This window comes from Procambarus clarkii, chromosome 81 (genome assembly GCF_040958095.1).
Source record: "Procambarus clarkii isolate CNS0578487 chromosome 81, FALCON_Pclarkii_2.0, whole genome shotgun sequence".
NCBI lineage: Eukaryota > Metazoa > Arthropoda > Malacostraca > Decapoda > Cambaridae > Procambarus > Procambarus clarkii.
Window position 1 is genome coordinate 3,778,254 of NC_091230.1, and position 254,568 is coordinate 4,032,821.

The 254,568-nt window shown below is 43.2% G+C and overlaps 1 protein-coding gene across 1 annotated transcript; it reads right to left on the bottom strand.

Annotated features, from left to right (window-relative positions):
- Window positions 1–46,316: 46,316 nt before the first annotated feature.
- LOC123752159 (receptor-type tyrosine-protein phosphatase epsilon) lies at window positions 46,317–214,713 on the bottom strand. The gene is made up of 7 exons (XM_069315480.1): window positions 214,646–214,713; window positions 202,534–202,675; window positions 100,920–100,984; window positions 90,193–90,473; window positions 53,002–53,089; window positions 47,014–47,090; window positions 46,317–46,499 (listed from the first exon to the last, which is right to left on the bottom strand). The coding sequence occupies exons 2-7, from the start codon at window positions 202,659–202,661 to the stop codon at window positions 46,317–46,319; spliced, it is 822 nt and encodes a 273-aa protein (XP_069171581.1). The 5' UTR covers window positions 202,662–202,675; window positions 214,646–214,713.
- Window positions 214,714–254,568: the final 39,855 nt, after the last annotated feature.

Consider the following 254,568-nt stretch of genomic DNA (forward strand, 5'->3'; position numbering starts at 1 on the left):
CTAGTGTGTGAAGGTGACTCACCACCACCACCACTTAGTGTGTGAAGGTGACTCACCACCACCACTTAGTGTGTGAAGGTGACTCACCACCACCACCACCTAGTGTGAGAAGGTGACTCACCACCACCACCTAGTGTGTGAAGGTGACTCACCACCACCACCACCTAGTGTGTGAAGGTGACTCACCACCACCACCACCTAGTGTGTGAAGGTGACTCACCACGACCACCTAGTGTGAGAAGGTGACTCACCACCCCCACCACCTAGTGTGAGAAGGTGACTCACCACCCCCACCACCTAGTGTGTGAAGGTGACTCACCACCACCACCACCTAGTGTGTGAAGATGACTCACCACCACCACCACCTAGTGTGTGAAGATGACTCACCACCACCTAGTGTGTGAAGGTGACTCACCACCACCACCACCTAGTGTGTGAAGGTGACTCACCACCACCACCACCTAGTGTGTGAAGGTGACTCACCACCACCACCACCTAGTGTGTGAAGGTGACTCACCACCACCACCTAGTGTGAGAAGGTGACTCACCACCACCACCACCTAGTGTGTGAAGATGACTCACCACCACCTAGTGTGTGAAGGTGACTCACCACCACCACCATCTAGTGTGTGAAGGTGACTCACCACCACCACCACCTAGTGTGTGAAGGTGACTCACCACCACCACCTAGTGTGTGAAGGTGACTCACCACCACCACCTAGTGTGTGAAGGTGACTCACCACCACCACCTAGTGTGAGAAGGTGACTCACCACCACCACCACTGAGTGTGTGAAGGTGACTCACCACCACCACCTAGTGTGTGAAGGTGACTCACCACCACCACCTAGTGTGTGAAGGTGACTCACCACCACCACCACTGAATGTGTGAAGGTGACTCACCACCACCACTTAGTGTGTGAAGGTGACTCACCACCACCACTTAGTGTGTGAAGGTGACTCACCACCACCTAGTGTGTGAAGGTGACTCACCGCCACCACTTAGTGTGTGAAGGTGACTCACCACCACCACTTAGTGTGTGAAGGTGACTCACCGCCACCACCTAGTGTGTGAAGGCGACTCACCACCACCCCTTAGTGTGTAAAGGTGACTCACCACCACCACCACTTAGTGTGTGAAGGTGACTCACCACCACCTAGTGTGTGAAGGTGACTCACCGCCACCACTTAGTGTGTGAAGGTGACTCACCACCACCACTTAGTGTGTGAAGGTGACTCATCACTGTAACGACCGCTTACCCTGCCGTAATAACCGCGGCCTTTATTGTAATAACCCAATGTTTCCCAGTATTAATCCTGTTATCTTGTTATCTCTCGTGATCGTAATATACGCTCTCTGTTGTAAATCTCTGTCTCTCTTCACTCAATACCCCAGCTTAACACTGTTACAGTCCAGCATGACCCCTCACTGGACGGCCACGTATGTAAGAGGAATATTAAATGAGGAAGATACACCAAGGACCAGGGTTATTAGTTAAAAAAACAATAACAAAACACATTTACACTGCCACCACCTTCCCGACCAACCATACCTGAATGTGTCAATCACCGATCCCCCAGGAAGGCAAGGAATCAGTAACCATGGGACTCCGGGTAATATGAATTTCAGTAATAACTTTTGGAAAATTAGTTTGTGTAATTTACGTTACTAATTTAAAACCAAGGGCAACTTTAGTATCGATTAATTGTCAGGAGAACCTGGGGGCTTCCAATACAACACCTAAAAATGACAAAGTAGCAAACTATATCAAAGGGGAGTTAAGTGAATACCACTGGACAAGCTATACAATTTATTTTATGAAACATGTAAATTAAGACAATTTGAACACATAACCTATTCTATTTCCCTAGAGGCACAATGGATATTTACCGAGGACACAAAACTCAAGTGCTACTCTACCTTAAACACCCGCACTACGGCCACGATGTTGATGGCTGCCCTCAGCCCCGAGGATACGGGCTTGCGGCCCTGTTCCTGATACACTCCCAAGACACACTGATGAAATTTTAGTTTTTCCAACTTATTGCTGGGAAGGATTACTCCTCCCACCATCTAATACAGCCCCAGGGCTCCACCCATTATTTTGGCACTGGCCAACCATTTAACACGTAGGCCTGAGGTCTGGCTCTCTAGGGCCAATAAGGACTTGGCCCTTATCTCAGGCCAATCACCTTCACTGATCTGTCGTGGAAAGCTACATGAATTTCTGAAGATTGAGTCAGCTCTCCCCAGCTACAGAGAAGGGGGACAAGGCGCGTCTATGGAGCCCAGGCACCTGCGAGCAATGTTTACAAAACTGATAATTTATGTTCAAGCCTGTCTCCTCTAAGATAGGAGTAGGGACATTTGACTCTGCCTGGTATGGGGAAGGCCGCTGCTGAGAGGGACAGAGAGGGATGAGAGGGGGTGGAGAGGGAAATATCTGAGTGGGGAAGTTGAGTGGGAGAAGCCAAGGTATCCACGACCACCCTACCCTCAGGTCAACCTCTTGACCCTGACAAATGGGCGACAGGGGGGGGGGGAAGAGGAGGAGACGAATGACGGCCAAGGGGAGGGGAGAAGGAAGGAGGGGAGAGGGAGAAGGAAAGGAGGGGAGAAGGGGAGGGAAAAGAGGGGAGAAGGGAGAACCAATGATCTGAGCCCCAGATCATTACAACTCCCCCTCCTCGGAAATTAAGAAATTTGTGTGTAAAGCAAGTTACACACACTTTTCTTATCCAGAAATCCTGCCCTACCCTAACCATTAACTCCAAAAACAACATTTTTAACCCAACACTATTTTAAACCAATGCAACTTTAGTATCGATTAATTGTCAGGAGAACCTGGGGGCTTCCAATACAACACCTAAAAATGACAAAGTAGCAAACTATATCAAAGGGGAGTTAAGTGAATACCACTGGACAAGCTATACAATTTATTTTATGAAACATGTAAATTAAGACAATTTGAACACATAACCTATTCTATTTCCCTAGAGGCACAATGGATATTTACCGAGGACACAAAACTCAAGTGCTACTCTACCTTAAACACCCGCACTACGGCCACGATGTTGATGGCTGCCCTCAGCCCCGAGGATACGGGCTTGCGGCCCTGTTCCTGATACACTCCCAAGACACACTGATGAAATTTTAGTTTTTCCAACTTATTGCTGGGAAGGATTACTCCTCCCACCATCTAATACAGCCCCAGGGCTCCACCCATTATTTTGGCACTGGCCAACCATTTAACACGTAGGCCTGAGGTCTGGCTCTCTAGGGCCAATAAGGACTTGGCCCTTATCTCAGGCCAATCACCTTCACTGATCTGTCGTGGAAAGCTACATGAATTTCTGAAGATTGAGTCAGCTCTCCCCAGCTACAGAGAAGGGGGACAAGGCGCGTCTATGGAGCCCAGGCACCTGCGAGCAATGTTTACAAAACTGATAATTTATGTTCAAGCCTGTCTCCTCTAAGATAGGAGTAGGGACATTTGACTCTGCCTGGTATGGGGAAGGCCGCTGCTGAGAGGGACAGAGAGGGATGAGAGGGGGTGGAGAGGGAAATATCTGAGTGGGGAAGTTGAGTGGGAGAAGCCAAGGTATCCACGACCACCCTACCCTCAGGTCAACCTCTTGACCCTGACAAATGGGCGACAGGGGGGGGGGGAAGAGGAGGAGACGAATGACGGCCAAGGGGAGGGGAGAAGGAAGGAGGGGAGAGGGAGAAGGAAAGGAGGGGAGAAGGGGAGGGAAAAGAGGGGAGAAGGGAGAACCAATGATCTGAGCCCCAGATCATTACATCACCACCACCACCTAGTGTGTGAAGGTGACTCACCACCACCACCACTTAGTGTGTGAAGGTGACTCACCACCACCTCTTAGTGTGTGAAGGTGACTCACCACCACCACCACCTAGTGTGTGAATGTGACTCACCACCACCACCACTTAGTGTGTGAAGGTGACTCACCACCACCACCACTTAGTGTGTGAAGGTGACTCACCACCACCACCACCTAGTGTGTGAAGGTGACTCACCACCACCACCACTTAGTGTGTGAAGGTGACTCACCACCACCACCACTTAGTGTGAGAAGGTGACTCACCACCACCACCACCTAGTGTGTGAAGGTGACTCACCACCACCACCACTTAGTGTGTGAAGGTGACTCACCACCACCACCACTTAGTGTGTGGAAGGTGACTCACCACCACCACCACTTAGTGTGTGAAGGTGACTCACCACCACCACCACTTAGTGTGTGAAGGTGACTCACCACCTCCACCACCTAGTGTGTGAAGGTGACTCACCACCACCACTTAGTGTGTGAAGGTGACTCACCACCACCACTTAGTGTGTGAAGGTAACTCACCACCACCACTTAGTGTGTGAAGGTGACTCACCACCACCACCTAGTGTGTGAAGGTGACTCACCACCACCACCTAGTGTGTGAAGGTGACTCATCACTACCACCTAGTGTGTGAAGGTGACTCACCACCACCACTTAGTGAGTGAAGGTGACTCACTACCACCACCACTTAGTGTGTGAAGGTGACTCACCACCACCACCACTTAATGTGTGAAGGTGACTCACCTCCACCACCTAGTGTGTGAAGGTGACTCACCACCACCACCTAGTGTGTGAAGGTGACTCACCCCCACCACCACCTAGTGTGTGAAGGTGACTCACCCCCACCACCACCTAGTGTGTGAAGGTGATTCACCACCACCACCTAGTGTGTGAAGGTGACTCACCACCACCACCACTTAGTGAGTGAAGGTGACTCACCACCACCACTTAGTGTGTGAAGGTGACTCACCACCACCACCACCACCTAATGTGTGAAGGTGATTCACCACCACCACCACTTAGTGTGTGAAGGTGACTCACCACCACCACCACCTAGTGTGTGAAGATGACTCACCACCACCACCACCTAGTGTGTGAAGGTGACTCACCACCACCACTTAGTGTGTGAAGGTGACTCACCACCACCACCACCTAGTGTGTGAAGGTGACTCACTACCACCACTTAGTGTGTGAAGGTGACTCAACACCACCACCACTTAGTGTGTGAAGGTGACTCACCACCACCACCAGCTAGTGTGTGAAGGTAACTCACTACCACCACTTAGTGTGTGAAGGTGACTCACCACTACCACCACTTAGTGTGTGAAGGTGACTCACCACCACCACCTAGTGTGTGGAAGGTGACTCACCACCACCTAGTGTGTGAAGGTGACTCACCACCACCACTTAGTGTGTGAAGGTGACTCACCACTACCACCACTTAGTGTGTGAAGGTGACTCACCACTACCACCACTTAGTGTGTGAAGGTGACTCACCACCACCTAGTGTGTGAAGGTGACTCGCCACCACCACCACCTAGTGTGTGAAGGTGACTGTTACGACCCTGGGTTCCTCAGTGGAAACCAGAGGTCAAAAATTAGCTAAATAAACTGCCTTATAGTAGGGAAACGCATCATGAGGTGCATTTGTTTGTATCTTCCCTGCCAGACGTAAGACTATTCTTGGTTCGCAAAGAGCATTTATAGACTGAGCTTGGGGTTGATTATTAAATAATTAAATAGGCACCAACTATGTTTACTTATACTTTCTAATCATTTGTAAAGTAAACCTGAGTAAACTTGGGATAGGAATGCTGTACGATTAGTTGAGTAGTCTGCTGGCAGTGAGTGAATGGAGGGAGAATGAGTGGAGATGCTCGCGCTCTCTCTGGCTGGCGTTCGTGGTGTTGAGATCTACTCTGTGGCTGCACCTCTCCTCTTCTACCTCTCCTCTTACTTATTTCCCTTACCTTAAGTTATGTATATCCTGTGTTGTAAGTGTGCCTACTCTGGTAGTAAGATTGGTGAGACCTGGGGGTAGTATTTGCCAGTGTTTTGGGTACCCCTAAGTGTTGTGTTGTGTTGTATTAGGGTACCAGTGGTCTCACTACCCTAAGCTGCATCAAGCTTAAGTTCTTAAGCAGTAGTACTTTACCCTAGCTTGTTCTCAGTGTAAACCGTGTATCCTGCTTATATGGACTAAGGTTTTTAACGTAAGATAGTGTGGTAAAGTAATTATTATTGTTATTGGTGTGAATGTATATGGGGGGTTGTTCAGGGGTTAATAAATAAGTAAGTTAGTTAAAGGAGTATCCATTTTTCCTGTGTAAGAGATCTATGATCAACCTCTAGGCTGACTATTGCTGTAATAAGCCACTACAAGTTATTTCTCTATATTTAGTGGGGGCCGGGCCTTTGAGATCTCCCATATTTTATAAGTCTTAATGCTAACTACTGCCCCTACACCCAGGTTATACTATATCCCCCACAGTACAGACCCCCTTATGTAACAGTGACTCACCACCACCTAGTGTGTGGAAGGTGACTCACCACCACCACCACTTTGTGTGTGAAGGTGACTCACCACCACCCCCTAGTGAGTGAAGGTGACCCACCACCACCTCCTAGTGTGTGAAGGTGACTCACCACCACCCCTTAGTGCATGAAGGTGACTCATCATCACCTTCATGCTGAAGGAGAAAGTGTACTTCACCCCAACATTCCTGCCCGCTAGGTAAAAAGGACTCAACCACCATTACCTAGATGACTCAATGACTCAAATGACTCAACCACCAAAAGCGAGGGTGACTCACAATGTTCTCCACAAGTCTGGGTCGACCGTTCCTCAGGTGAAGGAGTGCCTGGTGAGGGTGGAGGTACTGGGACGTGTTGAGCTGCTCCAACATCACCAGCACCAGCACCACACACCCCGTGTTGCCGCTCCCTGTGCTGTAAAGGTTAGGCTAGGTTAGCTTGGGTTAGGTTAGGTTCTGCTCCCTGTGCTGTAGAGGTTAGGCTAGGTTAGGTTCTGCTCCCTGTGCTGTAGAGGTTAGGCTAGGTTAGGTTCTACTCCCTGTGCTGTTGAGGTTAGGCTAGGTTAGCTTGGGTTAGGTTTGGTTCTGCTCCCTGTGCTGTAGAGGTTAGGCTAGGTTAGGTTCTGCTCTCTGTGCTGTAAACGTTTGGTTAGGTTAGGTTCTGCTCCCTGTGCTGTAGAGGTTAGGCTAGGTTAGGTTCTGCTCCCTGTGCTGTAGAGGTTAGGCTAGGTTAGGTTCTACTCCCTGTGCTGTTGAGGTTAGGCTAGGTTAGCTTGGGTTAGGTTAGGTTCTACTCCCTGTGCTGTAGAGGTTAGGCTAGGTTAGGTTCTGCTCTCTGTGCTGTAAACGTTTGGTTAGGTTAGGTTCTACTCCCTGTGCTGTTGAGGTTAGGCTAGGTTAGCTTGGGTTAGGTTAGGTTCTACTCCCTGTGCTGTAGAGGGTAGGTTAAGTTAGGTTATGCTTGCTGTGCTGTAAAGGAAGCAAACTCTGACAACCACACCTAGCTACCTTGGTCCACCTAGCTCCTGCCTATACACACCCTGCATACATGGTCCAGCTAGCTCCTTCCTATACACACCTTACATACATGGTCCAGCTAGCTCCTTCCTACACACTCCCTGCATACATGGTCCAGCTAGCTCTTCCTTATAAACTCTCTGCATACATGGTCCAGCTAGCTCTTCACTATACACTCCCTGCATACATGGTCCAGCTAGCTCTTCACTATACACTCCCTGCATACAAGGTCCAGCTAGCTCTTCCCTATACACACCCTGCATACATGGTCCAGCTAGCTCTTCCCTATACACACCCTGCATACATGGTCCAGCTAGCTCTTCCCTATACACTCCCCGCATACATGGTCCAGCTAGCTCTTCACTATACACTGCATACTTTTGCCAGATAGCTCTTCATTATATACACCCCACGTACTTGATCCAGCTAGCTCTTCACTATATACACCTCACATACTAGGTCATGCTAGCTCTTCACTATATACACCCCACATACTAGGTCATGCTAGCTCTTCACTATATACACCCCACATACTAGCTCATCACTATATACACCCCACATACTAGGTCATGCTAGCTCTTCACTATATACACCCCACATACTAGCTCATCACTATATACACCCCACATACTAGGTCATGCTAGCTCTTCACTATATACACCCTACATACTTGATCCAGCTATATCATTAAACAGATACTTGGTCCAGCTGTATCATTTAACTGTTACTTCTGTCAGCTGTATCATTTAACGTTATAAATCCATAAATATTATGTGACGCAAAGATACTGGTGCCACATATTCATACTTGTATTTTCAGACAATTCCTAAAGCAATAGACTATTTATTTATAGAGAAAATTATAGGAAGTCATGTAAGTACAAATTGTAGATTATTACAAATAAATATTATGTTATAAAAGTTACTGAACAAAATATGTGTGCGGCAAAATCACACACAGTTAGAGTAGCCATAATTAATAAATCTAAGCAGGAGTTTTTCATTCAAAGTTTTAGAAAACCCTTTGGAGATTACGTGAAAGTATATTACAAATTCCTTGCTATCCTATTTTGGGTGTAACAATGTCAAAAATCAAAATGCATATCTAAAATTAAAAAAAAAAAGCTTTGAATGTAATGAAACGCCATTTTCTAGGTGAGACCCGGAGGCTCCCTGGAGCTATCCAGGCTGATATGGATATATTAGCTTTCTGGCATCAGTCTATGTGCAAGGAGTTCTTGCCTTCCGGGGATCACAAGCCAGAACCTGCCCACCCCTTCCCTCAGAGCGTTCTATGTTAGCCATCGACCGGGTTTGGCACCCAGAAAGATAGGCGCCCCAAAACAAACCCCTATTCTGGTGAAAATATTTTGTACCGAAAGTCGAACGAGTTGAGAGAACTCCCCAAATAAAAATTAACAAACTAGCATGACGTCATCACGTTGCCGCGCTGCTGTCTGTTCAACCCCCCCCCCTCCCCGGGAGGGAAAAGGGGGAGCCCAGACCCCTTGTCGGAAAATCCGATACCATTTAATAATTTTACATGCAATTGCAGATATTGTTGCTGCATTGTATACACAAGTTACCCATAGAAAATGTAACTTGTAGTGGAACTTTCCGTCTATAGAAAACGGGATATCATTGCCACATACTTTTATAAATTCACCACCTATTATGGTGGGAATTATTTTTAAATACATTAGTCTTTGGGCTTTACCATCATAAAAACATCTCATTTTAATTAACTTAATTATCAGTATTAAAATAGAGTAAATGTGACCCTTCTATCACTTTCTGACATCTGGACAATGTAGGCCAGTGGCGTCAGGGGTGAGGGAGTGGTCAGTTATTGTTGTTGAGACCAGAGGCGTACAGGAGTAAACGGCTCCTGTTAATTTCTCTTGGATGAAGTGTTATGGAAACCAAAGGTCTGCCATCATCAACACGCTGTCAACAAATACAAGGAAAGTGTTCTGCCGAAACCCATTTATCTAATCATTTTTGGCCATTAATGTCAGTAGATAGGGCATACCGGTTAAAATGCAAACAGCCTCTTAAAAAAAGGTAATTAAGCCTTGGTCTTTATTTTATCAATTACAGTGTTTTCTCTGATATAGCTGTCATATATTAGGATTCTGGCTTTTAGCTAGCGCCCTTTTGACAGGTCAAGAAGAGGAAGCAAGCTTTGTGAATCAGTTACTGGGTGATGGAAGCAGCCTCAAAGAGGATAATTTGGTGTCTACATCCTAGTTATATCTGGTGGACTAAGCTGGCTGTACAAAAGGATAATGAACCTCCTCAATGTATACTAATATATGTAGTTTAATACTGTAGTTTGATTGGTGCATATATATAAATTCAATATAAACCCCCCTAATGTGTAGTGGATCGATTTGTGAGATTATTGCAGAAATACAGTCCACTTAACATCATACAAAATTGCTATCGAAATATATAAATTAACGTAAATATAAATTCTATACAAATTCATATAAATTAAATATATATAAATCTCACAGGTCGGTTCCCACACCCCTCGATCCACCTTTCAGTTCTTAGGCTGAATGTCAAACACGCGAAAACACCGCCGACCGGAGGAGGGGAGAAGGTTGCCGGGGAGTCTCCGGATCTCCGTCAGGAAATGCCGTTTAATTACATTCAACGCTGGGTTTCTGGGGGGAGCCCAGTCGGCTCCTCAAATCTAACTCCCCAAAGAAAAGAAAAAAAAGTGACATACCTGAGAAGGGAACGCCACGCGTCCTAGCTAGAAGCAAAACAACCGGCAACACCGAATGACCCCGTGGATAACCCAACAGACCCGAACCCTAGAACAGGGAAGAAAGAACCCGGGCAATCCAAAGCGCATCCATGGCCACAGACGCCGCAGTGCTCAGGCAACAGCAGAGAGCCGCAACCGGACACAATAAATGATGTACCCCGAGCCCGACCAACCAAGCATCAACCCATGAAGTCCTCCGGAAAGCAGTAGACGCAACCTCCGCTAGACAAGAAGGAGACGGCTACAAAGGAGCAAATAAACCACCAGGACCAAAAGATCAGAAACCTCTGAGCCGGAGGAGAGCATAAAGCTCCCCAACCCGACCTACAGAGGCCAATGCCAACAGGAAAAAGTGCCTTAAAAACCGAAGGGGTCACAACAAACTGAGAAGAAGAGAGAAAAGAGAACACTCGGGCCATCAACCAGGACAGCTCAGACGGGCATGAGCCGTCCTGGTTGTTGGCCACAAGACAGCTTGCGGAATGGAGCAGAAGTAACATCAAAACCGAACACACGCCACAGTGGCTACGTCAGCTCCGTACGATATGAGGCGACAGTATTCGGCATAAGATGACGGTCCTGGAACAACCACGAAAGGAAGAACAAGACAACCCTATCAGAGACTGAAGTATTAGTGAAATTCTAAGAAGCCTGTATGAGGCTATGTTTAGCACACCAATAAACGACATGAAAGTTGATGACCCAGACTGCTTCTTTATGAAGGACATTCGAGCTGCAGATAATATAACAGATATTAACACGAACTAGGAAGATTTTGAAAGAGAAATTGACAATGTGCCCATGCACTCAGCTCCTGGGCCTGACTCATGGAATTCAATATTCATAAAGAAATGCAAAGTACCATTAGCGCGAGCACTCAGCGTAATATGGAGAAAGAGCCTAGATACAGGGGAGATACCAGCAGCACTTAAATCTGCAGATATAGCTCCTTTGCACAAGGGGGGGAGTAAAACCTTGGCAAAAAATCATAGGCCAGTTGCACTAACATCACACATAATAAAAGTTTTTGAAAGAGTGATTAGGAATCAAATTTCTAGTTTTATGGAAAATAATGAGTTACACAACCCAGGACAACATGGATTTAGAGCGGGAAGATCCTGTCTGTCACAGTTACTCAACCACTATGACAAAATCACAGAAGCTCTAGAAGAAAAGCAAAATGCAGATGTTGTATACACTGACTTTGCAAAGGCATTCGACAAATGTGATTATGGAGTGATTGCACACAAAATGAGGTCAATGGGAATAACTGGTAAAGTAGGATGCTGGATACTCAGTTTCCTGTCGAACAGAACACAAAGAGTAACAGTCAATGAACAAATCCACAAGGGCCGTGATGAGGATTCGAACCTACGTCTGTGAGCATCCCAAACGCTGCCTTAATCGACTGAGCTACGACATGGTTAAAAAGAGTTGAAACCGAAGTTCTACTGAACTTACTGGATCCTGCAGCCTCTCCGAGACACAAACCAGGGTTTTACACAACTTCCCCATGCACTCGAGCTATGTCAATAGGCTGTTCTACCCCTTTGCCCTTCCTTCATTACACACAGAAATCACAATAACGTGTGATTTTAACCATGACGTAGCTCAGTCGATAAGGCAGTGTCTGGGATGCTCACAAACGTAGGTTCGAATCCTCGTCACGGCCCTTGTGGATTTGTTCATAGATGCATCACGTTATTGTGATTTCTGTGTGTAATGAAGGAAGGGCCAAGGGGTAGAACGACCTATTGACATAGCTCGAGTGCATGAGGGAGTTGTGTAAAACCCTGGTTTGTGTCTCGGAGAGGCTGCAGGATCCAGTAAGTTCAGTAGAACTTCGGTTTCAACTCTTTTTAACCATGTTGTAGATCAGTCGATTAAGGCAGCGTCTGGGATGCTCACAGACGTAGGAACAAATCCTCATCACGGCCCTTGTGGATTTGTTCATTGATGCATCACGTTATTGTGATTTCTGTGTGTAGTAACAGTCAATGAAATAAAATCATGTTCAAGCGCAGTTAAAAGCTCTGTACCTCAAGGTATAGTCCTTGCACCACTGCTGTTCCTTATTCCGATATCAGATATAGATAAAAATACAAGTCACAGCTTCGTGTCATCCTTTGCAGATGAAACAAAAATCAGCATGAAAATTACCTCTGCTGAAGACATGGAAAAATTACAAGCAGATATCAACAAAGTTTTCGATTGGGCTCCAGAAAATAACATGATGTTTAACAGCGATAAATTCCAGGTACTCAGGTAGGGCAAAAATGAGGTACTGAAACATAATACAGGGTACAAAACACAATCGAATCTGCCCATAATAGGTAAACAGCATGTCAAGGATTTGGTAATAATGATTTCCGACAATCTAACGTTTAGGGAGCATAACCAAGTAAATATTGCGTCAGCCAGAAAAATGACAGGATGGATTACGAGAACTTTCAAATCCAGGGATCCCATCATGATGGCTGTTGTGACTTCATAGATTCAAGTCACTGGTGTTGTCCCGTCTCGAGTACTGCTCAGTACTCACTTTCCCCTTCAGAGCAGGAGAGATTGCTGAAATAGAGGGAATACAGAGAACATATACGGCACGCATAGACGCGATAAAGCACCTAAATTATTGGGATCGTCTCAAAGCTCTCCAAATGTACTCACTAGAAAGGAGACGTGAGAGATACCAAATAATATACATATGGAAAATACTGGAAGGCCAGGTCCCTAATCTACATAGTAAAATAACAACGTACTGGAGTGAACGATATGGAAGAAGAGGCAGAATAGAACCAGTGAAGAGCAGAGGTGCCATAGGCACAATCAGAGAACACTGTTTAAACATCAGAGGTCCGCGGCTGTTCAACGTCCTCCCAGCGACTATAAGAAATATTGCTGGACAAACCGTGGACATCTTCAAAAGAAAACTAGACTGTTTTCTAAAAGACGTTCCGGTTTAACCGGGCTGTGATGGGTATGTGGGGCCTACGGGCCGCTCCAAAGCAACAGCCTGGTGAACCAAACTCTCACAAGTCAAGCCTGACCGCGGGCCGGGCTTGGGGAGTAGAAGAATTCCCAGAACCCCATCAAGCAGGTATCAAGCAGGTATACCTACGCAATGATAGGAAAACCGGAAGGACTGCTAAAAAAAACTTCATACTGGCGCCGAGACGAAGCACGAAGGTGGGAGACCAACAACGAAGCCACCTGCGCCCTGTACAAGTGATGATAGACCAGAATCAGAAACTCCAGATGCGAAGACTCGAGGAGAAGAACGAACCTGCCTCATACCGGGCTGAACTGATCCCTGAAAAAGGCAGAGCCGCGAGAAGACCCTTGGGTTGGGACACCGAGCGAGCAGCGCCTGAAACCAATGCTGGGCTGGCCACCAAGGAACCAGAGGGACAACTCTTCACTGGTAAGTCTTCAAGTGAGCCAGGACCTGGAGCAATAGCTGAACCAGAGGGAATAGGTACAGGTAATCCTGCCTAAAGGCATCAATCCCGACGGCCTCACAAGCGGGGAAGGGCGCCACGTATACCGAAAGATGCCTCGAAGATGCCGACACAAAGAGGTCCACTTCCAGAAGCCCGAACGTCCGGCAGAGCCTACAGAACGATTTGGCGTTGACCGCCCATTCCATGGAAGGGGAATGAACTGGGACAGGCCATTCACCAGGACATTGATCAACCCCCCAAATGATAACTGCCGTGAGAGCCAAACCCCATGAACTCAGCAAACGAGTCACTTAAAGCGGCCAGCCACAAAGAGCCAAAGACCACATCGAACCCTTGCAGTTCAGGCAGTGAACCACCGGGGAACAGTCCGAATGGAGCCAGATCATAGATCCGCGAGCAACCCAAATCTTCTGGAGCGATATCCACACAGCCACGAACTCCCGAAACATGCTGTGAGCCCGACGGAACAACCGACCCCACCGCCACTGGTCGGCCTGGTGAACACTGGTCACAAAGCCCCAGCAAAGAGATGACGCATTCGTGAACACATCGAGCGAGGGCTCGGGTAGGCACCAAGGCACTGAACCCCCCAAAAAACACAGAGGAAGTCGGCGACTCGGCAACCAACGGAATGCCCCCAGAAGCCGAACCCAGCTGTCGTGAGAGCTGGGTTCCAGAAGTCCCTAAAGGAACCAGAACGGTCAATACAGCCACACCCGACCTGGCGGGTACTCCAACATGGCAAAGTTCAGGCTCCCACACAAACTCTCGAGAAACTGATGCTCGAGAGTCTCTCGAGCAACTGATGCTCCTTTGACCCAGGAGCCTCTCAGGAACAGACGATGGTGGGAATGCAGCCAAAGCAGAGCCGCCAGAGAAAGAGACAAGGAAGCAGTCCGAGTGTCCCACACAAGACCGAAGCTAAGGGGTACCCAGATGGGACTTCATTCAGTTCACCAGGAAACCGAACCCGGCGAGCCAGGAAAGAAGCAAATCCCTGGTGAGCAGACACACGGACTGGCTGGCAGCCCACACCAGCCAGTTGTCGAGGTAGGCCAGAACCCTAAGAGGCAGGTGGGTCACCACGACCCGAGTAAGGCATGTGAAAATGCGAGGCGCCAGATTCAAATCAAAGGGTAGGCCTCAATAGCGGCAACCCTCCTGTGCCACAACAAAACAGAGCCAGTCCCTGAACTTCGGAAGAAGTTGGATGTGCCAATACACGTTTTTGAGGTCCATGGACACTATCCAAGCCACTGGCTCCAACAGAAGAAGGACCTGGGACAGAGTAGTCATCCGAAGGATAAGGCAAGGAAACCACGGGTTCAAACGGGACAAGTCCAGAATGAACCGGAGATCCACGCAGTCCCGTTTCGGGACCGGAAACAGGTGGGAATCCACATGAGGGAAGAGGTCGTTTCAACCACGCCCAAGCGCAACCACTGTAGAAATGATCCGACAGAGTGCAGGAGATGAGGCCTGCCATGCCAGCTGTTACGACCCTGGGTTCTCCAGTGGAAACCAGAGGTCAAAATTGAGCTATTAAACTTCCTAGTAGTACAGTTGGCGCATTTCGAATGGCAATTGTTTGTATCTTCCCTGTCAGACGTAAGACTATTATTGTTTCTCAAAGAGCATTTAAAGACTGAGCTGGGGGTTGATTATTAAATAATAACATAGGCACCAACTTTGCTTACTAATACTTTCTAATCATTCATAAAGTAACAATACATTGCATAGGGGAAGATCTTTAATGTGCTTAGCTGCACGATCAATTAGGCTCCTTCCGGCACCACGACATGAGGGAGGCAGCTGGTCTCTAGCTCGCTCTGCTCTCTGGCTGGTGTCGTGCGGATAAGACCTACTCTGTGGCTGCACCCCTACTCTCCTCCCTTCTCCTCTTACTTATTTCCCTTACCTGAAGTTCCTGTATCCTTAAGCTAAGTACGGGGCATTAGTAAGTGTACCTACTCTGGTAGTAACTATTGGTGAGACCTGGGGTTAGTATTTGCCAGTGTTTTGTTTACCCTAAGTGTTGTGTTTTGTATTAGGGTACCACACGGTCTCACTACCCTAAGCTGCATCCAGCTTCAGTGCTTATCCAGTAGTACTTTACCCTAGCTTGTTATTAGTGTAAACCTTGTATCCTGTCTATGTGGACCAAGGCTTTTAACGTAAGATAGTGTGGTAAAGTTATTATTATTATTGTTATTGGTGTGAGTGTATATGGGGGGTTGTTAAGGGGTTAATAAATAAGTACATGAATTACAGAGTATCTCTTCTTCCAAGGTGGGAGCGCAGTGATCATCCCTTAGACTAACATATATGGTCTTGTAGCAAGTTATTACTACTGTGGATAGTTTATTTTGGGGTCCGGGCCTTTTAGCTCTCCCATATTTGATACTCTTGTCTTCTAACTACCTTTACCCCTTAATAGTACCAGTACCCCATAGAAGCCCCACTCATATCAGTTGTAACAAGTGGTTGGCCAGTCCGGGAGGAACATTATAAGTGTAAAAAATTAGATTCTTGAGTGCCAAAATTAAAATTTTTTATTTCCGCAGAACGGTTGTGTGCTAGCCTAGGGTCCAGCTCATCTAGCAAAGGACATTCTTGCACTGACTGGACACCCAGCTGGATCCCTTCACGATTAAGGTTAGTGTGGCCTTGTGTTAGGGGCCGTGCAAATTTTTGTTTTTTTTCCAATTTTTATTTTTTAATTTTTTCTTTGGCTGGGAGCTAAAATTATTAGTGATGTCTTCTGAAATGCAGGAACTGGCAAGGGAGCCTTCAGTGGTAGAGATAAAGAAACTTAAAAAGTGTAATTTAGTATTGTTAGGCCAGGAATTTGGTCTAGAATTAAATGTCGCAGATAAAAAGTGGACTTTGGTGAATGAAATATTACAACATTGTATTGATGAAGAACTATTGGCAAGTGATACACCTTTATGCCAGCCTAGCCAAGCAGAAAGTGCAACTCATAGGGAAAGTGAATTAGCTTTAGAGTTAGCAAAAATAAAATTAGAGGAGCAAAGACTCAAAACTGAGGAGGCTAAAATTAGAGCGAATGCCACTGGAACTCCACCTGCCGGGGATTCAAACCCCAGGCATTATGAGAAAAAGCATAATTTGCCTGAATTTTCCGAGTCTGACCCTGAAAGGTTTTTCAACCATTTTCAGAGAGTGGCCACGTCCATGAACTGGCCAAAGGAAGAGTGGGTGAAAATCCTACAGGGAAGACTTAGGGGTAAAGCACAAGATATTTTTATAAACATGCCTGACGACGAGTGTTTCGAATATGATAAAGTCAGGGAATGTATTTTGCGGGCATATGAAATTACTCCTGAAGCTCACCGCCAAGTTTATCGTAACCTTAGGCCTACTCACAACCAACCGCTCACTGAATTTGCGAATGATCAAATTCGATTGTTTGATAGATGGATTCGCTCGGCGAAAGCCGAAACATACGAGGCTCTCAGGAACTTAATTTTAATGGAGCATTTTATAGATATTATGCCAGAGAACGTATCACAGTACATTAGAGGAAGGATAGAGTTAAATTCTAAAATAGGGGATTTGGCCAAGTTGGCAGAAAACTACCAATTGGCGGGCAAAAGGCCCAATAAAAATAATTATACCCCACAGAGTAGCAAACCTTATACCCACAGCCAGTCCAGACCAGCTCATTCTAACCCTTTACCTAATGCACCTTCTGTTTCAGACATAACTAACCCTGTTAAAGTGTCTAGCCCAACGGCACCTAAAGGTGAACCGAAGGGTAATTCTGTTAGTAATGTCTCTTCTCCCCGACGTTTTTGTGGTCACTGTAATCGTCCAAACCACACTATTAGCCGTTGTTGGCAACTGCACCCTGAAAAAAGACCCAATGCTCTAGTTGTAACACAGGGCTTGAGGTTTTCAGAAGGGTTAGGGAGTAAGACCTCCAACCCACAGTGGTTGGACTTGCTTACCCCATTCTTATCGAAAGGGAGACTACTTTTGTCTGAGGGTTCTTCCTGGAAGGATGTGGTGATCTTCCGAGACACCGGTGCCATCCAGACTTTAATTTTAGAGAGTGCGTTGCAAGGTGCCAACACTCTCGACACTGGAGAGGTGGTACTGGTCGAGGGTGTCACTAGTGATACTCGGGCAGTACCCCTCCATAAGGTTACCCTGGAATCTGATTTCCACAAGGGTGTTTGTACAGTCGGAGTCACTTCATACCTACCTTTCCCTAATGTTGATGTAATAGTTGGTAATGATTTAGCAGGGGATAAGGTAGGGGACTCCAGACTGCCTATTATGTTGCCTACCCCTAAGGTTTGCCTGGATCCACCCGCCGCAGAGATAATGTTGTGTACCCTGCGTGCGCGGTGACCAGGTCTATGGGACTTAAATGTAAGGGCAGCCCTGTGCTTGCCAAGGTGGTAAATCCCGAGGTCACGAGGAGCTTTCCGAGTGGTGAAAACCAAGTGGACCTCGCGGACACATTCATGGCCCGACTCGATGACGTGGCCGAGGACATTGTGGAGAGCCTGCCACTGCCGTCTACCGAGAGTAGTGGGGAGGTGGAGGAGAACACTGTTGAGCCTCGGCCAATGGCATCTGACCAAGGCCTGGATGCCTCCTTGAGTGAGTTACAGAAAGCTGACCCCACTCTTGCAGATTGTCATGAAACAGCCGTCTCTATGGAGGAAATTGTAGACGCAGCAACTGGGTACTACTACAATGATCGGATTTTGATGAGAAAATGGAGACCACAGAGTGCTCCCTTGTCAAATGAGTGGGAGGTAGTCCACCAGGTTATGTTGCCGACCTGCTATAGAGAAAGAGTTTTGGCAGCTGCTCATGATGATCCTATGGGGGGACATCAAGGTATTAATATTACGTATCACAAAATTTTAAAGTATTTTTTCTGGCCCAAGCTGAAAAGCGATGTGGCAAAATTTTGTAATGCGTGTATTGTTTGTCAACTGGTTGGGAAACCAAACCAGACTCCACCTAAAGCTCCTCTAAGGCCTATTATCGTGCCAGAGGAACCATTTTCTCATGTGGTAATGGACTGTGTTGGACCATTACGTAGAACTAAGTCTGGTAATATTTACCTAATCACGATGATGTGTATCACTACTCATTACCCAGAGGCTTTTGCTGTAAGGAACATCCGAGCAAAAACTGTTGTTGCTCGTATGTTGCAATTTTTTTCCACTTTTGGACTGCCTCGGGTCGTGCAAACTGACAATGGTACTAATTTTAAGTCTGATGTTTTCGAGCAATTTTGTAAGGAACATGGAATAACTCATAAGGTTTCCAGCCCATACCATCCACAGAGTCAGGGGGTAATTGAACGTTTCCATCTAACTCTGAAGCAGATGTTGAAGACATTGTGCGAGAGTTCCCACACCTTCTGGGATGAGAATTTACCGTATGTTTTGTTTGCGGCTAGAGAGGGATTACAAAGTTCACTGGGCTGTTCTCCTTTTGAGTTAGTCTTTGGCCATAAAGTTCGTGGACCCTTGCAAATGTTACAGGAGAATCTGTTAGGGAACGTAACGTTATCCGAAGGTTCGGCTTTCTTTGCGCAACACCACCAGAGACTCAAGGACTGCAAGGCGGCTGCATTTAAGTATCTTGGCAAGGTCCAAGAAAAGATGAAAGAACGTAACGATGCTAAATCTAAGTTACGGGTATTTCAGCCTGGCGACCCTGTCCTGGTATTAAAGCCTCGACTAGGGAACACTATGTCCCACAAGTACGAAGGCCCCTACATTGTGACAGAAAAGACTGGGGACCTCACGTACAAAGTGAGGCACTCTGACAAACGTAACCAGGTAATGCTCATACATGTAAATCGACTGAAGAAGTTCCAGGGCCCCAGGCCCATTGCACTAACCAATGTTTCCATTTCCAGTGAGAGAGGGGATGATTGTTCTGGGGACCCAACTAATCTCATTTTCAATAATTCTAGTTCTGTGAATGCTGTGGAGGAGGGACTGTCCCATTTGCAGATGGCCCAACGTGAAGAGGTGCAGTCGTTGGTTGATGAATTCTCCAGTCTGTTCGGGGATGTCCCGACCCAGACTGATGCCATTTGCCATGATGTCGAGTTGACGGACTACACTCCCATTCGCCTTCAACCCTATCGGATGAGTCCAGAAAAGAAGGCCATCGTACGGAAGGAGGTCGACTTCTTGCTCCAGCACGGCCTCATCCGGCCGAGCCAGGGCTCTTGGTGCTCGCCCTGCCTTTTGGTCCCCAAACCAGACGGCTCCTGGCGATTATGCACCGACTATCGGCAGCTCAACAAGGTGACCATTGTGGATGCCTATCCGCTGCCCCTCCTCGAGGACTGCATTGACGAGTTGGGAAATGCCAAGTACGTTTCGAAATTCGACCTCTCGAGGGGGTATTATCAAATCCCACTCACTGAACGTGCTAAACAGCTCACCGCGTTTGTGACACCCGAGGGTGTTTTTGAGTATCAAGTGTTACCGTTCGGCTTGCGTAATGCCCCTGCCACGTTCCAGAGACTCATGAACTCTCTACTCGCTAAGGTGCCAAATTGTCGGGCGTATTTAGATGATATCGTGCTGTTTGACAGTAATTGGGCTGACCACATAGCTAGGTTACGCCAGTTGTTTGCCATCTTGAAAAGGGCAAATCTTACCTTAAATGCTAAAAAGTGTCATTTTGGCCAAGGCACAGTGACGTACCTCGGTTATGAAGTGGGCCAAGGAAAAGTGTTACCTCGGCAAGATAAAATCAATGCCATTCTGGAGTATCCAGTACTAAAGTCTAAAAAGGACGTTCAAAGATTTATCGGTATGTGTGCGTACTATCGACGTTTTTGTCAGAACTTTTCCAGTGTTGCCACTCCTCTCACAGACTTGTTGCGGAAAGCCGTTAAATTTAAGTGGTCATCAGACTGTGCAGAGGCATTTAAAAATTTGAAATTGATCTTAGCTTCCGCCCCAGTGCTTGCTAGTCCAAGGTTCGACCGACCGTTTAAAATTCATGTTGACGCGTCTGACTCGGGTGCTGGTGCAGTGTTGTTGCAAACTGGGGATGATCAGGTGGAACACCCAGTATATTATTACTCTGTGAAATTCGACAAGGCGCAACGCAATTATTCAGTGGTAGAAAAAGAGGCGTTGGCGCTAGTGTTAACATGTAAAAAGTTCGAAGTTTACCTCACAGGTAATATAGTGGAAGTGTACACGGACCATAACCCACTAGTCTTCCTGACTCAGATGAAGGGTAAGAATAAACGCATCCTCAGGTGGGCGTTGTACCTACAGGACTTCAATCTTTCCATTACCCACCTACCGGGCAGACTCAACGTGATAGCCGACGCTCTGTCCCGGTTGCCTGAATAACATTCATCTGAGCCACAGAAAGCCATTACCAACCGTCATGCTTTAGTTAATTTTTTTTAGGTTTTCCTGTGACATTAAATATTCCGTGTCCAATTTATTTACTTCCCTGTTCTTTTATTATTTTTGTGTATGTTTTTTTTTCTTTCAGAGAACTCCTTTGTATTTTTTTTGCAGAGAAATTGCTTTTGATTGATTTTTTGATTTTGTCATATGTTTTTCTTTTTGTTCTCTGTATACTCTTACAAAAAAATATGACTACTATTCTAGTAGTCACATTTTTTTTTTCTCTGAAGGGGGGAGGAGTGTTACGACCCTGGGTTCTCCAGTGGAAACCAGAGGTCAAAATTGAACTATTAAACTTCCTAGTAGTACAGTTGGCACATTTCGAATGGCAATTGTTTGTATCTTCCCTGCCAGACGTAAGACTATTATTGTTTCTCAAAGAGCATTTAAAGACTGAGCTGGGGGTTGATTATTAAATAATAACATAGGCACCAACTTTGCTTACTAATACTTTCTAATCATTCATAAAGTAACAATACGTTGCATAGGGGAAGATCTTTAATGTGCTTAGCTGCACGATCAATTAGGCTCCTTCCGGCACCACGACATGAGGGAGGCAGCTGGTCGCTAGCTCGCTCTGCTCTCTGGCTGGTGTCGTGCGGATAAGACCTACTCTGTGGCTGCACCCCTACTCTCCTCCCTTCTCCTCTTACTTATTTCCCTTACCTGAAGTTCCTGTATCCTTAAGCTAAGTACGGGGCATTAGTAAGTGTACCTACTCTGGTAGTAACTATTGGTGAGACCTGGGGTTAGTATTTGCCAGTGTTTTGTTTACCCTAAGTGTTGTGTTTTGTATTAGGGTACCACATGGTCTCACTACCCTAAGCTGCATCCAGCTTCAGTGCTTATCCAGTAGTACTTTACCCTAGCTTGTTATTAGTGTAAACCTTGTATCCTGTCTATGTGGACCAAGGCTTTTAACGTAAGATAGTGTGGTAAAGTTATTATTATTATTGTTATTGGTGTGAGTGTATATGGGGGGTTGTTAAGGGGTTAATAAATAAGTACATGAATTACAGAGTATCTCTTCTTCCAAGGTGGGAGCGCAGTGATCAACCCTTAGACTAACATATATGGTCTTGTAGCAAGTTATTACTACTGTGGATAGTTTATTTTGGGGGCCGGGCCTTTTAGCTCTCCCATATTTGATACTCTTGTCTTCTAACTACCTTTACCCCTTAATAGTACCAGTACCCCATAGAAGCCCCACTCATATCAGTTGTAACACCAGCTCTGAACTTCCTAAGGGAGGAGGAGCCACCCAATGCCACCGCAGGTCACAGGAAACGACTCAAAAGGCCCACAAATCGTGGGACCAGGTGCAAACAAACCAAGCAAGCCTCCCCCCCCCATCTCCCCATCAATGGGATAAACTGTGAAAGGGCCGACACACCTTGCAGACACCTAAGTGATACACAGGGCAGTCCCCCGCACCAAACAGAAATAGATGGGTACCGAAGGCTGCGCCGAATCTGGCACTACTTGCCAACCACGACGCGAAAAACCCCAAGCCCTTACACGACCCTTCCCGGAAGGGTCGTGTAGGCCCCCTACGAGCCCCCCCAGAGGACTAACAAGTCCAACATAGGACGGCACCTAGACGAAACAACCTGCAGATACTGCACAACCGCAGACTCGGCAAACAGCAACAGGCAAAAAGGTGAAGAAAGCCTGAGAGCCAGGACCCAAGCAGATTCCAGGGAAGAAGCGAGCACCGCCTGCCGACATGCGAGTCGAGAAGCAAAAAACCGCGAAACAGCATCCCACAAGATCGGCACGAACCACTTTAACAAGACAGACGACGCATGTACTGCCAAGGGCCACGCACCAGACCCAGAGGTAGGGCAAACTCCCCCACACCCATCTCGTGCCAGTCCGATGACAGCTCGAGCAAGGAGAAGAATCGCAGAGCCCCAGCCAACAGGCTACGCGTGCGCAAGTCCTCCACAACCAATGCAGCTGTAGAGAAAGAACCTGTACATGGAGCTGCACCACACCAACATCCCATGAAAAGACAGGGGAGAACAAGCATGCATTGAGATGCTAGAACTCGCCCCCCCCCCCCCCCCCCAGAAAAACCTGCAACACCATGCAAGTCTCCCGCCACTGAAGTGTGCGTGACCAACAGAACGTATGCCAAGCCTCTAATATGAAGAGAAGGCAGTCTGCTAACCAGGACGACTCCAAAACTTCATTACGAATCCAGTAAGGACAAGAAGATACATACACGAAAAAACTCTAGTCCCTTAAGAAAGCATAATCCAGGTCATGCAGGAGAAAGGCACAGAAACAGACAAAATCTGTAGCCAGAGGCACATGACCTTGCCAGTAGCACATCAGCCTAGATCTGACGGATGGATCGCTGGCACAAGGGTCTGGGGTTCCCCGTTTCCTCTCCCGGGGAGGGGAGGGGGGGGGGAGTTGCACAGACAGCGGCGCGGCAACGTGATGACGTCATGCTAGTTTGCTAATTTTCATTTGGGGAGTTCTTTCCACTCGTTTGGCTTTCGGTAGCAACATTTTCACCAGAATAGGGGTTTGTTTTGGGGCGCCTATCTTTCTGGGTGCCAGACCCGATCGATGGCAGATATAGATAGCTCTCAACTACATGGGGTTTCTATATGACATTGATCCTGGTGCCTCTCTGTGGGGCTAGGTTCTGGCTCGTGGCCGCCAATAGGCAAGAACTCCATACACATTGATTGATGCCAGAAAGCTAATACATCCATATCAGCCTGATTGCTCTGGGGGGCCCACGGGGCTCCCACTAGAAAATATATTTATTCATATGGAGTTAAATGAAAACATGGAGATAATTTAATAACTATGAGAATACAGTTTTCTTACACTGGACACGGAAGGACGAGGATGATTATTTTAATTACCTGTACCTTTCACGTGGACAGTTAGAGGTACCTAGCGTGTATGTGACGGGTACATTGCTACAATGGACGGTGACGGGAATGTTCGTACAGTGAACGGTGACGGAAACATACCTACAGTGGACGGTGATGCAGAACATAACTACAGTGGACGGTGATGGGAACAGTCCTACTGCGGACGGTGATAGAAACTTACCTACAGTCGACGGTGATGCAGAACATACCTACATAGGTATGCAGTACACGGTGACATAGAACATACCTACAGTGAACTGTGACAGGTCCAGTAGAGGGCTCCTTGGTAATGTGTTTGATCATCTGTGCCAGACCGTAGGGGTTGTGTGGCACTCCATGGTGGGGCCAGGCTGTGTACTGGTACTGCTTCACCTGCACGCCCGCACACGCCCGCACACGCCCGCACACGCCCACACACGCCCGAACAAACACACGTAATTAGTTCACAATTATTGTATTAAACTTTTTGTACTACGTTAAGCAAGAGATATGAGCAGATAAAGTAAGAATATCTGAAGCTTATATAGGCAGTCTCTACAACACTGGTATTCCAGCTGCCTCTACAACACTGGTATTCCAGCTGCCTCTACAACACTGGCATTCCAGCTGCCTCTACAACACTGGTATTCCAGCTGCCTCTACAACACTGGTATTCCAGCTGCCTCTACAACACTGGTATTCCAGCTGCCTCTACAACACTGGTATTCCAGCTGTCTCTACAAGTCAGGGAATTACTCACCTGTCTCACTTCCTCCGTCTTGGAAACTTCCAACTTCCTTATGACGAAGTCCAGCTGACGACAAGAAAGGAAATTAATAATATCAACGTAATATTTTGATGATCAGTGAACATCTTCTTCACTTAAAATATATAGCTCAAGTAGCTCAGGTACCATGAGCTTTAGCCTCACAGGCGTGGGGTCAATGGTTCGAGACTCCTACAGCCCGGGTGAATGGAATCTTCTTTACTTAATGTCACTCCTTAAGACCGGTGATGCCTCGAGAATTATCACAGGAAATATCTAAATGTTTCTCATGTACATATGAATATTTTGCAAGGAGTTAATTATGAGGGAGAGAATGAGATGAGTAACTGAGAGAGAAATGATTAATGGTGATAGATGAGAATAGTCTGGAAGTGAAGCAGAGATTATATGGGGCCAGGACGCCATGCCCCTTGGCGTGTCAAGTACAATTCCCACACGGCTATACTGACTATATTAAAGAATTAGAAGTCGTCAGACCTCTAACCCAATTACCGACAGCTCTCTCTGACCATTTTGGGCAATGATATCTCATCAAATCACTTCATCATGCTGGGGCCACACGAGTATCATTTGTGCGTCAAGCTAGAATAGTCCCGAAGCTAACATGCATCAGAAAACTCTTTATCCCTGAAGGATTTACTCAACAACATACTGTCCTATCACTTAAATGAACCATGTAGCTTCGAACCGTTGTGTAAATTTATAATTAGCGTAGTACATTCTACAGTTAGTTATTCTTTTAACCTTGAACAACTATGACGTTCGTAGAAATCCTCTTCCAATTAAACCAAGATGTAAGAGCACAGAGAGATAGAAGCCCTAAACAAGAAAATAAAAAATAATCATTACAGAATATGGAGAAATATTCAATGAAAAAAAATTATATATATATATATATATATATATATATATATATATATATATATATATATATATATATATATATATATATATATATACATATGCGAACAAGCCTGAATGGTCCCCAGGACAATATGCAACTGAATGGTCCTGGGGACCAACTGAATGGTCCTGGGGACCATTCAGGCTTGTTCGCATTTGTGTTCCTCACGTGTGCCCCAAAGAATGAGGTGATTTGGTAAAATGCTATGCCCAAGATTACTATCCGAGTGCCGGCGGTGGGGTGGTTCAAATAGCTTAGGCTATCACCTCATTTTGTCCGGTCGTGATGGTCAAGTGGATTAAGGCGTCTTGTACATACCAGTTGCGTTGCTTCTGGGAGTATGGGTTCGAGTCACTTCTGGGGTGTGAGTTTTCAGTTATATATACATATATATATATATATATATATATATATATATATATATATATATATATATATATACATATATATATATATATATATATATATATATATATATATATATATGTATATATATATATATATATATATATATATATATATATATATATATGTATATATATATATATATATATATATATATATATATATATATATATATATATATATATATATATACATATATATATATATATATATATATATATATATATATATATATATATATATATACACATATTAGTATATTTTGGTAGCTGTTTTTACACAGGTACCTGATGTCAGACATCTGCAGGAGCTGAAGGAGGCATTTGAGCAGAATTCTGTGTTGCGTTTCACTTACGAGATGGAGAAGGATGGGAAGCTGCCCTTTCTAGATGTAACAGTCATGGCAAGGAGCGGAGGTTTCCACACTGCAGTCTACATTAAGGAAATAAACAGGAAAGCAAAGGTCAACAAATTGATCGAAACTGTGAACGCCAAGAAATCCGGACTCCAGCTGCCAAAGATTATTGGGGAATATAAACCTGGATACGCGAATGGAAATGTCAAGACACATAATCCTGGAAACCCACTTCGCCCAATCCTTAGCCAGATACCCACACCCACGTACAGACTGGCGAAGCGACTCAACGGCCTGCTAACTCGTTATGTCCCTTGCGCCTTCAGCCTGAAGTCTCCAAAGGAATTTGCTGACTTGCTGCGGGGAACACGGGCCACAGGGATAAGAGCCTCGTTGGACGTAGAATCTCTGTTTACCAACGTACCTGTGGATGATACAATCGGGATGATAGCCGACAGAGTGTACCGTGATCTGGCCTGTACTCCTCTTGACATACCAGAAAACAGTCTAAGGAAACTACTCCAAGCTTGTACTAAAGAGGCACCCTTCTTGAGCCCGGATGGACACATGTATAAGCAAGTAGATGGGGTCGCCATGGGTTCTCCCCTAGGTGTCCTGTTTGCAATTTTCTACATGGGTACCATCGAGCAAAAAGTCTTAGTCGACATGAACTTGAAACCGGCCATATACTGCAGGTATGTTGACGACATTTTTACACAGGTACCTGATGTCAGACATCTGCAGGAGCTGAAGGAGGCATTTGAGCAGAATTCTGTGTTGCGTTTCACTTACGAGATGGAGAAGGATGGGAAGCTGCCCTTTCTAGATGTAACAGTCATGGAAAGGAGCTGAGTTTTCCACACTGCAGTCTACACTAAGGAAACAAACATAGGAATGTGCCTGAATGCCAACAGTGACTGCCCGGACAGGTACAAGAGGAGTGTTGTTAACGCTTATGTCGACCGTGCCCTCAGCCACAGCTCAGACTGGAAGCAAGTCGACGAAGAACTCTGTAGGGTAAGGCAGGTCCTAGTCAACAACGGCTTCTCCAATGGTTTCGTGGAAGACATCATAAGAAGGAAAGTGAAACGCCATGCAACCTCTGAAGAGACAACTAACACAACACCTATACCCCCTATTAGACTATTTTACAGGAACTTCTTTTCCACAGCCCATAAAACGGAGGAAAGGGTCCTGAAAGATATTGTCAGTAGAAACGTTATCCCTACAGACAAAAATCAGAAAATACAACTGACGATTTACTATACAACCAGAAAAACGGCCAGCCTACTCATGAGAAAATCTCCAGGCACAAAGCAGAACGCTTTAAAAGAGACCAACGTCGTCTATGCCTTCAAATGCCCTCTTGGGGACTGTAAACCTCAAAAAACCCAGTATATAGGCAAGACAGCAACATCTCTTTCCAGGCGTTTAACGATGCATAAGCAACAGGGCTCCATTAAGGAACATATAATCTCTTCCCACAAACAAACCATCACCAGAGAAATCTTAGCAAACAACACAGAAATCATCGATAGATACAGCGATAGCAGGCGGCTTGACGTCTGCGAGGCACTACACATCAAGAAGTCAACAGCAGCAATCAACAGCCAATTAATGCACAACTATATTCTACCCACTTCAAGACTCCACTCCAATATAGAAGCATCAAGAAATATGGACCAATAGGCTTTCTACAATTACTTCCATTCAATACCCATTGTTTCGTGTTCTGTCTTGTGTTTGAATTTAATACCCATTCAATACCCATTGTTTCGTGTTCTGTCTTGTGTTGGAATTTAATACCCATTGAATACCCATTGTTGAAAGTTCGTTTTTCACCTCATCCACCTCACCCAAATGTAGATATAAACCTCGAAGATGTGTAAGCTCTATTCAGTTTCAGTTGTGTGTTTGTAAACTAAAGTCTTTGAAAATGTAATAAGTTTTACGAAACGCGCTCAAGTGTCGCATCAGACTAGAAATAAAAATGAATTTTGGAGAATTGATCTTTGAATTACCATCAACAGTGAAAAGAAACGTAAGATAGATAGAGAAAATTCGTGTTAGAATTATTAATCTTTCTTTTTCGGTCATATTTAATAATATATATATATATATATATATATATATATATATATATATATATATATATATATATATATATATATATATATATATATATATATATATATATATATATATATATATATATATATATATATATATATGTCGTACCTAGTAGCCAGAACGCACTTCTCAGCCTACTATGCAAGGCCCGATTTGCCTAATAAGCCAAGTTTTCATGAATTAATTGTTTTTCGACTACCTAACCTACCTAACCTAACCTAACCTACCGTTTTCGGCTACCTAACCTAACCTAACCTATAAAGATAGGTTAGGTTAGGTTAGGTAGGGTTGGTTAGGTTCAGTCATATATCTACCTTAATTTTAACTCCAATAAAAACAAATTGACCTCATACATAATGAAATGGGTAGCTTTATCATTTCATAAGAAAAGAATTAGAGAAAATATATTAATTCAGGAAAACTTGGCTTATTAGGCAAATCGGGCCTTGCATAGTAGGCTGAGAAGTGCGTTCTGGCTACTAAGTACGACATATATATATATATATATATATATATATATATATATATATATATATATATATATATATATATATATATATTTATATATATATATATATATATATATATATATATATATATATATATATATATATATATATATATATATGTATATATATATATATGTGTTGTTAAATATGACCAAAAAAGTAAGATTAATTATTCACAAATTTTAAAACACAAATTTTCTTAATATATCTTATGTTTCTTTTTACTGTCGATGGTAATTGAAAAATCAATTCTCCAAAATTCATTTTTATTTCTAGTCTGACGCGACGCTTGAACGCGTTTCGTAATAACTTATTACATTTTCAAAGACTTTAATTTACACACACACAACTGTAACCTGAAAACACTAAACAGAGTTCTACTTATGCTAACATTTAAACCGCTTTTCTTATATACTCGCATTTAGGTGAGGTGATATGTTGCAACAGTTTTGGATGAGGTGAACAAACTTTTGACCAACACAAGACAGAACATGGAACATTGGGTATTAATTGGATAAATGAGAGGGAAGAATGGAAGTAACTGCAAAGAGCCTATTGGCCCATGCTTCCTCTTGATGCTTCTATATTGGTACGGAGTCTTGAAGTGGGTAGAATGTAGTTGTGCTTTAATTGGCTGTTGATTGCTGGTGTTGACTTTTTGATGAGTAGTGCCTCCCAGATGTCAAGTCGCCTGCTATCGCTGTATCTATTGATGATTTCTGTGTTGTTTGTTAAGACTTCTCTGGTGATGGTCTGGTTGTGGGAAGAGATTATATGTTCCTTGATGGAGCCCTGTTGTTTATGCATTGTTAATCGCCTGGAAAGAGATGTTGTTGTCTTGCCTATATACTGAGTTCTTTGGGGCTTACAGTCCCCCAAGTGGGCATCTGAAGGCATAGACGACGTTAGTCTCTTTTAAGGCGTTTTGCTTTGTGTCTGGAGAGTTTTCCATGAGTAGGTTGGCCGTTTTTTTGGTTTTATAGTAAATCGTCAATTGTATCTTCTGATTTTTGTCAGTAGGTCTTTCTTCCATTCTTATGTTTTCATACCCATTGATTCATGTTCTGTCATAGCTTTGTCACCTCACCCAAAACTTTTGTGCCACATCACCTCACCCAAAACGAGTATAAGTATGATGTATATTATGTGTAAACTAGTCTTTGAATATGTAAGAAGCTTATGAAACACGTTCAGGCATCAGACCAATAATAAAAATGTAAATAGCAAATTTTGGAGAGTTAATTTTTCAATTACCCTCGACAATAAAAAAAAGTAAGAAATGTTGAAAAGATTCGTGTTAGAATTATTAGTCTTACCCTTTCGGTCATATTCAACAACATATGTTTACAATAAAGACTGCTACCAAAATATACTAATATATATAAATGTAAACGTTCGTTTTGTTTAAAATCGCTAATCTCCGAGTTCTTCACTGACTGTTTTGAAATTTTAACTCAACGTTTCAAATAAAACGAGCGTATTTTTATATACCAACTATATAGATGCCACACCCATGACAGGTAAAAACATTTTTTTTTTTAAATTGCCATCTGTTGGACGTAAAAGCAATACATGCTGTAATCTTTGAAAGTTCTTCACTGATTGCTTTGAAATTTTGACACAATGTTCCATTCGAATACAGGCATGCTTTTTATATACCTACTATATAGATGCCTCACCTGTGACAGGCAAAACATCTTTTTTAAACGGCACCATCAGTTAGACGTAAAAGCAACACACTCTATAATCTTTAAAAGTTCTTCACCGATTCCTTTGATTTTTTCACAACGTTCTATTCTATTATGTGTTTTTATATACCTACTATATAGCTGCCATACCTGTAACAGTTAAAAACATGCTTTTTTTTTTTAAATCGCCATCTGTTGGACGTAAAAAGAACACATGCTGCGAGTTTTTCATGTGATGGAAATCTCCAAAAGTTCTTCACCGATTGATTTGAAATTTTGACACACCTTTGCATTCGAATACATGCGTGTTTTTACATACCTACTATATAGATGCCAAACCTTTGACAGGTAAAACCATGTTTTTTTTTAACTGTGTTTTTCATGTGAGGGAATGATAGGGAGGACAAGAGGATGGTGGGGATGACGAGGGGATAGGGGAGGACAAGTGGACAGGGGGTTGGGAGATGGTGGTGAGTACGAGGGGACAGGGGAGGGAGGAAATAGTGGGGAGGATGAGGGGACGGGGGAGTGGAGAATGGTTGGGAGGACGAAGGGGCAGGGTTGGGAGGAATGGTAAGTAGTATGGGGGGACGGGGGAGCGTTGCGTGGCCGGGTACAGCTAGTCAATATAAATATAAATGTAAATGTTCGTTAGTTCAAAATCGCTAATCTCCGAAAGTTCATCACCGATTGCTTAGAAATTTTCAAACCACATTCCATTCACATCCAAGCGGGTTTTTATGTACATACTATATAGATGTCACGTCTGTGATGTGAATTTTTTTTTTTAAACGGTGTTTTTCAAGTGAGGGAAATCTTCGAAGCCTCGTTATCAATTTATTTGAAATTTTGACACAACGCTGCATTCGAATAAGGGTGTGTTTTTATATACTTACTATATACATGCCTCACCTGTGACAGGAAAAAACATGTCTTTTTAAAGAAAAAACAGGGAAATCTTCTAAACATAGGAGCAACACATGCTGTAATCTGCAAAAGTTATTCACCGATTGCTTGGAAATTTTGACACGTTATATTTGAATACGCATGTGTTTTATATACCTACTATATAGATGCCACATCTTTGACAAGTAAAAAATTTTCTTTTTTTAAACAGCGCCATCTGTCGCATGTAATAGCAACACAGGCTATTCTAAATATGTTAGGATTCCATTTGAATATTTCCGATTGCATTGATAAATATAATTTTCATAGATTTCGATATATTTTAATTTTTATATAATTATTTTGTGTGACATTGCATTGGAATATAGCTGTGTTGTTTACCATACCATTCATTTCATAAGTATAAATATAGATGCCACACCTGTGAGAGGTAAAAACACCCTTTTTTGTAAAACCATATTGTTTTTATATACCTACTATATAGGTGCCACACTTGTGACAGGTAACTTTTTTTTTTTTTTTTTTTTTTAAGTGCCATCTGTTGGACGTAAAAGCAACACATGCTGTAATCTTCGAAAGTTTTACACTGGTTTCTTTGAAATTTTGATACAATATTCCATTCGAATACAGGCGTGTTTTTTATATACCTACTATATAGATGTCACACCTGTGACAGGTAAAAATATTTTTTTTAACAGCACCAGGTGTTGGGCGTGAAAGCAACACATGCTATAATTTCTGAAAGTTCTTCACCGATTGCTTTGAATTTTTACTCAATGTTCCATTCGATTACATGTTTTTATATACCTACTATATAGATGCCACACCTGTGAAAGGAAAAAAATATGTTTTTTTTTTATAAAACAGCGCCATCTGTTGGACATAAAAGCAACACTTTCTGTGAGTTTTTTATGTGAGGGAAATCTCCGAAAGTTCTTCACCGATTGCTTTGACTTCACACGTGTTTTTATATTCCTACTATAAATAGTAGGAATATAAAAACACGACTTCAAGCGTGTTTTTATATTCCTACTATTTAGATTTAAAATCTGTGACAGGTAAAACCATGTTTTTTTTTCTAGAAACTGTGTGAGGGAATTGTGGGGAGGACGAGGGGAAAAAGGTGGGGCGGACAAGGGGACGGGGAAGTGGGGAATCGAGGGGAGGACAAGGGAACAGGGGGTTTGGGGGATTTTGGTGAGTATGAGGGGACGGGAGGGCCAAACCCCATGAACTCAGCAGACGAGTCACTTAATGCGGGTTGAGGGAGGCGGCGACGCCATTGTGCGAGAGAAGGGATCCCTGGCGTGAAGAGTGGCGAGATACGTGGTAGTGACTGGGGAGTTTATCGGCAAGATTTACACTGATACTCGGTCAACAGTTTATAATTACTCATCCACGTGTTCTATAGTGCCCAGCCAGTTAATAACGCGTCAACAATTGAAGCCAAGACCCGTAATTACACGTACACAGCAGTGAACGTCAGGGACTAGCTGACACGGTTCCGGCAGACCTCAGTATTCAATACGCTCACGATAAGTATAGGTTTCTCGTTTGATGCATCATCCTAGATTGTATATTTGTGAGTAGTCTGTCGTTATATAGCGAGGAGACCCAATATACAACGTTAGTAAAAGTTTGGCAATTTCCTCCGTTTTCATGAATATGGAAATTAAAACGTAGCCTATTCAAATGGTACTTCATTTTCTCTGATTTCAGCGTGTATGCGAGGAGTCATTAAGTTGTTTCTCTTCATTCGTGTTATTCACCTCTAGTTCTTTCCTTGTGGAGATCCTGTGAATACGAGGACGAATGACGAAATGATGTTATAGAAATCGTCTTAAATCTAAGACCCCTTTCGTACAAATTTATTTTATATGATTTGATTCTTATATAGTTCTTGTAGAATCTTTGCATTGAATAGATTATTACCAGAAATGATGATTGGTAATCAATGTGTTTGCTCTGACTGCTGCTCAGTAATTATAATCTTTAATATTCACAATTTGAGTTCTCATATTTGAATCTATAGTAGTTTAGATTTATAATATCATTTACTCAGCAATGAACTGGTGGCGAACCACACTGGTTCCTAGATGTATATGAATTTCTAGAAATACCCCCCCCCCCAATGTAGGTCTTTGAGGCTCTGACTTTAATTAATTAATAATACAGTCCATTCATTATTTCAAGTGATTATCCTTTTAATAATTATCCATAGACACTGGTTCTCTAGTGTTATTGTAATGATCACTTTTATTAGTTTCCCTCTTTTCTCAAAAGTGGGTGGTCCTTCGATTTATTAAATCAAATAAGTAAATAATTGAATATATGAGTCAAGCCGCAGATATCCCACATTATGGTCCTTATCGAACCGGATACAAACTAATTAATTATATCGGTTCTCAGAGACCAAAACAACATTATGGTCCTCTTCGAACTGGATAGATAGCTTAGAATCAAGCTATCCTCAATCAATATTAATTAATCACTAACACCAATTATGTGTTAACCATTATTGGGCTATACAAATATTTCAATTTACGGCTGTCAGCAGACTGTCCATTATAGCCTAAATTCAATCCATAATTACTGATTCACTCAAGTCAGTGAATTCATTAACATTTTAGGATCCAGTATACTAATACAAATTACTGATCCCATACTAATCAACCATTACTAACCCTGATAACATTATATTCCACAATTAGGAAGTACATTCAGGTGTTAAATATTATTTACGGCAATAGAATACTTGCCAAACACAATTAATTCTCTTGTGTTCATTTTATTTCTTATACGCATAATTTCTACCAGTGTATATATTAAATAAAATTACAAAATCCAAAATCATAGCACTATTTACACATTATTGCACCACATTTATTGTAGTTATTATGCCAACCCAACAGAGGTAGGATATTTCAGACTGACCCGGTACTAAGATTTGTACAAATCTTAGTACCGTGTCAACATTAGCTGCATTAATAGGTAGGATTATTACCTAACTAGTACTGTTAGATAGTGCTGGTGCATTATTAATTTATGTAGTGCTGACCCGAATGGGTGGGATTAACCATTTATTGTGTAATTATATTTTATTACATATTTCTATGTACATCTTTGAGTGTTACTGTAAGTTCACTACCCATCCAAGGCTGATTTTGAAGAGCTAAGCTAAGGGGGCATATCGGTGTAAAATTAAAAGTGGTTCAATATGCTTATAAATTTTTGTATGAAATGGTTATAGAAAGGGCTGCAGCTGGTCCAAGTTTCATCATCACACCCTAAACAGAAAAGGAGAAAAAAAATAAACAACGAATTATGCAATGAATTTTCAAATAGTTTCAGGGAACACATGTGTCAACTAAAATCATTTCTATAACACTCAGATATTAAATTAAGCACATAATAAAGGATTCTAGTGATCAGTTTTATCAAAAAAGTGTTTAGTGCAATAATATAATTTTTCAAAGTTACCCTACTAAAAAAATATGCAATATATGATATTTATAAATTTTTATAAAATCAAAAAATAGACTTTGGACTAAAATGTCTACTAGAGTCTGTAGAAGCACAAACGCTACATATAAGATGTAATTTGCATGTAAATTGATTAATAAATGAAAGCTCTGAAGTAACTTGAAGGTGTAAATTACTTTCCAGAGTAAAATAAAGATCCAAGTTCGGCCACCTGTAGCTGAGCTTGACTTTGACAGATTTCGTTCATAATTGGCACCCTTGCAGATAGGTATCCATTGAGCAAGGTGTGCAAGTTTCATGCAAATCCCTTGATAACAAACGAGAAAAAGAAATTGGCCAAAAAAAAAAAAATAAAAAAAAAATAAATAAATATAAATATATTGAACATACATATTACAATTATTACAAGAGTTTGTGCTTCTACAGCACATAGTAGACATTTTAGTTGACACATGTGTTCCCTGAGATTATTTGAGAATGTTGAACATTCGTTGCATAATAAGTTGTGTATTTTTTTCTCCTTTTCTGTTTAGGGTGTGATGGTGAAACTTGGACCATTTGCAGCCCTTTCTATAACCATTTCATAAAAAAAATTATAAGCAAATTGAACAATTTTAATTTATAACGATATTTTTCGATATGCCCCCTAAGGAACACCTGTAGTGAGACCAAGGCACCACTCAAATCTTAGTTGCTTATTATTAGGTAGGTAGCTAACCTCTAAATGAGGTAAATTACAATCAGCCTCAAGAAAATATCAGGCTGTCAATAATTATACCTGCTCTACATAAAGGAGCAAGGACCATAGCTGTCCTAATAGCTATATAAGCCCTATAAGGCTCAAACTTACAGCCAGAATGGCTACTCCAGAAAAAACTGGAAGAATCTTGAAAGGTCTTCAAGATCACCTGTCAAGACTACTTGTCAAATGTGACAACTGTTTAGGAACTAACTCAGTTGACGTCTTCAGGCTAATAAGTTCCACAAAGGTGGCTAGCCAAAAATATGACTATGTAAAGGTTATAATCGAGTCTTATAGGAACATATTCCTTGGCAGTAATACTGACCCAGACGAATTGCGTCTGATAGAATCTGATCTTGCCGACTATGAAGATAACATTCAAGACAAGTTAAACCAATATAACAAAGTGCTTGCGACACAAAATGTTCCTGAGTGGATAGAACATTTTTTTAGTAGACCTACAACCGAGCAAGCACCCAGCTCAGATGAAATACATGAGCTACCTCAAAATGAGGAGAATCCTCTAATCAATACTGATCACTACACAGGATCAACAACTATAGTTCAATCTTCATTTTCTACCATCTCATCTAATGCAACTTCACGTAATAATTTATTTACAGAGTCTGATCAATTTTCAGACAGCTCTTCTCAATATTCCCTGGATTCTATAAATTCAATGCATGAGGCTACTGAAGTAACTAGCTCCTCACAGGAACCCAGAGAAACAAGTGAAGCTGCAGATGAAACTCTTAGTGAAGCTGCAATAATCAGTGAATCTGAACCAGATAATGATAAAGCTAAAGCTGCAGCAGCAGCCGAAACTGTAATTGAAGCTGAGGCTAAGCAAGACGCCTTGAGCAATACAAATAATGGTCATAATTACTCACACCAGCCTTCTAGAGCAAGTGCTAACAATGAGAAGACTGTTATAAACCTTGTACACCAATTACTAGATTTATCTCCACCAAAACAATCAGTTGACTCTTTACAAGCCTTTAGTTTTCAGCTTGAGTCACTGTTAAATTCCTTCAGTAAAGAGGTGGATCACCCAACTGCTGAGTGGATGACTAAAATTATCATCCAGAGAAAATTGTCTGGTGACACACTCAATAAATTATATGTATACCAGAATGGTAATGCCCTGTCAAGGCAGGATATATTTACAGGTTTGCGCAATATAAGCAATCATTCTGCAAACCAGGCACTTAATGCCTCTTCTGAATGCACCGAAACTGTACCCACATCAGTTTCCTTACCTGGAACTCCTAAAGTGACACTGTCACTAGGTAATAAGGGTACTAATAATCGATGTAATAACAATAAGTCAAACACTAATTCATCAGTAAGGCCCAAGAGCCCCACAGGTGCTCCTAAGAGCCCAAATAGTCCAAAGAGCACTCCCAAGAGCCCAGTAATTGCTCCCCAGAATACACCAAGTACTCACAAGAGAATAAATAACAAGCAAATGCAAGCAACAAAACCATCACAACCTGCAGTTACTGTTTTACCTAAACCGGTAACCCCTAAACGAGCTGTAGGATGGGGAATATGCTTGTTTTGCAATCAAAAACATTCTCTGTACAAATGTACTAATTACCCTGACACAAGAGTCAGACGACTCAAACAGTTACACAAATGTACTAGGTGTCTCAAATCACATAATATTAATAGCTGTGACACCCCACTGAACACCTGCAATAGGTGTAGAAGGGGCAAGCATCATGCTGCACTGTGCAAAATAGTTAGGACAAATTATGTCAATCCTAGAATAGGAGGTAAAGAATCTACACCAGTACTGTGCTGCAAGGTGCGAGATGTGTACAGCGTAATTTCACCAACATCTCAAGTGGATGCAACTTTGCCTACTGCCCAACTTCAAGTAAAGAACAAAGGAGCCAAGATCACCACTCGTGGATTATTTGATCAAGTTTCCCAGAGAAGTTTCATTACTCAAAAGGCGGCAGAGGCACTGAATTTACAACCAATCAGACAGGTAAAATTAAACCTGTCAGGGTTCATGATAAATCGAGGAACCCCTGAATACTCAGTAGTTCAACCGCTGGTACGACTAGGTAGTCATGTCAAGGCTGTCCAAGCCGTTGTTGTAGATCAAATACCTTTTGACCTAAATATTAAGGGTCTGGGGTACACAGCCCACTTCCTGCAGGAACGTGAAATTAATTTGGCTGACAACAAGTTAACTTCTGACCGCCTTAACAATGTAAATGTACTAGTGGGAGCAGACTAGTATTATCAGTTCATTACTGGACATGTCAAACGATTGGGCATGAATATGCTCCAATCTGCAGGTGGCTACTTACTTACCGGTAAAGTTCTGAATGTGAACAAGCCTAGGCCTGTCAACAATAATAAATTAGTCAGCAGTATATCAATTCTCCAGCAGCCAGCTAAAATGAGAAACACAGCTGAGTAATAAACCCAGATTGAATGTAGTACAATTAGTATTCGCCGAGATGTTTCATAGTTCTCAGTGGAAAACCAGTGGTCCGTACCTAAACAAGTACAAGTCACAGTGACCAAGCCATTGAATCCACTGCAGACCTAGAATTATTCTCGACAAGTAATAATTGACCACACTCAGTCTTCCTAGGTAATAATAATGTTAGGCTAGAGAATCTAGTACTCCCTAGGTAATTAATAATATTAGGCTAGAGAATCTAGCATTCCCTAGGTAATTAATAATATTAGGCTAGAGAATCTAGCACTCAATGCATCTAGCATTTCCTGAATTTAGCAATACTATGAAATCATCAAGCAACTTCTATAATTATAAATTCACTGGGACCAAGGTCCAAAATACCTGCGCTTAAGGTTTGCCAAGAAAACCTTATTAATTCAATGCTTTCTGCACTAAGAGTTAGTGACAAATACTTGCATCAAGTTTTGTTTGAGTTGTTTTTCTTTCGTTTCTGCTTAATTATTGTAGGAGCGCAGCACGAACAAACTTGCAAACTTACCAATACATAAGTGAATCTACAGAGAACTAATAACCCGTGAAACGTTTAGGTTGGGAAAATGTTACAAATTATCTTTGAATAGGATTAATCGTGGCAGTAATTAAATTTCCAGCAACCTTAGGTTTCCCTTTGTTTAATGCATTATCATTAAACCATCAGCATTGTTACTTAACATACTTAATGAGCTCAATATAGCTCACCTTTGAGTTAACGTAATATTTGAGCGATTTAATGTTCCCCATGCTAATACGAGCACTGCTCGCCATGACAATTGAACGCTACAATGCTCCCCACGCTAATTCGAGCACTGCTCACCAGAGAATCTGCCTAGATTCCGTGCTTAGCTATTCTTCAACAAGGATCTTGCACTAATAACCCAAGCTGATCTTACAGCTCACCTATGAATTAACGTAATAATTGAGTGCTTTATTGTTCCCCATGCGAATTCGAGCTCAATATTGCTCGTCATGATAATTGAACGCTACAATACACCACCTCGTTAGTTCGAGCTCAATATAGCTCACCCTGTTAACTGTTAACGTGCTCAATATAGCTCACTCTGTTAACTGTTAACGAGCTCAATATAGCTCACTCTGTTAACGAGCTCAATATAGCTCACCCTGTTAATTCGAGCTCAATATAGCTCACTCTGTTAACTGTTAACGAGCTTAACTCACCCTGTTAGTTCGAGCTCAAGATTGCTCATCCTGTTCACGAGCTCAATACAGCTCCCAATGTTAAATTGAGTACATTACTGCTCACAATTTGGCTAGAGTGACTTCACTAAGAATTAGTGAGTTATCACAATTTGCTTAGTCCTCTACTTAGGTAGGTTAGAAATTTAAACCATTTATTTAGGTAGGTTTAGGGACTTTAGTTAGTGTCAACTGAGTACTAGCCTAGTCTGTACTCACAATTAATTACAGTTGACTATACTTAAAGAGACTGATTTAATAAACTCAATTTTCATTTAATGATTGAGGATGTATTAATGAGTTTACAGTGTCAAGCCTATGAGCTGCAATTCAATTAGCTCATAAGTCAGAATGACTAGGCTACTAATCTCACTGTCGACTCAGAATCTTCCTTGATTTTAATGAACAAACCTTTTCAGTTCTCTAATATTACACTATTTTAGCTAGTTAGCAACTTAGTTATACCATTAGTCAGAATGACTACTGCACGGCAGTGCATATTAAATCAAATTTCCTCATTTGATTTTGGGGTGATCATGATGCTCCGTGATGTTATTGTCTAGTAACTCAATAATTACAAGTCACAGCGACCCTAGACAGTGACCTTACTGTAATGTCAGAGTCTCCTTGATCTTGAATGACCCAAAAATACTTTACTGTATAATAATGTAGAATACAATTTATACAATGATGTTATCAGTTCTTGGGAACATTTTTTGAGTTTGCCTATAATTCAGGAACTACATAATACACCATTACATGTCACTGGAACCCTAGTTGTTGAGTTTATTGTAAGCTTTAGAGAGTTCTTGATTACAGATAACTTAATCATCTAATATTTCAATGTTTAATCCATGTTTCCATTTAACATGAATTCCTTTACAAGACTCAAAGTCTTGTATGTCCTTGACAATTACGGGACATCCGTTATGTGTCTACTAACGTACTAACATACTAACATTAATACTAACTTCGGGTTAGGTACGTCAGTACTCAACATTGCTCTGCGACCCGAGAATTCTCCCCCTGGAGTTATGTTGGAAATTTCCAACACTAATAAACTACTATTGTATTATAATACATCATCATTATTATATACTAACTACAGTAGTTACTAATTTCACTAACGGTAGTGTCAACATAAATTAACCATTGCATCTGCGTATTAATGCTAGAATTCTCATGAAATCGAGTAGCAACATTGCGTCAAATAATGTCCAGTTAGACACATTTATTACCAATGGGTTAGAGAATTGAATGTGGTTCTCTAAAATTATCAGTATTCCGTGTAATAATTACCTACGGATAATATAACTCCCAATAATCTAAAACCGAGAGTTATTAACTAAAATTGTTATCAAGCAGTAGTTTATCTGTTACGTGCGAATGTTATGGAGAAAATAAAATCTTCTCCATTTCTCGTTTAACACCGTAAAACGAGAATATGATAATATTTAAATCCCTATAATTGCAACCCAGTCCTCATTAACTTATTAGATCCATAATTGTGCGGAAAAGAATTATTCGTGATTAATAATTTCTGTGGCGAATGCGAGAGACGGGTTGAGGGAGGCGGCGACGCCATTGTGCGAGAGAAGGGATCCCTGGCGTGAAGAGTGGCAAGATACGTGGTAGTGACTGGGGAATTTATCGGCAAGATTTACGCTGATACTCGGTCAACAGTTGATAATTACTCATCCACGTGTTCTATAGTGCCCAGCCAGTTAATAACGCGTCAACAATTGAAGCCAAGACCCGTAATTACACGTACACAGCAGTGAACGTCAGGGACTAGCTGACACGGTTCCGGCAGACCTCAGTATTCAATACGCTCACGATAAGTATAGGTTTCTCGTTTGATGCATCATCCTAGATTGTATATTTGTGAGTAGTCGTCGTTATATAGCGAGGAGACCCAATATACAACGTTAGTACAAGTTTGGCAATTTCCTCCGTTTCCATGAATATTGAAATTAAAACGTAGCCTATTCAAATGGTACTTAATTTTCTCTGATTTCAGCGTGTATGCGAGGAGTCATCAAGTTGTTTCTCTTCATTCGTGTTATTCACCTCTAGTTCTTTCCTTGTGGAGATCCTGTGAATACGAGGACGAATGACGAAATAGAAATGGATGTTATAGAAATAGATGTTATAGAAATCGTCTTAAAGCTAAGACCCCTTTCGTACAAATTTATTTTATATGATTTGATTCTTATATAGTTCTTGTAGAATCTTTGCATTGAATAGATTATTACCAGAAATGATGATTGGTAATCAATGTGTTTGCTCTGACTGTTGCTCAGTAATTATAATCTTTAATATTCACAATTTGAGTTCTCATATTTGAATCTATAGTAGTTTAGATTTATAATATCATTTACTCAGCAATGAACTGGTGGCGAACCACACTGGTTCCTAGATGTATATGAATTTCTAGAAATACCCCCCCCCCCAATGTAGGTCTTTGAGGCTCTGACTTTAATTAATTAATAATACAGTCCATTCATTATTTCAAGTGATTATCCTTTTAATAATTATCCATAGACACTGGTTCTCTAGTGTTATTGTAATGATCACTTTTATTAGTTTCCCTCTTTTCTCAAAAGTGGGTGGTCCTTCGATTTATTAAATCAAATAAGTAAATAATTGAATATATGAGTCAAGCCGCAGATATCCCACAATATATATATATATATATATATATATATATATATATATATATATATATATATATATATATATATATATATATATATATATATAAATATATGTATATATATATATATATATATATATATATATATATATATATATATATATATATATATATATATTTATATATATATACCAGACCACACACTATTAGTTTAAGGGACGACGACGTTTCGGTCCGTCTTGGACTATTCTCAAGTCGATTGACACAAAACAGAACGCTTTAAAAGAGACCAACATCATCTATGCCTTCAAATGCCCTCTTGGGGACTGTAAGCTCCAAAAAAAACTGTATATAGGCAAGACAACAACATCTCTTTCTAGGCGTTTAACGATGCATAAGCAACAGGGCTCCAATAAGGAACATATAATCTCTTCCCAAAACCAAACCATCGCCAGAGAAATCCTAGTAAACAACACAGAAATCATCGATAGATACAGCGATAGCAGGCGGCTTGACGTTAGCGAGGCACTACACATTAAGAAGTCAACAGCAGCAATCAACAGCCAATTAATGCACAACTATATTCTACCCACCTCAAGACTCCGCTCCAATATAGAAGCATCAAGAAATATGGACCAATAGGCTTTCTACAATCACTTCTATTCAATACCCATTGTTTCGTGTTCTGTCTTGTGTTGATGAATTTAATACCCTATTAAATACCACCTCACCCCATCTACCTCACTCAAATGTAGATATAAACAAATCGGAGATGTGTAAGTTCTATTCAGTTGTGTATGTGTAACTAAAGTCTTTGAAAATGTAATAAGTTTTACGAAACGCGCTCAAGTGTCACGTCAGACTAGAAATAAAAATGAATTTTGGAGAATTGATTTTTGAATTACCACCAACAGTGGAAAGAAATGTACGAAAGATTGAGAAAATTCGTGTTAGAATTATTAATCTTACTTTTTCGGTCATATTTAATAATATATGTCTACAGGAAAGACTGCTACCAAAATATACTAATATATATATATATATATATATATATATATATATATATATATATATATATATATATATATATATATATATATATATATATATATATATATATATATATATATATATATATATATATATATATATATATATATATATATATTAATATGAATGGGAGAGGGAGATGGGGGAAATGTGAGACAAATAGATACCAAAAGCCTACACAGTAAAGACCTAGCCAGAAAGCCCCATAACAAAGCATGTAACTCTGCATGATTAAGAATATATGCAGCTTACCTGTACTTCTGTAGAGACGAGTTTAACCTCTATACCATCCTTGAACAGAGGCTGATCTTTCTCCGGCCAGTACTGCACCACCTTCATCTGCATACATCACATGCAAGTGATTAAAAGCTTTAAACTATATAAATTCATTAATTAGCATCCACACTTCCGTGAAAATAAACATTCCATTCACTTGGACTGTATGGATCTTGAACCATGGACCCCTACGCGTGTTGACAGAGGGACGGCCTCACACGTTCAAAACCCATACAGCCCAGGTGAATGAAATATTTAAATATATTCACCTACAATGAAAGAAGTTCTAATGCTACTCATGGAGCTAACTTGCCACCAAGTGGTATAGCTAGTTTACCATAGGTTGAGATGATAACCCGGAAGCTCATTTATGATTTTTTGGGTTTACAAGGTGCTATATGCAACTCGTCTTCATCAACAAAGACCAAATGCATCCAGCCGCCAAACATCTAAATTGTAGTTAGGCACAATCTGAATTGTGGTTAGGAAATATGATATAGCTGTTCAGATGACATCTTAAACAGCTAATGTTGATACTAATTTTCCTGCTGGCGAATTACTCATTAACATTGAAGCTTAGAAATTGGGTAATCACTCATTAATATTAAACAAGCAAGGACTCGGAATAACTTTGGGGTTCTTACTTGAGATTATGGGGGTTATCCCTCAGCCTTATCGTTCTCACTATCACAATTCTTTTACTAGTAATGGCCAAAAACGAGTGATTTCACGAGATACTTAACGAAAAATTGAGACGGAGACATTAACACTGTCCTGAACATAGCTCGCCGGCCTTATGGCAGCATAAGCAGGAGTTTGTGATTGTGGATATATGGTAAACATAGTGGAGGTGTTCAACCCCAACTGGTGTGTCTACACAATATGGCCTCCTCCCTCCCCTCACCTGCATTCATGGATCAATGTAGAGGCTTATTATTAAATTAGGATTGACCGTTAAATTACTACTGATCATAACATCAACTTCATATGATAAACTTTTAAAGCATTAACTCTGAATTCTTCTACGTTGATTAATAATGAGAATAAGCAAGATAATTTTAGTAGCTAAATCGTCTCATTAAAGTAGGAAGATTATGGCTAGCTATTGTCTTAGCCACAACTGCGCATTTTAATTAAAATTATTATTGTAGAACAGCGGACGAATCCTCATAGTTGATTATTAAGTAAAATTATTAGTAACTTATTGATGTTCATGTGTGGAAAAATATTTTCCACACCACCTACCAGAGCATTATCTCGACTTCTGGTTCAAAAGTGGCGACGAGTGGACGTCTGGACGCCTGCTCCACATGGAGGCCCAGAGAATATGTGACGCGATTTTACCCATTGGTCTCGATACTGCCGTCAAGCACTTGTATTCAACAGCCCTGATTGTTACGACACCTGACACCTGCCGGTTGGTTCTTCGTGCGGAGAGAGGGTGTCCAGATGGAACCTTCAGCGAGAGGTTCCGGGGGTTGGCAGGTCTTGGTGGGTTCTTGGTGTGTCCTGAGGACGTAATGGATACCTGGCCTTGCTCTGCTGGGAGTTACTGAAAGACGTTTTTATATATTTGCCCATTTGGGTACGAGTTTGGGAAGGGCCATTAATTTTTGCCTTGACTTCGTTTGGCTACCAAATGTTTTCTATGTAGAGTGCGAGTACATGTTTGCCTCCTTCCGGAGTCCCAGGAGTTTATTCGCCGCAAGGCGCACTATTTACTGCCAACAGGCGACGTTAAGATATCCGTGAGGCTTTGCGTTTTATCATTCAAGGAAACGCCGGGGCACCTCCGGTACCACTGCCATCGTGGCCCCCTAAATCAATAACAACATAAAGGTGACCCCCTATAACTCAGGGGTTCTCCCAAGGCACCACCTACCAGGGCAGTAGCCACAAATGTGACCCCCTATTCCTCAGGGGTTCCTCCAAGGCACCACCTACCAGGGCAGTAATCACCGAGGTGACCCCTATACCTCAGGGGTTCCTCCAAGGCACCACCTACCAGGGCAGTTGCCACAAATATGACCCACCTATACCTCAGGGGTTCCTCCAAGGCACCACCTACCAGGGCAGTAGCCACAAATATGACCCACCTATACCTCAGGGGTTCCTCCAAGGCACCACCTACCAGGGCAGTAGCCACAAATATGACCCACCTATACCTCAGGGGTTCTACCAAGGCACCACCTACCAGGGCAGTAGCCACAAATATGACCCACCTATACCTCAGGGGTTCCTCCAAGGCACCACCTATCAGGGCAGTAGCCACAAATGTGACCCCCTATACCTCAGGGGTTCCTCCAAGGCACCACCTACCAGGGCAGTAATCACCGAGGTGACCCCTATACCTCAGGGGTTCCTCCAAGGCACCACCTACCAGGGCAGTAGCCACAAATATGACCCACCTATACCTCAGGGGTTCCTCCAAGGCACCATCTACCAGGGCAGTAGCCACAAATATGACCCACCTATACCTCAGGGGTTCTCCCAAGGCACCACCTACCAGGGCAGTAGCCACAAATATGACCCACCTATACCTCAGGGGTTCTCCCAAGGCACCACCTACCAGGGCAGTAGCCACAAATATGACCCACCTATACCTCAGGGGTTCCTCTAAGGCACCACCTACCAGGGCAGTAGCCACAAATATGACCCACCTATACCTCAGGGGTTCCTCCAAGGCACCACCTACCAGGGCAGTAGCCACAGATGTGACCCACCTATACCTCAGGGGTTCCACCAAGTCACCACCTACCAGGACAGTAACCACTAATGTGACCAGGCTATACCTCAGGGGTTCCACCAAGGCACCAAGAACCCATTCCTCACCTCAGCGTTCTCCTGGAGGCTGGTGACCATGACGACGGTGGGGCAGCGAGTGTGCCAGATCATCCTCCAGAAGTCTCCGACGGTGTCAACGTTGAAGGCCTTTGGTCCTTGGGAAGCGATGAACGCATCAGTCTTCGAGTGACCCTAAAGAACATTAGGACAATATCAGTATTCAGGTCCTTGTCCCTCTGTGTAGACCTGGAGGAGAATATACGGAAATGATGCCCCAGTATTGACTTCTTAGGCCTCTGTGATGACCTCAAAGAGGAGATAAGGAAACATTTCACGAGAATGTACATAGAGACTATCGCATAGGAACTGTAATATATTAACTATTATATAAGGAACCTGATAAAACTGCAAGCAAGAGCTAAAATCCTATTTCAACTCGGTTGAACAGAGAAACATTGACACACACACACTCACTCACTCACTCACTCACTCAGTCACTCACTCACTCACTCACTCACTCACTCACTCACTCACTCACTCACTCACTCACTCACTCACTCACTCACTCACTCACTCACTCACTCACTCACTCACTCACTCACTCACTCACTCACTCACTCACTCACTCACTCACTCACTCACTCACTCACTCACTCACTCACTCACTCACTCACTCACCCACTCACTCACTCACTCACTCACTCACCTGGATGTAGCTGGCGTTGATGTAGTCACTGTGAGGTTGGTCAGGGAGTAGTGGTAGCCTCACACGGGTGTCGTCATCTGTAACGTACATTACTTATTCTCTTACACCTGTACCATATAGTGACCCACCACTGGTGCAGCTGCACCATATAGTGACCCACCACTGGTGCACCTGCACCATATAGTGACCCACCACTGGTGCAGCTGTACTATATAGTGACCCACCACTGGTGCAGCTGTACTATATAGTGACCCACCACTGGTGCACCTGTACCATATAGTGATCCACCACTGTTGCAGGTGTTGAATATTGTGACCCACCACTGGTGCACCTGTACCATATAGTGACCCACCACTGGTGCAGGTGTACCATATAGTGACCCACCACTGGTGCAGCTGTACCATATAGTGACCCACCACTGGTGCAGCTGTACCATATAGTGACCCACCACTGGTGCAGCTGTACCATATAGTGACCCACCACTGGTGCAGCTGTACCATATAGTGACCCACCACTGGTGCAGCTGTACCATATAGTGACCCACCACTGGTGCAGCTGTACCATATTGTGACCCACCACTGGTGCAGCTGTACCATATAGTAACCCACCATTGGTGCAGCTGTACCATATAGTGACCCACCACTGGTGCAGCTGTACCATATAGTGACCCACCACTGGTGCAGCTGCACCATATAGTGACCCACCACTGGTGCACCTGTACCATATTGTGACCCACCACTGGTGCAGCTGTACCATATAGTGACCCACCATTGGTGCAGCTGTACCATATAGTGACCCAACACTGGTGCAGCTGTACCATATAGTGACCCACCACTGGTGCTGCTGCACCATATAGTGACCCACCACTGGTGCAGCTGTACCATATAGTGACCCACCACTGGTGCAGCTGTACCATATAGTGACCCACCACTGGTGCAGGTGTACCATATAGTGACCCACCACTGGTGCAGCTGTACCATATTGTGACCCACCACTGGTGCAGCTGCACCATATAGTGACCCACCACTGGTGCAGCTGTACCATATAGTGACCCACCACTGGTGCAGGTGTACCATATAGTGACCCACCACTGGTGCAGCTGTACCATATTGTGACCCACCACTGGTGCAGCTGTACCATATTGCGACCCACCACTGGTGCAGCTGTACCATATTGTGACCCACCACTGGGGCAGTTGTACCATATTGCGACCCACCACTGGTGCAGCTGTACCATATTGCGACCCACCACTGGTGCAGGTGTACCATATAGTGACCCACCACTGGTGCAGCTGTACCATATAGTGATCCACCACTGGTGCAGCTGTACCATTTAGTGACCTACCACTGGTACAGCTGTACCATATAGTGACCCACCACTGGTGCAGCTGTACCATATAGTGACCTACAACTGGTACAGCTGTACCATATAGTGACCAACCACTGGTGCAGCTGTACCATATAGTGACCAACCACTGGTGCAGCTGTACCATATAGTGACCCACCACTGGTGCAGCTGTACCATTTAGTGACCTACCACTGGTGCAGCTGTACCATATAGTGACCCACCACTGGTGCAAATGTACCATATAGAGACCCACAACTGGTGCAGCTGTACCATATAGTGGCCTACCACTGGTGAAGCTGTACCATATAGTGGCCCACCACTGGTGCAGCTGTACCATATAGTGGCCCACCACTGGTGCAGCTGTACCATATTGTGACCCACCACTGGTGCACCTGTACCATATAGTGGCCCACCACTGGTGCAGCTGTACCATATAGTGACCCACCACTGGTGCAGCTGTACCATATAGTGACCCACCACTGGTGCACCTGTATCATATAGTGGCCCACCACTGGTGCAGCTGTACCATATAGTGACCCACCACTGGTGCACCTGTACCATATAGTGGCCCACCACTGGTGCAGCTGTACCATATAGTGACCCACCACTGGTGCACCTGTACCATATAGTGACCCCACCACTGGTGTAGCTGTACCATATAGTGACCCACCACTGGTGCAACTGTACCATATAGTGACCCACCACTGGTGCACCTGTACCATATAGTGGCCCACCACTGGTGCAGCTGTACCATATAGTGACCCCACACTGGTGCAGCTGTTCCATCTAGTGACCCACCACTGGTGCAGCTGTACCATATAGTGATTTACCACTGGTGCGGCTGTACCATAGTGACCCACCACTGGTGCAGCTGTACCATATAGTGACCCACCACTGGTGCAAATGTACCATATAGTGACACACCACTGGTGCAGCTGTACCATCTAGTGACCCACCACTGGTGCACCTGTACCATATAGTGGCCCACCACTGGTGCAGCTGTACCATATAGTGACCCCACACTGGTGCAGCTGTACCATCTAGTGACCCACCACTGGTGCAGCTGTACCATATAGTGATTTACAACTGGTGCGGCTGTACCATAGTGACCCACCACTGGTGCAGCTGTACCATATAGTGACCCACCACTGGTGCAAATGTACCATATAGTGACCCACAACTGGTGCAGCTGTACCATATAGTGATTTACCACTGGTGCGGCTGTACCATAGTGACCCACCACTGGTGCAGCTGTACCATATAGTGACCCACCACTGGTGCAAATGTACCATACAGTGACCCACCACTGGTGCAGCTGTACCATATAGTGACCCACCACTGGTGCAGCTGTACTATATAGTGACCCACGACTGGTGCACCTGTAACATATAGTGACCTACCTCTCACGCGTAGGCCAATCCAACATGGTAGGCCTATCTAAGAACAATTCACATGACAGGACTATCTAACAGCAACACATTGGATTATAGTTAGGCCTATCTAGCACACACACATGGACTAACAGGTAGGCCTACCTAACACCAACAAATGGTGTAACAGGTAGGCCTATCTAACACCAATACATAGGGTTAACAGGTAGGCCTACCTAACACCAATACATAGGGTTAACAGGTAGGATTACCTAACACTAACATATAGGATAATAGGTAGGCCTATCCAACACAAACACACAGGGTAACAGAAATGTGGGAAATTTCGCCCTCCTTCTTTTATTTAATCTACCCTATATTCATTTTTACATACTCACCAAGACGATATATCTTCCCATGTAGTGTTATTTGCCAAGTATAATCCATAAATAAATATAATTTAAAATAGAAGAATTGTAGGAAATTCTTCTAATAATTTGCTAGAAATTTCCCCGCCACGTCCGCAGGAGTTGTTTTTTAACAGAAGGAATTTATGTCTGTTAAGCAGTTAATTATTAAGTGTAGTTTGGGGACTACTTAATGCATCAATATCAATAATAAAGTGAAACTTCAAAGAACCAAAAGAGAGCTAATTAATATCCACTCCCTTTGATAATTATATCAGATATTATATAATAACCGGTAATTCAATAAATAATTCTGGGCGTACGAACGCTCCCTCCTGGAGGAGGAGGAGGTCCGCCATTATGGTCCCCCCCCCCCCCCCCCACACACACACACACACACACACATGAGTGTGCACCTGTACCATATAGTACTTCCCGTACCATATAGTACCATATAGTACTTTGGCTCTACCAAAGAGCCAAAGCTCAACCCCCGCAAGCACAATTAGGTGAGTACACACACACACACACACACACACACACACACACACACACACACACACACACACACACACACACACACACACATATATACACGGAGCGTTTGTTTATTAGTTGTCGTGCACGAGTGATACTAAGTCATTGGTGCACTTGGACCTCGTCAGTAATATGGGAAGTACCTCATTTACGTCCTGTATCTTTATATAGATTAGCTGATCGATCGCTAAGTTTAGATGCGGTTATGAGGCTGATCAGTCACTAAGGTTAGGTGCGCTTACGAGGCTGATCGATCACTAAGCTTAGGTTCGGTTACGAGGCTGATCGATCACTAAGTTTAGGTGCGGTTATGAGGCTGATCAGTCACCAAGCTTAGGTGCGGTTACGAGGCTGATCGATCACTAAGCTTAGGTGCGGTTACGAGGCTGATCGATCACTAAGCTTAGGTGCGGTTACGAGGCTGATCGATCACTAAGCTTAGGTGCGGTTACGAGGCTGATCGATCACTAAGCTTAGGTGCGGTTATGAGGCTGATCAGTCACCAAGCTTAGGTTCGGTTACGAGGCTGATCGATCACTAAGTTTAGGTGCGGTTATGAGGTTGATCAGTCACTAGGTTTAGGTGCGCTTACGAGGCTGATCGATCACTAAGCTTAGGTTCGGTTACGAGGCTGATCGATCACTAAGTTTAGGTGCGGTTATGAGGTCTGGCCAACAGCCTATACTGGGTAAGATCATTATACAAAACAATTGTGTAATTCAGTTGACTTAATTATAACATATTAGCAGGCTGAGGCTCGAGGAAAGAGAAGACTGACATATTGTGATATTTAAGAAGTATACGGTGTGCTGGTTGTGGGAGAGACCATATTGTTACGTGTTCACAACACGTCTGGGAATTATCACCATTGCGAGGACAAACTTTTCACAACATCTAAACTGTCCTGTTTATCATTAAAGCTAGGATAGAGGAAATTAATTAAATTTATCATAATTAAATAATATAATCTAGTGATCAAATTAATTAACTTAATTTGTTCTAGTGTAACATAGTGTAAAATTTAAACTGCCAAGATCGTGGGATACATTTGTGAGGAGTTAACCTTATACAGTCCACTGCTCCATACATTAAACAAACTCATAGTCCACTTAATGTAATAATAAACTATAAATTATAAATAAAACCTAATTCATTTCCTCCCACAAATATTTCCCCACAAGATAGACCTATCTAACACCAACACATATGGGGTCACATGTAGGCCTAACACAAGCACACATGAGGCCACAGGTAGGCCTAAAACAAACACACATGGGGTCACATGTAGGCCTAACACACACACACACATGGGTCACAGGTAGGCCTAACAAAAACACATGGGGTTACAGGTAGGCCTAACACAAACACACATGGGTTACAGGTAGGCCTAACACAAACACATGGGGTTACAGGTAGGCCTAACACAAAAACACATGGGGTTACAGATAGGCCTAACACAAACACATATGGGGTCACAGGTAGGCCTAACACCAACACATATGGGGTCACAGGTAGGCCTAACACAAACACATGAGGTCACAGGTAGGCCTAACACAAACACATATGGGGTTACAGGTAGGCCTAACACAAACACACATGGGTTACAGGTAGGCCTAACACAAACACATGGGGTTACAGGTAGGCCTAACACAAACACACATGGGGTTACAGGTAGGCCTAACACAAACACACATGGGTTACAGGTAGGCCTAACACAAACACACGGGGTTACAGGTAGGCCTAACACAAACACACATAGGGTTACAGATAGGCCTAACACAAACACACATGGGGTTACAGGTAGGCCTAACACAAACACACATGAGGTCACAGGTAGGCCTAACACAAACACACATGAGGTCACAGATAGGCCTAACACAAACACATATGGGGTTACAGGTAGGCCTAACACAAACATATGGGGTGACAGGTAGGCCTAACACAAACATATGGAGTGACAGGTAGGCCTAACACAAACATATGGGGTGACAGGTAGGCCTAACACAAACATATGGGGTGACAGGTAGGCCTAACACAAACATATGGGGTGACAGGTAGGCCTAACACAAACATATGGGGTGACAGGTAGGCCTAACACAAACATATGGGGTGACAGGTAGGCCTAACACAAACATATGGGGTGACAGGTAGGCCTAACACAAACATATGGGGTGACAGGTAGGCCTAACACAAACATATGGGGTGACAGGTAGGCCTAACACAAACATATGGGGTGACAGGTAGGCCTAACACAAACATATGGGGTGACAGGTAGGCCTAACACAAACATATGGGGTGACAGGTAGGCCTATCTAACAGCAACTCACAGGGAAGGTTGTGGTTGTAGAGGTTCTTGTGGCGGTGTTCCTCCCGCTGACCATCGTGACACGTCTTGTTCATGTGTAGCCCCACACTCTGATGTACATATTATAATATTACATTACTTACATCATAATAATACATTAATTACATTATAATATTACACTAATTGCATTATAATATTACATTAATTAATGTATAACATAATATTTGTCCCTCCCCCCCCCCCTAGTTCAGGATCAGTTTTACTGCAAATCTGTCCATAGCTTTCCACTCTTCCTAGATGGCGCTGACTTCTTCTTCAATATCAACTTCAACTGCATCTCTTTCCCTTCCCAGCAGCTGAATAGTGCACCTTGCTGCTTCCTGTGAAGCCACTGTTTCCACAACTTCCTTCATTATGGACATGCCTTCCGGCCTCTTAGCATTTTAGCAAATGTGACATCCACTGTAAGAATCCCTTCTGGTGGTACAGTCCCACCTTACTGCTGGTTGGTTGTCTGGTACTGAGTTATAGTAGCATCTCTCTGAGGCTTTTTATCTCCTCCTTTCCAACTAACTCAGCTCTCTTTGTAAGCTGTTTATTGATTGTCTCATATTTTTCACTTCCTTGGTAATTTCTCCCTCATAATTAGGTGATGATCTAAATATATGTCTCTTCCTGTGCCTCTCCTCCACCTGTGTTCCAGTGCCCTTGTTTCTTTCCTGTTCTATGTTGGGTTACAAGAACAAGAAACTAAAAGTGAGAGAGAGAGAGAGAGAGAGAGAGAGAGAGAGAGAGAGAGAGAGAGAGAGAGAGAGAGAGAGAGAGAGAGAGAGAGAGAGAGAGAGAGAGAGAGAGAGAGAGACAGAGAGAGAGAGAGAGAGAGAGAGAGAGAGAGAGAGAGAGAGAGAGAGAGAGAGAGAGAGAGAGAGAGAGAGAGAGAGAGAGAGAGAGAGAGAGAGAGAGACAGAGAGAGAGAGAGAGAGAGAGAGAGAGAGAGAGAGAGAGAGAGAGAGAGAGAGAGAGAGAGAGACAGAGAGAGAGAGAGAGAGAGAGAGAGAGAGAGAGAGAGAGAGAGAGAGAGAGACAGAGAGAGACAGAGAGAGACAGAGAGAGAGAGAGAGAGAGAGAGAGAGAGAGAGAGAGAGAGAGAGAGAGAGAGAGAGAGAGAGAGAGAGAGAGAGAGAGAGAGAGAGAGAGAGAGAGAGAGACAGAGAGAGAGAGAGAGAGAGAGAGAGAGAGAGACAGAGAGAGAGAGAGAGAGAGAGACAGAGAGAGAGAGAGAGAGAGAGAGAGAGAGAGAGAGAGAGAGAGAGAGAGAGAGAGAGAGAGAGAGAGAGAGAGAGAGAGAGAGAGAGAGAGAGACAGAGACAGAGAGAGAGAGAGAGAGAGAGAGAGAGAGAGAGAGAGAGAGAGAGAGAGAGAGAGAGAGAGAGAGAGAGAGAGAGAGAGAGAGAGAGACAGAGAGAGAGAGAGAGAGAGAGAGAGAGAGAGAGAGAGAGAGAGAGAGAGAGAGAGAGAGAGAGAGAGAGAGAGAGAGAGAGAGAGAGAGAGAGAGACAGAGAGAGAGAGACAGAGAGAGAGAGACAGAGAGAGAGAGAGAGACAGAGAGAGAGAGAGAGAGAGAGAGAGAGAGAGAGAGAGAGAGAGAGAGAGAGAGAGAGAGAGAGAGAGAGAGAGAGAGAGAGACAGAGAGAGACAGAGAGAGAGAGAGAGAGAGAGAGAGAGAGAGAGAGAGAGAGAGAGAGAGAGAGAGAGAGAGAGAGAGAGAGAGAGAGAGAGAGAGAGAGAGAGAGAGAGAGAGAGAGACAGAGAGAGAGAGAGAGAGAGACAGAGAGAGAGACAGAGAGAGAGACAGAGAGAGACAGAGAGAGAGAGAGAGAGAGAGAGAGAGAGAGAGAGAGAGAGAGAGAGAGAGAGAGAGAGAGAGAGAGAGAGAGAGAGAGAGAGAGAGAGAGAGAGAGAGAGAGAGAGAGAGAGAGAGAGAGAGAATAGCGACCACAGGCGATGGTGATGACAAGGCAGCATGGTATTACACATGGGGCAGGTGTACAAATAGCGGTTACAGGTGGTGATGATAACAAGGCAGCATGGTATTATAAATGGGTCAAGTGTACAAATAGCGACAAAAATCCATGTTCACTAATGAAGTCAATATCTTGGGAAAGAAATTTGACTTCAACAACCATGAAAAGTTATGTACTTTTTAACCTAACAAGAAAGGCAGGCGGATCACTGAAGTAAGGCGGATCTCATACCTTCTTGACAGCAGAGCAGGGGTTGTATATGTGGCTCAAGATTGCTGGCATCTTGTCGGAAATGCAACACGTAACATGTTAACATAGTAACTATCGTAGATGCAGTTAATTTTTTTATAGTTAGCCATTACCAAAATTTTAAAGTATACTGGGAAATTTTGTGATATAATCACAACAACACGTATATTTAAGCTACACAACTATTCTTTAAGCAACAGTATTTAAACTTAATAAATAAGTGGTCACTATGACTGGTTCTTAGATAATTAGCAGTAAAGGTTCAGCTTGCCTCCCAAATTCCCTAAGACGGAGTAGGAACCAGAAATATTACTGGAACACCGCGAGGAGTGCGAGGTGGCGAGTCATTGTTCCTGAATGTAAACAAAGACATGAGACAATAGTACTTCCTGAGGTTTCGCAAATGCGGCTCTGCAGAGTTCTGAAATGACACCGCCCAATAGTGATCCACCCACAGCGACCTCTACATCAACCATAGGAAGTACTGTAGCCAGTAAAACAAATTGTGTATATGAGTGTAGTGACCATTTACAAATTGTGTTCGTAATTGGCCGGCCGAGAGCTTGGAACAGCTCTCACACTGCCAACACTCGCCATAACTACAAAACAGCTGAGAACTCATCTAACCTTTCACTAACCCATGTTTACAATACAGTAGTTTGTAAAACTAACCTTATACTGTAGATGTTATTTGCCAACATATGTGGTATAATTTATATGAAGTAAACAGCAAATGTATATGGTTTATTTATCTCCACCAATGTGGGATAAGCTGTGCACACTTACCAACACCCGCAACTATGTGTTAAAGTAAAACCTAGCAGGCTGAATTTACCTACACTCCTCTATTTGAAGTAACACAAAATTAAAAAGTAAATAAAAACAAAAAATAATTATTCACTAATTAAAAAGCACATATTGCCTGCTAGCATTACCCCACACATCTTCAGTATACATTGCTCTCCTGGTTGACCTCCACACTTGAGTATACACTGCTCTCCTGGTTGACCTCCACACTTGAGTATACACTGCTCTCCTGGTTGACCTCCACACTTGAGTATACACTGCTCTCCTGGATGACCTCCACACTTGAGTATACACTGCTCTCCTGGATGACCTCCACACTTGAGTATACACTGCTCTCCTGGTTGACCTCCACACTTGAGTATACACTGCTCTCCTGGTTGACCTCCACACTTGAGTATACACTGCTCTCCTGGATGACCTCCACACTTGAGTATACACTGCTCTCCTGGTTGACCTCCACACTTGAGTATACACTGCTCTCCTGTTGCAAAGCAGGCATCCAACAATGCATGCACACACACACACACACACACACAGGGGCCTCGTAGGCCTCGTGTTAGGGGCATCGTAGCCTGGTGGATAGCGCGCATGATTCGTAATTCTGTGGTGCGGGTTCGATTCCCGCACCAGGCAGAAACAAATGGGCAAAGTTTCTTTCACCCTGAATGCCCCTGTTACGTAGCAGTAACTAGGTACCTGGGAGTTAGTCAGCTGTCACGGGCTGCTTCCTGGTGTGTGTGTGTGTGTGTGTGTGTGTGTGTGTGGTGTGGAAAAAAAAAAGTAGTTAGTAAACAGTTGAATGACAGTTGAGAGGCGGGCCGAAAGAGCAAAGCTCAACCCCCCGTAAAAACACAACTAGTAAACACACAGTACCGCATAAGAGGCTGGTACATAAGCTGGAGAGAGAGGCAGGTGTAGCTGGTAAGGTGCTCCAGTGGATAAGGGAGTACCTGAGCAATAGGAAGCAGAGAGTTACGGTGAGGGGTGAGACCTCAGATTGGCGTGAAGTCACCGGTGGAGTCCCAGAGGACTCTGTACTCGGTCCTATCTTGTTTCTGATATATGTAAACGATCTTCCGGAGGGTATAGATTCATTTCTCTCAATGTTTGCGAACGATGCCAAAATTATGAGAAGGATTAAGACAGAGGAGGACAGCTTTTGAGGCTTCAAGAAGACCTAGACAAGCTGAAGGAATGGTCAAACAAATGGTTGTTAGAGTTTAACCCAAGCAAATGTAATGTAATGAAGATAGGTGTAGGGAGCAGGAGGCTTGATACAAGGTACCATCTGGGAGATGAAATATTTCAAGAGTCAGAGAAAGAAAAAGACTTGGGGGTTAATATCACGCCAGACCTGTCTCCTGCAGCCCTTATCAAGAGGATAACATCAGCGGCATATGCCAGGCTGGCCAACATAAGAACGGCATTCAAAGAACATAAGAACGGCAAACTTGTGTAAGGAATCATTCAGAACTTTGTATAGCACATGTTAGGCCAATCCTGGAGTATGCAGCCCCAGCATGGAGTCCATATCTAGTCAAGGATAAGACTAAACTGGAAAAGGTTCAAAGGTTTGCCACCAGACTAGTACCCGAGCTGAGAGGTATGAGCTACGACCTTACCCTGAGGTTACCTTGAGGTGCTTCCGGGGCTTAGCGTCCCCGCGGCCCGGTCGTCGACCAGGCCTCCTGGTTGCCGGACTGATCAACCAGGCTGTTGGACGTGGCTGCTCGCAACCTGACGTATGAGTCACAGCCTGGTTGATCAGGTATCCTTTGGAGGTGCTTATCCAGTTCTCTCTTGAACACTGTGAGGGGTCGGCCAGTTATTCCCCTTATGTGTAGTGGAAGCGTGTTGAACAGTCTCGGACCTCTGATGTTGATAGAGTTCTCTCTCAGAGTACCTGTTGCACCTCTGCTTTTCAACGGGGGTATACTGCACATCCTGCCATGTCTTCTGGTCTCATGTGATGTTATTTCTGTGTTCAGGTTTGGGACCAGCCCCTCTAATATTTTCCACGTGTAAATTATTATGTACCTCTCCCGCCTGCGCTCAAGGGAGTACAGTTTTAGGCTCTTTAGTCGGTCCCAATAGTTTAGATGTTTTACTGAGTGGATTCTAGCAGTAAAGGATCTCTGCACGCTCTCCAGGTCAGCAATTTCTCCAGCTTTGAAAGGGGCTGTCATTGTGCAGCAGTACTCCACTCTAGAGAGCACAAGCGTTTTGAAAAGTATCATCATCGGTATAGCATCTCTAGTGTGAAAAGTTCTTGTTATCCAACCTGTCATTTTTCTTGCAGTTGTGACGGCTACTTTATTGTGTTCTTTAGAGGTAAGGTCTTCCGACATGAGTACACCCAGATCCTTTACATTGCCTTTTCGTTCTATGTTATGATTTGCCTGAGTTTTGTACGTGGTTTCCGTTTTTATATTTTCATTTTTTCCATAGCGCATGAGCTGGAACTTATCTTCGTTAAACACCATATTATTTTCTGTAGCCCATAGAAAGACCTGATCTACATCTGACTGGAGGTTTGCCGTATCCTCTATGTTGCCTACTCTCATGAAGATCCTAGTGTCATCTGCAAAGGATGATACAGTGCTATAGGTTGTGTTCTTGTCTATGTCCGATATGAGGATGAGAAAAAGTACTGGAGCAAGCACAGTACCCTGGGGGACTGAGCTCTTCACGGTTGATGGGCTGGATTTTATTTTGTTGACTATTACACATTGGGTTCTGTTGGTCAGGAAATTGTAGATCCATCTGCCTATTTTTCCGGTAATTCCTTTTGAACGCATTTTATGTGCAATAACACCATGGTCACATTTATCAAAAGCTTTTGCGAAATCTGTGTAAATTACATCAGCGTTTTGTTTGTCTTCCATAGCATCTAATGCCATATCATAGTGGTCCAGCAACTGCGATAGGCAAGAGCGCCCTGTTCTGAAACCATGTTGTCCGGGGTTATGGAGATGCTGTGATTCCATGTATTTTGTGATCTTACTTCTTAGCACTCTCTCAAAACATTTTATGATGTGCGATGTTAGTGCTATCGGTCTGTAATTTTTTGCCTCTGCCTTATTTCCTCCTTTATGAAGTGGTGCTATCTCTGTTGTTTTTAGTATATCAGGAATAACGCCAGTATCTAGGCTTTGTGTTCATAGAATGTGGAGGGCCTGCGATAGTGTTTTTTTACAGTTCTTTATGAATATGGAGTTCCAAGAATCCGGGCCTGGTGCAGAGTGCATAGGCATACTGTTTATGGCTTCTTCAAAATCCAGTGGGGATAGGGTGACGTCTGATATATGATTTGATGTTGGTATCATATCCATGAAAAATTCATTTGGGTTATCAATCTTTAGTGTGCTTAATGGCTCGCTGAAAACAGAGTCGTACTGCTTCCTCAGTAGCTCGCTCATTTCTTTGTTGTCATCGGTGAAAGTTCCATCTCCCTTTCGCAGGGGCCCGATACTAGATGTGGTTTTTGGTCTTGATTTTGCATAGGAGAAAAAATATTTCGGATTTCTCTCTATTTCACTGATGGCCTTTTGCTCTCTTTGCCTTTCCTGGGTTTTGTATGATTCTTGTAGCTTCCGTTCAATTGTTTCTATTTCTCTACCTAACCTTCTTCGCCGTTCTTGAGATAGGGTGCGACTCTCAAGTTGTTCCGCGATTCGTTTTCTTCGCCTATATAGGGAACGACGTTCCCGTTCCAATCTGCATCTCTTCCTCTTTTTTCTTAGAAGTATGCGGTTTGAACATATTTCTAGTGCTACTAAGCTTATTTTTTCCAGGCACTGGTTCAGGTTTGCATTTTCTGGCTGTTCTTCCCAGTTTATTTCTGTGAAGTCCTGGTTTATTTGCTCCCAGTTTATCTGTTTATTATTGAAGTTGAATTAGCTGAAATCTCCTCCACTGGGAATCTGGACTGGTTTTGAAGGTCTACTCCCCATGGTTGTCATAACTTCAATTAAGTTGTGATCTGAGTAACAGGTATTTGTAATCATTATGTTCCTGATCAATTCATCATTATTAGTGAAAATGAGGTCCAGCGTGTTCTCCTTCCTAGTTGGTTCTACTATTTGCTGGTTTAAGGCAAACATGTCGCACATCCGTAGCAGGTCATTTGCATGTGCCTGTTCATTTAGGCTACTTCCTGGTATTCTTTCTGATATTACTGTATTAGCCAGGTGCTTCCATTTCAGGTGCTGTAGGTTGAAGTCCCCAAGCAGGATGATGTTCGGAGCTGGATTTGTGAGGTTTTCCAAGCAGTGTTCTATTTTCATTAGTTGGTCTTTAAACTGCTGAGGGTTTGCCTCCCGTGACTTATATACAAGGACAATAACTACATTTAAAATGATATTATCGTGTTAGTGTAAGTGCTGGATGCTTTACTTCCAGCACATTACTTCTACGGGAATTAAACCTCACTTCGCTGGAAGACAGAAGAGTTAGGGTGAACATGATCACCACATTCAAGATTCTCAAGGGAATTAATAGGGTAGATAAAGACAGTCTATTTAACACAAGAGGCACACGCACTAGGGGACACAGGTGGAAATTGAGTGCCCAAATGAGCCACAGAGATGTTAGAAAGAACTTTTTTAGTGTCGGAGTAGTTGACAAATGGATTGCATTAGGAAGTGATGTGGTGGAGGCTGACTCCATACACAGTTTCAACTGTAGATATGATAGAGTCCAATAGGCTCAGGAACCTGTACACCTGTTGATTGACGGTTGAGAGGCGGGACCAAAGAGCTAATGCTCAACCCCCACAAGCACAACTAGGTGAGTACACACTCACACACACACACACATTTGGTTTAATAGGGAATGTATGGAAGCAAAGGAGCTGAACAAAAGGGCATGGAGGAACTTCCGTAATAACAGAACACCAGAAAGTAGAGAGAGATACCAGAGAACCAGGAACGAGTATGTTAGTGTGAGAAGAGCAGCTGAGAAAAGGTATGAAAATGATATAGCTAATAAAGCCAAGACCGAACCAAAGTTACTACACAGTCACATCAGGAGGAAGACAACAGTGAAGGAACAGGTGATGAAACTTAGGGTGGGCGAGAACAGGTACACAGAGAATGACAAAGAGGTGTGTGAAGAACTCAACAAAAGGTTCCAGGAGGTCTTTACAATAGAACAGGGAGAAGGAACCTGTACACCTGTTGATTGACGGTTGAGAGGCGGGACCAAAGAGCCAGAGCTCAACCCCCGCAAGCACAACTAGGTGAGTACACACACACACACACACACACACACACACACACACACACACACACACACACACACACGCACACACACACACACTCACACACACACAAACCCCTCTGACCCCACTGCAGTCAAATTCATCCCACATTCCAAGGACCCCCTCATCACCTCAACCCTTAAAACCCGTCCAGCCCTCATCCCCTCAACCCCAAAAACCCACCCAGCCCTCATCCCCTCAACCCCCAAAACCCGCCCAGCCCTCATCCCCTCAACCCCCCAAGACCTACCCAGCCCTCACCCCTCCTCATCCCCTCTCCTTCCATGTGACCCCCCACCCTTGCGAGGGGGGTGGGAGATTCCCCCCACCCCCTCTATCCTTCCCCCTCCCAACCTCTCAACCTCTATCTGACTCCCAATCTTACGCGATCTCCCAACCCCTCTATGCCTATCAGACCCTCCCTAATCTTCAGACCCAGTATGCCCTTCCTACTCCAGACCTACCTACCCAGGCCCTACCCCAGACCCTCCTATCTACCTTCTTAGAAGCCCAAGGGAAGCCCGTAGAGTCCTACATGTCGATGTTTGCGGATGACGCAAAGTTGATGAGAAGAGTTGTGACAGATGAGGATTGCAGGATCCTCCAAGAGGACCTAAACAGGTTGCAGAGATGGTCAGAGAAATGGCTACTGGATTTCAACACGAGCAAGTGTAAAGTTATGGAAATGGGACTAGGAGACCAAAGGGACAGTACACAATGAAGGGGAACAGCCTACCTGTGAACATCATTCAGAAACCTAAGTAAGGAGGCATTTAGTGCGCTTTACACTGCCTACGTGAAGCCAGTCTTAGTAGTGAATTATGTGACTACGACCGCGCGCACCATCTGGCCAGGTGGCTCTCTTGAGAGCCAGCTGGTCCAGGTGGGGCGTGCGGTCATAATCACAAAGGGTTTGGGGGATTTTCCCGGAAGTTTGGTGCGTGTCGGGCGCGTGTGAGTGTCCGGTGTTTGGGTATGCGGTCAGGAAAGATTGGAGGTCATGTTGTTGGGGGTGTAGGAGAGTATGTGGACTATGTGGTAGAGTAAGAAATACAAGGATATGAGTGGAATATGTGGAAAGAGTAAATGAATATGTATGTGTGTTTGCCGTAGACTTAATCCTGTGTGTAGATAATAGTTTTGATGATAGTAAGTAAGCTATGTAGAGGCTGTGTGTAGGTGTGAGGGGTCCCAACATAGGCGGATATGTTGTTTGGGGTGGGGGAGGGGTGAGGGAGGGTGAGGGGAGCCCCCCCTCGGCGTGAGAGTGCTTAGCGCCATTTGTGGTTTTGACATCCATTATTTTCTTGGAGCTATGCACACAGCCAGAAGTGGGAGAGGAGGGTAGGAGAGAGCAGAGTCCAGGAGGAGGGATGTGGTCCATTTGCCTTAATGGCTTTTCGATGTCTTCAGAGTAGTCTTGGAGATGTTCACCCCAGCATGGCTCTCCCTCCACTGCGGATTTGTTAAGGAGGGGCGAGGTTCTTACTCCCGCCAGCAGGCCCTCACTGGCCAACCATCGATCATATACCTACCACATAGCCATGAGGAGTGACACCTCATGTCCACATGGGTTACCTCTTCAAAGGCTGAGGCCTAACTGTTGCGAATGTCATCATCAACCTCTAACATAGTCAGTCATGCCCCCCTCCCCCACCCCCCCGCTCCATCCACATAGCAGGACATACCACATACCAACACCACCACCACACTGCTGGGAGTGACAGCAATATGGCATACCATACTCTCTCCTGACACAGCTCACACCGTCACATAGCATTGAGTGTGACAATGTTCTTTCTCAAAGGTGAGCCATGAGCGCAACATACAAATTCCAAAATGCAGTCCTGGGAGTTTGACACACATTGATTAACAAGCTATCTGATTATTTGTACAGCTTCTCTCTCTCTCTCTACATTATATATGGGGTTACATAGTGTGTCAAGAACTACCTACGTGATGCTAAACAGTCCAATCTCACACAAGGCAGTCATATGGGCAGTAAAGGCTTGCAGAGACGCATAAAGGAGTCCAGGACTGAACCCCAACAATTCATTTTTAGCTAAGCAAGTTACAATCATGACGAGCTAGTTACAAAATTAAATATAAGTCAACACATCGTCACAGAGACGCGATCTCTACCTACAAATTGTTCTTGTTAACTGTGATCATTGAAATGTATGCATGTTTACTCAATCTCCATCACCTCTTCTTCCTATACCCATTACTGCTGTGCAGAGCATGTATCACACAACGGCATTATCATAGCAAGACAATGTCACAGAATGTTCATGACTCTTGAATGAATGAAACAGCAATCCGTCTCGTTAAGGTCTAACCTTCGTGGCGGTTTGAGGCGTTGTGAGATGGACGAGGTAGTGGGATGGCCTTACCCTCTCCCCATCCACCCCCACCAAACCCCTACCCCCCTCCCGCCCCCTTCCAAGCCCAAACCATCAAGTATCACTACACCCTTCCCAGATCGGATGTTCTGTGCAAAGCCTTTAGTATTATTTCTGATCATATGTGTAACCTTGTATCGCAATGTGACCAACATGGTATCATCATTCTTTGCTCAAATAGCATTTTTTAAGAATATCCAGTCATAAGCTGGTCTTCAATCTTATTATTATAACAAATCATAATTTGTTGTAAACACAACTGCATGGGATATACATAGCAGTCAGTGGTTTCTCTCTCTCTCTCTCTCCAGATCATTTAATAGTTGGGGGAAAGTAACATCAATTCCTTTCTCCTGCCACCGTTGTTCACGTATCTTTTTTTCCTTTCACTTAGACTGACAGCGCACCAGAGGATGGACGACTAATGTCAATTTTCGAGCCCCCATCACTCTCACCCTTATAACCTTGTAAGGTAACACGACCAACATGATGACATCGTTCTTTGCCCAAATATCATTAATGTAACGTGACCAATATGGTAACTTCGTTCTTTGCCCAAATATCATTTTAAGAGTAACGAGCAACTTTCTGTCCGATGTCTGAATAATGAAATATAAACCATGTTTAGCCATTACATCCAAACACAATAAAAGATTACCACAAGCTTGTTTAGTTCTTGTATCACATAACGCAACGTAACGTTTATTCAACAACTGGTAGACATAACATAATGTAGCTTCATATTCACTGTGGTAAAACAAACAAACATACACAGCATGGCCAGTCCTCGCTATACCTCAAACGAGTCGTTCATTCTCACTCCCTTAGGGGAGCAATGTTCCACACATACAAATTCCAAGCAAAGTAAACATGTATAAGACAATGTGGAAAAAAATAGTCTTGATACTATTATTAAATTGACTTGTTCATTATCCTCGAGTTCAACACTCTCACTCTCTCTCTCTCTCTATCCCTTAGACGAGCAATGTTTCCCACATACAAAGTAAACATATATAAGACAATGCGGAAAAACATAGTTTTGATACTATTATTAAATTGACTTGTTCATTATCCTCGAGTTCAACACACATTCTCTTTCTCTCTAAGACCTACATTATCCAATGTAAACAGACCGGATGCGACGATAGTGAAATAGCTCTGGGTTATGTCTGTTTTCAGTTCCTATAACATTTGAAAATGTATGCGTGGTTACTCTTTCCGTCTCGTTAGGGTCTGACCTTGTGTCTTTCCATAGCGCGAGTTTTCACTCACCATCAGCCATTAGAGATCGTTCGATCCAGCAGAAAAAAAAACAGAGTAACTCTGTAACATATTGTAACGTAACGCATATCAACTTTCTGCAGTCCAAATAACATTATGAAAGTATGACTTAGTCCATCTCCATTACATCTCCTACCATATAAATATTACGGTCTGCAAGTTTTAGCCCTCTGTAACATATTGTAACGTAACGCATATCAACTTTCTGCAGTCTAAAATGTAATTTTGAAACGAAAAGTGAGGCTTAGTCCATCTCCATTACATCTCTTACCATATAAATATTGGTGTCTACCAGTTTTAGACCCTGTAACACATTGTAACGTAACGCAAATCAAATTTCTACAGAGCAAATAACATTTTTAAATGAATGACTTAGTCCATCTCCATTACATCTCTTACCATATAAATATTGGTGTCTACCAGTTTTAGACCCTGTAACACATTGTAACGTAACGTGGAAAATCAACTTTGTCTGATGACCAAATAACATTTTTAAATGAAAGTATGACTTAGCCCATCTCCTTTACATCTCATACCATATAAATATTACGGTCTGCAAGTTTTAGCTCTCTGTAACACAATGTAACGTAACGTAACGTAACGCAAATCAACTTTTTGCAGTCCAAAATATCATTTTGAAATGAAAAGTGAGGCTTAGCCCATCTCCATTTCATCTCTTACCATATATAAATATTGGTGTCTACCAGTTTTTGCCCCTGTAACATATTGTAACGTAACGCATATCAACTTTCTGCAGTCCAAATAACATTATGAAAGTATGACTTAGTCCATCTCCATTACATCTCTTACCATATAAATATTAGTGTCTACCAGTTTTAGCCTCTGTAATACGTTGTAACGTAACGTGGAAAATCAACTTTGTCTGATGACCAAATAACATTATTGAAAATGTCATCCATGTTTAGCCATTACATCCAAACACGAAGAAAAATATTACCGCTTTTCTTTGAGAAACTTATATGTGGTGATCATATCTCCAGAGTCCACACAATAAGCCACACATCACCCATCTTCTGTTTTCAAATCACAGCTCGCATCTAATTTAATGTTATTATTTTTTTTTTTTGCAGAAATTATGTTTTGAGAATAAGCTCAATGTCAGCAATTACTATTCGTATCATCAAACTCCTTTCAGTCATCAAACAAGCAGAGGTGCAGCATAAACCACTAAAGATCTGATGTATGCAAGGTACATCATTTTTGACAATTCTGTCACCAACCCGCCTTAGCGAGATGACTGTACGCAACAGTACCCTAGCACTCTTAATAATTTTATTCAAGCACTGTTAACATAGCATAATGTAATCGTCTTTGCACATTTTAATTTTACATTGTCACGTGCAAAGCCATCAAAGGGGAATCTCACTACTGCATGGATGTCGTGTGTGTGTGTGTGTGTTAAATAAAAGGTCCTTACATAGCTTATCATTTTCTTTGAGAAACTTATAAGTAGTGATCATATCTCCCAAGTCCACACAAATAACCCACTTCCATATTGAGAAAGAGAGAGAAGGCAAACATAGCTTGCAGCTAGTCAAAACTTAACATAACAGATATGATTTCACAGTTTTAACCTTTGCCAGCTTTTCAATGTTTTCTCTTCACTTGTGCTAAGTGAGTCAGACAAAATGTGACATTTCATTATTAGCCAGGCAATACGCTATTAGCTAGTCAAAACATATAACAAGCATTATTTCACAGGAATTTTTTCTAGCAAATATGCTTCCTTTAAGCAGTTCAACACATCAAACACCAGCAGTCTGCAAAATTCCCTTTAGTCAATAATCATCCTTTACAGTATTTCTTGACTAAAATAGCACTCCAAAACATAAGTGGTCATTTTTATTCTCACTGTCGCACTATAGTCAATAATTTGTTTCGCAGAGTGAGAAGTTATGCCTAATGACGAGATTTCACGGTGAGCATAGTTTAAGAGAGTTCACACTGTATTAATTACGGTCATGGTTATCTTATGTTATGTTTATGAAGATCAACACTTCTTATTTTTATCATTTTTCTTGCCCCACAGCTTTGCAGTCATCTCATATTCTTTTTCAAATAAAGTTTGCTTACTGTTTTCCAGTAGATCGGCTTCACATTACATATATTAATCAATTTTCAAATTCAGTTCAGTTTCTTTTCAATATCACAGCTTTGTTGTCCCCCTGCCAGTATCTAGTTCAAGACCTCTTATTATCAATGTCATTAATACTGCTATCATCAACCATGTATTGGATGTCTCAGACATTCAGTTAACAACTTAGTAAGTGTTTAATGAACGTGAAAATCACTTCATGTGTGCTCATTTTAGTTTAGTTTAAAGTTTTCCATCTTGAATTAATACTACTATCACCAACTATGTATTGGATAGCTCAGGCATTCAGTTAACAACTCAGTAAGTGAAAATCACTTCATGTGAGCTCAATTTTAGTTTAGGATAAGGTTTTTCCATCTTGAAATACTATTATCATTAAACAGGTATTGGGTGGCTCTACCATTCAGTTTACAACTCAGTAACAGTTTACTGAACATAGATATCCCTCCATGTGACCTCATTTTTTAGTGTAAAGTTTCTCCATCGTAAATAAAAAATAAAATATTACTATCACAAACCTTGTATTGGCCGGCTCCGGCATTCAGTTTACAACTCAGTAAGTGCTTACTAAATGCAAATCGCTACATGTGTGGTCATTTAGTTTAAAGTTTCTCAATCTTAAAATATTACTATCATCATCAACCATGCATTGGCTGGCTTAGTCTTTCAGTGTACAACTCAGTGAGTGTTAACTGAACGTGGAAATTATGACATGTGTGAGCATTTAGTTTAGTTTTAAGTTTCACAATCTAAAATTAAATACTATCATCAACCCCGTATTGGGCTGTCGGGCATTCAGTTATCCACTCGGTAAGTGTTTACTGAACGTCGAAATCATTTCCTGTGTGCCCATTTTTTACTTGAACCCGTCTCCACTCCAAACCGGACCTGCGGTCCGAGTCGGGACCCTAGGTCCTGACTGATTTGGAGTGGGCTGACCATACTGGCTCCAGGCTGACCAAACTGGTCCCAGGCTGACCATACTGACCCCATTCTGACCATACTGGCCCCAGGCTGACCATACTGTCCCCAGGCAGACCATACTCGCCCTAGGCTGACCATACTGACCCCAGGCTGACCATACTGGCCCCGGGCGGACCATACTGGCCCCAGGCTGACCATACTCGCCCCAGGCTGACCATACTGACCCCAGGCTGACCATACTGGCCCCAGGCTGACCATACTGGCCCCGGGCGGACCATACTGGCCCCGAGCTGACCATACTCGCCCCAGGCTGACCATACTGACCCCAGGCTGACCATACTGGCCTCATGCTGACCATACTGGCCCCAAGCTGACCATACTGGCCCCAGGCTGACCATACTGACCCCAGGCTGACCATACTGTCCCCGGGCAGACCATACTGGACCCGGGCTGACCATACTGAACCCAGGCAGATCATACTGGCCCCGTGCTGACCATACTGGCCCGGGCGGACCATACCGGCACCGGTTGCCTTGAGGTGCTCCCGGGGATTAGCGTTCCCGCGGCCCGGTCGTCGACCAGGCCTCCTGGTTGCTGGACTGATCAACCAGGCTGTTAGACGCGGCTGCTCGCAGCCTGACGTATGAATCACAGCCTGGTTGATCAGGTATCCTTTGGAGGTGCTTATCCAGTTCTCTCTTGAACACTGTGAGGGGTCGGCCAGTTATGCCCCTTATGTGTAGTGGAAGCGTGTTGAACAGTCTCGGGCCTCTGATGTTGATAGAGTTCTCTCTCAGAGTACCTGTTGCACCTCTGCTTTTCAACGGGGGTATTCTGCACATCCTGCCATGCCTCCTGGTCTCATGTGATGTTATTTCTGTGTGCAGGTTTGGGACCAGCCCCTCAATTATTTTCCACGTGTAAATTATTTTGTATCTCTCCCGCCTGCGCTCAAGGGAGTACAGATTTAGGCTCTTTAGTCGGTCCCAGTAATTTAAATGTTTTACTGAGTGGATTCTAGCAGTAAAGGATCTCTGCACGCTCTCCAGGTCAGCAATTTCTCCAGCTTTGAAAGGGGCTGTCATTGTGCAGCAGTACTCCACTCTAGAGAGCACAAGCGTTTTGAAAAGTATCATCATCGGTATAGCATCTCTAGTGTGAAAAGTTCTTGTTGTCCAACCTGTCATTTGCCTCACAGGGTTACTTGAATTCTACGACCAGGCAAGAAAAATAAGGCAAGAAAGAGAAGGGTGGGCAGACTGCATATTTTTGGATTGTCAGAACGCCTTTGATACAGTGCCACACAAGAGGCTAGTGAAAAAGCTGGAGATGCAGGCTGGAGTGAAAGGGAAGGTACTCCGTTGGATACAGGAGTACCTAAGCAACAGGAGACAACTAGTCAGTGTGAGGGGTGAGGTCTCAGATTGGCGAGACGTTACGAGCGGAGTCCCGCAGGGGTCAGTCCTTGAACCTATACTGTTTCTGATATATGTGAATGATCTCCCAGAGGGTATAGAATCGGTTCTCTCAATGTTTGCCGATGATGCAAAAATTATGAGAAGGATTGAAACTGAGGACAATAGTAGGAGGCTACAAGATGACCTAGATAGACTGAGTGAATGGTCCAACCAATAGCTGTTGAAGGGGCCATATCACCCGAAAATCCGATGAAAAATGGAATATTTACGAAAAATTACGAAAAATACTACAACGTTCTGGCAACACTGTGGTCCAAACCGTTTAATGATATCTTGAAAAATAACGTAATTAGAGTCAAATTTCCCGCTGCAACTTTCGTGAATCTGGTCCTCGCGCCGTGAGTACGCCGCGGGGTATTGTATCTTACGTTGTAGATGTCTTATTTTTCGTAATAGCGTTGAAAATAACATGTTATGCATAAAATGAATATAAACTAACACATATGGCAACACAACATATGGTCTGACACGAGGGTGGTGCAGTCAGTGACTGCGTGTCTCTCATGGAGAGAGGATGTATGCTGACGCGCTCACACAATATCTCCCAGAACATGCTATTTTTGCTATTTTTAGCTATTTGTACTGCAATATGACTTACCAAACGAACAAGAGAGAAGCATTGACAGCTAGATGCATGCGAGCTCTCCATACGAGCTGGCCGCAATGCGTAAATCACCAGTCACGAGTGACCGCAGGTTGAGAAACTTTGAGAGCGCGCTACGCAACTCCAACTTTTAAAACTAGATAAAATTTCACAGCCTTTATTTATTATTCTATTTACATGAAACTTGCACATTATATGTAGAGTTTACGCCTCTATAAACGCATGTCATTATTCTTATCTACGTAGATTTATTGATTTTATAAATAATGATACACCTCATTTTGTTGCATACGTTTTTGGGAAACTTTTATAAAATCTGTATTATTGCACTAAATACATCTGGGATAATAATGTGACATGCAAATCTTTATTATATAGTAAGGTCATAGCTGAGTGTCGTATAAATGATTTTGGTTCACAATTGTGGGCTGTGAAATTTTTTGAACATGGTTGAAAAATTCGTCTTTTTTTTTTGTTTTTTTTGTTTTTTCTCCGTCTCTATTTAGGCTGAGATGCTGAAACTTGGCCTATGTGCAGCACCTTTCACATGTATCAGGATAATAAATTATGAATACCCAACAACAATTTTTTAAATCCGGGTGATATGGCCCCTGAAGTTCAACCCGAGTAAATGCAAAGTAATGAAACTAGGCAGTGGAAACAGGAGGCCAGACACAGGATACAGAATAGGAGATGAAGTACTTAATGAAACGGACAGAGAGAAAGATCTAGGAGTTGATATCACACCAAACCTGTCTCCTGAAGCCCACATAAAAAGAATAACGTCTGCAGCATATACGAGGGTGGCTAACATCAGAACAGCGTTCAGGAACCTGTGTAAGGAATCATTCAGAATCTTGTACACCACATATGTAAGACCAATCCTGGAGTATGCGTCCCCAGCATGTAGCCCGTATCTTGTCAAGCACAAGACGAAGCTGGAAAAAGTCCAAAGGTATGCCACTAGACCAGTCCCAGAACTAAGAGGCATGAGTTACGAGGAAAGGCTGCGGGAAATGCACCTTACGACACTGGAACACAGAAGAGTAAGGGAAGACATGATCACAACCTACAAAATCCTCAGAGGAATCGACCGGGTAAACAAGGATAAACTATTCAACACTGGTGGGATGCGAACAAGGGGGCAGGTGGAAACTGAGTACCCAAATGAGCCACAGAGACGTTAGAAGGAACTTTTTCAGTGTCAGAGTAGTTAACGGATAAAATGCATTAGGCAATGATGTGGTGGAGGCTGACTCCATAGACAGTTTCAGATGTAAATATGATAGAGCCCAGTAGGCTCAGGAATCTGTACACCAGTTAATTGACAGATGAGAGGCGGGACCAGAGAGCCAAAGCTCAACCCCCGCAAGCACAAATAGGTGAGTACACAGTGTGTGTGTGTGTGATAGAGACAAGAGACATAGGAACAAGTAGAAGACGAAACTGGAAAAAGTTCAGAGGTATGCCACTACGCTAGTCACAGAACTAAGAGGCATTAGTTACGAGGAAAGGCTGCGGGAAATGCACTTCACGACACTGGAAGACAGAAAAGTAAGGGGAGACATAATCACTACATACAAAATTCTCAGGGGAATTGACAGGGGTAGAAAAGGACAAACTGTTTAACGCAGGTGGTATGCGAACATGGGGACACAGGTGGAAACTGAGTACCCAAATAAGCCGCAGGGACATTAGAAAAAACTTTTTCAGTGTCGGAGTAGTTAACAGGTGGAATGCATTAGGCAGTGATGTGATGGAGGCTGACTTCATACACAGTTTCAAATGTAGATATGATAGAGCAAAGTAGGCTCGGGAATCTGTACACCAGCTGATTGACGGTTGAGAGGCGGGACCAAAGAACAAGAGCTTAACTCCCACAAGCACAAATAGGTGAGTACAAATAGGTAAGTACACACACACACCATTTAACATCAGCGGCATAAGCCAGGTTGGCTAACATAAGAACGGTCATTAGAAACTTGTGTAAGGATTCATTCAGAACTTTGTATACCACATATATCAGACCAATCCTGGAGTGTGTGGCTCCAGCATGGAGTGCATATTTAGGCAAGAATAAGATTAAACTGGAAAAGGTTCAAAGATTTGCCACTAAACTAGCACCAAACTGAGGGGTATGAGCTACGAGGAGAGACTATAGGAATTAAACCTCACGTCACTGAAAGAGAAAAGAGTTAGGGGGGACATGATCACCACATACAAGATTCTCAGAGGAATTGATAGGGGTAGAGAAATACAGACTATTTAACACAAGGAGCACATGCCCTAAGGGACACAGGTCGAAATTGAGTGCCCAAATGAGCCATAGAGACAAAAGAAAGATTTTTTTCAGTGTCAGAGTAGTAGACAAATGGAATGCATTAGGAAGTGATGTGATAGAGGCAGACTCCATACACAGTTTCAAGTGTAGATATGAGAGAGTCCAGTAGGCTCAGGAGCCTGCACACTATATGCTAGACTGCCAATATAAGAAGTGCGTTTAGAAACTTGTGTAAGGAATCGTTCAGGACCCTTTATACCACTTATGTAAGACCAATCCTGGAGTATGCAGCTTCAGCCTGGAGTCCATACCTAGTTAAACACAAGACGAAGTTAGAGAAGATTCAGAGGTTTGCCACCAGACTTGTCCCGGAACTGAGAGGAATGAGTTACGAGGAAAGACTAAGGGAGCTGAACCTCACAACCCTGGAAAACAGAAGAGTAAGGGAAGACATGATAACCACCTACAAAATTCTCAGGGGAATTGACAGGGTGGACAAAGACAAACTCTTTAGCGCGGGTGGAACACGAACAAGGGGATACAGGTGGAAACTTAGTGCCCAGATGAGCCACAGAGATGTTAAAAAGAATTTTTTCCATGTCAGGGTAGTTAACAAATGGAATGCATTAATTAGTGTTGTGGTGGAGGCTGACTCCATACACAGTTTCATATATAGATATGATAGAGCCCAATAGGCTCAGGAATCTGTACACCAGTTGATTGACAGTTGAGAGGCGGGACCAAAGAGCCAGAGCTCAACCCCCGCAAACACAACTAGGTGAGTACAACTAGGTGGGTACCAGCTGATTAACAGTTGAGAGGTGGGACCAAAGAGCCGGAGCTCAACCCACTCAAGCACAACTTGATAAGTACAACTAGGTAAGTAACCACACACACACACACACACACACACACACTCTCTCTCTCTCTCACTCTCTCTCTCTCTCTCTCTCTCTCTCTCTCTCTCTCTCTCTCTCTCTCTCTCTCTCTCTCTCTCTCTCTCTCTCTCTCTCTCTCTCTCTCTCTCTCTCTCTCTTTCTATCTCTCTCTCTCACTAACCCAATCACAACATAGTAGGAACAGGAACAAACATGGTCAGAAGATGCACCAATGGTACAGGGAAAAGTCAGAGTGACCCAATGAAAGTGGTGTTCACACAAGCTTGGGAGGATATCAGAAGGAAGATGCATGAATTGAAGAATGCAATAGGCAAACTATAAAGTGAGCTGATAGCAGGAAAGGAGGAGATAAGAAGACGCAAAGGGAACCCTACTCAGGCTTAGCATCAGGTAATCATACCAAGAGAAGATGGAAATGTATCAATGGAAAGGACTGCCACTGTACATGCAACGTTTGCAAAAATGCTTAGGAGATAAGAAGCAATGTCCACAGTGAAGGAAGTAACCATGAAAGCAGTTACCTCCTAGAAAGACGCAAAGTGCACTACTCAGCTGCTGGAGAGGAAAAGATCAGTGGTAGCAGTGGGCATTAAAGAACAAGAAGGTGCCAGTAAGACAGAGGGGGAAAGATTAGAACAGTATGTCAGTGAGAGAGATCCTAAAGAGGTTACAATTGGAAGGGGCTGGACAAAGCATAGAGAATGTTTTTCAGGCAAGGCTGGTACTGACTTCTTCCTCCAGCTCCCCTCCCTCCTCTGTGGTTGGGTCGAGCCTCAATCCCCCAGTGGTGACCACTTCGTCCCCTTGTGCGGCTAAGTCTCTCGTTGTGACTACTGCGCCTTTTAACCCCTCTCTCTCTGGGGGTTCTCAACGCCGTCCGAGCCACGGCCGCACTCGCTCGATTCCTTCCCGTACTGATTCGTATCAGGCCTTGTTTGGTCCCGCTTCATGGGCCAAATACTTTGATCTCCTCCCTCTTGATTCTGCGCCTCCTGATTCTGTGTCTTCTGCGCCTCCCTCCATCGGCATCTTGTTGATTCCGTGGATGCCTCTGTTACCTTCAACCCTACTCGTCTCGGTACACGTGTCGTTGCTGCTCCTTCTCAGGATGAAGCTTCCCGCTTGGCTGCCTTATCCTGCCTTGGCGAGATCTCTGTTTAGGTCTCCAAGAACGCTTGATTGAATACCAATGTTGGCACTATTCTCCTCCCGCCCCATGTTGCGACCGGTGTTCGGAATCTGCAGGACTGCCACGAATATATTCAGCATATCCTTGATGCCCAAGGCCATTCTGTCCTCCAGGTAGATTAATTTACTTGTCCCCCTCGTGGTCGTAGCCGTCAACCCCTTTGGGCTGTGAAGATTACCTTTGATGGTAGGACCCTTCCATCCTCTGTCATTCTTGCTGGTGCCAGGTGCTCTGTCCAGGAGTACAGTCCTTCTCCTTGGCTTTGTAACAAGTGCTGGAGGTTTTGGCATGGTGTCCTCTGCTGCTCTGGGACTGTCTCTCTCTGTCCTTTGTGTGGGGGCGAAGGTCACTCTAAGTCGGAGTGCACTTCTCCCCAGGATCGCTGCCTCAACTGCGGTGAGGCCCACCCTACCTTCTCCCGTGCCTGTATCCATTACAAGCTTGAGGCAGCCGTCCTCAACTTGAAGCACCAGGAGCGTTTATCTTTTCCTGAGGCGAGGCGCCAGGTTTGCCGCCTCCCGCCTTATTCTAACGTCTCTTATGCTCTCGTGTTTCACTCTCCCTCTCCTCGTCCTTCCCACCTTCCTCAGACCTACAACCTTTTCCGGGCCTTGAACCCTGATACGCCCACTGCCCCCTCCTCTGTTCCTTTGAGTTCTGTCCCAAAGGGTCCCCCTCCTGGTCCTCTGTCTGGGGTTCCCCTTCTTTCTGCCCGGTCTGTAATGTCTCCTGTGTATTTTTCCTCGTCTCCCTCCGATCCTCCTTCCCATCCTTCTCCTCCATCTATTAACTCTCCCCGCTGCCTGTCAGTGCGGGCTGATGTCCATAGCTCTCCTACTGGCCGTCGTGTGTGCTCTCGTTCAGCTTCTCCTGTTGAGACACTGGAATCCGTTGCCCAGTACATAGCTGCTGGGACACCTGTCTCTTTAAGTCAGATGCATAAGACTGGCTCCTCTCCTTCCTCTTTCGCGGCGGGTAAGAAGGCTTCGCTTTCTTCCTCGGCCCCTACTTCTGACTCTATCGCCCCTTCCCCTCCCATTTCAGTGGTTGTGCTCGCTGTTCCTGCTATGGAGGTTTCTTTCGCCCCCGCTTTCCTCTCGGTTGCTGCCCTTGCTGAGGTGCGCTCCCCTCTTTCTACTTCCCCTCTTCCTGCTGCTGTCTTTGACTACTCCTCTCGGTTGCCTCCTCCTCCTCCTCCTCCAGACCCCACCTGTCCACCTCTGGTCTGTTCTCCCGCTTCCTTCCCTCCATCTTTGCTAAGTTTACCCATGCCCCCTAACCCTAACTTTGCTGATCCTGATCTTCTTTAACGTGTTATGTTGCTCTTTTGCCTTTGTTTCTTCCTTGTTCTCTGTTGTTGTCCTTTCTCTTCTCGTCAATGTCTATTCTTCAATGGAACGTTCGGGGTTATTACGCCAATTGCCTTGAACTCCAACTTCTGATTTCGCGATTTTCGCCCCTTTGTGTATGTCTCCAGGAGCCGATGCTTGGTGCTCGTCCTGGTCGCTTTCGTGGCTATTCCTTTCTCTTCCCCCCTCCCTCCAGCTGTTGCTGGGGCTCCTAACTCTTCTGCTCTCTTGATTCGCTCTGATGTTCCCTTTGTCCCCTTACTTTTTCCTTTGCATCTCCATTGTTCTGCTGCTCGTATCTTTGTGGGGAAATGGTACACTGTTTGTTCCATTTATCTCCCCCGAGTGTCCTTCTTTCTCTTCCTGATCTGAAACACTTACTGGACTCCTTGCCCGAGCCTGTGCTCCTGCTGGTTGATTTCAATTGTCGTCATTTCCTTTGGGGTGATGTTCTGACAAACACCCGGGATCGCCTTCTTCAGCCGTTTACCCTCTCTTCTTCCCTGTCTCTTCTGAATTCTGGTGAGCCCACACATTTGGATTCTCGGACTCGCACCCTTTCCTGTCTTGATCTTTCTCTGTGCTCGTCTTCGCTTTACTTAAATTTCACGTGGCAGGTTCTTGATGACCTCCATGGCAGAGACCATTTCCCCATCCTTGTTACCTTTTTCTCTTTTCGCCCTCCTCTCTCCTTTCCTAGGTGGCAGTTTGCGAAAGTGGACTGGAACCTCTTTACCCTCAGTGCTACTCTCTCTGACCTTTCCCTTCTGCCTCTCCCTCGCTCTCTCCTCCTTTTTCATAACACTGTCTTCGACGCTGCCCTTCACTCTATTCCTCGCTCTTCCTCGCGGGGTCCACGGAAGTGTGTTCCCTGGTGGAATGCAGACTGTGCTCGGGCTGTCTGCTGTAAACGTGCAGCCTGGAAGAGACACCGCCGTCGGCAGACGGCCGATTCTTTTCTTTTCTTTAGGAAGGCGAGTGCGGTGGGCCGTAGGGCCATCCATATGGCTAAACGAGAATGTTGGGCATCTTATGTCTCCACCATTACGTCCGAAGCTCCAATGCCACAGATCTGGAAGCGTATCCACAAGATAGCGGGTAAGCTCGTTCCCGATTTTTCATCGGTCCTTCACCTCCATGGTACTCTTGTGGCGGACCCGTTGCAGGTCGCTACCGAACTGGGTTTCCACTTTTCTTCTGTTAGTTCTGGTCTTCATCTTCCCCAATCTTTCCTTCTTCGTAAACCTGTCCTTGAGTCTCGTCCTTTTGATTTCTGCACTCGTCTTCGACTTCCCTATAACGATCCCTTTTCTCTCTCTCTCTGAACTTCGTTCTGCCCTGGCCCTCTGCGGTTCAATGGCGGCGGCCTCCGATAGTATTCATTATGAGATGCTTCGCCATCTGCCTCCGTGTACGTCTCAGTATTTACTGAGTCTGTATTATCGGATCTGGGAGTCGTCGTTAGTCCATGAGGACTGGCTCGATGCCGTTGTCCTCCCTGTTCACAAACCAGGGTCTCTGGGGACATCCCCTAGGGACTTTCGCCCTATTGCCCTCACAAGTTGTATCTGCAAACTCTTTGAACGTATGGTTAACGTTTGTCTGATGTTATTTCTGGAACACCATCACCTCCTCTCCCCTTCTCAATATGGTTTCCGCAAGTGCCGCAACACGACAGATGTCCTAGTGAACTTGCTGTGCCACAGCACAACAGATGAACGTGGAGGTCTATATTCGTACTGCTTTTGCTGCGAAGACCTCCATTGTTGCCGTCCTTTTTGACCTGGAAAAGGCTTAGGACACCACTAGGCAATATCATATTCTATCCAAACTTCATTCCTTTGGCCTTCGTGGTCATCTACCTCTCTTTCTCCGCAGCTTCCTCTCCCGTCGTTCCTTTCGGGTGCGGCTTGGTACCGCTCTCTTTGCCTCTTTTCAGCAATATGGAGGTGTGCCCCAGGGTAGTGTTCTGAGCACTACTCTTTTTCTGGTTGCCCTCAATGGTCTTCTTTCCTCTCTTCCTTCAGGTGTCTTCTTCACTCTCTATGTCGATGATCTTACCCTTTGCTGTCAGGGTGATGATTCGCCTCTCCTTCAACGCCGGCTTCAACTTGCGATTGATGCCGTGTCGTCTTGGGCCACCGTTCATGGCTTCAAGTTCTCTACTACTAATACTTGTGCCATGACTTTTACTTGGCAATGGGTTGTTCTTCGTCCCTCTTTGTCCCTTTATGGTCATCCCCTTGAATACAAAGATTCTGCGAAGCTTTTGAGGTTATTCCTTGACACTCGTTTGTCTTGGTCTCCCCATATCTTTTAACTCCGTGTTGAGTGCTCTAAGGCCCTTACTCTCCTTCGGGTATTGTCCCATACTTCTTGGGGGAGCGGATAGGCGCACTCTCCTTGCTTTACATTCCTCTCTCGTCTTGTCTAAGCTCGATTATGGTTTCCCTGCTTATTCGTCTGCTTCTCCTTCTACTCTTTGCCGTCTTGATGCTTTGCACCATACTGGGTTGCGCCTCAGTTCTGTTGCCTTTCGTTCGACTCCCAACTTTAGCTTGTATGTTGACACTGGCTTCCTGTCTCTCCAGGACCGCCTTGATCGCTACTGTATTCGCTATCTTGCGCAGTCTTTACAACATCCTTCCTCTTGCCTCTGTCGTGCTTTAACTTTTACCCCTCCTGCGGTTCCTGTTCCTCTTCACCACCTCCCTCTTTCTGTCTAGTTATCTCGCTTACAGGATTCTCTTTCCGTTCGTATTTCTAATGTTTCTCCTCGTGTTGTTCCTTCTTTGCCCTCTTGGAGAGTCCCCTTCCGCAGTTTTGTACATCCTTGACCCGCATCACTGAAGCTTTTACCCCTCCTACGGTTCTAAAACGTCTTTTCCTTGAGCACTTTTCTTCTCACTCCCGCTCCGTTTCTGTCTTCACCGATGGGTCTAAGTCTGCGGATGGTGTTGGCTACTCTGTTGTTTTTCCTGATTGCACTTAAATGACTCGATTACCTCCGGAGACTAGCATCTTCACAGCGGAGCTTTATGTTATTCTCTATGCTCTTCGTCTCCTGCTTTCTTGTTGTCAGTCTTTCTTTGTAGTTGTTGTTGTCTCTCGTAGTACCCTCATGGCCCTCGGGTCCTTTAATCTGGTTCATCCAGTAAATATCGAGATTGAGCATTGGCTGTTTCTTATTCAGAGTAAATTTAAGTCGGTTGAGTTTTGTTGGGTTCCCAGCCATATTGGTGTGTCTTTAAAAGAGCGTGCGGATGCTGCCGCCAAGGAAGCTGTCCGCTCTCATTCCATCTCTCGTAAAGGTATTCCATATTCCGCCTTTTACCCGGTTATCCATTCCTCCATCCTTACCCGTTGGCAGGCTTCTTGGTTGTCTGTTACTAGTAACAAACTATGTATTCTTAAATGTTGTGTTTCCTCATGGCCGTCCTCCTACCACCGTTGGGAGCCGGTCGGCCGAGCGGACAGCATGCTGGACTTGTGATCCTGGGTTTGATCCCAGGCACCGGCGAGAAACAATGGGCAAAGTTTCTTTCATCCTATGCCCCTGTTACCTAGCAGTAAAATAGGTACCTGGGTGTTAGTCAGCTGTCACGGGCTGCTTCCTGGGGGTGGAGGCCTGGTTGAGGACCAGGCCATGGGGACACTAAAGCCCCGAAATCATCTCAAGATAACCGTTACCGGCAATGGGAAACGGCTCTGGCGAGGTTGCGTATTGGTCATACTCGCTTAACCCATGGTCACTTGATGGAGCGCCACACTGCTCCTTATTGTCCTAATTGCATTGTCCCTCTTATGGTCGTGCATGTCCTTCTTGAATGTCCTGACTTCCAGGACGAGCGTGTGTCTTGCTTTCCAACCGCCCCTCGCAGTCACCTGTCCCTCAATAGATTTTTTGGTGACTTGGATACTTTTGATATCGTTCACTTATGTGTTTTTGTTCTCATATTGGCATCCTTGCTGATATTTAGCGCCCTCTGATTATTCCGCACATTTGATGGTGCTACATAGCCTTTCCGGTTTGGTGCCTTCTTTTGATACTTACTTACTTACTAACTCTCCCTCCCCCCCTCAACATATACCTGCCCTGTCCCCTTTCTCCCTTACCCCATATCCTTCCTATCCCCCCTTCCCCTTACCACATACCCTTCTTGGCTCCCCTTCCCTCTCACCCCATATCCTCTCAGCCTCCCCCCCTTCCCATGACCCCCCCCACCCAGAAGCCTCTGAGCCCCTGTTAACCATCTCACAAATCTCCACGCCTCTGGAACGACTTCTTCCATCAGCAGAAAGACCACCAAGAAGAGGAAACAATAATGGACAGGAGAATGTGAGCTTCAATGCATTGCATACAAACATAGATGGGATTATAAATAAAACCAATGAACTTGGAGAATGGACACAAAATGAAAACCCAGACATAATAGCACTCACAGAAACAAAGCTAACAATAATTATACTAAATGCATATTGTTTCTGCAGGAAATCTTTGTTGTTAGGAAAGAGAGGGAAGGATGAGGTGGAGGTGGAGTAGCTCTGCTGATAAGAAAAGACGAGTTTTGAAGAGATGGTTATCCAGGGCTGTGAGGTTTTCAGTGACTGCATGACAGGTACCATAGCAATTGGGGGACAAAACTTATGGTCATAGTCATATATAACCCTCCACCAAATGACAAAAGACCCAGACAGGAATATGATTGAAACAACATGGCTGCCATTAATATAATAGAGACAGCAGCTTCTGTTGCTAGCAGGAACAGAAGCTGTTCCATGCTTAACATGGGAGACTTTAACTGGGGGAAGATATAACTTCAACTGCACGGTCAACATAAGCGTTAACAACACTCCTCTTGTACCTGTCTGGGCAGTCACTGTTGGCATTGAGGCACATTCTTATATTTGTTTCCTTAGTGTAGACTGCAGTGTGGAAACCTCTGCTCCTTTCCATGACTGTTACATCTGGAAAGGGCAGCTTCCCATCCTTCTCCATCTCGTCCCCATCTCGCTCCAAAGAGGCACCCTTCTTGAGACCAGACGGGCACATGTATAAGCAAGTAGATTGGGTCGCCATGGATTCTCCCCTAGGTGTCCTGTTTGCGAATTTCTACATGGGTACCATCGAACAAAAGGTCTTAGTCGACATGAACTTGAAACCGGCCATATTCTGCAGGTATGTTGACGACAATTTTACACAGGTACCTAATGTCAGACATCTGCAGGGGCTGAAAGAGGCATTTGAGCGGAATTCTGTGTTGCGTTTCACTTACGAGATGGAGAAGGACGGGAAGCTGCCCTTTCTAGATGTAACGGTCATGGAAAGGGGCGTAGGTTTCCACACTGCAGTCTACACTAAGGAACCAAACATAGGAATGTGCCTCATTGCCAACAGTGACTGCCCAGACAGGTACAAGAGGAGTGTTATTAACGCTTATGTCGACTGTGCTCTCAGCCACAGCTCAGGATGGAAGCAAGTTGATGAAGAACTCTGTAGGGTAAGGCAGGTCCTAATCAACAATGGCTTCTCCAATAGTTTCGTTGAAGACATCATAAGAAGGAAGGTGAAACGCCATGCAACCTCTGAAGAGACAACTAACACAACACCTTTACCCCCTATTAGACTATTTTACAAGAACTTCTTTTCCACAGCTCATAAAATGGAGGAAAGGGTCCTGAAAGATATTGTTGATAGGAACGTTATCCCTACAGACAAAAATCAGAAGATACAATTGACGGTTTACTATAAAACCAAAAAAACGGCCAACCTACTCATGAGAAACTCCAAACACAAAGCAGAACGCTTTAAAAGAGATCAACGTCGTCTATGCCTTCAAATGCCCACTTGGAGACTATAAGCCTCAAAGAACTCAGTATATAGGCAAGACAACAACATCTCTTTCCAGGTGATTAACGATGCATAAGCAACAGGGCTCCATTAAGGAACATATTAATCTCTTCCCACAACCAGACCATCACCAGAGAAATCTTAACAAACTACACAGAAATCATCGATAGATACAGCGATAGCAGGCGACTTGACATCTGCGAGGCACTACACATCAAGAAATTAACACCAGCAATCAATAGCCAATTAATGCACAACTATATTCTACCCACTTCAAGACTCCACACCAATATAGAAGCATCAAGAACTATGGGCCAATAGCCCCTTGGCAGTTACTTCCATCCTTCCCTTTAATTTACCCAATTTATACCCATTGTTTCGTGTTCTATCTTGTGTTGAAAGTTTTGTTCACCTCATCCAAAACTGTTGTAACATATCATCTCACCTAAATGCGGGTATATAAGATGAAAGCTGTTTAAATGATAGCATAGAACTCTGTTTAGTGTTTACAGGTTATAGTTGTGTGTGTGTAAACTAAAGTCTTTGAAAATGTAATAAGTTATTACGAAACGCGTTCAAGTGTCGAGTCAGACTACAAATAGAAATGAATTTTGGAGAATTGATTTTTCAATTACCATCGACAGTGAAAAGAAACATAAGAAATATTGAGAAAATTCGTGTTAGAATTATTAATCTTACTTTTTCGGTCATATTTAACAACATATATATATATATATAATTATATATATATATATATATATATATATATATATATATATATATATATATATATATATATATATATATATATATATATATATATATATATATATATATATATATATATATTTATATATAAATGGATTTATATTGAAATATAAATGGAAAATCGCTAATCTTCGAAAATTCTTCACCGATTGCTTTGAAATTTTCACACAACGTTCCATTCACATCCGAGCAGGTTTTTATATACGTTGATGTTACGTCTGTGACGGTAAAAAAAAAAACATGCTTTTTCTGATTTTTTTTTTCATGTCAGGGAAATCTTCGAAACCTCTTTACTGATTGCTTTGAAATTTTGACACAACATTGTACTCGAATTGGCACGTATTTTTATATATCTACTGCCTCGCCTGTGACAGGAAATCACACATGCATGTATATATCACACATGCCTCACCTGTGACAGGAAAAAAACGTTTTTTTTTTTAAACAGCGCCATCTGTTGGACGTAAGTGCAACACATGCTGTAATCTCCAAAAGTTCTTCACCAATTGCTTTGAAATTTTGACACAATGTTGCATTCGAATTTGCACGTCATCTTATTTACCAACTATATAAATGCCATCCCTCTGACAGGTAAAAACATTTTTTTTAGAAAAACAGGGCCATCTGTTGCACATAATATCAACATGCACGCTATTCTAATTATGTCACAAAGGAGTTGCTCCTGAGCTACCGTGCAGTGAGGACGTGTCGCCTGCTGCTCCGGTGGTTTGAGTCGGTTCTCACTACGTGTAGAGAGCCATGGGGAAGGCTCAGCGCAAGAGGGAATGGAAGCAGCTTTCGGACGAGGACGGACGGGGGACCGATGTGCAGCAGGCCCCAAAGAAAACTGCTATCGAGGCTTTACCACTTGCTTCTACCAGCAAGTCAGCGGACGTAATGGACCTAGAGAGGACAGCGTCAGTCACACACCAGCCAGTGTCAGTCAATGCTTCTCTGTCCGCAACGCTGCCGCGGGACGGCAGTATGAGTCAGGAGAGGACACCACCGGTTTCACGCCAGCCAATGTCGGCCATTGTTCCTCTCTCCACAGCCCAGCCGCAGGACAGCAGTATGGGACAGGGGAGGCCACCACCAGTCTCACACCAGACATCGCCAGCCTCTGCACTTCTTCCGAAATTCAAGATCATGCAGACCGACCACTTTCCTACAGCATATGGAGTAGTAACGGCGATGGAAAAAGAACAACCAGAGCTCAAACTTTCCATTACAGTCAACCTGAAGGGAGAAATAATACTGACACCTCAAGACCAACAGACTGCACATTACTTAGAGAAGGTAAGAGTCCTGCAGGGGTAACCTGTGTGCTTGGTAAAGCTGGACCCTTCAGAACGACGCACACGAGTCGTGCTTTTGGGATACCCAATCGACTTTCCCCTGGATCCAGTGCTAGAACACAAGCAAGTCCTGAGTGCGGAACGTTGCCACACAAAAGTAGACAAGGCAGCGACGCGTCAGGTTCTGGTGACCGTCATGGGACATGTGCCGGAAACTTTCGGTCTTGGAAATTGGGGGATATACCGACAGAGGCCATACGTCCCGGAACCCCTACGCTGCTTCAGGTGTCAGAAATACGGCCACCATCAGTCACGCTGCACAGGACAGGAGAGGTGCGGAGTGTGCAGCCTGAGACATCCCACCAAAGACTGTATTGCCAAGCACAAGGCAAACCAGACCACAACAGCCAAATGTCCAAATTGTGGAGGCAAACATCATGCCTGGAGCACAACCTGCTCTGCACGGAAACAAAAAGTGCAGACAGCTCAGGCCAGGGTCAACACACTGACCAGCGGTACATCCACCAACACCAACGTCTGGAACACTCGTGCACAGCCACAACAGCCACCCGCTCTCACAGAGCAAAATTTCCCGAATCTGTCAATTCCGAATCAGACATTACACGAAAGTGTTGCAGAAGTCCAGCAAGTGCAAATGAGCAGAAAACACTTACTTTCGGAATCTACTCCCCAGCTATACAGTTTTACCGAGGTCCAGCTGCAAACCATCGTGAAGATCATGGCGGAAACCATTATCAATTGCCTACAGATGACGCAGAACGCCTCACAACAACAGCCTCAAGACATCACTTGTGTGATAATGGACAAGATCGTGCAGCAGACCACAGTTACACGAGAAATAGACAGTCTCCGACAGGATGGAGCACAAGAGGACAAACAACGCAACTTGGACATACTGACTACCGACAACAGTCGGCTAGTCAAGACACCGGAACATCGACATTCACAAACGCAACTGCAAGACGCAGTGACCACCCACGATCAACAGAATCTTCCAACACAGGAGACAGACAACAACAGCCAATGCAGTCTGATCTGCAGCAACGCCAACAAAGACGTATTGACCAGCAGAGATGCGCAGGTTCCGCCAACACAAGAAACGGCCGCGAGCGATCAATGCAGTCCGACTTGCAGCAATACCAACAACAAAGTGATGGACCACAGTTCTGCACAGATTCCAACAATGCCGGGGTTGACCACGGACAATCAATGCAGTCCGACCTGCAGCGCTTCCAACAACATAGCGATGGACCACAGTTATGCACAGATTCCAACAACGTCGGGGATGACCACGAACTATCATTGCAGTCCGATTTGCAGCGACACGACTTGCGAGGCGGAGAATATAGAGGTCGATTCCGAGGAGGAGTTCTAGTAGAACAAGCAACACCAACCGAACCCGTCGTCTGGCCATTACGAATTCTGCAGTGGAACATACAAGGTCTTGGAAATAAAAAACACACACTTCAGGAGGCTGCAATCAGCACGAAAGCAGATATAATCGTTTTGGAAGAAACTCTTTTCCCAGCCACAAAATCCTTCAGATTAGCTGGATATCAGCACTATGTTCTCCCGTATGAGCAGGGGAGACTAAGAGGATTAATGACCCTAGTCAGAAACACCATACCCAGCAAGAAAATAGACTCGGTTTCATGTGGGGATGGAGTAGAGGTATTAGCAGTTACAGTGAATATGGCTAATTTTTAGCTCCTCATATACAACGTCTACAAGCCCCCTAGACGTAAACTAGAAGCAGAGGCAGTGCTTGCCTTGGCCACGCAGGAAAATTTAATTCTTGCTGGAGATTTTAATGCTCATCATCCAGAGTTAGGTGCAACTGGGCCAGCCAATGCAGATGGGCGCCATTTAGCTGCAGCTCTGCGAGAAGTACCTGAAATTACACTTTCAACACTGGGGAACCCACTCACATTCTAGGAGGTTCCCTTGATCTTACATTCATCTCCACAGCGCTCCAGCAACAGGCGATGTGGGAAGTAGACCCGGTGATCACCAGTGACCACTATGCTACTGTCACGACACTCAACCTGGCACGACCTCCTACACCTCCTGCGCGGCCTCGGTGGAATTTAGGAAAGGCCAATTGGAATGTATACCAGGAAGAACTTGAAAAATGGTATGCAACGTACACGCCACCTGAGGATTTGAACATACACGAGACCAATCTGCAGGAAGCCGTTGCAGCTGCTGCGAACAAAGCTATTCCAATCATTATCACAGGTAACACGAAACGAAAGAACTATTGGTTCTATAGTAATGACGTTAAAGAACAGAACCACAGAGTCAATATCTTCAGAAAACATCTAAAGAGAAACCCCACACCAGAAGGAAGAACTCTGCTACGAGCGGTGATATCTGAAGCAAGGCGAGTTTCTCGAGAAGTAAAGGAGGCAAGATGGTTTGAGTTGTGTCAAACTCTAAATGAACATAGTAGTCTTGGCAAGATATGGGGTCAGATTAAAACTATATCAGGTCGACCAGCCCGGCCACAGGCATGTATTCAACCATTGCAGGAGGCTGAGAGACTTGCTCTCCAATTTGCAGAAAGAACAGCTTCATATCAGCTTCCTGCAATGGTCCGAAGGCAGCAAGAACACTTAAAACAAGAGAGGATGACAGTCATTCATGAGGGCATAGCTATAAATGACGAATGTGACTGTCCCTTCACCGAACAGGAACTAAGCAGAGCCAAAAAAGGTGGTAAGGACACTGCTCCAGGTGCTGATAACATTACATACTCAATGATCGCACATGCAGGTCCTGCTGGAGACCGAGGGATGTTGGACGTCATCAATGCGTCTTGGCAGCAAGGCAAACTACCGCCCTCTTGGAAGAAAGCAGACATCATACCGATTCCTAAGCCGAATGAACCTGGCAATTACAGACCCATTTCCTTAACATCGTGCGTTAGTAAAACTGCAGAACGGATGGTCTTAAATAGGCTACTGTGGAAGACTGGAGACCTTCATAAACACATATTTGGCTTCACTAGAGGTGTAGGTACTGCCAACTGCATAGCAACATTACTAGGAACAGTTAACTCGGGTCCAGCTATAGTGGTCTTCCTTGATCTGGAAAAAGCATTTGAACTTGCAAGCCCGCCAGCAATACTACACACCTTAGTTAAAAAAGGTGTGAGGGGGAAAATGCTAGCATGGATTCAAGATTACCTAAGTCACAGGTATGCCAGAGTAAAGTTGCAAGGACAAGTGTCGGACTACCACTTGCACGAGAATGGGACTCCACAAGGAGGAGTCCTCAGTCCTAGTCTTTTTAACATCCTTATGGAAAACCTTGTTACCATGTCCTTTACAGAAGGGGTTACATTGCTAAGCTATGCTGATGATCTAGCATTAGTCGTTACGGGTCCTTCACTTCTAAATAAAGCTCAAGGTGCTTTAGATCAAGTGACATCTGAATGCAGTGTTTTAGGGCTAAAAATATCTGCACAGAAGTCTAAGGCGATGAGACTCGGTGGCAAGGCTCCAGACAGGCACCTACGCATTCAGGACATTAACCTTCAGTGGGTTCCACAATATCGATATCTCGGAGTGTGGATTGATTTTAAGATGACATTCAATAAGCAAATTCAATATCTAAAGGAGAAAGCAAAGTCACGAATAAATATAATGAGAGCAATCACAGGGCCCCGTCTAGGAGCGGGACACAGAGTGTTGAGAATGTTTTACATACACGCCGTTCGTTCCCTGGTTGATTATGCAGCACCTGCCTTACTCACTCTTTCTCCTGGTCAGTGGGCAAACGTTGAGGTTCTTCAAAATGATGCATTGCGAGTCATAACAGGTGCTCCCAGATGGACTAAAATCCTGAACCTAAGACTAGAGACAAAGCTAACGTCGATTGAAATAAGGGTAAAGGGGATTGCTGCGTGCATGCTGACCAAGATATTGACTAGACCTAGAATCAGTTCACTTAAAGATTTGATCACTGGAGCACTAACTCTGGACAGAAGAGCCTCCAATAGCAACAGGTGGACCCATTGTGCGATAAACGCCATCGATACGTTCGATATGGCAAACACAGTCACTGAGAGGGGTGTCGACGACATACATGCAGACTTTGTTATGCAAGCCCCTTGGGAATCTCTGCCAGCAGACTTTCAGATTATGGCTCTTGACGGAAAGAAGACCCAGACACATCCTCATCTGCTACGTCACATTGCACAGATGCATATAGAAGCAAACATGGCATCCGACAGCTTCACTTACTTCATGGATGGGTCAGTAGACCAGCAGGGACAGGAAACCGGAGCTGCAGTTAAAGCAGGAAACTCTGTATATAGTTGGAGGCTCTCAAATGGGTGTTCGACTTTACAGACTGAGATGCTAGCCATTCAAAAGGCTTTGGAACATGCTCTTGCTGAACACCGCCAACATGTTATCGTCCATACAGATTCGAGAACCGCCATTGAAACCTTGCAACAGGAACACATATGTGATAACATCCATCTGATCACCAATGTCTTATCATTCATGCACACACTTCACCGACAAGGCCGACGGGTGCTTATCAACTGGGTGCCAAGTCATGTGGGACTATTAGGTAATGACATTGCAGACGAAGCTGCAAAACTTGCTACTAAGAGGAGGAATGTAGACATTTCCATACCACCGAGTCTCTCCCAGATGAAGAAAGTGATTCGAAACAGAGCAATGCGAAGGCTGTACAGTGACCACGACGCAGCAGTTGCAACATCAGGATCTGTGGGTTGGTACAAGAATTCCACCAACTACGAACCACTTAGTTTGATGAAAGGGAGCAGTAGAACAACAGAAGTGCACTTACATCGCATCAGGCTTGGATACCCATGTGCATGGGAAATAGGCTTACGGGTTCCGGAAGGTGAGAGGAAATGTCAACACTGGAGAAATGCCCGACAGACCACTGGAACATTATCTAACACAGTGCACAGTTACAAACCCGTTAAGATTTCACCTTCGATTCGACAGAGCAGAGGAAGTTGTTAAACACATATGGCAAAATCTTACTGAAGCGACCATACGGGTCATACATACTCATCCTCCGCCCAGGTAAACCAGAAACGAGCATCACTTAGTGGGCCAGCCAGAGGCTTAGGGCCCGCGCAGGATTATCCCTGCTAAAAAGAAAAAAAACAAAAACAAAAAAAAATATGTCACAAATTCCATTTCAACGTTTCCGATTGCATTGATAAATTTGATTTCATAGATTTTGATTTATTTTATTTTTTATTGAATTATTTTGTGTGACATTGTGATGGTATTGAGCTTTGACCATACCGTTCATTTTGTAAGCATAAGTATAGATGTCACACCTGTGATAGGTATAACTATGTTTTCCTTGAAAAACAGCGCCATCTATTGCATGTATGAGCTACACACATGCTATACTAAATATGTTACAATTCCATTTCATTGTTTCTGATTGCATTGATAATATGAATTTTCATAGATTTTGATTTATTTTCATTTTGATTTAATTATTTTGTGTGAATTGCATTGGAATTGAGATGTGTTGTTTACCATACCGTTCATTTCGTGAGTATAGTTTATTTTTTTTCATATTTTCATTTTATTTTTTTAACTGATTTTCTTATATTTCAGTTATGGGAACATCAGATCACTTCATGTTCCCAATTTTCTGATGGGAACATCAAACCATTTGGGAAGGCATCGGACGAGGAAGTGGGGAATGGTGGGGATGACGAGGGGACGGAAGTGAGAGATGGTAGGGAGGACAAGGGGACTAGGGAGATGGTAATGGTGGTTGACGGATGAGGGGACGGGGGAGTTTGAGATGGGGGAGACGAGGGAATAGAGGAATGGAGAATGGTGGGGAGGAAAAAGAGACAGGGAAGTGGAGCATGGTGGGAAGGAAGAGGAGACGATAGAGTGGGGAATGGTTGGGAAGCCGAGGAGACGGGTGAAGGGGGGAATGGTGGGGAGGACTGGGGGACAGGGAAGGTTGCTGTGGGTCAGCAACGCACATGCGTTGCTGAGCCACAGCAACGCGTGGCCGGGTACTGCTAGTATAAATACATATATATTCACAAGGGGCCATGATGAGGGTTTGAACCTTCGTCCGAGAGGATCCCAAACACGCCTTAATCGACTGTCAGGTTTGCCACGACAGTCAGGTTTGTGTCTCGGAGAGACTGCAGGATCCGTGTGAGGTCAGTAGAACTTCCGGTTGTAATTCTTTTAAATATTTCGTGGCACAGTCCATTAAGGCGTGTCTGGGATCCTCTCGGACCTAGGTTCGATCCCTCATCGCAGCTCTTGTGGCTTGTGCATAGTTATGCCATTCTTATTATACAAATTATTAAGTACGTAAAAAGAAAACAAATTGGTAGGAATAAGATGAAATAAAATTTCAGGAAACTCGTCATTTATCTGACCTTGAACTCTTCGAGGGTGTCGTGTGAGTGGATGGCCCTGGAGAGATAGGCTTCAACCTGCGATGATGGAATCCTGCTGGAAATATATTCATACTCGCTGTCTGTCTCTGCAAGTAATGTGTTTTGATACCCTTCTCCAGCATGGAGGTGATCAAGGTCTTCTCGTTTGTGAATCCCGCGGGTCACAGACTCCTCCGGGGTGGGTTGATCTCTAGCTCCTGGGCTCACACTCGGAGGTTGAAGACGAATGTTTACCGAATCACTCTGACTTTCAAACACAGCTGCATGAAAATTAGAGATAATATATCATGGTAAAGTAAATAACAAGAGAAAGCATTAAGCCATTACAACTATATAGCATTTAGAAGGGATATAAAGACAAGGACCTAATATAGGATGGAAGGAAAAAATGATTCCCAACTACTTGGACAGTTGGGGATTGAACACAGCCCTGCAAAAATCTAGACCGTCCTTCCACCGTCAGGTCCAAGAAGTTTGGGTCCTAATATGTATTGCATAAATAATAATAACAATGATGACAATAAATTATAATATAAGAGCAGAATCGGAATTTTTCACGGTTTGTGTAGTTGACTGTAGCAGTGTGAGTCTTGCCCTCACGAGTGTACCAGTGTGATAAGGTGTAGTTGACTGTAGCAGTGGTGGTCTTGCCCTCACCAGTGTACCAGTGTGATAAGGTGTAGTTGACTGCATGAAATATAATAGATTTCATTTGCAATATTATCTATTCCCTTACAAGTTGTTAAATTTTTTGAAGAATCTTATGTTTTCACACACAGAGATCACACTTACGTGATGCATCAAATGAACAAATCCACAAGGGCCGTGACGAGGATTCGAACCTGCGTCCGGGAGCATCCCAGACACTGCCTTAATCGACTGAGCTACGACAGGGTTAAAAGGGTTGAAACCGAAGTTCTACTGAACTTACTGGATCCCGTAGCCTCTCCGAGGCACAAACCAGGTTTTTACACAACCCCCCCCCCCCCCCTGCACCCGAGCAATGTCGCCCTGAGGCACAAAATCGTATTGCTGAAAAGAGGCAGAGAGAGTGGTACCAAGCCTCACCCGTAAGGAACGACGAAAGAGGAAGCTGCGGAGAAATAGAGGGAGATGACCACGAAGGCCAAAAGAATGAAGTTTGGATAGAATATGATATCGCCAAGTGGTGTCCTAAGCCTTCTCCAGGTCAAAAGAACAGCAACAACGTAGGTCTTCGCAGCAAAAGCAGTACGAATATAGACCTCCAAGTTCATCTGTTGTGCTGCGGCACTTGCGAAAACCAAGTTGAGAAGGGGACAGGTGGTGATAGTGTTCTAAGAACCACATCAGACGAATGTTAACCATACGTTCAAAGAGTATGCAGACACAACTTGTGAGGTCAATAGGGCGAAAGTCCTTAGGGGATGTTCCCAGAGACCCTGGTTTGCTAACAGGGAGGACAATGGCATCGAGCCAGCCCTCAGGGACTGACGACGACTCCCAGATCCGGTTATATAGACTCAGTAAATACTGAGACGTGCATGGAGGGAGATGGTGAAGTATCTCATAATGAATGCCTTCAGAGCCCGCCGCCATAGAACCGCAAAGGGCCAGGGCAGAACGAAGTTCAGAGAGAGAGAAGGGATCATTATAGGGAAGCTGAAGATGAGTGCAGAAGTATGTTGACCAGAGCACACACTAGAAATTGAAGGGACTAGTCGTCCCTTCAATTTCTAGTGTGTGGTCTGGTCAACATACTTCAGCCACGTTATTGTGACTCATCGCCTGCATGAGTACAGAAATCCAAAGGACAGGTTTACGAAGAAGGAAAGATTGGGGAAGATGAAAACCAGAGGTAACAGAAGAAAAGTGGGAACCCAGTTCGGTAACAACCTGCAACGGGTCCGCAACAAGAGTACTACAGAGGTGAAGGACCGGTGAGACATCAGGAACGAACTTACCCGCTATCTTGCGGATACGCTTCCAGATCTGTGGTAGAGGAGTTTCGGACGTAATGGTGGAGACATAAGATGCCCAACATTCACGTTTAGCCATACGGATCGCCGTACGGGCTACCGCACTCTCTTTCTGAAATAAAAGAAAAGAATCGGCCGTCTGCCGGCGGCGGTGTCTCTTCCAGGCTGCACGCTTACAGCAGACAGCACGAGCACAGACTGTATTCCACCAGGGAAAGCACTCCCATGGTCCCCGAGAGGAAGAGCGAGGAATAGAGTGGAGGGCAGCGTCGAAGACGGTGTCATGAAAAAGGAGGAGAGAGCGAGGGAGAGGCAGAAGGGAGAGGTCAGAGAGAGCAGCACTTAGGGTAAATATGTTTAAGTCTGCCTTAGCAAACTGCCACCTAGGGAAGGAGAAGGGAGGGTGAAAAGAGAAAAAGATAACAAGGATGGGGAAATGGTCACTGCCATGGAGGTCATCAAGAACCTGCCACGTGAAATCTAAGTAAAGAGAAGACGAGCACAGAGAAAGATCAAGACTGGACAGGATGCGAGTTCGAGAGTCCAAATGTGTGGGCTCACCAGAATTCAGAAGAGACAGGAAAGAAGAGAGGATGAACGGCTCAGGAAGGCGACCCCGGGTATTCGTCAGAACATCATCCCAAAGGGAATGACGACAATTGAAATCACCCAGCAGGAGCACAGGCTCCGGCAAGGAGTCCAGAAGGTGTTTCAGATCGGGAAAAGAAAGCGGGACACTCGGGGGGATATAAATGGAACAAAAGGTGTACCATTTTCTCACAAAGATTCGAGCAGCAGAACAATGGAGAGGCGAAGGAAAAAGTAAGGGGACAAAGGGAACATCAGAGCAAATCAAGAGAGTAGAAAAGTTAGGAGTCCCAGAAAAAGCACGGGGGGGGGGGGAAGAAAGGAATAGCCACGAAAGCGACCAGGACGAGCACCAAGCATCGGCTCCTGGAGACAGACACAAAGGGGCAAAAACCGCGAAATCAGAAGCTCGAGTTCAAGGAAATTGGCGTAATAACCCCGAACTTTCCATTGAAGAATAGACATCAACGAGTAGAGGAAGGACAGCAACAGAGAACCACAAAGAAACAAAGGCGAAAATGAAACACAGCACGTTAAAGAAGCGCAGGATCAAGGTCAGGGTCAGCGAAGTCAGGGTTAGGGGGCATGGGTAAACTGAGTAAAGAAGGAGGGAAGGTAGCTAGAGGACTGACCAGAGGCAGACGAGTAGGGTCTAGAGGAGGAAGAGGGGGGATACCAGATGGTCAAGGACAGCAGCAGGAGGGGCAGAAACCAGGGTATGCACCTCAGCAAGGGCACCAACCGACTGGACGTCCTTCTTCAGTTTCCTACTAGGTGAGTACTGGGAAGCAAGGGCCAAAAAGACCTCCATAGCAGGAACAGGGGGCGTAACCACCGAAACGGGAGGGGGTAGAGCGAGAGAGTCAGAAGTATGGGGCGAGGAAGAAAGCGAAGCCCTTTTTACCTGCAGGGGAGGAGGAAGGAGAAGAGCCAAGCTTACACTTCTGATTCAAATAGACAGGTGTCCCAACAACTACATACTGGGCAACGGATTCCAGCGTCTCAGCAGGTAAAGCTGAACGAGAGCATACACTACGGCTGCTGGGAGAGTGATGGACATCAGCCCGTACTGACAGGAGGTGTGAAGAGCCAATAGACGGAGGAGTAGGATGGGAAGGAGGATCGGAGGGACACGAGGAAGAAGGCACAGGAGACATGACAGACTGGGCAGAAAGAAGGGGAACCCCAGACAGAGGATCAGAAGGGGGACCCTTCAAGACAGAACTCAAAGGAACAGAGGAGGGGGTGGTGAGCATATCAGGGTCCAAGGCCTGGAAACGGTTTTGAGTCTGAGGAAGGCGGGAAGGACGAGGAGAGAAAGAGCGCAACACGCGAGCATAAGAGACGTTAGCATATGGTGGGAGCCGGTGAACTTGGCGGCTCGCCTCAGGAAAAGACAAACACTCCCGGTGCTTCAAGTTGAGGATGGCTGCTTCAAACTTGTAATGTATACACGCACGGAAGAAGGTAGGGTGGGCCTCACTGCAATTGAGGCAGCGAGCCTGGGGAGAAGTGCACTCCGACTTACAGTGACCTTCACCCCCAAACAAAGGACAGAGAGAGACAGTCACAGAGCAGTAGATGGCACCATGCCCAAACCTCCAGCACTTATTACAGAGCCGAGGAGAGGGGAATGTACTCGTAGACGGAGCACCTGGCACAAGCAAAAATGACAGAGGGCGGAAGGGTCCTACCATCATAGGTAATCTTCACAACCCGAAGGGGTTGACGGCGACGACCACGAGGGGGACGAGTAAACGAGTCTACATGGAGGACAGAATGGCCCTGGGCATCGAGGATATGACGAATATCTTCGTGGCAGTCCTGGAGATTCCGAACACCGGTAACAACATGTGGTGGGAGGAGAATAATGCCAACACTGGCATTCAACTGAGCGATCTTGGAGACCCGAACAGGGGTCTTGCCAAGGCAGGACGAGGTAGCCAAGCGGGAGGCTGCATCCTGAAAAGGAGCAGCAACGACACGTGTACCGAGACGGGTGGGGTGGAAAGTAACATAGGCATCTACGGAATCAACAAGGTGCCTATGGAGGGAGAAATCGTCAGGAGGCGCAGAATCAAGAGGTAGGAGACCAAAGTATTTGGCCCACGAAGCGGGACCAAACAAGGCTTGATATGCATCAGTACGAGAAGGAATCAAGTGAGTGTGGCCATGTCGAGGACGGCGTTAAGAACCCCCAGAGAGAGAGAGGGGTTAATAGGCGCAGTAGTCACAACTAAAGACTGAGCCATGCCAGGGAACGAGGTGGTCACCACTGGGGACTTGTGGCTCGACCCAACCACAGAGGAGGGACGGGAGCCAAGGTGAGTACTCAGGAGGGTCAAAGAAGGAGCAAGGTCGGCGCCCAACGCAGCGGGGGCTACAGAGCCCGGTCTTCCAATACAGTCCGACTCGGAGGCTTCGTCGCCCACCCCACGAGCCTGAGAGGGGTACAAGAGGAACATTCATCGACATAAATACGAAAAGAAACACTTTCATTCATGAATGTGCCCCCACACGCCACCATGGAGCCACAATTAGAGGCAGGACACCCAACAAGAAGCTATCGCTGATCTTGCCGGGGCCCCTTAGGGGTGCGTCGTGAGGATACACCCCACAAATGCCACCTTAAGAACCGTCAGTCCATCGAGATTGGGTTCAGTGATGAAAGAGGGATTGACAATAAAAGGTTCCCCTCCTCGCTCAAGACGTTCGTTCTACAGTTCTACGGGTGCAAGAGTATGCCTCCTCAAACACCCGGGCTTCAAAACAAAAGAAGGCCAAAAGAATGATCAAAACAGGCACAAGGTCAGCAGGAAATGACAAAGAGAAAGGAGAAGAGGGGGGCAGAAAAACGAAACAATAGGAAAAGGAAAAGACATCCAGCAGAATTTGTGAGGACAGCAGCAGGAGCACAAGGCTACAAAAGGACAGGGGACCACCCCAAGGAGCATCACACTCCAGCAGCCGCTCACCAAGCCCCCTCACTGCAGCAACGAGCTGGACAGGGAGGGGGATTTAGAGGGAAAGGTGATATGTATTTTGCGTTTGCTGTAGCACACATACACAGACCAACCACAGGTCATCTGTGATGGAAAGTCTGCATGTATGTTACTAATTCGGATACATTATGTTTGTTTCTCTCTCAAGAGTGATCACAAAATAGATGCCGAGTACTAGATGACACATCCAATTTTTGAGATGTAAAGAGACACATATCCCACAGCATCTAGACTACACTAGATAGTGTTGATTGTGACATTTTGATCCTAAATTTCCAGCTCTACACAAGTAATTTTTCCAGCCCGATTACCTGCAGCATCGTTTGCATGTTTGGCGAGTGAGTTAACACTGTGTGTCCTTCAGAATACCTTCATTACAGGCATCTGGGACAACAGTAACTTGACTACCTTGTACTGACACTAAGATAGTTGCAAGTGCTTCTTTAATTATTATTATTGCATAATGAAATCTCATTATTGTGATGTATCAGTGAGAAAATCAGTGGATCAGAAAATCAGCCCTAAGGAAGATTCGAACCCGCTCACTTGTGTGGCAGAGCATCGCTCTCGCTCGCTACTCGCTGGGTCATACTCCACTTCTCTTAGTACCACATTTCACATAAGGGGAGCACCTTGGTCGCTCCCAGGGTAGTTCCTCGAACCCGGCCTTGCCCCTGTGGCAAGTAAGGTATGCCAAGCCGTTCCCTGGGTCTCCAACTGGTGTGTCCTAAGACACTACGACCAGGGTCCTCGTTACTGGCTTGACCGTCACAGAGGTTGAAAATAGCCTAAGGTCGCCAATCTTGACCTAAAATAATCTTCATAAATATTTCTCTATGCAGTGGTGCACCTGTTCCAGTCTGCTAATTACTAAGTGCTTAGTTCAGTGCTCAGTCTAACCACAGACAAACATAGGGAGAACGAAAAAGGAGTGAAACATAATACAGTTATGAACCATTTACTGGCATTAAGATTACAAAACTTAAGGCTTGAAAACATCTCAAATGTTTCTATGTGGCAACACTCCTCAAAAAAATTCCTTGATAATATGGCAACATCCAACCGTATTTTTCGTCAACATTCACTAGGCTATCACGCAATTACTCTATAATGTATTCTTGCACAGAAGGTCACTTATAACGTGACTTGCGTTGTATTTCCTTTAACTTCTCATTAACAGTTAACGTAGATCCTTCGAATTAGAGAACAATACGAACGTTTTACACTTAGTCCGAAGTTGTCATAATTTGTGCCCCTCTTGTCGCAACAAGTTTCTCCACGTACACTTAAATAATTATTATACACTTTCTATCAACAAGGGAAAAGGGGAGGGAAATTTATCTACCTATCAGGTGTGTTTCTTCTCCCAGAGCTTGGCCTGGCGCCAATCTCGACATTGTCGAAGCATAGAAGCTGTAGTATTTGCAGCCCGTAGCAGTGGGTTGATGAACCCTCTGATACTCTGTGCAGCTAAGGCAGATCTCTGCCGGTTTCTTCTCCTCTGCGGCACAACGATAGATCTCTTCCCTGCAGGTCGACAGTTTCCGACAATTGAGCTCCTCTGTTGATCCCATTAGGAGGCAGCGAATGTCGCAAACCTACAATAATCTTCCATGCTGGTTATTGATCCTCTTTTCCTACGCTGAAGAGATGGGAAGAACATCTGCTTTCCCATCTGGGGTTGTTCATGCTATACTAGGACTAGGACTTGCATCTAAGCCTCCATATGCTGTTCCACACCTTGGAGTGGCCCGCGGATTGAATCTCAACCTCCCAGCGCCGCCTTTCAAAACAAACTGGGGCTCCACTCTCGCCAAGCCTCTGGTGATCTCTCATCACGGTTCAGTGCCTCTATCCTTCCTCGGAAGTTGACCAGTAGCTACTCCTCTTCGCCTCTCGATTACTGCTTTTGATTACGTCCGTCTGGAGGATTATTAAACTTCTTCAAAAGGGACCGACGAGGAACACACTCTCTCACTCTCTCTCCCAATGGCTACTGAAGTCATGATTGGTTTGACTGGACATGCACTCTGCATCTGACCAATCACATCCCTTGCAACCAGGCGCCACAACACCTTCCAAGTAACTCTAGGCGGGAAAAACCTTCCACCTCTTGAGCTGATCCGCCATTTTATGGTGGAGCCGCTCTCTCAACTATGCCCTCTTGAACTTAAAACATAAATATCTTCATTCTTAGGCCTCTCGCCTCCTTTTAAGTGTTATTAAATGATACTAGGCTTCGCCTAAACTATTTACAAAGAGGGAGTATGATTCCTAACAATCGGGAAGGAGCGTATTAGCTGAACATCACAATGCTTGGTATACTTCCAAGTTAGTGCTCTAAACCAATGCAACCTTGGATTCAGCTGAATGTACTAGAAGTACTGAGGCTCCCAATAACCTCCGAACGTTTGGAGCGTTTTGAGGTTAGCGTCCATCGAGCGTGAAAGTTCGATGCGGCCGGAGTCTGGCTGTCTGCTCTCTGTCAAAGCTGAAATGTCTTTTGAGGGAAGGAACTGGACACGTCGAATGTTACATTGTTGTTGGTGAATGTTGAAGATGTGCGGTATCTCTCAAGTGTCTGTACTGAACCACTCTTGGAGTAAGACTGGTGATGATTGATTGATTGATGAAGATTAAGACAGCCAGAGGTGGCACGGGAATGAGTAGCCCATAAGTGGTAGTGATGATGACTGATTGATAAAGATTAAGACCCCCAAAAGGTGGCACGGGCATGAATACTGGTAGATTTGTTTTTGAGTAAATGTGATTTTTGGTCGTGAAAATGATGATTCGCTGTCGATTGCTTATATTACCAATTTACACTTCACCTGACCTTCCTTTATTAGGAAAATGATTAAAAGTGAATTAAAATTAGATCTCAAGAAATGGATGAATGTAAGGAGTCCCGTTAGCCGTGTTCCTTGGGGTATGGAGAGGGTTACGAGAGATAACATCCAGATGAACACATCTATTAATAACAACTCCAGTTCTCAGAATATCCGCATTACAGAAAGGACACATGACCATAATTCCGTAGAAGACATTACCGCAGGTGCATCGACAGTCGGGAATAGAGGTGACCTGGTCAGGAGGTCAAGGATAAGAGGATTGGACCCAGGGTAGCAGCCCCCACCAAGATAATGTTATAAAAAATGACTAAAACCAGTGCGCTAAAACAGAAGCAAAAAACAAACAGGAGAAAAGGAAGAAACCTCACCTCCATTTAAAACTTTGGCCCAAATATCACAGTAACGAGGTTATCGCGAATAACCGAACTCAATTAGGGGCTCACTATAGTCCGTGCTACATGGACATTTCGTTCTGAGTAGCTATATCTAAAATACCAACAACAACAACAGGGTAGCAGCCTTATCCAAAAACATTGCAGTAACCATACACGGACTCAGACGTGGCTACAAGTGCTACTGGGAGGTAATAAGTCTAGAATGAATGCCAAATAAGTCTAAAGAATGCCAAATCTGTGGAACAGATGCAGAAGTGCCACTATTACATTACTTTCTAGAATGTGAAACAACTGAAGCCCTGCGAATTAATCTTAACATTCATCCAAAAAGAGCAGCTGCGTTAAATACAAAATCCACAGCGACTACAATGGTTAGAAAAGTAGGTGAAGAATGGGTCACACTTGTAAACACTGAGCATCCATATCCGCCACCAAGATATTAAAACAAAAGACTAAAACCAGTGCTTTAAACAGAGACGAAAATAAACGGGTGAAAAGGAAGACACTCCACTTCCATTTAAAACTCTGACCCAAATATCACAGTAACAATGTTATCGTGAATAACCGAACTCAATTACAGGTTTACTATACCCCGAGCTACATGGACATTTCTTTCTGAGTAGCTAAATCTGAAACAACAACAACAACAACAACAACACTAGCAGCCTCATTAGACGTTGAGATGTAAGTCTCGTCCTAACTACACACTCAGACCTTGACAAAGAACTCAGGAGAGTGCCAAAAACTTGGTGGAATTTCTTTACATAAACTTCCCAAATACATTAGTGTCGGTTTTAATCCTATATTATTATTATTATTATTATTATTATTATTATTATTATTATTATTATTATTATTATTATTATTATTATTATTATTATTATCTTTATTTACACACAGAAAATCATACTACCATGATATTCATCAATGAGAAAAACCCCTGGGGCTGTGAGGCGATGCGAACCCTCAACCAAGGCATTGCCAGTCACATACTCTACCTCTGTACCATCACTGACTTGTTAAAAGTCTTACAACCGGACTTCTACTGAAATCACAGAAAGTCTGGAAGTCCCGAAGACAGTCCAGGTGTTTACAAATGACCCCCAAGCACTCGGGTGAAGGGGAAAGTAGTTCAACACACTAATCAGAATTACGGTGTAACTGAAGTTGGGGCAAACAGTGTTGAACTACTTTACCCTTCACACGAGTGCTTGGTGGGGGGGGGGGATCTTATTTAAACACTAGGACTTCTTGAGATGAGATGATTTCGGGGCTTTAATGTCCCCACGGCCCGGTCCTCGACCAGGCCTCCACCCCCCAAGAAGCAGCGTGTGACAGTTGACTAACTCCCAGGTACCTATTTACTGCTAGGTAAAAGAAGCATCAGGGTGAAAGAAACTCTGCCCATTGTTTCTCGCCGGCGCCCGGGATCGAACCCGGGACCATAGGATCATGCGTCCAGTGTTCTGTCCGCTCAGCCATCTGCTCCCTGGCTTCAGGACTTCCAGTGATTTCGGTAGAAGTCTGGTTGTAAGACTTTTATCAAGTCAATGATGGTACAGTGGTAGAGTATGTGACTGGAAATGTCGTAGTCGAAGGTTTGCGTCGCCTCACACCCACAGTGGGTTTGTCTCATTATTATTCTTGTAATTATTATTATTATTAGTATTAGTAGTAGAAGTAGTAGTAGTAGTAGTAGTTGTATTAATAGTAATAGTAGTGGTAAATTTGTTATTTATATAATTAATATTTTTATGTTATTATTACTTATTATTTTGATGATATAATCAAAATATTATTCAAGACTGTTATTTCATATAAGGTTTAATTCTTGCAGTTTTAGAATAACACATTTAATGTAACCCTAAATAGTTATTTTCATGACCATAAACAGTGATAAATGGGTCTTACCGTGAGGAAGATGGTGACGGGTGTCCAGGTTGTCACTGATGGTGAGGCTGGCCCCTGTGTGGGACCTGTAGGGTGAAGCACAGGGTGAATATGTACACACTGTATGAGACCTGTAGGGTGACACACAGGGTGAATGTGTACACACTGTGTGGGACCTGTAGGGTGACACACAGGGTGAATATGTACACACTGTGTGGGACCTGTAGGGTGACACACAGGGTGAATGTGTACACACTGTGTGGGACCTGTAGGGTGACACACAGGGTGAATATGTACACACTGTATGAGACCTGTAGGGTGACACACAGGGTGAATGTGTTACACACTGTGTGGGACCTGTAGGGTGAGGCACAGGGTGAATGTGCCCACACTGTATGAGATCTGTAGGGTGACACAAGGGGTGAATGTGTACACACTGTGTGGGACCTGTAGGGTGACACACAGGGTGAATGTGTACACACTGTATGAGATCTGTAGGGTGACACACAGGGTGAATGTGTACACACTGTGTGGGACCTGTAGGGTGACACACAGGGTGAATGTGTACACACTGTATGAGATCTGTAGGGTGACACACAGGGTGAATGTGTACACACTGTGTGGGACCTGTAGGGTGACACACAGGGTGAATGTGTACACACTGTATGAGATCTGTAGGGTGACACAAGGGGTGAATGTGTACACACTGTGTGGGACCTGTAGGGTGACACACAGGGTGAATGTGTACACACTGTGTGGGACCTGTAGGGAGACACACAGGGTGAATGTGTACACACTGTGTGGGACCTGTAGGGAGACACACAGGGTGAATGTGTATACACTGTTTAACACCCAGCCTACATGTGTAACACCCAGCCTACCTGTGTAACACCCAGCCTACCTGTGTAACACCCAGCCTACCTGTGTAACACCCAGCCTACCTGTGTAACACCCAGCCCACTTGTGTAACACCCAGCCTACCTGTGTAACACCCAGCCAACCTGTGTAACACCCAGCCTACCTGTGTAGCACCCAGCCTACCTGTGTAACACCCACCCTACCTGTGTAACACCCAGCCTACCTGTGTGACACCCAGCCTACCAGTGTAACACCCAGCCTACCTTTGTAACACCCACCTTACCTGTGTAACACCCAGCCTACCTGTGTAACTCCCAGCCCACCTGTGTAACACCCAGCCTACCTGAGCAACACCCAGTCTACCTGTGTAACACCCAGCCTACTAGTGTAACACCCCAACCTGTCCTCTTAAAAAGAACGTCAACATTTGCCGTTTGACTCTACGGCTGTTTTTGGACGTTATTTTGTGTAAAACAACGTCTATTTTCGCTTCCATGGACTATCTCTTGTTATACAATGAAATACCACACTCTTATTATTCTATAACTCACTGACTATGCTCTGATATTTGTTCTTCAAGTAAAAATATATATATTTTTGCCTTAATTAGGCCATAATCCAGAAAATTCCAGCCTATCGATCTTTATATTTAGGAAAACATCTAATAAATTTGGAAATGAATTTTTCGTTCGCCGACAGTTGCCTGTTACTATTTAACCCTCTATGCTGTAATGTCGCTGGTCATTGTGACTTTCCCAGGATTTATATAGGTTTTGTAGTAGCATTTAGTCAGACTACAGTAATTTAACTAATGGGAAACCTCTATAGTTGTCGTAAATTAATAATAATCATTTATCAAATAATAAATTAGCAAACATATGCAACATTTTATGTTACGACTTTTCGGGTAGGCCGTTCTGTTTGTTTACAACCCCAATGGTTCAAAATACACAATACTTTTAATATATAAGTGACTAAGTATGCTCTAATATATGGTCCTCAATGAAAATTATCGTTTTTTTTTGTTAATTTGTCCATAATGAATAAGATTCCTTACTGTTGATCTTTATATTAAGAAAAACATCTAAACAAATTGGTATTGTGTTTTCGTTCAGATAAAGTTTCCAGATACTATTTCCTAGTTATCAATTAATGTAGGTGGTTATTTTAATTCGCGGCTACCAGGGGCTTTCTCCCATTATACAATATAAATGTACTCACTAACTATTCTCTGGTATCTGTTCTTCAAGTAAAATTACCTATTTTTTTGTTTAATTAGTCCATAATTCATAAAATTCCTTCAGGTCGATCTTTATATTTAGAAAAACATCTAATCAATTTGGAATTTAATTTTTCGTTCACCTACAGTTACCAGCTACTATTTCATTGTTATATTTTATGTCGCTGGTCATTACAATTTTCCAAGAATTTAAACAGCTAAACAGCAAGTAGCATCTTGTTAGAGTACAGGAATTTAACTATGGAGAACCTCGATAGCTGCCGAAAATTATTAATGATTATATATGTAATTTAAAATAATGAATTATATACCATTTCTTATGTTACGTCTTTGGCGGGTAGGCGGTTCTGCGGGTTTACAACCGAATTGTTTAAAAATCACACTATTTTAAATGTATGAGTCACTAGTATGCTCTGATATATGTTCTGCAATGAAAATAAAGATTGTTTTGTTGTTAGAGCAATAGGGCGAAAGTCCTTAGGGGAAGTACCCAGAGACCCCGGTTTGCGAACAGGGAGGACAACGGCATCGAGCCAGTCCTCAGGGACTGACGACGACTCCCAGATCCGATTATACAGACTCAGTAAATACTGAGACGTGCACGGAGGGAGATGGCGAAGCATCTCATAATGAATACCATCGGAGCCCGCCGCCGTAGAACCGCAGAGGGCCAGGGCAGAACGAAGTTCAGAGAGAGAGAAGGGATCATTATAGGGAAGCTGAAGATGAGTGCAGAAATCTAAAGGACGAGACTCAAGGACAGGTTTACGAAGAAGGAAAGATTGGGAAAGATGAAGACCAGAGCTAACAGAAGAAAAGTGGGAACCCAGTTCGGAAGCGACCTGCAACGGGTCCGCCACAAGAGTATCATGGAGGTGAAGGACCGGTGAAACATCGGGAACGAACTTACCCGCTATCTTGCAGATACGCTTCCAGATCTAGGGCAGAGGAGTTTCGGACGTAATTGTGGAGACATAAGATGCCCAACATTCACGTTTAGCCGTATGGATGGCCCTATGGGCCACCACACTTGCTTTCCGAAAGAAAAAAAAAGAATCGGCCGTCTGCCGACGGCGGTGCCTCTTCCAGGCTGCACGCTTACAGCGGACAGCCCGAGCACAGTCCGCATTCCACCAGGGAACGCACTTCCGTGGACCCCGAGAGTAAGAGCGAGGAATAGAGCAGAGGGCAGCGTCGAAGACAGTGTCATGAAAAAGGAGGAGAGCACGAGGGAGAGGCAGAACGGAGAGGTCAGAGAGAGCAGCACTGAGGGTAAATAGGTTCCAGTCCGCTTTAGCAAACCGCCACCTAGGAAAAGAGAGTGAAGGGTGAAACGAGAAAAAGGAAACAAGGATAGGGAAATGATCACTGCCATGCAGGTCATCAAGAACCTGCCACGTGAAATCTAAGTAAAGAGAAGAAGAGCAGAGAGAAAGATCAAGACATGAAAGGGTGCGAGTCCGAGAGTCCAAATGAGTGGGCTCACCAGAATTCAGAAGAGACAGGGAAGAAGAGAGGAGAAACGGCTCAAGAAGGCGACCCCGGGTATTCGTCAGAACATCACCCCAAAGAGAATGACGACAATTGAAGTCACCCAGCAGGAGCATAGGCTCCAGCAAGGAGTCCAAGAGGTGTTTCAAATCAGGAAGAGAAAGCGGGACACTCGGGGGGAGATAAATGGAACAAACTGTGTACCATTTCCCCACAAAGATACGAGCAGCAGAATAATGGAGAGGCAAAGGAAAAAGTAAAGGAACAAAGGGAACATCAGTGCGAATTAAGAGAGCAGAAGAATTAGGAGCCCCAACAACAGCTGGGGGGGGGGGAGAGAAAGGAATAGCCACGAAAACGACCAGGACGAGCACCAAGCATCGGCTCCTGGAGACATACACAAAGAGGCGAAAACCGCGAAATCAGAAGTTGGAGTTCGAGGAAATTGGCGTAATAACCTCGATCGTTCCATTGAAGAATAGACATCGACGAGAAGGGAGAGGACAACAACAGAGAACAAGGAAGAAACAAAGGCGAAAGAGCAACACAGCACGTTAAAGAATATCAGGGTTGGGATCAGGGTCAGCAAAGTCAGGATTAGGAGGCATGGGTAAACTGAGCAAAGACGGAGGGAAGGAAGCGGGAGAGCAGACCACAGGTGGGAGGGCAGGGTCCAGAGGAGGAGGAGGAAGAGGAGGAGACAACGGAGAGGAGCAGTCAAGGACAGCAGCAGGAAGAGGGGAGCGCTCCTCAGCAAGAGCAGCAACCGAAAGGGAAGCAGGGGCCAAAGAAACCTCCATAGCAGGAACAGGGGGCGCAATCACTGAAATGGGAGGGGAAGGAGCAACAGAGCCAGAAGTAGGGGCTGAGGAAGAAAGCGAAGTCTTCTTACCTGCCGGGGAGGAAGAAGGAGAGGAGCCAGGCTTACGCTTCTGACTTAAAGAGACCGGTGTCCCAGCAACCACGTACCGGGCAACGAATTCCAGTGTCTAAACAGGAGAAGCTGAACGAGAGCACACACGATGGCCGGTAGGAGAGCGATGGACATCCGCCTGCACCTACAGGCGGCGGGGAGAGCCAATAGATGGAGGAAGAGGAAGGGAAGGAGGATCGGAGGGAGACGAGGAAGAAGACACAGGAGACACGACAGACCGGGCAGAAAGAAGGGGAACCCCAGACAGAGGACCAGGAGAGGGACCCTTCGGGACAGAACTCAAAGGAACAGAGGAGGGGGCAGTGGGCGTATCAGGGTCCAAGGCCCGGAAACGGTTGTGAGTCTGAGGAAGGAGGGGAGGACGAGGAGAGGAAGAGCGCAACACGTGAGCATAAGAGACGTTAGCATAAGGCGGGAGCCGGCGAACCTGGCGCCTCGCCTCAGGAAAAGATAAACGCTCCCGGTGCTTCAAGTTGAGGACGGCCGCCTCAAGCTTGTAATGGATACAGGCACGGGAGAAGGTAGGATGGGCCTCACCACAGTTGAGGCAGCGAGCTTGGGGAGAAGTGCACTCCGACTTAGAGTGACCTTCACCCCCACACAAAGGACAGAGAGAGACAGTCACAGAACAGCGGAGGGCACCGTGCCAAAACCTCCAGCACTTATTACAAAGCCGAGGAGAAGGGATATACTCCTGGACAGAGCACCTGGCATCAGCAAGAATGACAGGATGGGAGGGTCCTACCATCAAAGGTGCTCTTCACAACACGAAGGGGTTGACGGCGACGACCACAAGGGGGACGAGTAAACGAGTCAACCTGGAGGACAGAATGGCCTTGGGCATCAAGGATATTCCGAATATCATCGTGGCAATCCTGCAGATTCCGAACACCGGTTGCAACAGGGGCAGGAGGAGAATAGTGCCAACACTGGCACTCATCTGAACGTTCTTGGAGACCCGAACAGGGATCTCGCCAAGGCAAGACAAGGCTGCCAAGCAGGAAGCTGCATCCTGAGAAGGAGCAGTAACGACACGTGTACCGAGACGAGTGGGGTTAAAGGTAACGGACGCATCCACGGAATCAACAAGATGCCGATGGAGGGAGAAAACGTCAGGAGGCGCAGAATCAAGAGGGAGGAGATCATAGTATTTGGCCCAAGAAGTGGGACCAAACAAGGCTCGATACGCGGCAGTACGGGAAGGTATCGAGCGAGTGCGGCCGGGGCGCGAGAGAGAGAGGGGACAAAAGGAGCAGTAGTCACAACGAGAGACTTAGCCGCACCAGGGGACGAAGTGGTCACCACTGGGGGCTGGAGGCTCGACCCAACCACAGAGGATGGAGGGGAGCTGGGGGAAAAAGTCAGGATGGTCAAAGGAGGAGCAAGGTCGGGGCCCAACGTAGCGGAGGCTACAGAGCCCGGTCTTCCAAGACAGGCCGACTCGGGGGCTTGGTCGCCCACCCCACGAGCCTTAGAGGGTAAAACAGAAGCATTCAACGACATAGGTACGAAGAGTGATAATTTCATCCACGAATGTGCCCCCATACCCACCATGGAGCCACAATTAGAGGCAGGACACCCAACAGGAAGCTATCGCCGATCATGCCGGGGCCCCCTAGGGGTGCGTCGTGAGTATACGCCCCACAAACGCCACCTTAAGAACCGTCAGTCCATCGAGATCGGGTTCAGCGACGAAAGGGGGATTGACAATAAAAGGTTTCCCTTGCTCGAGACGTTGGGTACTACAGTTCTAAGGGTGCAAGAGTATGCCTCCTCAAGCACCCGGGCGTCAAAATAGAAGAAGTCCAAAGAAATAATCCAAAACAAGCAAAAGGTCGGCAGGAAACGACAAGCAGATAGGCGAAGAGGGGGAGAAAAACGAAACATAAGGAAAAGGAAAAGCGATCAGGCACAATTAGAGAATACAGCAGCAGGAGTGCAAGGCCAGAGGACTGCCCCACGGAGCATCACACTCCGGCAGCAGTCCACCAAGCCCCCTCACGACGCCAACGGGCCGGATGGGGAGGGGGGCCTACCTGTGTAACACCCAGCCTACCTGTGTAACAACCAGCCTACCTGTATTCACCTAATTGTGCTTGAGGGGGTTGAGCTCTGGCTCTTTGGTCCCGCTTCTCAACCGTCAATCAACAGGTGTACAGGTTCCCGAGCCTATTGGGCTCCATCTTATCTACACTTGAAACTGTGTATGGAGTCAGCCTCCACCACATCACTGCCTAATGCATTCCATTTGTCAACCTCTCTGACACTAAAAAAGTTCTTTCTAATATCTCTGTGGCTCATTCGGGCACTCAGTTTCCACCTGTGTCCCCTAATGCGTGTGCCCCTTGTGTTAAATAGCCTGTCTTTATCTACCCTGTAGATTCCCATGAGTATCTTAAAAGTGGTGATCATGTTCCCCCTAACTCTTCTATCTTCCAACGAAGTGTGGTTTAATTCTCGTAGTCTCTCCTTGTAGCTCATACCTCTCAGCTTGAGTACTAGTCTGGTGGCAAACCTTTGAACCTTTTCCAGTTTAATCGTATACCATACTAGATATGGACTCCATGCTAGAGCCGCATAGGAGGGCACTTGGATGTCGAGGGCACTTGGTGTCAATGCCGGCTGGAAAGATATTGCAAATCAAATGCAATATCTTTCATAGACAACTGGGAACACTTCTATGGAAGAAATGAAATGTATGCTCGTGATGGGGTGCATCTATCGAGGGCTGGGGTTGTTACTGTTGCGAACTCGTTGAAACCAGTGGTTAGAGGTGTTTGTTTGGGCTTAAACTGTTAGTAGATAGTGGTATGGGAATTGATTTGGAGGAAGGAGGAAATAAAAGTATGTGTTCCTGGGAGAAAAGAATTGGCAAAATGATCAGGGAAAGAAAAGGGCCACAAAATAACAATTCACTTAGGATATATTACACTAACAGTAGAAGTCTAAGAAATAAAATTAATGAATTAAATGCTCTTGTCTGCACAGAAAATATAGATATTATTGCACTTACCGAAACGTGCATGAACGTAGAAAATAGAGAACTATTAGCTGAATATCAGATAAATGGATTTAAACTATTTCACACAGATAGATATATTAGACGAGGAGGTGGAGTAGCCATATATGTTAGGGACAATTTGAAATGTAGTCTCAAAGAGGGAATCAAAACTGAGCCACACACAGAAACTATTTGGATAGAATTAAACGAAAAAGCTAATAATATTATAATAGGAGTTATATATAGGCCACCAAATTTAGACAGAATGGAAGCAAAGCATCTATGGGATGAAATATCTAGAGCATCTAGATCTAACAGTATTTATGTCATGGGTGACTTTAATTTTAGTGGAATAAACTGGTTGAACAAAACAGGGAATAGTGAAGCAGAAGATTTTCTAGAATTAATTGACGATTGCTTTCTTACGCAACACATTAAGGAACCAACACGGGAAAATAATATTTTAGATTTAGTGTTAACTAACAGGGAAACGCAAATTAATGACATCGAAATAGGGAGTGAGCTAGGGAGCAGTGATCACAAAGAAATCAGATTTAGCATAGAATGGAATAGACCAGTAGGAGAAAATTCTGTTAAAGTGCCAGATTTTCGAAAAGCTGATTTTAATAGCCTAAGAATTTTTTTGGGTCAAATTGATTGGAAAGGCTTGGGTATGGGGTGTGGGCCGGTCTTGGAGCGAGACATGAACCCAGCGATAGGTGACTTAAATGGGGATTTCGATGTGGATTCAATATATAACTTATTTAAGAATATTCTAAACAAAGCACAGGAACGTAGTATACCATACAAATTGAATAGATCGTATACTAATGACCCAAAGTGGATAACAAAGAATTTGAAGAACCTTATAGGTAAAAAGAGAGCTTGGTACAAAAGGATTAAAAATGGGGAGGTCACTTTAAAACAGGAATTCGTACAACTGGTTAGAAATGTTAAAAAAGAGATAAGGAAAGCAAAAAGGAACTATGAAGTTCGCATAGCAGGGCAAGCAAAGACAAATCCTAAAGGGTTTTTTCAGTTATATCGTACTAAGACTAGGGAAAGGATAGGTCCATTAAAAACTGAGACAGGTCAAATAACAGATAGTGATGAAGAAATGAGCAGTATTTTTAATAAATATTTTGTATCTGTATTTACTAAAGAGGAACTTAACAATATGCCTTCAGCCGAACAAGTCTATGTGGGTGGGGACGAGGACAGGTTGACGAGTTTAGCAGTTACCAGGGAGGATGTTCTTAAACAAATAGTAAAACTCAAACCAAACAAATCCCCAGGGCCGGATGAAGTGTTTGCTAGGGTGCTTAAAGAATGCAAAGAGGAGCTTTGTGACCCACTGTCAACCATATTTAATAAATCAATAGAGTCAGGCAGAGTGCCAGAGTTTTGGAAAGTTGCTAATGTGATACCAGTTTTTAAGAAAGGAGATAGATCACTTGCGTCTAACTATCGACCAATTAGCCTAACGTCTATTGTGGGAAAGTTACTCGAATCTATAATAGCAAATAAAATTCGTCTTCATCTTGAAAAACATAAATTAATAATTGAGTCGCAACATGGTTTTATAAATGGCCGTTCATGTTTAACAAATTTGTTATCTTTTTATTCTAGCACTGTTGAGGCAGTTGATAGTGGTAAGGATTGCGATGTTGTATACCTTGACTTTAGCAAAGCTTTTGATACAGTGCCACATGAAAGGCTGATTAAAAAAATAGAGTCTCATGGTATTGGGGGTGCTATATTAAGCTGGATTAGGGCATGGCTATACCAAAGGAAACAGAGAGTTAGTATAAATGGAATCAAGTCATAGTGGGAAAATGTTGTAAGTGGAGTGCCTCAAGGCTCTGTCCTGGGACCTCTGTTGTTTATAATATATATAAATGATTTGGATTCAGGTTTGAGTAGCAACATTTGCAAATTTGCCGATGATACGATAATCGGTTGGGAAATTAATTCGGAGGAGGACTCGCTATCACTTCAAGTTGATCTAGATAGGGTTTTGAAATGGTCAAAGGAATGGCAGATGCAGTTTAATGCTGATAAATGTAAAGTTCTGAGGTTAGGTAATGATGATAGAGTTACAAGATACGAGCTAGATGGTGTTGTGATTGCGAAGTCGGATTGCGAAAGGGATCTGGGAGTTATGATTAGTAAGAATTTAAAACAAAAGGATCAATGCATAAATGTTCGTAATAAGGCAAATCGGTCACTTGGATTTATTAATCGCAGCGTTAGTAACAAGACACCTGGTGTGGTTCTCAAGCTATATCTTGCTCTAGTTAGGCCCCATTTAGATTATGCAGTTCAGTTTTGGTCGCCATATTATAGAATGGATATAAATTCACTTGAACGTGTCCAGCGTAGGATGACTAAGTTAATTCCCCAAATTAGAAATCTTTCATATGAAGAAAGATTAACAAAGCTTAAGTTGCATTCACTGGAAAGGCGAAGAGTTAGGGGTGACATGATAGAGGTTTACAAGTGGATGAATGGACATAACCGGGGGGATATTATTAGGGTATTAAAAGTATCAACACAGGACAGAACACGAAACAATGGATATAAATTGGATAAGTTTAGATTTAGGAAAGACTTGGGTAAATACTGGTTCAGTAACAGGGTTGTTGATTTGTGGAACCAATTGCCGCGTAACATTGTGGAGGTGGGGTCCCTCGATTGTTTCAAGCACGGGTTGGACAAGTATATGAGTGGGATTGGGTGGTTATAGAATAGGAGCTGCCTCGTATGGGCCAATAGGCCTTCTGCAGTTACCTTTGTTCTTATGTTCTTATGTTCTTAAGCTATATTTTGCTCTGGTTAGGCCCCATTTAGATTATGCAGTTCAATTTTGGTCGCCGTACTATAGAATGGATATAAATTCACTTGAACGTGTCCAACGTAGGATGACTAAGTTAATTCCCCAAATTAGAAATCTTTCATATGAAGAAAGATTAACAAAGCTTAAGTTGCATTCACTGGAAAGGCGAAGAGTCAGGGGTGACATGATAGAGGTTTACAAGTGGATGAATGGACATAACAGGGGGGATATTAATAGGGTATTAAAAATATTAACACAAGACAGAACACGAAACAATGGGTATAAATTGGATAAGTTTAGATTTAGGAAAGACTTGGGTAAATACTGGTTCAGTAACAGGGTTGTTGATTTGTGGAACCAATTGATGCATAACGTGGTGGAGGCGGGTTCCCTCGATTGTTTCAAGCGCGGGTTGGACAAGTATATGAGTGGGATTGGGTGGTTATAGATAGGAGCTGCCTCGTATGGGCCAATAGGCCTTCTGCAGTTACTTTTGTTCTTATGTTCTTATGTTAACTGGTTAGAAATGTTAAAAAATAGATTAGGAAAGCAAAAAGAAGCTATGAAGTTCGCATAGCAGAGCAAGCAAAGTGAAATCCTAAAGGGTTTTTTCAGTTATATCGAACTAGGACTAGGGAAAGGATAGGTCCATTAAAAACTGAGACAGGTCAAATAACGGATAATGACAAGGAGATGAGTAGTATTTTTAACAAATATTTTATATCTGTATTTACTAAAGAAGAACTTAACAATATGCCTTCAGCTGAACAAGTCTATGTGGGTGGGGATGAGGACAGGTTGACTAGTTTAGCAGTTACCAGGGAGGATGTAATTAAACAATTAGAAAAACTAAAACCAAACAAATCCCCAGGGCTGGATGAAGTGTTTGCCAAGGTGCTTAAAGAATGCAAAGAGGAGCTTGCCGAGCCACTGTTTACCATATTTAATAAATCAATAGAGTCAGGCAGAGTGCCAGAGTCATGGTAGGTAGCTAATGTGGTACCAATTTTTAAGAAAGGAGAAATCACTTGCGTCAAACTATCGGCCAATTAGCCTAACGTCCGTTGTGGGAAAGTTACTTGAATCAATACAATTCGTCTCCATCTTGAAAAACATAAATTAATAAATGAGTCGCAAAATGGTTTTACAAATGGCCGTTCATGTTTAACAAATTTGCTAACTTTTTATTCCAGCATAGTTGAGGCAGTTGATAGTGGTAAGGATTGTGATGTTGTGTACCTTGACTTTAGCAAAGCTTTTGATACAGTGCCACATGAAAGGCTAATTACAAAAATAGAAGCTCATGGTATTGGGGGTGCTATATTAACTTGGATTAGGGCATGGTTATTCCAAAGGAAACAGAGAGTTAGTATAAATGGGGTTAAGTCTGAGTGGGATAATGTTGTCAGTGGAGTACCTCTGGGCTCTATCCTGGGACCTCTGTTGTTTATAATATATATAAATGATTTAGATTTAGGTTTGAGTAGCAACATTTGCAAATTTGCCGATGATACGAAAATCGGTAGGGAAATTAATTCGGAGGAGGACTCACTATCACTTCAAGTTGATCTAGATAGGGTTTTGAAATGGTCAAAGGATTGGCAAATGCAGTTTAATGCTGATAATGTAAAGTTCTAAGGCTATGTAATGATGATAGAGTTACAAGATACGAGCTAGATGGTGTTGAGATTGCGAAAGGGTTCTGGGAGTTATGATTAGTAAGAATTTAAAACAAAAGGATCAATGCATGAATGTTCGTAATAAGGCGAATAGGACACTGGGATTTATTAATCGAAACGTTAGTAACAAGACACCTGGTGTGGTTCTTAAGCTATATTTTGCTCTAGTTAGGCCCCATTTAGATTATGCAGTTCAATTTTGGTCGCCGTACTATAGAATGGATATAAATTCACTTGAACGTGTCCAACGTAGGATGACTAAGTTAATTCCCCAAATTAGAAATCATTCATATGAAGAAAGATTAACAAAGCTTAAGTTGCATTCACTGGAAAGGCGAAGAGTCAGGGGTGACATGATAGAGGTTTACAAGTGGATGAATGGACATAACAGGGGGGATATTAATAGGGTATTAAAAATATTAACACAAGACAGAACACGAAACAATGGGTATAAATTGGATAAGTTTAGATTTAGGAAAGACTTGGGTAAATACTGGTTCAGTAAAAGGGTTGTTGATTTGTGGAACCAATTGATGCGTAACGTGGTGGAGGCAGGGTCCCTCGATTGTTTCAAGCGCGGGTTGGACAAGTATATGAGTGGGATTGGGTTGTTATAGATAGGAGCTGCCTCGTATGGGCCAATAGGCCTTCTGCAGTTACCTTTGTTCTTATGTTAACTGGTTAGAAATGTTAAAAAATAGATTAGGAAAGCAAAAAGAAACTATGAAGTTTGCATAACAGAGCAAGCAAAGTCAAATCCTAAAGGGTTTTTTCAGTTATATCGAACTAAGACTAGGGAAAGGATAGGTCCATTAAAAACTGAGACAGGTCAAATAATGGATAATGACAAGGAGATGAGTAGTATTTTTAACAAATATTTTATATCTGTACTTACTAAAGAAGAACTTAACAATATGCCTTCAGCCGAACAAGTCTATGTGGGTGGGGATGAGGACATGTTGACTTGTTTAGCAGTTACCAGGGAGGATGTAATTAAACAATTAGAAAAACTAAAACCAAACAAATCCCCAGGGCCGGATGAAGTGTTTGCCAAGGTGCTTAAAGAATGCAAAGAGGAGCTTTCCGAGCCATTGTTTACCATATTTAATAAATCAATAGAGTCAGGCAGCGTGCCAGATTCATGGTAGGTAGCTAATGTGGTACCAATTTTTAAGAAAGGAGAGATCACTTGCGTCAAACTATCGGCCAATTAGCCTAACGTCCATTGAGGGAAAGTTACTTGAATCAATAATTGCAAATACAATTCGTCTCCATCTTGAAAAACATAAATTAATAAATGAGTCGCAAAATGGTTTTACAAATGGCCGTTCATGTTTAACAAATTTGCTAACTTTTTATTCCAGCATAGTTGAGGCAGTTGATAGTGGTAAGGATTGTGATGTTGTGTACCTTGACTTTAGCAAAGCTTTTGATAGTGCCACATGAAAGACTAATTACAAAAATAGAAGCTCATAGTATTGGGGGTGCTATATTAACTTGGATTAGGGCATGGCTATTCCAAAGGAAACAGAGAGTTAGTATAAATGGGGTTAAGTCAGAGTGGGATAATGTTGTTAGTGGAGTACCTCGGGGCTCTGTCCTGGGACCTCTGTTGTTTATAATATATATAAATGATTTAGATTCAGGTTTGAGTAGCAACATTTGCAAATTTGCCGATGATACGAAAATCGGTAGGGAAATTAATTCGGAGGAGGACTCACTATCACTTCAAGTTGATCTAGATAGGGTTTTGAAATGGTCAAAGGATTGGCAAATGCAGTTTAATGCTGATAAATGTAAAGTTCTGAGGCTAGGTAATGATGATAGAGTTAAATTATACGTGCTAAATGGTGTTGAGATTGCGAAAGGGATCTGGGAGTTATGATTAGTAAGAATTTAAAACAAAATGATCAATGCATGAATGTTCGTAATAAGGAGAATAGGACACTGGGATTTATTAATCAAAGCGTTAGTAACAAGACACCTGGTGTGGTTCTTAAGCTATATTTTGCTCTGGTTAGGCCCCATTTAGATTATGCAGTTCAATTTTGGTCGCCGTACTATAGAATGGATATAAATTCACTTGAACGTGTCCAACGTAGGATGACTAAGTTAATTCCCCAAATTAGAAATCTTTCATATGAAGAAAGATTAACAAAGCTTAAGTTGCATTCACTGGAAAGGCGAAGAGTCAGGGGTGACATGATAGAGGTTTACAAGTGGATGAATGGACATAACAGAGGGGATATTAATAGGGTATTAAAAATATTAACACAAGACAGAACACGAAACAATGGGTATAAAGTGGATAAGTTTAGATTTAGGAAAGACTTGGGTAAATACTGGTTCAGTAACAGGGTTGTTGATTTGTGGAACCAATTGATGCGTAACGTGGTGGAGGCGGGGTCTCTCGATTGTTTCAAGCGTGGGTTGGACAAGTATATGAGTGGGATTGGGTGGTTATAGATAGGAGCTGCCTCGTATGGGCCAATAGGCCTTCTGCAGTTACCTTTGTTCTTATGTTAACTGGTTAGAAATGTTAAAAAATAGATTAGGAAAGCAAAAAGAAGCTACGAAGTTCGCATAGCAGAGCAAGCAAAGTGAAATCCTAAAGGGTTTTTTCAGTTATATCGAACTAAGACTAGGGAAAGGATAGGTCCATTAAAAACTGAGACAGGTCAAATAACGGATATTGACAAGGAGATGAGTAGTATTTTTAACATAAGAACATAAGAACAAAGGCAACTGCCGAAGGCCTGTTGGCCCATACGAGGCAGCTCCTATTCTATAACCACCCAATCGCACTCATATACTTGTCCAACCCGTGCTTGAAACACTCGAGGGACCCCACCTCCACAATGTTACGCGGCAATTGGTTCCACAAATCAACAACCTTGTTACTGAACCAGTATTTACCCAAGTCTTTCCTAAATCTAAACTTATCCAATTTATACCCATTGTTTCGCGTTCTGTCCTGTGTTGATACTTTTAATACCCTATTAATATCCCCCCGGTTATGTCCATTCATCCACTTGTAAACCTCTATCATGTCACCCCTAACTCTTCGCCTTTCCAGTGAATGCAACTTAAGCTTTGTTAATCTTTCTTCATATGAAAGATTTCTAATTTGGGGAATTAACTTAGTCATCCTACGCTGGACACGTTCAAGTGAATTTATATCCATTCTATAATATGGCGACCAAAACTGAACTGCATAATCTAAATGGGGCCTAACTAGAGCAAGATATAGCTTGAGAACCACACCAGGTGTCTTGTTACTAACGCTGCGATTAATAAATCCAAGTGTCCGATTTGCCTTATTACGAACATTTATGCATTGATCCTTTTGTTTTAAATTCTTACTAATCATAACTCCCAGATCCCTTTCGCAATCCGACTTCGCAATCACAACACCATCTAGCTCGTATCTTGTAACTCTATCATCATTACCTAACCTCAGAACTTTACATTTATCAGCATTAAACTGCATCTGCCAATCCTTTGACCATTTCAAAACCCTATCTAGATCAACTTGAAGTGATAGTGAGTCCTCCTCCGAATTAATTTCCCTACCGATTTTCGTATCATCGGCAAATTTGCAAATGTTGCTACTCAAACCTGAATCTAAATCATTTATATATATTATAAACAACAGAGGTCCCAGGACAGAGCCTTGAGGCACTCCACTTACAACATTTTCCCACTCTGACTTGATTCCATTTATACTAACTCTCTGTTTCCTTTGGTATAGCCATGCCCTAATCCAGCTTAATATAGCACCCCCAATACCATGAGACTCTATCTTTTTAATCAGTCTTTCATGTGGCACTGTATCAAAAGCTTTGCTAAAGTCAAGGTATACAACATCGCAATCCTTACCACTATCAACTGCCTCAACAATGCTAGAATAAAAAGATAACAAATTTGTTAAACATGAACGGCCATTTATAAAACCATGTTGCGACTCAATTATTAATTTATGTTTTTCAAGATGAAGACGAATTTTATTTGCTATTATAGATTCGAGTAACTTTCCCACAATAGACGTGAGGCTAATTGGTCGATAGTTAGACGCAAGTGATCTATCTCCTCTCTTAAAAACTGGTATCACATTAGCAACTTTCCAAAACTCTGGCACTCTGCCTGTCTCTATTGATTTATTAAATATGATTGACAGTGGGTCACAAAGCTCCTCTTTGCATTCTTTAAGCACCCTGGCAAACACTTCATCCGGCCCTGGGGATTTGTTTGGTTTGAGTTTTACTATCTGTTTAAGAACATCCTCCCTGGTAACTGCTAAACTCGTCAACCTGTCCTCGTCCCCACCCACATAGACTTGTTCGGCTGAAGGCATATTATTAAGTTCCTCTTTAGTAAATACAGATACAAAATATTTATTAAAAATACTACTCATCTCTTCATCACTATCTGTTATTTGACCTGTCTCAGTTTTTAATGGACCTATCCTTTCCCTAGTCTTGGTACGATATAACTGAAAAAACCCTTTAGGATTTGTCTTTGCTTGCCCTGCTATGCGAACTTCATAGTTTCTTTTTGCTTTCCTTATCTCTTTTTTAACATTTCTAACCAGTTGTACGAATTCCTGTTCTAAAGTGACCTCCCCATTTTTAATCCTTTTGTACCAAGCTCTCTTTTTACCTATAAGGTTCTTCAAATTCTTTGTTATCCACTTTGGGTCATTAGTATTCGATCTATTCAATTTGTATGGTATACTACGTTCCTGTGCTTTGTTTAGAATATTCTTAAACAAGTAATATACCGAATCCACATCGAAATCCCCATTTAAGTCACCTATCGCTGGGTTCAAGACCGGCCCACACCCCATACCCAAGACTTTCCAATCAATTTGACCCAAAAAATTTCTTAGGCTATTAAAATCAGCTTTTCGAAAATCTGGCCCTTTAACAGAATTTTCTCCTACTGGTCTATTCCATTCTATGCTAAATCTGATTTCTTTGTGATCACTGCTCCCTAGCTCACTCCCTATTTCGATGTCATTAATTTGCGTTTCCCTGTTAGTTAACACTAAATCTAAAATATTTTTTTCCCGTGTTGGTTCCTTAATGTGTTGCGTAAGAAAGCAATCGTCAATTAATTCTAGAAAATCTTCTGCTTCACTATTCCCTGTTTTGTTCAACCAGTTTATTCCGCTAAAATTAAAGTCACCCATGACATAAATACTGTTAGATCTAGATGCTCTAGATATTTCATCCCATAGGTGCTTTGCTTCCATTCTGTCTAAATTTGGTGGCCTATATATTACTCCTATTATAATATTATTAGCTTTTTCGTTTAATTCTATCCAAATAGTTTCTGTGTGTGGCTCTGTTTTGATTCCCTCTTTGAGACTACATTTCAAATTGTCCCTAACATATATGGCTACTCCACCTCCTCGTCTAATATATCTATCTGTGTGAAATAGTTTAAATCCATATATTTGATATTCAGCTAATAGTTCTCTATTTTCTACATTCATCCACGTTTCGGTAAGTGCAATAATATCTATTCTTTCTGTGCAGACAAGAGCATTTAATTCGTTAATTTTATTTCTTAGACTTCTACTGTTAGTGTAATATACCCTAAGTGAATTGTTATTTTGCGGACCTTCTCTTTCCCTGATCGTTTTGCCAATTCCTTTCTCCCACAAACACATATTTTTATTACCTCCTTCCTCCAAATCAATTCCCATACCTCTATCTACTAACAGTTTAAACCCAAACAAACACCTCTAACCACTTCTTCTAACGAGTTCGCAACAGCAACAACCCCAGCTCTCGATAGATGCACCCCATCACGAGCATACATTTCATTTCTTCCATAGAAGTGTTCCCAGTTGTCTATGAAAGATATTGCATTTGATTTGCAATATCTTTCCAGCCGGCAATTGACACCAAGTGCCCTCGATATCCATTCATTTCCCACTCCCTTTCTTGGAAGAATGCCACATATGATCGGGATTCCTCCCTTGCTCCTAACTAACTCTATGGCTGTTTTATACCTCTGAATCAGTTCCTCACTCCTAACTCGACCAACATCATTTCCTCCCACGCTAATGCAAATAATGGGATTGTTCCCATTACCAGCCATAATATCATTCATGTTGTTTATAATATCACCAATGCCAGCTCCGGGATAGCAAACCCTTAACCTGTTCCCCCTATCTCTAGCACAAAACGTTCTATCCAAATACCTTATCTGGGAATCTCCCACAACTAATGTTTGCTTAGGTACTTCCTTTACTTTCTGAGGGGCCTGCGCTTCCTTTCTCTTCGTTGCTTTCCCTTTTGCGCGATCCACAGTCTCTCCACAGCACTCGTCCTCCAAAACGTCAAATGAATTAGAAGTTGCTATGGCGTTTGAAGGCGGCTTTATCAAAGTCTTCTTAAGGCCCCTGTCTTTCACAACTCTCCAAGACGAGGTCCCTTTACTACTGGTCTCCTCCTTCGTTACTTCTCGTTGTTCTTTCAGCTGACGCACCTCCTCCCGCAGAGAGTCCAACTCTGTCCTCAGGGCTCCCACTAGAGTCACCAGGTCCTTAACTACAACTTCCATATTGCAATGATAATATAACAACACTCAGGAGCTCCAGTTAACACAACCTCTCACTGTGACTTCACCTGACCGACTGATCCAACAAATATTTTATATCTGTATTTACTAAAGAAGAACTTAACAATATGCCTTCAGCTGAACAAGTCTATGTGGGTTGGGATGAGGACAGGTTGACTAGTTTAGCAGTTACCAGGGAGGATGAACAATTAGAAAAACTAAAACCAAACAAATCCCCAAGGCTGGATGAAGTGTTTGCCAAGGTGCTTAAAGAATGCAAAGAGGAGCTTGCCGAGCCACTGTTTACCATATTTAATAAATCAATAGAGTCAGGCAGCGTGCCAGATTCATGGTAGGTAGCTAATGTGGTACCAATTTTTAAGAAAGGAGATAGATCACTTGCGTCAAACTATCGGCCAATTAGCCTAACGTCCATTGAGGGAAAGTTACTTGAATCAATAATTGCAAATACAATTCGTCTCCATCTTGAAAAACATAAATTAATAAATGAGTCGCAAAATGGTTTTACAAATGGCCGTTCATGTTTAACAAATTTGCTAACTTTTTATTCCAGCATAGTTGAGGCAGTTGATAGTGGTAAGGATTGTGATGTTGTGTACCTTGACTTTAGCAAAGCTTTTGATACAGTGCCACATGAAAGACTAATTACAAAAATAGAAGCTCATGGTATTGGGGGTGCTATATTAACTTGGATTAGGGCATGTTTTAAATTAACACATTAAGGAACCAACACGGGAAAATAATATTTTAGATTTAGTGTTAACTAACAGGGAAACGCAAATTAATGACATCGAAATAGGGAGTGAGCTAGGGAGCAGTGATCACAAAGAAATCAGATTTAGCATAGAATGGAATAGACCAGTAGGAGAAAATTCTGTTAAAGTGCCAGATTTTCGAAAAGCTGATTTTAATAGCCTAAGAAATTTTTTGGGTCAAATTGATTGGAAAGGCTTGGGTATGGGGTGTGGGCCGGTCTTGGAGCGAGACATGAACCCAGCGATAGGTGACTTAAATGGGGATTTCGATGTGGATTCAATATATAACTTATTTAAGAATATTCTAAACAAATCACAGGAACGTAGTATACCATACAAATTGAATAGATCGTATACTAATGACCCAAAGTGGATAACAAAGAATTTGAAGAACCTTATAGGTAAAAAGAGAGCTTGGTACAAAAGGATTAAAAATGGGGAGGTCACTTTAGAACAGGAATTCGTACAACTGGTTAGAAATGTTAAAAAAGAGATAAGGAAAGCAAAAAGGAACTATGAAGTTCGCATAGCAGGGCAAGCAAAGACAAATCCTAAAGGGTTTTTTCAGTTATATCGTACTAAGACTAGGGAAAGGATAGGTCCATTAAAAACTGAGACTGGTCAAATAACAGATAGTGATGAAGAGATGAGTAGTATTTTTAATAAATATTTTGTATCTGTATTTACTAAAGAGGAACTTAACAATATGCCTTCAGCCGAACAAGTCTATGTGGGTGGGGACGAGGACAGGTTGACGAGTTTAGCAGTTACCAGGGAGGATGTTCTTAAACAAATAGTAAAACTCAAACCAAACAAATCCCCAGGGCCGGATGAAGTGTTTGCTAGGGTGCTTAAAGAATGCAAAGAGGAGCTTTGTGACCCACTGTCAACCATATTTAATAAATCAATAGAGTCAGGCAGAGTGCCAGAGTTTTGGAAAGTTGCTAATGTGATACCAGTTTTTAAGAAAGGAGATAGATCACTTGCGTCTAACTATCGACCAATTAGCCTAACGTCTATTGTGGGAAAGTTACTCGAATCTATAATAGCAAATAAAATTCGTCTTCATCTTGAAAAACATAAATTAATAATTGAGTCGCAACATGGTTTTATAAATGGCCGTTCATGTTTAACAAATTTGTTATCTTTTTATTCTAGCATTGTTGAGGCAGTTGATAGTGGTAAGGATTGCGATGTTGTATACCTTGACTTTAGCAAAGCTTTTGATACAGTGCCACATGAAAGACTGATTAAAAAAATAGAGTCTCATGGTATTGGGGGTGCTATATTAAGCTGGATTAGGGCATGGCTATACCAAAGGAAACAGAGAGTTAGTATAAATGGAATCAAGTCAGAGTGGGAAAATGTTGTAAGTGGAGTGCCTCAAGGCTCTGTCCTGGGACCTCTGTTGTTTATAATATATATAAATGATTTAGATTCAGGTTTGAGTAGCAACATTTGCAAATTTGCCGATGATACGAAAATCGGTAGGGAAATTAATTCGGAGGAGGACTCACTATCACTTCAAGTTGATCTAGATAGGGTTTTGAAATGGTCAAAGGATTGGCAGATGCAGTTTAATGCTGATAAATGTAAAGTTCTGAGGTTAGGTAATGATGATAGAGTTACAAGATACGAGCTAGATGGTGTTGTGATTGCGAAGTCGGATTGCGAAAGGGATCTGGGAGTTATGATTAGTAAGAATTTAAAACAAAAGGATCAATGCATAAATGTTCGTAATAAGGCAAATCGGACACTTGGATTTATTAATCGCAGCGTTAGTAACAAGACACCTGGTGTGGTTCTCAAGCTATATCTTGCTCTAGTTAGGCCCCATTTAGATTATGCAGTTCAGTTTTGGTCGCCATATTATAGAATGGATATAAATTCACTTGAACGTGTCCAGCGTAGGATGACTAAGTTAATTCCCCAAATTAGAAATCTTTCATATGAAGAAAGATTAACAAAGCTTAAGTTGCATTCACTGGAAAGGCGAAGAGTTAGGGGTGACATGATAGAGGTTTACAAGTGGATGAATGGACATAACCGGGGGGATATTAATAGGGTATTAAAAGTATCAACACAGGACAGAACACGAAACAATGGATATAAATTGGATAAGTTTAGATTTAGGAAAGACTTGGGTAAATACTGGTTCAGTAACAGGGTTGTTGATTTGTGGAACCAATTGCCGCGTAACATTGTGGAGGTGGGGTCCCTCGATTGTTTCAAGCACGGGTTGGACAAGTATATGAGTGGGATTGGGTGGTTATAGAATAGGAGCTGCCTCGTATGGGCCAATAGGCCTTCTGCAGTTACCTTTGTTCTTATGTTAACTCGTTAGAATTGTTAAAAAATAGATTAGGAAAGCAAAAAGAAGCTATGAAGTTCGCATAGCAGAGCAAGCAAAGTGAAATCCTACTGGGTTTTTTCAGTTATATCGAACTAAGACTAGGGAAAGGATAGGTCCATTAAAAACTGAGACAGGTCAAATAACGGATATTGACAAGGAGATGAGTAGTATTTTTAACAAATATTTTATATCTGTATTTACTAAAGAAGAACTTAACAATATGCCTTCAGCTGAACAAGTCTATGTGGGTTGGGATGAGGACAGGTTGACTAGTTTAGCAGTTACCAGGGAGGATGAACAATTAGAAAAACTAAAACCAAACAAATCCCCAGGGCTGGATGAAGTGTTTGCCAAGGTGCTTAAAGAATGCAAAGAGGAGCTTGCCGAGCCACTGTTTACCATATTTAATAAATCAATAGAGTCAGGCAGAGTGCCAGAGTCATGCTAGGTAGCTAATGTGGTACCAATTTTTAAGAAAGGAGAGATCACTTGCGTCAAACTATCGGCCAATTAGCCTAACGTCCATTGTTGGAAAGTTACTTGACTCAATAATTGCAAATACAATTCGTCTCCATCTTGAAAAACATAAATTAATAAATGAGTCGCAAATTGGTTTTACAAATGGCCGTTCATGTTTAACAAATTTGCTAACTTTTTATTCCAGCATAGTTGAGGCAGTTGATAGTGGTAAGGATTGTGATGTTGTGTGCCTTGACTTTAGCAAAGCTTTTGATACAGTGCTACATGAAAGACTAATTACAAAAATAGAAGCTCATGGTATTGGGGGTGCTATATTAACTTGGATTAGGGCATGGTTATTCCAAAGAAAACAGAGAGTTAGTATAAATGGGGTTAAGTCTGAGTGGGATAATGTTGTTAGTGGAGTACCTCTGGGCTCTGTCCTGGGACCTCTGTTGTTTATAATATATATAAATGATTTAGATTCAGGTTTGAGTAGCAACATTTGCAAATTTGCCGATGATACGAAAATCGGTAGGGAAATGAATTCGGAGGAGGACTCACTATCACTTCAAGTTGATCTAGATAGGGTTTTGAAATGGTCAAAGGATTGGCAAATGCAGTTTAATGCTGATAAATGTAAAGTTCTGAGGCTAGGTAATGATGATAGAGTTACATGATACGAGCTAGATGGTGTTGAGATTGCGAAGTCGGATTGCGAAAGGGATCTGGGAGTTATGATTAGTAAGAATTAAAAACAACAGGATCAATGCATGAATGTTCGTAACAAGGCGAATAGGACACTGGGATTTATTAATCGAAGCGTTAGTAACACCAGGTGTAACAAGACACCTGGTGTGGTTCTTAAGCTCTATTTTGCTCTGGTTAGGCCCCATTTAGATTATGCAGTTCAGTTTTGGTCGCCGTATTATAGAATGGATATAAATTCACTTGAACGTGTCCAACGTAGGGTGACTAAGTTAATTCCCCAAATTAGAAATCTTTCATATGAAGAAAGATTAACAAAGCTTAAGTTGCATTCACTGGAAAGGCGAAGAGTCAGTTGTGACATGATAGAGGTTTACAAGTGGATGAATGGACATAACAGGGGGGATATGATTAGGGTATTAAAAATATTAACACAAGACAGAACACGAAACAATGGGTATTAATTGGATAAGTTTAGATTTAGGAAAGACTTGGGTAAATACTGGTTCAGTAACAGGGTTGTTGATTTGTGGAACCAATTGATGTGTAACGTGGTGGAAGCGGGGTCCCTCGATTGTTTCAAGCGCGGGTTGGACAAGTATATGAGAGGGATTGGGTGGTTATAGATAGGAGCTGCCTCGTATGGGCCAATAGGCCTTCTGCAGTTACCTTTGTTCTTATGTTCTTATGTTGACTGGTTAGAAATGTTAAAAAATACATTAGGAAAGCAAAAAGAAACTATAAAGTTCGCATAGCAGAGCAAGCAAAGTCAAATCCTAAAGTGTTTTTTCAGTTATATCGAACTAAGACAAGGGAAAGGATAGGTCCATTAAAAACTGACACAGGTCAAATAACGGATAATGACAAGGAGATGAGTAGTGTTTTTAACAAATATTTTATATCTGTATTTACTAAAGAAGAACTTAACAATATGCCTTCAGCCGAACAAGTCTATGTGGGTGGGGATGAGGACAGGTTGACTAGTTTAGCAGTTACCAGGGAGGATGTAATTAAACAATTAGAAAAACTAAAACCAAACAAATTCCCAGGGCCGGATGAAGTGTTTGCCAAGGTGCTTAAAGAATGCAAAGAGGAGCTTTCCGAGCCACTGTTTACCATATTTAATAAATCAATAGAGTCAGGCAGAGTGCCAGAGTCATGGTAGGTAGCTAATGTGGTACCAATTTTTAAGAAAGGAGAGATCACTTGCGTCAAACTATCGGCCAATTAGCCTAACGTCCATTGTGGGAAAGTTACTTGAATCAATAATTGCAAATACAATTCGTCTCCATCTTGAAAAACATAAATTATTAAATGAGTCGCAGAATGGTTTTACAAATGGCCGTTCATGTTTAACAAATTTGCTAACTTTTTATTCCAGCATAGTTGAGGCAGTTGATAGTGGTAAGGATTGTGATGTTGTGTACCTTGACTTTAGCAAAGCTTTTGATACAGTGCCACATGAAAGACTAATTACAAAAATAGAAGCTCATGGTATTGGGGGTGCTATATTAACTTGGATTAGGGCATGGTTATTCCAAAGGAAACAGAGAGTTAGTATAAATGGGGTTAAGTCAGAGTGGGATAATGTTGTTAGTGGAGTACCTCTGGGCTCTGTCCTGGGACCTCTGTTGTTTATAATATATATAAATGATTTAGATTCAGGTTTGAGTAGCAACATTTGCAAATTTGCCGATGATACGAAAATCGGTAGGGAAATGAATTCGGAGGAGGACTCACTATCACTTCAAGTTGATCTAGATAGGGTTTTGAAATAAGAACATAAGAACATAAGAACAAAGGTAACTGCAGAAGGCCTATTGGCCCATACGAGGCAGCTCCTATTCTATAACCACCCAATCCCACTCATATACTTGTCCAACCCGTGCTTGAAACAATCGAGGGACCCCACCTCCACAATGTTACGCGGCAATTGGTTCCACAAATCAACAACCCTGTTACTGAACCAGTATTTACCCAAGTCTTTCCTAAATCTAAACTTATCCAATTTATACCCATTGTTTCGTGTTCTGTCCTGTGTTGATACTTTTAATACCCTATTAATATCCCCCCGGTTATGTCCATTCATCCACTTGTAAACCTCTATCATGTCACCCCTAACTCTTCGCCTTTCCAGTGAATGCAACTTAAGCTTTGTTAATCTTTCTTTATATGAAAGATTTCTAATTTGGGGAATTAACTTAGTCATCCTACGCTGGACACGTTCAAGTGAATTTATATCCATTCTATAATATGGCGACCAAAACTGAACTGCATAATCTAAATGGGGCCTAACTAGAGCAAGATATAGCTTGAGAACCACACCAGGTGTCTTGTTACTAACGCTGCGATTAATAAATCCAAGTGTCCGATTTGCCTTATTACGAACATTTATGCATTGATCCTTTTGTTTTAAATTCTTACTAATCATAACTCCCAGATCCCTTTCGCAATCCGACTTCGCAATCACAACACCATCTAGCTCGTATCTTGTAACTCTATCATCATTACCTAACCTCAGAACTTTACATTTATCAGCATTAAACTGCATCTGCCAATCCTTTGACCATTTCAAAACCCTATCTAGATCAACTTGAAGTGATAGTGAGTCCTCCTCCGAATTAATTTCCCTACCGATTTTCGTATCATCGGCAAATTTGCAAATGTTGCTACTCAAACCTGAATCTAAATCATTTATATATATTATAAACAACAGAGGTCCCAGGACAGAGCCTTGAGGCACTCCACTTACAACATTTTCCCACTCTGACTTGATTCCATTTATACTAACTCTCTGTTTCCTTTGGTATAGCCATGCCCTAATCCAGCTTAATATAGCACCCCCAATACCATGAGACTCTATCTTTTTAATCAGTCTTTCATGTGGCACTGTATCAAAAGCTTTGCTAAAGTCAAGGTATACAACATCGCAATCCTTACCACTATCAACTGCCTCAACAATGCTAGAATAAAAAGATAACAAATTTGTTAAACATGAACGGCCATTTATAAAACCATGTTGCGACTCAATTATTAATTTATGTTTTTCAAGATGAAGACGAATTTTATTTGCTATTATAGATTCGAGTAACTTTCCCACAATAGACGTTAGGCTAATTGGTCGATAGTTAGACGCAAGTGATCTATCTCCTTTCTTAAAAACTGGTATCACATTAGCAACTTTCCAAAACTCTGGCACTCTGCCTGACTCTATTGATTTATTAAATATGGTTGACAGTGGGTCACAAAGCTCCTCTTTGCATTCTTTAAGCACCCTGGCAAACACTTCATCCGGCCCTGGGGATTTGTTTGGTTTGAGTTTTACTATTTGTTTAAGAACATCCTCCCTGGTAACTGTTAAACTCGTCAACCTGTCCTCGTCCCCACCCACATAGACTTGTTCGGCTGAAGGCATATTGTTAAGTTCCTCTTTAGTAAATACCATGGTCAAAGGATTACATAAGAACATAAGAACATAAGAACAAAGGTAACTGCAGAAGGCCTATTGGCCCATACGAGGCAGCTCCTATTCTATAACCACCCAATCCCACTCATATACTTGTCCAACCCGTGCTTGAAACAATCGAGGGACCCCACCTCCACAATGTTACGCGGCAATTGGTTCCACAAATCAACAACCCTGTTACTGAACCAGTATTTACCCAAGTCTTTCCTAAATCTAAACTTATCCAATTTATATCCATTGTTTCGTGTTCTGTCCTGTGTTGATACTTTTAATACCCTATTAATATCCCCCCGGTTATGTCCATTCATCCACTTGTAAACCTCTATCATGTCACCCCTAACTCTTCGCCTTTCCAGTGAATGCAACTTAAGCTTTGTTAATCTTTCTTCATATGAAAGATTTCTAATTTGGGGAATTAACTTAGTCATCCTACGCTGGACACGTTCAAGTGAATTTATATCCATTCTATAATATGGCGACCAAAACTGAACTGCATAATATAAATGGGGCCTAACTAGAGCAAGATATAGCTTGAGAACCACACCAGGTGTCTTGTTACTAACGCTGCGATTAATAAATCCAAGTGTCCGATTTGCCTTATTACGAACATTTATGCATTGATCCTTTTGTTTTAAATTCTTACTAATCATAACTCCCAGATCCCTTTCGCAATCCGACTTCGCAATCACAACACCATCTAGCTCGTATCTTGTAACTCTATCATCATTACCTAACCTCAGAACTTTACATTTATCAGCATTAAACTGCATCTGCCAATCCTTTGACCATTTCAAAACCCTATCTAGATCAACTTGAAGTGATAGTGAGTCCTCCTCCGAATTAATTTCCCTACCGATTTTCGTATCATCGGCAAATTTGCAAATGTTGCTACTCAAACCTGAATCTAAATCATTTATATATATTATAAACAACAGAGGTCCCAGGACAGAGCCTTGAGGCACTCCACTTACAACATTTTCCCACTCTGACTTGATTCCATTTATACTAACTCTCTGTTTCCTTTGGTATAGCCATGCCCTAATCCAGCTTAATATAGCACCCCCAATACCATGAGACTCTATTTTTTTAATCAGTCTTTCATGTGGCACTGTATCAAAAGCTTTGCTAAAGTCAAGGTATACAACATCGCAATCCTTACCACTATCAACTGCCTCAACAATGCTAGAATAAAAAGATAACAAATTTGTTAAACATGAACGGCCATTTATAAAACCATGTTGCGACTCAATTATTAATTTATGTTTTTCAAGATGAAGACGAATTTTATTTGCTATTATAGATTCGAGTAACTTTCCCACAATAGACGTTAGGCTAATTGGTCGATAGTTAGACGCAAGTGATCTATCTCCTTTCTTAAAAACTGGTATCACATTAGCAACTTTCCAAAACTCTGGCACTCTGCCTGACTCTATTGATTTATTAAATATGGTTGACAGTGGGTCACAAAGCTCCTCTTTGCATTCTTTAAGCACCCTAGCAAACACTTCATCCGGCCCTGGGGATTTGTTTGGTTTGAGTTTTACTATTTGTTTAAGAACATCATCCCTGGTAACTGCTAAACTCGTCAACCTGTCCTCGTCCCCACCCACATAGACTTGTTCGGCTGAAGGCATATTGTTAAGTTCCTCTTTAGTAAATACAGATACAAAATATTTATTAAAAATACTACTCATCTCTTCATCACTATCTGTTATTTGACCTGTCTCAGTTTTTAATGGACCTATCCTTTCCCTAGTCTTAGTACGATATAACTGAAAAAACCCTTTAGGATTTGTCTTTGCTTGCCCTGCTATGCGAACTTCATAGTTTCTTTTTGCTTTCCTTATCTCTTTTTTAACATTTCTAACCAGTTGTACGAATTCCTGTTCTAAAGTGACCTCCCCATTTTTAATCCTTTTGTACCAAGCTCTCTTTTTACCTATAAGGTTCTTCAAATTCTTTGTTATCCACTTTGGGTCATTAGTATACGATCTATTCAATTTGTATGGTATACTACGTTCCTGTGCTTTGTTTAGAATATTCTTAAATAAGTTATATATTGAATCCACATCGAAATCCCCATTTAAGTCACCTATCGCTGGGTTCATGTCTCGCTCCAAGACCGGCCCACACCCCATACCCAAGCCTTTCCAATCAATTTGACCCAAAAAATTTCTTAGGCTATTAAAATCAGCTTTTCGAAAATCTGGCACTTTAACAGAATTTTCTCCTACTGGTCTATTCCATTCTATGCTAAATCTGATTTCTTTGTGATCACTGCTCCCTAGCTCACTCCCTATTTCGATGTCATTAATTTGCGTTTCCCTGTTAGTTAACACTAAATCTAAAATATTATTTTCCCGTGTTGGTTCCTTAATGTGTTGCGTAAGAAAGCAATCGTCAATTAATTCTAGAAAATCTTCTGCTTCACTATTCCCTGTTTTGTTCAACCAGTTTATTCCGCTAAAATTAAAGTCACCCATGACATAAATACTGTTAGATCTAGATGCTCTAGATATTTCATCCCATAGATGCTTTGCTTCCATTCTGTCTAAATTTGGTGGCCTATATATTACTCCTATTATAATATTATTAGCTTTTTCGTTTAATTCTATCCAAATAGTTTCTGTGTGTGGCTCTGTTTTGATTCCCTCTTTGAGACTACATTTCAAATTGTCCCTAACATATATGGCTACTCCACCTCCTCGTCTAATATATCTATCTGTGTGAAATAGTTTAAATCCATATATTTGATATTCAGCTAATAGTTCTCTATTTTCTACATTCATCCACGTTTCGGTAAGTGCAATAATATCTATTTTTTCTGTGCAGACAAGAGCATTTAATTCGTTAATTTTATTTCTTAGACTTCTACTGTTAGTGTAATATACCCTAAGTGAATTGTTATTTTGCGGACCTTCTCTTTCCCTGATCGTTTTGCCAATTCCTTTCTCCCACAAACACATACTTTTATTACCTCCTTCCTCCAAATCAATTCCCATACCTCTATCTACTAACAGTTTAAACCCAAACAAACACCTCTAACCACTTCTTCTAGCGAGTTCGCAACAGCAACAACCCCAGCTCTCGATAGATGCACCCCATCACGAGCATACATTTCATTTCTTCCATAGAAGTGTTCCCAGTTGTCTATGAAAGATATTGCATTTGATTTGCAATATCTTTCCAGCCGGCAATTGACACCAAGTGCCCTCGATATCCAGATGCAGATGCAGATGCAGTTTAATGCTGATAAATGTAAAGTTCTGAGGTTAGGTAATGATGATAGAGTTACAAGATACGAGCTAGATGGTGTTGTGATTGCGAAGTCGGATTGCGAAAGGGATCTGGGAGTTATGATTAGTAAGAATTTAAAACAAAAGGATCAATGCATAAATGTTCGTAATAAGGCAAATCGGACACTTGGATTTATTAATCGCAGCGTTAGTAACAAGACACCTGGTGTGGTTCTCAAGCTATATCTTGCTCTAGTTAGGCCCCATTTAGATTATGCAGTTCAGTTTTGGTCGCCATATTATAGAATGGATATAAATTCACTTGAACGTGTCCAGCGTAGGATGACTAAGTTAATTCCCCAAATTAGAAATCTTTCATATGAAGAAAGATTAACAAAGCTTAAGTTGCATTCACTGGAAAGGCGAAGAGTTAGGGGTGACATGATAGAGGTTTACAAGTGGATGAATGGACATAACCGGGGGGATATTAATAGGGTATTAAAAGTATCAACACAGGACAGAACACGAAACAATGGATATAAATTGGATAAGTTTAGATTTAGGAAAGACTTGGGTAAATACTGGTTCAGTAACAGGGTTGTTGATTTGTGGAACCAATTGCCGCGTAACATTGTGGAGGTGGGGTCCCTCGATTGTTTCAAGCACGGGTTGGACAAGTATATGAGTGGGATTGGGTGGTTATAGAATAGGAGCTGCCTCGTATGGGCCAATAGGCCTTCTGCAGTTACCTTTGTTCTTATGTTCTTATGTTCTTATGGTTATTCCAAAGAAAACAGAGAGTTAGTATAAATGGGGTTAAGTCTGAGTGGGATAATGTTGTTAGTGGAGTACCTCTGGGCTCTGTCCTGGGACCTCTGTTGTTTATAATATATATAAATGATTTAGATTCAGGTTTGAGTAGCAACATTTGCAAATTTGCCGATGATACGAAAATCGGTAGGGAAATGAATTCGGAGGAGGACTCACTATCACTTCAAGTTGATCTAGATAGGGTTTTGAAATGGTCAAAGGATTGGCAAATGCAGTTTAATGCTGATAAATGTAAAGTTCTGAGGCTAGGTAATGATGATAGAGTTACATGATACGAGCTAGATGGTGTTGAGATTGCGAAAGGGATCTGGGAGTTATGATTAGTAAGAATTTAAAACAAAAGGATCAATGCATGAATGTTCGTAACAAGGCGAATAGGACACTGGGATTTATTAATCGAAGCGTTAGTAACACCAGGTGTAACAAGACACCTGGTGTGGTTCTTAAGCTCTATTTTGCTCTGGTTAGGCCCCATTTAGATTATGCAGTTCAGTTTTGGTCGCCGTATTATAGAATGGATATAAATTCACTTGAACGTGTCCAACGTAGGGTGACTAAGTTAATTCCCCAAATTAGAAATCTTTCATATGAAGAAAGATTAACAAAGCTTAAGTTGCATTCACTGGAAAGGCGAAGAGTCAGGGGTGACATGATAGAGGTTTACAAGTGGATGAATGGACATAACAGGAGGGATATTAATAGGGTATTAAAAATATTAACACAAGACAGAACACGAAACAATGGGTATAAATTGGATAAGTTTAGATTTAGGAAAGACTTGGGTAAATACTGGTTCAGTAACAGGGTTGTTGATTTGTGGAACCAATTAATGCGTAACGTGGTGGAGGCGGGGTCCCTCGATTGTTTCAAGCGTGGGTTGGACAAGTATATGAGTGGGATTGGGTGGTTATAGATAGGAGCTGCCTCGTATCGGCCAATAGGCCTTCTGCAGTTACCTTTGTTCTTATGTTAACTCGTTAGAATTGTTAAAAAATAGATTAGGAAAGCAAAAAGAAGCTATGAAGTTCGCATAGCAGAGCAAGCAAAGTGAAATCCTACTGGGTTTTTTCAGTTATATCGAACTAAGACTAGGGAAAGGATAGGTCCATTAAAAACTGAGACAGGTCAAATAACGGATATTGACAAGGAGATGAGTAGTATTTTTAACAAATATTTTATATCTGTATTTACTAAAGAAGAACTTAACAATATGCCTTCAGCTGAACAAGTCTATGTGGGTTGGGATGAGGACAGGTTGACTAGTTTAGCAGTTACCAGGGAGGATGAACAATTAGAAAAACTAAAACCAAACAAATCCCCAGGGCTGGATGAAGTGTTTGCCAAGGTGCTTAAAGAATGCAAAGAGGAGCTTGCCGAGCCACTGTTTACCATATTTAATAAATCAATAGAGTCAGGCAGAGTGCCAGAGTCATGCTAGGTAGCTAATGTGGTACCAATTTTTAAGAAAGGAGAGATCACTTGCGTCAAACTATCGGCCAATTAGCCTAACGTCCATTGTTGGAAAGTTACTTGAATCAATAATTGCAAATACAATTCGTCTCCATCTTGAAAAACATAAATTAATAAATGAGTCGCAAATTGGTTTTACAAATGGCCGTTCATGTTTAACAAATTTGCTAACTTTTTATTCCAGCATAGTTGAGGCAGTTGATAGTGGTAAGGATTGTGATGTTGTGTGCCTTGACTTTAGCAAAGCTTTTGATACAGTGCTACATGAAAGACTAATTACAAAAATAGAAGCTCATGGTATTGGGGGTGCTATATTAACTTGGATTAGGGCATGGTTATTCCAAAGAAAACAGAGAGTTAGTATAAATGGGGTTAAGTCTGAGTGGGATAATGTTGTTAGTGGAGTACCTCTGGGCTCTGTCCTGGGACCTCTGTTGTTTATAATATATATAAATGATTTAGATTCAGGTTTGAGTAGCAACATTTGCAAATTTGCCGATGATACGAAAATCGGTAGGGAAATGAATTCGGAGGAGGACTCACTATCACTTCAAGTTGATCTAGATAGGGTTTTGAAATGGTCAAAGGATTGGCAAATGCAGTTTAATGCTGATAAATGTAAAGTTCTGAGGCTAGGTAATGATGATAGAGTTACATGATACGAGCTAGATGGTGTTGAGATTGCGAAGTCGGATTGCGAAAGGGATCTGGGAGTTATGATTAGTAAGAATTAAAAACAACAGGATCAATGCATGAATGTTCGTAACAAGGCGAATAGGACACTGGGATTTATTAATCGAAGCGTTAGTAACACCAGGTGTAACAAGACACCTGGTGTGGTTCTTAAGCTCTATTTTGCTCTGGTTAGGCCCCATTTAGATTATGCAGTTCAGTTTTGGTCGCCGTATTATAGAATGGATATAAATTCACTTGAACGTGTCCAACGTAGGGTGACTAAGTTAATTCCCCAAATTAGAAATCTTTCATATGAAGAAAGATTAACAAAGCTTAAGTTGCATTCACTGGAAAGGCGAAGAGTCAGTTGTGACATGATAGAGGTTTACAAGTGGATGAATGGACATAACAGGGGGGATATGATTAGGGTATTAAAAATATTAACACAAGACAGAACACGAAACAATGGGTATTAATTGGATAAGTTTAGATTTAGGAAAGACTTGGGTAAATACTGGTTCAGTAACAGGGTTGTTGATTTGTGGAACCAATTGATGTGTAACGTGGTGGAAGCGGGGTCCCTCGATTGTTTCAAGCGCGGGTTGGACAAGTATATGAGAGGGATTGGGTGGTTATAGATAGGAGCTGCCTCGTATGGGCCAATAGGCCTTCTGCAGTTACCTTTGTTCTTATGTTCTTATGTTGACTGGTTAGAAATGTTAAAAAATACATTAGGAAAGCAAAAAGAAACTATAAAGTTCGCATAGCAGAGCAAGCAAAGTCAAATCCTAAAGGGTTTTTTCAGTTATATCGAACTAAGACAAGGGAAAGGATAGGTCCATTAAAAACTGACACAGGTCAAATAACGGATAATGACAAGGAGATGAGTAGTGTTTTTAACAAATATTTTATATCTGTATTTACTAAAGAAGAACTTAACAATATGCCTTCAGCCGAACAAGTCTATGTGGGTGGGGATGAGGACAGGTTGACTAGTTTAGCAGTTACCAGGGAGGATGTAATTAAACAATTAGAAAAACTAAAACCAAACAAATTCCCAGGGCCGGATGAAGTGTTTGCCAAGGTGCTTAAAGAATGCAAAGAGGAGCTTTCCGAGCCACTGTTTACCATATTTAATAAATCAATAGAGTCAGGCAGAGTGCCAGAGTCATGGTAGGTAGCTAATGTGGTACCAATTTTTAAGAAAGGAGAGATCACTTGCGTCAAACTATCGGCCAATTAGCCTAACGTCCATTGTGGGAAAGTTACTTGAATCAATAATTGCAAATACAATTCGTCTCCATCTTGAAAAACATAAATTATTAAATGAGTCGCAGAATGGTTTTACAAATGGCCGTTCATGTTTAACAAATTTGCTAACTTTTTATTCCAGCATAGTTGAGGCAGTTGATAGTGGTAAGGATTGTGATGTTGTGTACCTTGACTTTAGCAAAGCTTTTGATACAGTGCCACATGAAAGACTAATTACAAAAATAGAAGCTCATGGTATTGGGGGTGCTATATTAACTTGGATTAGGGCATGGTTATTCCAAAGGAAACAGAGAGTTAGTATAAATGGGGTTAAGTCAGAGTGGGATAATGTTGTTAGTGGAGTACCTCTGGGCTCTGTCCTGGGACCTCTGTTGTTTATAATATATATAAATGATTTAGATTCAGGTTTGAGTAGCAACATTTGCAAATTTGCCGATGATACGAAAATCGGTAGGGAAATGAATTCGGAGGAGGACTCACTATCACTTCAAGTTGATCTAGATAGGGTTTTGAAATGGTCAAAGGATTGGCAAATGCAGTTTAATGCTGATAAATGTAAAGTTCTGAGGCTAGGTAATGATGATAGAGTTACAAGATACGAGCTAGATGGTGTTGAGATTGCGAAGTCGGATTGCGAAAGGGTTCTGGGAGTTATGGTTAGTAAGAATTTAAAACAAAAGGATCAATGCATGAATGTTCGTAACAAGGCGAATAGGACACTGGGAATTATTAATCGAAGCGTTAGTAACACCAGGTGTAACAAGACACCTGGTGTGGTTCTTAAGCTATATTTTGCTCTGGTTAGGCCCCATTTAGATTATGCAGTTCAATTTTGGTCGCCGTACTATAGAATGGATATAAATTCACTTGAACGTGTCCAACGTAGGATGACGTTGGATGACAAGTTAATTCCCCAAATTAGAAATCATTCATATGAAGAAAGATTAACAAAGCTTAAGTTGCATTCACTGGAAAGGCGAAGAGTCAGGGGTGACTCTTGGTTTTGGGTGACATGATAGAGGTTTACAAGTGGATGAATGGACATAACAGGGGGGATATTAATAGGGTATTAAAAATATAAACACAAGACAGAACACGAAACAATGGGTATAAATTGGATAAGTTTAGATTTAGGAAAGACTTGGGTAAATACTGGTTCAGTAACAGGGTTGTTGATTTGTGGAACCAATTGATGCGTAACGTGGTGGAAGCGGGGTCCCTCGATTGTTTCAAGCGCGGGTTGGACAAGTATATGAGAGGGATTGGGTGGTTATAGATAGGAGCTGCCTCGTATGGGCCAATAGGCCTTCTGCAGTTAAGAACATAAGAACATAAGAACAAAGGTAACTGCAGAAGGCCTATTGGCCCATACGAGGCAGCTCCTATTCTATAACCACCCAATCCCACTCATATACTTGTCCAACCCGTGCTTGAAACAATCGAGGGACCCCACCTCCACAATGTTACGCGGCAATTGGTTCCACAAATCAACAACCCTGTTACTGAACCAGTATTTACCCAAGTCTTTCCTAAATCTAAACTTATCCAATTTATATCCATTGTTTCGTGTTCTGTCCTGTGTTGATACTTTTAATACCCTATTAATATCCCCCCGGTTATGTCCATTCATCCACTTGTAAACCTCTATCATGTCACCCCTAACTCTTCGCCTTTCCAGTGAATGCAACTTAAGCTTTGTTAATCTTTCTTCATATGAAAGATTTCTAATTTGGGGAATTAACTTAGTCATCCTACGCTGGACACGTTCAAGTGAATTTATATCCATTCTATAATATGGCGACCAAAACTGAACTGCATAATCTAAATGGGGCCTAACTAGAGCAAGATATAGCTTGAGAACCACACCAGGTGTCTTGTTACTAACGCTGCGATTAATAAATCCAAGTGTCCGATTTGCCTTATTACGAACATTTATGCATTGATCCTTTTGTTTTAAATTCTTACTAATCATAACTCCCAGATCCCTTTCGCAATCCGACTTCGCAATCACAACACCATCTAGCTCGTATCTTGTAACTCTATCATCATTACCTAACCTCAGAACTTTACATTTATCAGCATTAAACTGCATCTGCCAATCCTTTGACCATTTCAAAACCCTATCTAGATCAACTTGAAGTGATAGTGAGTCCTCCTCCGAATTAATTTCCCTACCGATTTTCGTATCATCGGCAAATTTGCAAATGTTGCTACTCAAACCTGAATCTAAATCATTTATATATATTATAAACAACAGAGGTCCCAGGACAGAGCCTTGAGGCACTCCACTTACAACATTTTCCCACTCTGACTTGATTCCATTTATACTAACTCTCTGTTTCCTTTGGTATAGCCATGCCCTAATCCAGCTTAATATAGCACCCCCAATACCATGAGACTCTATTTTTTTAATCAGTCTTTCATGTGGCACTGTATCAAAAGCTTTGCTAAAGTCAAGGTATACAACATCGCAATCCTTACCACTATCAACTGCCTCAACAATGCTAGAATAAAAAGATAACAAATTTGTTAAACATGAACGGCCATTTATAAAACCATGTTGCGACTCAATTATTAATTTATGTTTTTCAAGATGAAGACGAATTTTATTTGCTATTATAGATTCGAGTAACTTTCCCACAATAGACGTTAGGCTAATTGGTCGATAGTTAGACGCAAGTGATCTATCTCCTTTCTTAAAAACTGGTATCACATTAGCAACTTTCCAAAACTCTGGCACTCTGCCTGACTCTATTGATTTATTAAATATGGTTGACAGTGGGTCACAAAGCTCCTCTTTGCATTCTTTAAGCACCCTAGCAAACACTTCATCCGGCCCTGGGGATTTGTTTGGTTTGAGTTTTACTATTTGTTTAAGAACATCCTCCCTGGTAACTGCTAAACTCGTCAACCTGTCCTCGTCCCCACCCACATAGACTTGTTCGGCTGAAGGCATATTGTTAAGTTCCTCTTTAGTAAATACAGATACAAAATATTTATTAAAAATACTACTCATCTCTTCATCACTATCTGTTATTTGACCTGTCTCAGTTTTTAATGGACCTATCCTTTCCCTAGTCTTAGTACGATATAACTGAAAAAACCCTTTAGGATTTGTCTTTGCTTGCCCTGCTATGCGAACTTCATAGTTCCTTTTTGCTTTCCTTATCTCTTTTTTAACATTTCTAACCAGTTGTACGAATACCTGTTCTAAAGTGACCTCCCCATTTTTAATCCTTTTGTACCAAGCTCTCTTTTTACCTATAAGGTTCTTCAAATTCTTTGTTATCCACTTTGGGTCATTAGTATACGATCTATTCAATTTGTATGGTATACTACGTTCCTGTGCTTTGTTTAGAATATTCTTAAATAAGTTATATATTTAACTTATTTATTCTTCGTCGGTCAGGTGAAGTCACAGTGAGAGGTTGTGTTAACCGGAGCTCCTGAGTGTTGTTATATTATCATTGCAATATGGAAGTTGTAGTAAAGGACCTGGTGACTCTAGTGGGAGCCCTGAGGACAGAGTTGGACTCTCTGCGGGAGGAGGTGCGTCAGCTTAAAAAACAACGAGAAGTAACGAAGGAGGAGACCAGCAGTAAAGGGACCTCGTCTTGGAGAGTTGCGAAAGACAGGGGCCTTAAGAAGACTTTGATAAAGCCGCCTTCAAACGCCATAGCAACTTCAAATTCATTTGACGTTTTGGAGGACGAGTGCTGTGGAGAGACTGTGGATCGCGCAAAAGGGAAAGCAACGAAGAGAAAGGAAGCGCAGGCCCCTCAGAAAGTAAAGGAAGTACCTAAGCAAACATTAGTTGTGGGAGTTTCCCAGATAAGGTATTTGGATAGAACGTTTTGTGCTAGAGATAGGGGGAACAGGTTAAGGGTTTGCTATCCCGGAGCTGGCATTGGTGATATTATAAACAACATGAATGATATTATGGCTGGTAATGGGAACAATCCCATTATTTGCATTAGCGTGGGAGGAAATGATGTTGGTCGAGTCAGGAGTGAGGAACTGATTCAGAGGTATAAAACAGCCATAGAGTTAGTTAGGAGTAAGGGAGGAATCCCGATCATATGTGGCATTCTTCCAAGAAAGGGAGTGGGAAATGAATGGATATCGAGGGCACTTGGTGTCAATTGCCGGCTGGAAAGATATTGCAAATCAAATGCAATATCTTTCATAGACAACTGGGAACACTTCTATGGAAGAAATGAAATGTATGCTCGTGATGGGGTGCATCTATCGAGAGCTGGGGTTGTTGCTGTTGCGAACTCGCTAGAAGAAGTGGTTAGAGGTGTTTGTTTGGGTTTAAACTGTTAGTAGATAGAGGTATGGGAATTGATTTGGAGGAAGGAGGTAATAAAAGTATGTGTTTGTGGGAGAAAGGAATTGGCAAAACGATCAGGGAAAGAGAAGGTCCGCAAAATAACAATTCACTTAGGGTATATTACACTAACAGTAGAAGTCTAAGAAATAAAATTAACGAATTAAATGCTCTTGTCTGCACAGAAAAAATAGATATTATTGCACTTACCGAAACGTGGATGAATGTAGAAAATAGAGAACTATTAGCTGAATATCAAATATATGGATTTAAACTATTTCACACAGATAGATATATTAGACGAGGAGGTGGAGTAGCCATATATGTTAGGGACAATTTGAAATGTAGTCTCAAAGAGGGAATCAAAACAGAGCCACACACAGAAACTATTTGGATTGAATTAAACGAAAAAGCTAATAATATTATAATAGGAGTAATATATAGGCCACCAAATTTAGACAGAATGGAAGCAAAGCATCTATGGGATGAAATATCTAGAGCATCTAGATCTAACAGTATTTATGTCATGGGTGACTTTAATTTTAGCGGAATAAACTGGTTGAACAAAACAGGGAATAGTGAAGCAGAAGATTTTCTAGAATTAATTGACGATTGCTTTCTTACGCAACACATTAAGGAACCAACACGGGAAAATAATATTTTAGATTTAGTGTTAACTAACAGGGAAACGCAAATTAATGACATCGAAATAGGGAGTGAGCTAGGGAGCAGTGATCACAAAGAAATCAGATTTAGCATAGAATGGAATAGACCAGTAGGAGAAAATTCTGTTAATGTGCCAGATTTTCGAAAAGCTGATTTTAATAGCCTAAGAAATTTTTTGGGTCAAATTGATTGGAAAGGCTTGGGTATGGGGTGTGGGCCGGTCTTGGAGCGAGACATGAACCCAGCGATAGGTGACTTAAATGGGGATTTCGATGTGGATTCAATATATAACTTATTTAAGAATATTCTAAACAAAGCACAGGAACGTAGTATACCATACAAATTGAATAGATCGTATACTAATGACCCAAAGTGGATAACAAAGAATTTGAAGAACCTTATAGGTAAAAAGAGAGCTTGGTACAAAAGGATTAAAAATGGGGAGGTCACTTTAGAACAGGAATTCGTACAACTGGTTAGAAATGTTAAAAAAGAGATAAGGAAAGCAAAATGGAACTATGAAGTTCGCATAGCAGGGCAAGCAAAGACAAATCCTAAAGGGTTTTTTCAGTTATATCGTACTAAGACTAGGGAAAGGATAGGTCCATTAAAAACTGAGACAGGTCAAATAACAGATAGTGATGAAGAGATGAGTAGTATTTTTAATAAATATTTTGTATCTGTATTTACTAAAGAGGAACTTAACAATATGCCTTCAGCCGAACAAGTCTATGTGGGTGGGGACGAGGACAGGTTGACGAGTTTAGCAGTTACCAGGGAGGATGTTCTTAAACAAATAGTAAAACTCAAACCAAACAAATCCCCAGGGCCGGATGAAGTGTTTGCTAGGGTGCTTAAAGAATGCAAAGAGGAGCTTTGTGACCCACTGTCAACCATATTTAATAAATCAATAGAGTCAGGCAGAGTGCCAGAGTTTTGGAAAGTTGCTAATGTGATACCAGTTTTTAAGAAAGGAGATAGATCACTTGCGTCTAACTATCGACCAATTAGCCTAACGTCTATTGTGGGAAAGTTACTCGAATCTATAATAGCAAATAAAATTCGTCTTCATCTTGAAAAACATAAATTAATAATTGAGTCGCAACATGGTTTTATAAATGGCCGTTCATGTTTAACAAATTTGTTATCTTTTTATTCTAGCATTGTTGAGGCAGTTGATAGTGGTAAGGATTGCGATGTTGTATACCTTGACTTTAGCAAAGCTTTTGATACAGTGCCACATGAAAGACTGATTAAAAAAATAGAGTCTCATGGTATTGGGGGTGCTATATTAAGCTGGATTAGGGCATGGCTATACCAAAGGAAACAGAGAGTTAGTATAAATGGAATCAAGTCAGAGTGGGAAAATGTTGTAAGTGGAGTGCCTCAAGGCTCTGTCCTGGGACCTCTGTTGTTTATAATATATATAAATGATTTAGATTCAGGTTTGAGTAGCAACATTTGCAAATTTGCCGATGATACGAAAATCGGTAGGGAAATTAATTCGGAGGAGGACTCACTATCACTTCAAGTTGATCTAGATAGAGTTTTGAAATGGTCAAAGGATTGGCAGATGCAGTTTAATGCTGATAAATGTAAAGTTCTGAGGTTAGGTAATGATGATAGAGTTACAAGATACGAGCTAGATGGTGTTGTGATTGCGAAGTCGGATTGCGAAAGGGATCTGGGAGTTATGATTAGTAAGAATTTAAAACAAAAGGATCAATGCATAAATGTTCGTAATAAGGCAAATCGGACACTTGGATTTATTAATCGCAGCGTTAGTAACAAGACACCTGGTGTGGTTCTCAAGCTATATCTTGCTCTAGTTAGGCCCCATTTAGATTATGCAGTTCAGTTTTGGTCGCCATATTATAGAATGGATATAAATTCACTTGAACGTGTCCAGCGTAGGATGACTAAGTTAATTCCCCAAATTAGAAATCTTTCATATGAAGAAAGATTAACAAAGCTTAAGTTGCATTCACTGGAAAGGCGAAGAGTTAGGGGTGACATGATAGAGGTTTACAAGTGGATGAATGGACATAACCGGGGGGATATTAATAGGGTATTAAAAGTATCAACACAGGACAGAACACGAAACAATGGATATAAATTGGATAAGTTTAGATTTAGGAAAGACTTGGGTAAATACTGGTTCAGTAACAGGGTTGTTGATTTGTGGAACCAATTGCCGCGTAACATTGTGGAGGTGGGGTCCCTCGATTGTTTCAAGCACGGGTTGGACAAGTATATGAGTGGGATTGGGTGGTTATAGAATAGGAGCTGCCTCGTATGGGCCAATAGGCCTTCTGCAGTTACCTTTGTTCTTATGTTCTTCTTATGTTCTTATTGAATCCACATCGAAATCCCCATTTAAGTCACCTATCGCTGGGTTCATGTCTCGCTCCAAGACCGGCCCACACCCCATACCCAAGCCTTTCCAATCAATTTGACCCAAAAAATTTCTTAGGCTATTAAAATCAGCTTTTCGAAAATCTGGCACTTTAACAGAATTTTCTCCTACTGGTCTATTCCATTCTATGCTAAATCTGATTTCTTTGTGATCACTGCTCCCTAGCTCACTCCCTATTTCGATGTCATTAATTTGCGTTTCCCTGTTAGTTAACACTAAATCTAAAATATTATTTTCCCGTGTTGGTTCCTTAATGTGTTGCGTAAGAAAGCAATCGTCAATTAATTCTAGAAAATCTTCTGCTTCACTATTCCCTGTTTTGTTCAACCAGTTTATTCCGCTAAAATTAAAGTCACCCATGACATAAATACTGTTAGATCTAGATGCTCTAGATATTTCATCCCATAGATGCTTTGCTTCCATTCTGTCTAAATTTGGTGGCCTATATATTACTCCTATTATAATATTATTAGCTTTTTCGTTTAATTCAATCCAAATAGTTTCTGTGTGTGGCTCTGTTTTGATTCCCTCTTTGAGACTACATTTCAAATTGTCCCTAACATATATGGCTACTCCTCCTCCTCGTCTAATATATCTATCTGTGTGAAATAGTTTAAATCCATATATTTGATATTCAGCTAATAGTTCTCTATTTTCTACATTCATCCACGTTTCGGTAAGTGCAATAATATCTATTTTTTCTGTGCAGACAAGAGCATTTAATTCGTTAATTTTATTTCTTAGACTTCTACTGTTAGTGTAATATACCCTAAGTGAATTGTTATTTTGCGGACCTTCTCTTTCCCTGATCGTTTTGCCAATTCCTTTCTCCCACAAACACATACTTTTATTACCTCCTTCCTCCAAATCAATTCCCATACCTCTATCTACTAACAGTTTAAACCCAAACAAACACCTCTAATCACTTCTTCTAGCGAGTTCGTAACAGCAACAACCCCAGCTCTCGATAGATGCACCCCATCACGAGCATACATTTCATTTCTTCCATAGAAGTGTTCCCAGTTGTCTATGAAAGATATTGCATTTGATTTGCAATATCTTTCCAGCCGGCAATTGACACCAAGTGCCCTCGATATCCATTCATTTCCCACTCCCTTTCTTGGAAGAATGCCACATATGATCGGGATTCCTCCCTTGCTCCTAACTAACTCTATGGCTGTTTTATACCTCTGAATCAGTTCCTCACTCCTGACTCGACCAACATCATTTCCTCCCACGCTAATGCAAATAATGGGATTGTTCCCATTACCAGCCATAATATCATTCATGTTGTTTATAATATCACCAATGCCAGCTCCGGGATAGCAAACCCTTAACCTGTTCCCCCTATCTCTAGCACAAAACGTTCTATCCAAATACCTTATCTGGGAATCTCCCACAACTAATGTTTGCTTAGGTACTTCCTTTACTTTCTGAGGGGCCTGCGCTTCCTTTCTCTTCGTTGCTTTCCCTTTTGCGCGATCCACAGTCTCTCCACAGCACTCGTCCTCCAAAACGTCAAATGAATTTGAAGTTGCTATGGCGTTTGAAGGCGGCTTTATCAAAGTCTTCTTAAGGCCCCTGTCTTTCGCAACTCTCCAAGACGAGGTCCCTTTACTGCTGGTCTCCTCCATCGTTACTTCTCGTTGTTTTTTAAGCTGACGCACCTCCTCCCGCAGAGAGTCCAACTCTGTCCTCAGGGCTCCCACTAGAGTCACCAGGTCCTTCACTACAACTTCCATAACTTTCAGTTACCTTTGTTCTTATGTTCTTATGTTAACTGGTTAGAAATGTTAAAAAATACATTAGGAAAGCAAAAAGAAACTATGAAGTTCGCATAGCAGAGCAAGCAAAGTGAAATCCTACTGGGTTTTTTCAGTTATATCGAACTAAGACTAGGGAAAGGATAGGTCCATTAAAAACTGAGACAGGTCAAAGTGAAATCCTACTGGGTTTTTTCAGTTATATCGAACTAAGACTAGGGAAAGGATAGGTCCATTAAAAACTGAGACAGGTCAAATAACGGATAATGACAAGGAGATGAGTAGTATTTTTAACAAATATTTTATATCTGTATTTACTAAAGAAGAACTTAACAATATGCCTTCAGCCGAACAAGTCTATGTGGGTGGGGATGAGGACAGGTTGACTAGTTTAGCAGTTACCTGGGAGGATGTAATTAAACAATTAGAAAAACTAAAACCAAACAAATCCCCAGGCCGGATGAAGTGTTTGCCAAGGTGCTTAAAGAATGCAAAGAGGAGCTTTTCGAGCCACTGTTTACCATATTTAATAATTCAATAGAGTCAGTCAGAGTGCCAGAGTCATAGTAGGTAGCTAATGTGGTACCAATTTTTAAGAAAGGAGAGATCACTTGCGTCAAACTATCGGCCAATTAGCCTAACGTCCATTGTGGGAAAGTTACTTGAATCAATAATTGCAAATACAATTCGTCTCCATCTTGAAAAACATAAATTATTAAATGAGTCGCAGAATGGTTTTACAAATGGCCGTTCATGTTTAACAAATTTGCTAACTTTTTATTCCAGCATAGTTGAGGCAGTTGATAGTGGTAAGGATTGTGATGTTGTGTACCTTGACTTTAGCAAAGCTTTTGATACAGTGCCACATGAAAGACTAATTACAAAAATAGAAGCTCATGGTATTGGGGGTGCTATATTAACTTGGATTAGGGCATGGAAAGGAAACAGAGAGTTAGTATAAATGGGGTTAAGTCAGAGTGGGATAATGTTGTTAGTGGAGTACCTCTGGGCTCTGTTGTTTATAATATATATAAATGATTTAGATTCAGGTTTGAGTAGCAACATTTGCAAATTTGCCGATGATACGAAAATCGGTAGGGAAATGAATTCGGAGGAGGACTCACTATCACTTCAAGTTGATCTAGATAGGGTTTTGAAATGGTCAAAGGATTGGCAAATGCAGTTTAATGCTGATAAATGTAAAGTTCTGAGGCTAGGTAATGATGATAGAGTTACAAGATACGAGCTAGATGGTGTTGAGATTGCGAAGTCGGATTGCGAAAGGGTTCTGGGAGTTATGATTAGTAAGAATTTAAAACAAAAGGATCAATGCATGAATGTTCGTAATAGGCGAAGTCGGATTGCGAAAGGGTTCTGGGAGTTATGATTAGTAAGAATTTAAAACAAAAGGATCAATGCATGGATGTTCGTAACAAGGCGAATAGGACACTGGGATTTATTAATCGAAGCGTTAGTAACACCAGGTGTAACAAGACACCTGGTGTGGTTCTTAAGCTCTATTTTGCTCTGGTTAGGCCCCATTTAGATTATGCAGTTCAGTTTTGGTCGCCGTATTATAGAATGGATATAAATTCACTTGAACGTGTCCAACGTAGGGTGACTAAGTTAATTCCCCAAATTAGAAATCTTTCATATGAAGAAAGATTAACAAAGCTTAAGTTGCATTCACTGGAAAGGCGAAGAGTCAGGGGTGACATGATAGAGGTTTACAAGTGGATGAATGGACATAACAGGGGGGATATTAATAGGGTATTAAAAATATTAACACAAGACAGAACACGAAACAATGGGTATAAATTGGATAAGTTTAGATTTAGGAAAGACTTGGGTAAATACTGGTTCAGTAACAGGGTTGTTGATTTGTGGAACCAATTAATGCGTAACGTGGTGGAGGCGGGGTCCCTCGATTGTTTCAAGCGTGGGTTGGACAAGTATATGAGTGGGATTGGGTGGTTATAGATAGGAGCTGCCTCGTATCGGCCAATAGGCCTTCTGCAGTTACCTTTGTTCTTATGTTAACTCGTTAGAATTGTTAAAAAATAGATTAGGAAAGCAAAAAGAAGCTATGAAGTTCGCATAGCAGAGCAAGCAAAGTGAAATCCTACTGGGTTTTTTCAGTTATATCGAACTAAGACTAGGGAAAGTATAGGTCCATTAAAAACTGAGACAGGTCAAATAACGGATAATGACAAGGAGATGAGTAGTATTTTTAACAAATATTTTATATCTGTATTTACTAAAGAAGAACTTAACAATATGCCTTCAGCTGAACAAGTCTATGTGGGTGGGGATGAGGACAGGTTGACTAGTTTAGCAGTTACCAGGGAGGATGAACAATTAGAAAAACTAAAACCAAACAAATCCCCAGGGCTGGATGAAGTGTTTGCCAAGGTGCTTAAAGAATGCAAAGAGGAGCTTGCCGAGCCACTGTTTACCATATTTAATAAATCAATAGAGTCAGGCAGAGTGCCAGAGTCATGCTAGGTAGCTAATGTGGTACCAATTTTTAAGAAAGGAGAGATCACTTCCGTCAAACTATCGGCCAATTAGCCTAACGTCCATTGTTGGAAAGTTACTTGAATCAATAATTGCAAATACAATTCGTCTCCATCTTGAAAAACATAAATTAATAAATGAGTCGCAAAATGGTTTTAAAAATGGCCGTTCATGTTTAACAAATTTGCTAACTTTTTATTCCAGCATAGTTGAGGCAGTTGATAGTGGTAAGGATTGTGATGTTGTGTGCCTTGACTTTAGCAAAGCTTTTGATACAGTGCTACATGAAAGACTAATTACAAAAATAGAAGCTCATGGTATTGGGGTTGCTATATTAACTTGGATTAGGGCATGGTTATTCCAAAGAAAACAGAGAGTTAGTATAAATGGGGTTAAGTCTGAGTGGGATAATGTTGTTAGTGGAGTACCTATGGTCTCTGTCCTGGGACCTCTGTTGTTTATAATATATATAAATGATTTAGATTCAGGTTTGAGTAGCAACATTTGCAAATTTGCCGATGATACGAAAATCGGTAGGGAAATGAATTCGGAGGAGGACTCACTATCACTTCAAGTTGATCTAGATAGGGTTTTAAAATGGTCAAAGGATTGGCAAATGCAGTTTAATGCTGATAAATGTAAAGTTCTGAGGCTAGGTAATGATGATAGAGTTACATGATACGAGCTAGATGGTGTTGAGATTGCGAAAGGGATCTGGGAGTTATGATTAGTAAGAATTAAAAACAAAAGGATCAATGCATGAATGTTCGTAACAAGGCGAATAGGACACTGGGATTTATTAATCGAAGCGTTAGTAACACCAGGTGTAACAAGACACCTGGTGTGGTTCTTAAGCTCTATTTTGCTCTGGTTAGGCCCCATTTAGATTATGCAGTTCAGTTTTGGTCGCCGTATTATAGAATGGATATAAATTCACTTGAACGTGTCCAACGTAGGGTGACTAAGTTAATTCCCCAAATTTGAAATCTTTCATATGAAGAAAGATTAACAAAGCTTAAGTTGCATTCACTGGAAAGGCGAAGAGTCAGTTGTGACATGATAGAGGTTTACAAGTGGATGAATGGACATAACAGGGGGGATATGATTAGGGTATTAAAAATATTAACACAAGACAGAACACGAAACAATGGGTATTAATTGGATAAGTTTAGATTTAGGAAAGACTTGGGTAAATACTGGTTCAGTAACAGGGTTGTTGATTTGTGGAACCAATTGATGCGTAACGTGGTGGAAGCGGGGTCCCTCGATTGTTTCAAGCGCGGGTTGGACCAGTATATGAGAGGGATTGGGTGGTTATAGATAGGAGCTGCCTCGTATGGGCCAATAGGCCTTCTGCAGTTACCTTTGTTCTTATGTTCTTATGTTGACTGGTTAGAAATGTTAAAAAATACATTAGGAAAGCAAAAAGAAACTATAAAGTTCGCATAGCAGAGCAAGCAAAGTCAAATCCTAAAGGGTTTTTTCAGTTATATCGAACTAAGACTAGGGAAAGGATAGGTCCATTAAAAACTGACACAGGTCAAATAACGGATAATGACAAGGAGATGAGTAGTGTTTTTAACAAATATTTTATATCTGTATTTACTAAAGAAGAACTTAACAATATGCCTTCAGCCGAACAAGTCTATGTGGGTGGGGATGAGGACAGGTTGACTAGTTTAGCAGTTACCAGGGAGGATGTAATTAAACAATTAGAAAAACTAAAACCAAACAAATTCCCAGGGCCGGATGAAGTGTTTGCCAAGGTGCTTAAAGAATGCAAAGAGGAGCTTTCCGAGCCACTGTTTACCATATTTAATAAATCAATAGAGTCAGGCAGAGTGCCAGAATCATGGTAGGTAGCTAATGTGGTACCAATTTTTAAGAAAGGAGAGATCACTTGCGTCAAACTATCGGCCAATTAGCCTAACGTCCATTGTGGGAAAGTTACTTGAATCAATAATTGCAAATACAATTCGTCTCCATCTTGAAAAACATAAATTATATATATAAATTATACATATATATATATATATATATATATATATATATGTATATATATATAGGAAAGACTTGGGTAAATACTGGTTCAGTAACAGGGTTGTTGATTTGTGGAACCAATTGCCGCGTAACATTGTGGAGGTGGGGTCCCTCGATTGTTTCAAGCACGGGTTGGACAAGTATATGAGTGGGATTGGGTGGTTATAGAATAGGAGCTGCCTCGTATGGGCCAATAGGCCTTCTGCAGTTACCTTTGTTCTTATGTTCTTATGAGATTGCGAAAGGGATCTGGGAGTTATGATTAGTAAGAATTAAAAACAAAAGGATCAATGCATGAATGTTCGTAACAAGGCGAATAGGACACTGGGATTTATTAATCGAAGCGTTAGTAACACCAGGTGTAACAAGACACCTGGTGTGGTTCTTAAGCTCTATTTTGCTCTGGTTAGGCCCCATTTAGATTATGCAGTTCAGTTTTGGTCGCCGTATTATAGAATGGATATAAATTCACTTGAACGTGTCCAACGTAGGGTGACTAAGTTAATTCCCCAAATTAGAAATGGAAGTTGTAGTGAAGGACCTGGTGACTCTAGTGGGAGCCCTGAGGACAGAGTTGGACTCTCTGCGGGAGGAGGTGCGTCAGCTTAAAAAACAACGAGAAGTAACGAAGGAGGAGACCAGCAGTAAAGGGACCTCGTCTTGGAGAGTTGCGAAAGACAGGGGCCTTAAGAAGACTTTGATAAAGCCGCCTTCAAACGCCATAGCAACTTCAAATTCATTTGACGTTTTGGAGGACGAGTGCTGTGGAGAGACTGTGGATCGCGCAAAAGGGAAAGCAACGAAGAGAAAGGAAGCGCAGGCCCCTCAGAAAGTAAAGGAAGTACCTAAGCAAACATTAGTTGTGGGAGATTCCCAGATAAGGTATTTGGATAGAACGTTTTGTGCTAGAGATAGGGGGAACAGGTTAAGGGTTTGCTATCCCGGAGCTGGCATTGGTGATATTATAAACAACATGAATGATATTATGGCTGGTAATGGGAACAATCCCATTATTTGCATTAGCGTGGGAGGAAATGATGTTGGTCGAGTCAGGAGTGAGGAACTGATTCAGAGGTATAAAACAGCCATAGAGTTAGTTAGGAGCAAGGGAGGAATCCCGATCATATGTGGCATTCTTCCAAGAAAGGGAGTGGGAAATGAATGGATATCGAGGGCACTTGGTGTCAATTGCCGGCTGGAAAGATATTGCAAATCAAATGCAATATCTTTCATAGACAACTGGGAACACTTCTATGGAAGAAATGAAATGTATGCTCGTGATGGGGTGCATCTATCGAGAGCTGGGGTTGTTGCTGTTGCGAACTCGCTAGAAGAAGTGGTTAGAGGTGTTTGTTTGGGTTTAAACTGTTAGTAGATAGAGGTATGGGAATTGATTTGGAGGAAGGAGGTAATAAAAGTATGTGTTTGTGGGAGAAAGGAATTGGCAAAACGATCAGGGAAAGAGAAGGTCCGCAAAATAACAATTCACTTAGGGTATATTACACTAACAGTAGAAGTCTAAGAAATAAAATTAACGAATTAAATGCTCTTGTCTGCACAGAAAAAATAGATATTATTGCACTTACCGAAACGTGGATGAATGTAGAAAATAGAGAACTATTAGCTGAATATCAAATATATGGATTTAAACTATTTCACACAGATAGATATATTAGACGAGGAGGTGGAGTAGCCATATATGTTAGGGACAATTTGAAATGTAGTCTCAAAGAGGGAATCAAAACAGAGCCACACACAGAAACTATTTGGATTGAATTAAACGAAAAAGCTAATAATATTATAATAGGAGTAATATATAGGCCACCAAATTTAGACAGAATGGAAGCAAAGCATCTATGGGATGAAATATCTAGAGCATCTAGATCTAACAGTATTTATGTCATGGGTGACTTTAATTTTAGCGGAATAAACTGGTTGAACAAAACAGGGAATAGTGAAGCAGAAGATTTTCTAGAATTAATTGACGATTGCTTTCTTACGCAACACATTAAGGAACCAACACGGGAAAATAATATTTTAGATTTAGTGTTAACTAACAGGGAAACGCAAATTAATGACATCGAAATAGGGAGTGAGCTAGGGAGCAGTGATCACAAAGAAATCAGATTTAGCATAGAATGGAATAGACCAGTAGGAGAAAATTCTGTTAAAGTGCCAGATTTTCGAAAAGCTGATTTTAATAGCCTAAGAATTTTTTTGGGTCAAATTGATTGGAAAGGCTTGGGTATGGGGTGTGGGCCGGTCTTGGAGCGAGACATGAACCCAGCGATAGGTGACTTAAATGGGGATTTCGATGTGGATTCAATATATAACTTATTTAAGAATATTCTAAACAAAGCACAGGAACGTAGTATACCATACAAATTGAATAGATCGTATACTAATGACCCAAAGTGGATAACAAAGAATTTGAAGAACCTTATAGGTAAAAAGAGAGCTTGGTACAAAAGGATTAAAAATGGGGAGGTCACTTTAGAACAGGAATTCGTACAACTGGTTAGAAATGTTAAAAAAGAGATAAGGAAAGCAAAAAGAAACTATGAAGTTCGCATAGCAGGGCAAGCAAAGACAAATCCTAAAGGGTTTTTTCAGTTATATCGTACTAAGACTAGGGAAAGGATAGGTCCATTAAAAACTGAGACAGGTCAAATAACAGATAGTGATGAAGAGATGAGTAGTATTTTTAATAAATATTTTGTATCTGTATTTACTAAAGAGGAACTTAACAATATGCCTTCAGCCGAACAAGTCTATGTGGGTGGGGACGAGGACAGGTTGACGAGTTTAGCAGTTACCAGGGAGGATGTTCTTAAACAAATAGTAAAACTCAAACCAAACAAATCCCCAGGGCCGGATGAAGTGTTTGCTAGGGTGCTTAAAGAATGCAAAGAGGAGCTTTGTGACCCACTGTCAACCATATTTAATAAATCAATAGAGTCAGGCAGAGTGCCAGAGTTTTGGAAAGTTGCTAATGTGATACCAGTTTTTAAGAAAGGAGATAGATCACTTGCGTCTAACTATCGACCAATTAGCCTAACGTCTATTGTGGGAAAGTTACTCGAATCTATAATAGCAAATAAAATTCGTCTTCATCTTGAAAAACATAAATTAATAATTGAGTCGCAACATGGTTTTATAAATGGCCGTTCATGTTTAACAAATTTGTTATCTTTTTATTCTAGCATTGTTGAGGCAGTTGATAGTGGTAAGGATTGCGATGTTGTATACCTTGACTTTAGCAAAGCTTTTGATACAGTGCCACATGAAAGACTGATTAAAAAAAATAGAGTCTCATGGTATTGGGGGTGCTATATTAAGCTGGATTAGGGCATGGCTATACCAAAGGAAACAGAGTTAGTATAAATGGAATCAAGTCAGAGTGGGAAAATGTTGTAAGTGGAGTGCCTCAAGGCTCTGTCCTGGGACCTCTGTTGTTTATAATATATATAAATGATTTAGATTCAGGTTTGAGTAGCAACATTTGCAAATTTGCCGATGATACGAAAATCGGTAGGGAAATTAATTCGGAGGAGGACTCACTATCACTTCAAGTTGATCTAGATAGGGTTTTGAAATGGTCAAAGGATTGGCAGATGCAGTTTAATGCTGATAAATGTAAAGTTCTGAGGTTAGGTAATGATGATAGAGTTACAAGATACGAGCTAGATGGTGTTGTGATTGCGAAGTCGGATTGCGAAAGGGATCTGGGAGTTATGATTAGTAAGAATTTAAAACAAAAGGATCAATGCATAAATGTTCGTAATAAGGCAAATCGGACACTTGGATTTATTAATCGCAGCGTTAGTAACAAGACACCTGGTGTGGTTCTCAAGCTATATCTTGCTCTAGTTAGGCCCCATTTAGATTATGCAGTTCAGTTTTGGTCGCCATATTATAGAATGGATATAAATTCACTTGAACGTGTCCAGCGTAGGATGACTAAGTTAATTCCCCAAATTAGAAATCTTTCATATGAAGAAAGATTAACAAAGCTTAAGTTGCATTCACTGGAAAGGCGAAGAGTTAGGGGTGACATGATAGAGGTTTACAAGTGGATGAATGGACATAACCGGGGGGATATTAATAGGGTATTAAAAGTATCAACACAGGACAGAACACGAAACAATGGATATAAATTGGATAAGTTTAGATTTAGGAAAGACTTGGGTAAATACTGGTTCAGTAACAGGGTTGTTGATTTGTGGAACCAATTGCCGCGTAACATTGTGGAGGTGGGGTCCCTCGATTGTTTCAAGCACGGGTTGGACAAGTATATGAGTGGGATTGGGTGGTTATAGAATAGGAGCTGCCTCGTATGGGCCAATAGGCCTTCTGCAGTTACCTTTGTTCTTATGTTCTTATGTTAAATTATTAAATGAGTCGCAGAATGGTTTTACAAATGGCCGTTCATGTTTAACAAATTTGCTAACTTTTTATTCCAGCATAGTTGAGGCAGTGGATAGTGGTAAGGATTGTGATGTTGTGTACCTTGACTTTGGCAAAGCTTTTGATACAGTGCCACATGAAAGACTAATTACAAAAATAGAAGCTCATGGTATTGGGGGTGCTATATTAACTTGGATTAGGGCATGGCTATTCCAAAGGAAACAGAGAGTTAGTATAAATGGGGTTAAGTCTGAGTGGGATAATGTTGTTAGTGGAGTACCTCGGGGCTCTGTCCTGGGACCTCTGTTGTTTATAATATATATAAATGATTTAGATTTAGGTTTGAGTAGCAACATTTGCAAATTTGCCGATGATACGAAAATCGGTAGGGAAATTAATTCGGAGGAGGACTCACTATCACTTCAAGTTGATCTAGATAGGGTTTTGAAATGGTCAAAGGATTGGCAAATGCAGTTTAATGCTGATAAATGTAAACTTCTGAGGCTAGGTAATGATGATAGAGTTACAAGATACGAGCTAGATGGTGTTGAGATTGCGAAGTCGGATTGCGAAAGGGTTCTGGGAGTTATGATTAGTAAGAATTTAAAACAAAAGGATCAATGCATGAATGTTCGTAATAAGGCGAATAGGACACTGGGATTTATTAATCGAAGCGTTAGTAACAAGATACCTGGTGTGGTTCTTAAGCTATATTTTGCTCTGGTTAGGCCCCATTTAGATTATGCAGTTCAATTTTGGTCGCCGTACTATAGAATGGATATAAATTCACTTGAACGTGTCCAACGTAGGATGACTAAGTTAATTCCCCAAATTAGAAATCTTTCATATGAAGAAAGATTAACAAAGCTTAAGTTGCATTCACTGGAAAGGCGAAGAGTCAGGGGTGACATGAGAGAGGTTTACAAGTGGATGAATGGACATAACAGGGGGGATATTAATAGGGTATTAAAAATATTAACACAAGACAGAACACGAAACAATGGGTATAAATTGGATAAGTTTAGATTTAGGAAAGACTTGGGTAAATACTGGTTCAGTAAAAGGGTTGTTGATTTGTGGAACCAATTGATGCGTAACGTGGTGGAGGCAGGGTCCCTCGATTGTTTCAAGCGCGGGTTGGACAAGTATATGAGTGGGATTGGGTTGTTATAGATAGGAGCTGCCTCGTATGGGCCAATAGGCCTTCTGCAGTTACCTTTGTTCTTATGTTAACTGGTTAGAAATGTTAAAAAATAGATTAGGAAAGCAAAAAGAAACTATGAAGTTTGCATAACAGAGCAAGCAAAGTCAAATCCTAAAGGGTTTTTTTCAGTTATATCGAACTAAGACTAGGGAAAGGATAGGTCCATTAAAAACTGAGACAGGTCAAATAATGGATAATGACAAGGAGATGAGTAGTAAGAACATAAGAACAAAGGCAACTGCAGAAGGCCCACCGGCCCATACGAGGCAGCTCCTATTCTATAACCACCCAATCCCACTCATATACTTGTCCAACCCGTGCTTGAAACAATCGAGGGACCCCACCTCCACAATGTTGCGCGGCAATTGGTTCCACAAATCAACAACCCTGTTACTGAACCAGTATTTACCCAAGTCTTTCCTAAATCTAAACTTATCCAATTTATATCCATTGTTTCGTGTTCTGTCCTGTGTTGATACTTTTAATACCCTATTAATATCCCCCCGGTTATGTCCATTCATCCACTTGTAAACCTCTATCATGTCACCCCTAACTCTTCGCCTTTCCAGTGAATGCAACTTAAGCTTTGTTAATCTTTCTTCATATGAAAGATTTCTAATTTGGGGAATTAACTTAGTCATCCTACGCTGGACACGTTCAAGTAAATTTATATCCATTCTATAATATGGCGACCAAAACTGAACTGCATAATCTAAATGGGGCCTAACTAGAGCAAGATATAGCTTGAGAACCACACCAGGTGTCTTGTTACTAACGCTGCGATTAATAAATCCAAGTGTCCGATTTGCCTTATTACGAACATTTATGCATTGATCCTTTTGTTTTAAATTCTTACTAATCATAACTCCCAGATCCCTTTCGCAATCCGACTTCGCAATCACAACACCATCTAGCTCGTATCTTGTAACTCTATCATCATTACCTAACCTCAGAACTTTACATTTATCAGCATTAAACTGCATCTGCCAATCCTTTGACCATTTCAAAACCCTATCTAGATCAACTTGAAGTGATAGTGAGTCCTCCTCCGAATTAATTTCCCTACCGATTTTCGTATCATCGGCAAATTTGCAAATGTTGCTACTCAAACCTGAATCTAAATCATTTATATATATTATAAACAACAGAGGTCCCAGGACAGAGCCTTGAGGCACTCCACTTACAACATTTTCCCACTCTGACTTGATTCCATTTATACTAACTCTCTGTTTCCTTTGGTATAGCCCAATATATAGTAAAATATATAGTATTTTTAACAAATATTTTATATCTGTACTTACTAAAGAAGAACTTAACAATATGCCTTCAGCCGAACAAGTCTATGTGGGTGGGGATGAGGACATGTTGACTTGTTTAGCAGTTACCAGGGAGGATGTAATTAAACAATTAGAAAAACTAAAACCAAACAAATCCCCAGGGCCGGAGGAAGTGTTTGCCAAGGTGCTTAAAGAATGCAAAGAGGAGCTTTCCGAGCCATTGTTTACCATATTTAATAAATCAATAGAGTCAGGCAGCGTGCCAGATTCATGGTAGGTAGCTAATGTGGTACCAATTTTTAAGAAAGGAGATAGATCACTTGCGTCAAACAATCGGCCAATTAGCCTAACGTCCATTGAGGGAAAGTTACTTGAATCAATAATTGCAAATACAATTCGTCTCCATCTTGAAAAACATAAATTAATAAATGAGTCGCAAAATGGTTTTACAAATGGCCGTTCATGTTTAACAAATTTGCTAACTTTTTATTCCAGCATAGTTGAGGCAGTTGATAGTGGTAAGGATTGTGATGTTGTGTACCTTGACTTTAGCAAAGCTTTTGATAGTGCCACATGAAAGACTAATTACAAAAATAGAAGCTCATAGTATTGGGGGTGCTATATTAACTTGGATTAGGGCATGGCTATTCCAAAGGAAACAGAGAGTTAGTATAAATGGGGTTAAGTCAGAGTGGGATAATGTTGTTAGTGGAGTACCTCGGGGCTCTGTCCTGGGACCTCTGTTGTTTATAATATATATAAATGATTTAGATTCAGGTTTGAGTAGCAACATTTGCAAATTTGCCGATGATACGAAAATCGGTAGGGAAATTAATTCGAAGGAGGACTCACTATCACTTCAAGTTGATCTAGATAGGGTTTTGAAATGGTCAAAGGATTGGCAAATGCAGTTTAATGCTGATAAATGTAAAGTTCTGAGGCTAGGTAATGATGATAGAGTTAAATTATACGTGCTAAATGGTGTTGAGATTGCGAAAGGGATCTGGGAGTTATGATTAGTAAGAATTTAAAACAAAATGATCAATGCATGAATGTTCGTAATAAGGAGAATAGGACACTGGGATTTATTAATCAAAGCGTTAGTAACAAGACACCTGGTGTGGTTCTTAAGCTATATTTTGCTCTGGTTAGGCCCCATTTAGATTATGCAGTTCAATTTTGGTCGCCGTACTATAGAATGGATATAAATTCACTTGAACGTGTCCAACGTAGGATGACTAAGTTAATTCCCCAAATTAGAAATCTTTCATATGAAGAAAGATTAACAAAGCTTAAGTTGCATTCACTGGAAAGGCGAAGAGTCAGGGGTGACATGATAGAGGTTTACAAGTGGATGAATGGACATAACAGAGGGGATATTAATAGGGTATTAAAAATATTAACACAAGACAGAACACGAAACAATGGGTATAAATTGGATAAGTTTAGATTTAGGAAAGACTTGGGTAAATACTGGTTCAGTAACAGGGTTGTTGATTTGTGGAACCAATTGATGCGTAACGTGGTGGAGGCGGGGTCCCTCGATTGTTTCAAGCGTGGGTTGGACAAGTATATGAATGGGATTGGGTGGTTATAGATAGGAGCTGCCTCGTATGGGCCAATAGGCCTTCTGCAGTTACCTTTGTTCTTATGTTAACTGGTTAGAAATGTTAAAAAATAGATTAGGAAAGCAAAAAGAAGCTATGAAGTTCGCATAGCAGAGCAAGCAAAGTGAAATCCTAAAGGTTTTTTTCAGTTATATCGAACTAAGACTAGGGAAAAGGATAGGTCCATTAAAAACTGAAACAGGTCAAATAACGGATATTGACAAGGAGATGAGTAGTATTTTTAACAAATATTTTATATCTGTATTTACTAAAGAAGAACTTAACAATATGCCTTCAGCTGAACAAGTCTATGTGGGTTGGGATGAGGACAGGTTGACTAGTTTAGCAGTTACCAGGGAGGATGAACAATTAGAAAAACTAAAACCAAACAAATCCCCAGGGCTGGATGAAGTGTTTGCCAAGGTGCTTAAAGAATGCAAAGAGGAGCTTGCCGAGCCACTGTTTACCATATTTAATAAATCAATAGAGTCAGGCAGCGTGCCAGATTCATGGTAGGTAGCTAATGTGGTACCAATTTTTAAGAAAGGAGATAGATCACTTGCGTCAAACTATCGGCCAATTAGCCTAACGTCCATTGAGGGAAAGTTACTTGAATCAATAATTGCAAATACAATTCGTCTCCATCTTGAAAAACATAAATTAATAAATGAGTCGCAAAATGGTTTTACAAATGGCCGTTCATGTTTAACAAATTTGCTAACTTTTTATTCCAGCATAGTTGAGGCAGTTGATAGTGGTAAGGATTGTGATGTTGTGTACCTTGACTTTAGCAAAGCTTTTGATACAGTGCCACATGAAAGACTAATTACAAAAATAGAAGCTCATGGTATTGGGGGTGCTATATTAACTTGGATTAGGGCATGGTTATTCCAAAGAAAACAGAGAGTTAGTATAAATGGGGTTAAGTCTGAGTGGGATAATGTTGTTAGTGGAGTACCTCTGGGCTCTGTCCTGGGACCTCTGTTGTTTATAATATATATAAATGATTTAGATTCAGGTTTGAGTAGCAACATTTGCAAATTTGCCGATGATACGAAAATCGGTAGGGAAATGAATTCGGAGGAGGACTCACTATCACTTCAAGTTGATCTAGATAGGGTTTTGAAATGGTCAAAGGATTGGCAAATGCAGTTTAATGCTGATAAATGTAAAGTTCTGAGGCTAGGTAATGATGATAGAGTTACATGATACGAGCTAGATGGTGTTGAGATTGCGAAAGGGATCTGGGAGTTATGATTAGTAAGAATTTAAAACAAAAGGATCAATGCATGAATGTTCGTAACAAGGCGAATAGGACACTGGGATTTATTAATCGAAGCGTTAGTAACACCAGGTGTAACAAGACACCTGGTGTGGTTCTTAAGCTCTATTTTGCTCTGGTTAGGCCCCATTTAGATTATGCAGTTCAGTTTTGGTCGCCGTATTATAGAATGGATATAAATTCACTTGAACGTGTCCAACGTAGGGTGACTAAGTTAATTCCCCAAATTAGAAATCTTTCATATGAAGAAAGATTAACAAAGCTTAAGTTGCATTCACTGGAAAGGCGAAGAGTCAGGGGTGACATGATAGAGGTTTAAATGTGGATGAATGGACATAACAGGAGGGATATTAATAGGGTATTAAAAATATTAACACAAGACAGAACACGAAACAATGGGTATAAATTGGATAAGTTTAGATTTAGGAAAGACTTGGGTAAATACTGGTTCAGTAACAGGGTTGTTGATTTGTGGAACCAATTAATGCGTAACGTGGTGGAGGCGGGGTCCCTCGATTGTTTCAAGCGTGGGTTGGACAAGTATATGAGTGGGATTGGGTGGTTATAGATAGGAGCTGCCTCGTATCGGCCAATAGGCCTTCTGCAGTTACCTTTGTTCTTATGTTAACTCGTTAGAATTGTTAAAAAATAGATTAGGAAAGCAAAAAGAAGCTATGAAGTTCGCATAGCAGAGCAAGCAAAGTGAAATCCTACTGGGTTTTTTCAGTTATATCGAACTAAGACTAGGGAAAGGATAGGTCCATTAAAAACTGAGACAGGTCAAATAACGGATAATGACAAGGAGATGAGTAGTATTTTTAACAAATATTTTATATCTGTATTTACTAAAGAAGAACTTAACAATATGCCTTCAGCTGAACAAGTCTATGTGGGTGGGGATGAGGACAGGTTGACTAGTTTAGCAGTTACCAGGGAGGATGAACAATTAGAAAAACTAAAACCAAACAAATCCCCAGGGCTGGATGAAGTGTTTGCCAAGGTGCTTAAAGAATGCAAAGAGGAGCTTGCCGAGCCACTGTTTACCATATTTAATAAATCAATAGAGTCAGGCAGAGTGCCAGAGTCATGCTAGGTAGCTAATGTGGTACCAATTTTTAAGAAAGGAGAGATCACTTGCGTCAAACTACCGGCCAATTAGCCTAACGTCCATTGTTGGAAAGTTACTTGAATCAATAATTGCAAATACAATTCGTCTCCATCTTGAAAAACATAAATTAATAAATGAGTCGCAAATTGGTTTTACAAATGGCCGTTCATGTTTAACAAATTTGCTAACTTTTTATTCCAGCATAGTTGAGGCAGTTGATAGTGGTAAGGATTGTGATGTTGTGTGCCTTGACTTTAGCAAAGCTTTTGATACAGTGCTACATGAAAGACTAATTACAAAAATAGAAGCTCATGGTATTGGGGGTGCTATATTAACTTGGATTAGGGCATGGTTATTCCAAAGAAAACAGAGAGTTAGTATAAATGGGGTTAAGTCTGAGTGGGATAATGTTGTTAGTGGAGTACCTCTGGGCTCTGTCCTGGGACCTCTGTTGTTTATAATATATATAAATGATTTAGATTCAGGTTTGAGTAGCAACATTTGCAAATTTGCCGATGATACGAAAATCGGTAGGGAAATGAATTCGGAGGAGGACTCACTATCACTTCAAGTTGATCTAGATAGGGTTTTGAAATGGTCAAAGGATTGGCAAATGCAGTTTAATGCTGATAAATGTAAAGTTCTGAGGCTAGGTAATGATGATAGAGTTACATGATACGAGCTAGATGGTGTTGAGATTGCGAAAGGGATCTGGGAGTTATGATTAGTAAGAATTTAAAACAAAAGGATCAATGCATGAATGTTCGTAACAAGGCGAATAGGACACTGGGATTTATTAATCGAAGCGTTAGTAACACCAGGTGTAACAAGACACCTGGTGTGGTTCTTAAGCTCTATTTTGCTCTGGTTAGGCCCCATTTAGATTATGCAGTTCAGTTTTGGTCGCCGTATTATAGAATGGATATAAATTCACTTGAACGTGTCCAACGTAGGGTGACTAAGTTAATTCCCCAAATTAGAAATCTTTCATATGAAGAAAGATTAACAAAGCTTAAGTTGCATTCACTGGAAAGGCGAAGAGTCAGGGGTGACATGATAGAGGTTTAAATGTGGATGAATGGACATAACAGGAGGGATATTAATAGGGTATTAAAAATATTAACACAAGACAGAACACGAAACAATGGGTATAAATTGGATAAGTTTAGATTTAGGAAAGACTTGGGTAAATACTGGTTCAGTAACAGGGTTGTTGATTTGTGGAACCAATTAATGCGTAACGTGGTGGAGGCGGGGTCCCTCGATTGTTTCAAGCGTGGGTTGGACAAGTATATGAGTGGGATTGGGTGGTTATAGATAGGAGCTGCCTCGTATCGGCCAATAGGCCTTCTGCAGTTACCTTTGTTCTTATGTTAACTCGTTAGAATTGTTAAAAAATAGATTAGGAAAGCAAAAAGAAGCTATGAAGTTCGCATAGCAGAGCAAGCAAAGTGAAATCCTACTGGGTTTTTTCAGTTATATCGAACTAAGACTAGGGAAAGGATAGGTCCATTAAAAACTGAGACAGGTCAAATAACGGATAATGACAAGGAGATGAGTAGTATTTTTAACAAATATTTTATATCTGTATTTACTAAAGAAGAACTTAACAATATGCCTTCAGCTGAACAAGTCTATGTGGGTGGGGATGAGGACAGGTTGACTAGTTTAGCAGTTACCAGGGAGGATGAACAATTAGAAAAACTAAAACCAAACAAATCCCCAGGGCTGGATGAAGTGTTTGCCAAGGTGCTTAAAGAATGCAAAGAGGAGCTTGCCGAGCCACTGTTTACCATATTTAATAAATCAATAGAGTCAGGCAGAGTGCCAGAGTCATGCTAGGTAGCTAATGTGGTACCTATTTTTAAGAAAGGAGAGATCACTTGCGTCAAACTACCGGCCAATTAGCCTAACGTCCATTGTTGGAAAGTTACTTGAATCAATAATTGCAAATACAATTCGTCTCCATCTTGAAAAACATAAATTAATAAATGAGTCGCAAATTGGTTTTACAAATGGCCGTTCATGTTTAACAAATTTGCTAACTTTTTATTCCAGCATAGTTGAGGCAGTTGATAGTGGTAAGGATTGTGATGTTGTGTGCCTTGACTTTAGCAAAGCTTTTGATACAGTGCTACATGAAAGACTAATTACAAAAATAGAAGCTCATGGTATTGGGGGTGCTATATTAACTTGGATTAGGGCATGGTTATTCCAAAGAAAACAGAGAGTTAGTATAAATGGGGTTAAGTCTGAGTGGGATAATGTTGTTAGTGGAGTACCTCTGGGCTCTGTCCTGGGACCTCTGTTGTTTATAATATATATAAATGATTTAGATTCAGGTTTGAGTAGCAACATTTGCAAATTTGCCGATGATACGAAAATCGGTAGGGAAATGAATTCGGAGGAGGACTCACTATCACTTCAAGTTGATCTAGATAGGGTTTTGAAATGGTCAAAGGATTGGCAAATGCAGTTTAATGCTGATAAATGTAAAGTTCTGAGGCTAGGTAATGATGATAGAGTTACATGATACGAGCTAGATGGTGTTGAGATTGCGAAAGGGATCTGGGAGTTATGATTAGTAAGAATTAAAAACAAAAGGATCAATGCATGAATGTTCGTAACAAGGCGAATAGGACACTGGGATTTATTAATCGAAGCGTTAGTAACACCAGGTGTAACAAGACACCTGGTGTGGTTCTTAAGCTCTATTTTGCTCTGGTTAGGCCCCATTTAGATTATGCAGTTCAGTTTTGGTCGCCGTATTATAGAATGGATATAAATTCACTTGAACGTGTCCAACGTAGGGTGACTAAGTTAATTCCCCAAATTAGAAATCTTTCATATGAAGAAAGATTAACAAATAAATGCAATATGCAGAAATGCAATATCTTTCATAGACAACTGGGAACACTTCTATGGAAGAAATGAAATGTATGCTCGTGATGGGGTGCATCTATCGAGAGCTGGGGTTGTTGCTGTTGCGAACTCGTTAGAAGAAGTGGTTAGAGGTGTTTGTTTGGGTTTAAACTGTTAGTAGATAGAAGTATGGGAATTGATTTTGAGGAAGGAGGTAATAAAAGTATGTGTTTGTGGGAGAAAGTAATTGGCAAAACGATCAGGGAAAGAGAAGGTCCGCAAAATAACAATTCACTTAGGGTATATTACACTAACAGTAGAAGTCTAAGAAATAAAATTAACGAATTAAATGCTCTTGTCTGCACAGAAAAAATAGATATTATTGCACTTACCGAAACGTGGATGAATGTAGAAAATAGAGAACTATTAGCTGAATATCAAATATATGGATTTAAACTATTTCACACAGATAGATATATTAGACGAGGAGGTGGAGTAGCCATATATGTTAGGGACAATTTGAAATGTAGTCTCAAAGAGGGAATCAAAACAGAGCCACACTCAGAAACTATTTGGATTGAATTAAACGAAAAAGCTAATAATATTATAATAGGAGTAATATATAGGCCACCAAATTTAGACAGAATGGAAGCAAAGCATCTATGGGATGAAATATCTAGAGCATCTAGATCTAACAGTATTTATGTCATGGGTGACTTTAATTTTAGCGGAATAAACTGGTTGAACAAAACAGGGAATAGTGAAGCAGAAGATTTTCTAGAATTAATTGACGATTGCTTTCTTACGCAACACATTAAGGAACCAACACGGGAAAATAATATTTTAGATTTAGTGTTAACTAACAGGGAAACGCAAATTAATGACATCGAAATAGGGAGTGAGCTAGGGAGCAGTGATCACAAAGAAATCAGATTTAGCATAGAATGGAATAGACCAGTAGGAGAAAATTCTGTTAAAGTGCCAGATTTTCGAAAAGCTGATTTTAATAGCCTAAGAAATTTTTTGGGTCAAATTGATTGGAAAGTCTTGGGTATGGGGTGTGGGCCGGTCTTGGAGCGAGACGTGAACCCAGCGATAGGTGACTTAAATGGGGATTTCGATGTGGATTCAATATATAACTTATTTAAGAATATTCTAAACAAAGCACAGGAACGTAGTATACCATACAAATTGAATAGATCGAATACTAATGACCCAAAGTGGATAACAAAGAATTTGAAGAACCTTATAGGTAAAAAGAGAGCTTGGTACAAAAGGATTAAAAATGGGGAGGTCACTTTAGAACAGGAATTCGTACAACTGGTTAGAAATGTTAAAAAAGAGACAAGGAAAGCAAAAAGAAACTATGAAGTTCGCATAGCAGGGCAAGCAAAGACAAATCCTAAAGGGTTTTTTCAGTTATATCGTACTAAGACTAGGGAAAGGATAGGTCCATTAAAAACTGAGACAGGTCAAATAACAGATAGTGATGAAGAGATGAGTAGTATTTTTAATAAATATTTTGTATCTGTATTTACTAAAGAGGAACTTAACAATATGCCTTCAGCCGAACAAGTCTATGTGGGTGGGGACGAGGACAGGTTGACGAGTTTAGCAGTTAGAACATAAGAACATAAGAACAAAGGTAACTGCAGAAGGCCTATTGGCCCATACGAGGCAGCTCCTATTCTATAACCACCCAATCCCACTCATATACTTGTCCAACCCGTGCTTGAAACAATCGAGGGACCCCACCTCCACAATGTTACGCGGCAATTGGTTCCACAAATCAACAACCCTGTTACTGAACCAGTATTTACCCAAGTCTTTCCTAAATCTAAACTTATCCAATTTATACCCATTGTTTCGTGTTCTGTCCTGCTCCCAGTTACCAGGGAGGATGTTCTTAAACAAATAGTAAAACTCAAACCAAACAAATCCCCAGGGCCGGATGAAGTGTTTGCCAGGGTGCTTAAAGAATGCAAAGAGGAGCTTTGTGACCCACAGTCAACCATATTTAAAAAATCAATAGAGTCAGGCAGAGTGCCAGAGTTTTGGAAAGTGCTAATGTGATACCAGTTTTTAAGAAAGGAGATAGATCACTTGCGTCTAACTATCGACCAATTAGCCTAACGTCTATTGTGGGAAAGTTACTCGAATCTATAATAGCAAATAAAATTCGTCTTCATCTTGAAAAACATAAATTAATAATTGAGTCGCAACATGGTTTTATAAATGGCCGTTCATGTTTAACAAATTTGTTATCTTTTTATTCTAGCATTGTTGAGGCAGTTGATAGTGGTAAGGATTGCGATGTTGTATACCTTGACTTTAGCAAAGCTTTTGATACAGTGCCACATGAAAGACTGATTAAAAAGATAGAGTCTCATGGTATTGGGGGTGCTATATTAAGCTGGATTAGGGCATGGCTATACCAAAGGAAACAGAGAGTTAGTATAAATGGAATCAAGTCAGAGTGGGAAGATGTTGTAAGTGGAGTGCCTCAAGGCTCTGTCCTGGGACCTCTGTTGTTTATAATATATATAAATGATTTAGATTCAGGTTTGAGTAGCAACATTTGCAAATTTGCCGATGATACGAAAATCGGTAGGGAAATTAATTCGGAGGAGGACTCACTATCACTTCAAGTTGATGTAGATAAGGTTTTGAAATGGTCAAAGGATTGGCAGATGCAGTTTAATGCTGATAAATGTAAAGTTCTGAGGTTAGGTAATAAGAACATAAGAACATAAGAACAAAGGTAACTGCAGAAGGCCTATTGGCCCATACGAGGCAGCTCCTATTCTATAACCACCCAATCCCACTCATATACTTGTCCAACCCGTGCTTGAAACAATCGAGGGACCCCACCTCCACAATGTTACGCGGCAATTGGTTCCACAAATCAACAACCCTGTTACTGAACCAGTATTTACCCAAGTCTTTCCTAAATCTAAACTTATCCAATTTATATCCATTGTTTCGTGTTCTGTCCTGTGTTGATACTTTTAATACCCTATTAATATCCCCCCGGTTATGTCCATTCATCCACTTGTAAACCTCTATCATGTCACCCCTAACTCTTCGCCTTTCCAGTGAATGCAACTTAAGCTTTGTTAATCTTTCTTCATATGAAAGATTTCTAATTTGGGGAATTAACTTAGTCATCCTACGCTGGACACGTTCAAGTGAATTTATATCCATTCTATAATATGGCGACCAAAACTGAACTGCATAATCTAAATGGGGCCTAACTAGAGCAAGATATAGCTTGAGAACCACACCAGGTGTCTTGTTACTAACGCTGCGATTAATAAATCCAAGTGTCCGATTTGCCTTATTACGAACATTTATGCATTTGCATTTATGCTTTGCATGGTCAAAGGATTGGCAGATGCAGTTTAATGCTGATAAATGTAAAGTTCTGAGGTTAGGTAAGGATGATAGAGTTACAAGATACGAGCTAGATGGTGTTGTGATTGCGAAGTCGGATTGCGAAAGGGATCTGGGAGTTATGATTAGTAAGAATTTAAAACAAAAGGATCAATGCATAAATGTTCGTAATAAGGCAAATCGGACACTTGGATTTATTAATCGCAGCGTTAGTAACAAGACACCTGGTGTGGTTCTTCAGCTATATCTTGCTCTAGTTAGGCCCCATTTAGATTATGCAGTTCAGTTTTGGTCGCCATATTATAGAATGGATATAAATTCACTTGAACGTGTCCAGCGTAGGATGACTAAGTTAATTCCCCAAATTAGAAATCTTTCATATGAAGAAAGATTAACAAAGCTTAAGTTGCATTCACTGGAAAGGCGAAGAGTTAGGGGTGACATGATAGAGGTTTACAAGTGGATGAATGGACATAACCGGGGGGATATTAATAGGGTATTAAAAGTATCAACACAGGACAGAACACGAAACAATGGGTATAAATTGGATAAGTTTAGATTTAGGAAAGACTTGGGTAAATACTGGTTCAGTAACAGGGTTGTTGATTTGTGGAACCAATTGCCGCGTAACATTGTGGAGGTGGGGTCCCTCGATTGTTTCAAGCACGGGTTGGACAAGTATATGAGTGGGATTGGGTGGTTATAGAATAGGAGCTGCCTCGTATGGGCCAATAGGCCTTCTGCAGTTACCTTTGTTCTTATGTTCTTATGTTCTTATGTTCATTGATCCTTTTGTTTTAAATTCTTACTAATCATAACTCCCAGATCCCTTTCGCAATCCGACTTCGCAATCACAACACCATCTAGCTCGTATCTTGTAACTCTATCATCATTACCTAACCTCAGAACTTTACATTTATCAGCATTAAACTGCATCTGCCAATCCTTTGACCATTTCAAAACCCTATCTAGATCAACTTGAAGTGATAGTGAGTCCTCCTCCGAATTAATTTCCCTACCGATTTTCGTATCATCGGCAAATTTGCAAATGTTGCTACTCAAACCTGAATCTAAATCATTTATATATATTATAAACAACAGAGGTCCCAGGACAGAGCCTTGAGGCACTCCACTTACAACATTTTCCCACTCTGACTTGATTCCATTTATACTAACTCTCTGTTTCCTTTGGTATAGCCATGCCCTAATCCAGCTTAATATAGCACCCCCAATACCATGAGACTCTATTTTTTTAATCAGTCTTTCATGTGGCACTGTATCAAAAGCTTTGCTAAAGTCAAGGTATACAACATCGCAATCCTTACCACTATCAACTGCCTCAACAATGCTAGAATAAAAAGATAACAAATTTGTTAAACATGAACGGCCATTTATAAAACCATGTTGCGACTCAATTATTAATTTATGTTTTTCAAGATGAAGACGAATTTTATTTGCTATTATAGATTCGAGTAACTTTCCCACAATAGACGTTAGGCTAATTGGTCGATAGTTAGACGCAAGTGATCTATCTCCTTTCTTAAAAACTGGTATCACATTAGCAACTTTCCAAAACTCTGGCACTCTGCCTGACTCTATTGATTTATTAAATATGGTTGACAGTGGGTCACAAAGCTCCTCTTTGCATTCTTTAAGCACCCTAGCAAACACTTCATCCGGCCCTGGGGATTTGTTTGGTTTGAGTTTTACTATTTGTTTAAGAACATCCTCCCTGGTAACTGCTAAACTCGTCAACCTGTCCTCGTCCCCACCCACATAGACTTGTTCGGCTGAAGGCATATTGTTAAGTTCCTCTTTAGTAAATACAGATACAAAATATTTATTAAAAATACTACTCATCTCTTCATCACTATCTGTTATTTGACCTGTCTCAGTTTTTAATGGACCTATCCTTTCCCTAGTCTTAGTACGATATAACTGAAAAAACCCTTTAGGATTTGTCTTTGCTTGCCCTGCTATGCGAACTTCATAGTTTCTTTTTGCTTTCCTTATCTCTTTTTTAACATTTCTAACCAGTTGTACGAATTCCTGTTCTAAAGTGACCTCCCCATTTTTAATCCTTTTGTACCAAGCTCTCTTTTTACCTATAAGGTTCTTCAAATTCTTTGTTATCCACTTTGGGTCATTAGTATACGATCTTTTCAATTTGTATGGTATACTACGTTCCTGTGCTTTGTTTAGAATATTCTTAAATAAGTTATATATTGAATCCACATCGAAATCCCCATTTAAGTCACCTATCGCTGGGTTCATGTCTCGCTCCAAGACCGGCCCACACCCCATACCCAAGCCTTTCCAATCAATTTGACCCAAAAAATTACTTAGGCTATTAAAATCAGCTTTTCGAAAATCTGGCACTTTAACAGAATTTTCTCCTACTGGTCTATTCCATTCTATGCTAAATCTGATTTCTTTGTGATCACTGCTCCCTAGCTCACTCCCTATTTCGATGTCATTAATTTGCGTTTCCCTGTTAGTTAACACTAAATCTAAAATATTATTTTCCCGTGTTGGTTCCTTAATGTGTTGCGTAAGAAAGCAATCGTCAATTAATTCTAGAAAATCTTCTGCTTCACTATTCCCTGTTTTGTTCAACCAGTTTATTCCGCTAAAATTAAAGTCACCCATGACATAAATACTGTTAGATCTAGATGCTCTAGATATTTCATCCCATAGATGCTTTGCTTCCATTCTGTCTAAATTTGGTGGCCTATATATTACTCCTATTATAATATTATTAGCTTTTTCGTTTAATTCAATCCAAATAGTTTCTGTGTGTGGCTCTGTTTTGATTCCCTCTTTGAGACTACATTTCAAATTGTCCCTAACATATATGGCTACTCCACCTCCTCGTCTAATATATCTATCTGTGTGAAATAGTTTAAATCCATATATTTGATATTCAGCTAATAGTTCTCTATTTTCTACATTCATCCACGTTTCGGTAAGTGCAATAATATCTATTTTTTCTGTGCAGACAAGAGCATTTAATTCGTTAATTTTATTTCTTAGACTTCTACTGTTAGTGTAATATACCCTAAGTGAATTGTTATTTTGCGGACCTTCTCTTTCCCTGATCGTTTTGCCAATTCCTTTCTCCCACAAACACATACTTTTATTACCTCCTTCCTCCAAATCAATTCCCATACCTCTATCTACTAACAGTTTAAACCCAAACAAACACCTCTAACCACTTCTTCTAGCGAGTTCGCAACAGCAACAACCCCAGCTCTCGATAGATGCACCCCATCACGAGCATACATTTCATTTCTTCCATAGAAGTGTTCCCAGTTGTCTATGAAAGATATTGCATTTGATTTGCAATATCTTTCCAGCCGGCAATTGACACCAAGTGCCCTCGATATCCATTCATTTCCCACTCCCTTTCTTGGAAGAATGCCACATATGATCGGGATTCCTCCCTTGCTCCTAACTAACTCTATGGCTGTTTTATACCTCTGAATCAGTTCCTCACTCCTGACTCGACCAACATCATTTCCTCCCACGCTAATGCAAATAATGGGATTGTTCCCATTACCAGCCATAATATCATTCATGTTGTTTATAATATCACCAATGCCAGCTCCGGGATAGCAAACCCTTAACCTGTTCCCCCTATCTCTAGCACAAAACGTTCTATCCAAATACCTTATCTGGGAATCTCCCACAACTAATGTTTGCTTAGGTACTTCCTTTACTTTCTGAGGGGCCTGCGCTTCCTTTCTCTTCGTTGCTTTCCCTTTTGCGCGATCCACAGTCTCTCCACAGCACTCGTCCTCCAAAACGTCAAATGAATTTGAAGTTGCTATGGCGTTTGAAGGCGGCTTTATCAAAGTCTTCTTAAGGCCCCTGTCTTTCGCAACTCTCCAAGACGAGGTCCCTTTACTGCTGGTCTCCTCCTTCGTTACTTCTCGTTGTTTTTTAAGCTGACGCACCTCCTCCCGCAGAGAGTCCAACTCTGTCCTCAGGGCTCCCACTAGAGTCACCAGGTCCTTCACTACAACTTCCATATTGTAATGATGATAGAGTTACAAGATACGAGCTAGATGGTGTTGTGATTGCGAAGTCGGATTGCGAAAGGGATCTGGGAGTTATGATTAGTAAGAATTTAAAACAAAAGGATCAATGCATAAATGTTCGTAATAAGGCAAATCGGACACTTGGATTTATTAATCGCAGCGTTAGTAACAAGACTCCTGGTGTGGTTCTCAAGCTATATCTTGCTCTAGTTAGGCCCCATTTAGATTATGCAGTTCAGTTTTGGTCGCCATATTATAGAATGGATATAAATTCACTTGAACGTGTCCAGCGTAGGATGACTAAGTTAATTCCCCAAATTAGAAATCTTTCATATGAAGAAAGATTAACAAAGCTTAAGTTGCATTCACTGGAAAGGCGAAGAGTTAGGGGTGACATGATAGAGGTTTACAAGTGGATGAATGGACATAACCGGGGGGATAAGAACATAAGAACATAAGAACAAAGGTAACTGCAGAAGGCCTATTGGCCCATACGAGGCAGCTCCTATTCTATAACCACCCAATCCCACTCATATACTTGTCCAACCCGTGCTTGAAACAATCGAGGGACCCCACCTCCACAATGTTACGCGGCAATTGGTTCCACAAATCAACAACCCTGTTACTGAACCAGTATTTACCCAAGTCTTTCCTAAATCTAAACTTATCCAATTTATATCCATTGTTTCGTGTTCTGTCCTGTGTTGATACTTTTAATACCCTATTAATATCCCCCCGGTTATGTCCATTCATCCACTTGTAAACCTCTATCATGTCACCCCTAACTCTTCGCCTTTCCAGTGAATGCAACTTAAGCTTTGTTAATCTTTCTTCATATGAAAGATTTCTAATTTGGGGAATTAACTTAGTCATCCTACGCTGGACACGTTCAAGTGAATTTATATCCATTCTATAATATGGCGACCAAAACTAAACTGCATAATCTAAATGGGGCCTAACTAGAGCAAGATATAGCTTGAGAACCACACCAGGTGTCTTGTTACTAACGCTGCGATTAATAAATCCAAGTGTCCGATTTGCCTTATTACGAACATTTATGCATTGATCCTTTTGTTTTAAATTCTTACTAATCATAACTCCCAGATCCCTTTCACAATCCGACTTCGCAATCACAACACCATCTAGCTCGTATCTTGTAACTCTATCATCATTACCTAACCTCAGAACTTTACATTTATCAGCATTAAACTGCATCTGCCAATCCTTTGACCATTTCAAAACCCTATCTAGATCAACTTGAAGTGATAGTGAGTCCTCCTCCGAATTAATTTCCCTACCGATTTTCGTATCATCGGCAAATTTGCAAATGTTGCTACTCAAACCTGAATCTAAATCATTTATATATATTATAAACAACAGAGGTCCCAGGACAGAGCCTTGAGGCACTCCACTTACAACATTTTCCCACTCTGACTTGATTCCATTTATACTAACTCTCTGTTTCCTTTGGTATAGCCATGCCCTAATCCAGCTTAATATAGCACCCCCAATACCATGAGACTCTATTTTTTTAATCAGTCTTTCATGTGGCACTGTATCAAAAGCTTTGCTAAAGTCAAGGTATACAACATCGCAATCCTTACCACTATCAACTGCCTCAACAATGCTAGAATAAAAAGATAACAAATTTGTTAAACATGAACGGCCATTTATAAAACCATGTTGCGACTCAATTATTAATTTATGTTTTTCAAGATGAAGACGAATTTTATTTGCTATTATAGATTCGAGTAACTTTCCCACAATAGACGTTAGGCTAATTGGTCGATAGTTAGACGCAAGTGATCTATCTCCTTTCTTAAAAACTGGTATCACATTAGCAACTTTCCAAAACTCTGGCACTCTGCCTGACTCTATTGATTTATTAAATATGGTTGACAGTGGGTCACAAAGCTCCTCTTTGCATTCTTTAAGCACCCTAGCAAACACTTCATCCGGCCCTGGGGATTTGTTTGGTTTGAGTTTTACTATTTGTTTAAGAACATCCTCCCTGGTAACTGCTAAACTCGTCAACCTGTCCTCGTCCCCACCCATAGGGGGTGGATATTAATAGGGTATTAAAAGTATCAACACAGGACAGAACACGAAACAATGGGTATAAACTGGATAAGTTTAGATTTAGGAAAGACTTGGGTAAATACTGGTTCAGTAACAGGGTTGTTGATTTGTGGAACCAATTGCCGCGTAACATTGTGGAGGTGGGGTCCCTCGATTGTTTCAAGCACGGGTTGGACAAGTATATGAGTGGGATTGGGTGGTTATAGAATAGGAGCTGCCTCGTATGGGCCAATAGGCCTTCTGCAGTTACCTTTGTTCTTATGTTCTTATGTTCAAAACTTAAGTTGCATTCACTGGAAAGGCGAAGAGTCAGTTGTGACATGATAGAGGTTTACAAGTGGATGAATGGACATAACAGGGGGGATATGATTAGGGTAATAAAAATATTAACACAAGACAGAACACGAAACAATGGGTATTAATTGGATAAGTTTAGATTTAGGAAAGACTTGGGTAAATACTGGTTCAGTAACAGGGTTGTTGATTTGTGGAACCAATTGATGCGTAACGTGGTGGAAGCGGGGTCCCTCGATTGTTTCAAGCGCGGGTTGGACAAGTATATGAGAGGGATTGGGTGGTTATAGATAGGAACTGCCTCGTATGGGCCAATAGGCCTTCTGCAGTTACCTTTGTTCTTATGTTCTTATGTTGACTGGTTAGAAATGTTAAAAAATACATTAGGAAAGCAAAAAGAAACTATAAAGTTCGCATAGCAGAGCAAGCAAAGTCAAATCCTAAAGGTTTTTTTCAGTTATATCGAACTAAGACTAGGGAAAGGATAGGTCCATTAAAAACTGACACAGGTCAAATAACGGATAATGACAAGGAGATGAGTAGTGTTTTTAACAAATATTTTATATCTGTATTTACTAAAGAAGAACTTAACAATATGCCTTCAGCCGAACAAGTCTATGTGGGTGGGGATGAGGACAGGTTGACTAGTTTAGCAGTTACCAGGGAGGATGTAATTAAACAATTAGAAAAACTAAAACCAAACAAATTCCCAGGGCCGGATGAAGTGTTTGCCAAGGTGCTTAAAGAATGCAAAGAGGAGCTTTCCGAGCCACTGTTTACCATATTTAATAAATCAATAGAGTCAGGCAGAGTGCCAGAGTCATGGTAGGTAGCTAATGTGGTACCAATTTTTAAGAAAGGAGAGATCACTTGCGTCAAACTATCGGCCAATTAGCCTAACGTCCATTGTGGGAAAGTTACTTGAATCAATAATTGCAAATACAATTCGTCTCCATCTTGAAAAACATAAATTATTAAATGAGTCGCAGAATGGTTTTACAAATGGCCGTTCATGTTTAACAAATTTGCTAACTTTTTATTCCAGCATAGTTGAGGCAGTTGATAGTGGTAAGGATTGTGATGTTGTGTACCTTGACTTTAGCAAAGCTTTTGATACAGTGCCACATGAAAGACTAATTACAAAAATAGAAGCTCATGGTATTGGGGGTGCTATATTAACTTGGATTAGGGCATGGTTATTCCAAAGGAAACAGAGAGTTAGTATAAATGGGGTTAAGTCAGAGTGGGATAATGTTGTTAGTGGAGTACCTCTGGGCTCTGTCCTGGGACCTCTGTTGTTTATAATATATATAAATGATTTAGATTCAGGTTTGAGTAGCAACATTTGCAAATTTGCCGATGATACGAAAATCGGTAGGGAAATGAATTCGGAGGAGGACTCACTATCACTTCAAGTTGATCTAGATAGGGTTTTGAAATGGTCAAAGGATTGGCAAATGCAGTTTAATGCTGATAAATGTAAAGTTCTGAGGCTAGGTAATGATGATAGAGTTACAAGATACGAGCTAGATGGTGTTGAGATTGCGAAGTCGGATTGCGAAAGGGTTCTGGGAGTTATGATTAGTAAGAATTTAAAACAAAAGGATCAATGCATGAATGTTCGTAACAAGGCGAATAGGACACTGGGATTTAAGAACATAAGAAGAACATAAGAACAAAGGTAACTGCAGAAGGCCTATTGGCCCATACGAGGCAGCTCCTATTCTATAACCACCCAATCCCACTCATATACTTGTCCAACCCGTGCTTGAAACAATCGAGGGACCCCACCTCCACAATGTTACGCGGCAATTGGTTCTACATATCAACAACCCTGTTACTGAACCAGTATTTACCCAAGTCTTTCCTAAATCTAAACTTATCCAATTTATATCCATTGTTTCGTGTTCTGTCCTGTGTTGATACTTTTAATACCCTATTAATATCCCCCCGGTTATGTCCAATCATCCACTTGTAAACCTCTATCATGTCACCCCTAACTCTTCGCCTTTCCAGTGAATGCAACTTAAGCTTTGTTAATCTTTCTTCATATGAAAGATTTCTAATTTGGGGAATTAACTTAGTCATCCTACACTGGAAACGTTCAAGTGAATTTATATCCATTCTATAATATGGCGACCAAAACTGAACTGCATAATCTAAATGGGGCCTAACTAGAGCAAGATATAGCTTGAGAACCACACCAGGTGTCTTGTTACTAACGCTGCGATTAATAAATCCAAGTGTCCGATTTGCCTTATTACGAACATTTATGCATTGATCCTTTTGTTTTAAATTCTTACTAATCATAACTCCCAGATCCCTTTCGCAATCCGACTTCGCAATCACAACACCATCTAGCTCGTATCTTGTAACTCTATCATCATTACCTAACCTCAGAACTTTACATTTATCAGCATTAAACTGCATCTGCCAATCCTTTGACCATTTCAAAACCCTATCTAGATCAACTTGAAGTGATAGTGAGTCCTCCTCCGAATTAATTTCCCTACCGATTTTCGTATCATCGGCAAATTTGCAAATGTTGCTACTCAAACCTGAATCTAAATCATTTATATATATTATAAACAACAGAGGTCCCAGCATAAACAACAGAGGTTCGATTTATTAATCGAAGCGTTAGTAACACCAGGTGTAACAAGACACCTGGTGTGGTTCTTAAGCTCTATTTTGCTCTGGTTAGGCCCCATTTAGATTATGCAGTTCAGTTTTGGTCGCCGTATTATAGAATGGATATAAATTCACTTGAACGTGTCCAACGTAGGGTGACTAAGTTAATTCCTTAAATTAGAAATCTTTCATATGAAGAAAGATTAACAAAGCTTCAGTTGCATTCACTGGAAAGGCGAAGAGTTAGGGGTGGCATGATAGAGGTTTACAAGTGGATGAATGGACATAACAGGGGGGGATATTAATAGGGTATTAAAAATATCAACACAAGACAGAACACGAAACAATGGGTATAAATTGGATAAGTTTAGATTTAGGAAAGACTTGGGTAAATACTGGTTCAGTAACAGGGTTGTTGATTTGTGGAACCAATTGATGCGTAACGTGGTGGAAGCGGGGTCCCTCGATTGTTTCAAGCGCGGGTTGGACAAGTATATGAGAGGGATTGGGTGGTTATAGATAGGAGCTGCCTCGTATGGGCCAATAGGCCTTCTGCAGTTACCATTGTTCTTATGTTCTTATGTTAACTGGTTAGAAATGTTAAAAAATACATTAGGAAAGCAAAAAGAAACTATGAAGTTCGCATAGCAGAGCAAGCAAAGTGAAATCCTACTGGGTTTTTTCAGTTATATCGAACTAAGACTAGGGAAAGGATAGGTCCATTAAAAACTGAGACAGGTCAAAGTGAAATCCTACTGGGTTTTTTCAGTTATATCGAACTAAGACTAGGGAAAGGATAGGTCCATTAAAAACTGAGACAGGTCAAATAACGGATAATGACAAGGAGATGAGTAGTATTTTTAACAAATATTTTATATCTGTATTTACTAAAGAAGAACTTAACAATATGCCTTCAGCCGAACAAGTCTATGTGGGTGGGGATGAGGACAGGTTGACTAGTTTAGCAGTTACCTGGGAGGATGTAATTAAACAATTAGAAAAACTAAAACCAAACAAATCCCCAGGCCGGATGAAGTGTTTGCCAAGGTGCTTAAAGAATGCAAAGAGGAGCTTTCCGAGCCACTGTTTACCATATTTAATAAATCAATAGAGTCAGTCAGAGTGCCAGAGTCATAGTAGGTAGCTAATGTGGTACCAATTTTTAGGAAAGGAGAGATCACTTGCGTCAAACTATCGGCCAATTAGCCTAACGTCCATTGTGGGAAAGTTACTTGAATCAATAATTGCAAATACAATTCGTCTCCATCTTGAAAAACATAAATTATTAAATGAGTCGCAGAATGGTTTTACAAATGGCCGTTCATGTTTAACAAATTTGCTAACTTTTTATTCCAGCATAGTTGAGGCAGTTGATAGTGGTAAGGATTGTGATGTTGTGTACCTTGACTTTAGCAAAGCTTTTGATACAGTGCCACATGAAAGACTAATTACAAAAATAGAAGCTCATGGTATTGGGGGTGCTATATTAACTTGGATTAAGGCATGGTTATCCCAAAGGAAACAGAGAGTTAGTATAAATGGGGTTAAGTCAGAGTGGGATAATGTTGTTAGTGGAGTACCTCTGGGCTCTGTCCTGGGACCTCTGTTGTTTATAATATATATAAATGATTTAGATTCAGGTTTGAGTAGCAACATTTGCAAATTTGCCGATGATACGAAAATCGGTAGGGAAATGAATTCGGAGGAGGACTCACTATCACTTCAAGTTGATCTAGATAGGGTTTTGAAATGGTCAAAGGATTGGCAAATGCAGTTTAATGCTGATAAATGTAAAGTTCTTAGGCTAGGTAATGATGATAGAGTTACAAGATACGAGCTAGATGGTGTTGAGATTGCGAAGTCGGATTGCGAAAGGGTTCTGGGAGTTATGATTAGTAAGAATTTAAAACAAAAGGATCAATGCATGAATGTTCGTAATAGGCGAAGTCGGATTGCGAAAGGGTTCTGGGAGTTATGATTAGTAAGAATTTAAAACAAAAGGATCAATGCATGAATGTTCGTAACAAGGCGAATAGGACACTGGGATTTATTAATCGAAGCGTTAGTAACACCAGGTGTAACAAGACACCTGGTGTGGTTCTTAAGCTCTATTTTGCTCTGGTTATTCCCCATTTAGATTATGCAGTTCAGTTTTGGTCGCCGTATTATAGAATGGATATAAATTCACTTGAACGTGTCCAACGTAGGGTGACTAAGTTAATTCCCCAAATTAGAAATCTTTCATATGAAGAAAGATTAACAAAGCTTAAGTTGCATTCACTGGAAAGGCGAAGAGTCAGGGGTGACATGATAGAGGTTTACAAGTGGATGAATGGACATAACAGGGGGGATATTAATAGGGTATTAAAAATATTAACACAAGACAGAACACGAAACAATGGGTATAAATTGGATAAGTTTAGATTTAGGAAAGACTTGGGTAAATACTGGTTCAGTAACAGGGTTGTTGATTTGTGGAACCAATTAATGCGTAACGTGGTGGAGGCGGGATCCCTCGATTGTTTCAAGCGTGGGTTGGACAAGTATATGAGTGGGATTGGGTGGTTATAGATAGGAGCTGCCTCGTATCGGCCAATAGGCCTTCTGCAGTTACCTTTGTTCTTATGTTAACTCGTTAGAATTGTTAAAAAATAGATTAGGAAAGCAAAAAGAAGCTATGAAGTTCGCATAGCAGAGCAAGCAAAGTGAAATCCTACTGGGTTTTTTCAGTTATATCGAACTAAGACTAGGGAAAGGATAGGTCCATTAAAAACTGAGACAGGTCAAATAACGGATAATGACAAGGAGATGAGTAGTATTTTTAACAAATATTTTATATCTATATTTACTAAAGAAGAACTTAACAATATGCCTTCAGCTGAACAAGTCTATGTGGGTGGGGATGAGGACAGGTTGACTAGTTTAGCAGTTACCAGGGAGGATGAACAATTAGAAAAACTAAAACCAAACAAATCCCCAGGGCTGGATGAAGTGTTTGCCAAGGTGCTTAAAGAATGCAAAGAGGAGCTTGCCGAGCCACTGTTTACCATATTTAATAAATCAATAGAGTCAGGCAGAGTGCCAGAGTCATGCTAGGTAGCTAATGTGGTACCAATTTTTAAGAAAGGAGAGATCACTTGCGTCAAACTATCGGCCAATTAGCCTAACGTCCATTGTTGGAAAGTTACTTGAATCAATAATTGCAAATACAATTCGTCTCCATCTTGAAAAACATAAATTAATAAATGAGTCGCAAAATGGTTTTACAAATGGCCGTTCATGTTTAACAAATTTGCTAACTTTTTATTCCAGCATAGTTGAGGCAGTTGATAGTGGTAAGGATTGTGATGTTGTGTGCCTTGACTTTAGCAAAGCTTTTGATACAGTGCTACATGAAAGACTAATTACAAAAATAGAAGCTCATGGTATTGGGGGTGCTATATTAACTTGGATTAGGGCATGGTTATTCCAAAGGATCTGCCAATCCTTTGACCATTTCAAAACCCTATCTAGATCAACTTGAAGTGATAGTGAGTCCTCCTCCGAATTAATTTCCCTACCGATTTTCGTATCATCGGCAAATTTGCAAATGTTGCTACTCAAACCTGAATCTAAATCATTTATATATATTATAAACAACAGAGGTCCCAGGACAGAGCCTTGAGGCACTCCACTTACAACATTTTCCCACTCTGACTTGATTCCATTTATACTAACTCTCTGTTTCCTTTGGTATAGCCATGCCCTAATCCAGCTTAATATAGCACCCCCAATACCATGAGACTCTATTTTTTTAATCAGTCTTTCATGTGGCACTGTATCAAAAGCTTTGCTAAAGTCAAGGTATACAACATCGCAATCCTTACCACTATCAACTGCCTCAACAATGCTAGAATAAAAAGATAACAAATTTGTTAAACATGAACGGCCATTTATAAAACCATGTTGCGACTCAATTATTAATTTATGTTTTTCAAGATGAAGACGAATTTTATTTGCTATTATAGATTCGAGTAACTTTCCCACAATAGACGTTAGGCTAATTGGTCGATAGTTAGACGCAAGTGATCTATCTCCTTTCTTAAAAACTGGTATCACATTAGCAACTTTCCAAAACTCTGGCACTCTGCCTGACTCTATTGATTTATTAAATATGGTTGACAGTGGGTCACAAAGCTCCTCTTTGCATTCTTTAAGCACCCTAGCAAACACTTCATCCGGCCCTGGGGATTTGTTTGGTTTGAGTTTTACTATTTGTTTAAGAACATCCTCCCTGGTAACTGCTAAACTCGTCAACCTGTCCTCGTCCCCACCCACATAGACTTGTTCGGCTGAAGGCATATTGTTAAGTTCCTCTTTAGTAAATTCAGATACAAAATATTTATTAAAAATACTACTCATCTCTTCATCACTATCTGTTATTTGACCTGTCTCAGTTTTTAATGGACCTATCCTTTCCCTAGTCTTAGTATGATATAACTGAAAAAAACCTTTAGGATTTGTCTTTGCTTGCCCTGCTATGCGAACTTCATAGTTTCTTTTTGCTTTCCTTATCTCTTTTTTAACATTTCTAACCAGTTGTACGAATTCCTGTTCTAAAGTGACCTCCCCATTTTTAATCCTTTTGTACCAAGCTCTCTTTTTACCTATAAGGTTCTTCAAATTCTTTGTTATCCACTTTGGGTCATTAGTATACGATCTATTCAATTTGTATGGTATACTACGTTCCTGTGCTTTGTTTAGAATATTCTTAAATAAGTTATATATTGAATCCACATCGAAATCCCCATTTAAGTCACCTATCGCTGGGTTCATGTCTCGCTCCAAGACCGGCCCACACCCCATACCCAAGCCTTTCCAATCAATTTGACCCAAAAAATTTCTTAGGCTATTAAAATCAGCTTTTCGAAAATCTGGCACTTTAACAGAATTTTCTCCTACTGGTCTATTCCATTCTATGCTAAATCTGATTTCTTTGTGATCACTGCTCCCTAGCTCACTCCCTATTTCGATGTCATTAATTTGCGTTTCCCTGTTAGTTAACACTAAATCTAAAATATTATTTTCCCGTGTTGGTTCCTTAATGTGTTGCGTAAGAAAGCAATCGTCAATTAATTCTAGAAAATCTTTTGCTTCACTATTCCCTGTTTTGTTCAACCAGTTTATTCCGCTAAAATTAAAGTCACCCATGACATAAATACTGTTAGATCTAGATGCTCTAGATATTTCATCCCATAGATGCTTTGCTTCCATTCTGTCTAAATTTGGTGGCCTATATATTACTCCTATTATAATATTATTAGCTTTTTCGTTTAATTCAATCCAAATAGTTTCTGTGTGTGGCTCTGTTTTGATTCCCTCTTTGAGACTACATTTCAAATTATCCCTAACATATATGGCTACTCCACCTCCTCGTCTAATATATCTATCTGTGTGAAATAGTTTAAATCCATATATTTGATATTCAGCTAATAGTTCTCTATTTTCTACATTCATCCACGTTTCGGTAAGTGCAATAATATCTATTTTTTCTGTGCAGACAAGAGCATTTAATTCGTTAATTTTATTTCTTAGACTTCTACTGTTAGTGTAATATACCCTAAGTGAATTGTTATTTTGCGGACCTTCTCTTTCCCTGATCGTTTTGCCAATTCCTTTCTCCCAGGAACACATACTTTTATTACCTCCTTCCTCCAAATCAATTCCCATACCTCTATCTACTAACAGTTTAAACCCAAACAAACACCTCTAACCACTTCTTCTAGCGAGTTCGCAACAGCAACAACCCCAGCTCTCGATAGATGCACCCCATCACGAGCATACATTTCATTTCTTCCATAGAAGTGTTCCCAGTTGTCTATGAAAGATATTGCATTTGATTTGCAATATCTTTCCAGCCGGCAATTGACACCAAGTGCCCTCGATATCCATTCATTTCCCACTCCCTTTCTTGGAAGAATGCCACATATGATCGGGATTCCTCCCTTGCTCCTAACTAACTCTATGGCTGTTTTATACCTCTGAATCAGTTCCTCACTCCTGACTCGACCAACATCATTTCCTCCCACGCTAATGCAAATAATGGGATTGTTCCCATTACCAGCCATAATATCATTCATGTTGTTTATAATATCACCAATGCCAGCTCCGGGATAGCAAACCCTTAACCTGTTCCCCCTATCTCTAGCACAAAACGTTCTATCCAAATACCTTATCTGGGAATCTCCCACAACTAATGTTTGCTTAGGTACTTCCTTTACTTTCTGAGGGGCCTGCGCTTCCTTTCTCTTCGTTGCTTTCCCTTTTGCGCGATCCACAGTCTCTCCACAGCACTCGTCCTCCAAAACGTCAAATGAATTTGAAGTTGCTATGGCGTTTGAAGGCGGCTTTATCAAAGTCTTCTTAAGGCCCCTGTCTTTCGCAACTCTCCAAGACGAGGTCCCTTTACTGCTGGTCTCCTCCTTCGTTACTTCTCGTTGTTTTTTAAGCTGACGCACCTCCTCCCGCAGAGAGTCCAACTCTGTCCTCAGGGCTCCCACTAGAGTCACCAGGTCCTTCACTACAACTTCCATTGAGAGGGATTGGGTGGTTACGACCAATCTCCGTATATGAGAGGGATTGGGTGGTTATAGATAGGAGCTGCCTCGTATGGGCCAATAGGCCTTCTGCAGTTACCTTTGTTCTTATGTTCTTATGTTGACTGGTTAGAAATGTTAAAAAATACATTAGGAAAGCAAAAAGAAACTATAAAGTTCGCATAGCAGAGCAAGCAAAGTCAAATCCTAAAGGGTTTTTTCAGTTATATCGAACTAAGACTTGGGAAAGGATAGGTCCATTAAAAACTGACACAGGTCAAATAACGGATAATGACAAGGAGATGAGTAGTGTTTTTAACAAATATTTTATATCTGTATTTACTAAAGAAGAACTTAACAATATGCCTTCAGCCGAACAAGTCTATGTGGGTGGGGATGAGGACAGGTTGACTAGTTTAGCAGTTACCAGGGAGGATGTAATTAAACAATTAGAAAAACTAAAACCAAACAAATTCCCAGGGCCGGATGAAGTGTTTGCCAAGGTGCTTAAAGAATGCAAAGAGGAGCTTTCCGAGCCACTGTTTACCATATTTAATAAATCAATAGAGTCAGGCAGAGTGCCAGAGTCATGGTAGGTAGCTAATGTGGTACCAATTTTTAAGAAAGGAGAGATCACTTGCGTCAAACTATCGGCCAATTAGCCTAACGTCCATTGTGGGAAAGTTACTTGAATCAATAATTGCAAATACAATTCGTCTCCATCTTGAAAAACATAAATTATTAAATGAGTCGCAGAATGGTTTTACAAATGGCCGTTCATGTTTAACAAATTTGCTAACTTTTTATTCCAGCATAGTTGAGGCAGTTGATAGTGGTAAGGATTGTGATGTTGTGTACCTTGACTTTAGCAAAGCTTTTGATACAGTGCCACATGAAAGACTAATTACAAAAATAGAAGCTCATGGTATTGGGGGTGCTATATTAACTTGGATTAGGGCATGGTTATTCCAAAGGAAACAGAGAGTTAGTATAAATGGGGTTAAGTCAGAGTGGGATAATGTTGTTAGTGGAGTACCTCTGGGCTCTGTCCTGGGACCTCTGTTGTTTATAATATATATAAATGATTTAGATTCAGGTTTGAGTAGCAACATTTGCAAATTTGCCGATGATACGAAAATCGGTAGGGAAATGAATTCGGAGGAGGACTCACTATCACTTCAAGTTGATCTAGATAGGGTTTTGAAATGGTCAAAGGATTGGCAAATGCAGTTTAATGCTGATAAATGTAAAGTTCTGAGGCTAGGTAATGATGATAGAGTTACAAGATACGAGCTAGATGGTGTTGAGATTGCGAAGTCGGATTGCGAAAGGGTTCTGGGAGTTATGATTAGTAAGAATTTAAAACAAAAGGATCAATGCATGAATGTTCGTAACAAGGCGAATAGGACACTGGGATTTATTAATCGAAGCGTTAGTAACACCAGGTGTAACAAGACACCTGGTGTGGTTCTTAAGCTCTATTTTGCTCTGGTTAGGCCCCATTTAGATTATGCAGTTCAGTTTTGGTCGCCGTATTATAGAATGGATATAAATTCACTTGAACGTGTCCAACGTAGGGTGACTAAGTTAATTCCCCAAATTAGAAATCTTTCATATGAAGAAAGATTAACAAAGCTTCAGTTGCATTCACTGGAAAGGCGAAGAGTTAGGGGTGACATGATAGAGGTTTACAAGTGGATGAATGGACATAACAGGGGGGGATATTAATAGGGTATTAAAAATATCAACACAAGACAGAACACGAAACAATGGGTATAAATTGGATAAGTTTAGATTTCAGATTCAGATTCAGATTCAGATGTTTATTCAGGTAAGGTATATACATACAAGTGATGTTACATTAATGGATTGATATATAGATAGAGCTAGTACATACAATGCCTAAAGCCACTATTACGCAATGCGTTTCGGGCAAGATAGGAAAGGAAAGACTTGGGTAAATACTGGTTCAGTAACAGGGTTGTTGATTTGTGGAACCAATTGATGCGTAACGTGGTGGAAGCGGGGTCCCTCGATTGTTTCAAGCGCGGGTTGGACAAGTATATGAGAGGGATTGGGTGGTTATAGATAGGAGCTGCCTCGTATGGGCCAATAGGCCTTCTGCAGTTACCTTTGTTCTTATGTTCTTATGTTAACTGGTTAGAAATGTTAAAAAATACATTAGGAAAGCAAAAAGAAACTATGAAGTTCGCATAGCAGAGCAAGCAAAGTGAAATCCTACTGGGTTTTTTCAGTTATATCGAACTAAGACTAGGGAAAGGATAGGTCCATTAAAAACTGAGACAGGTCAAAGTGAAATCCTACTGGGTTTTTTCAGTTATATCGAACTAAGACTAGGGAAAGGATAGGTCCATTAAAAACTGAGACAGGTCAAATAACGGATAATGACAAGGAGATGAGTAGTATTTTTAACAAATATTTTATATCTGTATTTACTAAAGAAGAACTTAACAATATGCCTTCAGCCGAACAAGTCTATGTGGGTGGGGATGAGGACAGGTTGACTAGTTTAGCAGTTACCAGGGAGGATGTAATTAAACAATTAGAAAAACTAAAACCAAACAAATCCCCAGGCCGGATGAAGTGTTTGCCAAGGTGCTTAAAGAATGCAAAGAGGAGCTTTCCGAGCCACTGTTTACCATATTTAATAAATCAATAGAGTCAGTCAGAGTGCCAGAGTCATAGTAGGTAGCTAATGTGGTACCAATTTTTAAGAAAGGAGAGATCACTTGCGTCAAACTATCGGCCAATTAGCCTAACGTCCATTGTGGGAAAGTTACTTGAATCAATAATTGCAAATACAATTCGTCTCCATCTTGAAAAACATAAATTATTAAATGAGTCGCAGAATGGTTTTACAAATGGCCGTTCATGTTTAACAAATTTGCTAACTTTTTATTCCAGCATAGTTGAGGCAGTTGATAGTGGTAAGGATTGTGATGTTGTGTACCTTGACTTTAGCAAAGCTTTTGATACAGTGCCACATTAAAGACTAATTACAAAAATAGAAGCTCATCGTATTGGGGGTGCTATATTAACTTGGATTAGGGCATGGAAAGGAAACAGAGAGTTAGTATAAATGGGGTTAAGTCAGAGTGGGATAATGTTGTTAGTGGAGTACCTCTGGGCTCTGTCCTGGGACCTCTGTTGTTTATAATATATATAAATGATTTAGATTCAGGTTTGAGTAGCAACATTTGCAAATTTGCCGATGATACGAAAATCGGTAGGGAAATGAATTCGGAGGAGGACTCACTATCACTTCAAGTTGATCTAGATAGGGTTTTGAAATGGTCAAAGGATTGGCAAATGCAGTTTAATGCTGATAAATGTAAAGTTCTGAGGCTAGGTAATGATGATAGAGTTACAAGATACGAGCTAGATGGTGTTGAGATTGCGAAGTCGGATTGCGAAAGGGTTCTGGGAGTTATGATTAGTAAGAATTTAAAACAAAAGGATCAATGCATGAATGTTCGTAATAGGCGAAGTCGGATTGCGAAAGGGTTCTGGGAGTTATGATTAGTAAGAATTTAAAACAAAAGGATCAATGCATGAATGTTCGTAATAAGGCGAATAGGACACTGGGATTTATTAATCGAAGCGTTAGTAACAAGACACCTGGTGTGGTTCTTAAGCTATATTTTGCTCTGGTTAGGCCCCATTTAGATTATGCAGTTCAATTTTGGTCGCCGTACTATAGAATGGATATAAATTCACTTGAACGTGTCCAACGTAGGCACACACAGACGTCACGTCCTTCACTCACCAGACCACTCCACAAGTGATCATTTGAAATTTCATCATGGAATTCCAATTGACTTATAATCAGTAATCGATCCAGCAATGCTGCTCAGAGTAGGAAAAGACCATCGATAATGGACACCAGTTCCGAAAGTGACGACGAGTGGCATCACGTGACTAAGGCTAACAGGACAAGCCACTCCATGACGACCCATCGCCCATTAATCTCTCCAGCTTCTCCAGCTCTCCCAGCGCCTCAGACTAGATCTACGTTTCCGGTCTTCAAAGTGCAGCACACGGAAGGTAAGTCTTCCTACGCTACTGTAGTGGACCTGGAAAAAGAGTACCCCCAGCTCCAGGTCAGGGCAAAACCTAATCTCAAAGGAGAATACATTCTGAGGCCAAAAGACGAGTCGGCCGCTACGATTCTAAAAAATTATGCAAAATGTGAGGAACTGAAACCAGAGGATAAAATAAGTAAAGTCATTGTCCTCCATTATCCCTTGCATATGGGCCTTGGCCATCTCGAAAAGCTGAACTATGTGGTGTCAGCAGAGAGATGCCAAGTACGAACAAAACAAGAAACTCGACAAGTCCTTCTCACAGTAAGAGGACGGATCCCGGAAAAACTTGACCTTGGAATCTGGGGGGTGTTCCAACACAGGCCTTACACCCCAGAACCCCTAAGATGCTTTAGATGTCAGAGATTTGGGCATCACAAAGATGGCTGCCAACGCCCAGTGAGGTGCGGAGTCTGCAGCCAGTCCCATGATACAAAAACATGTATTGATAAATTCAAGGCAAACCACCCTGTTCAGGCAAAATGCCCAAATTGTTCCAAGGCACATCATGCCTGGAACTTGAAATGCCCTGAAAGGCTCAAAAGGCTTCAAACGAACCCCACCACGCCAACAGCGGAGCCGAGACCCCCACCAAAACGAATACCAGCTCCCATGCCCACTAAAACCGCGTGGGGTCTACCCATTCAGGAAGAGGGGGCACACGGCCCTTCACCATCGGCCATGGTGAAGGGTGAGAAGACAGTACAGGACAAAAAGAAAGATGGAGGACACAAGACTCATGTTCAAAGCAGTCGGCCTCCCATTTCATCCAGCAAGCACACTGGGGCCAATAGGAGTAGCAATTCCAGTGCCAAAGTTACCACCGAGAAGGGTCTAAAAGCCACTAGGCCCTCAATCTGCACAACATTAAATAGTGCTCCCACTGAACTGAACGCTCTCTGGCCAATGCTCAAAACTTTGGTCACTAAGTTAATCGAAAGTCTGCTGTCTTCACATGGAATCAAGCAAACCACAGAGACTCGGAAGACAATTGAGCACAAGCTCAAAAAATTCGAAGATGTAATATCCATACCGTCAAGACAGCAGGGCAAGAGGCACCCCCATAAAAAGCAGATAGAGTCCAGGTCGTCGGAAAGCGACATTGATGAGGCAATTTCAGGACCACTAAGAACCTATACCCCAATTGCATCTTCCATGGCGTGTTCATCAGACTCCATGGATACCACGGAATTATCAGCAAATTCCAAGAACCTAGAATTCTAAAGATCCTGCAATGGAATGCGCAAGGACTGCGCACTAAATTGCAACACTTGAAATGCATAGCAGCAACCAAAGGCATAGACATCCTGATACTACAGGAGAGCTTGCTTCGAGCCGGATTAGAACCTAAAATCTCAGGCTATCGAGGCTTCTTCCTTCCATGGATCAATGGGCAATCCAGGGGATGTGCAATCTATGTAAAAAGTGACCTGATCTCCAAATCCATAACCAGCCCACCCAATTGTGGAGCAGGGACAGAGGTAATGGGAGTCACCATTGAGCTAAGACACGACAAACTTGAAGTGTTCAATGTGTACAGGTCTCCACAAGCCGAAATGGATCTCTCTGTGTTATTTGGACACGCGACAACAACAAACACAATCATTTGTGGAGATTTTAATGCCCATCATCGATTGGCACTGGGCTCGAACAAAACAAATGAAGCCGGCATACACATTACACATCTACTGGACCAGCTTCCAGAAATACAAATCCTAAACAAGAATGAACCTACCCACATCCAAGGAGGCAGATTAGACCTAACCTTCGTTTCAGCCTCCCTAAGAGATGCAGCAACATGGTCAGTTGAGCCCACACTCACAAGCGACCACTATGGGGTCCAAATTGATCTTCAGTTAGACCTACCCACCCCACCTCCGCCTCCATCTGAAGCCTGGAACTTTGCTTTAGCAAACTGGGACCGATTTCAAAACCTCATTTCAGAGTGGCAAAGAAACTATGATCTTCCCGAAGACATTAATCAGGCAGAACAAGAATTTGTCAAAGCGATTCAAAGTGCAGCCAACCACTCAATCCCACTGAAAAAACAGTCCACCGGACACCATAAAGATCATTGGTACTATTGCGAACGCGTCAAAGAACTCAACCATAGACTCAATAGAACAAGAAAGCTATACAAAAAGCAGCCAAGTGACCGCAACAGGATCTTACTTTGTGAGGTCAAGGAACATGTACATCGAGAGACCAGACAAATAAAAGAACAAAAGTGGCTAGAATGGTGTTCACACCTGAATGAACACACCTCTCTCGGGGAGATGTGGCAGCAAATTCACCGAGCCAAAGGGAATAAAACACCTAAAGCTCCACACCCCAAGGATCCTCAACAGGAAGCCGAAGTACTGGCAACCAGGTTTGCAGAGAGAGCAGCCAGCAATCAACTTCCACCAGATGTATTAGCAGTACAGACCGGACTAGAGGAAGAAAGGTGGCACAGAATCCTTACAGCATGTGAAGAAGTCTCTGACACTAATGCCCCCTTCACACTGGATGAGCTCAATCGGGCAAAGAAAAACTCCAAGGATACATCCCCTGGAGCCGACAAAATAACCTATAAAATGATTAGAAACCTCGCCCCAGAGGGAGACGCTGCATACCTAAGGTTAATTAATTTAGCCTGGACTTCTCAAACTAGACCTTCTGCTTGGAATAGAGCAGACATAGTGCCGATCCCAAAACCCAAAGATCCAGCTAATCCCAGGCCCATCTCTCTCCAAAGCTGTGCAGCCAAGACGGCTGACAGAATGGCACTCAACAGACTGGAGTGGAAAATGCCTAAACTGCACCATGATATGTATGCCTATAGAAGAGGGGTTGGCACAGTGGAATGTATTACAACTCTGTTAGCCCACTTGAATGACAGACCAGGAATGCTGATATTCCTGGACCTCGAAAAAGCCTTTGAACTGGCTAGCGCCCCAGCTATTCTCTGCTGCCTCATTGACAAAGAGGTCAGAGGCAACCTGCTCTCCTGGACCAAAAACTGTCTCATAAACAGAGAAGCAAGAGTAAAACTTCATGGCACAGTCTCTGAGTACAAAAGACATGAAAATGGTACACCGCAAGGAGGTATTCTTAGCCCTCTTCTCTTCAACTGTTTAATGGAAAGAATAATGAGGTTGAAACTCCCACATCACTGCAGGCTGCTAAACTACGCGGACGACTTTGTCATCATCATAAAAGGAAGGGATGCGGCGCGCCTTGCACCCAAATGCTTAGACTGCATCAGTAAAGAGGCAAAACAGATTGGGATCAAACTCAACCCCTCAAAGTCAAAGGCCATGCCCATAAAAATAGCGAAGCCCAACATCCAACTCACAGTACAGGGTCAACCAATAGAATGGGTCGACACCTATCAGTATCTAGGAATCATCCTGGACACACACATGAATTTTAATGCTGAGGTCACATACTTGAGAGAGCGAACTGCGGCCCGGACGGCAATCCTCAGGTCGCTAACCTCCCTTTCTGGAGGAGCCAATCTGCAAGTCCTTCGCACATACTATGTACAGGCAGTCAGATCAGTGATCGATTATGCCGCACCTGCACTCACAAATCTATCACACCAACAGTGGAAAAAGCTTGAAGTTGCCCAAAACAATGCTATGAGAGCTGCACTGGGAGCCCCCATGTGGACCAGGCTTGAAACTCTTAGACTGGAGACGGGTTTGCCCTCTCTACAAGAAAGAATATCACAAAGGACAGCTACAATTATCAGTAAGATAATTATTTCTTCTGATCCAATCCCAGTACGGCAGGCCTTGGTGGTTGGACTAGGCCAAAACAATGGAAGCTCTTGGGTTGCAAGAGCAGGAAAAGTCCTAAACAGACTACATTTAAAAAACATGATTCTTGATAGAGAGGGTGATCATCCACACCCAAATTACACTCCTTCCGCGCCGTGGGAAGAGCCTACTTTCAAAATAGTAATAGAAAGTCTCCCAATGAAAAAGGCTGCCTATGATCCGACAATCCTAAGGCGCATAATAGAAGAGCAAATGTATAGCATAGCAGTAGCAGGAGCCACCCACATCTTCACAGACGGATCGGTGGACACAGAAAATGAGAGTGCTGGCGCTGCTCTTTGCACGACCAGCGTTCAGGCATATTGGAGACTGGGAGGACTAGTATCATCAACCCAAACTGAGCTGTTCGCCATACAACAGGCATTCGCATATGTGATTGCACAAAACACTCAAAATGCAATCATACACACAGACTCAAAAGCTGCACTTCAAATACTAGGACAAAAACTGGAAAGATAATGTGGAAATAATTACCACCATTTTGTATCAAGGAGCAGTCGCTAAAGGCAAAGGCCTCAACATAACTTTAAACTGGATCCCATCCCATATTGGAATCCCATTAAATGAAAAAGCTGATGAAATTGCTAAATTGGCAACTCGTCATCCAGTGATACATAAAACAATTCAACCCAGCCTAGAGAACATAAAAAACATCATCACCAAAAAACTCTCACATCTCAACAAAGCCTACCTACACCAGAGAATAGCTGAAGGTTCGCCATCTGCAACATGGTATCTTCAGGCAACCAAATTAGAAAGGTTAAATATCCCAAAAGGAATCCACAGGGAAATAGCAGTTAGGCTATATAGACTACGTCTAGGTTACAGATGCAACTGGGAGATTGGTGAACCCCGACAGAGAGAGTGCATCTTCTGCCAAACTGTCACAGAAAAGCCATTACTTCACTATCTTCTGGAATGTGAAGCAACCAATGACCTTAGAAGAGCTTTAAGAGTTCCTGAATCATGCAGTGGCCACCCTGAAGCCATCAACACAGCCACTCTCCTGGTCAACAAAGGTGTCCAGCAGCTGGACACCCTCATAAAGACTGTGAAGCAGTATCCTCCCCCACGATAACAGCTTGATGGTTAAATGCAACCTCAGAACACTGGGAAAAAAAAGAAAAAAGAAAAAAATTAATAATTACGGGAGACATCTCCCGTCACGCAGGGTTCAGTTGCACCTCCACAAATCTCCAGTATCAGCTCTCGATACTGGTAATGGCTCAAAAGGGCCACCACTTACGGGCTATTCATGCCGTGCCACCTTTTGGGTGGCTTAATCTTTATCAATCATCATCATCCAACGTAGGATGACTAAGTTAATTCCCCAAATTAGAAATCTTTCATATGAAGAAAGATTAACAAAGCTTAAGTTGCATTCACTGGAAAGGCGAAGAGTCAGGGGTGACATGATAGAGGTTTACAAGTGGATGAATGGACATAACAGGGGGGATATTAATAGGGTATTAAAAATATTAACACAAGACAGAACACGAAACAATGGGTATAAATTGGATAAGTTTAGATTTAGGAAAGACTTGGGTAAATACTGGTTCAGTAACAGGGTTGTTGATTTGTGGAACCAATTGATGCGTAACGTGGTGGAGGCGGGGTCCCTCGATTGTTTCAAGAGTGGGTTGGACAAGTATATGAGTGGGATTGGGTGGTTATAGATAGGAGCTGCCTCGTATGGGCCAATAGGTCTTCTGCAGTTACCTTTGTTCTTATGTTAACTGGTTAGAAATGTTAAAAAATAGATTAGGAAAGCAAAAAGAAGCTATGAAGTTCGCATAGCAGAGTGAAATCCTAAAGGGTTTTTTCAGTTATATCGAACTAAGACTAGGGAAAGGATAGGTCCATTAAAAACTGAGACAGGTCAAATAACGGATATTGACAAGGAGATGAGTAGTATTTTTAACAAATATTTTATATCTGTATTTACTAAAGAAGAACTTAACAATATGCCTTCAGCTGAACAAGTCTATGTGGGTGGGGATGAGGACAGGTTGACTAGTTTAGCAGTTACCAGGGAGGATGAACAATTAGAAAAACAAAAACCAAACAAATCCCCAGGGCTGGATGAAGTGTTTGCCAAGGTGCTTAAAGAATGCAAAGAGGAGCTTCCCGAGCCACTGTTTACCATATTTAATAAATCAATAGAGTCAGGCAGAGTGCAAGAGTCATGGTAGGTAGCTAATGTGGTACCAATTTTTAAGAAAGGAGAGATCACTTGCGTCAAACTATCGGCCAATTAGCCTAACGTCCGTTGTGGGAAAGTTACTTGAATCAATAATTGCAAATACAATTCGTCTCCATCTTGAAAAACATAAATTAATAAATGAGTCGCAAAATGGTTTTACAAATGGCCGTTTATGTTTAACAAATTTGCTAACTTTTTATTCCAGCATAGTTGAGGCAGTGGATAGTGGTAAGGATTGTGATAAGAACATAAGAACAAAGGTAACTGCAGAAGGCCTATTGGCCCATACGAGGCAGCTCCTATTCTATAACCACCCAATCCCACTCATATACTTGTCCAACCCGTGCTTAAAACAATCGAGGGACCCCACCTCCACAATGTTACGCGGCAATTGGTTCCACAAATCAACAACCCTGTTACTGAACCAGTATTTACCCAAGTCTTTCCTAAATCTAAACTTATCCAATTTATACCCATTGTTTCGTGTTCTGTCCTGTGTTGATACTTTTAATACCCTATTAATATCCCAACGGTTATGTCCATTCATCCACTTGTAAACCTCTATCATGTCACCCCTAACTCTTCGCCTTTCCAGTGAATGCAACTTAAGCTTTGTTAATCTTTCTTCATATGAAAGATTTCTAATTTGGGGAATTAACTTAGTCATCCTACGCTGGACACGTTCAAGTGAATTTATATCCATTCTATAATATGGCGACCAAAACTGAACTGCATAATCTAAATGGGGCCTAACTAGAGCAAGATATAGCTTGAGAACCACACCAGGTGTCTTGTTACTAACGCTGCGATTAATAAATCCAAGTGTCCGATTTGCCTTATTACGAACATTTATGCATTGATCCTTATGTTTTAAATTCTTACTAATCATAACTCCCAGATCCCTTTCGCAATCCGACTTCGCAATCACAACACCATCTAGCTCGTATCTTGTAACTCTATCATCATTACCTAACCTCAGAACTTTACATTTATCAGCATTAAACTGCATCTGCCAATCCTTTGACCATTTCAAAACCCTATCTAGATCAACTTGAAGTGATAGTGAGTCCTCCTCCGAATTAATTTCCCTACCGATTTTCGTATCATCGGCAAATTTGCAAATGTTGCTACTCAAACCTGAATCTAAATCATTTATATATATTATAAACAACAGAGGTCCCAGGACAGAGCCTTGAGGCACTCCACTTACAACATTTTCCCACTCTGACTTGATTCCATTTATACTAACTCTCTGTTTCCTTTGGTATAGCCATGCCCTAATCCAGCTTAATATAGCACCCCCAATACCATGAGACTCTATCTTTTTAATCAGTCTTTCATGTGGCACTGTATCAAAAGCTTTGCTAAAGTCAAGGTATACAACATCGCAATCCTTACCACTATCAACTGCCTCAACAATGCTAGAACAAAAAGATAACAAATTTGTTAAACATGAACGGCCATTTATAAAACCATGTTGCGACTCAATTATTAATTTATGTTTTTCAAGATGAAGACGAATTTTATTTGCTATTATAGATTCGAGTAACTTTCCCACAATAGACGTTAGGCTAATTGGTCGATAGTTAGACGCAAGTGATCTATCTCCTTTCTTAAAAACTGGTATCACATTAGCAACTTTCCAAAACTCTGGCACTCTGCCTGACTCTATTGATTTATTAAATATGGTTGACAGTGGGTCACAAAGCTCCTCTTTGCATTCTTTAAGCACCCTGGCAAACACTTCATCCGGCCCTGGGGATTTGTTTGGTTTGAGTTTTACTATTACTATAATCCGTGATGTTGTGTACCTTGACTTTGGCAAAGCTTTTGATACAGTGCCACATGAAAGACTAATTACAAAAATAGAAGCTCATGGTATTGGGGGTGCTATATTAACTTGGATTAGGGCATGTCTATTCCAAAGGAAACAGAGAGTTAGTATAAATGGGGTTAAGTCAGAGTGGGATAATGTTGTTAGTGGAGTACCTCGGGGCTCTGTCCTGGGACCTCTGTTGTTTATAATATATATAAATGATTTAGATTTAGGTTTGAGTAGCAACATTTGCAAATTTGCCGATGATACGAAAATCGGTAGGGAAATTAATTCGGAGGAGGACTCACTATCACTTCAAGTTGATCTAGATAGGGTTTTGAAATGGTCAAAGGATTGGCAAATGCAGTTTAATGCTGATAAATGTAAAGTTCTGAGGCTAGGTAATGATGATAGAGTTACATGATACGAGCTAGATGGTGTTGAGATTGCGAAGTCGGATTGCGAAAGGGATCTGGGAGTTATGATTAGCAAGAATTTAAAACAAAAGGATCAATGCATGAATGTTCGTAACAAGGCGAATAGGACACTGGGATTTATTAATCGAAGCGTTAGTAACACCAGGTGTAACAAGACACCTGGTGTGGTTCTTAAGCTATATTTTGCTCTGGTTAGGCCCCATTTAGATTATGCAGTTCAGTTTTGGTCGCCGTATTATATAATGGATATAAATTCACTTGATACCCTATTAATATCCCCCCTGTTATGTCCATTCATCCACTTGTAAACCTCTATCATGTCACCCCTAACTCTTCGCCTTTCCAGTGAATGCAACTTAAGCTTTGTTAATCTTTCTTCATATGAAAGATTTCTAATTTGGGGAATTAACTTAGTTATCCTACGTTGGACACGTCCACGTGAATTTATATCCATTCTATAATACGGCGACCAAAACTGAACTGCATAATCTAAATGGGGCCTAACTAGAGCAAGATATAGCTTAAGAACCACACCAGGTGTCTTGTTACTAACGCTTCGATTAATAAATCCCAGTGTCCTATTCGCCTTATTACTAACATTCATGCATTGATCCTTTTGTTTTAAATTCTTACTAATCATAACTCCCAGATCCCTTTCGCAATCCGACTTCGCAATCTCAACACCATCTAGCTCGTATCTTGTAACTCTATCATCATTACCTAGCCTCAGAACTTTACATTTATCAGCATTAAACTGCATTTGCCAATCATTTGACCATTTCAAAACCCTATCTAGATCAACTTGAAGTGATAGTGAGTCCTCCTCCGAATTAATTTCCCTACCGATTTTCGTATCATCGGCAATTTTGCAAATGTTGCTACTCAAACCTGAATCTAAATAATTTATATGTATTATAAACACCAGAGGTCCCAGGACAGAGCCCTGAGGTACTCCACTAACAACATTATCCCACTCTGACTTAACCCCATTTATACTAACTCTCTGTTTCCTTTGGAATAGCCATGCCCTAATCCAAGTTAATATAGAACCCCCAATACCATGAGCTTCTATTTTTTTAATTAGTCTTTCATGTGGCACTGTATCAAAAGCTTAAAGAGTAGAATACCCCGCGACAGGTAAAAGGCTGATTCCCCATTTACTCCGGTAAACGTCTGGGGCAAACAGTTCGCTACCGCACCGGAACCGAGAACCAGCACCGTGGAACGGGGAAAGGGAAAGTAGCCAACGCACCAAAACAATGGAAAACATTTGCTCCTTCCCTCTGGCAACAACGAGACAGAATGTCGCCAAGACGCAGGTAGTTGTCAGTAGTCTCCCTTGCATGGTCCCCTAAGATAGCAGGTTACCCACGAGAAAGGTGCCACAGACACCAGGTCTCCCCTAAGTTTGAGTTTGGTTTTAGTTTTTCTAATTGTTTAATTATATCCTCCCTGGTATCTGCTAAACAAGTCAACCTGTCCTCATCCCCACCCACATAGACTTGTTCGGCTGAAGGCATATTGTTAAGTTCTTCTTTAGTAAATACAGATATAAAATATTTGTTAAAAATACTACTCATCTACTTGTCATTATCCGTTATTTGACCTGTCTCAGATTTTAATGGACCCATCCTTTCCCTAGTCTTAGTGCGATATAACTGACAAAAACCTTTAGGATTTGACTTTGCTTGCTCTGCTATGCGACCTTCATAGTTTCTTTTTGCTTTCCTAATCTCTTTTTCAACATTTCTAACCAGTTGTATGAATTCCTGTTCTAAACTGACTTCCCCATTCTTAATCCTTTTGTACCAAACTCTCTTTTTACCTATAAGGTTCTTTAAATTATTTGTTATCCACTTTGGGTCATTAGTATTCGATCTATTCAATTTGTATGGTATACTACGTTCCTGTGCTTTGTTTAGAATATTCTTAAATAAGTTATATATTAAATCCACATCGAAATCCCCTTTTACGTCACCTATCGCTGGGTTCATGTCTCGCTCTAAGACCGGCCCACACCGCATACCCAAGACTTTCCAATCTATTTTACCCAAAAATTTTCTTAGGCTATTAAAATCAGCTTTTCGAAAATCTGGCACTTTAACAGAATTTTCTCCTACAGGTCTATTCCATTCTATGCTAAATCTGATTTCTTTGTGATCACTGTTTCCTAGCTCACTCCCTATTTCGATGTCATTAATTTGTGTTTCCCTGTTAGTTAACACTAAATCTAAAATATTATTTTCCCGCGTTGGTTCCTTAATGTGTTGCGTAAGAAAGCAATCGTCAATTAATTCTAGAAAATCTTCTGCTTCACTATTCCCTGTTTTGTTCACCCAGTTTATTCCACTAAAATTAAAGTCACCCATGACATAAATACTGTTAGATCTAGATGCTCTAGATATTTCATCCCATAGATGCTTTGCTTCCATTCTGTCTAAATTTGGTGGCCTATATATAACTCCTATTATAATATTATTAGCTTTTTCGTTTAATTCTATCCAAATAGTTTCTGTGTGTGGCTCAGTTTTGATTCCCTCTTTGAGACTACATTTTAAATTGTCCCTAACATATATGGCTACTCCCCCTCCTCGTCTAATATATCTATCTGTGTAAAATAGTTTAAATCCATTTATCTGATATTCAGCTAATAGTTCTCTATTTTCTACATTCATCCACGTTTCGGTAAGTGCAATAATATCTATTTTTTCTGTGCAGACAAGAGCATTTAATTCATTAATTTTATTTCATAGACTTCTACTGTTAGTGTAATATATCCTAAGTGAATTGTTATTATGAGGCCCTTTTCTTTCCCTGATCATTTTGCCAATTCTTTTCTCCCACGAACACATACTTTTATTACCTTCTTCCTCCAAATCAAATCCCATACCACTATCTACTAACAGTTTAAACCCAAACAAACACCTCTAACCACTGGTTCCAACGAGTTCGCAACAGCAACAACCCCAGCCCTCGATAGATGCACCCCATCACGAGCATACATTTCATTTCTTCCATAGAAGTGTTCCCAGTTGTCAATGAAAGATTTTGCATTTGATTTGCAATATCTTTCCAGCCGGCAATTGACACCAAGTGCCCTCGACATCCATTCATTTCCCACTCCCTTTCTTGGAAGAATGCCACATATGATCAGGATTCCTCCCTTGCTCCTAACTAATTCAATGGCTGTCCTGAATCTCTGTATTAGTTCCTCACTCCTAACTCGCCCAACATCATTACCCCCTGCACTAATACAAATAATGGGTTTGTTCCCATTTCCGGTCATAATATCATTCATGTTTCCAACAATACCATCAATTCCAGCTCCCGGATAGCAAACCCTTAATCTGTTCCCCCTATCTCTGGCACAAAACGTTCTGTCTAAATACCTCACCTGGGAATCTCCCACAAGCAAAATTCGCTTCGGTACCTCCTTAACTTTCTGAGCAGCCTGAGGGGCCTGCGCTCTGCCGCTCCTAGCTGATTTCCTCGCTGCAGGCGCACCACAGCACTCGTCCTCCAACACGGCAAATGAATTTGCTGTCCTATGGGCGTCTGTAGGCGGCCTTGTCAAGGTCTTCTTAAGAGACCTCTACTCAAAGTTCAATACACTGTGATCACTCATTCCTAAGGGTACTTCAATCTTGACTTCCCTTATATCCCACTCATTTAGGATAAATATCAAATCAAACATTGCTGGTTCATCTCCTCTCATTCTTGTTGGTTCCTTGATGTGCTGGCTTAGAAAGTTTTTTGTTGCCACATCCAGCAGCTTAGCTCTCCATGTTTCTGGTCCTCCATGCGGGTCTCTGTTCTCCTAATCTATCTTCCCATGGTTGAAGTCTCCCGTGATTAGTAGTCCAGATCCATTCCTGCTAGCAACAGAAGCTACTCTCTCTATTATGTTAATGGTGGCCATGTTGTTTCTATCATATTCCTGTCTGGATCTTCTGTCATTTGGTGGTGGATTATATATGACTACGACTATCATTTTTGTTTACCCTCCAGTTGTTATTGTACCTGTTATGTAGTCAATGAAACCTTCACATCCCTGAACAACAATCTCCTCAAAATCCCAGCCTTTTCTAACCAGCAGGGCTATACCACCACCACCTCTTCCTTCCCTCTCTTTCCTCATAACATAATAGTCCTGCATTTGTTATGGTTTTAGCTTTGTTTCTGTGAGAGTTATGATATCTGGGTTTTATTCTAGTACCCATTCTCCAAGTTCATTTGCTTTATTTGTAATTCCATCTATGTTAGTGTACATTGCCTTGAGGCTCATTTTCTTCTGTCCCTTCTCAAATCTCCTCCTTGGTGAGTGTTCTGCTGTTGGGGGAAGCTGTTCCATGGGTGTGAAGATTTGTGAGGTGGATAACAGGGGTGCAGAGGATACTGGGATTAGGGGTGGGGGGTCAAGTGAAGGGGGAGGGACAGGCAGGGTATGGGGTGAAATGGGAGGGAGGGCAGGAAGGAAAGGGGGGAAGGGGGGGATTCGGATGGAGGAGGGGAGGGGTAGAAGGGTGGAGATTGGGTGTGGGGAGAGGGAGATTTGGTTGGGTATTTGAGTGGGGGCAGGGAGGGTTTGGGGCAGGGGGGGGTTTTCTATGTGTAACTTTGTGTAACTATCTTTTCCACCTGTGTAACACCCAGCCTACCTGTGTAACACCCAGCCTACCTGTGTAACACCCAGCCTACCTGTGTAACACCCAGCCTACCTGTGTAACACCCAGCCTACCTGTGTAACACCCAGCCTACATGTGTAACACCCAGCCTACCTGTGTAACACCCAGCCTACCTGTGTAACACCTAGCCAACCTGTGTAACACCCAGCCTTCCTGTGTAACACCCAGCCTACCTGTGTAACACCCAGCCTACCTGTGTAACACTCAGCCTACCTGTGTAACACCCAGCCTACCTGAGTAACACCTAGCCTACCTGTGTAACACTCAGCCTACCTGTGTAATACCAGCCTACCTGTGTAACACCCAGCCTACCTGTGTAACACCCAGCCTTCCTATGTAACACCCAGCTTACCTGTGTAACACCCAGCCTACCTGTGTAACACCCAGCCTACCTGTGTAACACCCAGCCTACCTGTGTAACACCCAGCCTACCTGTGTAACAACCAGCCTTCCTGTGTAACACCCAACCTACCTCAGTAACACCCAGCCTACGTGAGTAACACCCAGCCTACCTGTGTAACACCCAGCCTACCTGTGTAACACCCAGCCTACCTGTGTAACAACCTGCCTATCTGTGTAACAACCAGCCTACCTGGGTAACACCCAGCCTACCTGTGTAACTCCCAGCCTACCTGTGTAACACCCAGCCTACCTGTGTAACAACCTGCCTATCTGTGTAACAACCAGCCTACCTGGGTAACACCCAGCCTACCTGTGTAACTCCCAGCCTACCTGTGTAACACCCAGCCTACCTGTGTAACACCCAGCCTACCTGTACTCACCTAGTTGTGCTTGCGGGGGTTGAGCTCTGGCTCTTTGGTCCCGCCTCTCAACTGTCAATCAACAGGTGTACAGGTTCCTGAGCCTATTGGGCTCTATTATATCTACACTTGAAACTGTGTATGGAGTCAGCCTCCACCACATCACTTCCTAATGCATTCCATTTGTCAACCACTCTGACACTAAAAAAGTTCTTTCTAAGATCTCTGTGGCTCATTTGGGCACTCAGTTTCCACCTGTGTCCCCTAGTGTGTGTGCCCCTTGTGTTAAACAGCCTGTCTTTATCAACCCTGTCGATTCCCTTGAGGATCTTGAATGTGGTGATCATGTCCCCCCTAACTCTTCTGTCTTCCAACGAAGTGAGGTTTAATTCCCGTAGTCTCTCCTCGTAGCTCATACCTCTCAGCTCGGGTACTAGTCTGGTGGCAAACCTTTAAACCTTTTCCATTTTAGTCTTATGCTTGACTAGATATAGACTCCATGCTGGTGCCGCATACTCCAGGATTGGTCTGACATATGTGGTATATAATGTTCTGAAAGATTCCTTACACAAGTTTCTAAAGGCCGTTCTTATGTTAGCCAAACTGGCATATGCTGCTGCTGTTATCCTCTTGATATGAGCTTCAGGGGACAGGTCTGGCGTGATATCAACCCCCAGGTCTTTCTCTCGGACTCTTTAAGTATTTCATCTCCCAAGTGATACCTTGTATCTGGTTTCCTGCTTCCTACCCCCTATCTTCATTACATTACATTTGCTTGGATTAAACTCTAACAGCCATTTGTTCGACCATTCCTGCAGCTTGTCCAGGTCTTCTTGAAGCCTCAAGCTGTCCTCCTCTGTCTTAATCCTTCTCATAATTTTGGCGTCGTCAGCAAACATTGAGAGGAATGAGTCTATACCCTCTGGGAGATCATTTCCGTAACACCCAGCCAACCTGTGTAACACCCAGCCTACCTGTGTAACACCCAGCCTACCTGTGTAACAACCAGCCTACCTGTGTAACACCCAGCCTACCTGTGTAACACCCAGCCTTCCTGAGTAACACCCAGCCTGCCTGTGTAACACCCAGCCTTCCTGAGTAACACCCAGTCTAACTGTGTATCACCCAGGCTTCCTGAGTAACACCCAGCCTACCTGTGTAACCCCAAGCCTACCTGTGTAACACCCATCATACATCTGTAGTACCCAGGCTACATTTGTAACTGTAACTCTGCTACCTCCTGTATAATCTTCATTCCAAATCCTCGAATCTAAAACGTTTGATCGCCTAGATATTAAACAACACGAGGACACCGTGCCTTCAGTGCCACACTGCAAACTCTGAGGACGCTGCCACCACCTGCTAATTCAATTTACTGAATAATTTTCCCCAAATGTCGGTGAAACAAGACACCGTTAATTAGGCATAATCCACGAAAGTGGATCCCCCAGATTCCGAAAAAGAGTGATAAGATTTACGTTAAGTGCGGTTTAAATGTAAGAACGACGGGATTATATGAAGTATTAAATAAATGCTTGCGGCTTACAGAGGGTGCTTAGCCCAAAGCATGGGTTCTTGAGCCCAACAACAGAATGTAAAATAAGCGTGGGGGGGGGGAGGGATTCCACTAAACACCATAAATTCTAAACAAGATTTAAAAAAAAAAATTTATCAAGGAAAATAAAGAAACACCCTATCTGAACACTTCCTAAATAGAATTATAATCTAACTGAAATTCTTCCTAAAATAGAGGTAATGGTATGTACTACAAAATAATGTGAACTCTATGCTGCACTTAAAACAGAGAGATCTTTTACCCTAAATATTACACCCAGGCTTAGATGTTCTGCCTCAGCTCCAGGGAGGAGCAGTCCCACCTCCAGTTGTTGTCCAGTCCACACTGACTATATTATCCACTGACCTCTGTGAGGCTGACCTTAGCTTAGTTGCCAAATTTATCTTCAAAGATGATTACTAATTTAAATCCTGTACTTATCACTGAAGGTGACTTATTATTCCAAAACAATTGGGAAATTATCTAGATACTTGAGCCAGCCTATTACAATATTCAATAGCACTTGAATTTCTCTAATTCACCAGATTTTACAAGCAAGCTGGTAGGTATATATTTTCCGTTAACGAGATCCCATATTCTCACTGAAGTCAAATGCCTCTTTGACAACATCCGAGGCTGACTCTTCATTTTCAATTGATGTTAATTTTAACATAAGTACTTAAACACGATTGATTATTCCTACAATTTCTTAAATATATGAATTATTCTCCTAGTTTGATGAATTCGACACAAGGCCCAAGTGGCGCTCCTTGTTTTCCACACATAATCTCTAATCCCTTGGGGGGGGGGGGGCTGATCCTTCCTAGCCTTTCAGGTCAACTACCAACTCACACCATATTTTTACAAAGGACGTATCTTCCCTTCTAGTGAATGACAACTTTTAATGTTAGATCTATGGCCTTCTATACTAACAGTGCCACTGTTACAAAACCCTCACTCAAGTATTTTGAAAGCTTTGTGTTAAACTATTTAGCACGAAGTTTCTTATCCCAATCCTTTACTTTATAACTAACAATTTGATCCAATGCCTCCAAAAAAATAAAAAACTACCCTACCTAACAATACATTACAATCATCAGATTATACAGCAATAATCATTAAAACCACAAATGCAGATCCAGGAATTTGAATCCTGACTGTCTAGTTGACAGCCCAGTAATCTTCCCAATACATCTGAAAACAAAACATCCTATCCCTGAACTTATATAATTAAATGCAATATCCCTAATCTGTCAGTAAAAGCTAACTAACAAAAAGCATCTACTTCCCATTAGGCATCTACGTGTTCCATCTAGAACATGAGACAACAATTTACAACACAGACTGAAATTTCAGTTTTTCAGGAGAGGAACACTGAACTCCTGAAAGTTCACTCCCGTGTTCCATTCACTCCATTCTTCAAACTCAATATGTCTCCATGACATTCTCTCAGCTTAACAATAATGCACAATATTTTATTTATTTATCAATACTACGTCTAATATCACAGTTCTTAGCTGAAATTACAGCAATAATATGTTCACACTCTATCACTAAGAATGTCAATGTTTATTTGGACCGCTCCTCTTGCTCTCAATATATTGAACAAGAACTGGCACAATTTTTTTTCGCCAACCTCTTGTTCTAGCACTCAGCCTACCTGTGTAACACCCAGCCTACCTGTGTAACACTCAGCCAACCTGTGAAACGCTCAGCCTATCTGTGTAACACTCAGCCAACCTGTGTAACACTCAGCCTACCTGTGAAACGCTCAGCCTATCTGTGTAACACTCAGCCAACCTGTGAAACGCTCAGCCTATCTGTGTAACACCCAGCCTACCTGTGTAGCCCTCCAGTCTACTTGTGTAGGCCCCAACCTACATGCACAAGACCCAGCCTACCTACCTGTGGCGCCACAGGAAGAAAGCAGCCAGCTCCATAAGCAGCAGTATGGCGAGTGTCACGCCCAGGTAGACGGCAGCACAGATGGTGGGGGTGTTGACTGTGTAGCGGTGAGGGGGAGACACCACCATCTCCCGGTGGGGACCTGTGCTACCACAAGGACACTATTACACTCATGCTATAAGTTCATTATATAATATATATCTTTATATATATAATACAATGTATATGTGTGTGTACTCACCTAATTGTGCTACTGGGGGTTGAGCTTTGGCTCTCTGGTCCCGCCCTTCGACTGTCAATCAACCGTCCGTCTGCGTGTCTGCGCAAGGTTGCAAGTCAAGTGCGGTGGGGTAGCATCAAGGGCTAAGACAACGTACCAGCCATGGTGTTATAGACACTTATAACAAGGACCACGTACCGTTCATAGTGTCATGGTCACGTTGTAACAAGGACAAGGACCACGTACCGTTCATAGTGTCATGGTCACGTTGTAACAAGGACAAGGACCACGTACCGTTCATAGTGTCATGGAGGTGTCATAACAAGGACAGGGAACACGTACCGGCCATAGTGTCATGGAGGTGTCATAACATGGACAAGGACCACGTACCCACCATAGTGTCATAGACGTGTCATAACAAGAACAAGGACCACGTACCCACCATAGTGTCATGGAGGTGTCATAACAAGGACAAGGACCACGCACCCACCATAGTGTCATGGAGGTGTCATAACATGGACAAGGATCACGTACCGGCCATAGTGTCATGGAGGTGTCATAACAAGAACAAGGACCACGTACCGGCCATAGTGTCATGGAGGTGTCATAACAAGGACAAGGACCACGCACCGTTCATAGTGTCATAGTCGCGTTGTAACAAGGACAAGGACCACGTAGGCAAGAGGAGGGAGAGGGCGAGAGAGAGAGGGTGAAAGCGAGAGAGAGAGGAAGAGGGTGAGAGAGGGAGATGGCGAGAGAAGAAGGGTGAGATAGGGAGAGGGCGAGAGGGAGGAAGGGCGTGAGAGAGGAAGGGCGAGAGAGAGAGAGGGCAAGGGAGAGAGGGAGGGAGGGCGAGAGAAAGGGAGGGAGGGCGAGAGAGAGGGAGGGAGGGCGAGAGACAGGGGGAGGCCGAGAGAGGGGGGAGAGGGCAAGAGAGGAGGGGAGAGGGCAAGAGAGGGGGGAGAGGGCGAGAGAGGGGGAGAGAGGGGAGATGGCGATTCCCTTGAGAATCTTGAATGTCGTGATCATGTTCCCCCTAACTCTTCTGTCTTCCAACGAAGTGAGGTTTAATTCCCGTAGTCTCTCCTCGTAGCTCATACCTCTCAGCTCGGGTACTAGTCTGGTGGCAAACCTTTGAACTTTTTCCAATTTAGTCTTATCCTTGACTAGATATGGACTCCATGCTGGGGCTGCATACTCCAGGATTGGCCTGACATATGTGGTATGCAAAGTTCTGAATGATTCCTTACACAAGTTTCTGAATGCCGTTCTTTTGTTGGCCAGCCTGGCATATGACGCTGATGTTATCCTCTTGATATGGGCTGCAGGGGACAGGTCTGGCGTGTTGTCAGCCCCCAAGTGATTTTCTCTCTCTGACTCATAAAGAATTTCAGTTCCCAGATGATACCTAGTATCTGGCCTCCTGCTCCCTACGCCTATTTCATTTCATTACATTTGCTTGGGTTAAACTCTAACAACCATTTGCTTGATCATTCCCTCAGCTTGTCTAGGTCTTCTTGAAGCCTCAAGCAGTCCTCCTCTGTCTTAATCCTTCTCATAATTTTGGCATCGTCAGTAAACATTGAGAGAAATGAATCTATAACCTCCGGGAGATCATTTACATATATCAGGAACAGGATAGGACCGAGTACAGAGCCCTATGGGACTCCACTGGTGACTTTACGCCAATCCGAGGTCTCACCCATCAACGTAACTCTCTGCTTCCTCTTGCTTAGGTACTCCCTTATCAACTGGAGCACCTTACCAGCTACACCTGCCTTTCTGTCCAGCTTATGTACCAGCCTCTTATGCGGTACTGTGTCAAAGGCTTTCCCACAATCCAAGAAACTGCAGTCCGCCCAACCTTCTCTTTCTTGCTTAGTCTTTGTCACCTGGTTGTAGAATTATATTAAGCCAGTCAGGCAAGATTGACCCTCCCTGAATCCATGTTGGCGATTTGTCACGAAGTCCCTTCTCTCCAGATGTGTTACCAGGTTTTTTCTCACGATCTTCTTCATCACCTTGCATGGTATACAAGTCAAGGACACTGGCCTGTAGTTCAGTGCCTCTTGCCAGTGGCCCTTTTTGTATATTGGGACCACATTCACCGTCTTCCATATTTCTGGTAGGTCTCCCGTCTCCAGTGACCTACTATACACTATGGAGAGTGGCAAGAAAAGTGCCTCTGTACACTCTTTCAGTACCTATGGCGAGATCCCGTCTGGACCAACAGCCTTTCTAACATCCAGATCCGTCCAGATCTTGACCTCCTCTCTCGAAATTTCGAACCCTTCCAAGGCCGCTTGGTTTACTTCCCTTTCTCCTAGCACAGTGACCTCACCTTGTTCTGTTGCGAAGACCTCATCTGCAAACATTGACATGTATGATTCCACTCCTGTAAACATATCATTTACGTAAATTAGAAAGAGGACTGGTCCCAGCACCGATCCTTGAGGTACTCCACTTGTTACTGTTCGCCAGTCCGACTTCTCGCCCCTTACCATTACCCTCTGACTCCTTCCTGTTAGGTAGTTCTTCACCCATACTAGGGCCTTTCCGCTTACTCCTGCCTGCCTCTCAAGTTTGCATAGCAGTCTCATGTGCGGTACTGTATCAAAGGCCTTTTTGGCAGTCAAGAAATATGCAGTCTGCCCAGCCTTCTCTGTCCTGCCTTATCCTTGTTACTTTATCATAGAATTCTAAAAGGTTTGTTAGGCATGATTTCCCTGTCCAGAACCCATGTTGGTGCTTGTTTACAAACCCAATGCTCTCCAGGTGCTCAACAAGTCTTTGCCTAATTATTCTTTCAAGTTTTTTGCAGGGGATGCTTGTCAGTGATAGGGTCTGTAGTTAAGTGCCTCCTCCCTATCACCTTTCTTGAAAATCGGTACGACATTTGCCTCCTTCCAGCAACTGGGCAATTCTCCCGATATATGTGACTCATTAAAGATCATTGCCAGAGGCACGCTGAGAGCCTGCGCTGCCTCTTTAAGTATCCACGGTGATACTTTGTCTGGTCCAACAGCTTTATTCGCATCCGGTGTTGTCAACTGTTTAATTACCTCCTCTGCTGTCACCTCTATATCTGATAGTCTTTCATCTAGGGTAACCTCTTCTAACAATGGGAGCTGCTCAGGCTCGGTTGTGAACACTCCATGGAAATTTGCATTCAGTACCTCGCAGATTTCCTTGTCGCTTTCTGTATATGCCCCTTCTGGTTTCCTCAGTCTTGTCACTTGGTCATTCACCGACATCTTCCTTCTTATATGGCTATGTAGTAATTTAGGATGCTTTTTCGCTTTGACTGCAATATCATTCTCATAATTTCTTTCCGACACTCGTCTTATGTTAATGTAATCATTCCTAGCTCTGTTACATCTAATCCTGTTGTCCTCTGTCCTTTGTCTTCTGTACTTCCTCCACTCCCTCCTGCTTCTCACCTTTGCTTCCTGACACTGTCTATTAAACCATGGGTTATTATATTCCCTCCTGCTTTTTTCCTTTATTGTTGGAATAAATCTCTCTTCAGCCTCCTTGCATTTCAATATGACTTGGTTCATCATACCTTGCACTGTTTTTCCTCTAAGTTCTTCTTCCCACTGTACTTCTCCCAGGTAGTCCCTTATCCTTCTGTAGTCCCCTTTTCTGTAATCAAGTCTCCTTTCCCGGACCTCTTGTCCTTTGGTCACAATTTAAAGCTCCATCATGTAGTCAAAGACTAGGACACAGAGGTCACTGGCTCCTAGTGGTATTTCATGCTCCAACTGCTCGATGTCTTCTACATTCTGGGTGAAAATGAGATCTAATAGACTGGGCGTATCCCCTCCTCTTTCCCTAGTATCTTCCTTCACATGCTGTGTTAGGAAATTCCTGTCAATAACGTCTACCAGCTTTGCTCCCCAGGTCTCCTCCCCGCCATGGGGATTCCTCGTTTCCCAATCTATCTCTCCGTGATTTAGGTCCCCCTATGACCAGCAGCTTCGCTCTTATTCTATGCGCTATAGTTGCTGCCCTCTGCAGTTCATCTATACATGTCTTGTTGCTGTCATCGTACTCCTGCCTGGGCCTTCTACTGATTGGTGGGGGATTGTAGAGTATCAAGATTACAATCTTCTTCCCATCCATTGTCAGAGTTCCATGTATGAAGCTCGTGCTTTCATTGGTACCCGGATTTTCCAGCTCATCAAACTTCCATTTCCGCTTAATTAGGAGTACCACTCCTCCTCCCTGTCTCTGTGTCCTTTCTTTTCTTATCACCTGGTACCCCTTTGGAAAGATTGCATCCGAGATCATGCCATTTATTTTAGTTTCCACTATTGCCACTATGTCTGGGTCTGCCTCACTAACTCTCACTGTGTGTGTGTGTGTGTGTGTGTGTGTGTGTGTGTGTGTGTGTGTGTGTGTGTGTGTGTGTGTGTGTGTGTGTGTGTGTGTGTGTGTGTGTGTGTGTGTGTGTGTGTGTGTGTGTGTGTATTCACCTAGTTGTGCTTGTCTCCCCTTGTGCGGGCGATGAGCTCAGCACTTTCGTCCGCCTCCTAACTGTTAATCAATCAACTGTTACTAACTACTAACTAATTTTTTATTTATTTTTTTTAACCACACACACACACTCACATACACATACACACACACACACACACACACACACACACACACACACACACACACACATACACACACAGGCTTGATAGAATTCTACGATCAGGTGACACAGATTAAGCAAGAAAGAGAGGGCTGGGCGGACTGCATTTTCTTGGATTGTCGGAAAGCCTTTGACACAGTACCGCATAAGAGGCTGGTACATAAGCTGGAGAGACAGGCAGGTGTAGCTGGTAAGGTGCTCCAGTGGATAAGGGAGTATCTAAGCAATAGGAAGCAGAGAGTTACGGTGAGGGGTGAGACCTCCGATTGGCGTGAAGTCACCAGTGGAGTCCCACAGGGCTCTGTACTCGGTCCTATCTTGTTTCTGATATATGTAAATGATCTCCCGGAGGGTATCGATTCATTTCTCTCAATGTTTGCGGACGATGCTAAAATTATGAGAAGGATTAAAACAGAAGAGGACTGTTTGAGGCTTCAAGAAGACCTAGACAAGCTGAAGGAATGGTCGAACAAATGGTTGTTAGAGTTTAACCCAACCAAATGTAATGTAATGAAGATAGGTGTAGGGAGCAGGAGGCCAGATACAAGGTATCATCTGGGAGAGGAAATTCTTCAGGAGTCAGAGAAGGAAAAAGACTTGGGGGTTGATATCACGCCAGACCTGTCTCCTGCAGCACATATCAAGTGGATAACATCAGCGGCATATGCCAGGCTGGCCAACATACGAACGGCATTCAGAAACTTGTGTAAAGAATCATTCAGAACTTTGTATACCACATATGTCAGGCCAATCCTGGAGTATGCAGCCCCAGCATAGAGTCCATATCTAGTCAAGGATAAGACTAAACTGGAAAAGGTTCAAAGGTTTGCCACCAGACTAGTACCCGAGCTGAGAGGTATGAGCTACGAGGAGAGACTACGGGAATTAAACCTCACTTCGCTGGAAGACAGAAGAGTTAGGGGGGACATGATCACCACATTCAAGATTCTGAAGGGGATTGATAGGGTAGATAAAGACAGTCTATTTAACACAAGGGGAACACGCACAAGGGGACACAGGTGGAAACTGAGTGCCCAAATGAGCCACAGAGATATTAGAAAGAACTTTTTTAGTGTCAGAGTGGTTGACAAATGGAATGCATTAGGAAGTGATGTGGTGGAGGCTGACTCCATACACAGTTTCAAGTGTAGATATGACAGAGCCCGATAGGCTCATGAATCTGTACACCTGTTGATTGACGGTTGAGAGGCGGGACCAAAGAGCCAGAGCTCAACCCCCGCAAACACAACTAGGTGAGTACAACTAGGTGAGTACACACACACACACACACACACACACACACACACACACACACACACACATACACACACACACACTGATGTTGATTGACGGTTGAGAGGCGGGACCAAAGAGCCAGAGCTCAACGAGCAACAAGCACAACTAGGTGAGTACAACTAGGTGAGTACACACACACACACACACACACACAACCGTTGTGACCGTCGTGTTGGATGGACGTGGGTTGGGAGCTCCTGGGTCCCTAGTGGAGTGGGTGGGGTAATCAAACTACTTCAAAGTGAAAAAGTGTATACAAGTGAATGAAAAAACTTGGATTTTGACTAAAGCCATAAGGTAGTGAAGAAAAACAGTATAATTAGCGTAACTGAAAATAGTTGTTGAAGCACTGTGGCAGTGTGCAGAATGGAGCAGACCTGTGACCGACCGTGACCTCACCTCCGGCAGTAACCCTTCCAACACCACGTGGGGAGATGCTAGGAGATTCACTCACCTATTATGTTAGCAGGTCGGTAAGGTACTTGGAATCCCTGTGGGTAAGGTTGTATTATAGCAATGACTAGGTCAGGAAGGGCGTCTAGGTTCAGCAGTATTATGATTAAAGAAGAGGATAGGTTTGTGGAGAAGATGATTGGGAAATTTGTAGAGAAGAGAGATGTTTGGATAGATGATCTAATCTAGGTTCAAAGACACAAACAAGAGTTTATGGCTTATATTCAAGAGGAAATCAGAAAGAGCCGGGTAGAATGGAAAGGAGAATTAACTAGGCTTACAAATGAATTTGACAGGAATAAGGGAAGCATGGAAGGGGGAAGGGGGAGAAGTGGGGGATGGAGTAGCGAGTGTGAGAGGGGTGGGGGTCAGCCAGGGGGAGGCAACCAGCATGACCCTGGATTGAGAAAGAGGTCAATCATAATCCATGGATTACTTGACGCCAAGGCACCACTGAGGCAGGAAAGGATGGAGATTGAAGACTTGGAGCTACTGGGGATCTTGAGAGCTATCAGAGCCCAGATGGCAGGGAATGAGGTACAAGTCCACCGCTGCATTGGACCATACAACTGTGACAAGAAACGACCTGTTCTGGTACAGTTCACTACCGAAGAGGCAGTGGATTAGATACTGCATCACAAACACTTACTCAGAGGTAGTGAAAACTACTACAACGTGTATATTGACAGATACATGACAAAAGAGGAACAGATAGCCCACAGGGCGAGCAAACCTCCATGATATAACTCTTCCCATTTGAGCGTAGTTACCTACCCCAGTGTTAACCCACCCTGTGCTCCACCCCATGCTAACCAGCTTACACCTGCTTCCCAGGTCACTCCCACCCCAAATCAGCCCTCCCTGCCCCTGCTTGTCTCCCCAACACCTCCCCTGACCCCTCTGACCCCATTGCATTCAAATCCATCTGCTTCATCACACATTCCAAGGATCCCCTCAACTCCCAAAACCCACCCAGCCCTCATCCCCTCAACCCCCAAAACCCACCCAGCCCTCATCCCTTCAATCCCCAAAACACACCCAGCCCTCATCCCCTCAACCCCAAAACCCGCTGAGCCCTCACCCCTCCTCATCCCTCTCTCCTTCCATGTGACCCCCCACCCTTGCGAGGGGTGGCACATGGACCCCATCGTGGGGGATGGGGGGGTGACCCCCCACCTCTTCCTCCATTTGCCTCTTCCTTCCTTCTGCCCCAATACCCACACCTACCCCTGAGTTACCCTTCACTAATACAACCTCCCTCCCATTCTCACTATCCATGTTCCATCTGCCCCTCTTCCCCCACCCCCTCTATCCTTCTCCCCCCCCAACCTCTCAACCTCTATCTGACTCTCAACCTTACATTACCTCTCAACCCCTTTATGCCTCTCAAACCCTCCCTAATCTTCAGACCAGTATGTCCTTCTTATTCCAGACCGACCTACCCAGGCCCTACCCCAGACCTTCCTAGATGCCCAGCCCCTATTCGCCCCCCCCCCAAGCACCCCTCCTGACCCCTTTCCCCCCCCCCCCCCAGAAATCCCCCGATCCCCCCAGACACCCCCCGGATTCCCCCCAGACACCCCCCCCCCGGATCCATTCAGCCCCCATTCACCGCCCAGACATCCCCCACAACCCCCCAGACCCCCAGAGAAAGGGCGAACTCTGGTACCAGAGTTTCCATGAAGAATCTCAAGGTTTGGTACACCAATGCTGATGGGGTATTTAATAGCAGAATATATAAAAGAAAGTGAGCGAGGCAGATCCTGACATAGTTGCAATAGTGGAAACTAAAATAAATGACATGGTCTCGGATGCAATCTTCCCAGAGGCCTACCAGGTGATAAGAAAAGAGAGGACACAGAGACAGGGAGTGGGAGTGGCACCTCTAATACGGAAATGGAAGTTTGAAGACCTGGGAAATTGGGTTACCAATGAGTGCACAAGCTTCATGCATGGAACTCTGGCAGCAGATGGGAGGAAGATTGTGATCTTGGTAATCTACAATCCCCTACCAAACAGTAGAAGACCCAGGCAGGAGTATGATGACAACAACAAGGCATGCATAGATGAACTGCAGAAAGCAGCAACATTAGCTCACAGAATGAGAGCAAAGCTGCTGGTCATGGGGGACCTAAATCATGGAGAGATAAATTGGGAATCAAGGAATCCCCATGGAGGGACAAAACGTGGGGAGCAAAGTTAGTAGATGTTATAGACAGGAATTTCCTAACACAACATGTGCAGGAAGACAAAAGTGAAAGAGGAGGAGATGCACCGATCCTATTAGACCTGATTTTCACCCAGAACGTAGAAGACATCGAAAATTTGGAGCATGAAATACCTCTAGGGGCCAGCGACCATTGTGTCCTAGTCTTTGACTACATGATGGAATTCAAACTTGTGACCACGGGACAAGAGATCTGGGAAAGAAGAGTTGCCTACAGGAAAGGGGACTATAAGAGAATAAGGGACTATCTGGGAGAAGTGTAGTGGTAGGAAGAAATTAGAAGAAAAACAGTCCAAGATGTGATGGACTTAGTCATACGGAAATGCCAGGAGACAGAAGAGTGATTTATAATAACAGTAAAGGGAAAAAATAAGAGGGAATATAATAACCCATGGTTTATTAAACAGTGTCAGGAAGCAAAAATGGCCAGCAGGCGGGAGTGGATGAAGTACAGAAGACAAAGATGCAACAGAGCTAGGAACGATTACATAAGACGAACATCGGAAAGGGACTATGAGAACGATATTGCAATCAAAGCGAGAAAGCAACCTAAATTACTACACAGCCATATATAGAAGAAAATGTCAGTGAACCACCAAGTGACAAGACTAAGGAAAACAGAGGGGGCATATACTGAAAGTGACAAGGAAATCTGTGAGGCACTGAATGCCAGTTTCCATGGAGTGTTCAGTACCGAGCCTGAGCAGCTCCCATTGTTAGAAGAAATTACCCAATATGAAAGACTATCAGATATAGAGGGTACAGCAGGGGAGGTAATGAAACAGTTCACAACACTGGATGCAAATAAAGCGGTTGGACTAGACAAAGTATCACCGTGGATACTAAAAGAGGCAGCGCAGGCCTTTAGAGTGCCTCTGGCAAATGATCTTTAATGACTCACTTATGTACGGAGAATTGCCCAGTTGCTGGAATAAGGTAAATGTCATACCGATTTTTAAGAAAGGCGATAGGGAGGAGGCACTTAACTAGAGACCTGTATCACTGACAAACATCCCCTGTAAAATACTTGAAAGAATAATTAGGCTGCGACTGGTTGCACACCTGGAGAACGTTAGGTTTGTGAACAAATATCAACATGGGTTCTGGATAGGGAAAGCGTGCCTAACAAACCTTATGGAATTCTATGATAAAATAACGAGGATAAGACAGGACAGAGATGGTTGGGCAGACTGCATATTTCTGAACTGTCAAAAAGCCTTGGATATAGTACCGCACATGAGACTGCTGTTCAAACTCGAGAGGCAGGCGGGGGTGGGAGGACAGGCCCTAGCATGGATAAGGAACTATCTAACAGGAAGGAGCCAAAGAATTACGGTAAGGGGCGATTAGTCGGACTGGCGAACAGTAACAAGTGGAGTACCTCAAGGATCGGCGCTGGGACCAATTCTATTTCTAATATATGTTAACGACATGTTTACAGGAGTAGAGTCCTACATGTCGATGTTCACGGATGACGCAAAGTTGATGAGAAGAGTTGTGACAGATGAGGATTGCAGGATCTTCCAAGAGGACCTGAACAGGTTGCAGAGATGGTCAGAGAAATGGCTACTGGAGTTCAACACGAGCAAATGTAAAGTTATGGAAATGGGACTAGGTGATAGGAGACCAAAGGGACAGTACACAATGAAGGGGAACTGCCTACCTGTGATGACGCGAGAAAGAGAACTGGGCGTGGATGTATTACCTAATCTATCTTCTGAAGCACATATAAATAGGATAACGGCAGCAGTGTACTCTGCATTGGCAAAAGTTAGAACAACATTCAGAAACCTAAGTAAGGAGGCATTTAGGGTGCTATACACTGCCTACGTGAGGCCAGTCTTAGAGTATGCCGCCTCATCATGGAGTCCCCATCTGAAGAAGCATATAAAGAAACTGGAAAAGGTTCAGAGGTTTGCAACCAGACTCGTCCCAGAGTTACGAGGGATGGGGGTATGAGGAGCGCCTGAAGGAACTGTGCCTTACGTCACTAGAAAGAAGTGAGAGGGGGGACATGATTGGAATGTATAAAATACTGATGGAGATTGAAAAAGTGAACATAGACGAAATGTTCACACGGAATAGTAACAGAACGAGGGGACATGGGTGGAAGTTGGAACCTCAGATGAGTCACAAGGATGTTAGGAAGTTTTCTTTTAGCGTGAGAGTAGTGGGAAAATTTAATACACAAAATTTAATTGAACAGGTTGTGGAAGCAAATACTATTCATAATTTGAAAACTAGGTATGATAGGGAAATAGGACCATAGTCAATGCTGTAAACAACCGATACTCGAAAGGCTGGATCCAAGAGTCAATGCTCGATCCTGCAGACACAAATAGGTGAGTACACACACATACACACGCACACACACACAAACACACACACACACACACACACACACACACACACACACACACACACACACACACACACACACACACACACACACACACACACACACACACCCAGGAAGCAGAATGTAACAGCTGTCTAACTCCCAGGTACCTGTTTACTGCTAGTAATAATAATATGTCGTATTGTTCAAACAAGTACTGCTCTCAGTTATGTAATAAATTTTGAGTTGTAAATAACTTAAACACTAAAGTAACACAAGCAAAGGGTATATATTCTTTGTGAAGTGTTTTTAGTTTCTCTATGTATGTATGTATGTATGTATGTGTGTATGTATGTATGTATGTATGTATGTGTGTATGTATGTATGTATGTATGTATGTATGTATGTATGTATGTATGTATGTATGTATGTATGTATGTATGTGTGTGTGTGTATGTATGTATGTATGTATGTATGTATGTATGTATGTATGTATGTATGTATGTATGTATGTATGTATGTATGTGAATGTATGGATATAACTGAGAGTTTACATTAGTCCTGAAAACAAATTTAACGGTTTGGTCACGTGTATGGCGATATATTTATTATTATTATTATTATTATTATTATTATTATTATTATTATTATTATTATTATTATTATTATTTAGAAACTTATTGCAAGGTAAGGTAATTATCAGGGGAGAGCGCTAAGCCATTCCGGTAATGTTGCACTTGGAAGGGAAATGAGGATAAGGATTTGGGATGGGACGAGGAAAGTTCCCAACCACTTTAACAGTTGGGGATTGAACGCTGACCTGCAAGAAAGAAGACCGTCACTCTTGCAACCAGGTCATGTGGTTAGACTACTTATTACAAGAAAATATTAATTTAAAATATAATCAAATAATAAAAAATAAGTAGATGGACTCACTTCCTGGGCGAGTGTGGGCCGACACCTGTGTCTCAGGGCCATAGTCCTTCACGTATTTGTTCTTGGCCGCCACCTGTAATGTTTACACCAGATAACATCTGTAATGTTCCCCCAACACTTACACTTATATACAACTTGGTGTAGAACCACACACTGAGCACCACACGCTGAGCACCACACACTGAGCACCACACTAAGCACCACACGCTAAGCACCACACACTGACCACCACACTGAGCACCACACACTGAGCACCACACACTGAGCACCACACTGAGCACCACACACTGAGCACCACACTGAGCACCACACACTGAGCACCACACACTGAGCACCACACTGAGCACCACACGCTGAGCACCACACTGACCACCACACGCTGAGCACCACACGCTGAGCACCACACACTGAGCACCACACTGACCACCACACGCTGAGCACCACACTGACCACCACACACTGAGCACCACACACTGAGCACCACACACTGAGCACCACACACTGAGCACCACACTGAGCACCACACGCTGAGCACCACACTGACCACCACACGCTGAGCACAACACGCTGAGCACCACACACTGAGCACCACACTGACCACCACACGCTGAGCACCTCACACTGAGCACCACACTGACCACCACACACTGAGCACCACACATTGAGCACCACCCACTGAGCACCTCAAGCTGAACATCACACGCTGAGCATCCCACACTCTGAGCACCACACGCTGAGCACCACACACTGAGCACCACACTGAGTGTGGTGCTCAGTGTGTGGTGTGGTGTGGAGTGGTGTGGTGTGGTGGGTAGTGTGGAGTGGCAGTGTGGTGATCACTGCACTCATTTTTCTATCAGTCAGACAATTTTTCATCCATGTTAGAAGCTTACCTGTCACCCCTCCAATATTTTCCAGTTTCCAGAACAAGCTCTTAAGTGGAACTCTGTCGAAAGCCTTTTTTAGGTCCAGATAGATGCCGTCAACCCAACCATCTCTTTCCTGTAATATCTCTGTTGCTTGATCATAGAAACTGAGTAAATTCGATACACAGGATCTTCCAGATCGAAAACCATACTGTCTGTCTGATATTATATCATTTCTCTCCAGGTGTTCTGTCCATTTAGCTTTAATTATTTTTTCCAATATTTTGACTATTACACTTGTCAATGATACTGGTCTATAATTAAGGGGGTCTTCCCCTGCTTCCACTTTTGTAGATTGGAACTATGTTAGCCTTTTTTCCACACATCAGCTACAACTCCTGTATACAGGGATTCCGGAAAAATCAGTTGAAGAGGAATGCTGAGCTCAGGTGCACATTCTCTCAGAACCCATGGTGAAACTCCATCTGGACCAACTGCCTTGTTCTTATTTAGCTCCTTGAGCATTTTTTCCACTTCGTCTCTAGACACCTCTATGTGCTCTATGTTGTTCTCTGGAATTCTCATTGTTTCTGGTTCTCTGAAGATTTCATTTTGTATAAACACACTTTGGAACTTTTCGTTTAATGTTTCACACATTTCCTGTTCATTTTTCGTGAATCTATTTCCCATTTTCAACCTCTGAATATTATCCTTTACCTGCAATTTGTTGTTTATGAATTTATAGAATAGACCTGGTTCTGTTTTACATTTGTCTGCAATCCCTTTTTCAAAATTTCTTTCTGCCTCTCTCCTCACTGCCGTGTAGTTGTTTCTCACATCTTTGTATCGCTGGTATGTTTGGGGGTTCGGCCTCTTCCTGTATTGATTCCATTTTTGTGTCTTTTGGTCTCTGGCCCTCTCGCACTTTCTGTTGAACCAATCCTGTTTCCTAGTTCTGCATCTCTGTTTTGGTATAAATATTTTTGTGCCTTTATCATATATTTCACAAAACTTGACATACATCTCATTTACTTCCTTCCTTCCTTCCTCATCCTCTAACAACACTTAGGTAATAACATTTAGGTAATTACCAGACTGAGCACCACACACTGAGCACCACACACTGACCATCAAGCAATGAACACTACAAACCGAACACCACACTGAGCACCACACACTGAGCACCACACTGAGCACCATTATGAGCATATCACACTGAGCACCACACACTGAGCACCACAAACTGAGCACCACACTGACCACCATTATGAGCATATCACACTGAGCACCACACGCTGAGCATTTCACGATGAGCACCACACACTCAGCACCGTACACAGAGCACCACAAACTGAGCATAACCTGAGCACCATTCAGAGCATAACACACTGAGCACCACACTGAGCACCACACCCTGAGCAACCCACGCTGAGCACCACACACAGAGCACCACACACAGAGCACCACACACAGATCACCACAAACTGAGCACCACATTGAGCACCATTATGAACATATCACACTGAGCACCACGCTGAGCACCACACACTGAGCACCATACGCTGCGCATAACATGCTGAGCACCACACACTGAGGACTACATGCTGAGCACCATATACACTGAGCACCAAACACTGAGCACCATACTGAGTACCACACACTGAGCACCACACGCTAAGCTTCACACACTGAGGACCACACACTGAGCACCAGACTGAGCACCAAACACTGAGCACCACACACTGACCACGCAATGAACACTACAAACCGAACACCACACTGAGCACCACACTGAGTACCACACACTGAGCACAACACGCTGAGCACCACACACTGAGCACCACACGCTGAGTACCACACGCTGAGTACCACACGCTGAGCACCACACGCTGAGTACCACACACTGAGCACCACACGCTGAGTACCACACACTGAGCACCACACGCTGAGCACCACACGCTGAGTACCACACTGACCACCACACGCTGAGCACCACACGCTGAGCACCACACACTGAGCACCACACTGACCACCACACGCTGAGCACCACACTGACCACCACACACTGAGCACCACACACTGAGCACCACACACTGAGCACCACACACTGAGCACCACACACTGAGCACCACACTGAGCACCACACGCTGAGCACCACACTGACCACCACACGCTGAGCACCACACGCTGAGCACCACACACTGAGCACCACACTGACCACCACACGCTGAGCACCTCACACTGAGCACCACACTGACCACCACACACTGAGCACCACACATTGAGCACCACCCACTGAGCACCTCAAGCTGAACATCCCACGCTGAGCATCCCACACTCTGAGCACCACACGCTGAGCACCACACACTGAGCACCACACTGAGTGTGGTGCTCAGTGTGTGGTGTGGTGTGGAGTGGTGTGGTGTGGTGGGTAGTGTGGAGTGGCAGTGTGGTGATCACTGCACTCATTTTTCTATCAGTCAGACAATTTTTCATCCATGTTAGAAGCTTACCTGTCACCCCTCCAATATTTTCCAGTTTCCAGAACAAGCTCTTAAGTGGAACTCTGTCGAAAGCCTTTTTTAGGTCCAGATAGATGCCGTCAACCCAACCATCTCTTTCCTGTAATATCTCTGTTGCTTGATCATAGAAACTGAGTAAATTCGATACACAGGATCTTCCAGATCGAAAACAATACTGTCTGTCTGATATTATATCATTTCTCTCCAGGTGTTCTGTCCATTTAGCTTTAATTATTTTTTCCAATATTTTGACTATTACACTTGTCAATGATACTGGTCTATAATTAAGGGGGTCTTCCCCTGCTTCCACTTTTGTAGATTGGAACTATGTTAGCCTTTTTTCCACACATCAGCTACAACTACTGTATACAGGGATTCCGGAAAAATCAGTTGAAGAGGAATGCTGAGCTCAGGTGCACATTCTCTCAGAACCCATGGTGAAACTCCATCTGGACCAACTGCCTTGTTCTTATTTAGCTCCTTGAGCATTTTTTCCACTTCGTCTCTAGACACCTCTATGTGCTCTATGTTGTTCTCTGGAATTCTCATTGTTTCTGGTTCTCTGAAGATTTCATTTTGTATAAACACACTTTGGAACTTTTCGTTTAATGTTTCACACATTTCCTGTTCATTTTTCGTGAATCTATTTCCCATTTTCAACCTCTGAATATTATCCTTTACCTGCAATTTGTTGTTTATGAATTTATAGAATAGACCTGGTTCTGTTTTACATTTGTCTGCAATCCCTTTTTCAAAATTTCTTTCTGCCTCTCTCCTCACTGCCGTGTAGTTGTTTCTCACATCTTTGTATCGCTGGTATGTTTGGGGGTTCGGCCTCTTCCTGTATTGATTCCATTTTTGTGTCTTTTGGTCTCTGGCCCTCTCGCACTTTCTGTTGAACCAATCCTGTTTCCTAGTTCTGCATCTCTGTTTTGGTATAAATATTTTTGTGCCTTTATCATATATTTCACAAAACTTGACATACATCTCATTTACTTCCTTCCTTCCTTCCTCATCCTCTAACAACACTTAGGTAATAACATTTAGGTAATTACCAGACTGAGCACCACACACTGAGCACCACACACTGACCATCAAGCAATGAACACTACAAACCGAACACCACACTGAGCACCACACACTGAGCACCACACTGAGCACCATTATGAGCATATCACACTGAGCACCACACACTGAGCACCACAAACTGAGCACCACACTGACCACCATTATGAGCATATCACACTGAGCACCACACGCTGAGCATTTCACGATGAGCACCACACACTCAGCACCGTACACAGAGCACCACAAACTGAGCATAACCTGAGCACCATTCAGAGCATAACACACTGAGCACCACACTGAGCACCACACCCTGAGCAACCCACGCTGAGCACCACACACAGAGCCCCACACACAGAGCACCACACACAGATCACCACAAACTGAGCACCACATTGAGCACCATTATGAACATATCACACTGAGCACCACGCTGAGCACCACACACTGAGCACCATACGCTGCGCATAACATGCTGAGCACCACACACTGAGGACTACATGCTGAGCACCATATACACTGAGCACCAAACACTGAGCACCATACTGAGTACCACACACTGAGCACCACACGCTAAGCTTCACACACTGAGGACCACACACTGAGCACCAGACTGAGCACCACACACTGAGCACCACACACTGACCACGCAATGAACACTACAAACCGAACACCACACTGAGCACCACACTGAGTACCACACACTGAGCACAACACGCTGAGCACCACACACTGAGCACCACACGCTGAGTACCACACGCTGAGTACCACACGCTGAGCACCACACGCTGAGTACCACACACTGAGCACCACACGCTGAGTACCACACACTGAGCACCACACGCTGAGCACCACACGCTGAGTACCACACGCTGAGCACCACACGCTGAGTACCACACACTGAGCACCACACGCTGAGCACCACACACAGAGCACCACACTGAGCACCACACACTGAGCACAACACACACTGAGCACCACACGCTGAGCACCACACTGAGCACCACACACTGAGCAGCACATGGAGCACCACACGCTGAGTACCACACACACTGAGCACCATACACTGAGCACCACATGTTGAGCACCACACGCTGAGCACCACACGCTGAGCACCACCGCTGAGCACCACACACTGAGCACCACACGCTGAGCACCACACGCTGAGCACCACACACTGAGCACCACACGTTGAGCACCACACGCTGAGCACCACACGCTGAGCACCACACACTGAGCACCACACTGAGCAGCACACACACACTGGGGGTGTGGTTCTGTGTGTTTGTCACACACTGGGGTTCTCCCCCACCCTCCTAAACTCCCCACTCTCCTCCACCCCACCTAAGCCTTCCCCTCTTTACCACTCCCCTAAACCCTCCCGTCTTCCTCACCCACTTCAGCCTTCCCTTCCCCCCCCCCCCCCCCGCCGCCCCCCAAGCCTTCCCCCCTTTTCTGCCCCCCACCCCTCTTCTCCCCCATCCCACCAAGTCTCTCCTCCCACCATGCCCCTCCAATCCTCCCCGTCTCCCCCGCTCCCCCACCCCCCAACCCTCCCCCTCTCCCCACAACCCTCCCCCTCTCACCCACCCCCTGAGGAAAGAGAAGGGTAGGTAGACTGCATTTTCCGGACTGCCAGAAAGCCTTTGAAACAGTACCCCATCAAAGTCTTTTAAAAAAGTTGGAGCAACAGGGAGCTGGTCGGCCGAGTGGACAGCACACAGGACTTGTGATCTTGTGGTCCTGGGTTCGATCCCAGGCGCCAGCGAGAAACAATGGGCAGAGTTTCTTTCACCCTATGCTCCTGTTACCTAGCAGTAAAATAGGTACCTGGGTGTTACTCAGCTGTCACGGGCTGCTTCCTGGGGGGTGGAAGTGTTGTAATCCACAAGTTAGTAGGAATTATTAGCTAGAGGATCATTACTACAACACTTAACGAATGATGATTGGAAGTACATGTTAAGTAGACAGACTATGGATCACATATCTAAGAAAGGTCAATGGATTAAGGTCGAAGCTGTTTAGCCAAATTAATAATTCCTGGAAAGAGGAATTATTCTTCGTCAGGCTTCTAGGATCAAGGTTACCGCTCTAGGGATAAGGTTAATCGGATTATACCTTCCTCGAGAGGCGTGGTGAAATGATTGAGGCCATGGTTGGCTGGGGAGAGTCTTGTTGTGGGAGTTGAACTGGCAAGTCCTCCGAGGTCTCCGTTTGTGGCAGCAGCGAAGTGTAGCAGACAGCTATGCGAGAACCTGATGTGATCTTAGTGACGAAGTTAAGTCTGCAGTATGTGAGTATTGAATGAAAGACTAACTGGGTGTGGAGCGTGGTAGTAATCATTCCGTATTAGGGACTTAGGCGGAAGTTACGAGTGTGGGTGGTGATCGCGGAGGTCAAGTGGTCTATGGGTATTGGAAGTGTATTGACCTAATAGAGTATGTTAATATGTATTTATTTGTCAGAGTCTATTCTTTGTAATTAAATGACAAAACCCGACGGCCTTTAAATACCTTCCATATGTTCATTCATTGTGTTCCAGTACAAACCTAGTGGTACGCCTCAAGGGTCTGGTGTGTGTAGGAGCACACGGTGGTAGTAACGGTTGCTGAGGCAAGGTGTTATGTGTTGTGTAATCGCTGTGTTCGGAATGAACCGGGGTTCAGCATCACGACATATTTGGTGGCAGCGCAAACAGGTTTTGGAACACTGTGCGAGATGAAGGAAGTGTGGTTCTGGTTTAGTTGGTGAGGGAATGTTCGGGAAATGGTAGACGTCGGGTTGTGGTGAGAATGGTGGTTACTAGACGGAGGAAAGAAGGGTCAGGTGAGACCAGGTCAGAGGAGTTAGTTAATTAAAGGGACTAGGCCATTGTGGGGCACATGTGGGGTTTATTTCTTTCTTTCCAGATTTCCGCAACGAGAGACGGCTAAGAGGCAAGTCTGGACCACTGAAGCATCGGGATCCAAAACAAGTGCAGTGTTCGTAGTGCGGATTATACAGTGTTCGTAGTGCGGATTATACAGTGTTCGTCGTGCGGATTATACAGTGTTCGTAGTGCGGATAATACAGCGTGGCGAGGTAAACTAGCGCGGGTGAATGTGGGCCAGCGTGGGCCATGTGCGGCCATGTGCGGGCCAAGCGATGGGTGGGCCAAGCGAGCCGCACCTTGGAGCTTGTTTTATATCGTCGGTATGGTGGCAATAGTGAGAAACCGTTGCTAAGGTGAAATTAAGCGTGAAAACTACGTAATTTAAAGTTAATTAAATTTCATGTAACGTGTAAATCGAATATTTTAAGGATAATGAAATATTACCTAAAGTACTGTGCGAGTTCCGGCGTTGTCAGGTGTAGATACAGAAAATAGGCGCAGTGAATTATGGACGCCTTGGCATAGCGAGCGACGCATAATTTGACGTCTGGGGTTCGCCGTCTAGTGTACCCTGGAGAGGGCCATGGAGATTTTTAGTGGGTGCAGGTAGCATTATGGAAATTGTTACCTTGGGACACGGGGAGCGTGTCCCGTTGGTGGGGGTGTGTGGCGTCCGGAGGTGGCGACGCAGTGTGTATTGTCGTTTGGACGCCAAGTGTAGTGCATGGTTGTATATTGGCGTTTGTACGCCAGGGTGTGTAGTGTAGTGCACGGTAGTGGCTTATTAAACGCCAACGTAATGCATAGTATTTACTGTAGTAAAATGTGCATGTTTTGACTGTTAATATTATGGATGTAGTATAGTGCATGACATTGTTGGCATTGTAGCGCCAAGGTGTAGCATGTGTAGCATAACTGGTTGTTGTAGCACCGGGTGTATTGTAGACATTAGCGTTGAAGTATGTTAACGCAGATGGTAGAGTGTGGCGGGTGGCCACTACACAAGAAATTATGCCTGACGAGTGTTGGTCAGGTAATTAACGGATTACGAGAGAAAAGGGAATGTGTGTGGCGTCTGGTTACTTATTGGTGGTGTTATTGGTGGTGACGTCTCGTGGTGTTTTGATGCGCTCTGGCGCAAGGCATATGCCTGTGGTGGTAATGGTGTTGGGGGACGCCGTGTGTGTTGTGTTGATGGCGTTGAAGACGCTGTGTGTATGTTGAGGGCGTTGGGAACGCCGTGTGTTGTGTTGATGGCGTTGGGGACGCTGTGTGTGGTGTTGAGGGCGTTGGGGACGCCGGGTGGTGTGTTGATGGCGTTGGGGACGCCGAGTGTTGTGTTGATGGCGTTGGGGACGCCGGGTGTTGTGTTGATGGCGTTGGGGACGCCGTATGTTGTGTTGATGGCGTTGGGGACGCCGTGTGTTGTGTTGAGGGCGTTGGAGACGCCGTGTGTTGTGTTGAGGGCGTTGGGGACGCCGTGTGTTGTGTTGAGGGCATTGGGGACGCCGTGTGTTGTGTTAAGGGCGTTGGGGACGCCGTGTGTTGTGTTGAGGGCATTGGGGACGCCGTGTGTTGTGTTAAGGGCGTTGGGGACGCCGTGTGTTGTGTTGAGGGCGTTGGGGACGCCGTGTGTTGTGTTGAGGGCTTTGGGGACGCCGGGTGTTGTGTTGAGGGCGTTGGGGACGCCATTGTGTGGTGTAGTGTAGTGGCGTTTGGACGCCTGGTATGGAGTGTGGTGTTGTGGAGTATATGGTGGCGCAGGGGCGCCAGGTAGTGGTCGGTAAGGTGAGTATTGGCGTAGCAAGGTCGGTGCGTTAGGACGCAGGAAGTGGTTGTAGGGATGTGTGGCGTTATATTGAGGTCATCAGTGGTTGGGATGACCAGAGGTAATGGTGTGTCGGAGTGGGTAAGTCTTATGGATAAGATGAAATGTGGATAATTGCAGTTGGTGGCTGCAGTAGGCGAGCCAAGTCGATATATCTAGCAAGACTCATAAAAGACTAATAAAAATTCATTATTCTCATTAAAATTTTAATTAATTATGTCGGAGTGGGTAAGTCTTATGGATAAGATTACAAGGTAGAATTTCAAAATTTCAGGTGTTGGTGGTTGCAGTGGGCAAGCGAAGTAGATATACTAATTTCTTATTAAGTTGTTACAGGAATCTCGCTAGAGGCGAGCCAGTGGCAGTATGATGTTTTAGTGACATAAGTTGGAAATTATGTTAATGAGGTATTTATTATGATAATATATTGTATATTACCTCATCGGCACCATTACTGAGTGTTAGGCTTGAGAAGGTCCCCCGGGATCATGTCACAGAGCTTCAGGTAGAGTAGAAGAGAAGCCATGAGGCTACACTCAGTAATTCTAGAAAAAAAGGGGGGAGGAAGTGAAGCCAACGTGACGTTATAGGCGAAATTCGCCGCCTGACATCAAAGCAGGGATAAGGGCCAGCTGCAATGGCTTTGCAGCTGCGCTCAGGCTATATACGGGGAGAGAGTAAGGAGCCGAGGGGGTGTCATGTAATAATGGGATCGAGCCAGGGGGGCTTCGAGGGAATATTTTGCAGGTACAGCGGTCGGGAAGGTGTGAATACAAGTGGACACACTCTGGGCAGATGGGCCTAGAGTAATGTGCTACAGCTGTGGTGAGCACAGCAAGGAAGGATGACCAGAGAGCTGTGAGGTATCTACAGCGTTCTGGGGTTGGTGCCCTGGAACGAGACGTCAGCACAGACCCGAGGGAACATGACCTTGGGGTAGGAATCTCCGTTGCTCTGGAGGCCAGGATCACGTTAGCTCAGAGCAACGATGGGCCATTGACAACATTCACCTGGCTGGACAGCCTGGGTTTTGTCTGGGTCATGGAGGATTTATGACCTAGATCACGAAGACATGAGAAGTGATGCTGCCAATTGTGGAGGAGGCCAGTGAAACATTGTGTGACCATTGTAAGCCCTTATGTCAACAGTACAGGGCAAGATGTTAAATTGTTAGTAACTTATTACTAAGGATGAAGAACCTTAGCTATATATGTGTGTGTATATATTAATGACTAGTGTCATTTCTGTTTAAGTGCCAGCATTCTGGTCCATGTAATTTTATATTTATGTTTGTATGTAATTATATGTCAGCAGTTTAGGTATATGTGCATTGTTGGAGATGGGAAAAATTATTACAGACTATTTTACCTGTGCTATGATGTGAATATAATGTATATGTTGGAGAAGTGTTGTGAGTCATGTCGGGGAAAATTTTAATATATTTCGTCGTGTGTATGATGAACTTTTTGGATGATTTTTTAGTTGTACACATATGGTGGGTGCATCCTCCAGGTCCTTGCACTAATGGAACCATTGCAATGATGCATATGGGGACATATGCGTGTTTAAGGAGGGGAGTGGTGTAGTAATCCACAAGTTAGTAGGAATTATTAGCTAGAGGATCATTACTACAACACTTAACGAATGATGATTGGAAGTACATGTTAAGTAGACAGACTATGGATCACATATCTAAGAAAGGTCAATGGATTAAGGTCGAAGCTGTTTAGCCAAATTAATAATTCCTGGAAAGAGGAATTATTCTTCGTCAGGCTTCTAGGATCAAGGTTACCGCTCTAGGGATAAGGTTAATCGGATTATACCTTCCTCGAGAGGCGTGGTGAAATGATTGAGGCCATGGTTGGCTGGGGAGAGTCTTGTTGTGGGAGTTGAACTGGCAAGTCCTCCGAGGTCTCCGTTTGTGGCAGCAGCGAAGTGTAGCAGACAGCAATGCGAGAACCTGATGTGATCTTAGTGACGAAGTTAAGTCTGCAGTATGTGAGTATTGAATGAAAGACTAACTGGGTGTGGAGCGTGGTAGTAATCATTCCGTATTAGGGACTTAGGCGGAAGTTACGAGTGTGGGTGGTGATCGCGGAGGTCAAGTGGTCTATGGGTATTGGAAGTGTATTGACCTAATAGAGTATGTTAATATGTATTTATTTGTCAGAGTCTATTCTTTGTAATTAAATGACAAAACCCGACGGCCTTTAAATACCTTCCATATGTTCATTCATTGTGTTCCAGTACAAACCTAGTGGTACGCCTCAAGGGTCTGGTGTGTGTAGGAGCACACGGTGGTAGTAACGGTTGCTGAGGCAAGGTGTTATGTGTTGTGTAATCGCTGTGTTCGGAATGAACCGGGGTTCAGCATCACGACAGAGGCCTGGTCGAGGACCGGGCCGCGGGGACACTAAAAAGCCCCGAAATCATCTCAAGATCTCAAGATAACAGGCAGGAGTAAAAGGGAAGGTGCTCCAGTGGATAAAGGAGTACTTAAGCAATAGGAAACAGTTAGCAGTCTCCGTGGTGTAGTGGTAAGACACTCGCCTGGCGTTCCGCGAGCGCTATGTCATGGGTTCGTATCCTGGCCGGGGAGGATTTACTGGTCGCAATTCCTTAACGGTAGCCTCTGTTTAACGCAACAGTAAAATGTGTACTTGGATGAAAAAACGATTCTTCGCGGCAGGGGGTCGTATTCCAGGGACCATAGGATTAAGGACTTGCCCGAAACGCTACGCGTACTAGTGGCTGTACAAGAATGTAACAACTCTTGTATATATCTCAAAAAAAAAAAAAAAAAAAAAAAAAGTAACTGTGAGGGGGGAGACATCAGAGTAGCGAGATATCACCAACGGAGTCCCACAGGGCTCAGTACTTGGACCCATCCTGTTTCTAATATATGTAAACGATCTTCCAGTGGGTATAGACTCAATTCTCTTAATGTTTGCTGATGATGCAAAAATTATGTGAATAATCAGGACAGATGAAGATAGACACAGAATACAGGATGACCTGGACAAACTGGAGGAATTGTCTAGAAAATGGCTGCTAAAGTTCAACTCAGGAAAGTGTAAAGTAATGAAATTAGGCAAAGGGAGCAGGAGGCTGAACACAAGGTAACCATCAGGGAGGTAAAATCCAGCAAGAGTCAAATAGAGAGAAAGATCTGGAGGCTGATATCACACCGAACCTGTCTCCAGAGGCCCACATCAAAAGAATATCATCAGCGGCATATGCTAGGTTGGCCAACATAAGAACTGCCTTTAGAAACTTGTGTAAGGAATCGTTCAGGACCATGTATACCACTTATGTCAGACCAATCATGGAATATGCAGCTCCAGCCTGGAGTTCATACCTAGTTAAACACAAGACAAAGTTAGAGAAGATTCAGCGGTATGCCACCAGACTCGTCCCGGAACTGATGGAAATGAGCTACGATTAAAGGCTAAAGGAGTTGATCCTCACCTCCCTGTAAAACAGAAGAGTAATGGGAGACATGATAACCACCTACAAAATTCTCAGGGGAATTGACAGGGTGGACAAAGGCACACTCTTTAGCATGGGTGGAACACGAACAAGGGGACACAGGTGGAAACTGAGTATCCAGATGAGCCACAGACACGTTAGAAAGAATTTTTTCAATGTCAGAGTAGTTATTAAATGGAACGCGCTAGGAAGTGATGTGGTGGCGGCTGACTCCATACACAGTTTCAAATGTAGGTATGGTAGAGCCCAATAGGCTCAGGAATCTATACACTAGTTGATTGACGATTGAGCAACGGGACCAAAGACACAAAGCTCAACCCCCGCAAGCACAACTAGGTGAGAACTGAGCGCCACACATTGAGCACCATACTGAGCACCACACACTGAGCACCACACACGGAGCACCACACGCTGACCACTACACACTGAGCACCACACACTGAGTACCACACACTGAACACAACCCACACAACACAACACACTAAACACAGCACACTGAACACAACCCACACAACACAACACACTAAACACAACACACTGAACACAACAAACTGAACACAACCCACACAACACAACACACTAAACACAACACACTGGACACAACACACTAAACACAACCCACACAACACAACACACTGAACACAACAAACTGAACACAACCCACACAACACAACACACTAAATACATCCCAAACATCACAACACACTGAACACAACCCACTGAACACAACACACTGAACACAACACACTGAACACAACCCACACAACACAACACACTGAACACAACAAACTGAACACAACCCACACAACACAACACACTAAATACATCCCAAACATCACAACACACTGAACACAACAAACTGCTAACCATTATCATATAGATCTTGTTCTCAGCCAGATTCTGAATGATGTAACTCCTTGTATTAGCCAAGACGGTGACGGTGTTCCTCTGACTGTTCCATATTGTTCCTTGTTGCTGCCAACTGACTGTGAACACTTCCAGTTGACCTCTGGGCGGCGTGTCGTGAGGACCATCCCAGGTCACGGTGAGAGAGCTGGCAGCTTCCTGGACCTTGAGATTGGTAACATTCCCCGGAGCTGTCAGGATAAACTGGTGTTGTTATCACAAGGTATTTACAACCTTACTGCCGCCTCTTGTGTGCTAAAGTGTTGTTATCACAAGGTGTTTAATACTCTCCTGCCGCCTCTTGTGTGCATTTTCCCTTAACAACTGGTGCCTAGTGTGCTCAGGTGTTGTTATCAAGACCCTTGATAACAACACCTTCCCTTGGTACAAGTGTTATAAGTGTGACCTGGGTTAACATCTTCCCGTGGTACAAGTGTTATAAGTGTGACCTGGGTTAATGTCTTCCCTTGGTACAAGTGTTATAAGTGTGACCTGGGTTAACACCTTCCCTTGATACAAGTGTTATAAGTGTGACCTGGGTTAACATCTTCCCGTGGTACAAGTGTTATAAGTGTGACCTGGGTTAATGTCTTCCCTTGGTACAAGTGTTATAAGTGTGACCTGGGTTAACACCTTCCCTTGGTACAAGTGTTATAAGTGTGACCTGGGTTAATGTCTTCCCTTGGTACAAGTGTTATAAGTGTGACCTGGGTTAACACCTTCCCTTGGTACAAGTGTCATAAGTGTGACCTGGGTTAACATCTTCCCGTGGTACAAGTGTTATAAGTGTGACCTGGGTTAATGTCTTCCCTTGGTACAAGTGTTATAAGTGTGACCTGGGTTAACATCTTCCCTTGGTACAAGTGTCATAAGTGTGACCTGGGTTAACATCTTCCCGTGGTACAAGTGTTATAAGTGTGACTTGGGTTAACATCTTCCCGTGGTACAAGTGTTATAAGTGTGACCTGGGTTAACATCTTCCCGTGGTACAAGTGTTATAAGTGTGACCTGGGTTAACCCACCATATAACAGTTGTCATAGGAGCAGGTTGTGTTAACCGACCCATGAAGCATGGTGACGTTGGTGTATGTTAACACATCTTGGAGCAGATGTTATGAGAGCCTCAGCCTGGCTACATTACCACTAGGATAAGAGCAATATTACTGACCTACCTAGCCCTAGTATGAGGCAGGTGTTGTGAGGGTAACCTTCCGTCCCTCATGTGCTGGGTACACTGTCCACAACCACCCCACTCCCCGGGGTACACTGCCCACAACCACCACACTCCCCGGGGTACACTGTCCACAACCACCCCACTCCCCGGGGTACACTGTCCACAACCACCCCACTCCCCGGGGTACACTGTCCACAACCACCACACTCCCCGGGGTACACTGTCCACAACCACCCCCACTCCCCGGGGTACACTGTCCACAACCACCCCACTCCCCGGGGTACACTGTCACAACCACCACACTCCCCGGGTACACTGTCCACAACCACCACACTCCCCAGGGTACACTGTCCACAACCACCCCACTCCCCGGGGTACACTGTCCACAACCACCACACTCCCCAGGGTACACTGTCCACAACCACCACACTCCCCGGGGTACACTGTCCACAACCACCACACTCCCCAGGGTACACTGTCCACAACCACCCCACTCCCCGGGGTACACTGTCACAACCACCACACTCCCCAGGGTACACTGCCCACAACCACCCCCACTCCCCGGGGTACACTGTCCACAACCACCACACTCCCCGGGGTACACTGCCCACAACCACCCCACTCCCCGGGGTACACTGCCCACAACCACCCCCACTCCCCGGGGTACACTGCCCACAACCACCCCACTCCCCGGGGTACACTGTCCACAACCACCACACTCCCCGGGGTACACTGTCCACAACCACCCCACTCCCCGGGGTACACTGTCCACAACCACCCCCACTCCCCGGGGTACACTGTCCACAACCACCCCACTCCCCGGGGTACACTGTCCACAACCACCACACTCCCCGGGGTACACTGCCCACAACCACCCCCACTCCCCGGGGTACACTGCCCACAACCACCACACTCCCCGGGGTACACTGTCACAACCACCACACTCCCCGGGGTACACTGCCCACAACCACCACACTCCCCGGGGTACACTGTCCACAACCACCACACTCCCCGGGGTACACTGTCCACAACCACCCCCACTCCCCGGGGTACACTGTCCACAACCACCACACTCCCCGGGGTACACTGTCCACAACCACCACACTCCCCGGGGTACACTGTCCACAACCACTACACTCCCCGGGGTACACTACCCACAACCACCACACTCCCCGGGGTACACTGCCCACAACCACCACACTCCCCGGGGTACACTGCCCACAACCACCACACTCCCCGGGGTACACTACCCACAACCACCCCACTCCCCGGGGTAGACTGTCCACAACCACCCCACTCCCCGGGGTACACTGTCCACAACCACCCCACTCCCCGGGGTACACTGTCACAACCACCACACTCCCCGGGTACACTGTCCACAACCACCACACTCCCCAGGGTACACTGTCCACAACCACCACACTCCCTGGGGTACACTGCCCACAACCACCACACTCCCCGGATACACTGTCCACAACCACCACACTCCCCGGGGTACACTGCCCACAACCACCCCACTCCCCGGGGTACACTGTCCACAACCACCCCCACTCCCCGGGGTACACTGTCCACAACCACCACACTCCCCGGGGTACACTGTCCACAACCACCCCACTCCCCGGGTACACTGTCCACAACCACCCCCACTCCCCGGGTACACTGTCCACAACCACCACACTCCCCGGGGTACACTACCCACAACCACCCCACTCCCCGGGGTACACTGTCCACAACCACCCCCACTCCCCGGGTACACTGTCCACAACCACCCCCACTCCCCGGGGTACACTGCCCACAACCACCACACTCCCCGGATACACTGTCCACAACCACCACACTCCCCGGGGTACACTGTCCACAACCACCCCCACTCCCCGGGTACACTGTCCACAACCACCCCCACTCCCCGGGTACACTGTCCACAACCACCCCACTCCCCGGGGTACACTGTCCACAACCACCACACTCCCCGGGGTACACTGTCCACAACCACCCCACTCCCCGGGGTACACTGTCCACAACCACCCCACTCCCCGGGGTACACTGCCCACAACCACCCCACTCCCCGGGGTACACTGTCCACAACCACCACACTCCCCGGATACACTACCCACAACCACCCCACTCCCCGGATACACTGCCCACAACCACCACACTCCCCGGGGTACACTACCCACAACCACCACACTCCCCGGGGTACACTGCCCACAACCACCACACTCCCCGGGGTAGACTGTCCACAACCACCCCACTCCCCGGGGTACACTGTCCACAACCACCACACTCCCCGGGTACACTGTCCACAACCACCCCACTCCCCGGGGTACACTGTCCACAACCACCCCACTCCCCGGGGTACACTGTCCACAACCACCACACTCCCCGGGGTACACTGCCCACAACCACCACACTCCCCGGGGTAGACTGTCCACAACCACCCCACTCCCCGGGGTACACTGTCCACAACCACCCCACTCCCCGGGGTACACTGTCCACAACCACCCCACTCCCCGGGGTACACTGCCCACAACCACCACACTCCCCGGGGTACACTGTCCACAACCACCACACTCCCCGGGGTACACTGCCCACAACCACCACATTTCCCGGGGTAGACTGTCCACAACCACCACACTCCCCGGGGTACACTGCCCACAACCACCACACTCCCCGGGGTACACTGCCCACAACCACCACACTCTACACTAACACTTCCGCCCATCAACAACCACAAAACACCCAGCTAAACAAGTAACAAACAGCCCAGCCTCCACACACACACACACTCCCACACACACTTGGGTGGGGGCTTGATCTGATATTTACCCTAAATGAGTCGGATATAAGGGAAGTTAAGTTGGAAGCCCCCTTGGGAATGAGTGATCACAGTGTATTGAGCTTTGAGTACCTGGTTGAGCTAGGAATTATCACCCCCAAAAAAGAACTGGGAACCAAAGGGCTGGCGTACCGAAAGGAAAACTATGAGGAAATGAATAAATTCCTATGGGATATACATTGGGACACAGAACTCGGAACCAAGTCCGTACAAGACATGATGGACTATGTCACCCAAAAATATCAGGAGGCTGTAAGCAGGTTTGTCCCAGCCCGACAGGAAAAAACAGAGAAGCAAAGGAAGAATCCGTGGTTTAATAAGGAATGTATGAAAGCAAAGGAGCAAAACAAAAGGGCATGGAGGAACTTTCGTAATAACAGAACACCAGAAAGTAGAGAGAGATACCAGAGAACCAGGAACGAGTATGTCAGTGTGAGAAGAGCAGCTGAGAAAAGGTATGAAAATGATATAGCTAATAAAGCCAAGACCGAACCCAAGCTACTACACAGTCACATAAGGAGGAAGACAACAGTGAAGGAACAGGTGATGAAACTTAGGGTGGGCGAGGACAGGTACACAGAGAATGACAAAGAGGTGTGTGAAGAACTCAACAAAAGGTTCCAGGAGGTCTTTACAATAGAACAGGGAGATGTCGCGGCGCTAGAAGAGGTGGCAGCAAACCAGGTGACCTTGGATAGGTTCGAAATTACAAGAGATGAGGTCAAGAAGCACCTATTGGAGCTGGATGTGAGAAAAGCTGTTGGGCCGGATGGAATCTCGCCATGGGTATTGAAAGAGTGTGCAGGAGCACTTTGCCTACCACTCTCCATAGTGTATAGTAGGTCACTGGAAACACAGACCTACCAGAAATATGGAAGACTGCTAATGTAGTACCAATATACAAAAAGGGTGACAGACAAGAGGCACTGAACTACAGGCCAGTGTCCTTAACTTGTATACCATGCAAGGTGATGGAGAAGATTGTGAGAAAAAACCTAGTAACACATCTGGAGAGAAGAGACTTCGTGACAACCCATCAACATGGGTTCAGGGAGGGTAAATCTTGCCTTACAGGATTGATAGAATTCTACGATCAGGTGACAAAGATTAAACAAGAAAGAGAAGGGTGGGCGGACTGCATTTTTTTGGACTGTCGGAAAGCCTTTGACACAGTACCCCATAAAAGGTTGATGCATAAGCTAGAGAAACAGGCAGGAGTAACTGGTAGGGCGCTCCAGTGGATAAGGGAGTACCTAAACAATAGGAAGCAGAGAGTTACAGTGAGGGGTGAGACCTCAGACTGGCGTGAAGTCACCAGTGGAGTCCCACAGGGCTCTGTACTTGGACCTATCCTGTTTCTGATATACGTAAATGATCTCCCAGAGGGTATAGACTCATTCCTCTCAATGTTTGCTGACGACGCCAAAATTATGAGAAGGATTAAGACAGAGGAGGACAGCTTGAGGCTTCAAGAAGACCTGGACAAGCTGCAGGAATGGTCGAACAAATGGCTGTTAGAGATTAATCCAAGCAAATGTAATGTAATGAAGATAGGGGTAGGAAGCAGGAGACCAGATACAAGGTATCACTTGGGAGATGAAATACTTCAAGAGTCCAAGAGAGAGAAAGACCTGGGGGTTGATATCACACCAGACCTGTCCCCTGATGCTCACATCAACAGGATAACAGCAGCAGCATATGCCAGGTTGGCTAACATAAGAACGGCCTTTAGAAACTTGTGTAAGGAATCTTTCAGAACATTATATACCACATATGTCAGACCAATCCTGGAGTATGCGGCACCAGCATGGAGTCCATATCTAGTCAAGCATAAGACTAAAATGGAAAAGGTTCAAAGGTTTGCCACCAGACTAGTACCCGAGCTGAGAGGTATGAGCTACGAGGAGAGACTACGGGAATTAAACCTCACTTCGTTGGAAGACAGAAGAGTTAGGGGGGACATGATCACCACATTCAAGATCCTCAAGGGAATTGACAGGGTTGATAAAGACAGGCTGTTTAACACGAGGGGCACACGCACTAGGGGACACAGGTGGAAACTGAGTGCCCAAATGAGCCACAGAGATATTAGAAAGAACTTTTTTAGTGTCAGAGTGGTTGACAAATGGAATGCATTAGGAAGTGATGTGGTGGAGGCTGACTCCATACACAGTTTCAAGTGTAGATATGATAGAGCCCAATAGGCTCAGGAACCTGTACACCTGTTGATTGACAGTTGAGAGGCAGGACCAAAGAGCCAGAGCTCAACCCCCGCAAGCACAACTAGGTGAGTACAACTAGGTGAGTACACACCTAGGGGGCATAGGGGGCCTTGTAGCCTGGTGGATAGCGTGCAGGACTCGTAATTCTCTGGCGCGGGTTCGATTCCCGCACGAGGCAGAAACAAATGGGCAAAGTTTCTTTCACCCTAAATGTCCCTGTTACCTAGCAGTAAATAGGTACCTGGGAGTTAGTCAGCTGTCACGGGCTGCTTCCTTGGGTGTGTGTGTGTGTGGTGTGGGAAAAAAAAAAAAAAAAAAGTAGTTAGTAAGTTAGTAGTTAGTAAACAGTTGATTGACAGTTGAGAGGCGGGCCGAAAGAGCAAAGCTCAACCCCCGCAAAACACAACTAGTAAACACACACCTTGCGGCTTGGTCCTAAACACGGCATCTTTCTTCACGTTCCTGTTCCGTCCTGCAGCGTTAGCCGGGAAGGCCGTGATCCTGTACCTGGTGTAGGCCAGCAGGTCACCAGGCAGGATGATGGTGAATGTCCAAGGATCATTTAGAGACGTCGACAGTGAGGGAGTCGTCAAAGACCTGGGCGGGTCGTACTGCTGTAGACTCTGGTCGACTACCTGGAGGAGGTAATGGACGCTGAGGTCCGGTCCATGGACTACCTCGCACCTCTTCTCCAGGGTCACGCTGCAGTGTTCAGCATAGTCAGGTGAACAATCTATGTTCTCCACATTGTTCTCCGGCGCTGCAAGAACAGGAAATTATAAAAAAAAAAGCTTGAAAATTAGTCGCTCCTGTTTAAACGGGAGTATACATTTTCTTTGATTTAAATAAATTTATTTTAGCCCACAAGTTCAAAATATCGAGTTTGGAAAGTAATTATATAAATAATGTTTACAAAATATGCGGAATGAGAATAATAAATATTTAATTCTCTTGCAACCACTTGGACTGCACGGTATTGCGACGGTCTTGCTTTATGCAGGTCGGCGTTCAATCCCTGACGGTCCAATTGGTTGGGCACCATTCCTTTCCGCCGTCCCATCCCAAATCCTTATCCTGACCCCTTCCAAGAGCTATGTCGTTGTAATGGCTTGGCGCTTTCTCCTGATAGTTCCCTCCCTCCCTCCCTCCCTTGCACAATCAGAGCCTCGAACTACCGACCTGACCAGGAATACTCATAATAGTAGAGGGTCCCGGAGGCACACTACTGGTATCCAACTGAGACTTTCATCATCTCCGGGGTATCACTTGAGTCTGGAGGTATCAGGTGATCCCCGGGCCAGTCTCCGGGGGTATCACTTGAGTCTGGAGGTATCAGGTGATCCACGGGCCAGTCCCCGGGGGTATCACTTGAGTCTGGAGGTATCAGGTGATCCCCGGGCCAGTCTCCGGGGGTATCACTTGAGTCTGGAGGTATCAGGTGGTCCCCGGGCCAGTCTCCGGGGGTATCACTTGAGTCTGGAGGTATCAGGTGATCCACGGGCCAGTCCCCGGGGGTATCACTTGAGTCTGGAGGTATCAGGTGATCCCCGGGCCAGTCTCCGGGGGTATCACTTGAGTCTGGAGGTATTAGGTGATCCCCGTACCAGTCTCCGGGGGTATCACTTGAGTCTGGAGGTATCAGGTGATCCCCGGGCCAGTCTCCGGGGGTATCACTTGAGTCTGGAGGTATCAGGTAATCCCCGGGCCAGTCTCCGGGGGTATCACTTGAGTCTGGAGGTATCAGGTGATCCCCGGGCCAGTCTCCGGGGGTATCACTTGAGTCTGGAGGTATCAGGTGATCCACGGGCCAGTCCCCGGGGGTATCACTTGAGTCTGGAGGTATCAGGTGATCCCCGGGCCAGTCTCCGGGGGTATCACTTGAGTCTGGAGGTATCAGGTGATCCCCGGACCAGTCTCCGGGGGTATCACTTGAGTCTGGAGGTATCAGGTGATCCCCGGGCCAGTCTCCGGGGTATCACTTGAGTCTGGAGGTATCAGGTGATCCCCGGGCCAGTCTCCGGGGTATCACTTGGGTCTGGAGCTATCAGGTGATCCCCGGGCCAGTCTCCGGGGGTATCACTTGAGTCTGGAGGTATCAGGTGATCCCCGGGCCAGTCTCCGGGGGTATCACTTGAGTCTGGAGGTATCAGGTGATCCCCGGGCCAGTCTCCGGGGTATCACTTAAGTCTGGAGGTATCAGGTGATCCCCGGGCCAGTCTCCGGGGGTATCACTTGGGTCTGGAGGTATCAGGTGTTCCCCGGGCCAGTCTCCGGGGGTATCACTTGAGTCTGGAGGTATCAGGAGATCCCCGGGCCAGTCTCCGGGGTATCACTTAAGTCTGGAGGTATCAGGTGATCCCCGGGCCAGTCTCCGGGGGTATCACTTGGGTCTGGAGGTATCAGGTGTTCCACGGGCCAGTCATAGAGCTCGTGTCTTTTACTCTTCATGATGTGATGTTTTGTTGATATTAACATTCAGAATCTTAACGTGATCGGAAAAATGACCTAAACAGTTATCTGCAATATTTGTTGGTTCAATAATTTATAAGCAAAATGTGAGGCGATAACAAATATTAGATGTCTTATCTGAACCAATATAAGTTGATCTCTCACGGTCACCGGGCCGTTCTCACTGTTTGCCACTCCGTAACAAATACAACTGTTTTACCTAACCAGAAACTTGGGAACCCTAGCAAGCCATCTGAGCCATCAAGGCCGAGGACGGGAATACGTCAGTATTACGGTGCTTTAATTTTAACCACTTGTTATTGTTATTATTTTTGTATTGTTTTTATTATTGTTTTCTTCTTCATTTATGCTAACTTAATCATTACTAATATTTTTCTTTGTGCGTTTATTAATAAATAAGACAAAAATGTAATTAATATGCTGGAAAATATAAATTACCCAAGAACTCAGTAACTTGTGAGTTGCCTCATCTAATTGTTGACGTGGGATTGGCTGTTTGGCAGCCGTACGGAGCGGTTCTGTTTACATTCGCTCCTCAGTCTTGCCTGGACGTTTGGCGTGCACACAGCTGGTGGCGTTTTTTGTGGCCTCTGGCCTGGCGGGCCGGCGGCATGGCGTTGCCCATGCCGCCTATAAGGCGTGTGGATACGGTTGAGCTGGCCTTCTCTGGTCAGGTGAACTACTCATTGTTGGAGGTTGCTCTCCTGGATGTGCTGAGTCTCAACCCTGCAGATGTGTGTGGTGTGCAGCTGGCTGGGGAACATCGGGCCTTGGTTAAGCTGACTAACGCTGTGGTGTACCGGGATATGGTCGACAAGTATGATGGGCATACTGTACCTTTGCCTGGCGCGGCGGGTACGGTTTCTGTAACGGATTTGTGTGTTCCAGTGACTTTTGTGGTGGTGCGGGGGCTGCCGTTTGAGTTCCCAGAGAGCCTGCTCCGCCGGTTCTTAGGAGGATATGGGAGTGTTCTCGCCTGTCAGGCAAATGTGCTGAAGTCTGGCCGTCTTCGTGGCGTCCTGATGGGTATCCGCACGATTACCATGAAGCTGAGGAAGGCGATCCCATCGTCGATGGTGCTGCTGGGGTTCAAGGTGCAGTGCTTTTATGCGGGACAAGAGCGCACATGTTTTCGGTGCGGTATGGCTGGACACCAGGCTGCTGGTTGCCGTAATGGCACCGTCCGGTTGGTCAGTGTCTTCCGAGAAGAGGATTTTCCGCCTCTACATGGCCTTGTGGACCTGGGGGATGATCCTGCCGGGTTGAACCCTCCCCCTGCACCTACCAGTGATGATGGCGTTGTGGGTGCGGTGCGCCCCACTGGTGCTGACGTGTCGGGTCCGATGTCTGTGGACCCCCCTGGTGTGGGTGGTTGTGCGGTAGTCACGCATGTGGAGATGCATCAGCCTCCGGTTGCCATAGCCGTCGATGTTGACGCTTCGGTGGGGCGTGGCCCTGTTTTGTCGCCGGCGGAGGATGTCGCGCCAGATTCTGGTGCCCTTGGTGTGGAACCCTTGGAGGCAGATGAGTTCTTGGAAGGGGGTCGCCCCTCTCGTCGTCCTTCCACAGCTGCTGTCCAGGGTCAACCTGGCTCTCAGACGAAGCGCCGGAAGACGAACAGGAGTGGTCGCTCCGGGGACCGGGGGCCTTCGGTGCGGAGGTTAGAGCCTGATGCGAGTGTCGGTGATGGTGAGGGTGTGTTGTGGACCCTCCTGGTGATCTCGTATGTGGGTCCCCTGGGGTACAGAGCCCAGAGTGGGCGGTAGTGGATCCGGGGGACTGTGGCAGTGATGATCGCGGCCTTGTGATGAAGCTCCGGAAGGACTCTGGCCTCCCCCCCCCCCCCCCTGTGGGGAGTGCGTCTCCGTCGCCTGGGAACCCGGTGGCGGCTGCTACTGCTTCCGTACACGAGGTGTCGGCCGGACGGGTATGACGGTTTTGTGGTTAGATAGGGTTTATCTCTTTTCCCGATGGATCCTAAATTAACATGTGCTTCGCTGAATGTGAATGGTTTGCGTTCTGTGGCTGTGCAATTGGGCCTGGTGTCGATGCTGCTTGAGTGGAGGGTGGATGTGGCTTTTGTGCAGGAGCACAATGTGCAGGAAGTGGGGTTGTTACATGTGTTGGCTGAGGGGTTTACGGTGGTGTTACACCCTTCGCGTGGCTTGCGTGGAGGTACGTTGATCTTGCTTTCTAAGCGGGCCCCGATTTCCGTGCTTCACACGGAGATGGACGAAGGCGGTCAGGTGCTGTTAGTTCGGGTCTCCTTTTTGGGGTCTGAGGTCTCTCTCTTGAATGTGTACGCGCCATCTGAGGCGGCGCAGAGGCAGAACCGGGAGGTTTTCTTTTCCCGTGATGTGCTGCATTTTTTGCGGCACGATACGAGGGGGATGATTTTGGGGGGGATTTTAATTGTATTACATCGCCGCGGGATAGCAATAGTCTTCGTCCAGCGAATATCTCGCCGGCTTTGACTGCTACCTTGAAGAGTTGCGGGTTTCGGGATGCGGCCGTGTTGCAAGGGGGTCCTTTGGAGTACACTTTTATCTCGCGTGGGGCTTGCTCTCGCCTTGATCGTTTTTACGTGCCTACTGAGGGTGGTTCGGGTTTTTCGTTGCAGCCGGTTCCCGTGGGGTTCTCAAACCATTGCATGGTGGTGTTGCAGTTGGGGATTCGCAGCCAGGTGCGGGTTGGCCGAGGCTGGTGGAAACTGAATTGTGGGTTGCTGAAATGCCCTGTTGTGTGTGACCAGTTCCGGGCCCGGTGGGCTGTTTTGGCCGCTCAGAAGGGGACTTTTCCCTCAGTCCTGGAGTGGTGGGAGTGGGCTAAGGTGGAATGTCGGTCGTTTTTTCGGGTGATGGCGAAGCGGGAGGCGTCGGGAAGGTTTGGTCTGTTGAGGGTCTTGCAGGCACGGTTATTTCGCCCGTATGGGTTGCTGAATCAGGGTTTAGATAGGTTTCGGGAGATCTCGGTGTGTAAGGATCTCATTTGTGGGCTGAGGGAGGAGATGGCTGAGGGGGTACGTGTGCGGGCTGGGGTGGTGAGAAGCTCTCGCAGTTTTTACTGCGGAGGGAACAGGTGGGGCGTGCCTCTGTTTTGTTGGCAGGTCTTCATTGGCCGAACGGTTCGGTTTTGTCGGACACGGGGGCGATTTTGCATTATGTGCGTGGTGAATTGGAGTCTTTGTATGGGGTGGTTGCGGGGGATGAGGGGTTGATGGAGTCCTTCCTCCAACACTGTGCACCGGGGTTGTCGGGTATGGATTGTGTGGGTCTTGTGCGGGAGGTAAGCCCTTCGGAGCTTTGGGAGGTTGTGCGGTCCTTTCATCGTGGTATGGTTCCAGGGTCGGATGGGTTTCCGATGGAGTTCTATGTCGAGTTTTGGGATGTGCTTGGTGCCGATTTTTTGGAGGTGGTTCGGTTTTGTCCTCGGAGTTTGTCTCTGTCCGTTTCGCAAAATGATGGTCTTGTGCGGCTTCTTCTGAAGCCGGGGGACTTACGTTTTTTTTTGCAAATTGGCGGCCTATTACATTGCTAAATGTGGATTACAAGATTATTTCCAAGTTGTTGGCTGGACGTTTGCGCTCGGTTGTGGGGTCGGTGATCTCTTGGGGTCAGTTTTGTGGCATTCCGGGTAGGTCGTTGGTGCAATGCAATTCCCTTTTTCGGGATTTGCTTTTCTATGTGGAGGAGTCTGGTGTTCCCGCAGCCATGATAAGCCTGGATTGGTCCAAGGCTTTTGATCGCGTGCCAATTGGGTTTGTTTTGCGGGTCCTGGAGAGGTTTGGTTTCCCGCCCCAGTTTGTGGGCTGGATACGGATGTTGTATGCTGGTTGTAGTAGTAGGGTATGTGTCAATGGGTTCCTTAGTGCTCCCTTCGCTATTCGGCGTTCGGTTTGACAGGGGTATCCTCTGTCGATGCTTCTATATATTCTGTTTCAGGAGCCCTTTGTTCGCGCAGTGCGTGCTTGTCGTACAGTTGTCTCACCGTGTTTGCCGAATGGCTTGTCCCTCAAGATTTGTGGTTATGCAGACGACACGGTCTTGTTTGTTGCCTCTGAGGGTTCTGTGCCTGCCGTTCAGGATTTGGTGCTTCAATTTGAGTCGGCTACAGGGGCTTTGGTCAATCGTGGAAAGTCTTGTCTTCTGGGGTTGGGCCTCTCGTTTGGTGTGGTCTGGTTCGTGGTTTCCGGTGGTTCAGTCCATTCGGGATCTGGGGATTACGTGGTTCAGGTCGTATGTGCAGTCTTTGGAGTTTAATTGGGAGGCAGTTTCGTGGGGGGTGGGCGTAGCTGTGGGGATGTTGTCGCAACGGGCCCTGACTATTTACCAGTGGGCGATTGTCGTGTCTTGTAAGGTTTTGTCGCGGGTCTGGTTTGTTGCGCAGTGTTTTCCGTTGGATCGGCGGAAGGCTCGCGCTCTGGAGAGTTTGGTGTATCGTTATGTGTGGTGTGGCCGGTATCATCCGGTTCGTCGATCTACGTTATGTCTTAAGGTGCCAGAAGGTGGAATTGGTATTCCTGATGTCTATGTGAAGGCGTTGGCTTTGTTTTGGGGGTCGGTTCGGAGGAGTTTGGTGTTAGGGGTGGGTTAAACTCCTTGGGGTTGTTTTACTGCTCTATGAGGTTTAGTTTTTTGCTAGATCTGGATCGTTGCCAGGAGGTGGCCATGTATACGCCTCCAGTGTATTCGTGGGCGGTTTTGATCCTTCGGGCGCTTTGTCGATTTCCTGGGTTTGTCTCTTTTGGTTGTCGGGAGGTGTATGGGGCGCTTGCCTTTCGGGTGCCTCCCAGGGTCGAAAGTTTGTACCCTTGTTTCGACTGGGGGAATGTGTAGGAGGCGTTGAGTGGGCCGTGTATTGCGCCACGGACGCGTGAGTTGGTTTTTCGATATTTGCATGAGTCTTTGGCTACGAATGCGAGGCTCTTTATGTTGGGTTTGGTCGCCTCTGATAGTTGTGTTCATTGTGGGAGACGTGAGACTCAGTTGCACGTCTTTTATTTTTGTGCGCGGGTTCAGGGTTTGGTTGGGTGGTTGCGGGATGTCATTGCAGCCTTTTGTGGTCCAGGGGTGCAGGTCGACCTATTGCGGTTTTTGTTTTTTTCGTTCCCTCGGGGCTCCAGGCGGGTGCGTAACACGCTCGGGGTATTGTTAGCGGACTATATTTTTTGTTTATGGGTTAGTAGGATGGAGGGGTATGAGGTGGGGAGGATTTTGGGCTTTTTGAAAGGCCGTCTGTCTTATACTATGTGGTGGTTGCGTCGCTCCTTTCCTAGGGTTTTTGATGCTTGGTTCACGGTCGAGTATGTCCGGGGTGCTGCGTTAATGTAGGTGGTGGGTTCCTGTGGGTGTGGTTGTGTGTGTGTCTGTGCGTGTTCCTTTGGTTCGGTTCCCTCTGGTGGGTGGGGGTTTGGGGAGTCTGTGTTTGTTTGTCTTTGGGGTTTTGTGTGTACTGGGGTTTGCTTGGTTACCTTGTGTGGCAGGATTTTGTTTGTGTGTGGGTGGGTATGGGTGTGTTGTGGTGTTGTGTGGCATGTCTGTCTCTCTCTGATGTGTCCGGTGCGTGGGTGTTTATTTTCTGCTTGGTGGCTGGCCGTCCTCTGTCTGTGGGGGTCGGGTTTGTGTGCTGGGTGGCTGTGTTTGTTTCGTATGTGTTCCATTGTTGTTGTTTTTTTGTATGCTTGTGTTCATTGTCATTTTGTCTTGCTGCCTTGTGTTATGTGCTTTCATTATGATTCCTGTTGGCACGCCCCGTATGGGTGGCATGTGTTGTTTGTTTGTGTGTTTATACTTTTTTTTACACTTTGTTCTGTTATCTGTGTCATTTTACTGTGTTATATGTTCCAATGTTGGTTTGTACTATACCGACTCCTTTATTTTTTACTATGTTATTTTACTATGTAATGCTAATGTGTTCTGTTTCCTTTATTTTATGTACTGTGCTGTGTATTGCTTTGTTGTATTCCATTGCTATTTTCCTGCATTTCCTTACTATGTTGTATTTACAGTGTTATATTAACATGTTTGTTATTGTGTTTATTAACATGTTTGTTATTGTGTTTATTAACATGTTTGTTATGGTGTGTTGTCTGCTGTTGTGTGGTGTGGAGCATGGTGCGTGTGTTGTCTGCTGTTGTGTGGTGTGGAGCATGGTGCGTGTGTTTTGCGTTTGTGTTATTTTTGTATGTGTTTCTTTGTATGTGTATTCCTGTTTATAATTTACCCTTGGTTTATAGTGCTCCTTGTGCGCTTTTGGCGCGCCCCGTCTGGGTAGTGCTGCTTTTGTTTGCGTGTGTGTGTGTTCTTATGTGTTTTATGTTATTCTTTGTTTTCACTTTTGCGTTGATCAGTGTTACTTGTTATCTTTTTGAGATATATACAAGAGTTGTTACATTCTTGTACAGCCACTAGTACGCGTAGCGTTTCGGGCAAGACCTTAATCCTATGGTCCCTGGAATACGATCCCCGCCGCGAAGAATCGTTTTTTCATCCACGTACACATTTTACTGTTGCGTTAAACAGAGGCTACAGTTAAGGAATTGCGCCCAGTAAATCCTCCCCGGCCAGGATACGAACCCATGACATAGCGCTCGCGGAACGCCAGGCGAGTGTCTTACCACTACACCACGGGTACATCTGTGTTGTTGTTATTCTGTGTTCTTCGTTATTCTGTGCTTTCCTGTTTATATGGTTACAATAAGCTGTACTTGCTCTGTTTTAAAAATAAAAAGAAAAAAAAATTGTTGACGTGAGTTGCCACACATCAAAATACACAGAAAAAGGTACAGATCATCAATCACATTCATTATATGACAACATAAGTATCGACACTTGGGCCTCACACGCGTGGGGTCCAGGGTTCGAGACACCTAGAGCCCAGGTGACTGGAACACAAGTGTGGTGAAGGTTGTAGAACACTTACGGGCTGGGGGTGTGTCGGCGGCCTCGTGGACCACATCACCCTGGCCGCCCTCGTTTACGGCGCGGAGACGGACATCCACCCTGGTGTAGGGAGCGGCAGGGAGGGTCACCCGCTCTCCCACTACTCCAGTAAAGTTTGTATATTTCTGCAGTTCTCTATTGCAGAACTTCAGCGCTACCTGTCACAAAGAGTTTTAAAATATTATAAGTACTTACAGTATTTTGTATAGCATAATTGTCGGGTAAATTACATAAGTAATAGCTTTAACGATAATATTAATAACAAAGATATCTCCTGTTTATATAGTAGTTTATGTGCACCGTCGTCCATACATAGTCGTAATGGACAGTTGGTAGAATTTGACACTATTCACTTTATAGTCCGAAAAAATTACAAATAAAACCCTTAAATATTCCTAGGCCTAGTATAGCAGGTATGTGTACTATACTGGGCCTCAGATAGCGTGAATTAGGCCTAGGAAGATAGGTTAGTTTTCTTTGCAACATTAATACAAAACCTTTTCCGGTTTTCCAAATTCAATAGTACCGATTTCTATTTTCTAATTGTCTTTTACGTCAACACACGTACGATGGTCGTCATTGAAATTGAATTGAAATTGAAATAAGTTTATTGAGGTAAAATACACACAAAGGGATGAGGTAGCTCAAGCTATTCTCACCCCGTTCAGTACATCGTGTTAATATATACATAGACACACATCACAAACAATAAACATATTACAGAACATTCTGAGATATACATATAGATTTCCTCCTATACACAAATAGTATGGTATCAGACGTACACACGAATACTTTTATGCCTTAGGTATACTGTATAGACAATTTATGGTCGTCGTGGTTACTATAAGTACTAGCTAAACAGGAGGATGGGCTGGTTAATGCCATATGTGCAGACTCCACAACACACCGCCCTCCCTCAAGAACAATGACCACACCAGAGACACACACACACACCTGTACTGGTAGGTGACGCTGCCCCAGTACTGACCTTGTACCTGTACTGGTAGGTGACGCTGCCCCAGTACTGACCTTGTACCTGTACTGGTAGGTGACGTTGCCCCAGTACTGACCTTGTACCTGTACTGGAAGATGACGCTGCCCCAGTACTGACCTTGTACCTGTACTGGTAGGTGACGTTGCCCCAGTACTGACCTTGTACCTGTACTGGTAGGTGACGCTGCCCCAGTACTGACCTTGTACCTGTACTGGTAGGTGACGTTGCCCCAGTACTGACCTTGTACCTGTACTGGTAGGTGAAGCTGCCCCAGTACTGACCTTGTACCTGTACTGGTAGGTGACGCTGCCCCAGTACTGACCTTGTACCTGTACTGGTAGGTGACGCTGCCCCAGTACTGACCTTGTACCTGTACTGGTAGGTGACGCTGCCCCAGTACTGACCTTGTACCTGTACTGGTAGGTGACGCTGCCCCAGTACTGACCTTGTACCTGTACTGGTAGGTGACGCTGCCCCAGTACTGACCTTGTACCTGTACTGGTAGGTGACGCTGCCCCAGTACTGACCTTGTACCTGTACTGGTAGGTGACGCTGCCCCAGTACTGACCTTGTACCTGTACTGGTAGGTGACGTTGCCCCAGTACTGACCTTGTACCTGTACTGGTAAGTGACGCTGCCCCAGTACTGACCTTGTACCTGTACTGGTAGGTGACGCTGCCCCAGTACTGACCTTGTACCTGTACAGGTAGGTGACGTTGCCCCAGTACTGACCTCTTACCTGTACTGGTAGGTGACGCTGCCCCAGTACTGACCTTGTACCTGTACTGGTAGGTGACGTTGCCCCAGTACTGACCTTGTACCTGTACTGGTAGGTGACGCTGCCCCAGTACTGACCTTGTACCTGTACTGGTAGGTGACGTTGCCCCAGTACTGACCTTGTACCTGTACTGGTAGGTGACGCTGCCCCAGTACTGACCTTGTACCTGTACTGGTAGGTGACGCTGCCCCAGTACTGACCTTGTACCTGTACTGGTAGGTGACGCTGCCCCAGTACTGACCTTGTACCTGTACTGGTAGGTGACGCTGCCCCAGTACTGACCTTGTACCTGTACTGGTAGGTGACGCTGCCCCAGTACTGACCTTGTACCTGTACAGGTAGGTGACGCTGCCCCAGTACTGACCTTGTACCTGTACTGGTAGGTGACGTTGCCCCAGTACTGACCTTGTACCTGTACAGGTAGGTGACGCTGCCCCAGTACTGACCTTGTACCTGTACTGGTAGGTGACGCTGCCCCAGTACTGACCTTGTACCTGTACTGGTAGGTGACGCTGCCCCAGTACTGACCTTGTACCTGTACAGGTAGGTGACGCTGCCCCAGTACTGACCTTGTACCTGTACTGGTAGGTGACGCTGCCCCAGTACTGACCTTGTACCTGTACTGGTAGGTGACGCTGCCCCAGTACTGACCTTGTACCTGTACAAGTAGGTGACGCTGCCCCAGTACTGCCTTGTACCTGTACAGGTAGGTGACGCTGCCCCAGTACTGACCTTGTACCTGTACTGGTAGGTGACGCTGACCTTGTACTGACCTTGTACCTGTACTGGTAGGTGACGTTGCCCTAGTACTGACCTTGTACCTGTACTGGTAGGTGACGTTGCCCCAGTACTGACCTTGTACCTGTACTGGTAGGTGACGCTGCCCCAGTACTGACCTTGTACCTGTACTGGTAGGTGACGCTGCCCCAGTACTGACCTTGTACCTGTACAGGTAGGTGACGCTGCCCCAGTACTGACCTTGTACCTGTACAGGTAGGTGACGCTGCCCCAGTACTGACCTTGTACCTGTACTGGTAGGTGACGCTGACCTTGTACCTGTACTGGTAGGTGACGCTGCCCCAGTACTGACCTTGTACCTGTACAGGTAGGTGACGCTGCCCCAGTACTGACCTTGTACCTGTACAGGTAGGTGACGCTGCCCCAGTACTGACCTTGTACCTGTACTGGTAGGTGACGCTGACCTTGTACCTGTACTGGTAGGTGACGCTGCCCCAGTACTGACCTTGTACCTGTACTGGAAGATGACGCTGCCCCAGTACTGACCTTGTACCTGTACTGGTAGGTGACGCTGCCCCAGTACTGACCTTGTACCTGTACTGGTAGGTGACGTTGCCCCAGTACTGACCTTGTACCTGTACAGGTAGGTGACGCTGCCCCAATACTGACCTTGTACCTGTACTGGAAGATGACGCTGCCCCAGTACTGACCTTGTACCTGTACTGGTAGGTGACGCTGCCCCAGTACTGACCTTGTACCTGTACTGGTAGGTGACGCTGCCCCAGTACTGACCTTGTACCTGTACTGGTAGGTGACGTTGCCCCAGTACTGACCTTGTACCTGTACTGGTAGGTGACGCTGCCCCAGTACTGACCTTGTACCTGTACTGGTAGGTGACGCTGCCCCAGTACTGACCTTGTACCTGTACTGGTAGGTGACGTTGCCCCAGTACTGACCTTGTACCTGTACTGGTAGGTGACGTTGCCCCAGTACTGACCTTGTACCTGTACTGGTAGGTGACGTTGCCCAGGGCCCCAGGTGGCCTGGTCCAGGTGGCCACTACCTGGTGAGTGTCACCGCTGAGAGAGAGCCCGGGACGGCCAAGTACTGGGGGGGGGGGGAGAACTGCGGTGAGAACTGGTTGGGACACGTTATTGTTGCTGTATATTAGGGCCCCACTCCTCCCATGGCCCCACACCTCCCAGGGCCCCACACCTCCCAGGGCCCCACACCCCCCAGAGCCCCACACCTCCCAGGGCCCAACACCTCCCAGGGCCCCACACCTGCCAGGGGCCCTGTTACGACCCTGGGTTCTCCAGTGGAAACCAGAGGTCAAAATTGAGCTATTAAACTTCCTGGTAGCACAGTTGGGCATCTAGAATGTCAATTGTTTGTATCTTCCCTGCCAGACGTAAGACTATTATTGTTTCTCAAAGAGCATTTAAAGACTGAGCTGGGGGTTGATTATTAAATAATAACATAGGCACCAACTTTGCTTACTAATACTTTCTAATCATTCATAAAGTAACAATACGTTGCATAGGGGAAGATCTTTAATGTGCTTAGCTGCACGATCAATTAGGCTCCTCCCGGCTCCACGACATGAGGGAGGCAGCTGGTGGCTAGCTCGGTCTTCTCTGGCTGGTGTGGTGCGGTATAGACCTACTCTGTGGCTGCTCCCCTACTCTCCTTCCTTCTCCTCTTACTTATTTCCCTTACCTGAAGTTCCTGTATCCTTAAGCTAAGTACAGGGCATTAGTGAGTGTGCCTACTCTGGTAGTAACGATTGGTGAGACCTGGGGATAGTATTTTGCCAGTGTTTGGGTACCCCTAAGTGTTGTGTTTTGTATTAGGGTCCCACGTGGTTTCACTACCCTAAGCTGCATCCAGCTTCAGTGCTTATCCAGTAGTACTTTACCCTAGCTTGTTATTAGTGTAAACCTTGTATCCTGCCTACGTGGACCAAGGCTTTTAACGTAAGATAGTGTGGTAAAGTTATTTTTATTATTGTTATTGGTGTGAGTGTATATGGGGGGTTGTTAACGGGTTAATAAATAAGTACATGAATTACAGAGTATCTCTTCTTCCAAGGTGGGAGCGCAGTGATCAACCCTTAGACTAACATATTTGGTCTTGTAGCAAGTTATTACTACTGTGGATAGTTTATTTTGGGGGCCGGGCCTTTTAGCTCTCCCATATTTGATACTCTTGTCTTCTAACTACCTTTACCCCTTAATAGTACCAGTACCCCATAGAAGCCCCACATCTATCAGTTGTAACAAGTGGTTGGCCAGTCCGGGAGAAACATTATAAGTGTAAAAAATTAGATTCTTGAGTGCCAAAATTAAAAATTTTTATTTCCGCAGAACGGTTGTGTGCTAGCCTAGGGTCCAGCTCATCTAGCAAAGGACATTCTTGCACTGACTGGACACCCAGCTGGATCCCTTCACGATTAAGGTTAGTGTGGCCTTGTGTTAGGGGTCGTGCAAATTTTTGTTTTTTTCCAATTTTTATTTTTTAATTTTTTCTCTGGCTGGGAGCTAAAATTATTAGTGATGTCTTCTGAAATGCAGAAACTGGCAAGGGAGCCTTCAGTGGTAGAGATAAAGAAACTTAAAAAGTCTAATTTAGTATTGTTAGGCCAGGAATTTGGCCTAGAATTAAATGTCGCAGATAAAAAGTGGACTTTGGTGAATGAAATATTACAACATTGTATTGATGAACAACTATTGGCAAGTGATACACCTTTATGCCAGCCTAGCCAAGCAGAAAGTGCAACTCATAGGGAAAGTGAATTAGCTTTAGAGTTAGCAAAAATAAAATTAGAGGAGCAAAAACTCAAAACCGAGGAGGTGTCGGAAAATCCGACACCATTTAATATATCATACAGATAATAGCTGTATTGTATAAACAAGTTACCCATAGAAAACGTAACTTGTAGTAGAATTACCGTCTAAAGAAAACGGGATATCATCACCACATACTATTATAAACCACCACCTATTATGGTGGGAATTATTCTTAAATACATTAGTCTTTGGACTTTACCATCATAAAAACATCTTATATAAATTAACTTAATTATCAATATTAAAGTAGAGTAAATGTGACCCTTCTATCACTTTCTGACATGTGGACAAAGTAGGCCAGGCGTCAGGGGGAAGGAGCAGCCATTGTTGTGTCACCTCCGAGACGTGTGGAGCAAATTCGGCTCCTATCATTCTGGACAATGTCGGCCAGTAACGTCAATAGTATGGAGTGTTAAACAGCCATTGTTTGTACTAGACCAGAGGCTCACAGGAGCAAATACGGCTCCTGTTAAATTTACTTGGACGTAGTGTTATGGAAACCAAAGGTGTACCATTGTCAACACGCTGTCTACAAATTCAAGTTAAGTGTCTATCCGAAACCCGTTTATCATTCATTTATGGCCATTAATGTCAGGATATAGGGTGACCCGGTTAGATCACGTGGAAGCCTCAAACTAAAGGTAATTAAGCCAGGTCTTCAATGTTCCATGTACAGTTTTCTCTGATATAGCTTGTCATATATAGGATTCTGGCTTCACAGCTAGCGCACTTTTGACAGGTCAAGACGAGGATGCAAGATTTGTGCACCAGTTACTGGGTGATATGGAAGCTACCTCAAAGAGGATAATTTGGTGTCTACACCCTAGTTATACCTGGTGGACTAACCTGCTGTACTATAAGATAAGGAACCTCTTCAATGTATGTAGTTACTGTAGTTTGATTGGCTGCATATATATTAATTTAATAAACCCCCCTAATGTGTAGAGGATCGATTTGTGAGATTATGAGATTATTGCAGAAATACAGTCCACTTATCATTATACAAATTGCTATCGAAGTATATAAATTAACGTAAATATAAATTCTATATATATTCATATAAATTAAATAAATATAAATTTCACAGGTCGGTTCCCACAGGAGGCTAGAATTAGAGCGAATGCCACTGGAACTCCACCTGCCGGGGATTCAAACCCCAGGCATTATGAGAAAAAGCATAATTTGCCTGAATTTTCCGAGTCTGACCCTGAAAGGTTTTTCAACCATTTTCAGAGTGGCCACGTCCATGAACTGGCCAAAGGAAGAGTGGGTGAAAATCCTACAGGGAAGACTTAGGGGTAAAGCACAAGATATTTTTATAAACATGCCTGACGACGAGTGTTTCAAATATGATAAAGTCAGGGAATGTATTTTGCGGGCATATGAAATTACTCCTGAAGCTCACCGCCAAGTTTATCGTAACCTTAGGCCTACTCACGACCAACCGCTCACTGAATTTGTGAATGATCAAATTCGATTGTTTGATAGATGGATTCGCTCGGCGAAAGCCGAAACATACGAGGCTCTCAGGAACTTAATTTTAATGGAGCATTTTATAGATGTTATGCCAGAGAACGTATCACAGTATATTAGAGGAAGGATAGAGTTAAATTCTAAAATAGGAGATTTGGCCAAGTTGGCAGAAAACTACCAATTGGCGGGCAAAAGGCCCAATAAAAATAATTATACCCCACAGAGTAGCAAACCTTATACCCACAGCCAGTCCAGACCAGCTCATTCTAACCCTTTAACTAATGCACCTTCTGTTTCAGACATAACTAACCCTGTTAAAGTGTCTAGCCCAACGGCACCTAAAGGTGAACCGAAGGGTAATTCTGTTAGTAATGTCTCTTCTCCCCGACGTTTTTGTGGTCACTGTAATCGTCCAAACCACACTATTAGCCGTTGTTGGCAACTGCACCCAGAAAAAAGACCCAATGCTCTAGTTGTGACACAGGGCTTGAGGCCTTCGGAAGGGTTAGGGAGTAAGACCTCCAACCCACAGTGGTTGGACTTGCTTACCCCATTCTTATCGAAAGGGAGACTACTTTTGTCTGAGGGTTCTTCCTGGAAGGACGTGGTGATCTTCCGAGACACCGGTGCCATCCAGACTTTAATTTTAGAGAGTGCATTGCAAGGTGCCAACACTCTCGACACTGGAGAGGTGGTACTGGTCGAGAGTGTCACTAGTGATACTCGGGCAGTACCCCTCCATAAGGTTACCCTGGAATCTGATTTCCACAAGGGTATTTGTACAGTCGGAGTCACTCCATACCTACCTTTCCCTAATGTTGATGTAATAGTTGGTAATGATTTAGCAGGGGATAAGGTAGGGGACTCCAGACTGCCTATTATGTTGCCTACCCCTAAGGTTTGCCTGGATCCACCCGCCGCAGAGGATAATGTTCTGTACCCTGCGTGCGCGGTGACCAGGTCTATGGGACTTAAATGTAAGGGCAGCCCTGTGCTTGCCAAGGTGGTAAATCCCGAGGTCACGAGGAGCTTTCCGAGTGGTGAAAACCAAGTGGACCTCGCGGACACATTCATGGCCCGACTCGATGACGTGGCCGAGGACATTGTGGAGAGCCTGCCACCGCCATCTACCGAGAGTAGTGGGGAGGTGGAGAACACTGTTGAGCCTCGGCCAATGGCATCTGACCAAGGCCTAGATGCCTCCTTGAGTGAGTTACAGAAAGCTGACCCCACTCTTGCAGATTGTCATGAAACAGCCGTCTCTATGGAGGAAATTGTAGACGCAGCAACTGGGTACTACTACAATGATCGGATTTTGATGAGAAAATGGAGACCACAGGGTGCTCCCTTGTCAAATGAGTGGGAGGTAGTCCACCAGGTTATGTTGCCGACCTGCTATAGAGAAAGAGTTTTGGCAGCTGCTCATGATGATCCTATGGGGGGACATCAAGGTATTAATATTACGTATCACAAAATTTTAAAGTATTTTTTCTGGCCCAAGCTGAAAAGCGATGTGGCAAAATTTTGTAATGCGTGTATTGTTTGTCAACTGGTTGGGAAACCAAACCAGACTCCACCTAAAGCTCCTCTAAGGCCTATTGTCGTGCCAGAGGAACCATTTTCTCATGTTGTAATGGACTGTGTTGGACCATTACCTAGAACTAAGTCTGGTAATATTTACCTAATCACGATGATGTGTATCACTACTCGTTACCCAGAGGCTTTTGCTGTAAGGAACATCCGAGCAAAAACTGTTGTTGCTCGTATGTTGCAATTTTTTTCCACTTTTGGACTGCCTCGGGTCGTGCAAACTGACAATGGTACTAATTTTAAGTCTGATGTTTTCGAGCAATTTTGTAAGGAACATGGAATAACAAATAAGGTTTCCAGCCCATACCATCCACAGAGTCAGGGGGTAATTGAACGTTTCCATCTAACTCTGAAGCAGATGTTGAAGACATCGTGCGAGAGTTCCCACACCTTCTGGGATGAGAATTTACCGTATGTTTTGTTTGCGGCTAGAGAGGGATTACAAAGTTCACTGGGCTGTTCTCCTTTTGAGTTAGTCTTTGGCCATAAAGTTCGTGGACCCTTGCAAATGTTACAGGAGAATCTGTTAGGGAACATAACGTTATCCGAAGGTTCGGCTTTCTTTGCGCAACACCACCAGAGACTCAAGGACTGCAAGGCGGCTGCATTTAAGTATCTTGGCAAGGCCCAAGAAAAGATGAAAGAACGTAACGATGCTAAATCTAAGTTACGGGTATTTCAGCCTGGCGACGCTGTCCTGGTATTAAAGCCTCGACTAGGGAACACTATGTCCCACAAGTACGAAGGCCCCTACATTGTGACAGAAAAGACTGGGGACCTCACGTACAAAGTGAGGCACTCTGACAAACGTAACCAGGTAATGCTCATACATGTAAATCGACTGAAGAAGTTCCAGGGCCCCAGGCCCATTGCACTAACCAATGTTTCCATTTCCAGTGAGAGAGGGGATGATTGTTCTGGGGACCCAACTAATCTCATTTTCAATAATTCTAGTTCTGTGAATGCTGTGGAGGGACTGTCCCATTTGCAGATGGCCCAACGTGAAGAGGTGCAGTCGTTGGTTGATGAATTCTCCAGTCTGTTCGGGGAGGTCCCGACCCAGACTGATGCCATTTGCCATGATGTCGAGTTGACGGACTACACTCCCATTCGCCTTCAACCCTATCGGATGAGTCCAGAAAAGAAGGCCATCGTACGGAAGGAGGTCGACTTCTTGCTCCAGCACGGCCTCATCCGGCCGAGCCAGGGCTCTTGGTGCTCGCCCTGCCTTTTGGTCCCCAAACCAGACGGCTCCTGGCGATTATGCACCGACTATCGGCAGCTCAACAAGGTGACCATTGTGGATGCCTATCCGCTGCCCCTCCTCGAGGACTGCATCGACGAGTTGGGAAATGCCAAGTACGTTTCGAAATTCGACCTCTCGAGGGGGTATTATCAAATCCCACTCACTGAACGTGCTAAACAGCTCACTGCGTTCGTGACACCCGAGGGTGTTTTTGAGTATCAAGTGTTACCGTTCGGCTTGCGTAATGCTCCGGCCACGTTCCAGAGACTCATGAACTCTCTACTCGCTAAGGTGCCAAATTGTCGGGCGTATTTAGATGATATCGTGCTGTTTGACAGTAATTGGGCTGACCACATAGCTAGGTTACGCCAGTTGTTTGCCATCTTGAAAAGGGCAAATCTTACCTTAAATGCTAAAAAGTGTCATTTTGGCCAATGCACAGTGACGTACCTCGGTTATGAAGTGGGCCAAGGAAAAGTGTTACCTCGGCAAGATAAAATCAATGCCATTCTGGAGTATCCAGTACTAAAGTCTAAAAAGGACGTTCAAAGATTTATCGGTATGTGTGCGTACTATCGACGTTTTTGTCAGAACTTTTCCAGTGTTGCCACTCCTCTCACAGACTTGTTGCGGAAAGCCGTTAAATTTAAGTGGTCATCAGACTGTGCAGAGGCATTTAAAAATTTGAAATTGATCTTAGCTTCCGCCCCAGTGCTTGCTAGTCCAAGGTTCGACCGACCATTTAAAATTCATGTTGACGCGTCTGACTCGGGTGCTGGTGCAGTGTTGTTGCAAACTGGGGATGATCAGGTGGAACACCCAGTATATTATTACTCTATGAAATTCGACAAGGCGCAACGCAATTATTCAGTGGTAGAAAAAGAGGCGTTGGCGCTAGTGTTAACATGTAAAAAGTTCGAAGTTTACCTCACAGGTAATATAGTGGAAGTGTACACGGACCATAACCCACTAGTCTTCCTGACTCAGATGAAGGGTAAGAATAAACGCATCCTCAGGTGGGCATTGTACCTACAGGACTTCAATCTTTCCATTACCCACCTA

What these genes read in the sequence shown, in the direction of transcription:
- LOC123752159 (XM_069315480.1), bottom strand. Translation starts at nt 202,661, where the DNA reads ATGGTGGTGTCTCCCCCTCACCGCTACACAGTCAACACCCCCACCATC. An exon ending in CCGTCACCATCTTCCTCACG is followed by an intron (nt 90,474 to 100,919) that starts GTAAGACCCATT and finishes ATTTTCATGCAG; the next exon opens with CTGTGTTTGAAAGTCAGAGT. An exon ending in ACACCCTCGAAGAGTTCAAG is followed by an intron (nt 53,090 to 90,192) that starts GTCAGATAAATG and finishes TATGTACATCAG; the next exon opens with AGTGTGGGGCTACACATGAA.